Here is a 288,358-nt window from a genome sequence, read left to right as displayed (position 1 = left end):
TAAATAAATTACTGGTGCCCATCTGCTCTACATGCACTCACCAGCAGACAGGTAAATTTTGGTACTGTCTAAATAATCCACAGAGGGTTTTTTGTTTGCATTTTGGGGTTTTCTTCCCATAGCTTACCTGAAAAACATCAGGGCAGTGTGAAGAGGTGCAGAGCCTCCGAATGGAATAAAGAGACAAGCTTTCAAGTAAAACACTAGGGAGAAGACAGAAGGAATGGTACACACTACATGCAAGGTGAGCCTCTACGTGTATGGTCATCTATTTGTTGTTTATTCCTTCCTAAATTCAAACCAGCTCTACTATCTTGCAGGTCAGCTGCCCACACAAACAAGTGTGTCTGTCCCCACCTCAAAGTATCCCTTCTTTCCATCTAGCTGTCTACTTCTCTGGAACTATGTTAGCCAAGGAAGGACAATGGTCCCAACTTTGCTATCCAAAGTTAATTCCAGGCCTTTCTGGCACAGTTTGGGTTCTGCCACATGCCTGGAGATTTTTAAGAGCATAGGGCAATAGAGCTCCAGTTTCTATCACCAGTTCGCAGATATTCTACCATCTATAGCATTTCACTCCTTAACACCACACTACACTGAAGACAGCTGTGAACTACAACAAGCAGCACATCAGAAAGCTGGCAGCCCAGGTTTTCCTCCAGCAAAGGAAAGCAAACAAAATCAACTCTGCACTCGGAAGCTCAAGATTATTTCTCAAGAATAGGCAGCTTGAAATACAAAAAAATTCCATGAGTTCCCATACTTGCAACCTTTGAGAGACAGACGACTATTACTACAATTAAAGATGTCCAGGGGCAGAACAGGTCAACCACAGCCATCTCAGAGCTCTCTCCCTACCAGAGTGCAGTGTCAGATGCTTAAGGAAGAGCAGAAGACCTTGATAGAGGAATCTGTGTGTCCTTTCAGCAATTAACAGCTGGGGATCAAAGCTCATTGTGCACACAGGCTGTAGGAGAGCATTGGTTTCTTAGTGATGTTCTCCATGGCTCCATTCCCCATGGCTCCGTACTCAGTCATCTTGAAAAGACGCAGCCTAAACCAAATTACATCAGCACTCATGTGCCACAGACAATTATTTCTCTGTCAGGTGGTGCCTAATTACAGGCTGTCACTTCTGCAGTGCACAAACCTTCCTGTTTGGCAAGGTAGGAGGCATACCTTGCCTTGGTGCTTTCTATACCCTAGCAACGGGAGGTTACTGGGAGAGGCCACAGACACAGACACTGGAGACACAAGGGGTTAGCACAAGTTGTCAGGCAGGTGCCCAGCACAGAGGCACATAATCCACCAAACATGGTCAGTGTGAGACCAACAGCATGCAGGAGCATACCCTTGAATGCCCTGGATTTTAAAGAAACCTGGTTTAATCTGGATGGGGCCATGGCAATGCTGAGGCTACACTCCAGTGTGCTGTGCTGGATTAGAATAAAAATATCCCTATATGCCTCCCTTTGCCATGCTTTGCTGTAGCAGTACAAGTCCTCAGGTAGGACTTCACCTGGACAGTCCACCTTACAAATGCAGTTGGCTAGCTTGAGGCTAACCTGGAACAGATCTCCCTGTAGATCTCCCTGTAGATCAGATGGGGTTAGGTAGTAACCATACAGGTCCTACTGGTCAGGCTTGTATCTCCTCATTTCATTTAGCATGGATGAGACAGCCCAACTATCGACTTGGATCTTCTTAGAGAGAGAACTCTAGATTGTGAAAAATAGACTCATGACAGTAAATGCCAGATGTTTTTTGGAAGGATGGGACACTTGAGAAAATGGCCCACTGATTAGTTACGAACAGGATACAACCATACACCCCACCTGTCTGCAGAGAGTCAGAGCCTGTGGCAGCAGGCATGTTTTCAGCAAACACATCTTAAAGTACGTTTTATGTTATTTAAAAGCTGGCAAAACCTCAATTTTTATCTGCCAGCAATTTTTGAAGAACAAATTCAGGATAATTCTAAATTTTGTTCACTCATTAATTAGCAGTCTGCAGATCACTTACAAACAATGGCATTGGTTTGGGGTATAGAAGTTGCAGATGCTTTACGATTTAAAGGACATCAGTTAGGCTTCTGAGAGTATCTTTGTCTTGTGATGAGTTCCAAGGCCCCTCAAAAAAGGTTTTATTCTAGCCAATCTAGAAATGCACTAAAACTACACCAGTAATCCAGTTACAGGAAGGAACGGGGCAGGTGCCAAGCCTGGCGGGGAAATAGGAGGAGAGCAGAGATAAATAAAACTTACATGCTTGAAAAATAAATCAATAAATACAATCTTTGTTGTACTGTTTTTCTCCCCAACCTGCTAAAATATGCAATTAGCTCATTTACAAATCAAGCACTGATTTGTATGGCTCACAGGCAATTGCTCCTTGTTTATGTCTCTTCACTTCTAAAAGTTCAAGTTAATGGAAAAAGTACTAAGTTTGTAGTTTGGTGTGTCTTCCAAAGTTACATGAATTTCAGTAAACCCAAAATGTTTTCTGAGAATTTTTCAATCCCCTCCAGCCCCTGTCAAGTCCCCAGTACCTCCCAAATGAATCTGTGTAAAAGGATATTCGTGGTAAAATTTCCATTTGGATAAAGGACATTTCACTAAGGAACAGAACAAATAAAACTGACTAAAAAGTTCAGAGCAATTCTAATTGAAATACTGGTTAGATATATTTTCACAAATTGCTTTTCTTCATCTACTTTCTCAATCTTTCTTTTTCCCTGCTTCTCCCCTCCCCCCCCCGCCTTTTTTTTTTCCTTTTCTTTTAGTGGAAAAAGATATTCTGATAAAAAGGACTTGGAAAGTCCCAGGTTGAACCATACAGAGGTTTTACAGCTCCTGGGTGCTTAGCAGATTTGGGGTCTGTTTGTTTTAAATATGCACTACATTTATTCCAAATAAACTTCATAAATCAATCTGTGTAATAGAAACCAGAAGAGTTTGTGCACAACAAATATAGAAAGTCATAAATACTGTGTTTAAGATGTCATTTCTGTGGCTGGTATACTCCTATGGTATGTTTTTACTGTTCCTGGGATAATTTTTTTTTTCAGAAACATTAAAATCTTTCCTCCCCTCCATTCTCTATAGGTTTATCCCAAAGAAATAATGAGGCCAGCCCCAAACCCCAGCATTTATTAAATCCAAATGGGCACTTCATCTTACAGTAGCTTTCAATAGAATCTATTTGATCTTTCAAAGTAGCTGGAAAACTATTTCAAGGGGAACTTTCACAGAACAAATTAACTTGAAAGAAGAGAACATTTTATACCCTAAAGAGGGAGGAAAGCAATTTCCTCAGTTTTTCTGGATTCCCCTTAGCCTGACTGCAGATACACATATTTGAGGAGGCTCTCTCTGTGGCTGCTACTTGCATGATCTTAACAGCTATGCCAGAAGCTTATGGAAAGCAGTGTCACAGTAGGCAGCAGCACTCTAGAGTACCACATTCCATGGCCCTCTTTGCACAGCTGCAAATGGCACACGCAGGGCAGACAGCTCACTGCTTAGGGACTGGGCACATGATCCACACGGAAACATCTCCAAAATTCCAGCAGTGTAGGAGAGAAGTGCAGTCAGGAGGTTGCATGAATCATGGATGGGCATATTTGCTGCATGCAAGACATTTTACTGTTGAAGGGTATGATGCTGACAGAGATGTCTGCAGTTCCCTGCATGCTTCAAGGATATTTGAGTTGAATTCTGCCAAGGATGACTTTTCATCCTGCAATATTGGGCTCTTCTGTGGGGCTGTTGGCAGTTATTAAAACACAAAAGCCTTCTTGCCTACAAATCCGTGTGCTTGATCTTTCCACCCCAAATCCTACAAGTAACATGCACTTGTCCCCAGGGCAGCTTGCTCAAACAACCACAGCTCTGCCGGAAAAAGGGCTGTTTGAGCCTCAAGGAATTGGGAGGAGAGGTTGAATTATTCCCAGCATCCAAAGACCAAGAGGTTCCTTCTTCTTCAGCAAATGTTTTCAGTTCCCACTCGGTAAATTATTGCTAGGGATTTTTTTTCCCTTCAGTGTTTCCATGAATGTGGTTGAGGCTCTGATCCAGGAAATGAAGGAGGGGGGACGGGACGGACCTCTGAAAAATGTATCGCACCATTTCAAAACTCAAGTGGAATTAATTAAATCCAAATTTCAACAGTGTGTCCAAAGTTGTGCTGGGCTCAAGAAACACTTCAGAAGGTTTGATTTCAAAACAATCCCTTTGCGCACATGCACATAATTTAGGGAGGTTTCTGTGTATCCAGTACAAGGCAGGAAAAGGGAGCTGCTGGGTACCTGAACTTAGGAAGAAAAGGTAGCATTTGTAGGCCAGCCTGGAGAAAACCTTTTTCTGCCCAATTCAGTTTATCCCAATCCTCTGCTCAGCAAGCTGCTGACTGGAAAAAGAGTCAGGAAATAGTGTTGTGGAAAGCAGAGCCAAACCATTTGAAATGGAGATGCTGTGGCTGGTACACTCACAGTTCTGCTTGCTGGAGAAGTAAAAAGAAGTAAAAAGAGCTAAGGGACAGTGGAGAAAGCAGCCAGGACATCAGGCTGCTTGGGCTGAAGCAAAATAGTTTGGCAATGAAAAATTACCTGAATGGTAGGGGATGAAGATCCTTTCCCTGAAGAGGGGTTACCTTGAGGCTCACAGGGCTTCCATCCATCCCTCTGTTAAATTCAGATAATGTAATTTACTGTCCCAGGGAAAACATGATGGGTTTTTAACAAACAATGCTGGTAGGGTGGAGCTTTCTCAGATGTTTTTCAAAGCCCAAATTCTTTCCTCGTTTTTGTGCATGCGCCCCAGTTAGCTGTAAGAGTTACACATGGGTCAGTGAGGTGCAGAACTAGCTGTTTCACACAGTGTTTAACAAATTGCTTCTGTCGTGCCTGTTCCCTGTTTTTTGACTCCTTGGGGAGGAAACCAGCATCTCATGTTTGCTTTTGCCTTGGTAGTAGTGACCTGGGAGAAGGCTGAGGGGGGAGAACTACTTCTACATGAAAGATCAGTTATCCTCGTCAGTCTCTGCAAATGGAAGATGTTTTGTTTAGAGCCTGGGAATGGGGGTGGTTCTGCCTGACTTCTGCCAAGCAATAACACATGTTGCCAGTATTTTTCTTGTGGATCCTCCTCCTGGGCAGGGATGTTGTGAGCGAAGATTCTGATGTGGCTACAGAGACCAAAATGTCTCTTTCTGTGGAAGCTGAGGTGCACTGAGGGTTGATAAACTTTTCTGCAGGAGATGAGTTGAAATATTTCTGCCAGTCACTGACTGAGAGAAAGGATCTGTGCTGTGCAATGAGGTTTACAGACTTGAGCTTCGCTCCAGGGACAGTTTTATCTGTAGATGTAAGTCATCACTACACACGCTGCACAGCAGCAGCTGTACCGTGAAATGCAGAGGGGTTTATTGGATGGGGATTACACATTGCCCGAGCAGGCTCAGAATCCCAGAGTCATGCTTGAACCCTGGAATTAAGGGAACTGAATTCAGGGCTCTGACAGGTCTGGGAATCTATCTGGTGGAACTCAATATCAGTAGACCTGCAAGTACAATGGGGTATTGAAGGATGAGATGAATGCATTCATTTCAAAGACCTCCCAGCCAGATGTTACCCCTGCTACATTGCATACGACTTTCTTCAGGCACAGAGGCAACACTGAGACCTGAGCCAATTGATAATGAGGGCAAGCAAGTGCTGTCTGGGTCTGTCTGGCATTACCCATCCACCTTTTCCTGGCAGCTCCAATGTTGGAAGCACATTAACAGTGTGGTTCAGCAGAAGTTCAGGAACAAAACCAATACAAGAGCCATGCAAATGTTTCTCTCTGTAAAACAGCCTGTTTGATGCTCCAAGCCTTTGGTAGCATATCAGAAATCCATTTCCTCTCCTTTCTTCTGCTTTGCATCAGCAGTGTTACAAGGCATGTTGTCTGATGCCTCATGGCAGCAGCATGACCTGAAACAGCATGATGAAATTGCCTAAGCACTTTGTTTTCAAGCTGAGGAAATCCCATTTCTTCCAGCTCTTTTCTCTTATCAACAACTCAAGGAGATTTGGCTTTGTTTTCATAGCATGGACTTGTCTGCCAGAGCTGGATCCTGCAGCACCCTGGTACACCTACCTGACAGCATCTGGCCCCAAACCCTGCCCAGACAGCAAATCTGCCATCTCAGTGTCACCAGCCAGGTTAAGAGGAGGCAGAGCAGTTTTACCATGGTGGAGGAATCAGGGAGGGCTGTGCAGGTTGCTGCAGGGCCAATAGAATGAAGTAAGGCTTTGGTCTCCCTTTTCTGTGCATCTCAATAGTGCAGAAAGGGCTCAACATTTCCTAGAAAACCCTGTGCCTCCTGTTCACAGTCCCTCCACAGCTATTTGCTAAGGACATAGTTCAGACCCTCATCCTTCCAAACCACACTCTCCCATTCTCCTCTTTTTTTCTTGTCATGACTGCTGCTTCCTTTCCATCCCTGGAGGGTAGTACGTGCTGATATACCTCAAGAGCAGATACAGTATCAGCTATTGTTCTCCCCCACCAAGCCATCTCAAGAGACTACTGTGTCCCCTGGCACCTGCCCTATCCCTCCTTCCTACTAATACCTGCTGGGCTTTCCTACTTTCTTGTTTGCTGAGGTATCTCCTGTTAGTTGGTCCATGCATGTCCTCTATTGCTTTCCCCAGGCACCCTGCACCCTACTTCTTTGCAGGTTGTTAATGTCCTTCAGAGGTAAAAAGGAAAGGGAGGAAATTATATCAGTATAAAAATACAATAGTTTCATCTTCCTGTTTGACTGCTCCTGGGATGCTTTCACATGTGGCAAACATACCCAGACAATTAATCTTGTGCACCCACAGGGTGTAACTGTAAAACAAAGCATGACCAATAAAGATGTCTCTTTCTTCTCTATTTCACTATTCTTTGGGGATTTTTTTTTTTTAACTCCTGCTTTTGCTGTGCCAGGACCAGTTTCCCACCTGGCCCCCCAGGCATGCTCTGGTGGATATAATGAAAGCAGATGCTATATATCTTATAAAAATTACACATTAGGATCTTCTTTCTCCCTGCTGTTCCTTTTCAGAGGAGGGAGGTCACCAAAGTTGATTGAAACTTATAAACATGGGAAAAGGGTAGGAGAAAAATGGCTCATCAGACTTTTTCTAGCAGGGCCTAAGCTGAAATGGTTCAGGGCACAGGTGATGTGAGCCAGCAGTCGACAAGCAGCCCATTTGAGAGGGCTCTCTACAGCAAGACTGCTGAACAGGTACTGCTTCCCCTGAGTATCCTTATGCTGGGCTGGAGCACTCCGGGAAACTCATAACAAGAGCACATGCTGCTGCTTCAAGTGCTGAGGGCAGGAAACCTTTAACAGTGACTGCTCCTTTCTGTGTCACTTCTGTCTGAGCTGAGGACTTCAAACTACTACTCCCCTGAAGTTCTGGAATCCTATTATGGAGCCCAGATACACCCTGTCCTCTCTGCCATTCTTTGTGCATCCCACATCTTTCTGCATTCTTGCCAGTATCCTCTTTCTCTGCATTCCAAGCACATATTCTTCTATCCAGGATTACTATTTACATGGGTGGGATTCAGCTTCTGTGCAAATGGCCATATGGATATTAATCTTTAGGGGACTTCAAGAGGACATACTTTGACAGTCACTTCAATATGAAACCGAGCCCACCAGGCACAGCAGCCCAGTTTGGATTAAGTAGCCTTATGTGAGTTATAGACCTGTGTTTCAAAAGGTGTATGAGCTGGGCAGGGGCTGTGGGCAAAGGGAGGGAGCAATGTGTGAGGCTGGGGTTTAACATGTCTGTCCATATCACTGTAATTAAATTTGTGCCAAGGCTACCTGCATATGCATGTCAAGAGCCTAATTCTGCACCATGACAGTCTGTGTTACCCTCATGAGCAAAACAGTGGCTTTTCTGGATTTATACTTATTAACCTACAATGCCCAGACACCCCAAGCACTATACAGCCTGCACAGGAACCAGGTAGTGCCCACTGCACTGCAAGGGACCACTGAGACATTACTGAGAACACCTTTGGAGTTCACAGTACACCTTATGAGTACACCTTATCAGTATTCGTCTTAACTAGGAAGCAGTTATAGGCTGTAAAATTCACATCACATATCCTGTTATTGAGATACTGTTCTTGGCCACCAGATTCAGTTCAAAGACACTCAAGTCTCATGCTTGAAATTCAAGACCACCTCTCTGTTTTCACTCCACACCATGGTGAGAGGGATCAAATTCACCCTTTGGTGTGACTTAACCTTTTTTGACTGGAAAACCATTAAAGACTGGCATGCTGTTCACAGATATGTCACAGCTCTGAACTCTATCTGGCTTCCTTCTGAAGAGGCCTGATACCTACACTGCCCAGCACATATCCAGCATAGGCTGCTTGAGCAAGCTGTTTACAGTGAGTCAGACAACATTAAAACCAGGAAGACTGTATTAGTCCAAATAAAAAGTTCTTCTGAGAGGACTTGAAGATCACATTTGATACGAAGCTTAGCACATACCAAAAGCAGAATCTGCTCAGTCAGTTATAGGGCTTAATGCCTGGACAGAGCAAAAGGGAGAATGATCAACCCAGCTGAGAGGGCCCTGAGTCTGAGCCTGCTACTATGAGACCTGTGGATGATTCTCCATCAGGCTGTTGTTATCCCATCATACAATATACTCAAAGGAGAACTCAGATGCTTCCACAATTCCTCAGCCTCAGCCAAGTCTCCAACAGCAGTCAGACAAGAAACCCAGGTTCTCACTGCATTTGCCTCATTTCTTTCCCACCTCATACCTCTTCTCTCCTCCTGCTTTACATTACATACACTGTTTTTATCGTCCAAAATTTCACATTTTCTTGGCCTTAAGCCTTCAAAGGAACAGGCATATTCTAGCAGCATCACCCCAGCCCTTCTCGATGGCTTCTTTTCTCTAAAATATCATTGTCTTGAAAGCTATCTAAAGAACCCTTCAAAAGCCCTCTACAACTAGAATGGAAACACTGCTTACATTAAGAACCTTAACCTTCTCCGCTTCTCACTTTAGCAGCTTCGGGCACCTGTTCTGCTTCCTCAGATTAAAACAAAATGACAAATTCTCTCAGCAAGAGTCCCCTCAGGAGCACAGAGACCCACTCACCCTGCAGCTCATCGTTGTTGCTTCCACAAATGCCTCAGGCCCACAGAAACTATGAGAAATCCCACAGGTCCTGAGGCACTCACATCTAGACCAACCCCAGCTCTCAGTCAGCAGGTCTGCCGGTTTCAGAACAGCAGCAACTTGTACGTAGTGGGCAAGGTCCTCAGTTCAATTCCTTCAGCACCCATGGAGATGCAGGTGCACGCATATCTCCACAGTTCACTCGTTTGTGGACCTCCACTGCTTCTCACTGAGGCACTGAGTGGTAATTTTATAGCTTTTAAGAATTCAAGAAAATATCACATGCCTAAGTGTCCCATATGCACATTTGGGGACATAAGAATTTACACTGATGTGCAACACCACTCTTCTGCTTTTCCTCCGAGACCCCCTTTAAATACACAGTCTGACCTCCCAAAACTTGAAGAATACCAGATTTTCCAGTCAGAACTGAAATTAGAACAACTTTCATCAGGCACCATCAAACAGTCATTCAGGAGTCTTGTGTGATTTAATAAATACATATAGTTTAACTGCTTGGGTTTCTTATTAGGGAACTTAATGGCTGCGTTTTAGTTGACTTGCTGTTCCTTAACTAAAAGCATTCTTGTTCTTTATGAGGCAGTCAGCAGGTGTACACATAACTTTATGTCAACATCTGATTACTATTCCTTGCTCATTTCACTCAGCAAAAAAATAAAAATTGGACCATGTCTCAAGAAAAATAAATAAAAGGAGAATGCTGTGGAGTTAGAGCAGAGGTGTGGGTTTTTTTTAAGAAAAAAATCAAAACAGGAGAAGGTTTCTTGAATATTTTTTCCAAGTGCTGTTGTTATAGGTGTTTCCTGAGGAAGTGACGGACTTTCCCCCCCTCTGACTTGCACTCTCTAGTTTTTTTTTTTTTAATTTTATTTAAGCAAAATCTGAGAGGTGCAATCCAGCCAGCACAGCAGACAGCTGTTACACTTTACTGCTTGAATAAATTGATAAGAAGAGAACCAGGCTTCTTTTTACTCCAATTTACTTACGCCTGCCACTACAAGAGGAGCGAGGTGCCAACTGTCTCTTTGCATCCCCTTCACCACCAAGGTGAAGAATTTCTGCCCTGCCCCAAAAGCTCTGCCTTTGTCCTCATGTCCTCTCATGCAGCCTCCAGTGGCTATGACCATCATACTTTGCCAGCCCAGCCAACAGCCCTCATGCCTTGCTTGTCCTTTTGTCATTGTCCCCCTGCCTTCACAAACACCTCTCCTGGCCATTTAAAGCACTATATTTAGTAATAGGAAATTGCTTCTCTGACAAGTTTCCAAGTTTTCTTCTTTTTCATTTCTGCTAAATGAGAATTGCTGCAGGAAGGTGATATTTGTTCCTACTCTTCCACTCAACTATGCACAGAGGGGTTGAAGCCAAGTCTTGGTTCTTGGATACTCTGAGTACTGACAGCTCAGAAAAAAAAAAAAAAAATCTACTGAAAGGCCCAAGCTTTGGTTTTCATGTATGGGAGATCCTAGTTAAGGCCAATGAAGAGTATGTCCAGGCTGGATCTCACAGGATACAGGCCTTGGTGCCAGACTATGTGTCTTTAGAGATGGAGGTAGCCCATGGAACTGCCCAAAGGAAAGTGCCAACAGTGGACAGAAGCTGTACATCAGGGTAGAAAGCAAAACCCAGATCTTTCTGTGCAAGCACAAGTGGGTAGCAAAGTTGTTCTCTGGTTTTACACTGACACACCTGCTTTCACTTCAGCAGAAGGAAGACTCCAGATTTGCACCAATACTGCTGAAAAAAAGTCAAGTCAGCAACTCCTACCTTAGCTGAAGCTGTTAGTTAATCAGAAAAGGGGCAGCACATTTTGGGCAACAGACTTTCATGGGCTTTTGCCATTGTTCCTTAGCCAGCATTGATCAGAGAACTAAAAAGGATTGCCAAGTCCTCAAAAGATTTTAGTGCGAGCGATGTGGACCACATGTGCTGAATGGTAAACAGCTCTTGAGGATCAGAATAAAAAGGTCTTTATAGTCCGAGCAAACAAAAGTAAATGCCAGAATCTAAATGAAACAGAGCTTTCAAAAAGGCTGAGGCCTGAGGCTACCAAGATTTCAGACCTGAAAGTATAGCCTTTTTTGTTTCCTAGAAAGCCCTAAAGAATATCACATTATCGAGAGGTGACCCTGTCCTGTTCCCAGCAAAGCCACAGTGTGTTTTGATTCTCCTCTTCCCATTTCAAAGCATCCCATCTGAGAAAAGTCAATCCCCATCAGGTTGCTTGAGCCTCCTTTTAAAGCTAAGTGTGGTTGGCTACTTTGTAAGCAGGTAGCAAGCAGAGAGGAATATTGCCAATGAAGTAAACACCAGAGTTACATGGAACACAGCAATCCAGTCTAAGCCACACCATCAGAAAGACCTAACAGAGAAATCTTTGAGATACTTATTCATTTTACAAACATGTATGCAAAAATCAGAGCTGAATGAAGGAGGGTTGTTACACTTGGGGACCACAAATCTGAGAACCAAGTCAAAGCATATGGGTTGAAAAGGACTCCACTTTAGCTACTATAAAAGGACTGGTGCTGCTGCATTCATGCTGGGTGTGCCGAACTGTTCCACACAGATCCCTGGTCCTGCTTCAAGCAGCCTCAGAAGCAGATCCTTTCAGATCAGTGAGGCTTTGTGCAGAAGACTGCCTAGAATTTTAACTCAGCTGGGAACCCAGGGCTCCTGCAGGACTAAATCCTCAGGCAAAAGTCCCAGTTGGCCCCTGGACACATTGCCTCTGTGAAGGCTGATGAATGCCTGCAGCTTTGAGGTTAGACAGACTTGGTTTGTTTAAAGTTTTGGCTGCTGCAGCATAAACCTACTACTGCTCATGGAGCCCTCATAGGCTGTGCAGGGCTGCTTCCCCTACTTCAGCACAACTGGTGGTGTGGCTGCCAGCAGCTGCTGCGCTCATTCCTCAAAATGCTTTTACTCTGCAGCTCTGCTCCTGACTCTACAGCACCACTGGCATGGAGCAGAATGAAATGCAGTCTCCCTACCTCCTCTTAGCCCAAGTCTCAGCTTCTCTGGTCCATTGCTCTCAGCCTTTCTCCATCTCATCTGTTTCCTCAATGCATTAGCCAGCACTACCCCACTGATTTCAGCGATGCTGCTCTCACTTTACCCCACTATAAACATGCATTTGACCTGTGCAGCAAATCTCTACGGTCCCAGCAAAGCAGGTCTCCATCTGTAGTGTCCATCTTTGCTGCCTTCATGTCTGGAGGAGCAGAGAATTGAAAATAAACCAGTGCAAAGGAGAACCAAAGACGTGAATATCAGCCCTTCTAGCTATCACACGGGTCGCATCCGTAGCCAACATGTACATCCTGAAGCACTGGCTTCTTTAGGTCAGTCAGGAAATTCCCAGAGGAAACATGTCCAGGGCATTTGGGCAAGGACAGCCCAAATCAGCCACGAGACAGGAGCAGAGGATATAGAAAAATGGAATGTCACTAGAAAGGTAGGAAAAGACAAGATAGTTCTCACAGGGAGGAAGATTTTAGTCTTCTACAGAGCTGGCAAGACCTTTTGAGATTAGAGATGCTTTGACACTTCAGACTCATCCCACCTCACACAAACCACACTGGTACCATTCTGAGAATGCATGCAGAAGGCCCATGTCACATCTTCCATCCCATTCTCCCCAGATCTTTAATGGACAAACCAGCTAAGACAACAAGGTTGGAAAGGTTGTAAAGCAGCATCAACCCTTTAGTTCTTTTATGGCCCTATGGGTGAACAGAAAAAGAAGCATGGTTCACCTTGGGCCTCTTTTTTTCTTTTTTTTCAAAGAAATTCTTTCCAGTGCTGTTTTACAGGTTTGCAATGAACAGAACCCCCAAAGCAAAACAGGCATTTAAAAAACATGCTAAGCTACCGTGAACTAAATGACTGACTTAACAGCCAGGCACCTACAGATATAATTGGGTTTCATTTGAAGAACAAATTAAAGCAATGTGCATATTGGCCTCTGAGTTTGCAAGGGGCACAAAGACAGAGTCTGGAAACTTTCCAGAGAGCACAAGATTAAAGAAGCCCTGCCAAACAGCTCATAGGAGACAGCAGTTACACCAAAGGACCAGCTCCCATGGAGAGCCAGACCCAGACCTAGCTACATCTCCATGCAGCCTTCTATCAGAGGGGCAGAACACTTTTGAACATTGCATGGCAAACAGTGGAAGAGATGGGTCAACAGGAACAGCAGTGGAGCTTTATGGGGGCACAAAAGGATGTGGCAGGGTGAGCAGTTAGATAGATATTGCAATTATTGGCTCATAATGCTTCATACTCTACTGAACCATGAAGATAAATATCTTTTTCCTTAAGCCCAGAGACAACCATACAGAATTCCCTCTCCTCTCCCAGTATCAAATCTAACACTTCAGCATACCTTGGGGCTTTACCAGTACCTATAACTTCTGTCAAATCTAGGTCATGTGCATCAAAGACTAAGGTGGGAAAATACCCCTGGAAAACTGGGAAAAAAAAAAAACAAAAAAAAACCAACAAAACCCAAACCAAATCCCAACAAGAACTTACCACTAGTTTCTCCTAGCAAGGTACTTCACCACAGGGGCAGCATATCACAGACCATAGTTTCCTCAGGTCTAAAGCACTTGCCATGCAGGAATATTTGACTAGAGAAAGAGTCTCTTCAGGATGTCTCACAAAGGGAAAGGACCACTTTCTTTACTGGTTTAGCCTCCTCCATCCTTCACACCTCTTCTCCTGCTTGTCATCTCTTTCTGTTTGCTCCTACCAAAGCAGAGAGCAAAGGATGAAAACAATTAACCATCTGAAAGGGAAAATAAGTAACAGCCACTGAGGGCTTCAAAGCTAAGCGAGGAAGTAATTAGTGGAGCAGCTGAAAGAGGAAGACACCAAGAAAGGGCAAAATGGTGTAAAAAAAAAGTCACGTGAAAGAAGTAGGGAGAGATAATGTACAGTCTATTAGCAGCTTCAAGGCTGGTCTTGGATGCTATCTTCCAGTTACGTCTACCCACCCTGTCCCTGGAGGAGTGGCTTTCCTTCAAACCTGTTTAATTTCTGAACTCTGTGCTGCTCCCTGTTCACAGACAGGGATCTTACTGTTGCTTTCTCTCTTGTGACTGAGAAGGCCACTGGAAGTCTCAGCACTTGCCTTCCCCAGACAAAACAGCTGGATTTCAGCTGTTCAACCCCATGCTAGTTATGCAGGCAGTGACTGCAAGTCAAGAATTTTTCTCTCTACAGCTCTGTCTGCGGTCCTGCCCTGCAGAGTAAGAGGACTCAGATGACTGTGATGAAGAAGGGCACAGCCAGACCTTTGGAGAAGGGGAGCAACATGACATGAAAGCCTGCTAGAGCAGTGCAGAAGGAGGCTTGGCTGATGTCGATTCAGAACATGAGACTGTAATAATATTTGCCTTCAGTTCAACCTCATATACTGCATACAAAAGCCTCTGTTTGAATAGAGGCATGGCCAGGGAGACATGAACTGAGAAGAGCCAAGAAACTCAAAGCAAAGTCCCAAACGTCTTTGTACAGAAATCTAACTGTTTTGGAAAGATGTAAAAACACACTGAAATTATAGTCAAGGAAAGTGCAGGGCAGATTTCTTGCCAAATTTTCCCGGTTTTCCTTGACACTGTTTAAGAGGGAGAGAGCAAGCGCATGCGTGCTCCACAGGAAGGGTTCAAAATATGCATTTTTTCCCCACTCATTTAGGGGACCAGTTTGGCTGTCAGAGCAGCCTTGGTTTCCTAGATAAATAAAATTGTAGCATCTTTTCATAGTCTGCAGGGTGGGAAGAAAAGAACCAGCAGTCAGGCAATCTAGGTCTCACCCTGCCCCAGTTTTGACCTGGGACAAGCCACTTGCTCACATGCCTCAGGAACAGTCATGAGGGGACACATGCCACTGCTTGTGTAGTCACCCAAACCAGGAGACCTTCAACATCTCCCTAACCTACCTTTGCCCCGTAAGATTTGAGGGTTGCTGTGCAGCACATGGAATGCCAGGGACTTCAAGAATGCCTGATCTTGGCACTCCAGAAACAAAATAAAGACTGATTGTCAAGAGAAGGGCAAACTCGGTCCCAGGCCAGAGCAGGGTTAGGAGATAGGATGGTATTTCTCCATCCCTCACCTAGACCATGTTACTTTCAGCAAAGAATTCAGATAACTGCCTTGGCAGAAGTCGGCTTTGTAGTGGATGAGAAAGGCTGGTCCCTTGAGAGACACTGGAGCCTGTACACACCACTAAATACATCAGACACTCAATTTGGTCATATGAATGCTGGCAACCTAGCTTTCTGGGCAACAAGGACCAGTGCAGCGGTGCTGAGACAGCAAGAGTTAGGATATTCGAGTTGACTGTGTTTTTCCAAACATGCTTGAGAAGGTCCAGGCAGGCTTACCTGCGCCAGACACTACCTCTTTCTCCTGGAGGTGCATTTAGCCAGACAGCAGGTGTTTCATATTTAAAAAAAAAACATTAATCAAGTAGGAAAACATTTGTATAGGCAGGTTCACCTCAGAGGACTTATTTTCTTTCTCTCTCTTTTGTGGGAATAAAGAGCCTTGTACCACACCCTGGAGCTACTGACTAGATAATGCTGTCTAGCTGTTAGACCATGTACAGTGAGACCTGGGCTGTAGGGCTGGGGTTCTTCTAGAGGACAACTGCATGGCCAGCTCCAGGGAGACAGCACACCCATGCACATGACACTGGTAGGCTGAGGCAGGGGAACAAAGATTATGGATACTCTGCCTAATGAGGCATCTTCCTCATAAAGGGACCATCAAATGCCAGCTGATCTGTCAAGAACAGGAAGTCAAATATCAAGCATGGTAACAAGGTAAGCAGTGCCAGGCACTTGCCAGCCAGCACACAGTCCCACAATACCTGAGCAAAGCAAGCAGAACAGGCATGGAGATGGCATCTAACTTCAGCTGATCAGTGGAATCCACATCATCAGGTAAGTCCATGCTGATAGGGCAGGTCTGAGATTAAGCTGGGATGTCAGGTCAGGGTCAGGCACAGTCCATCCATCACTACGCAAGTCCATAGTGAAAAGGTACAGCCAAGGTCAAGACAAAACCAGAGTTAACAGATCAGAGATCACACCAGCAAAGCACTAGCATGGCTTGTTGGACGTACTGGTATGCATTCCTACAGTGTAGCTCAAAGAGAGAAAAGAAGCTCAGATCTGAACTTAAATAGACTCACAGAGCCCATAGGCAGAGAATGTGGGTGGGAAGCCCAGGTGAGCCTAGTCAGGGCCATTCAGGCCTATTAGTGGGCTCAGGGCCAGCTGTCTTCCTGAAGCAGGGTTGTGTTGAGTAGAAGCAGAGAGAGCAGATGTACCAGTTAAAAAACCCACAAACACACATACAGTAAGCCCCCAAGGACAGATTTCAGATCTCATGACTGCAGTTTATGCCATGAACAACTGAAGAGGATTTTCTTATGTGAGGACCTCAGAAGACTGAAATTCAGTAACTGGTTTTGCCACAATGTCTTAAAAGGCACTGCTAAAAGCATCTCCTGTTGCTTCTGTCAGATATGGTGTTGCTCCTGCCCTTAAAATCATATCTAGTGATCCTAAGTCTTCCTGAATCCCACTTGTGCTGGTTTGAGGCCAGCCAGAACATCTTTTGCCCCAAAAGGGACAAAAGAATGACACATGCAAACGGATTGGAGAGTGATGGAAAAGTTTAAATGGAAAAGCAAATTGGTGAAGCTACAGAAAACTACAAACTACAAAGCATAGTGGAAAAGAACATCCTAAAGCATACAGAACCCCCTCACAGAATTCCCAAAAGCTTCCCAATCCTCCCTTCCTCCCACCTGAGGGTCTACCCAATCCCTCAGGGCTCTTCCTTTCCCCCCCCCCCGCTACTGCTAGGCAAGTCTCAGGCTGGCCAGGTCTGAGACTGCCCCCCCCCTCCATTCCCCTCCTGGCATTAGGCCTAGCCAGGCCTAAGAGGCCTGAGATACCCCCCCGGCATTACCCGATAAGAGAGGACATCTCCCATGGGAGCAGAGAGGGAAGAAAGAGAAAAAGAATGACTCTGCAGATGGATTGATAGGGCGCAGGATTTATGGGTAGAAATACGCCGTTTCCTGTGTCCACCCCTAGTGGGTGGGTACCTGGGACACCAGAGGTGTATCTCATGCAGCAGTGGCAGGGGGCACCCAGCCTAAACTGCCACACCACTCCCAGCTCTTAGCCACATCATTGCCCTTGCACGCTTAGATTCCAGGCTAATCAACAGGGTGAGAAACCTTGACTAGTAAGAGGTCACTTGAGTCCAACTAATACCAGCTCCTGAGCAAAGCCTGGTTTCTGCTGCCTGCAGCCTTTCCCTCCACTAGATGCAGTTCCTCATTCGACAGTTTCAAGGTGATCTGTGACAATCCAGAGTATCTTCAATTTAACTCGTGATCTGCTCTGTGGTTACTAACCAGTGTGTTAGCTCAATGGAAGAGCACTTACATTTCCTTCCAAGTTACAGACCACCTTTACTGCCTTTACTGACCCCAAGCCCCAAGGGACAGCAGTGACAGAAAGACACTGTGAACTTTCTCATGAAAACATAATTTTGAAAGTGAACTTGGATACGCTACATATATTGCTAACACTGCAGAGTACCTTACTGCTGGACATGGAAAATCAGGCTGCAGGTGCTTCACTGCATTTAGATAAGCCACCACAATTCTAAAGACTATCTTAATCACTTTCAACTCTGGCAAGCTGCTTCCGTTCACTAAAAAGAGAAAGTGAACAAATCCTGCTCACTGCTGAAGCGTGCTGCTAAAGGGTAGTATGTCCTCTATTATACAACCAGAAAAAATGTGGCTCAGAGAAGTTCCAGTGACCCAGCTAGTCCAGCCACCTAAGGGGTCCCAGTCTAGTGCTCTGCTACATTGCATTGCCTTTAATTTTATTTACACACTGCTCATATTTCAAGAACTGGGACCTAAAATTCTCCTCCATGTTTGCTGGAATTTGAAAACTGGGTGCAAGCCCTGTGACTGCAGCCTATTTCTAAATAGCCTACTCATTTTTTTTTTGTCTGTAGCTTTTTTCTTTTGATTTCCAGAGCTATTCACAGTTCAATTGCTTTCCAGAGATGACTTGATGCAGTTTGCTTTGGTTTGAATTGGGCTTTGAAACTAGTGACCAGGATGCACTACACTTCTGCACAAGATCTGGAGGAAACAGCAGGGTAATTTATGAGACAGGCTACTAGTCTTCAAAGGATAACATCTTCTCAGCAGAAGTCCTTTTTCTTCAAAGGAAAATCCGCCTGTGCCTTGTGAATGTGCATTTTTAGATACATACACATAACAAGTACTTATTTCACACCGTGTCTGTGGCATGTGTGTGTCACAAGGCCAAATGACAGTAATTGCCCACTCAGTGTTGGAAGAGATGTTGTCTGAAGATGACTGCTCCCAACCCCTCTGCAGTTGAAAGAGGGATTGTGACATACTCTATGCAAGGGATGGCCGCCCACAGGTCTGTGTTTGAGCAGAAGTGGACAGCATGCCAGCATCTGACAGAGGAATGGAACCTGTGGAGATGTCTCTGGCAGCTGGGAGTCTCCAGGAGGAACAAGCTCATGCAGATAATTCAAAGGGCAGGACTGTCGTACTGGCCTGGGAAGCTGTAGCGCTGCCCTCAAGGCTGATGCTGGACAACCCATTTCCCTGGCCCCGTTTTGTGACTGGATTTATCTGGAAAATACCAGAATGACCCTAATTTGTCCCTCACAAAACTCTTCAGAGTTTCCCCTGCTGTTAAACAGAGGTGTGAAGAATGGCCTTGGATATAGCCTCCAGGCTGATGTGCCTGCCTCTTCAAACTGCCTGCCCAAGTAGACTGCATGGTGCACAGTGAACGTTGTGTGGTCTGGACTTGCCTGGGCATCTCAATACACTGAAGACTGGCCTCCAGCTGTCCCATAGCTGTGCTTCTGGTTCACAGCTTCAGTGGGTAACAAACCTGGCCTTGGAGGCAGGCAAGAGATGCCTCATAAACTGTGGGTGATACTGTCCTGACCCAACAAACTCTAAACCTTGCACCCACCAAATAACAGGACACAAGTCTGAGAGGATGGAGTAAATGGGCATAGTCAATGCCTGGCAAATGGTGCTTTTGCTGCACCAGGTGAAGATCAGGAATACATCTGCCCTGACCTCTACATGCTAAAGGACACAAACCATCTAGGAATGGCCTGGATGTACACTGCAATGATCCCAGCTCCATCTTTCCCTCCACATGTTGCCTAGAATAACTCCCTCTTTTCTTAAGGGAAGCTGAATCCTCACACAAAGTAACTTCTTCTGAGTGCTATGACAATGAAAATGCATCACAGATCTTGCTGGAATTAGCCCGAAGATGGGGGGTTAGCTATTCTGGACCACAGATGGGGCCAGGTCAGGTTTTTCCCTACAAAGAGGAGAAGCCATGTGGTTTTCGTATAATTTGGAACATTTTCATACAGAATGAAGATTGATTAGATGCCTGGAGTTCCCCAGAAACAATGTTGATAGTGTTAGCAGCCTGCACACCACAAGAACCCATTCATAAAAAAAAAAAATCCTAATTTTAATTTTTTTTTTAAACTTCATGTTCTTGGAAAAAGAAGCTTATTGGGTAACTATCAGAGTTCCTTTTTCATCACCTTGTCATAAATCCCACAGGCTCCGAATTCCTTTAACAATCTCTCAGTTAATTGTGACTTGCTTAGTCTAATAAATAAACCCTTTTTGTTCCTTCCCCCTAAAAAAGCTGGAAATGGCCAAGAAGTAGCTCCCCCTTGCCCTTGGCTCTGAGGTCTGCTAATTGAGACATCAAAGCAGATGGAAAATCAAGGTTGTGCCTGTACAATCCCTGGGCATTAACCTCTCCCTCTAGATTATTTTCAAGCAGAGCAATTGACTTTTGCCAACATAAATCCCCACTGAAGCTTCAGCTACACCTTATACTCTTCTATCATTCTTTCTGTGAGTAATGGAACAGCTGCTGTCTTTCACCCTGAGGTGGATGTACCCTGGGGACAGGTGATGTGTTCCTGGATGCATTTCATGCAAACTCTGACAGGCAAACTGACATCCCAGCCCAGTTCCACACCGAAGCCATGCTGCTGCTGTAAGGAGTGAACCCCCTACAGCCCCTCTGCATCCACAGGCTTTTCCATCTTCATAAGAGCACTGACAGGTAACTCTGATACTGCAAGCTGTGAAAGGTGTTATTGCTGCAAAAGGTAAATTAATGATGAAAGCACTGAAAATTCATAGCCCATGAGGGTATATTTGAAAAACGATCCCTGGGCAGATAGGAAGCAGCATCACCTTGACTACATTGGATTGGTGCTTTGCTCCCTTACGGAGACCTGCAAGATTAACCAATTACTGGACTGCTTTATGCAAAGACACCAAGACAGCAGTCCAGGTCACCAGCTCAGCCCTCCAGGCCTTGTTTCATCTTCACGTTAGTTGCTGGGCTGCCCAGCCTCCACAGCTAATGTCCCCCTGGGCTAGCTAAATCCCCCACAACCGGCATGCTTGTCTTCTACAGCGACAACATATCTTAAGGCACCCAGGCAAAAATGGTCACAATAGCAGTGTTGTAGTTGCTCCATCCAAAGTGAGACTACTGTGTAGCTGATCACTGTTGGCCCAGAAAATGGATAGGAAGAGCTGCACTCTAAGTTTAGCTGCCTTCCTTCCCTGAGGCTGAATAAACTAGACAGCAAGTCCACAGGAGGTTTGGTTTAGAAGGTGAGAGAAGTGTGCAGTTTCATTAGGGAAAGAATATTATATATGCTTCCCCACACTGCCAAACTTGGCAGGGAAATAGTTACAGAGGTTTTCCTGCCCCAAAGGCAGCAGCAGATCCACCATGGTGAGAGGAGGAAGAAGGGAAGAGGCAAGTGATCTTCCTTCCTTTGCACTGTCTGCTGTGACAGGAATACCACAGATGACATGACAGGTAGCCATGGGAGTGCTCCTTACCCATTATTGTTCCAATACAAATGATGCAGCTGCTCCCCAGATTAGCTCAGGTCGTTTTAACATTGCAAAGACACACAGGAACATCTGCATGAGGGCCATTCTGTGCTCTGCATTTGCCCCAACCTAAACAGAAAGTTCCACCATGGAGCAATGTCTAATTCACAGCAGGACCCATGGGCATAATGCCTCCTGGGAGCCACAAAGGGTCCGCAGTGTTTTTGTAGCTGCTTGGACAGGGTAACATATGTGTCCCCCAAGTTATACAGAGCAAACAGGATGCATAAATTAGTGTTACCCTTGGGCAAGAGCAGATCAGATGGTGCTTGTTTTCTCCCTAATTTGCTGGCATAGTTGTTCTGCTGGTGAATAACCCCAGCAAAGCCCCCTGGCACACTTTCACTCATACTTAGCTCAGGCCTCTGAACACTGAACATTCAGGAGAGAAACTGAAATGGAAGCAAGCTTCAGTGAAAAGTTGGCCCCTAACACACATTTAACTGCTGCATGCACTGAGCACATGACTGTGCTTAGGACAATGTGCTGCTCCCAAAAATGGTTTGTGGGTTTCTTTGTAGAGAGGATGGTGGCAAAGCACCAGTGACAGACACAGCTCATAAGCCCCATTTTCCACAGCTTCTGCCTTCCTCTGTCATGTAGGACAGTCCTACCAATGCGATGCAAAATACAGCCTTAGAACAGCCTGTCCCTGATTTGGAGAACTTGGGTTGAACACTGTAGATTCAACAAGTATCAGTGGTAAAGGCAGAAACCTGCAGATTTTCCTCTTGAATCATCTGCATGAGTTATTTCACATCCCTGGACAATGCAGAGTGGAAGTGTGACACACCACCAGCTCACAGTAAGCCACAGGACAGCTGAGCAGAGATCCTGATTCAGCCAAGCACACTTGGCACACACTACAGTTCTTCAGTGATGGGGCAGCAGTGTGTGATGTTCCCTGCAGTGTGTGACAACATGAGCATCTGACAACCTGGCTCCTAGTTTCAGGATCAGCCTTTTTGTCTGACAGATATCTGACAGATGATTAGAAGTGACTCTCATTTCTGGGAGGAGTCCTTCAAAACCACCCATTGCCAGGATCTCATTTCTTCTTCTCCACCCAAGGTGCTGGGGAGTGTTGGCTCACCTTCAATCTACTTCTGACCCCCACCTATTGCTCAGACCTAGCAAAGTTATCCTGATGTCCAAGTCCTAGAGAAAAAGCCCAGCCATCATACTCAGCTTGGGAGGCAGAGACAAGCACCAGAGCCTCTTTCCAAATCTTCCTGGCAGGCTCTGACTTGGAGGAGAGAACGGGAAAGAGGAATTTGAAAACACCCTTTCCCCTTTCAGAAAAGTGTGCTGGAAATAGGTCTGCCTGCCAGCTCTTGCGGTGTAGTTGCCAGGCAGTAGTACTGCTTTGCAGTCCAGGATCAACAAACTCCACATTTGTATTCTCACCAGGGCCAGCATTATTACTACCACAACTTAACACCCTTAAACAGAGACTGCAGCCACTGTGAGTGCTGTCTGGGGAACCAGGACAATCACAGCAACCAGCTGATGAAGAACCCCTAGAAAAGAGTGGCTGCTATAAACCTAATGGACAGGATAGGCTCTTTCTTCCTCTTGCAGGTAGAAAACAAAGTATCTGATACCCTGGATAAAGATGTGCAGGAAGGAAATGGACCAACCATCTGAAGATGGAGCCCTTTGGACTGCCTGGTGGCTTGACCACAACCAACAACATTGTTCTAGCAGGGTGCTGACACTAGAACCATGGGAAGTAGGACTAGAATCCACCACAATCTGTTGGCATAATCAAACCCACTGCCACCTGAACAAGAGCCTCTAACTTTCTCCATCTCTTCTCATCATCTTGTCTCTCTCCCTCTGCATTCATATCCTGACATGGTACAACCACCTGTTCCTCACTTTATCCTCCCAGATCTCATATGCCAAACATGCTCCTTCTCCAGTGCAACTGCCTTTTTCAGAAGAGCAACCCCACAGAGACTTGCTGACCCTGAAAAGGGTCCATAAAGCTAAAATCTCTGTAATTTTCTGCACACTTAGTTTCCCAATTGAGTCATTAACCCATGAAAAATACAGCATGAATTTGACTATGAGAATATTGTTTGTTTTGAATGTAAACAACGTTGCAGAAAATGTTGCAATCACAAAGCAGCAAGTGACCGCTTACTTGTGTTCAGTCAGTGATTCAGCAGCCAGCAAGCAGTTACAGACACAACTAAATTTGTGGCAGCAAAAATAAAATTGAGATGCTGGCAACACTTTGCTTTTTCCACACAAAGATTGACCCAGGTCACTACAGAGAGCTGGAGCAGACTTCAGGTGAAAGGGTTTAGACATTGCAACTACAGCCTGAGAGTCACTGTCAGTCAGCATGTGCAGGGGAGTCCCTTCATGGTGCGTAGCAAAGGGCAGCAGGAATGAGAGGATAACAGTTTGTTTGACCAAGGGTTTTCTTCTCTCTCTTGATTCCTGCAAACCTCTCAGAATACAACTAGAAAAAGTGCAAATTCCTTGCTTTGACCAGATCTTCTTCTCTTCTGGGACAGCACCTTTCATCTCTTGAGACAGTCTTCCATCTGAACCTTCTGGGGTTGATGCTTCACAAGGAAATTCAACATCAAGAGCTTAACACTGAGCTTGTAGAATGCTCTCTTCTCCCTTGTTTATTCAACAGACAGCTAAAGATACTCTGGCCACAGAGGTGGCCAAATCACCTCACTGCCTTCTTTCTGACAAGTTCATACCTATATACCATCATGGTTGCTGAAAAGCTGTGGATGGCTCCAAATCAGGGTGTAATTTTAGGTTTCCAGCCTGTGTGTGATCCTGCCAAAAGAGCCTGGTCCAAAGTTTATTCAAGTCCACGATAAAAATGTCTAATGGTGTGAATGACCTTTGGATCAGCTCCAAAGTCTGTGCACTGATATTAGCACTGGGGCTGGCTGGGGATTCCCTTTGGGAAGGCTGCCCAGTAAAGAGGCAGTTTTCTCAAAACTGAAATTTTCAGGGAGAAAACCATCCTGTGTTTGAACCCTCTTTTCTTTCAGAATAAAGAAATAAAAATACACTTCTTTCTATTTTTTCCCCCTATTAAGACAAGTCAAGAAGTAGTATTTTCTTTAGGGCCAGTTGAAATAAAATCAGAAAACTACGTTTTGGTTTGAATATGTTCAATAAACCATTAAAACCTCATTTCCCTATAAGTACACTGCCTCAATGGGGCTGTGGTTTAGATGTTTCATCTTTCCTGCAGGCTGTTTCCTAGAGGACTACATCTGCCATGATGTGGAGTGGACTCCAAGCTCTGTGAGACATGATGGCAGGTATATCCTGTACCCCGGTGTGGATATCAAGTTCCTGGATGAGAGCTGTCAGAGAGAAATACAATTCAAAGCTGATGTTTGGGTTGAACAGAGTTAAAGAAAAGCTTTTTTTGGGTTAACTGAACAAACTGAAGTGAAGCATGCCAATTTGGAGCATGACAAAACAGTTACTTTTGATCAAAAAATGTCAGAGTAAAACTTACTTCCCTCTGCAAACCAAGATGTTTTGAAATTTAACTCCAGGAAAATGTTGAAAACATTGGTTTCTTCACCACAAGAGATAAACAAAGGGAGCAAACCTTGCTTTCACAGCACTGCAATAGTAGGAAAGCAAGAAAGGAGATGTGAGAAGCTTACTGCTCTGTAGTTGAAAAGCCATGCAGAAACGGGCACCAAAGAGACACCCTCTTTCAGCAGCTGCCTGCCTTGTATTTCCAGGATCTTTTCCCAGGATAACAGGCAAACCCTCAGGCTGGAGAAATTAAAAAATTGCCAGCTGATGAGAAATAATTTTGAGTAACCACCTCCCTGAATGCCCCAGCTCACCATGGCAAGAATACACCTCTAGGGCTTTGCAGGCTCTCCCAGATCTATTTTGACCTTCAATGCACCTTTGTCTTCCCCTGGAGTCATTCATGGTTCAACTAAGGGAGGCCAGAATTCATTCCTGTCTCGCACACTCACCATCCAATTGACAGGTGGTGTGAAAGTGAAGTGGCTTGTGGAGCAAGCACTGGGAAAATCACCTTTTGATCTCATTGAAGGTGGTCCTCAAACCAGGTCATGCTTGAGAGAAACTGGCAGGGAGAACGAGGAGAGGCTGGGCTGCAGCTGTCTGTGTTGGGGCGGTCTCCAGTTCAGAAGAATATTTGCCTTTCATTGCCAATTTCAGAGCCTTTATAAATACCACACCTAAATAAAATGGAATAAAATAAATTATTCTCTTCAGGCATCACACACCCTTCCATCACTCTCCCTGAGAACATCTCAACATCCAAGGGCAGCAGGGCTTCATGGGGGAGGGAATTACTGTTAAAAATAGCCAGTCTAGGATGGAAAATAATTTATGCTGGGTCTGAAGCAAGGATGAGGTACCGTTTACTTCTGAGAATCAAGTGAGCAATATCATCCCAGATCCTGCTGTGCAGTCATCAGCGACTTCTACTGCCCAGCTTGTAACCTGCAGCAGCACAGATGAAGTCAGGACGTGCTGTGGGGGAGCAGCCAGCACCTTCCTTGTAACTAATCCAGTGACAGTACTTCACAAATATCCCACCCCATCCTCACCAGTATGTCTGTTCCCTGATGTGCAAGGGTGTTTTTGCCACGAAGCACAAAACGTACTTTGCTAACTATTTGGCAGGATGCCTTTGTCCTGTGAATGCTCCTAGGCTCCAGCACAGATGAAGGGCTACTCCCTGGGGTTCTTGTGCTCACAGACAGATATTTGCCAATTCCCAGTAGGTAGCAGGAGCTCTAGATATTCAGCCACCTTTCTTGAAGAAGTTGCTTGACCATAGATGAGGTAGGTAGGTGCAGCACTAATGAACTCTGATTCAAATGCTGTTCAAAAGACAGCTCACCTTCAAGCTGGACCATATAATCTATAAATGTCAGCTCTGGAATATACACTGCAGTATGGTATTTACAGGGGCCTTTTATTTTTGCTATTATTATTGTTATTATTTTCCTTTTTACCTGGGGACTGAATGTTTGGGGACTGTGGCAGGAGAGGTCTGTACATCTGGAAAGCGTCAGATTTAATGCCCGAAGTCATCAGCCCAGGTCAACTAAAAGTACATGTTTGCTTCCAGCAGCAGCTGTGCAAACTCCTGTTGCCTCGGTTGTGCAGGGCTTATGTAAAGATTCCTCAAAGACAGTGCCCTCTTTGTGAGCCCATAGCTCTGCTGATCCCTGGCAATTCTAACCCCAGTTTCAAAAGAAACGGGCCTAAAACGGCACTCCTACCGCAAACAGATGTATTTCAGCCTCTGTCTAAGGCAGCATTCATTTAATCATGAAAAGGAAAACATCATAATTTAGGGTCACACGTCTCCTGCCTGTCAGTCAGGCACTGCCAGCTATTTTTACAGCATCCCAGGGCAGCCTAGAGAACAAGTGACACACCTTCCCAAAGGCTGCTCAGAATGATACCACTCAGTGAGAAGCTCTGAGCTCCAACCTTTGGATTTGCCCCAGACTTTTAAAAAAATTTATTTATTTTCTGATCTGGCTTGAAATAAAATCTCCGTGTGTATTGCACTTTTTTTTCCCTATTGTGCATTGATTTTCTTCCTATTGCTTCATTGTCTTCCCCTGCCCACTGCAAAATCTGTGTTGCAGGTTCAGTGTCAGGACTTTTCTCATGGTGCTGTGGCATGTGGGTGGACCAGATGTACCATGAGAACAAGCTCTCTCACACCAGTGGCCAACAGCTGAGCAAAACCATACATATTGGAAGAGAGGCAAAATTTCACTCACTGATTTCAGTCCCTTTCACTTGCCTCTGTTCTACAGTGTGAGATTGAATCTGGCCAACTTATTTAACCTAATAAACAAAATTATAAACAAACCAGTAAAGCTGCTGGGCATCTGAAAGAGGCACAGAGACCCAGCAGAAAACAATCTCAAGCATCTCTGCCTTACAGCCAAATATTCTATCTGCAATGCAAAGTAAACACCTCCATATTTACAGTTTGGTCAGAGTTTTGATCATTTTATAGCTTTAGGGTTCAAACCACTGCTCATTAAAGCCAACAAGACTTTAATGAGCTCTGAGTCAAGACTGGAACATACAGCAAGAATTAAAAATGGAAAAAAATCAGCTCTGGTAAAGCTCTTACCTTGGTCTTTCTGAAAGTTGAATGTCTGAGGGGACCACGCTCCTCTTTCTATGCAGTTTCAGCCTCCACAGGTAGGAAGTCCTGCTGAGCCCCTCCTGACAGTGCCAGAGGACTGAAAAGTCCTCTAGCAGATTTCATTACAATAATTGCACAACAGTTAATGCTGCATTGTAGAGAAAGTGGGCAAGAAAACACAAGGGAGCAAAATGCAGATGATCAATCATCCCTTTCACTGACACTGTCTTTATGTGGCTTGTTTTCACCGGAAAAATAAACCTAATAATTGCTCTGATTCCTTGTTTTTTTAACATCATTTCTATGGCAAATGCCATTAGTTACTGTGCCACAGTGATTTAAAGCTGAAAACCTACTGTGACCTGGACCAAAGATAGATTAACTTATCTGCTTTAACAAGGAGTTGCTTGAAGTCTTGTAGGAAATACAGTGTGGACTTACATTTCATATGGCCAGTAATTGCTTTTCCTGTTATTTTTCTATTAAAGAAATACAAAAGGAAATGGGAGCTGTGTGCATAACAGGGACTGGGTTGTAGTGCTTTAAATCTGCAGGTCATCAATTCAAGGTAATTTAGCTGATGACAGCAGTGGTCTCAGCTCAGTCATGGGCCAGGTGACCACACTTGGCCATCTACCAATGCTACAATCTTGATGACAATTGAGTCAGTGCAGAGAGCTTTGGCTGACCAGCCTGGCCCAAGCTTGAACTCTGTGCCTAGGGGTATTGTTTCAGACCCATCTGCTAAGCAGCTGGATACAGCATCGTCAGACATTGATGAGAGATACCCAGGTCATCCCCTCTGAGCATCACATACAGAGAGGTCAGTCTCTCTGTGTCTCTGAGTATTACAGAACCCAGAGGAGGATGAGATGAATCCCAGTGATACAGGGTTATTCCTGGATAGACACGGCAGAGGGCTGTGTGGGAGGGATCTGCTAAGAGCCTGCTGATGAGCATAAATTTGAAGGAAACATCTCAGCAAAATGACCTCTAACAAGGAATTTACTGAGTTCTAGCATCTACAGAGTGATTTCTTTCAAGAAGGCTCAATCTCAGTTCCCTTTCTTTCACTAGGAGAAATGTTGAGATTAGGAAGCAACTGGTTTTCAGTGGGATATTAACTTAGCCAGGGGAACCAAAGACTTTTAACTTGAAAAGGTCCTCAAGACAGTGAGTTCTGACTGTTTTAATTTCCATTTCTAGACTCTCAGCAGTGATGCAGCTCCTGTACAATGAATTTAAGCTGACTAGAATTGCTTTTCTTGCTTTCCTTCCACAAGTGACAGGTTGACAGCTACTGCTCTTGGAAGAAGATGGCCTTTCAAACCTCAGGTCACCATATGGTGCACAAATAACTTCTTTCATGTCATACCTGATTTAGAGTTGTAGGAAATAAAGCCAAGAGACCAGTGAAGCCATCTCCCTGCACTGTCCATCATGTGTCACTGTTTTAAACACGCCACATCTCAACAGGAAATTTGAGAGCTCTGGTTGTCCTTTCAAGCTTTAGAAATGGGCTAAATGAGGTGGATACATAGAGAAGAAATGTGCCATTGACTGTTAGACATTATGTGTCATAAATCAAAGAGACACAACACTGTCACAACAGGCTAGCCAAGAATATGAACTATAAGAGTCCTTCTAATGACACCTATTTGTTGAGTCAAGAATTTAATCTGTGAGCTGTTCAGTGAGGCTTTACTTCTCTCCTCTTGTCCTGCTTTCTAAATGATCACTGGGAAAAAAAAAAAAAGGCAAACTGAAAAATATGCGGGGACAGCCATAAGCATGATTCTGGAGCCTGGCTGGGACTTGCCCTTCTCAGGCTGCAGACAGATGCTGTGAGCATTGCTGGTTGTCACCCACAGTAGGGAGGACAAGAACTACACAAAGACACTTTCCCTTTCTTCTCAGAAGCGCTTAGTTCAAATGAGCAAAGCAAGACAAGAAACTGTTTGGATCAGACAGAGATCAAGCACCCTCCAGGTGGGGTGTTAATCCAGCCCTGCATTCACTTCTTGGCAGTAGGTTTCACAATACCCCTACAGCCTTAAACACCATGAGGCACAAGTATAGATAATCTCTGAATGCTTTACTTGCATCATAAAACATGGCACTGGTCGTATTCTTATTCCCATTCTGCAGCTGGACCCAGAGGCATGGTGGACTTGAGCCAAGAGGGGTCTGCTTCTCTGGAATGCCCTGCTGCTGCCTCCCAAATAGGCAGCCCATTTGGCCTCTGCTAGCAACAGGCAAAGCTTTGGTTCTTCATTTTTGATGCATCATTCAAATCCCGCCACAGTCCCTCCACAAGCCAGCCTGGTGCAAGAACAGGCCCACTGGGGGTGGAGAGCATTCCCTGCAAGCAGGCAGAAGGGCCATGTAAAAATCAAATCCACATGACTGTATTTACAGGCAACTGAAGAGAGGGTTGCTCTTCCAAGAAAAACTTTTCCATGTAAAAGAATTCTTAATCTCCCCTTTGACTGTCATTGTTGAAATGATGGCTTCGCAGGCTTGAAATTTAAGACCCGATCGGCATCTTTTCTGTTAGCTGTGATTTATGAATGGTTTCGCTGTTGATCATCCTCCAAGATTACAGCACAGCAGCCCTGACAGACAAGCAAAGGAAATTTCACAGGGTAATGGGCAGGTCCTTCTCCAGGGCAGTGAGGCAGAGAGGGTGTTTTGACTCAAGAATGTAACAATATCAGCAAAAGCTGACTGGACTCCACAGGCAATCCAATACTCGGCATGTAGCGCCCTACTTGGAGGCAAGCAGAGTCAGCAGAAGTCTTTAAGATGACTTCTCTGTGCTTCATATCCTTTGTTCCTTCTGCAGTACAGCTTTCAAATTTTTTTTTTGCCTTGATTGTGGCATAAACTGTACAAACTACTGTCAAATGTGAGAAGGAAACATTTGCATACAACCCTGCACATGTTCTTCAGAGATCACCCTTCTTCACTGCCATTGCAAAGCCTGCTGTCTTGTCTGGGAGATGCACTATCTTTATGCCAAGCCCAGGATATTCAAAGGAAATTTGCTTCCTTTGATTTATTGCCAAGAACAGGCACTCCTAACCCCAGAAAAGGAGATTTTGTGGCTTTCATCTTCATTTCCTGCTAGACAGTTTGTTCCAAGTCACTGTTTATCTGCTGAGGGTAACAGGACCAGGGAAGGTACAGCCATGACTGAGGAAGCAGTTCTGGTTGCTCCCACAGTATACGACTGACAAAGTGCTAACAGGAGACAGGAACAAGCTACAAGCCCTTGTACTGGCAAAGCCCTACCTGAGTGTGCTGCAAGTAGACCAAGTACCTCCTGAGAGAAGCTCTCAGAAGTTTGCTGCCCTGCAAAATGAATCATTATTGACATGTGGTTTCCAGCACTATAGATGTGCTTTAATGCTCTTTGTATTGCTACCTGGACCTGTGCAGTCAGCAGCAGTATGCCACTCTTGTGCTTTGGATCATTTTGGGCTGAGGTGAACGAACAAGTCCATGAGGTGCCAGGCAAGGGTGAACTGGGCCTGATGTACCTGAGTCCTGCTCTGTGGTCACATTCCCCTCAGAGAAGCTGCTGCTTTGGTCCCTTTCAACACTATTGTCAGGAAGATGATGCACAGAGGAAAAGCTGCACCTCTTTGGAGGGAACTGAAGAGCACAGTTGCATCCAACTGTGGCCCAAAGCCATTCTTACTGGGACTAGTTATGCTGTGGGTGTTCTGAAGGATCGGGTTCGACAGCGAACCAAAATGGACATTCCTAGCATTCTTCCCATTTTGCCACCCAGCCTGCTTCAGAAAAAGTCCCAATGTAGGTGTTTATATCCTGTCTCTTTCTTCCCTCACTGTATTTGTCTTTCAAGCCTGGCAGCAGTGGAAGGAAACTTAGCACGTGATGCTGACATTCTGCCATGTCTGTGGGACAGCAGATTCCTAAAGTACTCACATCTAGCTAAGAGAAGAGCTAGGAAAATAGGAGCAGAGGACTTGTCAAATCAAGGAGAGGCTTGAATCCCAATGGATTCAAGGAGGGATACTAACTTTTATCCAGAAGCAGGGCTGCTCACAACAGGGAGGCTGTCTGGGTTCCACACAGTTCTTCTCTCATGACTTCCCACCTGTGCTGCATGATTTTGTGCATTTTGGTCTGACTTTTGTTGCTATATCTCACTAGCAGGACATTCATGGCCATAGAGGGCTGCTGGATGTTGTAGCCCCATTGGGCTGGATGCCCAGCCAAAACTTGGACACAGGAAAACACGGCAGGGAAAAGATCAGGGTTGTAGAGGCTGCAAGGGGATCCCAGGAATACCACCAAGGAGCAGAGTGCCAGACATGAGTCCCATGGTAATGGTACATGGCAAGGCAGCGAGTAGCAAAGAAGAACAAACACCCAAGCATGCGGATTAAGTACAGCACTTAACCGAGGGATGTCTGAAGACCACACAGCCTTCAGCAGAGTTTGGTTTGTCAAGCCTCAACTGAAAGCTTCAGACACAACTGAATGGAGCTCAGTGAGCCAGGCTGCAGATCACTCTGCATTCCTGATGCTCTGCTCATTATCCAAGAAGAGCTGTCAATGCCATGTGTGGTATCATCAGCCTAGCACACAGCAGGTCTCTGTTTCTGAGCAGCACTTAGCCCCTGCAGCTCCCAGAAAAGCACAGGGGGTTCTTCACATGCTTTTCTTTACTGCTTCAGGACTGGGCCTGGGGATTGTGTTTCATAACAAAGAGACCAATGGGGAAAAAAAATATTGGAGAAACTTTGAGAAATGTATGCTCCATAAAGCCCTCTTTAATCAATGTCAGAATTACACCTCTGCTTGAGAGCAAACCATAACGGAACAGACCTGCTGGAATTTTCCTGTTTTCTTCTATTTGACTCCCCACTCCTTATTTGTTGTTGTTTTACCTCAAATTCCCAGCTAGGCAGGGTTATTTCTGGAGTTAGTGCTGGTAGTAGAGGCCACTGTCCCCCAGCCTGTGCCTTCACACACTGCTGCCCTTGTACCACTGTGTTTGCACCTGTTTGTCTACATTCAGCTGCTTCAGAAAACTTTCCTCCAGACTTCTCCTTCCTCCTTGTCCCACCATACACACAAGGGCCCAGTTTCCCTGTTCCCAAGCCAAGACACAGGAATGTATGAGTCTCTAGTGATTCCTTCCAGCAAATTAAGGATTGGTGAACTAAGGGGGAGTTTCAGTAGGGCATCATGGCCTCCACTGAAACTCCTGCACTTGTTTTTCTCCTTTGGTAGGGCACAGTACAATATTTACATACTGTTTCAACAGGTCTAATTCTACTATCCCATATATACACCTGTGTCTGCACACTATCTTTCACTAAGTTTCCAGTTAAGCAAATTTTCACTGGCCAAGAGACAGATTCTGTGACACCAGAAGGAATTCTGACCGAGTAACAACTCATTTCCATAACACCCATCAGGACAGGAGCATTTCTTACCACTTGCTCACTTGTGATTTACATAGCAGAGATCCATCTTGGATAAGCAACCCACTACTAACTCTAAACAGAGTAACAACAGCAACAATAATAACAATACCACCTTAATATGTGTGCACACATGCCCTGCAGAATAACAACAGCAATAACAATTCTACCACAATCTGTGCACACACTTGCCCTGCAGAACCAGCAGCAGTTCTGCCAGTCATAACTGAAGTCAGTGTCCCTACAAATGCTTGGGGATGCTCACTAGTGCCTGCAGTTCAGTTGCTTAGACCTAGAAAACTCTAAATCATCAGCACTCACTTCTGTGATGAACATGTATTGTACTGAAATGTACCTTTAAGGATATACATTATTTAGCTCAAGGAAAAAACGGACTGTAGTTTCTCAAAATTAGAAGCAGAAAAAACAGTCTCTCCCTCCAATTGCTCCCCAAGCTAAAATACACCCTTCTAGCAATAAAGGGTAGCACACTCACCCCTGCCCAGTGTTTCTGTGCCCTGCTCCTTTTTTCTCCTTGGACGAAAGCAGCTCTGAAGACAATCCTTATCCTTGCCACATATGTTCTGCCAGTTCAGAAGAGGGGCAGGGGAATAGGGCTCTCGAGAGCTGCTGGGCTGAATGCCTGGGTTCACAGTGTTAACTGGCCAGAGAACCCTATTACGTGATAGGTAGCATGCCAGGGCCTAATTTATGGAAATTTTGACCTTCGATCCCCTCTGACATTTTCAGACATTTCAGCCTGTGTGAGACATTAAAGCCCTTACAGTAAGGGGCTCTAAATCAGCCTGTGCGGCTGCTGGAGCTGACGAGGGGGGTCAGAGGTAAGAATTCACTGAGGTTTGTGTGTGGGCTGCTCAGTGCCTGTTTGACATTTATAAATCAGTGACATTCCCCTGCACAGCTCAGTGCCTACTGATCACTTCAGTCACTCTGAGGAGGGCCCCTCACTTTAGTCAAGGGTAGATTTGGGCATCTTTGCCCTTTCCTTTTAACAAGAAAGATTTAAACAAATCCAGCTTTATTAGCTGGTGAGTTCACCTACCACCATACAGTGTGACCTGCTCCCTCAGGAGGATGGATTGTGGGCCCTTTTAGGATCAGCCCTACCTCTGAGGACTTTGTGCCATCTTGAGGGCTTGGGTGTGAAAGCCTTCATCACTAGGTGCAATACCAGACCCCCTCACATTTTTGTCAGCCATTACCACAAACATCCTGTTTGTTGGTTTTGCAGCACTAACAGCCACAGTCCCATTCTGCTCCATCTCGAGCCAACAACTTGCACCAAGAGGAGGTGGCCAGTTGAATTTCAAGTTTCCCATGAAACCTAGGTACTACAAATAAAGCTCCACTGGACTGAGCTGTATGAGTGGGCCTGCCCTAGATTTCTCACAGTCTAGACTATGCAGAGAGAAAACATGATGAGAAAAACATAACCAGGGCTGTGGACAAGGTAACATTAATGTCAGCCAGTTACTGTGCAACAAGCGTCCGTACCAGCTTTAGCAAACCTGACCTGTTTAAACACTGCTTGCTCCTCTGGACCCCAAGGGTTGATATGGATACTGGTCCCCTCAGTGCTGGTAATGCCTCTGGCACATGCCACTCCTCCAGGCTAGCAGCTACACTGGGATTTGTGATGTCCTCCTGTGTTGCATTTATAGTCGTCCCAAACACATAGGATGAGGCCAGTTCCTTGGTGGTTGTGAACCAGAAGTTGTGAAGCCAAAGAAAGAGATTGTTGTTTGAGCTTCACTGAGGCAGGCATAAGGACCAGCATGAGGGTATGGCTAGAACAAGGGCTGTGGTGGGGTTGTACAGCCCAATAGCCAACACTGCCATAATCACCCACTGCCTCAGTGAACCACAGAATCATATAAGTTGGAAAAGAACTTCAAGATTGTTGAGTCCAACCATTAACCCAGCATTGCCAAATCCACCACTAAACAACGTCCCTCAGCACCACATCCATATGTCTTTTAAAATCTCTCCAGGGATGGGGACTCCACTGCTTCCCTGGGCAGCCAGTTCCAGGGCTTGACATCTCTTTTGGGGAAGAAATTATTTCTAATGTCCAAGTTAAACCTCTCCTGGTGAAACTTTTCCTCTTGTCCTATTGTTTGTTACTGGGAGAAGAAACTGACTTCCACCTGTCTCCAAACTCCTTTCAGGGAGTTATGGAGATCCCAGAAGGTCACCCCTCAGTGTCTTTTCCAGGGTGAACAATCCCAGTTCCCTCAGCCACTCCTCACAAGACTTGACCCTTCACCAGCATTGTTGCCCTTCTTTGGAAGCACTCCAGCACCTTAATGTCCTTCCCGTGGTGAGCCAGCTGGAGCCACCTCAAAACAAAGAGGGCCTATGGCTCTTGAGAAGAGCTTTTCCCTCACGCTCACACAGCTTGACGCTGAAAGGGAAAAGCTGTATTGGGTGGTGTGAGGGTCAAAGAGGGGAGAAAATCGGAACTGAGAGAAAACTCAAGGAAATACCAGTGAGGAAACACTCGAACCTAAGCGAAGGAAATCAACAGAGGGAACCGCAGCCCGTGCCGGTGGGTGGTGGGAGGCTCTCCCCAGTGTCGGGGGCACCGCCATGCGCGAGGGCTGCCTCAGGTCTCCTCGCGGGGCCGGGGTCGCGCGGGCGGTGCCTACGCGGTCCCTGCCCGGGAAGTGCCTCAAAATGTGCGGCCGGGACAGAGCTGGGGGGCCGGGAGAAGGGGAGGGCGCTCCCCGGCTCCCCTCCCACCCTCTCCGGATAAATGGGCCGCCGGGAGGCGGCGGCCGGGCGGGCGGACGGCGGCAGCCTGTGGACGAGCGCGGCGCGCCCGTCTCCGTCCCCCCGCCGCACCCAGCGCTCCCTGCCGGCGGGGCTGCCCCGGGCTCCGCCGCACGTAAACGGCTGCGTACCCGAGGGGCTGAGGCAGGGGAATCGGACCTTTCTCCTTTTCCCCAGTGGCCGCCTGACGGGCAGGAGGCGGCTGGGCTGGACAGGACGCGGGGGCCGGGTGGAGGGAAGGCGGCCGGGGTAGCCCGGTCCGGCTGATGCTGGGTTTTCCGCCCCGCAGCAGGCTCAGCCCGGGCTCCGGCAGGCTGGTGGCGACGACTGGGACTCAGGGGGCACCCCGTGGGCTTCCTTCCCCTTCCCTCCCTCAGCGGCGGGCGGCGCTGGAGGATTTTCTCCCGCTGCGACCCCCTCGCTGCCCCTCAGACATGGTAGGTCACCTACAGCTGCAAGGGATGGACGAGAGCCTGAAGGAGAAGAGCCGGGAAGGCTTGTTGGACAGCCCGGACTCGGGGCTGCCCCCCAGCCCCAGCCCCCCTTTCTACTCCCTCTCGCCCGGTGAGGGCCGAGCTGGGGGCAGCAGCGGTGCGGACCCCCCGGCCCCGGGGCACCGGCGAGAGGCCAAGGACGGCAAAGTGGTAAGAGCCAAACCCGGGGCGCTGGGCTCTGTTCTCTCCAGGACCCAGGGGGGCAAAAGCTGGCCAAACCCTGGAATGGGGGTCTATGAGGAAAGGGGCTGTGCCCACTGCTGGGGTACCCCAGCTGTGTGTGGGCCCCCTCAGTGGTTATCCTCCTGCACTGGTGGACAAAGGCTTGTCCCCCATCATCAGCTGCAGGCCGGTGTTGGCAGCGCTGCTAGTGTGCCCAGGAAAGCGGATGGCCCAATGCTGGCCAGGAGTTTTCTTAGACCCTTGCAGAAGTGTTGGCAGTTTGGCTGAGTCAACTCTAATAACGGTGCAGGAGTGAAGCCCAGGTCTGAAACAGGCTCCCCAGCCTTGCTTAAGAATGGGAAAGTGTAATTACCTCTTGGTGACACTGTCCTGCCTGGCAGACACAGGTTGGAGCTGCATCTGTCTGGACTAAGGCAGGGAGTCCAGCTCCAGCGCTCCTTAATGCTTTGGCATCCCACATCAGCTTTATCAGGAGCATGGAACCACAATTGCTGGAGCCCGGCTGAAAGAAAGACATAACTCCATTAGCTTGGGGAAGGGTACAGATGTCTGTCTGGGGAGCTGGTGTGGAAGGATGGCTTTGGGGAAGACTCTGTGCTTCTGCCCTATAGTGGAGCAGGGTTCTGTGGTGGTAGTGTATGGGAAAGGTTTATGTACTGCACTGTCCACGGGTGGAGCAGGGTTAGTGGATGGTAAGTTTGGACAGATGGCAGTAGCAATGGAGATTTTGGTTAGCCTAACAGTGCCAGTGAAGTGGCTTACTTTTGAGTAAGATCGAGGTAGGTTTATTATGAATATTTTTTTCCCTATCCCTTAGCTAGAAAAACTGTTTTTAAAACACAAAGTTTATAGCATAAGCCAGGGTGGTAGAGGTTTTTAAAAGATGATAAAAGTTCTTCCCCAGGGATCTTTCAAACGTTTTTGTACTGTGCATAAAAGACATTTGTAGGTGCGTTCAACACAGATAATTGCATTCTTTATGGAATAAAAACTGCAGCACAGATCTTTCCATGGGAAAAATTTATCAGCCTATACATTAGTGACAATTCAAAGATTTCTTCCTGGCAGAGACATTTTGCAATGACTCCTCACACCCTCATGTACTTTCTCAAGTTTTTATGATATTTTAGCGTATTATTGAAAATTGCCTTTTACTCCTGAGCATGCCAAATCTTTCCCCATAAACAATGACTCTTTCTCACCAGACTATGGTGGGTAGGGTGTGAGGTGTTAATTAAGGAAATCCAATCTCACACCCGCTAATACTGAAGTTTCAAATACAGAGCTGTACCTGCAGATATTCGGGCATGTGTGCTGTCTTGCTGGGACTGTTTGTGTACAAAGAGTTACCTACACGCCCCTGATTTGGCAGGATCAGCCTGTTGCTATGTATTGTAAAATCAAGTGTGGGAGGAGAATGAATGAAAGCTTGCTGGAGCAGAAAACAGCTGGGGTGGAGGTGTCTGCAAAGCTTTGTAGTGGGACTACGACAGCAATGTGACAGTTGGCCACCACTCCTCCCAGGAAAGCCCTTAGATATTGAAGATGAAAGAGCAGGAGAAAAACCTGTTTCAGCTTTTGGGCTATTAGGACTGAGAGTTTAGTTGCTTGACTTCAGTGGGGGAAAAAAAAGAATATTTCTATGATCTGTGTAAGGCAAAATTAAGTTTTCCAGTTATTTTTTTTAGTTCAATCATAAACATTTTACACATTTCAGAGGAACTCACACTGTGGATGTTTCCAAATTTTGTATTGCATTGCAACAGCTCTGGGCTCCTGCTGTTAGAGGATGGGTTTCATACATTCTGTATGTTTCCATGCCCTTAGCAGGTATAGAAGGCTGCAGAGATCCTGACACTGAAACCAGTTTGGCTGTATTATTTGGAGTGGTGAAAGATTGTGCTCTTAAATTCTGACTGTTTGCTACACTGCAAAATAATGAACTACATAGGAAACTCCGCTCTATTTGGCTGTACAGAGAGTTTATCTTCTTATCATTTCCACCCTGCAAATGCTGTACTTGCAGCTGCTATTGAGAAAGCAGGAAAAATACAGAGAGTGTTGCTTGCTTCATACTTCTGAATTTCAGTGCCTAATTGGCTTTAATCTTGCCATTTAACAAGGACTTGCAGATCTATGAGCAATTATGCAATCCATGACTGTGCTTCTCTTTAACTCTACTACTCTGCTGTTCATCAGAGCATGCAGAATTGGGAAATCAATAATTGTAGCTATTTGCACACCAAGGCATGTCTTTCTTAATTGCTTGCTATATTACTGTTTATTTTGCTTATAAATGTGACAGAGCCAGGAATGCAGCCTGTGCTCTTTGTCTTATGATACTGTAAAACCATATAGAAGCTCAGTCATGGCCACAATTTTAGGATGTATGGTTACAATAAATTGCTGTCAGGTGAAGGAAACAACATTCCAGTTCTCTGGGAAGCATTTCATACTACTTCTTGCTGCAGACTTATCAAACCCTATTTGCACTCAGCTATTTTGCTTTGCCTTCACAAATACCTTGAAGAATTTTTCTGCTCTAGGACAGCTCTTCTCATACAAACTAAAATGGGATTGCATGCCCTTATTTAAGACTTTCTCTTGTGTAAAATCTCTGCTCTGTGTCATTAACTGTGACTCTGAAAAAGTAAACTCTCTTCTTTTTAATAAGCACAACTTTGTTTCAGAGACAATGCACCATTTATTCACATTTAACCAGCCAATTTGGCTACAGCTTTGGGATCCAAGAAAATATGAAAGGCAATTTAAGGCCAGAGTCATAAATACCACAAGTTCAACACCATTTAGGCTTTTCCATTTTACTTGCAGTGCAGGAGAAATTTGCTTTTATTTCTTCAAATAAAGTTAATGCAGGAAATTTATCAATTGTTTTCTGCTTAAGTGCAACTATCCTAAAGAAAATAGATGGTGATTTTTTTACCTGGTTCTGCCTTTTAAATTTTAAACATGGTTAAATTGAATCTTAGGACCTGAGTTACTGAATTCTCTAGGCTTTGTGTATAATGCTAGGCCAAAAGTAACAAAATTACAGTGAAACAAATCTCTAATAATATGCGCAACGAAACAGTTGCTGGAAGGGTAAGGAATGAAATGACATCAAAATAGCCAGATCTGCTTAAAGTTTTCCCTGCTGTTGTTGTTGCCCTGGGATATAGTTTTAGCCTAAAAGAATTGCTTTTGAGCTGCACTGAAATAAGTGCTTTACATTTAGTAGTGTAACTCCCAGTGAGTATCAGGGGAGATCAGGATCACATTCATATGCAGAACTATCAGTTGTGCCTTCTTCAACACTGTTGCCACTGCAACAAGTTCCTCTTTGTTTGAAAGACTTAAGTATTTGTGCATTCAACCTGTTTCACTGAGCACTGGCTTCTGGATCAGCTATTAGATGATTGCCCCCATGTAGGGAATTTCTACTTCCAGTCAGGAGCTGTGTTGGAGAACAGTGCGGTGCCATAATCAGTCTCGTGTGCTGGGAGGAGATTCCAGCTTCATCGCAGTCTCAAGTGCAGAGGAGAAGGATACCCCACCCCTTGTCACAGGCTTCATAGGCATGGTCCCAGCAACAGGGTCAATGTGTGTGCCAATCCTGCTGGATTTATAGCTGATATTAAAAAAAAAAATAAAAAAAATCAACAAACCCAAACTAAACCACCTCTTCCTGAGATGCTGCGTTTTGAAGAGCCCTTGAGCAACTGAATGTGCTCTAGGAAAGAAGACTCTCTTGTGGAGCCTGTGTGGGGAACATGGCCATCAAAGGATTTCCAGGCAATATGTAACATCTAGACCCACCAACACCTACAGTGAAAGCATGTGTGAGGGAGAGGCCCAGCACCCCCAACCTGAGCCAGCTTGCCACCTGTACATGAAGCAGGTGACATGAGACATGACTCTCCAACCCCATGTGGGTCCCAGAAGCTCTAGGGAAAGCCCCAGGCTTTTGCAGGGAGCAAGGCACCCATCTGGCACAGCAGCATGGCTTGCCTCCAGGGTTGGAGTTTGCAGCCTGGCATCCTGACCCACTTGCGAACCGCTCCCATAGGGCAGGATCCAGCAGGAATTCCACTGGGCTGGGGTTGGTAGTGGTTTGAGTTTCCTGCCTGTGCCCGCTGCCTGACAAAGCCTAACTCCACCTGTCTGTCCTCTGTTCCTCAGCCCCATCCAGTTCTGAGCATGCACGCCCTCCTCTTCCTCTTTAGTCCAAAGCCAGCAGAGAAAGAGGGGGAGTGGCTCTGGGCCTCACCAAATCTGCAAACCATGACAAATGTTCCATCTGAGCAGCTCAGGGAAAGAGTCCTAAGGGGCTCATCACCTACTCTGACAAATGGGGCTGTATCTAGGGTGGTGTCTCCTAGTTTAATTTCCACTGTGTCCCTGCATAACGCTGTGAACAACAGGCAAAGCAGCACACATTTCCCACTTGAAATAGAAGAGGGAGACAGGATGTAAGTCTTGGAAATAATAAAAGCCCTGCTTGCTACCTGAGGTCTGCATTTACTGTTATCACCTCCAAATATAATCTCATCCGGCTCTAGTATAAATTACTCATAATGTGCGAGATGTGAAGATACTGAGAAAATAAATGGTCTGTTAACCAAATATTGCTTATCAGCTGGAGCAGAGAACATAGATGTGTGTCAAATAACTCAGGCAGATCTTTCATTAGAGCTGTAAATAACAGCTGAGTAAAGTGACATTTTCATGGACATGACATGTTACCATAGTGGGAAAATGTGGTGAGAGATTTGCTTGTGCCCTAGCTAAGTTAGGAGCTGGGAATTTGGGAGCTGTATCCTGTGCATAGCCCTGATGCTGGGAAAATCGTTTCCCCTTACACTCCCTAGAGGTCTAATGGCACATCTTAGTGCCTTCCACGTAATGACCATAGCAAAAGGAGTCTGTCAGTTCTGGTCCTTCCTGCTCTCTGGGAGCTTTATCTGTATCAAGTCACATTAATTTCCTTTTCTTTTTGTTCCTTTGCTGCCTGGAATTTGGAAGCTAAAGAACAGCTAGTATATTTCAGGCCAGTTTCATGGTGCTTTTTTTTCCCCTCATCCTTGCTTACTATTTGGTAACTGCTGCCAGTCTTGTGAAATGAACCTGAAGTGAGAAGTATCTTTACAGAGCCCACTGACTCTACATAATTATTAGGGATAAAATAGCATTATTCTGCCCACTGTATTATATTTCTTGTTGTTCAGAACTCTGTGATCTAAGTACCCCCAAACACAGATGGCACTTATGGCAGGTTACAAAGCAATGACTTGGAGCTCAAGGATGTGTGTCTGTTCTAAAGTCATAACCCCTTCCATAGCACTTCTGCCACCATCAAGGAAGTGCTGTTAGCTAGCCGTAGACTGAATTCTGTTCAGCAACAAATTTTATCTGTGTTTATCTGTGTGCTACTTGAAGAAAACAAGAGTTTAGCTGCCCAGGCTGTTACATGCCTGAAAGGCATCAGAGTTAAGACAGAGGGAAAAATGCAGCCGAACAAGAAAGTACTTCAACTTTTCAATAATACTGTAACTCTTTCCTGGTTGAAACAAATTATGTATCCTAAAGGAAATAAAAGTAATACATTTACTGCTTGATTTTCACCTTGGCTCTGTTTTGAAGGCATGGCACATACCTGTGTGGCTCACTTTTGATCTCTCCACTATCTTCCCTTTTGCCTCTTCGTCCTTTTGGGTCTACCAGACTCCTGCTCTCCCAGCGTAAAGTTTACAGGGTTGTGGCTTTTCCAGAGCTGCACAACTCCTAATTATTTGGGGCAGATTAGTGAGGTCCTTGCGAGAGCCTTCCAGCACAGCAACCCTAGGCTTTGCTCTTTGGCTAGACAGCCCTGGACTAGATTGCTTATGGTCAGCCTGGTCTAAAGACATGCGGGTTTCTTTTCTGCATCGTCAGTGACACCCAGTACTGTGCAACAAGCTCTGCTCCTGCCAGCCCATCTATGGTGCAGGGCAATAAAGAAAGTCACCTTGTTTGTGAAGTGTCCAAAGACTGACGAGTGATTGCTAGAAATGAGCCAAAGATCATTTTCTCAAGGGAGCTCAGCAGTCCTATGTTCCTCTTCTTTCCACTATTCCTGCAGTGCAGAAAGAAAAACAATTGAGTCAGTATTTTTTTTTTTTGACAGGCAGAGCATACTTGTTTTGTTTTTACCTGAAAACAGGTTGGAAGGAGGGGATGTTGAACTCTTGCCAAAAAGCCTTTAACACGTGCCAAGCATATAACATTTCAGCCCCAAAGACAAATCATTTGGAAAGCTTTTATCCTCTGTTACTTGCTTCCCAACTCCAGGTGAGTTGTAAGGAGCAGATATTTCAGACCATCACTGGAGGTGAAACAAAATGTCATCTGACATGCCTTGCAGTCACTGCAGTGTAAACCCTGGGCTTACTGTTCAGTGACCCTTTCACTCTGTGCATGCAATTGAGTTGCTTGTTGGTGAGCAGACTGCAGGGTCTTGCAGATGATCTCTATTTATAGACTGTGCTTTGCAAGTTGTTTACATCTTCTAGTGACTTCCAGGTGACCTCAAAGTTTCTAACCAGAAGCTCAGAGTACTGCTTCTGGTAGATAAGTGTGAATCTGTCATGGTCTCTCATGTGTGGTGGAAGTCACTGGCTTTAGCTTGCCAATGTCCACAATTGTCTTAGCTTTCCAAATTAATGAAGCCGAGCCTGCAGGTCTGAAGTTGATGTTTCTTTACAGCATAGGAAATGCATTATGAAATGTCTTTTGTCACTCTGCCCTGCCCAGAGCAAGGCCAGCTATAACCCACAGTGGAAATAGCCTCTTCACTCCATCCAGAGCTAATCTGGAGAAGACTTAATCCTGCTCTCACCAAATTCAGCAGCAACTTTTTGACTCTGATTGTTTTCAGTCACGCATGACAGAGCCTCCCTTCCTCCGTGCACACTGGTATTGTTTCTGCAGCATATTCTTGTTTCCTGTTCCCTGCTGTGGGGCTTGTGATTTGAACAGACAGTGCTTGCCTCTGTGCCCTCACTGTGTGCAGCACCCCCGGCACACAGCGGCTGTGAAGCCTGTTCCTGAACGAACACTGGGGGCCAGATGCACCAGCAATGTTCCTGCTAAGCCACAGAAAGGACCTTGCCTCCTGCATCCTCATCTCAAGGGATGTTTAGAACATACTTAGTGTCAGCATATGGTAGCAAGAAGTGTGGAGGCCTGGAAGCACTGAAATGGTTTCTTTAAAACTGCACTTTTATAGATGCCTGTGCAGAACTGTTAAGAGATCTGGATTTCTCCTGCATTCTCCTAGCAAAGCAGCTCACGGTTACCATCCATCCAGATTTGTAATCTGGCATTCTAGCAAGCTAGTCTACATCTGCAAAGCAGCTTAATTCACAACAGGTCCATTTTACCCAGTCTTCACTTGTTCCTAGCCAGTGAGCTGAACTCACAGTAAGACAACACTGGAGTGTCTGCGGAGCTCGCATCAGTGCTTCCCAACCATTTTTTCCTAGTTATCTAAGTTTGCAGTCAGATTTGCCTGAAAACATCTCTTGTTTAGAAGCTGGGACAGAAAAGCTTTCTCAGTTCTGTTCTGCTCACCACTTTTTGGGTGATTGGTACCAGAGTGTGAAACTCTTCAGTGGCTGTGATTTACTATACCTGCTAGGGGAAACAGCAAGCCACCACATTGCTGGTTACACTCAAAGAGAACTATTTTCCCTCCCCAGCTGAAGTGAACATCACAAAGGCTTCCCAAGACCTCTCCTTAAGTGGGCACAGTGTAATAAAGAAGGTAGGTTCTCAGCTGGAGTTTTGCCAATGGCAGGCATGGCCACAGGAGTATAGAACAGTCTCCTGAGGGAGTGACACATATCCCCAGCTTTTCTTCCTTCCCCAGTTAAAGCAGTCTGCATCTCTTTGCAGGTGAAGCCCCCAAAGGCCAGGTTGCCTGCTGTTGGCAGAGCCCAGGAATCCATGTGCACATGGTGTTTGAATCCTGCCCCCTAATGAACCTCTCCTCATATAAAAGATGTCTTTAGCAAGAGCTTTGGCCATGTGCAGACTGTTAAAAGCTAGATATCTGCACTCTTGTGAACTAAGGCTTGTTTGATCTAAACAACTCACATTTCAGAAGCAAAGAGCTTTATTTATGAGCAAAAAGGCTGTCCCTGCCCTCCCCTGTCAAAAATGAAAGCAGTTCAGGAATGAACTTTGCCTTTTGGCTAGCGTTTGGTAGTGGGGGTGAACATAGTCTTTTTGGACTTTTTTTCCTCTCATTCCTATGCAAATACTGTCCTTTTTTGGACAATGGATCAGAAACATTCCATCAAAAAGAGCGGTTGGCCATTTCATTTTCCAGTTTAGCACAGCAGTGAAGTGCAGGGATATTTCAGCAGGGAAAGAGTAAACAGCTCTGTGGCTTTGGCACACAAAACTGGTGAATTCAGATGAAGCAATGACATTTTTTTGCCTTAGTCAAAGGCAGAAAGCCCCAACCTCTGGAGATACCAGAGGAGCTGGAGAAACTCAGTGGGAACTGATGCTGTTGAGTGGGTTCAGCAGTGCTTTGCCAGTTAACACCAACTTGAGGAACAGCCTGGTGAACATCTGGGGATCTGCATGTTGTACAGGATAGGGCACAAGCTGCAGTACCTCTTACCCAGCCCTGCTTGGAGGAACCAGGTCACGGCTCCACTGCTCCACCACCCAACTGGAAAAGTGGAAAAGAGTGACATGGGAAGAGCAAGCCAATAAAAGAGCTGTATCCTCAACTACCATCAGTGGCTTCTGTGAGTTCTGAGATGATCTTACTGATGCTGATAAGATATGGCTGTGATTCTAGCATGCAAAGTGGAAAAACTCCATGAGCTTCTCAGCTGTCTAGAGACCTTTCAGCCCTGCACAGAGGTTGCCAGCCCTCTCTTTTAAAGAGATCCTATGTCCCTGTGTGTCATAAAGGGACCAAAACCTGCAAAGTCATTTTTCACAAGCACAGGGTTAGGGTTAATTAACTGTGGGCTTGGTCCAGACACAGGAGCCCTCTGTGTGGGAACTGATGTTTAAGAGCACTCCAGTACAGAGAAGTGGGATTACTCATTTCTGTGGTGGGCAGAGGACACTAGACTGGACTGTGACAATTTGTCAGAGTAAGTAACTTCAGGGTGTAATTAGTCTTAAAAACCCAGCTTTGGCATCAAGAATTGGAGCAGCTCCATGCATTAAGAAGTCCTGGCTTGAAACTGGTTTCCTGCATTGCAGAGGCCACAAGGTATCCCAGCGTCTCACCCCACATTTGGTTGTTCATGGTTAACCAGAACATCCTTTGGACCCTGTCAGCCATTTTTGGCACAGAGACTTCAGCAACAGCAAGTCTGCCACTTCCCCTGCTGGGCTGTTGCAAGGAGTACATTATTTTCAGCATGCGTATATACGTATAAGATTATATACACACATCTCTCCTAAGTAGATCTATGCTCTCTATCAGTAGATTTACTCCCTATCTGTGTTATATCAGACTTGGAGCACTTCTCCATGCTGCTGCACTTCAAGTCTTTGTGAGACATTAATTCATAAGAGTGAAGGTAACATCAGGGCTAAAGAAAACCCCCAAACAATTCCTATGAGAAACAAGAAAGGAAGGGCTACGTTTCAATAAAGAGATCCTGCAACATGGAGTGCCAGAGATGTGAGCACAGTCACTTACCTGGGTAATGTGCTGGGCAGAGGGAGGTGGAGAGGGTGACGGTGGGTGGAGGGCAGCCCGGTGTGTTGCTTCAGCCCTGGGAGCTGGAAGTTGGTCTGTAAATTGATACAGCTGATCAGATAGTCAAGGCATCTTAAATGCAAGGCATGCTTGTCTGTGTGAAGATGGGTGTTAATGGTCCTGTTCTTGGCCAGCCACCTCGAGGATGGTTTTTGGTAACTTGACAACGGTCCCTCCCCTTTGAGCATGAAGAATGCTTTCCTCAGTGTGATGAACCCCCCTAACACAGGGCCCTGCTACAAACCTGAAAAAGGGGCTGTGAGGAGGAGATGAATGTTGCTGAGAGTGCAAGCAAGGCAAGCTCAGCTTGCATGAAACAAAGTTGGTCCTGGTGGTGCCACAGTCACCTGTTCTCATTGCCAGAGCCTGTCACCTGCGGTGTCTCCCACGGGATTCTGAGGGTACAGGCATCAGAAAGGTTGGAGGTACTGAGGTCTCCTTCTACTGTAGGTACTCAGCAGCCACAGCACAGTATGAACCATGCCAGCCTCATCTGCTGCGTCCCAACACTTACCATGCTCTTCTTCCCTGCAGATGCCATACCTGCTTCTGAACCCATCCATGCTGGAGATGAAGCCTCGAATGTACCCTGTGTTTTTTGGAGAAAGCATTGAGGTCAGCCCTGAGCCTGTGCAGGAGATCAGGTACAGATGGGATTGGCTGGGTGGGGATTTCTGTCTTTTTCCTGGTACTTTGTCTTCTGCAATAAATTCAAACATGTTTACAAATGGAAGTCATGGTAATTCTGATGGGAAGGGAAGGACAAGTGGGAGAGTAATGCCTGAATTAAAGACACTGACAGCAGCAAAGCAGAGGGGAGAAGGCAAGAACTGAAGGGAGGTCATAAGAGAAGGCAACTTTCCTGCCACAGCCAGCTCAAATCCAAGGCTATGAGAGAAAACCATTACCATCTGTAGGTTTGATGACTTTCACTAAGTGACCTGATGGTCTTTGTCTTATTCCCTGCTGACTTGTATCCCCAGAAAAAGCACCACCCTTATAACTGCCACCTGTTTTTATTGGCACTTGTAGCAGAGAAGCCAACATTAGACCAGTCCACAGAGTCAGAATGAGCTCCTTTTCATGAGGAGATGGTCCCTCAAGCCAGTGATGGAGGTGTTCTCATCTCCTGCAGGGCTGGTGGCCTATGTACACATCTCTGATCTTCTATCACTCCTTACCTGGTGTGGAATGTACTCTCTGAACAGCATGGAGCAGTTGCACACAGCTTGGGGCCGGGCAGTGGAAGGACTGTAAGCCCAATTCCCACTGTCCTCAACCTGTGCAAAGTCTCTCTGGAAACATAGCCCAGTAAATCTCTTGCTGAGGAACTGCTGGCGGGCCTGTTTTTATGGTGATTGCATGGGAGCCATGCTTTATGTGTGCTGAACGACTTGCTTACACCCTGGCTGTGCAAAACGCATTGCAGCAGCTCAGGTTACACGCAGTGCACAATCAGTCAGACCCCTCTGGGTGGAGGTAATGACAAGCACACCCCCAGCTTTTAATCTTTTTTATGTGGAGCTGCACATTCCTTGGCTGCTGAATGCTGGAGGAACGTTTGGGGAGGTGGGAAAACAAGTGAAAGTCCTGCTGCCACGCGTGGTCAGGGATTCTACGAAAAGCCCTTTCTGTGGCCTCGTGTCTGTACATCCCATCTGGATGCCTGCAGAAAACAGGCAGGGCTGTAGCATCCCTCATTTTGTGGGTTCTTCATCTGATGGTTGTTAACATCACCACTTCCTTCGAGACCAATGGTTTGGATGCTGGACACCTCATCTCTTTGCTGTATCCACTATTTGACCATTGCTTGGACTTTCAGTAGGCCCCAACAAGCAACTTCATCCCTCATCTCCCAACACTTTGATTTCAGTTAGCTTGAGTGTCTTGTGCTCTGATAGCAAGGAAATATAAAGAAAAAACCCCACAACAACATAGCAAGGTGGGGTTCCACCAAGACTCACCAGCAGGCAGGTGGCCTGAACCACAGGCTGTAGTTTAACACACACTTTAGGTCACTTTTTGCCAGTACTGAAGGCTCCAGGGAGACTTTATAGCAGCCTTCCAGTACCTGGACAGGGCCTATGAGGAAGCTGGGAAGGGACTTTTACAAGAGCTTGTTGTGGTAGGATGAAAGGGAATGGTTTGAAGCTGGAAAAGGGCAGATTTAGACTGGAGATTAGAAAGAAATTCTTTACACTGAGGGTGGTGAGGCACTGGAACAGGTTGATCAAGGAGGTTGTGGAAGCTCCCTCCCTGAAGGTATTCAAGGCCAGGTTGGACAAGGCCTTGAACAACCTGATCTAATGGAAGGTGTCCTTGCACATGGCAGGAGGGTTGGAACTAGACGATCTTTAAAGTCTCTTCCAACTCTAACCATTCTGTGATTCTATGACTCTCTGCTTTGGGTTTTAGGACTGGTGGCTGTCCCAGTGGCTGTACAGTAAGAGGTTGTAAATGCTGCCATCTCTAAAGGGTTAGAGAAGAGTCTTGCCTGTCTTGTCTCCTTTGCTGCCTGGGTCATGTTCCTAATACCTTGCTGTCCCTTGCAGGTGCAATTCTGAGGTGAAGTACGACTCTGAGAAGCATTATCGGGATGACATCTTCTACAGCCCCATCCCCACCGTCACCACCTACAGCGAGACCATCATTGCTGCTCCCAATAGCACCTGGCGGAACTACAAGTCCCAGCTGATCTTTGAGCCCCGCCAGAAGCCACTGAAGTTTCAGAGCACGACCATCATTTTCCCTAAGCGTGCCAAGAACATTTACCGGACCACCCTCAACTACAGCTTGGGTTGTGCCAAGCGTTGGTTTGCTTCCAGTGTGCAGCTGGAACTCTGTGAGGAAAGCAGCCCCTGTGTCATCTACAGTGAGACCCTCTGATCCGCCCTGCCGCTGGCAACTGCGTGACCTCGAGGAGGCTGTGGCCTTTGCTGGGTCTCTGGCTGGGCCTTTGTTGATGGCGACTGAATATTACTGGCTGGAGAACACGTCGTCTTGGGTGAGGCTGAGCTGGCTGGGAGGAGGCTTGCAGGGCACAGGATGGTTTTGATCAGAGAGAGGCTGGCTTGTATTCTGCGACATTCCTGACATTCCTGATCTGGATTTTATTTTTTGTTGTTTTGTTTTGTTTTCCCCAAGCATATCTGTTTTTGACTTGTGTTTAGATGAAATCAGGATGACAAGGATCCTATTACCCATAACAGTGTGCTGCCTCCTGAGCTCTGTGGGTCTCATGTAGCACACAGGTGAGACTCACTGTAACCTTCAGTGTATTTTGATCTCTTCAAAGGAAAGATCAAATGCAGAGCCAGTGTCCAGTTTGCCCAGTGTACACCAAGCCAGGTCTCTTAGAATTTAAGTGCAGAGGAAGTGGTTATTTGCATCAATGCCTCACAGCTTGCTCCAACAGCTCATCTGAGAGAGAGCTGCTATATTACACCACTGCAGTAACCTTAGGCCTGACTTACTGTGAGTGGGGACCGTCACCAAGAAAAAGAGGAAGGAAATGGGTGCACGGTGCTCTTACTAGCAGCTAGATGTTTATCTAGCGAGGCACAGGCCAACCAGGAGATGGGAGAAAGGCCTACACTGATGCACAGACACCTCTTCTGGGAGCCCAGCCAAGAGTACACAGAGGAAGCTGAGGAAACTGAATAGCTGAAGGGCTATTTTCTAAAGGTGTCCAAGTGATTCAGGAACCCAGGGTCCTTATACTCTCAGTCCAATTGGGCCATGCTGTTTGTTGTCTCCAACACCCATTTTATAGGGATCTTTATGCACTTGCAACCCTTTTGAGTTTCAGGGTATGGCTGTATTGCAGAAAGGAGTGTAGTACAAGAAGAGGCTATCTAGTTTCAAAGAAGCTGGTGCAGGATTAACTCATGAGCAAGGTTGCTCATCCTCTCAGTAATTTCCATACATGTGGCGTGGACAGCTTTGCTGGTTGTGGAGTAGCAGACAAACTTTCTTAATGTAGAGCCTGAAGGATTGAAGAGCCCCAATCCAGCCAGGTTTTCCTTTATCAGCCAGGCTGTAGCCATTCAAAAGCTACTTCACAAATAGCTGAGCTGTCTCTGCAAAGGGATCCAGAAACACCGAGAGAGTGGGAGTCATGACAGCCATGCCAACCTAGACCGTTCCCCACTCATGAATCACATCTCCTGATATCCCTTCAAATTGGTAGCTCACTAAAAATCTGCAAGAGCCTGGAACCCCACACACGTATAACCCTTGAAAACAGCATGGAGCTGTCTCCAGAAATCTAACCAAGAATTTATGCGTGCTGCTCAGAAGAGCCCAGGCTTAGAAAATAACCACAGAGCTCTGGAAATTGATTTCCAGCTTTCTCTCTTCTAAACTTTCCATTTTGTTCCTGACTTGCTGTGAGTCTGATCGAATTATTTCAGAACAGAACTGAGCAGCCAAGTCAGAAAACCTATTAACAATGTCAAGAAGATGCAGCTGATTGCCCAGAACAGTTGACGCACAAACCCACAGGGACTGGAGGAAAAAAAATATCTGAAAACCTAAAAAAATAAAATAGTGACTTATAAAAATACTTTTCCCATCAGTTTCTAAAAGTCATTGGTAAATGCGACCAGAATGTGACCTTTATGAAACAGAGCTCCCTTGTTTAAAATGAAGCCCATTTTTTCCACCAGAGATATTTATAGACAAACTTAAATCCTGACAACTGAGGTGTCCTTACCACTGAAGATGTGTGCTCTGGCACTGATGGATTCTGCCTCTCTGTTTGGGAGTTAGGACTTGGTAGGGTGAAATCTCAAAGGATTTTCAAGACTTCTAGCTACTGTTGAATGCTTCTCAGCAACACAGAAACAAGGATTGTATTTGTTATTGGTCAGAATTTGCTGTCACATTTTGTCCAGAGCCTGGAAAAGCAGCATCTGCCTCCAAAGGGATGATTATGCCTAAAGCAATCCCACTCCCCAGAGCTCCAGTAAATATGAGATACCTAAAGCAGCAGGGCAGTTAAGCTAGGATGAATGTGGTCCCAGTGCAATGCAAAGTGGTGATGCACTTACCTGCTAGCTCAGCTTGAGGTCTACCCTGTTCTGGTGAGCATTGTGACCAGTGGAAATCCTCCTCTGCCTGCCTGGGTACACCATAATGGCTCTGAGGGGCTCTTTCCATGCACCTGAGAGAGTCTATAACAAAGGGGGTAGATTTCCAAGCTGAGCAACAGTGTAATCCAGGTTTAAAAACAGGGACAATACTCATACCCAGGAGATCTCTGCATGGTGACAGATGAGATTGTGGACACCTCCTCAGAGCAAGCATGGAGACAGTCTGACGTCCAAGCCAAAGGGATGCCAGAGACTCCCTGTTCTGACCATCCATTGGGCTTTTCTTCTGTTAACAGCTGGATTATTCCCTGGCTCCAAGCATAAAGCTATAGTTTTTGATCACACTGGGGTTTGAGCTGGACAGGTTTCCCCCAGAAAAATCTCTTTTATCATGTCCAGCTGCAGGCTTCTGCTGACTTTATCTGCTGTTAGTTCTGCTTCCTGAACAATGGCTACAATAGAAAAAAGGAATTAAGAACATGCCAAAAAACTAGTGTACAAATACCAGTCCAGCGCAGAGACCTGAGCCACAGCCTGGTCTTTCACCATGCACAAACAGGGGTTGCTAAGAAAAAGTCTCACAGGTGGATGTGAGCCCTGGGAGGGTGCAATGGAGGGCTGCATCCTTGGCACTGTAGGGTCCCCACATGTCCAGGCCAGGCCTCTTTGAAGCTCCATGTTTTGTTTTCTCTGCAAATAGACTAGAAATGACCTAACATGCTCCTGCTCCTTTGAGCTTAAGCAGATTTTCGGGTTTTGCCATGTCAGGAAGAAAAAAGTAAAAATAAAACAGAGCGCAGCTTGGATTTCTAGGCTGCTGAACACACTTGGAGCTGTTTAGCCAGGGACAGACCATGGTGGGCTACCATCCTGGAGCACATCCAAACTGACATTGCCACGTGCCTGAGATCTTTAGAAATGGTTAAAAAATACCTTTTAATGTGGTGTCTCCCATGGGCCCATCACAAGCTGCTTTTCTTCTCAGTGAAAGCTGGCACTGGAAAGGGACTGCTTTTTCCCTGAGGGCAAGAAAACCACAGAGGGTCAAAGTCTTTACTCTTGCTGCCTGCCCACCCTCTGTGCCCCTTGCCGTTATCCCTGTGGCCAGGTTAGGCAGTGGTAGAAGAGCCAAAGTTCATTGTGTTCATGAGGGGGAAAACTGATGAATATTTTGTTTTGCTGAAACACCATAAAAAGACTTTTGGGTTTGCACTGCCAGTTCAGACTCACGGCAAGCAACCAAGAATTGCCTTACCTGTCCCCCAAGAGGTGTTTTCCTTTAAATGGAGCATTATTCATCTCAGCCAACACATCTGTGTTCATGTGTGTCCTCTCAAAGATGCAAGTGATGAATTTAGACCATGTCAATGGTGCTTAGAGTTTTCCTGGGCAGCTGGGATTATGGCTACACAGTAATTTCTCCCCAGGATCCTGCTGTGCCTGTTTCCCTGATGGGTAAAGACAGACTCTTGCCTTCAGGAATTATTTTTCATCAATAGTTATTCTTGAGATAAAAAGCATTCTCTGAAGGCATCTAGGTTGTTTTGGTTGTTTTGGAGTGGGGGTGCCAAGCTTGGCTTTTTCAGTATGGAAAGTCACTGTCTCAAAGCTGCAGGTTTTGCTCTTCATTCTCTTCATTCCTGTGATTGTTTTGCCCCTGAATGCCATAGGACATGCTTGTGTCTGCTCTGCCTGCACGGTGTCACTGCATTGGGGCCAAAAAGAGGGAACTCAAGCTAAATGCTGAACTTTCAGAATCTGTGGGACACTTTGCACAAACCACAGAGAACAACTTTGACCAAACCAGTTTACTGCTTCTTTTGTCTTTATTTTTTTTAAATGATTATTTTTATTTCCTAGGTTAGCTCTACTTTCCTCAATGTGAAATACAGACAGATTTGCACCCTAAGTGCATACTTTCTGGGAATGATGAAATGAGGTTTAGGTGTTGATAGCAGTGTTTGAGTGAGCTGCTGGTCAGAGAAGTGAATGCTATTTTCTATTTATGTTGAGTGTGTCTTAAAAAAATGGGAAAGGTCACTAGAAGGCTCATGAATAAAAGACTTTGTAGAGCAAACTGGAGATTAAAAGCTACAAGAATCTGATCTAGAGGTGAATGGCTCTGTCTGTGGACACTGTGAGCTAGGATATTTAGCCATTGTAATTTTAACTTGCCTTTTTCCCTGCAGGGAAGGATATCCTTGCCTTCTTTAGAGCTGAAATAAAATCAGATCCATCCTCTGTCACAGACATTCAGTCCCACTGATGTTGGTGGGCATCAACATTCCCCAGGCTTAAGGGGAACTGTGTGTGTCAAGCAGACATGCACAGAGCTGTGGAGATGGGGCAACACTTTAGAGGGAATGGTGGATCTTATTGTGGGATATTCAAATCTCTTCTGCCAGATAAACCCTGCTCCCTGAGGATCACCCCATCACTCACAAATTGATCTGTTCTGAACATTTCCCCTGTAGCTCTCCTATACCCATTGTATTTTGTATATCTTGGGAGGCAATAATTGTTTTCATATACTGTGATGGCCATCAAAATGAGCAAAGTATCCTACCATGTGAATCGTGACCTGAAGATGGGGTTGAAAGGTGTCTGAAGGTTAGAGAAAGAAGAAGAAAACATATAACTGGTGGAAATGCTTAAGGATGTGTCATATTTTTATTTTTGTAAGTCTGATTCTCTAAGTGCTTGTAAAGTACTTTACTGTTGTATATGTGGTGATGCAGTAGTTCACAATATCCTTTTATTTTTGTATATTCCCCCTCCACAATAATCCCTTTCTGTTCAACTCATAGAGAGTAATTTAAAAAGACAAAATTTATATATCATAATAAAATGCTCAAACTGGCATACTGATGCCTGTGGAGTTTCCTTCCTCATCCTTATCCATTTACTTGCTGCCTAATGTCCCTTTTCCCATCCAGAGGGAAGGTTTTTGCTGTCTCCTTCCCTCACCTGTGGGTTTCAGCCAAGATCCCCATGGTCAGGAGGCTGGGGTCCCAGACACTAAGTGATGTAATGGGTAAGACCTGCTCTGTCATGTATGTCCAGAGCAAGTTGAAATAGCAGAGGGCACAAAACCTGCCCTTCCTCAGAAGCAGTTTTACCTTTCCAGGTTTCACTGCATGGCAGTGTTGTCATTTCTTCACTGTAAATTCTACTCTTCCTGCTCAATCTTTTTCTACCCAACTATGAAGCCCTAGTGTTCAATCTAGATAATTCCTGTCCCAGTTTTTCCATGGCCTTCCAGGGCAGGAAGAATAGACAGTGCATATTTCATATCCATGTATCTACATCCTCGTACGGGATCAGGACCCCTGCTACATCCTGGCCTCCAAATGACAGAGGTTGCATCAGGGCTAAAGCCCTGCCTAGCCATGAGGTGCATTTTAAAACCGTAGCTGTAAACGCCTCAGGCTCGCCAGCCAGCTATTGGCACAGTGCTCAGTTGTCTTCCAAGACCTTAGATGTCTGCAGGGAGAATTTGACACTAATCCTCACGGAAAAATCATATTGGATTTATAGGGATGAAGTCTATAAGCTTGGATAAAACCAGCTGTTAAACTAGAAGGAATGGAAAGGAGAAGGAAAGCCTTGTGCAAGAGGCTTGCTTCAGGTGCATGGGAAGTGCCCATGTCTTTATCTCAAGATTGTGAACACTAATTACAGCTGAATTGCTCCCAGGATAAAGGATGGGAGAGACGTTCATGCTCAAGCACCTGATGAAACACAACAATGTGGGGAAGGCAGGGGATATACAGACTGGGCAAGTCCAGTGGTTGAAGCTCAAATGCCAGATGAAGGACATGTGCATCCACTCTTGTTACTTAAATAAAACCATAAACCATGAATGCTGTCCAATGAAGATTCCTGAGGTGGCAGCTAAATCCTCAGCAGCAAAAGCAGTATTAGATGCAGGATATGTGTTTTGGCAAGGGTCCTCAGATGAGCTAACCCCTAAGCTAGTGGCTTTTACTGTGCCATTTGGATGTTGTAAATTTAAGCAGATGATGCTTGGTATTAGTTTTGCTCCTGGGATATTTCAGAGAGTAATTGCACATCTCTCTGAAGGATTACAAGGTGTTGAAGTCATAATGGATGGACTTCGAATTTAGACTAGGCGCCTTTATGAACAGAAGGAAAGGTTTAGGCTGGTTTTACAGACAGCAGGAATGCTGAGTGTAAAATGCCAAAAGCCTCACCTAAATTAAGTTGCTGATAATGGGCAGCTACAATTAAATAATAATAAACCCCCACGTGCTGGGATCTCCACTCCACAAAGCAGAGCTGTAAGGGAACAGCAGATGCTTTCATGAAATTTCATTCCACAGCTATGTACAGTCAACAAATAACAGAGATTTGCCAGAGAAAGAATTTACCTGATACTGGAGCAGTAAAAGCTTCCTCCTGTTGCCAAGCCATCAGCTTGGAACTACCACATGCAAGACCTTGGACTCATTGATCCATGCTCCTTACGCTCAGCAGATGTCACAGCCTGGAACTGCAGAAGTGTCTTCAGAAGATCTAGGTGATGCCAAGCAGCAGGGAAGTTGTATTATCCTCCAAGGTTTCATGAATCTTTGTCCCTATAAGTAAACCACCAGCAGTATGTCAGGACTGATGCACATCATGGCCACCTGCATGGACTGCATCTCCTGGCTCAGGATGGTGAACTGTCACTTAGGCCATCTCTATGGAAGCAGATGTGGCATGGGAGTCTGTCACAGCAGATACACCTTGAGGTCCCTTTGTCCCTAGAGCAGCTACCTCCCACAACACCCATCCCAGAATGACTGAACCCACCAGAGATGCTTTAGACACAGCACTGTGACCTCCTCATGCCCTGTGATGCAGGTTCAGTGCCTCAGGGGGCAACTTAGATTCAGCAGCTGAGACTCTGGGGTGGTGGCATGGGACTCTGGTTGTTTAGTCTGGTGGTGGGATGGTGGCTACCCTGGATGGCACTTCCAGCTGCTCTCTGCCATGGTAAGAAGAGTGCTGATTTCCAGCCCATTGCCCAGGGAGTTTTCCCCACTGCAGAAGCAGCCTCTGTGGCTTAGAAGGAACATGGCTTGGCCACGTGGGTTTGCTGCCACATGAACCAGCCCCAGCTCTCCTGCCTGTCTCTATATCCACATGTCTGGTTACACAGGAGAGGAGCAGAGACCTACCCAGGGCTGCACAGCTTCTCCCATGGCTCTGAGTCCCCTTCCCCTGGCAATGTGCCCAGCAGAGTGGGGAATTAATGCAGGAGTGGCTTGTTTGCAAGTAGGATATAGAGGGGCTTGGAATTGCTTTTTTTTGCAGGGGTGTAAGGAGGGAGTTTTATGAGCTCTATTTTCTGCTTCTAATAATGATATTGGATCTAAACAGCTCCACGCCTTGGAGTCCAGGACAGACAGGGAGTTCACATCTCCGAGGATGAGACTACTCATCCTGCCAAGCCTTTGATTCTCATTGTATCCTTTCTACCCTGCAAACAGGCGGACAGCACATTTCTAGCATAAAAATATCCTCCTCTCCAGCTAACCACCTCCAGATTCCCTTCCTGAGCCTACTCTGAGCCCAGCAATCAGACATTTCTATATAAACATTCAAATCATCTCCCTGGGACTCTTCCTGTCTCACAAGCAAATCCTGAGACCAGTAGATATTTGCAGCTCCTTGAAATACAAATGGGATTAGGGCTTCTTCCAAGCTGCCTGACGCAGCTGGGGCTCTCCATGTACCTCCCCAGAGCAGCCAACTTGCATGTCAGCCCTGCAGCCTCCCATGGGCCACTGAGACACCCATCACCTCCTGCACTGGAGAGCAAGCTGCTCCAAACACCCTGTGGCTGTAGGTGGCAATACCAAGGGGCTGCAGAGACTCAGAAACCTGTGTTGGCACTGGGATGTGTTGTGGGGACACACACTTGCAGGAGGAGGGTGAAAAAACCTACCGAGTGCAAAGCAGTGGAAGAATGAGCAACACACAGGGAGGAGTGCAAACTGCACTCTCTTTGATGAAGGGTTGCAGAAACATTACCTTCCCCTGGGGCTCTGCAGTGAAATAACCTGATTATTCCTGAACCAGCTAGAACCATCCATCCCTCATTTATCATTTTCAACATAAATAATAAGGGCAACAGAGGAACACACCAGCAATAAACTAGTTATAGATGTAGTGTTGAAATCTGCCCATTTCCTTTAAACATGCCCCACTTACTGATAACAAACTGTGATGCCATCGAGTCCTGCTCTGGGTCCTTGAGCACTGGGTTACAAAGGACATCAGCCAGCACCCTGCCTCATGCTAGTGAAAGTCCATATGGTGTTTGTGTGGGAGGCCAGCTAGGAATATGCAGTGAATATAGAAAAACTGTGTTTGTCTTGCTGACAAATGCCTCAGGAAATAGAAGCCTTTGTATTCTCCTTTGACCTCTTCCTCTCACAGATGGGTTTTTACTGTGCTTCCGACAGCAGGGTTTTAGTGCCTGCACTTCCAGGACATTCTTTTTTACTCTGAAGAGCTCAGCTCGCCTGCTTGCTTCAGGGGATGGGTTTAAGCACGGGCAGCCCCAGTGCTGGTGTCTGGGGTGATGATGCACATCACATCATGGATGTGGCCAAGTTGGATGGCCTTGGAGCTGCAGAGATGGGGGTCTCCTACTGAGATTGGGGAAGCTTCTAGTAAGGCCTTATGCTGTGGTGACATCTCAAGCCTTTTAGGGCATCCTTGGCTGGTTGAGCATGGGCTTTGACCTGGAATACAGATTGAACCAGAGGACACAGCATCCAGAGCCATGCAGATCCTTAACTAGCATCCACAGAAGGAGTTGAGCATCCTTACAGCTCTGTCCTGAGCCTGTTATCAAAGTGAAGTGGAGCAGGGAATGGTGGACTCAGGGCACTTAGCTAAGCACAGTGCTGCTCTGCCTCCAGGTCTGCCCTTGAACTTTGCAGCTTGGGTCCTTTCCGAGTCCCCCTGGACTTGTAAATATTTCTGCAGCACCAGCCCTCTGAAGCACACTGTTAATGAGCCACATGTTTCAAAGGCCTCCAGGCTTGGCACTGGATCATGGGGACCCACTGGAGCCCAGCTCCATTAGCTGGCCATGTTACGCTGTGCTGCAGCCCAGCAGAACCAGCTGCAAAGTGCCCAGCTCAGCACTTTATGGAAAAGCTTCATTTGTGGAGAAGAGGCTGATTTGGGGAGGGCCCTCCCCACAGCCCCTGCCTGCTGCTCACCCCTCCAGAGGTCCCTCCTCTATAAGGGGGGAATAAAAAGAGTCATATACATTTTTAAACACTGCCTAATAGTGAAAAAGAACATCTGGAGAGCAGCCTTGCCCCGCACACAGAGTCCTCCATCTCCACATCTTGATACAAAACCCAACAGGAAATTGGTCCAGAAGGGACCCATCAGCTCAGCAGTGGGACTGACTCTCTCCAAGGGTGCTATCAGCTCGGGGGCAGCAGCCATGAACCAGAGACAGCAGGTACTCAAGAGTCCTGTGGCTGGCTAAAGCCATACTCACTGTTAGGGGATTTCTGGAGAGTGCTGGAAGGAGGGCTGCTCACCAGCAGGACAATCCTCTACCTGTGGCTCCCATGCTGGCCTATCTGTACTGGATCCCCTGGAAACAGGGGCACAGGAGAAACCCTGTTTCCTTCAAGCCTGTTTCCAAAGAGGCTCTTCCAGCCAACATTAACACACTTTGCTTTACTTCCCAGCATGGCCTGGGGCAGAAAGCCACATCTGGACCTAATAAAAGGGCTGCCCTCCCCCACAAGGAGACTCAAGAGCAACCTCTGCTATTTGGTTTCCAACCTCTGCTGTTTGGTTTGTACTTCACCATTGGGTGAAGGAGGCAGCTCCAGATCAGGAGTTGCTGCTGGTCTGAAGGGGAGGAGGATGCTGCCTCAGCCCATGGGGACTGGTAGCTAAAACTGGGTCCAGTGGGTTGTAGTTAGGTGGGTTTCACTGCTGAGGAGGCAGCAATACCTGAACTGGTTGTGACTTCTCGTTGGGGTCCAGAGCTAGGGTATAAGGATTTGTTCTTCCCTTGAACAGACTGCTGCTCTTTTTCAGTTCCAAAAACGTGAAAGCTGGAGATGGCTCTAAGCCAAGGCCCAGGATTAACATCCCCATGGGGAAAAGCTCTGCTTCAGTCCAACTGGAATGCACATCCAGACCTGGCACCCATCTTCAGGCATGCACCAACCAGGCTCCTTGCATCTGACCTCTGGCAACAGCTTTGCTTTCTGGAAAGGGCTCAGGATGAAACAGCAGCAACAAACACGCCTGGATTCTGGGCAGAGCTGGATGGGGATTACATAGCTACAGTCTGGCCTTTTGCAAACAAACACCCAAGTCAGCAAAGTCCAAACCTCTTCAGAGTCCATGTCTCACCGGAGCTAATGCAGGGCCTGTCACAGCACACCCCCTGACAGCTGCTCTGAGCAGAGTTTGAGGAATGTGTTGAATGCAGCGTCTTCGAGAGCAACCTTCTGGATGCTGCTGCTTTTTGCTCTTCTCTTTGTCGCATGCCACCAGAGGCAGGAGAGGAGCCCTCAGGAGCCCAGAGATGCTCATCTCTTGCAGGCAGCATTTTCTGCAGTGTGCAGGGCAGTTGATTTTTGGCTGGCTTGACTGGGGCTGCAGACCCGTGGGTGAGACCTCAGACCAAACCCTCCAGGGCTTCTGCTTCCTCCATGGGTTTTCCTCAGCCTCTGCTTGGGAGCACTGGGTGCTGTTGTGGCCATTAATAGTGCCAACCCAAAATACATTATCCAGACCTGGCAGCCAGTGCCACTGGTGATTCCCATCCTCTGGCATCTCCTCTGCAAATACTGTGATGGAGCTTTCTCTGAGCTGAGCACGCCTCTGGTCATCAAAGAGATTGCAAAGGACTAAAAAATATGAAAAGAAGTCAAGGGGCAGCAAAAATTTCTGGATCGAGATCAATCTTCACTGACAACTGCTGCGTTTTCTAAGTGAAAGTACCCTGCAGAGTTTAAAACAGTGCCTGACTTCAAAGCAGAGAGCTCTCCAGATGGAGCCTACCAGCACTGGAAACACCCTGCCTCCGGCAGGTTACGTGCGAGTACGGAGGGAGACTTTCAGGCTATTCCCAGAGCAGGGACCCGTGCTGGCCTCTTCACAAACACAGACTTCAAACCACGTGTGACCGCTGCTCTCTCCACCATGTAGGTGGTAAACCTGATCTCTGGGCTAGTCCCCTGAGCCTGGTGGGCAGTTATTTCTGCCTGCTATCCTTTTACAAGGGTCAGCAAGAGGAAAGCCTCACTTGGTGGTTACGCCAAGGTTGCTGTGATGAATGTGGTCCTTCTTCAGGTGGCATCCAGGCACCCTCCTGCAGCCCTCATCCCAGCATTACTGCTGTGCTGGCAGGACTGAGCCTGTGTTGGACTAGATGATCTTTAAAGGTCCCTTCCAACACAAATCTTGCTATGATTCTATGAGGTCAGCAAGGCCAGGAGGGAAGGGCCAGACAAAAGGCTGACTGGCACTAGAGCACTGCTCTGGAAAGCAAGATCCAGAAAGCAGCATGTTTGCAGCACAAGGCCTTTGCCTTTCAGCCTAGTGTCTGCAATTTTCAGTCCTGGGCATACAGGCAGATGTTCTCCCTGCTGCGCATTTCACAGTGGTGGTTTTGGACACCCTGGTGCCATCACAGGAAAGGACCTGCAGCCTTGCAGGGTCCAGCAGCATCCCACACGCTGGGTATGTTGAGGCTTTCCCTGCCCCAAGCTCTCCTGCATCTCCATTAGAATCATAGAAGCATTAAGGTTGGAAAAGACCTCTGAAATCAAATCATCAGTCAACCACCAAGCCCACTACACCATGTCCCATCTACACGTGCTTCAAACACATCCAGGGATGGTGACTCTATCACTTCCCTGGGCAGCCTGTTCCAATACCTGACCACTCTTTCAGTAAAGAAATTTTTCCTAACATCCAACCTAAACCTACCTTGGCACAAATTGAGGCCACTTCCTCTTATCCTAAAGTGGTCATTCCTCCTCACAATGGCTAAACCAACTGCAGCTCCAAGATGGAGAACAGTGCATTCAGGGAATTTATTTCAGGAGTATTTCTGCAAAGCTGCTTTTAGGGGTTAGACTGCTTGTGCACCAGCTCCTCTGATTGCACTTGCACTTCTGTAAAGCCAACACAGATCTCAGCTCACTCAAACACAACTGCTCCAAACTCCTGTCGGTGGCAAGTGATTTTTGACCATTGTGCTGCCTGGAGCCCTGACAAATGCTCATTTTGGTAATTACAGGAGGCCAAAATTGAGAGGATAAATAAACCTGACAATTAATTCAGCTGTTACCCACAGGCAAGCACAAAGTGACACTTGCTCCCAAGTTTCTTACAAACCCAACTCTTCCCAGACTGCCAAACAAGCCAGGTAGAGCTCAGCCAGCCAAAACATCCCTGCTCCTGCCCAACGCCTTTCAGTGTCCCAGCACTGATAAGAGCCAGGCAGCCCATCAAAAGCTGCTCTATTTTCCTTCCAAGTTACTTGCCAGCCTAGAACGTCTCATGTGCTGCCAAGATCAGCTCTTTAGCCCTCTGCACCATTATCAGAGAGCATATATAATTTCACGGCAAATCACAGGAACTGATGAATGACTGTTTGGATTGCAGTTGTCAGGGGAGTACAAAATGCTTCCTCCTGCAAGGAGCCCAGGGGCAGTTACCAGCTTTCCTGGCCAAAGGCATGTCTGACCCACTCAGCTGAAGAGCTCCTGTCGTGGTGTGTAGGGACCACAAGCTGCTTTCCTAGGGAGGGCACAAGGCTGGGTGCCACTACCACATGAATTTAGGATTTTGCATTCCTCACAGCTTGCTGTGAGGATGCTGCAGTTTAGTACTGGCTCATGCAGCAAGGACCACCTCAGCCTCATGCCCTTTCCTCCTTGTTCTTATATCTCAGCCTGGCCTAGACAAAGTATCTTCCTCTTGCTTTATTTCTAAAAAAGAAAAAAAAAATCTCCATAATCCTCATTCAGCACCAGTTCATCACCAAGAGGTCACAACGATCCTGTACCTTCTGAAGGTCTCTGTCCAGGGCAAAGGCATCAGGAACCAACTTTTATCTTCCCTTTTCCCTTCAACCCCCCTGTCTGCCACCTAGTCAAAACATGGGTGAAACTGAACTCCTGATGCTTCTTTTATTGCTGGTTTTTGAAGCCATGTGCTTTTGTCACATTTCAGTTTCATCTCTTTATGTAAGAGCTCTTACAAGTAGACCTAAAGCTTTCCATCATTAAATCATAAGTGCTGGCCTTGAATTCAGAGTTTTCTTACCTTCTGCTTCTTCAGCATCAATGTGAATTACTGACCAGGGCTATTGTCAGCATTTAAACCCCAACACGAGAGGCTGAACAGCTTGGCTTCTGGTTGTGCTATTTATTAGCTGACTCTAATTGCCTTGAGAGCACCAAAAGCCTTTCCAGGGAGGATTTGAACAAAATCGCTGCTCTCAGAGATCTTTAGACTGATCTTCTAAGAGCCAGCAGGTATCTACCTAGTGCCTCACCATGGGAGCTGGCCACTGGACAAGCTGGTGTGGAGACTGGAGCAGGCAGGTTTGGTCTGTGTGGGTACATACCTGGAAGGATTTCAGATGGCATCTGGGTGGTCCAGAGGACCTAGGATGATCCTTCAGCAGCGTAGAGACAGGAGCTTTCAGACATCCCCTGGACAGACAAACTAGTCACACAGTACTGGGAAGCCTCCCTCCAGGACTTACAGCAGCTTGGATTGGGATGACCACCTGAAATGCTGAGCTGGCAGAAGATAGAGGTGTGCCCTGGCAGAAATGCTCATTGGTGCCCTCAGGAAAAGCTCTTTTGGAGGAAATCCATTTCTGAGCCCCAGGAAGAGCAGCAGAAGGCCCTCCCAGTGCAAACCCAACTAATATCCTTCAATGGATTAAATAACATCCAACCTGTCCTAACACTCCCCTCTGCTCACCACCCCCTCGCTCAGCACTTGCCACCCTGCTCAGCACAGCTCAGCTCACCACCCCCCTGCTCAGCTGTGGCACCAGGCCCTCAGGTGCAGACATGGGAGGGGACTTGGAGACTTACAGCTCCTGGCCTCATCAAAGACAGCCACACCCCATGGGACAGGTGTCAGCAGTAAAGCAATTTAGTCCTGCAGAGACATGCCAAGGCTTCTGTTTTGATTCTTAATTAGGTAGTGGCTAATTAGCCTCCTTAATACCTTCCTAAAAGGCTTGTGAGGGATTATCCATTGCCAGAATATCTTTTTAAGTTAACTGAAATGAAATTTTTCAATTCAATCACAGTTGAATATTTTCTCTGGCTGCTGGTCAAAGAGCAACAAAGCCAAAGTGTGCTCCAGCATCACTCCTGTCAATGCTGGCAGAGATGCAGGTATCTCTTGTATGGGGGTACTTAGCTATAGGGTGCATGGTCCTACAGCTGTCCTTGGGTGCCACTAGCATCCCTTGGTGACCACAGCCACCCCAAACATCATGTGCAGCAGTTCTTGGCCATCAGTTGGTCAAAAAGCAGTGCAGGGGTGCAAGCCCTTCCTGCAGATGGGGAAACTGAGCTAAGGAGGGAGGCTGTGACTTGGCCAGTGCACAAATCCCTTGGTGTCTTGTCATACTTGAGCCAGCAAGCTCATCACCTGGCCAAGGTCCTCCCATCAGCCCCAGCCCCATCACCAGTGGTGCCACAGGAGGGTCACAGCACAGCCCATGAGCACACAGACCCCACCACACAAACCAACATGGCGGTGACACCAGGGGCACATTGGCCAGCCCTGATGCCAGGAAGCCACACACCTTGGGGCACTGCTGCCATTGATCCTTCCACCCCCCCCCCAGCTCTCAGCCCATTTTACCATAGACACCCCCAACCTGCCCTGCACCTCCCTCACCATCCCACTCCCCATGTGCCTGCCCCATGAACTGCTGGCCCTGCCTGGGCTCACACACACAAACAGGCAGAAGCACTGCATTTTGCTACCAAATAAGCTTGGTTTGGGTTTGGGTTGCTTTGTTTGCCTTTTTTTTTTTTTTTTTTTTTTATTATGTAACCAGTAAGGAAGTGTTGGGACACTGCTACCCACACTGCTTGCTGGTGGGCACGCCGAGCAAAGTAACAGCGAACAAACCCCTTCAACTTGAGCAGAAGACCCCCCCCCCCCAACTAGAGCAAGCTGTGGAAATATTTACACCTGGTGGTTTCTCTGTACAGCCCCCCACCATCACACAGCTCACTGCAAACCAGCTATGCACAGGTTGGTGTACAAAAGATAATTTTCCCCTTGGTACAGTTCAAGCCATAAATTGTCTCATAATTTGCTTCCTTGTACAAGTTACAAAACTGGTGAACAGCAACTTTAAACTTGGGGTGGGTTTTTCAATAGTTTCACATGACACTCTCCTGGTCACACAACCACAGCACAAGGAAGTGCCAAAGCCTCTGCGATGAGGTTTTGGGGTGCTCAAGCATGCTTCTGTCCCACCAGGGCCAGAGCAGGATAGGACATGGGAGCATCATGACCTGCAGGAGCAGCAGCTCCCCTTTCTCAAAAGCATGCTCCCCTCAGCCTAGGTTTGAGAAGGGAAATGGGGGGAAGAGAGGAGGGGGAGAAGCATCATCCTGCAGCAGCCCCCATGGACATCTCCACTGAGCAGCTGAGAGTCTCCTGCTGCCACCTCACTGATTAGACCCAAATTAATTAGTCTGCAGCAGGACAATGTCCCCTGTTCTGGCAAGAGTGGTACAAAGCTCCCCAAAAGGAGTTACTGCTGCCCTGTGTGTCCCCACTATGTCTGGCCCCTGTTCCCACTGCTGTGGTGACTCACTGGGTGACAGGAAGGTCTGTGCAGGAATGTGGTGAGCATGGGGAGACCGAGGATGGAGATGCAGCAAGACAGAAAGCACCATAACCAAGCTGTGCCATGGCCAGCCATGGGGCTGAGCTCTCTGCCAGGAGTTCCTGAAGTGCAGGATCCTGCTGGAGCAAACCCCATGTGTGCCCCTGCCACGGCCAGGCTCAGCCTCCTAAGCTGCTCCCCTCCCAGGGCAGGCTGTTCTGGTGTGACTGGGACACGTAGCACAGCTGGGGCCCAGGTTCTTGCACGGAGCCATGGACATCAGTGATGTGTCCTGCTCCCCACTCCAGAGAGATCTCAAAGGATCCCACTGAGCAGGGGGGGGAGGCTGATGGAGCCCCACAGCAGTTAGGGGACACCTGCATGTCCTCCCAGCCTCACAGCACTATGCCCCTCTGCAAATCAGCCATCCAGCTGCCAGCACTGAGTCACAAAGCCCAAAAAGAACTAGAACCACCTCACAAACATCTGAAAACTCTTTTGCCACCCTCACAGCACAGCTCCAAGCAGTGACCATGCTTTGGGGCTCTTGGATAGCCCCACCAGCTCTGACCCCACACTCTGCACACACGAAAGACCTGGTGGGAACAAGAGGAAGAGAAACACTTTCATGGGGTTGGCACTCTCCAGCCCAATCCTGATCTGGCCAGGGCGATGAGAAGGTAGCTCTGCACCTCCCAGATGGAGCCCATGGCACTTTCCCATGTCCTGACACCTGGCTACACCAGCCCATGGGATCAGCACGGAATGCCCACACGGTGAGGAACCCCAATGCTGCCCCAGCGCCTCTACCCCCAGCATGCTGTGGGTGCCACCAGCAAGAGCGAGCCACAGCGAAAGCCAAGGCCTGGTGCATCCTTCATGAGCAGCAGCTCAGCTCAGGTGCTTCTCTCTCCACTCTCCCCACGTCTCAGCCCACGACAAGGTCCTTGCATAGTGAGAGCAGCTGGTGCAGGGTCTGCGACGCTGCTCAGCAGGGCTGCAACCACCACAGCCACCTTCCACCAGCACCTTCCTGGACGTCCGGAGACACCAAAGCAGCACACAGTATTGCTACTGTGCCAAGTGGGAACTTTATTCTTTGTAGTGGGTTTTTTTTTTTTTTTTTCCTCTTTTGTTCTGAATAGGTTAAGGAGGCGGCTTTGAAGATGGGGCAGACCTGGATTTCTTTTTTTTTCCCCAGCAAAATCTGCAACACTTAAACAGTGTTCTGCCCAGAGAGCAGCTCTGCTGCTTTTTTACATCTCAGAGCCACGGAGACACGAGCAGCAGTAACCTGGGAATGGAAAGACTTCCACAGTGCTTGTGCATTGTCTCAGATTTTTTTTTTTTCTTAATAATAATAATAATTAAAAAAAAAGCACAAAAGACACAAAACATTGATGAACATTAAAAACCTGTACATTGTAAAAAAAAAAAAAACCCAAACCAAACAAAACAACAAAAAACCCCAACCAAAAAAAAAAAATCCCAACAAAAAGAAAAAAAAAACCAAACAAACCAAACAACCAAACCCCCAAACAAACAACAAACACCATCATTCTCTTGCTTTGAAATCAGAATCAACCTGGGAACGTTGCAGGGGGAAAAAAGAAAGATCCATGGAAGGTGCCCGACGCTGGCCTCGCCGCTGGATGCGAGGGCTGCCGGGAGCTGGCTGCCCCCACAGCAGCTGGGAGGCAGAAAGTCTGTGCCGTGCTCTGGGTTCCTCTAGCGTATAGAATGCAAAGCATTTAATACTTTTTTTTTTTTTTTGCCATTTTTAACCCCCCCCCAGAGTGAGAAAGCAGAAGTGAATGAAAAAAAGTCTAATATTTTGTTCTTTTAACCATGTAACTGCAGATATGAGCCAACATCATGGAATGAAAAAAAATAATGTAAAGTAGAGCATTCGTGTGTATCACAAAAATACAATAAAAACTTTTTTTTTCTCTCTCTTTTTTTTCTTTCCTTCTTCATTTTTCATTTTGTTTTGTTTAAAGTTTCCTGTGAGTTCCCTGCCACGCGGCCTCCTGCCCGCTCTGCTCAGCCAGCTCCCAGGGCTCCGGAGAATCAACCAGCAAACGATTCCTGCTGAGTCAGCAAAGCTGTGTGTCATGGGAAGGGTAGGGGGGGCCCTGCAACCATGGCAAGATTTTGTTGGTTTTGTTTTCTTTTCAAGCTAAGTCCATACATTCTCCTGACCTACAGCTAACTCTGATGGATCATCGTTACCTTGTTTTGTTTTGAAACCCTTCCATACAATGGACAAACGCATCAAAGCCTGCACGTAAGAACAGAACCTCCTTTACAGCATGTAATACTGTGGTTTGTTTTAAGTCCTTCCTTGCGTAAAATATTGACATAATTCACTGAAGGTATCAAAAATATACCCTGTAGACCAATACAATTTACAATTGCCTTTTCTCACCATTCAGAAAACAATGCACTTAAAGCAACCGAGCCCCTCCGTGGGCAGCGCACGAACCAGCCCGGGGACATCCCTGCCCGCTCCAATTTCAGCCCGGGATCGCTTCCACCAAAGGAACCAGGATTTTTTTGGGGAGGGGGGGGTTTCTTCTTTTTTTTTTTTTTATAAGAAATAGCTCTTCACTCCCTCCCCTGCCCGCTCATCCCAGACACATTCAAAGTGTGCCGAGATTGCTCTGGGCCTAATACATCAGTACGATGGACAACCAGCCCTCACAATCAGCTGGGGGGAACCAAACTGGGGCAGTTCCATCCTATTTCATCGCTTATTTTTTTTGTTGTTGTTTTTGTTTTTCTTAAACCCGTTCAAGGTTTTGCACTCCTGTGGCACAGCCCCACAGCTGGGATGCAGGGGAGCATCCCAGGGCCCCTCACTCGACTCTGCAGGAGTGCGCTGACGGAGCGTCCGAGTGTGCGTGGCCCCGGGATGTGCGCGCTTGGGCACGTGGCTGCTCACAGTCCCTCTCGAGCATGGGGATCACCACCCTGCCAGGCTGCCAAGATCGAAGATAGGTTCCTTGGGTTTTGTCTCGTTAAGGCTTTTTTCTTTTCTTTTCTTCAGACCGAAGAGGATGCAGAAATTTCCAGATGTTGAGAAAGGAAAAAAAAATAAACCAACCAATAAAAAAAAGAAAAAAGTCCCCCCAAACTGGCTGGTTGGGAGGGCAGGGGGAAAAAAAGAAAGGAAAAGGAGAACATAAACCAGCTCTGCGCCTGCATCTTCGCTCGTGAGAGCTGGTGGGGCCGGGGTGATGGGCGCTTGCCCCGGGCGTCCCACTCGCTCCCCGTTCACTGGGTTTGGTCGCCATCTCCCTGCCCCTGGCTTGCTTCATTCACTGTCCGAAAGGGTTTCGTACTGGGAGCACAGCAGGGGCTTGGGCTCCTCATCCCAGGCATGGTGCTGGCTGCCTGGTGTCCCCTGTGGCAGGGGAGCAGCAGGGGCTGAAGTCACCACCCCGCTGGGCAGCCGCATGGTGAGCGGGTTGTAGGGGAACGGCGTTGAACCTGTGTAGGAAGGAGTAAGCAGAGTCAACACCAAGGGAGCAGCTGACCCCCTGCAGCCTCTCTGTGAGTAGGGCATGGCCAAGTGGGGGACACATCCCCCCAGCCCTACCTGCAGACGATGGCCTGTCCTCCCAGACGCGGTTGGTGAGGGGTGTCCTCCGGTTGCAGTCCCCCTCCGAGTGCACTGAGGAGACGGAGGGCGGCCGCTCGCCCGAGGACAGACCTGGTGCCGGGGACTTGGCCTTGCGGCTGTTGGGTCTGGCAGCGATCTTTGGCTTCCCCCCTCCTCCTGCAAAGAGAGGTGCCTGCTTGTCACCCAGCTTGCTGCCACAGGGCTCAGGGGCTCAGGGAGGGGGGCAGGTTCCCAGCACTTCTCTTTGAGGAGCTTGCAAAAATAGCTTGTGGCAGGAGTGAAGCTCACCCCAGGGCTGCTGGCACCATGGGAGGGAAGGGTGATGGGGTGAGCTCTCTGCAAGGGGGTAGGAGGGCAGCTGTGGTGGCTCACGAGAGTCTCTGTCCCCCCCTGCCCTACTCTCTTCTTTGTGGGCTGATGCTATCAATTGTCCTGTGGAGTGGTTCTGTGACTGGAGCAGCTAGGTGGCTTTGGCCTGGCTTCTTCTCTGCAGGATCCAGTCCTGAGCCAGTTCATGGTTCAGACCACAAACAGGCTGTGGCACTGGAGCTCCATGTGCCACTGTGCAGCTGGCTGGCAGGGACCTCTGGGAGCTATGTAGGTGCTGGAGGCTGGAGAACATTCCCCATTCCCACAGTCTACATGGCCAGGATAGTCTTTAATCAATTCTTACAGCCCAATCTCCGGGGATGTTTGGCCAGTTTTTAAAAGGCTTAAAGCCAAAAAGGACACTCTTGGGTAAGGTCTGCTTGGCTAAACCATGAGGGAGCTCCAAAAGGGGGAAGGATGGAGAGGCTCTGCATCCCATACAGCCTGCCTGGACCTGTGGAAGTATGGCTGGAAGAAGCTGCTGGTTTCATGCACGAGCCAGAAAAGATTTTCTGCCACAAGCTGAAGAGCACCTGGTCCAAGCTGACCCAGGGGAAGGCATGTTTGTGCATCCAGGACCCTGCTCCTCAGCTTGGGGGCCCAGACTGGCAAGGGTGAGTCCCATGCTCTGCACATGGTGCTTGCAAGAGGCAATTTGCCCTTGCAGGTGTATGGGGGACAGTTGCTTTTCCCCATCCATCCCTGGTCCCTTCTCCTTAACTGGGGATGTACAAAACAACCCTCCTTGCTCTACTCAAACCTCCCCTGAAGCTGGGCAGCCCCCATCATGGTGCCCAGCCAGCTTTGCAAGCCTCAGCAGGGCAGCTCACTCCAGCCCTGCTGTCTGAAGGCATCCCCAAGTCTATCGCTTGTAGCTCCCTTAAGCTCTCCCTCTCGTTCCAGGCACCCCCAGATCCCGTCCAACCTTTGTCCCAGGCTGGAGCCTGCCCTGACAGCCCTTAAGCCCAAAGTGGGAAGGGAAAGGCCACTCTGCCCCATGTTTCCCCAAGCCAGCTCTTCTCAGCTCCTTCTCCTGTTTTGGGAGCAGTGTTCCTGCCTCGGGTTTACAGTTTAGGGGTGTTAAGTTTATGGCTTTGAGTATGGGTTTTCCACCCCCCCCATAAACCTTTCCATTGTGTAAAAAAAAAAAAAATCAACTAAAAAAAATAAAAGGAAAAGGAGCTATTAAACCCCATCAAATGGGTTAAGGAGCAGTCAGTGGTTTAGAGAAAGCAACAGCATCTTCTGAGACTATTAAATTAACATCAAACAAGACCAGGATTAATCAGCGGATTCACAAAGCTCAAAGCTGGGGGAGGGATGGGAGAAAAGAAAACCAAAACAAACAAAAAAGGGAGGGAGGGGGAATAAATCCACCCACAAAAGGCGAAATATAAAGGCTGAGAATTAATAACACAGAGAGCAAAGGTGGAGAGGGCTGCAGACCTGGCAAGGAGCGCACGTCCTCGTTTCGTCCATCAGCAGGAGTTATGGGCATAGCAGCGGGCAGGCTTGCACTGGCATTCAGAGAGTTAAAAGCATTGGCACTGAGAGGTGAGCGCTCTTCCCACTGCTCGTCATATTTACCCATTAGGGCTTTCCTAATTATTGCCTCCAACCCCATGTTGGTACTGGAATTCTCTTGGACCGACTGGCTCCTACAACTGATTAGCCCTGGGAGATACGGGAAGGGGAGGAGAGAGGGGATGGGGGGGAGCCAAATGAGAAGAAAGATGGGAGGGGGGATGGGGGAAAGGGGAGAAAGGAGACAAGGAAGAAGGGAAGAAACAAACAGTCAGCACATTCTAGCAAAGCAACAAACTTTGTCATCTTGTTCTTTAAAGCGCTGCAATGCACCCATCCTCCTCCTCCTCCCCGCTCCATCCCGCCCCAGGGCTTGGCAGGGGCTGGCAGTGGGATGGGATGGGATTTACTGCAGGATTTGGGTTTCTGGGGTGCTGCAGGCAGGCACGATTCCCTGGGGTAAGGGCTTGGAGGATGAGGATAGGGGGGTAAGGGGTTGTTGCTGAGCTGAAAGATGGGGGAGCTGTGTTCCCAACCCCGCCAGGCTTGGCACGGGGGCAGAAGAGTCACCTGGGTGTGGGGTCCACATGGATGCTCACAGAGATCAAGTCAGTGTGTCAGGAATTTGGAAGTTGGGGCAGTTTCCCACAGAGGAAAAGTCAGGGAAGGAAGAGGGGCAACCCCACAAAAACTCTTGATTGAAAAGGAGTGCCTGGATTTGGTCCTGGCATGAGAGATGGCACGCAGGCAGCCCCCAGATGAGGACATGCAGCCTGTGGCGCTGCCTGTGCGGGGTTGGGCTACACGGGGGAGAGGGGGCAGTTCTTCTGTCCCTCCTCAAGCTCACTGCAAGCCCCCTGCCCACTGCCCCAGCCCACTCCCTTTCTCCCACCAGGCCAAGTGCCCACCGTGGGCCCCTTCAGGCCGAGCCGCAGCTATGGGACAGGATGCAGAGGCAAAGTGGTGCCGGCGTGGTTGTGAGTCTCAAGCCATGCAGTTATGGTGCAGCACCGCACAGGGACCGGAGGGCTCAGCCACGCCACCGTCATTCCCAGGGTGGCAGATACAGGGAACAAGCAAGGGCAAAATACAGACACAAACAGCAGCCCAGCGAGGGAAGCCCCACTGGCAGCCCCCCACCCCAGCTCGCCCCATCGTGGGGGAGTTCAAGCTGGGATCGCTGCCCCTGGGCTCCGAAAGGGATGGACTCTGGTTCTTTGTCTTCCTGTAAAGGGACAGGGTCTCTCCTGGTCCCCTTCTGGCCAGACCTTAGCCTTCAGCTCCTCCTGCTCTGCCTTCACACCTCTCTCCAGCACAGCAGAAGCAGCTTGAACCAGGGCGGCTGGGCCTCACCCTCCCCAGATGTTGTCTATAGTGGACCTTCAGGCCCTGGCTGGCTGCACCTTCTCATCCCAGTTGCTGACATGAGCTGGATCCTTCTCCAAACACATTTGTACTAGTGAGTGATCTTACACCACTGACACTGTGCCTGGTCCTACCACACACTAAGTGCACCTCCTTCCCCTGTTTGTGGGAAGGATGCTATTCCTCCTACTTTCAACTACCAACCTGAAGGCATTCCTGATGTAGGAGAGCATCAATACTTAATCAATCAAGTATCAATTCATCCTCCTCAGGGGGTTTGTTTTGTTCATTGGAGAGCCCACCTGAACATGGCTGCAGCAGGAGGGAACAGATCCAACAGCCTTCATGCTGTCTTTCTCCCTCAGACTGGTCTCTGTCCTGACCTGGGGAAGCCCACACCAGACATCCAGCTCCACAGGGCTGCTTTCTGCCTCTCCTTGCCAAAATTCCATCCCTCAAGCCACTCCCTCTCCTCCTTTTCCAGTCAGGCTGAAAGCCATGGGCGCAGCAGATTTGGGGAGGGTGCAGTGTATCCCTCAACGACAATTTCAGCTTCTGAGTGGTGGTCCTCAGGCTCAGCACAGCAAACATGTCTGTGGGTGTCCAGGGGATCCCAACACCCTTTCTCCCTGAGAGCAGGGAGGCTCTATGGGGGTTTAGGGGACCGTCCCAGGTGTTAGCCAGCAAACCCCCAGCTCATGCTGGTTAGAGCCAGGGACCAGCTAAAGCCCACCATGACTGCCTGTAGCAGGACTCAGACAACCACCATCAAAAGCACTCTTCCAGAACCAGGCTGTGGGCCTGAAACCCTTCCCCTACCTAAGCTTCTGCTCCTGCGGAGGTCCAAGGTGCCAAACAGCCCTTCTGTATGGCACTGGCTAGACAGCCATGGCCAAACTGAGCTACCAGTTGAATGGTTCCTCCCAGCTCCTGAGAAACTGGAGTCAACCCACGCTGGGAGCACCTGGAGGACTGACCAACCCCTGTACTTGACCATCCCTCCAGCTCATGTTCCCTTTCACTGCTGGTCTCCTACCCATCCGCGGGCAACCTCAAGGTTGCATCAAGAGCAGGATGCACTCTGCCAAGCATGAGGTCCACTTTGCTATAGTTTAACCCTTTGTTGGCATCAGATGACCAACCCTTGCTTGACTTGTCTCACGTTCTTGATTCTTCTGAAGTTCTTCCAGACTTTCCAAGGAATTGCACTGCACTGAATCCAACTCAAGAGCAAGGAGTTATGGTGGGTTCTGAGGCTATGGCCTCCCAGCAGCTGTTACACTTGGTCTTAGGCCAAGAGGAGATACTTAAATCTACTGAGTCTCCAGCTCTCTGTGGCTGTGAGCCCTGTAGGGAATGAGGTACGGTACAGGAGAGTTACCTGCTCCAGTAATCGCTGGCATATTGAAAATCTCTGTCCCAGGCTGCCCGACATCTGGAGGAAAACAAAGAAGCTCTTCAGTATGGTGAGCAGCATATGCAGGCTGGCAGTAGGAAGGGACCTCTTGTGTCAGCTGTGAGAAGGTCTCAGTGTCTCTGTCATGGCACCCAGCCTGGCAGCAGCCCACCTCCCCCAGGAACCAGGGTGGGTCTGTTGTGCTGGCAGGGATCAGGAATAATCTCCTTTGGGAGACCCACAGTGGGCACAACTGACCAGCTGGGACAAGGCAGAAAAGCAGAGCTCAGAGAGCCAGGGCAAGGTCTTCATGCTCAGTGGTGACCTGCCTCCCTGCAGATCACAAGCTCTGTGAAGACAAACCCTAAGGGACTTCCAAAGGCTCAAATCCCCACATCCAGGCAGTGGGCAGTGGGAAGGGCAAGGAGGAGGAGGAGAAATGTTAAATCAATATTTTCCCTCTTAGCCGAGCTGTTTGACTTGGATATCACTTTCCTAAGAAAAACAGAAATTCTCATCAAATAAGAGGCGTTTCCTATTTCCAGCTATTTTCCCTTGATAAGGAAAAGTGTGGAAGGTCACGGGGTTCAGCCACATGTCCCCAAAGGGGCATAACAGTACTGTTGGCTCATGGTAACATCATCCAGGGGATGAGACAGCTTGGTTCCCTCTTATCTGATGCAGCTGTTGTAAGATGGATCCAAATTGAATCAGTATTGACTGTATAATGCTGGGCTAAATTAAATTATGATCCTATCTGCTCGATTAGCGCTTAATGAACGAGAGGGCTGAATTTCTCCTCTAAGCCAGCCTGGTTAGTTTTACAGAGCTGCACCAGTATTGATGTAGGGCTTAAAGTAACACTGGAGGGGAGATGCATCTCAAGGAGGAAGTATTCAGCTTGGTTGGCCATTCATTAAAATATCAATTGCTCTTAAGTCTCCTCCATGCTCAGCTCATTACTTCCTTCCTATTGGGGTTATCTGGTGCAGTGGGATTGACAGCCCCACAGCAAAGAGCTGGGCAGCCTCTCATCACCTCCCCAGCCGCACACAGCCGCTGCTGGCACCAGTACAACTCATCCCAGGAAGCATTTGGACCTCAGACTTCCCAAGAAACCATGGCATGACGCAGAGAGAGCTGGCTGGAAGCTCCCAGCAGTACCCATCCCCCATCCCCCAATCTCCTTTGCTTCGTGTATCCTGAAGACTTTTTTCCCCTCCTAGTGTCCCATGTTGGCCTCCCCACATGTCCTTACTGTACTCAGTCTCATTCTTGTTGGTCGTGCTGAGCTTCTTGATGATTTCCTGTTTCTTGGACTTCACCATGGCAGAGTTGCTCTCAGTCAGCTTGCTGAAGAAAGCTGGAGGCTGAGTGTTGTTTCCTGGGGACTTGGACCCCATCCTGAGAAGCAGAAGACCATTGGAAACCTCTGCATAATCCAGTTCATAAAGACACAGAATCATGGAAGGGTTTGGGTGGCAAGAGACCTTAAAGATCAACCCCCCAACACCTTCAATTAGACCAGGTGGCTCAAAGCCCCATCCAACCTGGCCTTGAACACTTCTAGGGATGGGGCATCCCCCACCTCTTTGGACAACCTGTTCCAGTGTCTCCCTGTCAGTCCCACCTAGAGTGACTCTTTTAGTGCAAACTTCTCAGAATTAGTCTGGGAACTCCTGAGATATTTGGCATCTCCACCCTTTCTCCCTAGCCCTACCAATAAATGCACCACAGAGCACTGAAATGCACCTGCAAATGGACAGCACCCTGGGCTGTGACATTGCTTTGGGCTGAAAAAAAAGCAGCCTGGGGCCAGGGGGAACATCCCCACACTGTCTTCACTGTTCCCTCCCTCGGGGTTACCTCTGGTCTATCTGCTCGCCCTCGCGGTACAGGATCGGGTACGCGGTGCCCTTGGCGTGCTCCGACTCCGCCACGCCGTCTGGTGGTGAGACCGGCTCGATGCAGTTGTCTGACCCGCTGCCGGCCGAGGCTTTGCTCTGCTCCGGGGACCTGCGGGGAGATGCAATCGCTTTATTGCGACATCCTCTGTCTCTGCGCAGCAGCCTGGGGTCGGGAGGGGAAGAAGGACTAAAATAGCTTTCCTACCGCAGGGAAAGAAGCCAAACCTTCCCCACCCCCACGGGCTTACGCCGCCTTCTAACGCGAGCCGGAGGAAGAGCACAGCTCGGGCATTCTGTACCGCAGGCGCGCAGAACAGGACCGAGCTGTGGCCCAGACCTCCCGGCATTAGGCCAGCCGGCAGACGCCCCAAATACAGCTGCTCAGGAGGGACAACCCGACCAGTCCTGGGGCTTGCTGGCTCAGACCAAGCGTTTGTGGCTGGCAGGGACACAACCCCTGCGGAGGGCTGGGACGTTAACCCTTTGGGGACAGGGCTTTTGCTCTGTCACATTTGTGAGCACAGTGGAAAGCAGCAGCCGCCACTGCCACCTCACATCTACCCTGGCTGGGGCCCTGCAGGGGGTCACTTGCTGTGGATGATGGGTCCAACACTGGGGCAGACTGGAGAGGACCAACACAGCCCTCTGATGCCTGCCCATGGCCTCTTCCAGTGCCTGGGAGATGGCCAGGCTCAAGTCCATAAGGAATTCCTCATGGTGAGTTCTGGGAATTTGTGTCTTTGTTCTGTCTGTGGGGTTTTTTCTTTTGGGTTGGTTTTTTTTTTTTTTTTTTTCATTGCTGGGTGGCCAGGGCTGGGCTCTCTCCCTTTATGTTACAAAGCCAACTCTAGGACCAGGCACAACTGGGAAGAATAACCACATTTACAGACAGGGAACAACCAGTTTGTAGACACCACTCTTCCACTCTTTCCTGGGAGCATCTGGGGCTCTGTTCGTGTTAGTAGAGAGACCCTGTCCTCATGCTTGTAGACTCACAGAATGGACCTTAAAGATCATCTAGTTCTACCCCCCTTGCTATGGGCAGGGACACCTTTCACTAGACCAGGCTGCTCAAGGCTCTGACCAACCTGAGCATGAACACCTCCAGAGAGGGGACATCCACAGCTTCCCTGGGCAACCTGTTTCAGTGTCTCACTACCCTCACTATAAAGAATTTCTTCCTAATCTTCCAGCTCAAAGCCATTGCCCCCTGTCCTACAACTACAAGCCTCTGCAAAAATTCCCTCCCCAGCCTTCTTATAACCTCCTCTGGGTACTCAAAAGTACCCTTCCCATTCTTTAATTCAATACAACAGCACCCAGACCTGCCTGGTGCTGGTATGAGCACAAGGATTTCAAAGTGACTTTAATAGAAATCCAGGCAGTGCCTGAAATGAATAGTTGCATTTGACAGGGCACATGTCTAACAAGCTTGTGATTCACTGAGAAAGACAAAATTAATTTTGAACCAACAGAAAACATGTTGCTTTGGGTTTTTTGGAACTATCTGTGATCTGAAAAGTCACTGCACCATGACCTACCAGGGACTGAGGCCAGTGGCAAGACAAGAAGCAATGGGCACAAATCAAGACACGTGAAATTCCCCCCCAACACAAGAAAACCCTTTTTTTACTGTGAGGGTACTCAAGTGCTTGTATGACGTTGACCAGAAACTTGTTGACATCTCCATCACTAGAGATATTCAAAAACTGACTGGCTTTGACCCATGACAACCTGCTTCCAGCTGACCCTGCTTGAGAGGATCTCTTCCCACCTAGGCTACCCTGTGATACCAGCCACATCAGGAAGGGGATCGTGCATGGACTCTAAGGGGATCTAGAGAGCATCTCTAGGATAGGGATAGCAAGAAGCACCATGACCAGGGAATAACGCCCAGATTAGAAAGCAGTTTGAAACTCTGGGCTGTGTAAGCTAGCAGTCCACACAAGCACCAAGCTGAGGAGCATAAATTCAGCAATGCCAAATGCCAGCCTGCCCTATGCACCCCCTGACTGGGGTGCCAAGTAGCCAAAGGCACATTTGCCCAGGTCCTCACCCTGAAGTAGCCCTGGTCCGTCTGAACTCAGACTTGGCACAGTGGGTAGACAGAAACTTGTCTGAACCAGCTTTGGTTGGACTCTCTGAGCTTACCTTTTGCCACCTTCGTTCTGTGGGGAGATCCTGGAGGCCGCTGCATGCTCCTGTTGCTGCAGATAGGCCTCGCTGGGGGTGCGGCGCAGGTCCAGCACGGGGCACGCGGCCCCAGGGAAGGAGTACACCGGGCTCTGGATGTGGGAGTTGAGCTGCTGTGGGTGATGGCGTGTGTAGTCCTGTGTGATCACCTCCTGCAGGGAGAAACAGTGTTGGTTTCTACCTCTGGCTTTGCTAAGACAGCGTAAACATCAGGGAATCATCCCTGAGATGGACCTGCTGCCTTCAGCCTGCAGCAGTTCTTGTGATGGGCTTGTTGGGGATGCAAACATTTGGGCTGAATGTTCCTGATGCACCCTGCTCTCTCCATCTTCCAACCAGAGATGCTGACATCTCTAGCATTGCTTCCAGCCCCTCCCTACCAGACAAAGAACCATAGAATCATGCTGGTTGGAAGAGACCTTTCAGATCATCAAGTCCAGCTGGTGACCCAGGACTGCCAAAATCCACCATTAACCATGTCCAGCATGACATCTATGTTTCACATTGGCTTTTCCCTCCTCCCTGGAGCCCCAGCAGGAAGGTGAGATCAAGATTACTTACGCTGATGTGCTGGGCCAGCGTGACCACTCGCTGGTTCATCCCCTTGATGCTCTGGCTGGACTGCAGGGGCTGGCACTGGGGGCCGTCGGTCTGCCGGAGGTGCTGCAGGTGGGCTGCTTCAGGAGCTGAGGCCTTCAGTGAGCCTGGGTGGGGTCAAAGAACAAAGCAGATGTGAGATGACATCTGTGCCCCCTTCCTTGAATGCTGTCTCAGCATGACACCAAGGCATGGTGAGTGGGATCTGGCTGATGAAAGCCTCCCCCATGCCAGCTTAGGCTCTTGTGTGCCTGCTGGCACTGCCCTCACCTTGCTGTTTCTGCCTCAGGTCATGCTCCCCGTGTCCCTTCTCTGCATCCTGCAGCAGCTTGGCCCCTTTCTCATGGGACAGGCTGGGTGAGCTCACGGGGCTCACTGCTTCCATCTGCTCAGGGCTGTAGCCTCCGTGAAAGCCTGGGGAAATGGGAGAAGGGAGTTAAACCTTGGAGCTCACCTGGCTTTTCCCTGATGCTGTGGTAACCATTGATGGTGGGTAGAGTCACACGTTCAGCAAAGGGGGGCAAAAAGAGGGAAGGCCTGACAGGTCATCTTGCAGGCACCCTCTGGGGCCACTTCTGATGTCCAGTGGTGGTGATGGCTGGAGTAAAGAGGTGATGTCTCATTCCTGCAGAGCTAGATACTCAGCACCAGAGTCAAGAACCAAATTCAACCCCTGAAGGTTCCACAACTTGCTCCCCCAACTTTCCACCAGAATAAACCCCTGACTATGCCAGGAGAGAAAGCAATGCCCTATTGCAGTGGAGGTGGCTGCACAAGAGGCCTACAAGTGCTTTCCAATGAATAGCCTCAAGCCCAGCATGGCCAGCAACAAAGACTTGAAAACTGGGCATGATGCCCTGCAGCCTCCAGATGTTGCTCCAAAGGCAGTGGACTCACACACCACTGGACCAAAAAGGCTTCTTGACCTTTCTCTGCCTTTTAATGCCCTTGCATGGACTCAAGCTGCATCAAAGCAGGCAAAGCTGCAATGAAGGACCACCATGATCCTTCAATGGAGAGAGGAACCCGGACCTTTACCCTCCTAACACTCAATTCCTAGAAACCACCCACTACCTGCAAATCTGGCAGGCGACCCACAGCTGGGTAGCAAACCCCAGTCCTGATGGCCAAGGCAGTATCCCATCTTCAAGCTGAAGCATCTATCGAATCTCCCCAGGTTGGCTGCTGCTTCTGCATGCTGGTAGGAGCTTGGACAAATGCTCTGGGTGAAGGTTGGTCCCTTCAAAAACAAACTAGCCCTTAAATCCAGCTCCTTCCCTGCACTGTCTCCTGGAGAAACTTATCCCAGTGCACTATACACAATTGCTGTTAGGTGCTTCCTGTGCTCTGGAAATGGCTGCAGAGCATGGCTGGGCTGAGTGATCCCTAGACAGCTGTGTCTATGTTGTCCTCCTGAGCAGCATCCAGATCACCTCAAGTGAAGGGACCTCACTTGAACTGCACCATGCAGCAGCCAACAAAGCCCTCTGAGATCCTACACACTCAGTGGCACAACCACGAGCAGGAAGGAGCGTGCCTGATGGCCCTGTCTTGCTCACATTTCTAGTTCTCATAGAATCACAGAATCATTAAGGTTGGAAAACTAAGGTCATCAAGTGCAACTGTCAACTCAACACCACCATGCCCTCTAAACCATGTTCCAAAGTGCCACGTCTACACATTTTTTGAACACATCCAAGGCTGATGATTCCACTACCTCCCTGGGCAGCCTGTTCCAATGCCTGAGCACTCTTGCAGGAAAGACATTTTTCAAACATGCAATCTAAACCTCACCTGGCACAACTTGAGGCCATTTCCTCTAATTTTATCTCGTTACTAGAGAGAAGAAAGCGAAACCCACATCACTAGCCTCCTTTCAGGGAGGTGTAGAGAGCAAGGTTTTCCCCACAACTTGCTTCTCCAGACTAAACAACCCCAGTTTCCTCAGCTGCTCCTCACAAGACTAGTGCTCTAGACCTTTCCCCAGCTTCATTACCTTCTCTGGACATGCTCCAGCACTCAACATCCTTATTGGAGTGAGGGGCCCAAAGTGGAACCCACGATTCAAGGTGTGGTCTCACCAACCGCTGAGTACAGCAGCACTTTGCCCATTTGATTTACTACCCACAACTGCTCCTCACCAACTGCCTAGGAATTCCTGATGATGGGGAAATCAGAATTAGCAAATTGCCATTGCCTGGAAGAAGCAATACCAGGAACTGAACAACATTTGCAAAATAAGACTTGGCAACGGGAAAAACTGAAAGAGGGTGGGGGAAGGGAAGATCTTTACCACACACGGAAATAAAGAAGTCTGGAGTAACACAACAACTGGGAAGCAGGGGCATGAGCACACTCGGGGAGCTGATGAAGCCAAGAGCCAACACGTGCAACTCAAAATGAGTAACCATGAAAATCAAATGGGTTTCAGGCCACAGCTCTCTCACCTCTCCCCTCTGGTTTCTTACCATCACTAGCAGAGTTGTTACTCAGCGAGCCTCTTTCTCGCTGCCCCTTATCGCAAGACATTTGGCGCATGATAATCACATCTATGAAGTTGGCCGCTGTCATGGTGGTCTTACCGAGTGCTCGGAGCTCCTGTTCCTGCATGGAAAAGGGTTTACTTTGACTCTTTTCTCTACTGTGCTGCTCGGGGCCTGAGGCTGTGTGCGGCTGGTCCAGAGGGTGATGGTGCTGCTGGCTTTTCCCCTGTCCTCTGCTATAGTGATGAGAAGAACCAGGTCCGGAGGCAGGTAAAGGTCTCGACTCCATGGCTTTAATGGGGGAAAGCGACTGTTCGAGGTTGGCCCCACTGGGCAGCTTTGAGGTGAAGACATTGTTCTCAGTCTGGGACCGTTCTGCCTTGGCTTCTCGTGCTCTTGAGGCCTCCTTCTGCAGGATGGCTGGGTCCATTGGGGCTGCATAACCATCTGCTGCACTGATGGAGGAGCGCAGGGTGGAGGCTGAGGGGAAGGCCGTGGAGCGGATTGGTGATGTGGTAGTGGTGGAGGAGGATCTGGAAGGCAAACAAAGATGAGGCAAAGATGAGAGAAGCACAAGGAATGCTGTTCCCAGAGCCCCAGCATTCAGCCCTGCCTTGCAGGGGCCTGACAAGTTGCAGGAACTGTGGCAGAGAGCCGTACCGCAGGACGGAAGGGGTGGGGGTCTCTGAGGAGATGATCTTCATGCTTGTGTTGTGGAGCACGCTGGGGCGCTGCTGGATGGTCTCATGGGCACGGGGTGAGACAGGAGAGTGCTGGTGGCTGTGAGAGTGTGAGGATGAACGGCTGCTGGACTGCTCTGTACCTGGGGGAAAACACAACAGAGCTTCTTTAGCTCTTTGGTTTATAGCCCCACTCCTACCTCTGCCCAGCATGAGCCCCAAGACGTGGCACCAGGCTCTCCCTAGCCTACCTGGTCTCCAGATGGGTGCATGCTCCACTGTGGTGGATGTTAGGATGGATTTTTCCCGCTCCCTCTCCCGTTCCCGCTCTCGCTCCCGTTCCCGCTCGGACACCGACGATCCTGACTGCTTGGTCATGTGCGTGGGACCTCCTGAAACCCAAGCAAAAGGCAGTGAAAGGTTTGCAGACAGAGATTTCCCCTGAGGAACACTGTCTGCTCTGCACATTGCTGTGTCTGCAAAGCAGCTAAGGAACGGCTCCATCCAAGGTCACCTGGAGCAGGACAGACGGGGGCAATCAGTAAGACAAAACTCGAGTGAATCACACAACAGCTGTCCTGGCGCCATCTCCAGGGGATGACCTTCCACAAAGCTGCTGGCCAGCTGCCACTTTGGGGAAGAAGTGGGAGAAGCAAGGAATCCCCCAATAAGCAGGATCCCAGGAGCTGGTTTGAAGGAGCCAGTGAGCTGGTTCCTGAGTGAGAATGAATTTGGGCTCCTCTCATCTGCCCTGGCATGTTGAGACTGAAGGCCAAAACAACCCTCCCTTCATCTCAGAGGAGCCCCTGTGATGCTCATTAATTAATTCATTAAGGGAGTTCTGCTTTCCAATGGGAGAAGCAACCTGCAGCATTACCTGGGGAGAGCGGAGAGCTGCTGTGCCGGCTGCCAAAGGTCTGGGGCGGGCCAGGGATGTAGGTAATGCGGTCCATGGTGGTGGCGGAGGTGCCAGGGGTGGGGGGCACAAGGACAGGTAGGTGTGGCACTTGGGACAGGTCAATGATGCCTAGAGAGAGAAGGAAGAGGATTATCAGGATGACACTGAGCTGCTGCAGTTTGGTTGTGCTGGAGAAGGGAACAATGCTGGGGAGGAATGGACCTGTGCTGCTGCACTGTGGTGCAGTGTGAGAGATGCCAGCTCACACATGGTGCCTGGGCACTGGCCACCTTCCTGGGCAAGTACAGAGATGCCAGCTCACATATGGTACCTGGGCACTGAATGTTGTTGTGAGTACAGCATATCCTGCTGCTGGAGATAATGGGGAGGAAAATGCTGAGCTCTGTCCCCGCTGAGTGAGGGGGCTGCAGGTAGCATCAGCCAGAGACCAATGTCACTTTCCCTGCAGACAACCAGGACCACTGCACCCTGCTTTTGCAGAAAACAAGATATCCTTTTGGGATTCTGTTTTCATCTCCAGCAGGGCCAGGATGGGAAGTGTTCCCATGACCCAGAATCAGAGCTGCACATAATCAGCCTCAACTAACTAAAGATGGCAAACAAAAACATCAAATTCCCCCCAGCTGTCCCCAACACCGAGCACCCAAGTTCCTACACTGCTAGGTGACACTGTGCTGCTGGCTTGGCCCTTGGCCCCAGTGCTGGAGCTGACGCAGCCTCCTTCTCCCAAAATGTCCCCAAGCCCCTGGAGGGTGCCATATGGAGGACCTGCATAGTTGAGGGCGAGGGAGGGCTCCCGGGGTGACAAGCCGCGCAGCATGTCCGCCCTCTGCGCCATGGCTGTGGCTGCAGCATTGTGGTGCATCTGCTGGGATGTTATGTAGTCATTGATGATGGTCTGTCGGTTCTCCATGGCAGCTGTGTCTGGGTAGCCCCGGATGAGGTACGGGGGGTAGAGGTGGGGGTAGGTTGGGCTCGGAGCCAGATGCCTTGGCAGGTAGTAAGCAGCAGCTGGGAAAGAAAAGGATGCAGATGTGAAGTGGGTTTCCTCAAAGAACTCAGGCTTTTGGAGCATAACAAGGAAAAAACCCAGCTAGACCATGTCCCTGCTGAAGGTACCTGCTTCCAGTTGGATTCCCCTTGGGATAGCAGCAGGGTCAAAAGCCAGAGGGATGTGTCCTCGGTACAGGTCGACTCCGCTCACGCCGCGGAGCAGGTGCTCATACGGGGAGATGGGGTGGTGGTGGTCGGCCACAGGGGCATGCGGAGACTTGGAGTTAGTGAGCTCCCTCGACGTGGGGGTGATCTTTCTGTCCTGGGCCACCGGCTTCCCAGCAGTGATACTCCCTGCAGTGAGCAGAAGGAAATGAGTCACAGACTGAGAACCAAGGCCAAGCTGTGTCCCTGAGGGATGCCTGAGGCCAAGCATGTCACCCAGGGACTCTCACAGCTACCCTGAACTTGAGGGACCTTTTCCTCCTCCCTGGACTGCCGTGCCCCGTTACACCACCAAGGGTGAGGCAAGCCAAGCCCTGGTTGCACCCAGGAGGACAGGCCATCCCAAATCATCTAAACCTTCCACCCTAGCACATCCATGCTGGGCAGTCTGAATTCATCCTGGCCTGCACAAGCAGCCAGCTGTGGAGCCTTGCTGTCACATTGCTTGGCACAAGAAGTCACTGCTGCTGGGCAGATTTGGGGATCCCAAAACTCCCAGCAATGGTGATGAAACACAGTTCAGAGGTTCGACCACCCTCTGGAGCTGTAAGCTCTTTCCCAGCAGACGGAGGGGAAGTTGGGTCATGTCAGTGACTTCTCTGGGCTCTTCCATCCTGAGCTGGGTATTAGTGGCACTTCTCACCCAATCTGGGATGAGCGTTACCAGTTCCTGTGTCTGTAACAGCAGGCTGGGGACAGTAACCGACATAGAGCCACTCTTGGCATCTCAGCTGCTAATGAATCAAACCTCCTGCTGGGGCAGAAGGAGAGCTCAGGTGATTCAGGGAAAAGTGCTTTGCAACTGTGACCCATTGGGACTCCTCCTGCAGATCCTCTGTAGCCCAAAGCCTGGTGAGCTCTGGACATGCAGAAACCCACCTTCTCACTGGTGTTTTACAGGAACACTGATTTTAACTTTGGGATCCCCTCCTCACTGCCTGCCCTGTGCTGTGCTGACCACATGCACCAATCTCAAAGAGCTGCCAACATTTAAACGCTTCTCCCCAAATGACTGACTTAACCAGGAAAACAGCAAAGGCTGAAGCAATGGGACACACTGACCATGGAGAGCTGGAGGGAGTCATGGTGGAGGCTTTTTGGAGGAGCTCTGCACTGCACAGCCCCATCCATCTCCCAGTTCTTACTGGGGAGGTCAGTAAGGTTTTTGCCTTGTTTTTTGGCAGACTGTGACGGCTTGTGTTGCACAGCCCAACATCACAGGACTCTTGGGTCAGGACAAGGATTTGCAGGTGAGAGATGCAAAAGGCCCTGAAGCAATTGCCCATAGCTAGCAGGCTTGGTGGAACCAGGTGTCTTAAGGATTAACTTCAGCACTGATCCTGCCCACAAAAGGGGATTTTGTGTTCTGGATCTGAGCGTGTCTCATCAAATCACTGAGCCCAGCTCAGACACGTGCCTGCCTCCTGGGGGCCCCAGGTATGGCTCTTGGGGGTAGGCGATGCCAGGGAGCATGGGTAGACCCTGCCTGGTGCAGGCAGATGGGCTGGGGAGATGGTAGATCTCAAAGACCAGCCACGCTGCTCGGATCCACTGGCTCAGAAGGGATTAGGTGTTCCTGGAGGACTTGGGTGCTCAGGTGATGGACAAGGCACAGACACATGAGATTTAGCAAACACACCACACTGAGGAAAAGCGTGAGGATCCCCTCACCCAGGGCATTAAACAAGGGTGCCCTGGGCCAGTGCTGGGGCAGGGAAGACAATTTCGAAATACCACCAACCAGCCACACTCCGTGTCTCCTTTCAGCTACCCTGGCACAGAGGTGGGGTGCCCTTGCTGCAACCACGTGAGCACCCCCAGGAAAGGAGCTGAGCTTCAGCTGTCCCAAGCAGCTGCCCCACTGCCGTGAGTCAGTCACAGCTTCAGGCAAGAGTGGGCGTGGGGTGCTGCAGAAAACGGGTTCAACAGGCACCTGCTGGGAATGGCTTGAGCAGGTGGGGTCAGCAGCCATGTCCCACGTGCCTTGGCCACCCAGCTTGCTAGGAACCAGCATCAAATAAAAGGTTTGCCCAGTACCTTCGTGCTGCCGTGGTGTGGACTCTCGTGTGGAGACCGGAGACCCTCTGTGCAGGTGGCTGCTGAAGGCTGTGCTGTGCCCTGCTTGGTGGTCCTCATAGGCCAGGGCACTTTGGTGAGGTTTGCCTGGCTCTGGCACAATCACAGGAGCCCCTCTGGCGATGGAGCCACCCGAGTTTGTCACTGGGCTTGGCCTGTTTTTCAGGCTCTCTTCGTAAGCTCTTTCCAGATTCCTTGGGTCCTGGATGACATCCAGCGAGTGCACAGAGTGAAAAGTCCTGCCGGGGCTGCCGATGATGGACCTCACGTCGTGCTTTTTGGTACTCGAGGAGGAAGAGCTGCTGTCATACTTCAGTGGAGTACCCTGGGGACAGAAGACAGAGGGAACATCAAAGGAGTGCAGAGTGTCAGAGGGATGAAGTGACTGCATCCCATCAAGTTTCAGTGGGACTCATGCCTCCTTGTTCTGGTCGTCACAACAGTTTACTTGGTCAAATGGCAACAGCCATTAGCAAAGCAGAGATAATAGCTCCACGTGGTGCAGGACAGGGTGGAGTGCCCATCCTGCAAGTCTTGTTGTGCTCCAACATGATGGTGATGAGTCACTGCCAAAGGCTGGCTGTGCCCATCACGCCTCTCTCCTACTCATGCCATCAAATGAGGTAGGACTATGAGGTGCCATGGGAACCCTCCAAATATTTGGAGCCCAACAGGAGACAGCATGCCACGCTTCATCCTAACTACTGAACTTGCTTGCTTGACAGTTGCCCATAAAGGGAGGAGGCCAAGATCATCATGCACACCCAGAGTCCCAACTGCACCTAGATGACACTGGCCCCTTCTGTGTACACATGTGGATGGGGCATCACTTCCTTCACGTGCCAGGAGATGCTGAGCTCCCTTCCCTGGGGTTTTCTATTTATCCACTGGGAAGGATCACAGAATGGTTTGGGTTGGAAGCAACCCCATCGAAGGATGGGAAAAGGCAAGCAGAACCTCAATTCTGACCAGTGATGGGCTTCCAAGCCAAAGCTCTCTCTGCTCTCTTTTACCTTAGGAACAGTCCCCATGGTCTGCACAGGGACAGCAGCCTGAGTGGGACTAATCTCATCCACTGTTCCCCCCATACTCACCTGTGTGATGGAGCCTTCCTTCAGAGGTCTTGTCAGAGAGATGTCTGGTGTTCGCCTCAGCTCCTCCCGGGGAATCTCATGGATTGATCTTCCTGCTTCTTTCACTGTGGCCACCAGGCCTTCATGAGCAGTCTTCATTTTCAGAGGAGTAAGGCCGTCGTGAGACCTGACCTTGTAGGCATCAGATAAGTCCCTCGGTGGACTGCTTTCCCTTTTGAGCTGTTTGGCTTCTCTTCTGAGGTAGTCCTCATGAGCCTCCACGTAGGACCGAGGTATTCCTGCAACCCCCAAGCAGACACAGAGGGTGATTCCCAGGCTGGACACTAGACCCCCAGTCCCTGTGCAGATGCTCAGTTTAAGGGGGTCTCCAGTTAATTCATGTTACTCCAGGAGTGGTACCCAGCTGAACACAAGAGCAGTTCTATCACTAACACATCTGGGCTACCTCACATTTATCACCACTTTCTGGACCCATTTTGCACTAGTTTCAATCTGCTTTCATGACAGACACTAAAAATTTTACCCCAACTTTGATGAGAGCTTAGGTTGGTAGAAAGTGATCAAGACTGAAAATCTCTCTGACCATGTAAGCAAGGCTGCAAAGATTTGCAGCTGAACCTTGATGTGCCTGTTCTTGCTTCCTCCTACCCTATCTCACACCTGTGAGATGCTTCCCCACTTTGTCTCTGGCCATGGCCATCTTCTGCACACAGGCTTTACCTTGTGTAATTGAGCCCCGCATGTGATGCTGCTCCTTTAGGTTATGGGGACTGTGTCGGTCTGGAGGGATCGCTCGACCCATGAGACCTAGAACAGATCCAAGGGAGAAAGTTGGGTTTTGGCATAGAAGTTTGTCTACAACAAATGTGCGACATTGATACCAGGGACTCCTGAGACAACAAGGGAAAACATCAACAATTTCTAAATGACTTGATATCTCTTTTTCAAATGTGCTTCCTTTATTGTACCCCTGAAACTGGTCCCCCAGGACAGAAATGGAAGACAATTGGGATGCTGTGTCCCTTCTTTTCCTATGCTGGTCAGGTTCTGTCCTTTTGACATGCTGCAGGATACCAGCTAACCATGGCCAGAACATGGGCATGGGAAGGTGTATCATGTAGACAAGGGACAAGACGGGGCCTCTGCAGGTCACTACTAACATGGCACGGATAATAGGTTTCACCCAGACCCACCTTCAATGCTGGCAGATAAGGTATCACGGGCTGATAAGCCCCGGCTGATCCTCCCCTCCATCATATCGTAGGTCCTCTTGGTTCCTGTGGTCTCATGTGAAGTTCCTGAGCTCCTGCTGTCTTCTTTTGGACACTGAGAAGCAGCAACTCCACCTGGGGAAGGGAACACCAAGAAGCACCATCATGAGTCCAGAAAGTCAGCACTGGGAGGGTGTTTACTGCTGTTTGTGTGTGTTGCTGAAAGGTCAAATCCCACCCCAGCATCAGTCACTGCTCAGCAACACCAGAAACATTGCACAAGGTTGGCTTCCAAGAAATTCAGCTGGTGTTTTCTCCCCTCCCTGCCTGCCTCAGACTCTAGATCAGTGCCTCCTGCTTGGGTGGGAGCATCCGCCCTGTCACGTTCCACTCCCTCCCTGTTGGGGACCATCATGTGGGCAAGGGGACAGCCTGGAGTCAGCATGGTGCTGGTGGGAACAGTTGGGATTCCACTGAACTTGGCCCTCTGGGTCTGGGGATATTTTTTTTCCCCGTTTGTTTTGATTTTTGCTAGACACCTACTGTTTGGGATCTTGGCCAGCATCAACATTTGCTGAGACACTCCCTGGGTGAGAAGATCAGGGAAAGGGGGAGAAAGACAACACTGGAATGATTCCTTTGAAACAGCAATGAGTGCACACAAGAACTGGGAGAGATGGTGAAAAGTCCCACGCAGGACTGATAGAGCAAGCACTACAGAACCACAGAATCCCAGCATGGTGAGGGGTTGGAAGAGACCTCTGGCGTTCTTCTAGTCCAATTCTCCTGCTCAAGTAGGTTCCATCTAGATCAAGTTGCCCAGGATCAAGCCCAGGCAGGTTTGGAATCTTTCCAGAGGAAGAGACTCCACAGCTTCTGTGGGCAGCCTGATCCAGTGCTCTGTCAGACTCATAGGACAAAAATGTACGTTTAGGTGGAAATTTGTGTGCTCCAGTTTCTGCCCGTTGCCCCTTGTCCTGTCACTGGACATCAGTGAAATGAGTCTGGTCCCATCCTCTTGACACCTATGCTTTATATATTGATGTGCATTGAGAAGATCCCCTGTCTTCTCTTCTGCAGGCTAAACAGCCCCAGTTTCTCAGCTTCTCCTCATCAGAGAGATGCTCCAGTCCCCTCGTCATCTTTATAGCCTCTCTGGTACATCCCTTTCTGTGTCTCTCGAACTGGGAAACCTAAAACTCCCCACCTCAAACCACTAGTGTGATGGGATACCACTTACTACCTCCTCATCTGAACCCAGAGCAGATTCTTCTGCAGATGAACAGTGGAGAACTGTCCTAAGCTACATGCCCACCCCTCTGCAAGCACAACCCTGCCCATGCTGGGTAGCATCACATCTATCCTGGGTGATGGACATCCATCAAGTGTGGTGGGCTATGAATTCAGCAGGCAACTTCTGATTCAGCTGCCTGGTGTTTATGCAGTAAGCTCTGAGTGGGGATGCTGGGAGTACCTTTGAGGGTCTCTTTCAACACAATGCATTTTCTGATTCTGTGTTGGAGAGACAAATGTCTTTACCCTACCGTAGTCTGGTCTGCCCAACCCTGCTGAGACTTGTCAGCGCCCTGATCCTCCTCTTTGTGGGCAGAGAAGGTGGTTATATGATGAGAGAAAATGGAGGAGAAGTTAAAAACATTCATTCCATCACAGACAGCTGGGAACAAAAGTTCTCTCAGGCAAAACCAGTAATTAATAAAATGGGATTATTACAACCTCACACCCACCGCTGGGTTCCACAATCAGCACCCACTTGATGCAGAAAGTGTTTGGGGCTGCGTGCGGGGAAACAAGAGGAGGATCTGTCCCCTAGCCTTCACTTCAGACTCATCTGACGGGAGAAATCCAGGGGTGACGTTCAGCAGCAGCCAAGCCCCTTGTGGCAGCCGCAGGGTGATGTGCCTGCACACTGTCATCAAGGCACATCTGCTGCCACCAGCCCTCCTGCAGGAGGGGACGTGGCCGCAGGCACCCTTTGTACTGCTGGGAAGCAGGGGGAGGGCACGAGGGAGAAGAGAGACTAAACAGAAAGAAAGCCTCTCCAAAGCCACGGCCCTTGCCTTGCAGAAGCCACCAGCAATCATGTGTGGGATGAGAATAACCAATCTAGCACAATTCAGCTTGCACATGCTCCAGGATCTCGCCTCATTACAGCTCTTTTATTTTAAGCACCCTCATGACACTAAAGAATTTGCAATTTTTTTTCAGCTTGCCAAAACTCACAATCACCAACAATTTCAGTTTTCTTATTTAATTTCTTTCCTTTTTTTTTTTTTTTTTTAACTCTTTCTGCTCTGGACTGCAAAGCTTCATCAGGCTGCTTGGGGTGGGGAGGAGAGAAGCAGCAGGGCTGGCTGGGCTGCAGAAGCAGGCAAGATGACTCAGGATGAGATAAATGCCATCAAGCATGGAAAAGGCTGCTGTGGAGAGGAAAAAATTAATTCCTCATCCATGTCCATGGGGGTAGGATGACAGCAAATGGGCTCAGGCTGCAGGCATGGAGATGGGGTGACACCAATGAGTGTGTGCGACAGGAAAGACTCTGGTCTGCAGGTCTCCTTTGCTGGTCAGGATCCCAGTTCTGGCCATGGGCAGCCCTTGCTGGCAGGAGCCTTCCCCATCTCTCCCCTGATGGCACCCTTTTTGAGATCAACCTCATTCGACTCCAAGCCCAGGAAAAGGAGATTGAAATAGCTTCTTGCACAAACAAGTCCCAAAACGCTTCCCATGTCCTCCCTGGTCCGAGCCCTGCCAACTGTCCCAAAGGGCACCCAGACACAAATCTCCCATGGTGACACTTTTTATCTGGGCTAGAGTTGACAGCAAAGGCAGGCATGCATGGGACAGGCTGGTTTCCACAGGGCAGGCAAGAAGCATGGTGCAGAGCCTTGCCCTGAAAGGTCCTTGGGAGTAGCTGGTGACAGTCTCCTGACATCGCCAATGCAGCAAGGCACCGCTGGCATTTATCAAGGAAGCGTGTTGCCGCACAGCAGGGGTGTGAGCTCCAGCATGACTTTTGGGTCTTTCAGGGCCCCCTTAGGAGCGGCCTAGCTGCTTGCCCAGCTTTGCTTTGCCATACTCTTTTGGCACCATTCCCCGGTCAGGTAGGGTCATCCCAGTCAACAAGTGACACTGTCTGTGCCAGGGACAGCTTCTCACCTGAGATAGGGCTCTGGGGAGGTCCTTTTGGGGTCCTCAGTGCCTTCAGGTGATAGCAGCTGGCAACAGGTCAAATTCACCCACCAGACACTTTGTGGGATGTGGAATGGCTTCACCCCTCCAATAGCTACTGATGCTGTATAGCAAGGAAGAGTGCTGCCTGGCCCAGGAGGACTCATGCAATGCAGTCCCATGCTGGGAAAGCTCTATGGTGCCCAAGACATGCGGGTAGGCCGGCCAAATAAATCTTTATGCCAAACTACCTGCTCTGCCTTCATCCTGCAGATTCTTGAGACCCACACCTTGGCCCAAGAGCTTGGGGATGCTCTCATCACGTTTTCACATCCTCCTGCACAGGGGTGCTAGGGATGAAGGGAATACCTTCCCATGTGGTCCCCTACTTGTCCCTGCTCCCCAAAACCAGAGATCTGCGCCACAGCCATGACTCCATCATGCCCCTGCCTGCTGGCAAAGCCACCTCTAAGGCCAGATAACCACACAGAACAGAGGAAAACAGCCAGGCTGTTGGCAGGCAGGGTGGGAAGGGAGAGAAACACCAATGGAAGCAAAGACGTGAGGCTGGCCCGCTGCACCTCATCAGCCTTCCCTCAAATACCTCCCGACTGCCAACCACAAAGCCCCCAAAAGGCAGAGGATTACAACCTACCCTCATAGGACAGCACGTGGCCTTTCTTCCCTTCGTAGATGACATGGCCTTTGGGCATGGCATCCTCTCTTGCCTTGTCTGCTCTGCTGGGGCTGTCTTCTCCGATTATCCTGGTAATGGTTCCTTTGTACAGCACTTCTGCCGGGGTGCCCTTGGAAAGCCACCAAGATCCATATTTAACAGTGTCACAAGCAATTAAGTGAGCGCGCGCGCAGGGACAGGCTGTTCCCCGCGGGAGGCTGAGCGCGCCCGGCCTCTGCTTCCCGGCGCAGCCAACAGCGAGCCACTCGCAGCTTAATTATTGATGAGGACGATAACGAGGAGCGGTAAAAAGGGACGTGGTCTGTGCCGGGCTGCTGGGAAGAGGTGATGGGTGAGGACCGTGCACACCTCCAAAATAACAGCTCTCTCTCTCTCACCCTGCCTGGTTTGGAGGGAGATACCTGGCTTATGTCCGCCCCACTGGTTTAGGGGGAACAGGGTGGTGCCCCTCTGGGCACAACGTGGTGACAGCAAGGACTGCTTGAGCATTAGCTTTATCCCTGCAGCCTGTTCGCCCAGCCTGGAACAGGAGTCACAGAGATGTCCTGCTTAGCCCGGGCACATCTGCTGGCAGCAAGTGTGACCTTCAGAGAGCTGCCTGCTTGTGAGAGCTGGCGGCTGGCAGCACGCCCAGGCGAGATGGCAGGCATCAGTGAGACCGGTCCTGGAGCAGGTTGGGGGAGTTAGCTCGCCAATGGAAACAGCAGCAGGCTCCTCACACAAACTGCTGTGACTAAAACTTTTCTTTCCCTGGAGGCATACACGGACACAACTCACAGCCACCTGTCCCTCTCTGAATCCCCTTCAAAATACCCAGAGCTGGATGTCCTTGAAGATGTCGCTGGTGATTAACACCTTTCTGCCATCATGACTTGTCAGTGGTGAGAGGCAACAGCCATTGTGAGGGGACAGTCAAGACTGACACCCTCCAAACTCTGCTCATTTTACCTCACCAACCCCCATAACTGATGGCTCATGGGAAACCCTGGGGAAGCAATGCTCCAGCCAGCTCTGCTGGTGCTTCCAGGTTGTGCCAGTGCAGACTATTTCCCCACCCCTACTTGGAGATGCCCCTACTCTGTCCCAAGCCCTCTGAGCACCAGTGGTCTCCAAAACCCCACTGCAGCTGCCAGGACATGTCAGCATGCACGTTCCATGATCTGATGGCTCACCCTTGCAGTACACCCAGGAATGGCTCTGCCAGCCCCAGGTAAGTCATCTGCCTTCTGCGGACGTGCTCAGAGGGGATTTGAAAGCAAGTGATGACAGATGGCTTCAGAGCAGAGAGCATATATTCAAGATCTGCCTTCTGCGAACTGGATGACTAATCTGAGATCAAATGTCAGCTCTGGTACCCAGAGCTGCTGCTGGATCGGGAGGCTCCTTCCCCCCAGCAGGAGCAGAGGGATGCAGGCTGCTGGGCAAGCATGACAGACAGCTAATACACTGGGTCTGGGCTTGGAACCTTAATTCCAAGTCAAAGCAATCCTGATGGATGCAGAATAGTGTCTCAGCAAACTCTGTGCATCTGATCTCTGGCATGTGGTGCTCAAGGCTCTTCATGCCCACCCACTGCTTCCTGTAGCTGCTGCAGGGGCATGTGAGGGGATGGAGCCTGCAGTTGCTCTGATGGGTTATTTACAACCCTGAGCATCTGCTCCTGGCAGCTGCTGGATGTAGGGCACCAGGCAAGTTAAGCCTTTGCTCTAGGCCTGGATTCAGGTTCAGGTCCCCATGGCCAAAGGGAACATAGTCACCCTCCTTGAAGGAGGGAAGCAAAAATCTGATTGTGAGTGTCTTTAAATATCTGAATGATGGCCATATAAAATCCCCATGGGAAGCAGTGCTGGCTTTTTTTCATGCTCTGTGCTCTGCTACCAGATGAGCAATAACTCACACTGCAAAAACCTATCGCTCGCTTGCCAGCTGCTCTTCTGAAGATGGATGGTGGAGATTAAGGCCAAAGTACCTTCCTGTTCCAGAGAGCCTTTGGCCAGGAACCCCAGTGCAGCACAGCAGGAGACCTTGCTACCTTACATGAACCTCACAGCCTCCCTGTCTCCTCCACCTGGCCTAGGCCCATCACCCATCTCCTCCTCTCTGCTCCACTTGCTTGCACTGGCAAGATTATTTTCCCAGAGCCATTTAAAGCTGCTTCTGCCTCATTTTCTGACAGCTACAAAAAGCCAAGGGGGTTAGATATGCTGTAAAGATCTGCATCTCTGCCTGTCGAGCTCTGCTCTTCTGCAGGCTCAGCTCATGGGACAGGGTTGTGTCATCTCAAGAGGAGGCTGTTTGCACAGGCTCTGGCTGCAAATATCTCCAAAAAGTTCCATGGAATGGAAACATCATAGAGATCCCCACTTCTCAGCCCCATGCTGTGCACTCAGTGCAGCCCACAAACTTCTGGGTCCCTGCATCCAGCACCACAAGCTGCAGCTGCCAGCACTCAGGAAGCAAAACCTGCTGGAGATGAGGGACCTACGTGTGTGATGGACCCTCGGTAGGTGATGGATGACTCTGGAGGGGGTCTGGATGTGGGTGTTCCCTTGGTGATGCTCCCTCCTGAGGCAGAGCTGAGGGAAGTACCTGTAGGACACAAAGACAGTGAGCTAGGGGCTGTACTTGCTGTTCAGCCAAACCCTGTGGGGGCTGAGACTCCTAAGTGCAGGATTCGACCTCATCTCTACCAAGCTAAGGTACTGGAGGGGAAGCTCTCCAAGAGATGACAGTGTCAAATCCCATGCCTTGCAGAGGCTTTCCCAGCCTGTCCCAAGGGACCCAGCCCTGTAAGCCTGGGGCTGGGAGGTGTTAAAAATGGGTTATTTTAAGGATTTCATCTCCCTGCTTCACAGAAGGGCTGGGCAGATTTATGGTCCTGGGAAAAAGCACAGCTTGTCTCAGCCTCTGCTGATGTGATCAGAGCAGATCTCTGGTCAGATGCAGCTCAGGATGGTTGAAGTTCATTTGCTGGTTATCTGTGCTGGGTTGGAGCCAGCTCACTGCACTCATGCATCCCACTACCCTGGTTGGGGGGTTTCAGAAATCATGATCTGCACTTGAAAGCAACACCTCTGCATTTATTTTATTCTGCCTAGCTAATGGTGAAAAAAACAAGGGAGGGATAGATTTAAATGAAATGAGGTTGTGCAGCAGCAGCAGTGAAGAACCTGAAAACCAATTAATAGCATTTTAATAGGTCTCACTTTGTCTTAACCAACAGATTTTGGGATGCCCCTTGAACACAGACCCTCTCCCAGGATCAATGCACAAGGCCTTGATTCGGGGAGATGGCTAGAAACACTGAGACACTGGACAGATCTATCTGTCACCTCACTGTCAACACTGGAGAAAAGGGGTGAAGAGATCACTTGGGTTGGGCACAACCCCAGAAACCAAATCTGAAATCACTGGGCAACCACAGCCAGTGCAGCGTTTGCTAGGCTTGGCAGTGCCAGCATCCCTCCCACCCCCGGCTCCTCACCCCGCAGGATGGAGCCCTCCTGGGATGGCTGCAGAACCAGACTTTCCGGCTGGCTCGCCTGGCTTCTAGGAGAAAGTTGTTCCTGCTTTACTCCAGGAAAAGGCACTGGAAAACATTAACCACATATCAGAGTAGGTGCAGAGCATGGGGCCACATGCTTTCATCTCTGCCAGCCCTAGGTTGGCATCTCCTTGGCACCTTTGCCATCCCCACTGCTTTGGGAAGGCTGTGGCAGGCAGCAGAGTGCACAGCCACTCGTCAGCAAAGCCAGATCTTTGTTGTCGCCCTGGCAAAGGCATTGCTGGGTGCTGCCTGCACCAGGAGCGGGGCTGGCATTGCAAATCCAGTGCTGGTTTATACTGGGACCCACGCACACAGGGCCTAGCTCCTCCCTCCCCAGACTCAGTCCTGCTCCAACCCCTCCTGCTGTTAAGAAATGCTTCCAAATCTGCAGACTAAACACTTTCTTTGTTCACTTCAGGCCATTTACTCTTTATCCCACCGACCTGGGGAGGGGCAATATATTTCCTTCCTTTGATCACAGTATTAGCTGGAGGGTATTTATAGGCCCTGACCGAGCTGCTGCTTTCCTATACTGCACAAATTCAGCTCCCTATGTCTCTGCTCTCTTGATGGACTAATCCTTTCACCCTCTTAGCAGGTCCCTCTGTACTCCCTTGCTGCGGCCTGCACTCCTCGTTTCCCCTACGATGCCATCAAGCTCACCTCTCTCCTGCTGCTCTTGAAGCACATGAAAAATCACTTGCCTCCCAATTTCTTACCCAGTTTCTTGGGATCCATGGTCAGTGGCAAGCCCATGGTGATGGAGCCGACAGGGACCTTGGCATGCTCAGAGCTGTAAGGTGTGTGGAGCTGGATAGGCATACCCTGTGGTGTGATAGAAGAGGTCACGGAGTGGCTGCCTGCCCCTGTCAGGCATCCCCACTGTCCACATCCCATACCCTACCTGGGAGATGGATCCAACAGGTCTCTCCAGCACAGAGGGGTGCTTGGTGGAGGAGATCAGGGGAGGAGGGTTGGAGATGCTCGCCAGTCTCTGCAGCCCTGAGCGAGAGCTCTCATGCAGGTTTAGAGGGATGGGGTGTCCTGTGTGGGAAACATGAGTGTTAGCAGGACCCAGGGAAGGCTGAGAGGGACTGGAGGCGTTGAACTGACCAGCTGGCAGCCTGCATTAGCAGCCAAGTCACACAGTTGTTTTGGAAAGGCCTGGAATCATTTAAACAACTGCCCTGTCTCCTCTGCAGCCTGAGGATGTTCTGTGCCTGACTTGCCTGCCCTCCACCAGCCAGAAACGGACAGTGCAGAGAGGTATAAAACCTGTCTGACTTGGCACCAAGGGCAGTGTAGGGAGCACCCACACTGTTCTGTGACAAAGCATGTCTCCAGATCTGCCCTGGCCACAGTTGGGAGACTTGTGGGGCCACCCTCAGATCCCTGCGTTACCAGCAGGGGAGCTCAGTGCTGGGGCAGAGCAAGGTGTTAGCAGGATTCTGTTAAACCCTTTCTCTTACCCCCTCCCTGAAAAGTTGCACTAATTTAAGAGCATGAGCTGTGATGTGGCTGCAGCACAGCCTCTGTGCTTGACCCGAGGGCAGGATGGCTTTTACTTGCCTGATGGGTTGTACTGAAACAAGTGGGGCTCTGCCTGGGGAGAGGTTTTGATCACATCCCGGGGGTAGGACAGGACAGGGGGCCAGCAGGAGGTGGCCGTCGGCTCTGCACTCAGCTTCTGAGCCTCTGTGATGGATGGGAAGTGCACAGACTTTTCTGCAAGAGAAACAGAAAGCAAACAGCTTACTCAGAGGTCCCCTCAGGTCAGAGGTCCCCACAGGCACAGACAGGGAAGGCAGAGTCAGCTCCTATGGGAAGTGGCTTCAGTTCAGTCCTGCCCAGCCACAAGATGAGGGCTGAATTACCCAACCAAACCAAAAGGAAAAACCCTTGGTGTCACTGCTTGGATGTGACAACTTTTATTTCACTCAGATGCAGATGCTTAGCGCAGCAGGGAGGACAGATGCCCATGCTGGTGACTCTGCTGGTGTCACTGCCAGCCAGGACCTCCATGGACACCGAGGAGAGATGGCATTCAGGGTGCAGGAAGAGTAGTAGCTAACCCCAGCAGGCAGTTACTGGGATACGTGCACAGTTCAGCTTCTCATCAGGGCCCGGCCATGTGCAAACTGCTCCCAGGCAGCTCTTGCCTGTGCCCAGAGCTCTGCATCAGCCACCATAGCAGGGCTGGGGGGATTAACCATGATCCTGCCAAACCTTTCACTGAGGTTAAAGCCAAGAGGCACCAAAGTCCCCTCTAGCTTGGGGGAGATACCCAGCAGAGGCACAAGCTTGCTGGTGACATGGTCTGTAGTATACAGCCAGGCATGGGGTGCTTGGAGAGCCCCAAACCACTGCCAGAGACCACCATGCAGCATCACACTGGGAACAAGCTCATTCCTACACTGCATCAGGATATGAGAGTTCAGCCACTCCTAAAGGACAGCTGCTGCCTATAAACTATTTGTAGGTGGTGGGAAGCAGCCAGGAATAATGGCATCAGCTTCTTGGACAGCAAGGGAATAATGTGCAGATGTTCTCCAAGCACCTTGGACAATCATGCTGTACGAGAGCAACAAGGCAAATGAAGATCAAGTCAGGTTCTGCAGGACAATCAGATGCCTCTGCAGGGATTGGGGCAGCTTGCTGGTCTTCTGCAAGGCAGTGGGGCCGGAGGCAGGAAAGCTGCCTGAAATGATCTGTCTTGGGACATATTGGATGCCAAGCTGGCTTCACCCTGGCTATGAAAAGGCTGGTTGCAGGCCAAGAAGTGCTTAATAGTAGCATTGTCACGCTGGGGATGCCCAAAGCCTGCCATGTTCTGCAGGATGCCAGGGAAAAGAGGGGCTTCATCTGCACCAGCTCCAGGCCAAGTGCATCCTCAGGCTCTGCTGAGCAGAGGGATGAGACAGCCTTTTCTGGATGGATTACCGGCAGGTTTGGAAGGATTTGTTGGTAATCAATAAACACTTAATTTTGCACTGCCCTTCTTCCCCAGACCCACCTCTGTAATGTCTGCATTGGCCAGAAATTAGAAACTGGACAGTGAACTACAGCAATCACAAATGAACCCAGCCCTTAACCATCAGTTTTTGATAAAAATAGATGCCTAAATCCTGCTAAGCCTAATAATAGGGCAAGTAGATTATCAGAGGCCCAATTTAATGAGGCTTTACTGCATTATCGTTATTACTGCTCAGTGTATTCAGAAGCTGGGAGATTATTCTTGTCCCCTTCAGTGAGAGAGGAAATCCATTATTGGCACACAGAGGTGTCCAAGCACTCACACCTCTGCAACCTGGTGGGGCTGGACCTTGGCTGCAGCCTCTTCTCTCCCCATCCTAGATCCCAGACAGGATCCCTTTATCCTTCCAGTATGGGGGAATCCAGGCACCTCCTCCAGATGTCGGAGAGCCCCTGGCATGTCCACACTACCTAGACTTCTCCCCTTCAGCTCAGCTCATGCGGGGGCGGCCAGCACTGGGATGCCCCAGCTGAAGATGCTCACCGACGCCAAGGCACTGTCAAGCCAAGGCTATGTGCACCCTGGATGGCTCTTGGAGAGCCCCGTTCCTCCTCTCCTCCCTGTGGGAGCCAGCCCCTCCCCTGTGTTCCTCCCCAGCCTGTGAAATGCAGCCAGCTCCTAATTGCCCCCGCATTAGCGGGTGGCTATAACTCAGCCAGCTCTTGATAAAATAGCACTTACACGGGGAAGAGAGAGTTCCTATTACTGTTTATCAAGCCCCTGGAATGGGAGTGAAGGAGTCAGAGTTTATATGATCCGTCATCCAAATTAATGCTCTTGGCTCCCCACCGCCTACAAAGGCCAAACGAAACACAACTAAATCAACACAAACCACGCCGCTGGCTTGCGAACTGCCGAGCGATAACCAAACACATGCCCGACGGCGACTCGGCAGCAGATACCGGGATCCGGCTGCCTGCCGGGGAGATCTGGGCACAGCTGCCTGCCTCTGCCTGGCCCCGCCATTAACAGCTCCTCTTGGAAGGCAAGGGGAGGGCACAGAGCTCAGGAAGGTGCAGCCTTTGCCTGGCTGCCCTCCAAGTCAATACAGCCCCAGCCAGTGGCTGCGAGGCAGCCAACGCTGCAGGCAGGATGTGTGCAAGACTTGGCTTTGATGCAGATCCACAGCACTGTGAAGGATGTTGATCTCTGGAGCGGTTGCAAGAGTTCAAGTGCTCTTATCAAGCAGGGGAGGAACAGGAGTACCTGCTCTGCTGGAGCTGACTCCTTGCTAGAAGGTGGCACAGGACTGCTCTCCTGAAGGGTTTGCAGGCTGTGCTGGACACTCCTGTTTGATGCAAGGTCCACGTAGAAGTTGTGTGGCAGCACAATGTCTGCAGTCTGGATGAGTGCCCCTGCACTGGGACAGCTCAGCACAGGAGGGACGGGACATACATAGACTTGCCAGGACTATCTGGCTTCCTCCCTTCTAACCCTTGATTCACAGCTGGGATCTGCTCCAAGAGGCAGAGAGCACTGACCTGCTGGCTGATCCATACAGGGCTTTGGGAAACTTGATTTCTCCCCTTGGGGTGACTCATCACAAACCTGCTAGTTTTCAAATGGGAGGTGCATTCCCATCACAAACAGAGATGATTCCCTAGACGCTATGTGCAACTCAGCACACAGGATCTGGAGATCACATGCTTGTGGTCCAAAACCTCTCAGACATTTGCAGGGATACAAGGAGGTGTAATTAGATTCATTACCATGGAAGACTCAGAGCACTAGAGAGATGTGAAAGGAGAGAATAAAGTGCTTTGTAAAGAACAAAGCCATAAAGAATGCACCCGAGTATATCAAACCCTTGCATTTAATGGTGCTGAGAGCTCACAGAATAGCATGGTTCATCTCCAACCCTTAAACCCTGCCTTGTACCTAACACACACAAATCTGCCTCATCTCCTTATCCTCTTGTGGCCGGGAGGAAGCTGGAGCTGCAGCACTGGGAGGCTGGTGATGCAGAGCTCTGGATTTGAGTGCTGGCCATGCCATCCGGCTCACCAGGAAGCTGAGCTGTGCCAGACCAGATCCGCACAGGATTATGGCACAGGAGGAGATCAAATTCGATTACCTGCCTCTGCAGGGGGAAGAGCTGGAGGGGAAGTGCTCTGCCTGGGCAGCAAACATGAGCACAGCAGGATGAGATCAGCTGGAGATGGGACTTCATGGGTGGCAACATCACCCCTCAGGGGGAACTCCCTTTCTTTCAAGGTGAACAGTCACCTTCCTTGCTTACATGCAAACCATCCTGAAGGTGTGATGCACACAGTGTTGTTTATTGTTGAAAGAAAATCTGGCCGAGTACCAGCAACCAATGCTTCTTGCAAGCACATCATTCTGTGCAGAGGGACATGACAGCTTGAAGAATAAATACCTGGGCCTGAACACTGCAGTGCAGGCTGTTAAGATTCTGGCTGCCTGAGGGTGAACTAGTGCAGAGAATTTCCAGCAAAGATCAGAACCCAGGTCCAGGGCAAATCTGACTCATCAGTGTAGTCTTGTCCACCTTCCATCTCCATACATAAGCAGGTCAATTTTGCAGCCATGCCTATCCCTGTGCACGATTCAGCACTGGGGGACATCACATCCACCCAGCCCAACTTCCCTTCTCCTCTGATTGTGCCACTGGTGACAGTGTCTCATCTTCACATGCAGCTGAACTGCAAGCTGGCTGTGAGGGGCACGGACACAGGCTCTGAACTGGAACAGACTCTGACAGTCAGATTAAAAACACATTTAGAGGATAGTCTCATCAGGACTTCCCGTCTCTCCTTAACCTTGATCCCCAGGTGCTCAAGCTAATAATGCTTCAGATACTCTATGGTGGGAAACTCTGAATTGCTCATTAGGCAGCCAAACCACATCAGAGCTATTCCGGGGAGAAAGCACTGGGAATCTTTACAGGAACCTTTGGACTGCGAGTCACAGTATTAGCATTGATTTAAAATGAAATAATGGTCCCTGCTGAGCATTAAAAGCATTCTTTATAGAAAGCCAGCAAGGTAGAAAAGAGCCATTGTACCCAGAGCCCTGGCATGCCTCCAGGCCCCTCTGCTCTCCAGTGAATGGCAGAGATGCTAATAAAGGCAATCTTCACCTCCCCAGCACTCCAGGCTGGCCCCACATTTGCTGTGGGCTCAACGAGACATGATGTACTGTCTAATGAACATGAGAGACTAGCCATGCCTCTCTCCTCCTGCTTTAAGATGCTACTAAAGAGCCTTCAAGGGCCAAAGAAAGCTTTCAGCAAAGAGCAGGAAGGCTGCTGGCTATGTACAGCTGCACAGGCACACACTGGGCATTCCCCCATGGATCAACGTGCACCGACACGCGCGCGTCCCTACCTTCCTTGTCACCAACAGCAGGGCTCCTGCTCTTTCCCCTGGGACTGCTGCTTGGCTGCTGCTGCTGCTCCTTCTCAGCTTGCTGCTGTTGGGACTGTGAGAGCTTGCTTGGGGCCATGTCCTCACGGGCAGATTCATGGGCTTTTGTGATCTGCTGCTGGTAGAGGGCCAAGGCATGGGGAGGCACCTGAGGCTTCGTGCTTCCGCTCTGCAAGATCCCCTCTGAGAAACCTTCAGAAATCTGCAAAGCAATAAGAATTGGTGACACTTGTCATCCATAACAGTCTTGGAGAAATGAAGGTGTTATGAGAAGCACCTGCCCCACACTGTCAGTGCAAGTCTCACCATCCCAAACAGGGGTCCAAAGCTCACCAGCCACTGGAGATTAAAAAAAGCCCACAATAAAGAGTATCAGCCCAGTGCTGGTGCCACTACAGGAGAGTCCCATCTCTAAAACATCTCTAAAACATCTAATCTATAGGTAAGTGCTTGTAGCTTTTGCCAGAAATTACATCACAGCAGCCACATCTTAAAACTGTAACATGGGAAACTGGAAGAGCACCAGCAATGGGTCCTCCCTTGGTACTCAAAACCCAAAGCAGATATTTCCTCTCTGTCCAACTTGTGATGCTGCTCCTCTGCTGCTGACCCTGGAGATACCAGGATGCTTTTGTCACAACCCAAGCCACTGCACTAGGAGGAACCATCAGTTTTGGAGAAGACATGTTCATTCAGTATACAGCTACTGAATGACCAAAAAGGAGCACGAGGCAGAGCTTCTGGTTGAGAAAGAGCATAGATGCTTCTTATATGGTATCCTGCAAGCACATGAGATGAAGAGAAGCTGGGAAGGTGCACACTTGCTTTTTAAAGCAACGCGAGGCAGTAGTCATGTGGTGATGAGAAGCTTTTTCTGCTCAAGCCTCCCACAACTTTCTGATAGAAGAGCTTAAGGGACATCCAAGTGTTACTGGCAGAGCTGCTCCAGCAGCTGGGAACACACTGCACGGAGAGCACCTTGCCTGCTGTGGAGCTTGCATGAACAGCAGCAGACCACAAGCTGGGACAAGCACACCCTTGCCACAGAGGACACAGCCCAGTGAAAGAGCATGCAGAAGGCACACACAGACATCATGCTCCCAGTCCCATCCCTCTCTGGTGGGGTACTCACAATGGGAGGGATGGCAGCAGCACGCTGCTTCAGCTGTTTCAGGTCCAGCGGCTTCTGTGGCGAGGAGTTCAGCCGGGCATCGCTGGTGGTGTTGAGCAGGCTGGGCCGGGGGGACAGCAACCTGCACACAAAACACACATCAGTTGGGCAATGCCAGGGACAAGCTTCATGTCCCACCGCTCCCCCTGCACCCCTCTGTTTTATGCTCCTGAGCCTAGAGGACATTCTGCTCACTGGAGAGGAGCACGTTGGACCACTGCTTGCTGCTGGGAATTCAGACTCTTGAACACATAGTGGACTTGGGCTTCCAGTCCTGCAAGCTGCTGCCCTGGTCCCAGGCCTGCATAGGTGCCAACTACCACTCCAAAGATCTCAGCATCCACCATGAGGACACTTGTCCAACAGAAAGTTGCTCAGTAGGAAAACCTGCCATGCTGCCCAAAGCACAGGGGACCCATAGCTGCTGGGGAGGTGTCTCAGTCTCCACCTTGGTGGGCTGCAGGAGTCCCTGGGTTGTTTTGGCCTGCCAGAGCAGGCAGAGAGGAATGCAACTCAGCCCAGCAATGCCATACTACCAACTGGGACAACTTTGTTGTGGGATGATGAGGCTGAGAGTAGGCAGAGAGAGGGAAAGAGATTCAAATCCAGCTTTCCAAAGACAACCATTACGGGGCTTCAAGCTCAGATGAGACCATTATGTCTGGCTGAACAGGCTCTCAAGCCCTTGTTCCCTCATTCTCTATGCTATTTCCAGCAAATCCAGTCTTGTCCAGAATAAACCTGAGGGAGAACTGGAGCTGAGAGTTAAAGAGCAGGGTGACCAGTTCAGATTTCATTTGGGCATCATGCTACCCTCCAGAGCTCACACATGGTGCTTGCCTGGAGCGCAGGACAGACCTCAAGCTCCTCTTCAAGGACTATCAAGGTGCTAAAGCCTGAGTGAGCCACTATGTGCACATGGATAGGGTGCTTGGATCACTTGAAAGATGAGAGGCTGGATTTGGATGGGATTTGGTGTTCAGCCCAGCAGCTGTGCAGCCCTGTGCCCTCTCCATTTCCTCTTCCCTTGGCTGTTTGAGTTGCCTGGTAGATACTCAACTGGCCATACTGAGCCCCTGAGGAAATAGTGACAGGAGAAGGGGTGGAGATGGAGGCGTGCAAAGCCCATGGGTCAAGCCCTCAGTGTGTCCAGCTCTTGAGCCCATGCTGAGACCCTGAGGGACCACATATCTTGGGCCCATCTCTGCTTTCTCTCCTTTCTGACTGCAATTTGTTGAAGCCAGTTCATAGTTTTCAAGCTTTACAGCTTGATTTGTTTATTTTAGCTGTTATTTCACTGCTCTCTTCAGCCTATAAATCTCAAGGTCATCCCATGTTCACCCTTGCATGGATAAACAAGCGTGGCGGGGCCATGCACGGGGAATCAACTCATGGTGCTGGGACAGCCCCAGACCCTGCTCTCCACAGTGCCCAGCACTGGAGGGGAGGGAGATCCACCACCAGACCGGGACCAGGGTTTTCTGGTGAGGCACCCAGGGAGGGCAGGCAAAGGACAGCAAATCTGATCTGCTCCCCAAATAACTGTAATGATGGCTGCTTGTGGAGCCACATGGGTGTTGTGAAGCCATGCTGGGGGGGAAACAGGGCTCCTCCAAAAGATGCAATGCCCCAAAGTCTGCTGAGACACATGGCTGGGGACAAGGCCACCTGGCACTCACTCCTGAGACCTTTAACGCCATGCTGAGCTGTAGCACTGTTATTCTTGGGCTGCCAAGCTGGGGAGACTCCATGTTCACAGCATGCTCTGAAGCCCTGGCCATGCTCTGCTCTGGTTTTGCTCCAAAGAAGCCAATCTTTATAAAATTATTTTAAATCAAGGCAGTTTTTTTTCCAGGCCTTGGGCAGCAGAGCAGCCAGTGCAGGCTGCCAGCCAGCTCGGCTGCAGTGTCGACAAAGACCTCCTCTCCTGCCACTTCAGCCCTGACACCAATGCTGCCAGGTTAGTAACCTGTCACCCTCGGGCTGAGACATGTCTTGGTGCTCACCAGGAGGTGACTGACTTGGCAACACTGGCCTAGCTCCATGTCACTGCCACCATTAGTGGTGCAGGACAGATCCTAGCAGCAGCCATGGCTGTGCTCAGCACCGCTGCCCCTCCCAGCAGTGATTCTTGTGGGATGTGTGGCTAAAAAGCCTGCTTTTCCAGAGGCTGGGATTTTGAGCAGAAGGCAAGGTCACAGAATCGTTTTGGTTGGAGGAGAGCTTCAAGATCATCAAGTCCAACCATTATCCCAGCACTACCAAGTCACCACGAAACCATGTCCCCCAGTACCACACCTACACAACTTTTAACACCATCCAGGGATGAAAACTCCATCACTTCCCTGGGCAGCCTGGGCCAGGGCCTGACAATCGTTTTGGGGAAGAAATTTTTTCCTAATGTCCAACTTAAACCTCCCTGGGCCCTGCCAGCTCTAGCAGCCCCTAGAAGAGCAACCACCCCATATCCACCCTGGGCACTTGTGGTGCTTGCAGAGATGCATCCACACACCCTTAACATCCATTTAAGCAAACTTTAAGAACCCCAGCTTTTTTAATGCCCTCTGGGATTCTGATGCTTAGGAAGCCAGAGTCAGTCTTCATTATATGCAAATTGCATAATTTACTATGTCCCTCCCAGCAGACCTTATACTGGGCACAGGGCTGACTGCTGGGTGCTTTGCTCTGGAAGTCACTGGATGTACAATGCTCGTCATCCCATTACCAACTCAGGGCCTCCCAAACCCAACCATCAGATCCTGAGCATGGGTGATGGTGTTGGGAGGGATGGATAAAGGGTTTTGGCAGAAAGGGGTTGGCATGAGCATGGCTGAGCCTCACCAGTGGGGATATGTCCCCTCCCAGGCACAAAGCTTTGGGGGTCATCAGGGCAGGTCTTCCCCAAAACCCTTCACCTTCCACCACAGACATGGGGAACCAGTTTCTTTGCCAGACAAGCCAACACACTGACATGTCATCCAGCCAAACGCAGTGCCCTGCACAGGCAGTGGTTGTGTAAAGGTGATGGCTACCAGATTTTCCTGATGGGCTTCTTCAAACTGGGGCCACAGCACCAACACAGTGCTGTCCCAGTACCATCCTTGCACCTAGAGCTTAGTTAGCAACCAGGACATGTGGCACAGGATGGCTCAGGGCAAGGCTTTTGGGCAGGTGTCTCTTCTCTGCACTGCAGGTCTGATGTGAGTGACTGTTCATGGCCTCCCTCCTGTGTCCCCATCTGGTGTGACCTCCTGCTGAACCAAGGTACTGGCAGCACCAGCAGCAGCCCTCTTTGCAGCACATGCTGCATGGAACTCATCAGCTTTGATGAGTTAAGGCTGCACCTCTTCATCTTAGACTTCTCGTTCACAGAATCATCGTAGGGCTTGGGTGAGAATGGACCTCTAAAGTTCATCTAGTCCAACCCTCCTGCAGGTAGCAGGGACATCTTCAACTAGATCAGGTTGCTCAGAGCCCTGTCCAACCTGACCTGGAGTGTTTCCAGGGATGAAGCACCTACCACCTCTCCAGGCAATCTATGCCAAGGTTTCACCACCTCATTGGAAAAAAATTCTTCCTTGTATCTAGTCAGAACCTGCCCTCTTTGCTAATGTGAATGGCAGGACCCAAAAAAGACTCACGCCAACCCTACACCACTTCCCTCTCACTCTGGGGACACCCCAACCACCCTCTGTCTCCTTTTGGGAGATGCCACGGACAGCTTGATGCTTTCACAGGCACAGGGAAGAGCACCCACGCCCTGCCGGGGCTGGGTGGGCGGGCGAGCATCGGGTGATGCGGTGACGGGGCGGCTCACGCGGCATCTCGGCAGCCTCGGCCTGCTCACTGCGAGTCACACTGCGGCAGCGGGGCTGCGGTAACTGCCAGTGCCACAGGGCAAAGCTACGCTGGGCAAGGGCACAGAGCCCATGGCGGCAGCACAATGGAGCCGAAAGCTCTGCACCTGCTGCAGACTGACCCCACAGGCGCTCCTGGGGCTGCCAGGCTGGGCAGCACCAGGCACCGGCACGCTCTGCTATCACCCACGTTTCACCAGCACATCGGATAAGAGCAGTGGCCTGGGAGCTGCAGGACACCTGTTTAATGTTTAATATTCCTGGATGCTGGTAACTGTTTGACAAGTGAGATAGAGGCTGACTCCTCGAGGAGTTGGGGATGAAAAAGTCAGTCCCCAAGACAACTTGCTCCACTGCTGGGAAGTTGGTGCAAGCTGAGGCTGTCCTGTTTTCCTTTGGGTCACTGTTCAGTTTCAGCACTACAGCCCAGTTGGCCTCTCTCCCTTGCTGGGAGGTTTGCTCTCATCTAGGAAGGAGAAGAGGGTGGGGAGGGGTGGTGCTGGACTCTGTCCACCACTGGAGAGGAGCACTGCAGCCAAGAGGCCTCAATCTTGTCATGGGGCCAAGGCCAGCAGCATTCACACCACCCCTTGGCATCATCAGTGCTGCTTCCAGCTGCTCCCCTGGGGCAGTGGAGCTGCACAGAGGATGCTCCTGCATGAGCAGAGCTCAACCACTGGCTCCTGCACCCATCACAAGGAACAAAGCGTGGAGGGTGTAGGGGTGGTGAAGACATACCAGGGTGTGTCATCGAATCATGGAAATGTTATGGCTGGGGAAGACCTCTAAGATCCTGAGTCCAAGCATCAACCTAATACCACCGTGGCCATCAAACCATGTCCCAAAGTGCCACATCCACATGTTTCTTGAACACCTCCAGGGATGGTCACTCCACCACTTCCCTGGGCAACCTATTCCAATGCACTGTCCTGCTACTTTTCTCAGTTGGTTCTGTATAACTAGCTCCTGTCCATGGTGCTGTGTGGAGCCTGCCCAGCCCGGCAGCACCCACCTTGCTGCCAAACTGCCCCCTACAAGCCCACGGGAGAGATGTGGGATGAAAGATGTGGGACGCCAACCTCCAGCCCCATCCCAGCTTTGACGTGGGAAGGGACTGATGTTTGTGTGCAATAGCAGGATGGACTCAGGATGGAAGCAGGATCCACTAGAGAAACCAGCACTACAAGGATGCACGTAACCATACATATTCTTTAAAAACCAGGAGACCCTCTTGGGTGGGGAAGGTTCTATGGGAAAATCCATGAGGGGAGCAGAACATTTTGCCAAGGAAGAGGACGGCATTTTCCTTCTTTGTCCCAAGAATCATACATGAAGGATCAGAGATGCCCTTGACTGCTGGCCCCATGGGTGGGTGGAGGGCTTAGAACTACAGCACCTCAGATGAAGACCTGGTGGAACGGTCCCAGGAAAGGTCACCCAGCCTACATGTAAAGGTCGATAATTCACCCCTACAGATGCAAGCAGCATCTCTGCCAAAGCAGCAACTCAGGGCAAGCACTCTCTGCACTGGGGACATGTCTCTGACCTGACTTCTCTCTTGCCAGTGCCAACTCAGAATGAAACTGTTCCCAGCTCTAGATGCTGGCAAACCAGCTTGCACGTCTGCAGAGATCCACTGTACCTGAGGGCACATCCTGCTCCTCTGTGTTACTCTGATGGGTTGCCATCAGCAGATGCAGCAGCTCTGCACCCAGCACCTGCCTATGGCCATTGCCCAGTAGCACCCACATGCTGAGACATCACATTGCATCATGGCCACTTTGCAAGTGGACGGCCAAAGGATCATGGCCACATGAGGACATAGTCAGGCATGTCCCTGCACCTGGGGGAGCATCTGAGCACTGATATTCCCAAGAGCTCTTGGAAGTACACACGGGTGCTGCAGCACACAATGGAAATGCTCTTTGGCCTTCAGGCCATACACCTTGCCCACCTCTCTCCCCACTCCTACCTGCTCTTGTCCACAGCATCCTGCTCGTCCATCTCGTCTGCGCTGCAGGTCGCGCTGGAGTCACTGTCAGGGTTCACCCCGGGGCCTTTACTGCCTTTATGGCTCTCCTTCTTCTCAGCCTTGGGCGTCCCCTCTGTCCCCGCTGTCCCTCCACCACTGACGCCACTTTCTTCCGTCTTGTCATTCCCCTTGTCCTTCTCCTGGCTGTCTTCGCTCTCCTCCTTCTTCACCTCACTCTTGCAGGGCTCTTCGCTCACCTTCTCCTCCGGCTCCTCCGTCTTCACCACGTCCACCACCAAGTCCTCCTGCACCTTCTCCTCACTGCTGGGCAGCTCAGGAGCTGTCTCCGGCAGAGGGCTGGCAGCAGGAGCTGGGTTGGCAGGGGGAGCAGCAGGAGCATCAGTGGGTATTGGAGCCTCTTCCAACTTGACTGCCGGTTCTGCGCCGGAGTCACCTCCTGGCCCGGGTGGTGCCTTGGCCCCGTTTTCGCCTCCTTCTTTGGCTTCGGGCCTCGGCGAGGGAATGCTCTCAGTGTCGGAGCTGTTATTTACTGCAGCTGAGCAAAGGGAAGAAATAAAAATAAGGATCAGCCCGAGATTCTCGTTTCCCATATCGCTGCCTCCACCCCCTCCCTTGGGAGGAGAACGCCCTCATTCCTCTAAGGGGGAGACGATCCCAGGGCTGGGAAAGCTGTACTGGGATCCCGGGATCCACAGCTCAGGCATGCTGTGGGGGACTCTCTGCTTGCCCATCACAACAAATGTTAACCCCCAGCCAAAAGCAAAGCCACAAGCCCCAAAGCCTGGAGACAAAGCAACTGGGAAGTTTGGAGTTTAAGACAAAACCCTGGCTGCTGGCCTGATCTGTAGGACAGGACCTTCTCCCTTCTCACCCATAGCTCTGGATCAGCTCTGCTCCCCAGGGACCAGACCCCTTGCTGGCACCCTGCTCGCTGATTTACGTCGCCTGTGTCCCTGGCTCTGCCACCCTGGGGGCAGCTGGGAGCCATCCCAAAACACCGTGTGTTTGTTGTTATTTAAGCTGCCAGTGGCAGAAGAAAGGAGGTCATGGTCAATGAAAACAAAGCACTGGCAGTGCTGCAGGACAGGTTAATTATTACATGGAAAGGATCACTCTCAAATCTGCCACCAATGTCTTGAAGTGAACTGGAAGCACAAGCATCCACGCACCACTGCAGATGAAGGTGCTGTGGAGATGATCATTCCACCCAAGCCTTCACCAGACAAACAGCCAGGAGCTGAACAAGGAGCGCCAGGAGACTTCCATGGTCCCATCTCAGCACGTTCTCACTGGGCAGGGCTCTCAGGTTTGTCTCTCTCCACAGCAGCTTTCAAGCACCAGTGAGCTCACTGGCACAGAGGGACTGTGTCCCAAAAGCTGTGCACTGGAGCACATCCATCCTTCCTTGGCAGGAAAATGTGCCATGCTTATCAAGAATCTCAGTCTTCTTCAGCCTTTACTTGCAACCAAGCCATGAGGTGTCTTGTCACCCACCCAGGAATGAGGTTTACAGCACATTTGGCCAAACTCTCCATGACTGCCACACAATGCTACCCTGAATGCCATGCCGAGACATCCAGTGGTGGCTTATGCCAGGCTCAACCAGGCTTTAGGCTCCAGCACACTCCCTCCAGATGCTGAGTCTGTGGTCTACGCTGTAAACCCTGTGTCAAGTCTGCATCCATGGCCAGCCACACGGCCCCTCAACTCCAAGCTATTGCTCAAGCCTCTTCAAACATCACCCTAGTGTCAGTAGCCATCTCCTGCATAACACTTCAGTGCCTGTGACACCTCATCCTCCCTGCTTAGGCTTTCCTCCAGCTCTGTAGCCCAGCCCAGCAGAATATGAAAAGAGCCTTGGAGTGAAAGCTCAGGAGCATGTCAAGAGATCTGCCTCTAATCTCCAAACCACAATGTTTCCTCTCAGGCACTCTTACAAAGAGCAGTAACTGCTTTTGCTTTGCACCTCTGAGTCACGTATCACCTCGCACAAAGATTTACCTGGAATCTGCCTTGTAATGAGTCACTTGCAAGGACAATTTGAAAAGATTTCCCATTTGCAGTCCCATTAGCCTGGGTGCTAAGGCCAGGAACCAGCATGGTGCCAGCAGTGCTGGTTAAGTTATTAAATTACTCTGACAGAAGTCAAATGGGGCTATTGTTGGAAAATTATGCACATTTTCTCCAAACTCACTGCTGCGCTTTCTAAGCGATAAATAGCTGAAAATTGTCACTTTTAAGTTGTTTCCTTTCTTTGGTATGGCTGGAAAGGACAAAAATGCTGCCTTAAAAGGGAAAGGAGGAGGAAAAGACCCACCAAGGTAGACCAGCCTTGCTGGTGGGAGACCATGGCTTCCCCTGCCTTTTCTGACAGCACAGGCTCCACTGCCTGGGGCAGTGATGGCAGTGATGTCCTGATGAGATAGGCAAATGCAAACCTTGGTGGGTTATCCCTCCTTCAACCCATGCTAAGCTCCTCAAGCACCCCAGCGGTGGCTGCCTAAACCTGCTGAGCGTGCAAGGACTCTCCTTTGGAGGAAAAGAGCATGAAATGTGATTTACATGAGTTCACAAGTGTGCCAGGCCCTGGTAAACTGGGTGCTGTTGGAGAGTTTGCTGATGGAAACCAGCAACTGAAAGGGCTCCCAAAAATAACCATCTGTCCAGACAGACACAGAAGAGAGCAGTGATCCAGGACACTCCTTACAAGCATGAAATCCAGAGGCATCCAAAATGCCATGAGTGCCTTGTGCTGTGGGACACCCTCACCTTGGCGTGGCTTTGGTGTGACAGGTGACCCTGCCGTGGGCGCTGATATTTGCAGCCTTGGAGGTGCCGTGTGTGGTGCAGTGAAGCTAGGAATGCTGAGCAGAGCCCTGCCCACCACAGCCCCAACCCTGCTCACCTTCTGCCTCCTCAGCCATCTCCTCCTCATTGCCACTCGTCCCTGACACCTCCATCTCCTCGTCCTCAGCTGCAGGAGGGAAGGTGGCTTCTTCGTTTTGAACGGCAGCGCCTTTTTTCTTCTTCCTCTTGGCGTTCCTTTCTTTCTCCTGGGGAAGAGGCAGAGGATGGTGAGGAGAGCCCGAGAGCAGTTGTGTGGGAGCAGAAAGTGACGGTTCTGCTTGAAGAACCAAAAAGGAAGCTAACACTGCCACAGCCCTCCCCAAGTAAACCCTCTGAATATCAGTCCTCAGTACCACATTCGTCTGCTGGAAACCTAGCAGCCAAAAAACATGGACCACTGTGCAGTGGCCAACCTGGCTGCACGTGGAGCTCCAGCCACAGAAGGCAGCAAGCATCTGAGAGAGGAATGGCATGGAAGGGTGGACAAGGGACACGTGCAGAAGTCACCAGTGCAGGGCTGTCAAGAGCACGATGGTCCCGTGTCTGCTCGTTACATGTGTGTGACATGCTTGTCCTGCACGCTTCCAGGCACTACCTCCAGCTCCACAAACACGTGTGGCCACCGCTTGACACCTATCTGCAGACAACGGAGCTCATGCTCCGAATACAGCTCAGCCAATTTTTGTGTGCCAGCTTTCACCTCCCCTATGGCAGGTGCTGCCAAAGGACTTTGTCTCCCCCACTGAGGAGGCTGTCACCAGTGAGGACACTCCATGCGGCATGGCATCCAAAGGTGAACTGCCTGGTGCTCTGTCCTGCCCTGAGACAGCCCTGTCCCTGTTTGCCAGGACACGTGCCGTAGCCATGAGGGCGCGGACAGCTGCTCCCTCCCACCGACCTAAAGGAAAAGTCTCAGCTTTGCTATTGTTTCCTGCTCTTGTTGCTTGAGTAAATATTACCAGTAGGAACAGGCCCATCATCTCCGGCTCTCCCTGCAAACCCCACACGAATGACGTGTGTAGGACGTTTATTTACATGGATGAAAAGATAAAGCCATGGTGGAAATGTTAACTTTGCTGCTGGATCTCTCTGCTGGGAAGAGCTGTTCCACCGCTTCCACGCTCCCCTCCCCCCAACTTTTCAATCCTTTCAAAAACTTCCAGATAAAACAAACAAATGCAACTGCTTTTTGCTTGGAGACGCTGCTTGCTCAAAGTCTATTTTTATCAAACCAGACAGGGGAGAGGGAAAAAAGGGGCTTGAGAAAGGGCTCTCTGAAGGCACAGAGAGGCGGTGGGAGGAAGGCAGGGCTCCACAGTGCCCTTGCGCCGTCCTGGCTGCACTGGCCAGGCACCGCCAGCATTCACACCTCTGCCACGGCAGCAATTCAGCAACTGCACATTTCTGTCTGAAGCAGCAGTCCCCCATCACGCTGCTGTGGTGACAAAGCGCTGATGTTACTATGGCAAAGCCTTCCCTGCCTCTTACTCACGGGTCCGTGACTCAGCCGCAGGCAGGAGCAGGCTCCTCACTGGGGAATTAGCCGGGAACCAGCCTCTGCCTCAGCATCCTACTTGGCCAGAGCCTGGGGTTTGGCAGCTGCCAGCAGAGCACAGCCCAAGGGCACCATGAGTCCCTCTCCCAGCAGACCTGACTGCTAGTATTTAGAGAAAATGATGTTTAATCCAGGCAGCAGATCCTGGCTACAGCTAGAGATATGATACGAACATGGGCATCTCCTAAAAGCAGGACCAGGCAGTCCCAGACTGGTGTGACATAATGATGCATATTTGAGATTGGACCAGGACTAGGTTTAGCCACAGAGTGACTCCTGTGCTCTGCTGCAAAAGCAGCCAGTAGTTATGGGAAAGGACAAGAGAGATGATCCCTCAGGTAGGACCTCTCTGCCCTCTATGACCAAGACTCTGCTACAAGGCAAGGCAGACTTGCTCACCCTGCAGAACAAGAGGCCACCAGGCTTGTCCTGCTGAAGCAGCTTTGCTGTGCCATCACCCAAAAAGCAAGAAATTGCAAAAATCTTGTTTGGAAGGTGCCAAAAGATTGCCCTCCAAGCACGACCAGCCCAGGAGATAATTTGCCTATCTTCACTTCACAAGCCAACACAAGCCTCAGCAGTCACTAGATCAAAGCGATAACCACGCTGCAGAGAGGTCCTGGAAAAGACAGTGCCTAATCTCTGACTGCTCACAACAAGAGGAGCTCCGAGGACGCTGTGTCTCCCAATGCCCTGCTTCCCTTCAGCACCGAGATTAGGGAGCACGGCATGCAGGAGGTCAGGGCTCAGTGACGTGGATGCCTGGGACACATCTGAGCCGCTCAGCAGGGGAACCCAGCCAAGACACACAGCAGGGCAGATAAAGTGAAGCCTCAAGGTGGCCTGACCTGGCCCCAGCAAAAAGAGGCTGCCTGTCCCAGTGTGCACCAGGAACACTCAGATCTTTGGGGTGGCTTGGAGAGGAAGGAGGGTGAGGATCTGTGGTATCCAGCCCCTATAAGCCAGGACTGCAGTGGGATTCCTGTCCTCAAACAGGCTGGAGAAGAGTCTCTGAGTAGCTTGGGAGAGAGGGGAAACGGGGCTCTGTGTGCTGACACAGCCCAGAGCAGCTCCCCAGCACCTTGTGCTCTTTCACCTCAGAAGAACCTTCCAGTAGAAAGAGGTCCAAATTAAAGGGTCTTCAAATTCACAGTATCACAGTATATTAGAGGTTGGAAGGGACTTCAAGAGAACATTGAGTCCAATCCCTCTGCCAAAACAGGATCACTTAGGGTAGTTCACAGAGGAATGCATCCAGGCAGGTTTTAAAAGTCTCAAATTAAAACCCCAAACATGGCACATGGAAGTGTACAGACCATATGGGCTTTTGTGGAAAAGGAACACCACGCCAGGCACCTTTGCCTGTTGCAACTCAAACCCTCCTTCCTAATGCTGGATGCCCCCTGGATGCTCAGAAGGAGGATTCCTCAGTCCCCAGAGCTCACACAAGGGGACAAGGGGCTGCCCAAACACCCAAACCCATCCTACCCAGCACTGCCCTGGCATGGGGAATGAGGACATCTTACTCTGCACTGAGCTGTGCCATGTTTTGGGGACAGCCTTGCCAGGCTCTGCTTCCTGTCCCACACTAGTCACTGCTGCTTGCCCATCCCTGCAGCTCTTCGAAGTTGCCTCTATGCAGCTCCAACCTGGTGTCACACCTACCTGGAACAGGAGGCTACAGTATTAATGAGCCCTGTTTGGGAAATAAATGAGGTCTGCTAATTAAGTTTACTCTCATTAAGCAAGAGGAAGAAAAGCAGAGCTGCTGTGTTTTCCCCAGATAATCGGCAATAGCTGTTGGTGGTGAGGTCAGGGAATGACCTGGGAATGTCATGGCAAAATTGGGCAATGCCATGCTGCCGTGCCACGTGCTTCCTTCACAGAGGTCACAGCTGACTGCTGGGTATAGGATGAGATTTGGAGGCTAGGTTTGCTCGGGAATATATTTAGGAGTCAGGAAGGAAGGTCTATGGCAATTTAATCTCAGTTGTTCTTTTATTTTATTCAGCTTTCTGGCATCTGCTGTTGCCACAAAACAATAGAGCACAATAAATAACAGCTGAACATCCATTGTTCCCCTCCATGGCTGAATCCCAGAGCCTCCAATCCCCAAAAACATAAAATGATGACGCTGATGCAAACTACAAGTGAGAGTGAGCAATTAGAGTGGAGAAGTCTAGTGGCTGCCTTGGAGGGACGGATGCAGGGAAAAATGTGTTTCTGCAGAAAAAACACTTCCGTGATATAATTTCTGCAACGTTAGGAAGCAGAGTAAATGAACACGGACCCGGCTCCGCTGCCAGCCGAGCTGTGTGATCGTACTGCAGATCCTCCCCAGCAATGAACAATGATAGCTTTCTAATAACATTTTATATTCAGGGAGCTCCATGCACATTTTATTTTCCAGCCTTTACATCAGTTTGGGGGTCTTTGATATAGTTTGTTTGCTTTGTTTCTAAAAACAATTGGGTGAAACATGGGAACCCAGGAGTATCTCTGTGCATAGAGAATGAATAACAAAGCATCACCGAAATCATCTCTCTCTCTCATTCCTATAGACTGACTAGGATATTAAATTCCTGGGTGAGTCATTGAATGTTTTCCTGTCTTTCTTTTTTACTCTTGCTGTAATAGCCTGCTTGGAGAGATTCCTGCATTGAACATTGTCCTTTGCATTTTCAAAGCACCCCTTGGGGGTTTAGCCATGTGAATTCTATTAGCCCGAAACTGGGAACCCCAGGATACTCTACAAATGAAATAATTACAATCCTCAGTTGCTCTTAGGAGTCTGTCTTATCTCCAGAACACCAACAAACCCCAATTCATCCACAGCCCACACCACATTCCAGAGATGAAGCAGCGTTAACCCCTTCTGATGGGGAAACTGAGGCACGGAGAGGAGTGCATATCTGCTCACAGCCCCAAAGACAACTGACACCCTTCTTGGGACCAGCCTTTCCTTATGTTTTCCTAAGACCTTGAATTTCTTCGGTGCAAACTAAGACTTCACCATGTAACTGTGATACCTGCAGAGCTGCATGGCACAGCCAGGCTCTCTGCTTGCTGGGGTGGACCAGCACTACCTCACCAAAGTACCTGCACAGCTAGGACTGAACTCACGTCCTGGCCAGCGCACTGCAGCCTTGTTCCTCCTCCTGCTCCTTATCTCCCTGCGTACCAGCCACGCTCCAGGCGCCCAGGCATCTCCCACGCAGCAGCTCTTCCCTCCCCCAGACCTCCCAGGGCAGATGGGTGTCGTCCACCCCTTCCTGCACCTCTTCCCACTCTCCAGATCTTCCCTTCTGGGAATATAAAGAATCCCCCTGCTTTGGCTGGGGAAAGCATGCAAGCACTTGCTAGGAAATATCTACAGTGCCTGGTGCGGGCTGAGACAGGGCTCTCACCATTTTCAGTTTGTGCTGCTGTAGGATCTCATCCAGGTTCTGCCTCTTCTTGTAGTTGAAGTAGAAGTTTTTGCACTGCGACACAGTCTTGGAGCCCACCATCCTGGCAATGGCTGACCAGTTCCGCCCATGCTCAAGGAGACCTGTAGTTGGAGAAGGGAGAAGGCAGAAAGGTTTAACACCAGATGCACTTGCACAAGCGCAGCATTATCCACACAGGATGGGAAACATCCTCTGTGTGAGCCAAACTCCACAGGAACAATATGGTCACTAGCACCCATCTGAATGGCTTCCTAGGCCAAGGGATGACCTACCAGAGCCTGTTTTTCCTTCCAAGGGGAAAAAAGGCACTATGCTGACTGCCTCCAGGACAAAATATGCCCCACAGCCACGTCTTGGACAGCCACTGGGTGCTCAGGAGGGCAGTTGTTGCCCCCTTCCCTTTGGGATGGCTGCTGGAGGTCTTGGCATGTCCAGAAGAGCTTTTGACAGCAACTCTCAGTCCCTACCATGAAGCAAAGGCTCTCCCCATTCTCCCTATGCCTTAGTGATGACTTTGACTGGAGTGACAAAGCAGTTCAGGGGGCTGGAGTATAGTCCTGTCAGGTAAGGAGGAAGAGCCTGGGCAGGGAAGTGGTAGCACACAGGCAGGTAAGCCCAGGTGATGTCCTGGGCTGAGAAGAGGCATCTAGGGGATTAGTGCTGATTGCAGGCTCATGAGCAAAAGCCACTTCCCAGGTTGGGCATAGTGCCAGGGGGTAGCAATCTCAGCCAGACGGTGCCACCTGAACACATGGCCCTGGCCCTGCCACCTGGCCCAGCTCCTGCCAGTGCTGGGCCAACCCATCAGGGTGGAGGAGGAAGAGCAGGAGGAAGGAGCAAGTCAGCACTCCATGTTCTTGTGGTCTCTGCTGGGTTATCTGGGCACCCCGGCCCCACAGCTGAAGGTGGGAGTCACTACCGCAACCCAGGGATGGATGCAGCAGCACCCTGGTCCCTCCATCCCGGGCTCCTGGGAGTAACCAGGGCGAGGACCAAACAGGTTTTCTGAGAAATAAAGCCTCCTTGCCTGCAATCCTCCCTGCAACCCTACTGCATGGCTGGTCCTTCCTGTGGGGCACAGCAGGGCTGGAACTGCCACTAACTTGCAAGACACTGCCAACTGGGCAGTCCAACTGGGTCATGCCAGTCTGGCCAGTGCCTGGCCACCCATGTTAGGCCACCACCAGGACAACAGCCCCTCCCCCTTCCCCCTGGTTCTCCCCTGAACCTTGTTTAGGGTGCAGGATGAAGAAACTGTGAATCCAGGGGCATGGTACTGCCACAAAAGATGACTTTGAGATGAAAAACAGCAGCAAATGAGCCTGCTAAGAACAACATCTTCCTCTGGGGTTTTCTGCCCAGAAGCCACCAGTACTAGAGCCTGGGAACTAGCACTGCCTGGGCATCTTCCTTGTCTATCCCCTTGGCTGCTCTGACACCATGGAACTCAGGAGTCCCACATTAGGGGACTCCCATGCATGGCTCTGCTTGTGCCTGAGAGGTGCAGCAGCTGTGCCCCAGCCCGACTGGTAGCCTTCATCCAGGCTGCTGCCATGTGTCACTGCTGATCCCCAGCCGAGACCCAAGTGCCACTCCAGCCTCTGAGTCAGCCTGACAACAAAGACGCCTGTGATGGACTGATCCCAGCACGGCCACCAGTAATCAGGACTAAAGGACACACTTCCAGCCAGGATCTGCCTGCCCATGCAAGGGGAGGCCATGGCACAGGGGCTGTGGGTATGTCTGTGAAGAATACACAGCACCATGTAACCCAGCAGAGATGAAACTTCGCTCCTTGCTTCACAGATCCAGAAGAAAGCCAGCAGTAGCCAGCACAGCAGGAGTTAACATCCAGCTGGTGCCTGTATCCTGCCCCATCCCAGCACCAGGGCTTATCAAATTGCATGTAAGAGGCAGGCATCACAGGGGCTGAGCACCACAAAAGGCTGTGGCAAGCCAAGAAACAAGTTTGAGCTTTAACTCTGCAACTCCCAGCCCTGCTTCAGCCAAACCCACGACCTCTGTCACCCCTCTGGCAGACTGAGACTTCTTAAAAATAATAATAAATGAAAAGAAAGAAAGAAAAAAAAAAGGACATCCGGCCACCAACCGCGAGAGGCAACGAGTCAGGCAGGAGTCCTCCCCCAGCACTGAAAGCTGCAGGGGAAAACAGGACAGTCCCCTGTGTCACAACCCATTGCTGCCACCCAAAGCAAACAAGCAGCTCAGCCACCTTTGCTCACCACCGTGCTGGCAGCCCTGCATCAAGAGTGGCAGCTGAGGATAGAGTCATTTGCTGTGCCCCAAGGCAAAGCCCCAAAATTCAAACAGTGGTGTGCCATGAGCTCCAGTGCTCTGGTGGGTGAGATGCTGTACCATTCAGCAGGACCTGGTATGGTGGATCCTGGGGCCAGGGGGCATTATGATTGCTAGCATGATCAGTCCCCACCGTGGCCTGACCTCTGCCAGCTGCAGGCAATGCCAGCTTCTGGCTGCCCTTTCCCCTGCCCAGGCTCACTGTGCCGGCGGCACACTGCAGGACTGGGGGGCGGGAAGGCTGCCAGAGAAGCCTGCAGCTGGCCAGGCAAGTGACTGTGCCCATGCTGGGCTCATGAGCAGTAAACTGCCGCAGCCCCCGGGACCCCACAGAGAGGCCAGCCACTCTGCTCTTTACATCGAAACCCGAGCAAACAGCAACATCTGCTTCCCCACGCTGCCCTTACCAGCGCGCTCGGGGAGGGACCAGCACAGACACTCTGGGACCTCGGGGTAAGCCTTTGCCTCACCGGGCACCCTGGCTCAATGAGCTCTGCCAGCAAGGCAGTCCCCAGCCCCTGTGGCTCCCCCAGCACGCCCTGGCACCACGCACCCCTTGGTACCGTGGAGCAACTAAGACTGTGACCCCTGAGTTCTCAGCTCCGGGCAAAGGCTGTGCCCTGGACTGGGGCGGGGGTTCCGAGCGCAGGGTCTGCCCGCAGGCACACGGCTGCACACAACCCAATAGCTAACCCCATCCTTTGGACCCCAGCACTGCACTTACGTGCTCCAGGTCCAGCTCTGGCAGGCAGGGAGTGTGCCCGGAGTGTGCAGCGGGCAAGCTGGGAAGGGTGCGGGCGTTGGGGCACTTCTTCAAAGCCCCCCCGGGCACGGCAGCCCGCTGCGAAGCGCTGCGAGTGCTCCACTCACACCCTCCCCACGCATTTTGCTTTCGCTCCCTCGCAGCAGTCGGAGACAGAGAAGAAAGCAAAGCCGGTTCCTTAAATCCTGGGGGCGAGAGGATTTCAGAGCCATGGGCGGCCGAGAGCGGTGAAGAAGTGGGCACCAAGGCTGGAAACCAGGTCACGGGCAGGCGACTCCTGACACCGATGCCAGAAGTTGGTGGGAACACATGCTCCAGCCCCAGCGCTTTTCCCTCCGGGGCTGGCGAGCAAACGGCGTCCTCTGCGTTCCTCCGGCTCGGTTCCCGAAGCTTTCCAGCTGGCTTCAGCCGCAGTTGTTAAGGTGGATGGAAGCTCCTCCACTTATTTTCTCCCCTACCTCACCTCCTCGCTCAGAAGCTCAGGGCTACGGGCAGGCTGTGCAGTTTCAGGAGATGCCCGACGTTGCCAAGAAATAGTAATAATTAAAAAAAAAATAAAAGCCGGGAGAAAGGCGCGGGGAACGAGCAGCCGACCGAACGACGCAGCTCACTCCTGCCAGCCCGGGGACGAGGAGCCGGTGCTGTCGGTATGTGGCGGAGCAGCGAGCGAGCTCTAATCTGTTCCTCTGGCTGACCCGGGGCTCGTTGCATCTGAATGTGACCTCTAGACAGAGCATTAATAACGAACGTGGCGCTGACCCAAGCTGACAAGGGGTGCGGCCGCTTGGCACCCGCTCCCGCCCTCCCTCTCTCACTTTCTGTCTCCCTCGCTCTCGTCTGAATGTCAGCGGCAGGGGGAGGGATCCAGGAAAACAAAGCTTGGCTAATAGTTTCCTCTGCTCTCAAGTGAATCAAAGGCGCTTTTCTTTGGGGACGTGCGTTCCGACGAGCCCAGTGTCGCACCAGCAGGCTGCTGTGGCACCCTGGCACTCTTGGCACTGAGGCGGCTGCCCCGGCGGAGGAGGAGGGAGGGAGGGAGGGAGAGAGGTTTCACATTGGTCTCACTAGGGGCGGACGGGGGAGGCTCTGCACCGGTACCGACAAGAAGCTGGATGGAAGAGGAGCACAGAGGAGAAACCCAGAGGGGCATCACAGCGCATGAGGGCCATCAGCTCACACCCTCTGAGCTCCTGGCAACTGTGGGATTTTACCAGAGCCGTTCCAGCAGTCCCTTAATAGGAGCTCACATGGATTAACAGATCAAGGTTACAAGGGAAAAACTAAGTGATCTCATTCCTCTACAACTAACAGTACCTCGTGTGATCTTCCAGCCCCTCTTGCACCCATATGCTCTTGAGAGCAGGGATGGAGGCAGCTCTGGCTATGGCCCAGGCCAAAAGGTGCCGTAACCCCATCCTGGAGAAGGACCAGCACTACGGAGTCAGCAACACCTCCCAAGGCACCATGGTGGGCATCCCCAAGCGAAGTAGCATGTGGCAGTGTTGCTCTCCCCACCAATGCTGGGGTGGTTTGCAGCACGTGGAAGGACCGAGGCACAGGGAAGGTAACTTCTCCAGGGCTGTGGAGCCAGTGGGTGGCAGAGCCGGGTGAGTGCCAAGTTCCTGCAGCTGCACCAAGGAAAGCGATGGGGACAGCGTGTAGGGGACAAGCCTGTGTCCCCACAGGAACCAGGGGCATTGCTAAAGGGACCACGGCACAGGCAGTCTTGCTGTGGCAGTGGGTGATGCTCAGCCCCTTTCCTTAAGAAGGCAACGCCAGGTCCAGCCACACTCCTGATGGACCTCTGCTTTTAGCAGCTGGACACAAGCATGTCTTTGGCATGGCTTTTGTCTATGAGGGAGCTTGCAGTGAAAAAGTAGCTTTTGCACCCATCATGCCACCTTCTTGAAGGGAGGCAGTACCACCAAATGAGGTGTGGGTAACACAGCTGCTAACCCCAGCCAGCTCAGCTCTAGTGCCATCTCCCTGCTCGCCTGGCCCTGACTGGGGACCTTCAGCAACCAGGTGTCCCCTTCAGAGGAGCCAGTTACTGGAGCTCTGCAACAACCTGCTGCAAAAACACTGGACCCCATGCCCTGACCATGGAGCAACCCTCCTTTTGTGCTGTGTCCCCATCCTTTGATCCCTGGAGGGGACTAACAGAGTGTTCCCTCAGGACAGCTGCTCCCTCCTTGGTCCAGCCAGGGAGACTCAAAGTCTCCAGGGCAAGGCGAGTGAACATGCAGCAGCTGCTCCCAGTGGGCCCAGCTCTCTCCCTTCACCTGGTTTGGGTATTATTCCCGCTCCCTTATTGTTGAAAAAATAACGCTCAAAATTAAAACGTAGGCTGTAAATTATAGTAATTACCCAGCAGTTCCCCCTGACAGGCCTTTTGTGTTTCATTCACTGACACTCACTAGGCAAATCCTCGCAGTTTGCTCCTACATGCTCAAGAAACATTCATCCAGCGGCAGCAGAAAGCACAGCTCTGGGGGGCACAGTGGACAGTGGCACTATGGGCACAATGCTGGGGGTAACACCTTGGCCAAAGAGCGGCAAAGCCCTAGCCTAGGATGGCAAGGATGAGATCACAGCTAACCACCATCTCTTCCAGGGCAAGTGTGGCCGATTCACGCCTTGCATGCAGTTTTGCCCTCGTGGCACCCAGTCTGCTCCATCCCAGTAATTTCCACTATGCTCTTTTGTACCTCCTGGCAAGCATGTGGCTTATGTGGAGCGTGCAGGTGGCAGTGCTCTGGCTGCAGTGGCAGACACCAGGGACAAGCAGGCTGGGCTGTCTTGCCTATGAGCTCTCCTTGCAACCAAATTGGATGGATGGCACCTGGGTGGGGGATCCCAAGCCAGATTCCACCCCAGGGTCAGCAAGAGGAACAACACACAGCAACTGGCACTGGTTGCAACCAGCTTCTCCAGCACACGTTTCCTACCACCAGTAGGATTTACAGCACTTAAGTATCTCCAAGCGGAGATGGGAAGGCTCCAGCAAGAGCACACAAGAGACAATGAGAGGAAGGTAGGGAGCTGATGGTGTCCCAGCATCATCCATGCTGCAGCCAGCTTCTTTTAAGAGGTCTTGCTGTCCTGTCAGCAAGAAGCAATGGAGAAAAAGAATAACCCACACAGACATACCTCTCCCTACCTTTCAGCCAGTGGCTCCTTAGAAATAACAGCACAAACTCAATTAGGGTTGGAGAAGCACACTCTCCTGTGGTGACACATCCATTCCAATCCAGAGGGATCTTGCACAGCACGCTGAAATGCAGCTGTGTTCAAAAGGCAATAGGAGATGGCAGGCTCCTGCTATAGGCTTTCATGTTAGTGGCTCTGTCTGTGTGTTAGTTTGAAGAAATCAGTACTTTTTTCAAAATTTCCATTTCATTTTAGTTTTGTCAACAGAATGGGCCTGGGAAAAAGATGGTTCAGATCAGTCCCAAACTCATCTTTCTTTCTGAGTTGGTTTTTGGCAGAACTGAAAACCAGCCCTCTAAAGACTACCTTCTGTGTCCAAGGAAGTATTTTACATCTATCCAAAATGAGCTATTCAGGAGTCTTCACGGATTATTTAACCCTCTGTCATCGACTTTTTACATTCATGCCCAACCATCCTTTGCCTCACCATGCCAATTCCATTCCATGTCCATTCCTGTTCTTCAGTCTGGGAAAAGGTGTAAAGAGCCCAAGGCTGGCTCCGACCTCAGCAAGAGGAGCAGAGAGCCTTGGTGAGGCATAGGAGGACCTCAGGTGAGCAAGAACCTGCCATTTCCACACCACCTCTTTTCAAGGAACAAAACCACTTGTTAGACACCCCAGGGAAAACCCAGAGCTGGGCTGAGAAGAGATATCAGACTTTATAGCCTAACAAAGGTGGTGCCAAAACCTCCTGGTTCTCTGAGTTCAGTTCCAGCACTGTCATGGCTGTTCTAAGACGCTGGGTGCTGGTGGTGAAACTTGACAGCAGGGCTGGTGGGACAATAAACCCACCCAAGCTGCTCCAGGTCAGCACTTGCCTGCTGCTTGCAAACTTCCTTCCAGCCTACCATTAACTCCTGCCTGCATGAGCTCCTGCCAGCGGGTCCCCCAAAGGCAGGAGCTGCCTAAACATTGCCTTTTAAGGAGCATCCCCAATCCCGCTGCTGACAGTCTCCTCACCTTGCCTGGCGGCAAAGCCAGGCACAGGGTGCTGCCCACTCAGGGCTTGGGAAGGGAGGAAATCCTCAAGTAACTCCTATTAACAAAACCTCTTTTTTTCAGGATCAGAGCCACAGTGCAAAGAGGCAATATCAGAAGAACACCTTCCCCTGTCATTATACCAATCCTTGCACACTTTGACAGACCAGTGAATCAAGGTTTATTGCACAATAAAAGTGTCATTAAGCAAGAACTTTCCTCTCGCTAGGTTTTCGTTCCCCTAGTTAACTTTAATAACATGCTACTCCCCTTTATTGTCTTTCCCAGCAGGCACAGTCCTGTCTTCTTCCACTTGGAAACTCTCTGTGCAGCTCTGGGACTCCAGAGCAGAGCAGATGACTTTGGCATCTCATTGTCCTGGGGCTGTTTTCTCTCACCTCCCTGAGCAGACACACACAAAAAAGCCACGAGTGGATGGCAAGGCCAGGCTGATGTCCCAGCTAGCAGGTGCTGGGAAGTCACCATCCCCATCTGCCCAAGCACTCCGGGATGTGACTTTTTGTAGGGCTCACATCTTGCTTGTTTAAATCCCCAGACTAGTCAGCTGTGGGCTCAGGCTGGTACCAGTACCAGGGAAGAATGTGGCTGGGTCATCTGAGTCCTTACAGTGAGGAGGATGGTACCTATGTCTCCAAACACACCCTGAGCCATGTGCCCATCACCTCGTCCACCCCTGCCCAGCTGTGCTGGCAGTGGGTTCTGCTGCTGCCTCTGCCAGCCTCTGAGGTCACCTCCAGAGTTTCACAGTGAGTTGGAAACCCACACCGTGCTGGTCTCTGGAAACACCAAACAGAGCCAGTTTGAAGCATTAAAGTGGCTGCTTCCTGGCAAGGGGGAATTTGGCTTCTCTGTAGAAGTCTGGTGTTGCAATCTCAGTTTCCCAGGTTGTAACGGAGGGGAAAACATCAGCAATTGGGCTTTACACCAGCAAATCTCCCTGCCTCGTCCTGGCCCCCAGGCTGGAACAATGCTACGTGCTCCCACGCTTCATCCTTCCTCCATGCAGGCTTTGGCAGCTGGTTTTAAGACTCCTCAAGCACACCTCCAGCATCCAGCATAAACCAGCAAGAGGCACTTTTTAACAACCAGATGCAATCTCCAAAACAAAGCAGCACTCAGAAAAGATCCCTCCAACGACTCTCCTCTGCTCAGCACCTGCTCACCCCATTACCTGGCCCCCAGCCAGTATGCTTGATTAAAGTCTATCTATTAAGTTTTGCCTCTATAGAGAGCCCCGCTCCACAACACACAGGATTGGCACTGGGCTGCACAGAGGGTTGGAACAGCTTAAAGGCAAGTGAGCCAAACACTTTGGGATATTCACAGGCAAAGTAATCCAAGTCCACAGCTCCCACCGGCACCTGGGCAGCCAGTGCTCCAGAACATGTAATCACCATCCCGGCAGCAGGTGCATTTTCCAAGCAGAGTCAAACCCACTAACACGCCTGTCTGCATTTGCCATCCCCGAACGGCGCTCATTTCCATTTTAATTTCCCATTTACAATCCTCACCAGACCAGGAGAGTTGGCAGCGATGCAAGGGAGGGGACACGGGCTGGGGACATGAGCTCAACAGCCCATCCACAGGACGTGACTTTGGCAAAAGAATTAAAGCAGTGCAAGAGTTGGCCTTCTTGTGTCCAGAGGCACAGAGAACAAGTCTGCAACACAAGTCTTACAAGGAGTGGCTGAAGGAATTGGGGTCGTTTAGTCTGGAAAAAAGCAGACTAAGGGGAGACCTTCTTGCTCTCTACAACTCCCTAATAGGAGCTTGGAGTGAGGTGGGTGTTGGTCTTTTCTCTCTTGTATCAGGGGATACAAGAAGAGTAAATGGCATTGAGTTGTGCCAAGGGAGGTTTAGGTCGGATATTGTCAGAAAAATGTCTTTACTGAAAGAGTGGTCAGCCATTGGAACAGGCTGCCCAGGGAGGTGGTGGAGTCACCATCCCTGGATGTGTTAAAAAACTGTGTAGATTCAGTACTTAGGGACACGGTTTAGTGGCCATGGTGTTAGGTCAGCGGTTGGATTTGATGATTTTAGAGGTCTTTTCCAACCAAAATTATTCTGTAAGAGCTGCTGCAGGAGTGGCACAAGGAGGGGAAGTGGTAAGGAGGGCTGTGCTACACTCAGCACTTTTAAAAAACAGTCTCAGCAAAGGCTCTGAATCAGCTCCAGGATGTAAAGTCACCCCGAGCTGCCCACAGCCCTGGCTCTTGCTAGCTCCCCGACACGTGGCTACAGCGTGCTGGGGTTCACCATCCTCTCCCTGAATCTCAAGAGCTGCGAACGCAGGCAGATGCTCTCGGCGTGCCTGGAACAGATTGTGCCGCTAGCACAAACCTCTCGAGAGCAGGGTGAAGCTACGCCTTCTGCTACAGGCACCAGAAGCTGCAAAATGCAACAGGTGAAGCACCTTCCCCATTTCCTACAGCCAGCTCCTGCCTCGGGGACATGCACGGGCTCCAGGCTCCCCTGGTGCTGGCACAGCCCCCAGGGCTGGAGGGACCAAGCACACCTGCCATTGCCACTGCCTGCCTCCCCTACACCTGCCTCGAGGCTCCTTGGGAGCAAATCAGCAGTGGGATGGCAGAATCAGCCCCCACGGCTCAGGGCCCACCACCCTGCACCAAATCCAGTGGTCAGATGTCATCCATCCCCAATTGCTGGGTTAGCTCCAGCAGTGCCCACAGGAGAAAGAAAATGAGCAGCTCACCTTTTTTAGCTGTCTCCATCTCCTCTTCAGTCCAGCGAGAGCTTTCATTCATCTCAAGAGAAGCTGGAAAAAAGAAAGGAAAAGAGAGCAGTCAGCTATGAGTGGGACCCAGCAAGCTCAGAGGACATGCCCAATCACCTAAATCCCATCCTGTAGCCTCTTCCCCAGAGGCTCAACAGCCTGCCATGCAGTGCAAAAGTGCTTCTGCAGGGCAGGCTGTTATGGTGTGGGCTCTCAAGGCTTTTCCACACCCTGGTAACCCATGCACAGCATCCCTCCACCTGGGGATGTGTCTCAGCAATGCAAAACCTCTATTTTTGGACTGGAAGCAAAGCCAGATGGCTTGAGGGTGGCAGCAGATTTCTTGCTGATTTGGTGCCACGCACTCTGGCCCGCCAACAACAGGTACCCAAGATGGAGCTGACTTCAGCTGTGTGCTTTGGAAGTGGCAGACACAGGGTGGGACTGTCACAGTCAGCAGAGACGGAGAAACAGCATCACCTCAGTGGTGACTTTGGCTGACTGCACCATCAAGGGATTTGGCCATACTTGACCACAGGCTCCCTCAGTGCCATCACTGGGCTCTGGGACATTTCAGAGCCCCAGCAATGTCAGGGGCTTGCCTGGAGCAGTGCCCATGGCAGGGGGAAATGCTGGCCAGGAGATGAGAAGAGGGGGTGTCAACACCTGATGCTCCCCCTCTCCCCCACCCTAGGCACAGTGCCAGGGACACCAAGGTCCTGCAGAAAGCCTTCACTATACAACAGTCCTGCTGGCAGCCTGGCACTGGAGCAAACCCTACAATAACAAACCAGGGTGTGAGTCAGAGGCAAAAAACAACTCGGCAAGGAAACAGATTTCCGGCTCAGGCTGCCAAGGGGTTATTACTCTAAACAACAGGCAAAGCATTATTTCAACAGTGATGAGAGATGTTTTGACAGTGTCCTTTTAAAATGGAAAACAGACTGATAGGTTCAAGAGAAAGGATATGGGCAAGTAGAGAAGGAAGTATCTTCCAAGAAGCTCTATAAGAAGTTGAGACCCCGTGGGAGGACAATGCAGGTTCTGATGCCCAAGGCATTAGGCAGAGCAGTCTCCAGAGATGGCTGAGGACAACTGCAGGTGTCACCTCCCGGAAGTCAGCGCAGGTCATGGCCTCCCCCAGAAACGCTGGGTCCCCCCCATCCCCACCATATCAGGCAAGAGGGAGGGAAATCAATACCTCGCCGCTCCCCCTGGCTGCGGGCAGAGGTGGGGCCACCACGCTCTGGGGCCACCACGCTCGTTTACGTCAAAGTGAGTGTCCCCAGCATGCTGTGCAAGGCCCTCTGCTCAGCTGGAGGGGGACTGTCATTGTGTGGCACAGAAATGTCAAAGGCACGGCCTGTTTGGGTTGATTAATGGTATTTATTGAGGTTGTGCAGTTATGAAACAGATGCCTATGGGGAGCTCTGGCATGCTGCAGTTAAACCACAATAGGGTTTGGTGTTGTTTTTTAATGTTCAGTTGGTATTTAAAATGCAATAACTTTCTTAGCCAACCAAAATTAAAGCACTATTGGACAGACAAAGTGAAACCAATTACTCAGATATGTCTCTGGGATCGACCTGTTCCCTTTTCCCAATTTAACATGGTCTAAAGTCTTTTCTCCATGTTACCAGTGAAGTTTATCAAGGACTCTGAGATGCTGGGATGAAAAAGCTAAAAATCCCCTTCAAATTACTGGCATTATCTGCTGCTGCTCTGCAGCACTGCTTAACAAGTTCAAGAGAGAGAGCAGGGCTGCCTTGTGCTGGGAACTATTTATATCGCCTGTATGACAACAGACCGCTCGCAATCAAGGCTTCAGCCAGTTGTCAGCAGAGGAACAGGGAGGCAAAACACCTCCGAGTGATTTATAGCACATGGAACAGAACAGGCAAGAAACTGCAGAGCATGGAAACCAAGAGGAGTCACCCTGCTTTTATTTTTACCTGTAATAATTTTGTGCTTGATAGAGTAGAAGATATAGGAAAATCAGCCAAATTCCTCGATGCATTGGCTTCTTAAAAGCAATGCATGAGCAGTTTCTCAGGGTGACCACTGCTGGTGCTGCAGACATCAGAGGCAAATGCACCCAATGCGGGGCAGAGGATGCTGCCATGAATCCCCACCTAGCCTGAGACAGACATGGTAGAATGGCTCCAGCCAAATGCTACTCACTGGCACAGTCCCTGGGTGACATGTTACAGGTAGCACACTGGTCTCATCCACCTTGCTCTGAAGCTCCTCTGCTCACTCATCAGGAAAACACTGAACACAGTGCCTGGCTGGTTACTGATGGAGGAGATGAGCTGGGGCACTGGGAACCAGCATGGGAAATGTCAATTCCTGAGCAAAACAAGAGCAGCTTGGGTGCAGAGCATGGCTGTAGCCAGTGGAGGATCATGAGCAGGTGTGACCCACTGCCAGCTCACCACTGCCCTTCAGTTGCAGAGATGAGGAAGGGACAGGCCCAATTCCCAAGGCTGGGGCGGATCACAGACCCCACAGGCTGCAGCTGCTTGGGCTCTAGGTGAATTGTAAAACAGAAAGGGAAGGAGGACTTCAGAACATGGTTTAATAGCCATGGTGGTTTTAGGTCGATGGTTGGACTCAATGTTCTTAGAGGTCTTTTCCAAGTGAAACAATACTATGATTCTATAGCTGGCAGAGCCCCAAGGAGGGCAGATAAGGCTCCTTGTGCAGAGCTTGAGTAATACTCAAAGCCTGAGCTGCCACAGTGGAAAGCATATCTCTGGGTGGCAGGAGGTGCATGAGCCCTGCATGAACTCAGCCAGCAACAGCTTCCCTTTTTGTCTTTTGCAACATTTTCCCTCTGAGGCCATAAAACCCACCAACGCTCGGTGCAGCACAGCCCAGGCTTGCAAATACTTCCACTTGACCTGGGTGACACATCCAATTGGAAATCTTGTTCCTAGTCACCTTGGAGGAGAGAATATGGACGGAAAGTAACCTAGTCTCCTACAGCTTTCATGCCCTTAGAAACCAGATTCCAAGCAGCCAGTTGGCAACCAAACATTTATAGCAAGTTTTGCAACCAGGCTTGGGAATGTTGACTGGTAATTCCTAGAAAAAGCTTACAAATCAATTATTTGTGCTACATAAGTAACCACATGTTAATGCTCAAAGGTGTTCTGCTTCATTCTAAGACATGATCATGGAATCATAGAATTGTTAGGGTTGGAAGGGACTTCAAGGATCATCTAGTTCTAACCCCCCTGCCACACACAGGGACACTTGACACCAGATCAGGTTGTTCAGAACCCCATCCAACCTGGCCTTAAAAACCTCCAGGAGGGCTTTTAGGAGGGCTCTACCGTCTCTCCCTGGGCAACCTGTTCCAGCACCTCATCACCCTTATGGTGAAGAATTTCTTCCTAACATCCAATCTGAATCTACCCATTTCTATTTTTTGTTCCATTCCCCCTAGTCCTATCATTACCTGACACCCTAAAAAGTCTCTCAGCACCTTTCTTGTAGGCCCCCTTAAGAGATGGGAAGGCCACAATAAGGTCTCCTTGGAGCCTTCTTTCTCCAGACTGAATAACCCCATCTCTCTCAGGAAACTGAGCTGAGGCATCTTCGTTCCTTAAAATAAACAGATTATGGTTAAAAAAAAAAAAAAAAAAGGCAACAAAACAACAACAAAAAGCCAACACAAAAAACCTCCACCTGATCATGGGATAGAGAAACCTCACTGCTGTCCCTCAGAAAGGAAGATTTTGCAAAAGAAAGCCCTCCTTTGCGAGCGTTTTGCAGACACCCCAAATGCCCTGCCAAGGTTCCCCTGTCCACGTGGGCACTTCTACCCACCCAGCTCGGCGCTCTGCTGTGGGGTGGCTGCCTCCTCGTTGTTGGCTTCATTGGCCATGGAGCGGGTGATGCGGCCCTTGCGCCGGCCCTGGCTGTTGGCCGTTTTGCGACCTTTGGAGGTGACAGTTTCTTTCTCATCGTTGTCTTCCCCAGATGTGTCGTCGTTCTTGTCCCTGCAGAAAGAGCAGGGGAAGAGATGAAAAATGTTGTTGGGTTGATCTGATTTTTTAGGTCAAACTATTTCCCTGCATGTGTTTGAGGATGGGGGTTTTTTGTTGCTCTTTGTGGGGTGAAAGTCTGTATTTATTTTGCACATGCAGGCTCTTTTCCTGGCTGGGAGTGAGCTGGAGTGGTGGTGGGGTGATTTGCAGTGGGGTTTTTCTTTCTGCAGCTGGCTGCAGCTCCACCACCAAATGCACAGAGAGACCTGATGGAGACAGGTTTAATATCAGACCATTCAAATTCATCCCTGCCTCCTCCTCATTTATCTTCCTGAAAGGGACCTGCTGGTAAATGTCTTTGCAGCCTAGATATAATGAAGCCAGATGTTCTTTTAAACCCAGTATTAAGCCCGTTACAGATAGCTAGCGGTCTGCGTGCCAACCTCTCCCCGCCACGGCTCCGACGCTCCCCATTCGGTGTGAGGGAGGCAGGGCTGGCTGCAGCCCTTCATCCAGGAGTGCTCACGTTGAACATCAATAACGCTAAAGGTGAAGTGCTGTGCTCAGCTGCACCCAGATTGCTCCTCTGTCTCCCAGAGGCTCCCTCAACAACAAAACAAGCTAGAGGATCAGAGAGGCTTTGTGGGCTGATTTGGTTTATAGTAAAGAGTTGTTTTCTCAGTTTGGGAGCAGCAGCGAAAAGAAACAAAGAAAAGAGTAGGCTCTGTCCTTCCTTCACTGCAGGAGATGAGGTGGGCGCACATGGTCCCTGCATGGGGTCAGGCAGCCCTGGAAAACACCATGTCCCATTGCTGCATCCCACTGCCATTTCCCACCACCCAATGATCAGCCCCTGCTGGAGACAGAAGTGAGCTAGGGAGGGAGTGCTGTCCTTACTTTGTCAGTTCTTCTTTGTCATTTTCTGTTTCCTGCTTGTCTTCTTCCTTCTCTCCCTCCTTCTCCTTTTCTTTATCTTTTTCATCTTTCTCGTCTTGGCTGCTCCGGGGCATTTGCTGCTGCTGCAAAACAAGGGACACATCAAGCCCTGAGCACTGAGGCAGATACATTGCAGCACCTGGGCCAACCTAAACAAACACAGTGAAACTATGTTGGGGCGTGAGCAGCGAAGAGGAAAGAGCACTACAGGCAGAGGGTGCAGGCAGGGCACTCATAGAGGCCACAGGGGTCAAAAGCTTTCCAGGGAGATTAGAGGCAGTTTGGGATTAGGCATGGCAGCCATGCTCCGTCTCCCGTTCCAGGCAGCAGGACAGCCACTGTGGCTCCCTGGGGTCAGAAGGCAGTGAGCAGGGACCTGACACAGGGACAATCCCCTGTTCCCTGCAGATGATGGCTTAAGCAACATCAGTCACCATTTACAGCTGGTGGGATGCGTTTTGCTGGAGCACAAAGGAGATGGAAGCACCAGAGATGTCCAAAGGCTCAGTGATACCAACACTGGAATCTTTTTCCCAAGCATCTGACACGGCCCATGGGGATAGTTTATGGCCCCATATCACCAAGAAGGGAAGATGTCTCGCTCCCTGCTTGCTCCACAGCACCTGGCACCCTCGCTGGGAACTGTGCACCCACCCACCCCAACATTGCACACATCGCTTGGACCAAAGGCACTGCGATACCCAAGGGAGGGTCACAGCGATTATAATAGTTCTGGATTTTGTTTCAACAGCTGCAAAAGGAGGATGCTGGGGAGGCCTGGTTCCCCTGACCTCCCTTCCCTTCAGCCACCGGCGAACCAGAGGCATTTCACAAAGAAGTAGAAACTAAGAGACGGAAATGATTTATTAAGCCGTCCTGCTCCTGGTTAATGCAAGACTGCTCGCTCCAGGAAACCTACCCGGGCTCACCCAGCCCCTGCCCAAGCTGTAGGGCTTCCACCACCCCTTGGGAAGGGGTGGAAGGGTTTGGTGATGTAACAGCAGGGGAAATTGCCTTAAAGTGTATTTATCAGCAGAAAGTATGATACCAGCTGGCGTGGGCTGGCCAGCATGCAGCTGTTCAGCAAGTGTGGATAAGATATCCTTGTGTCCCTTGAGCCAGAGGGACTGGTCTGTTCCTGATTCACAGGAACTGGGAGGCTGCCTCAAATATGGGTGTCCCTGCAGCAGTGGCACTGGGTGCAAGCTAAACCCTCTGCCCCCAAAGGCTTGCTGCTAAAATGAGAAGTGTGGAGTTGCCAAAACAGACTTTGGAGCAGTTTAACAGGAAAGCTACTGGTTCTTTCAGGCCTGGGTTCAACATAAGTCCTTCAAACATGAGAGTTACCATCACCAAAACCCTGCACACTTTCAGTTCCTCCTTGCATGGGGGGCAGGCAGCTGTGTCACTGGGACCCCTCCCCACTCAGCAGCGTATGCGTGGCAGGCTCAGCCAGCCCCTGCAGCAAGTCCATGCTGGCACATGTGCCAAATGCACCCCCAATGCATCCGCTCACACCCCCACCACGCTACTGGGAACAGCTCAGTAGGATACAAGGTGGGGGGGATCTGGGGAAGGCTGGGATCAGCACTTGGTTACTTAAGATTTTTCAGGGTCCATAAAACTAAGGTTTGGAGAATGGGCTTTCTCCTGCAGTGACTGGCTAAGGGACAGCATCATACCCTGTGGCATGCCAGGCACTGCCCCTGCCAACCCCCAAACCTGGGAAGAAAGAGAGGGGCAGCCAGCAGATCTGCTGGGACTGGGAGGTAAGCAAGCCTGAGGTGGCAGCAGAGCAGCAAGGGGCATCTGTCACACACGTTTCCCCAGTGCTGCCCTGAACTCCCTGACCCCCTGAGTCACACTGTGGAGAATCCCAAGCATGGGTTCAGCCCAGACAAATGCCCATGAGGTGAAGGCTGTGACCTATGAGGGCTGGAGAGTGGGCAGGGCAGGCTCCATCTTAACCCTGGCCACCACCATCCACCCACATTCCCTTCACCAAGCCCTTTGGCAAGGAAGAACACCACAAATGAGTTCTGTAGCATTTCTACTACCCCGTCATGAATATTTGCTTTTGAAGGAAGAGGGAAATCCTGCATCCTGGAGATTCCAACTCCCCAGAGTTTAAACCCAGCTCTCCTCCAGCTGTAAATACAGCCACATCTGCATTAGTCCCTGCCCCAGCATCAAGCTTGCCCAAAAGAAGCTTCAAAACATCATCTCATCTCATCTCCACACTCACTCAAATAGGGGGCTGTCATCCCAACCAGCTATTGCAGCTCTCCCCCAGAGGAACAGTCTGGGATGCAAGCGATGCTAATGTGCTCCCTGCACCAGCCTGCAAAAGCAGGGGTGGAAAAGTGCAAGTGGCCTTGGAGGGTCAGAGAAGAGCCCAGAGAAGAATCTGCTGAGCTCCATAGTGACAAGGATGGAGAAACCTTTATGGCCACTCTGCTTCCCACTATTCCCCAAGGTTTCAGGCCCAGCCTAGTAGAACATAATATTAGGGTTTCTCCCAACATAGGGAAATATCTCTATCCAAGAATGCCCTCTAGTGATTGCCCTGCTCTGGCCATGGCAGGGTGCCCCATGCCAGGAGCCAGAGCCAGGTGGTAACAGCACCCTGCACACACTGGGACGGGATGGGTCTCAGCTGCCTGCCGTGTCACACCAGGCTGAAATGCATAATTTGGGGAACATCATCACCATGAGGCCATGGAGAAGAAAACTGCCCCCAGCTCTACCCATGGTCATGTTTATGCCTTCATCTGAAGAACTGTCTTAGGCAAATGCTGCTTTGAACCCTGGCAAGCACATGATGATCTCCTGAGTTAGGGCTTGGCTGCACAATAGGGCACCCCCTAAACAGCCTAGGAAGCACCTCCACAGACAGCCATGGTCACAAATACCACCTTACATCCCACATGGGGGTATGTGCTGGCTTGGAGACTATGAGGCTATGACTCTGGGGTGCCAAATCAGGCCATGTAAGAGCTCAGCTACAAACAGCAGAAGGAGAAAGGAGGTGGAACACCCTACTGGAGACCAACCACAGCAGCTACTTTGGCCCATCCTTCTATATGCTCTACCCCAAACCTCAGACCACTTGGCAGTGGAGCTGAATCATGGTATGGCACAGAGCTAGGAAGCCACAGCTGGGAACCCAGGGACCAGTCGGTTCCCCTCCAGCACACGTCTGCTCTCGCAGTGCATGGGGAGGTTATTCTTAGTGCTGGACATGGACCAGCTCTGGATGATTCAAGGGACAGGACGCCATCCCAAAGCGTGACTGGCCAGGAAATGCTTCCCCAATTACCAGCTGATGTTTCCCTCTGATTCACGCTGCCCCGGTTAGAAGTGGACGGGCAGGTGGGTCAGCTCTTAGCGGACACGCCAAAGACCAGCAACCAAAATACTCAGCTCCCAGCAAGCACCAACCTCTCTCCAGCTACATCCCTGCCCACTCAGGCATGAGGAACCCCACTGCGTGGTGACGAAGCAGGTACCTGCTTCCCATCTCGCACAAGGAGGTGAAGGGATGCGCCTGAGGCCAGGGAAGCTGCCTGTGGCAGAGGGCAGGTCTGTCCCTCCCTCCCGGGTTGGACACTCTAACCACCACACCGCCCTTCCTCCTCAGTATCGCTGCTGCTTGTTTTTGTGGCCGACACATCCTGTTTATTTAAAAAGGCCCCAGGACAAACTCGCATACAGGACGCGTGAGCGAAAGGCCGATCCCGCTCCGAGTCTACAGGGACAGGCAGTCTCCTTCCCAGCTCGCTCCCTGTGCTCCAGCGTGAGCTCCTCCGTAATGACAAACATCTGCTCACCCCTGCCCCAGTTTCCCACCGGCCCCAGAGCAGCTGGAGAGGAGCAGAGCGCTGCCAGCCCTCCCGGGAACACCGCGTGTGCCGCCAGCCATCCCCTCACCGGGGCCCACGGGCAGGCTCGATCCAGCGCCCGGAACCCTCGGGAGCGACACGGCTCACCCTGCCCGGTCGCCCTGGCCTGTCACAGAGATTTCAGCTACTCTAAACCTCTGGCTACAGGCACATTTTCGGGGGACACTGGCTTCCAGGTAGGTTCTGGACACTGAAGCATGCGCCCTGCGGAGAACCTAGCAACTCGCTGCACAGCCCGGCAGTGGGTCTGCCTGGAAGAGAGCCCCGGCGAGGAAGAGGTGCAGCTCCTCCCACTCTGTTTACTTCCTCTGCCGAGGCAGTGCCTGCTTCAGAAAGCAGGACGAGAGAGCAGGAGGAGGTGGGGGAAGCAGCTCCCCACCTTCACCCTCCCCAGGCCCACTAAGATGCCTGCTGGCCTTGGCACAGAGACGGTGAAACCAGCCAGAACCCCCTTCCCGGCCAGCAGCGTGGCCCCAGTCCCAAAGCACACACTGCTCGCACACTCAGACCAAGCTCCGGCCCCTCGTCCCGTGTCCGCCCCCCCCCCCCACTCCTCCAGTCACTCACCTCGCCGCTCCTCGGCTCCCGCGAGCGGCCGCTCCCCGACAGCCCCACCGCCGGCTCCAGGCCCCTGCTCAGCGCCCAGCCATCCGGGCGCGCTGTGCCTTACATTCTCCGGCTCTGAAGGCTTCCTGACGATTTGCATAGTTAAGCCGTAAACTAACCACAACATTCCTCTTATGATTTTGCAATCTGCTGGAATAACGTGGTCGCTCTAAGTCGAGTCGATGAATCATCATCTATAAACCACAGCTCTCGTCACCGGGGCTCTCAGTGCTGGCTGCAGCCAGCGTGATTAATCCGCCAGGATGCCAAGCTTAACCTACGGCACAGGGCTATTTATTTTCCAAACTTACAAGCCTCCGGAAAACGACAGCTCCTGCCTTCCCAGTCCCTCCGCGGTGAGATGTACAGGGCTGTGGCAGGAGACCAGAGCTTCCTCGCTGCCACAGGGCATCCCAGCATTAACCTCTGGATCGTGCACCTTGCAACTGTGGTGTCCATGCCCTCTCACAAATACCCCTTGCTCCTTGCTCAGCAATCACCCTCAGTATAGGCACCACACCACCAGCATAGCTCAGGTCCACAGCCTTAACTCTCTTGGGGACAGGCACAGGCACAACCACCATTTCAGAGCAACTCTGTCTGATGTTTGTCTCAACCCTGAGTGTCTATCAGCGACCAGGACTACCAGTGCCAGCTGCCACTGGCCACACCACTTGCTGGTGGAAAACCAGCTCAGGTCACAGTGTGATTTCACTGTGTGAGAGACCATCTCAAGCACTGTCTAGGGGTCTCTTGTCTCATGGTGCATTTTAAGGGCAGACCGGCTGCACAAGGGATGCCATTGGGACACCAGGAGATACACCACCTCCGGTGCTGTCATTATAGTGCCCTGGAGTCTTACAGATGAATATAACACAGAAACCACTGACCTCTACTCGTGTCTGAAATTAGGAGGGAACAAACCACCATCCTCTACACCCTCATGCAGAGGGAGTTTCATGTGCCAGGATGAGCAGACAACTGGTTTTGGTGGCATTCATGCCCATCCCCTGGCACCACAGGCAGTGAACTCTGGGGTTTTTGCTCAAAAGTGGCTTTGTGGCTTGCTGCAGCAGCAGAGTGACATAGGCCAACCCTCTCCCCACCATGTCACACCAAAGTCTGTCTCAACAGGGGCTCTGGAGGGAGCTGAGCCACACTAGCACAAGCCACATCCCCTTCAAGCCACCTCTCCTGCATACTGGCTTCTCACTTCTCCCGTGGGTGACATCAGATCAATGGCATTTATGATGTTCTCCAGGGGCACTTGGCTGTGAATCAGGCTCAGGCCGAGGTCATTGCACGCAATCAGGGAGTTGCAAATTAAAACCAGCCCGAGATAAGCTGAAGACAAAAGGCATATGCTACACGGGCCAGGAACACCTGGCGTTTGGCCTTACTGCTTGTCCAGCAACCCCCAGCATGCCGACAATGGCCATGTGCATGCCTGGGTGCCTGCTGGCATCACCCTGAACATCTTGTAGGGCTCAGTGCTGACACCATGGAGCAGGATGCACTGTGGCACAGCTGGCAGGACTCAGCACTCTGCTCTCACCTCTGTCCCTGGCCCCGCAGAATGCTGCACAGAGCATCTCTGCCAGGAGCAAGGCTGACACCATGAAGTGTGGCTCAGGAGCATCCTCTGTCATCCACCACCCATGTCCACACTTCCACCTGCTTCCAAACTCTCCCTCCAGCAGGTCGCACCACTGAGAGCCCAGGCACGGACTCCCCCACTGGGCAGCCTCAGCACCAGCCTCCTTTTTTAGCCACCACACTGTCCAGGTCTCCCTGGAGTATCTTTCCCCATTTGGCAACAACATAGCAGAGGTCAAGGTGCCCACTACAAACAGCATCCTCCATGTCTCTGCCCATTCCTGGGCAGGAGGCTGGATAAGAAGGGCAGGGATAACGGCTTAGGAACACTTGTAGGTATGATGGAGCTGACTCCCAGGGCCTGAAGCCTCTGACATGATGGTCTGGAACGCCTCAGTCCTCACTGCCACCCACCACCATACAGCCTGGCTTCTTGTGACAGTGTGCAGCACCCTCTGCTCATGGGAGAAACCACAAAGCAAAACAAGCCTCTGCCAGAACAACAAAGGCAGGAGGAGGAACATCTGCCAGCAGCTTGGCTTTGTTCGCTCGTGTCTTGGGGCTGGGTTTGATGCTGTTGGCTGCAGAAGCAAGTCAAAAAATCAAACGGTCAAGCTTAGATTTGATAAGGAGAATGATAGTGAGCATGCAGCTCACTTGGGTCGGCTGCAACCGCGATGGCCTAGAGCTGAGCTGCTCCTCTGCCGAGAAACAACAAACTCTGTAGGACAGCAGTCCCTGAGAGGTAGAGATGGAGAACACCAGGGCTGTGCCCAGCAGCCCAGGAAGCCCTGAATGAGACCTGCTGTGCACAGCAGAGTTCTCTGGCACCACAGGCCACAAAACACGTCTGGTGCCAGCCATAGCTGGGCTGCCTGTTTGTGCCATGGGAAAGCCCCAGAATCTCCCAGGATACTGATCCTGAGGCCAAGCAGCATGCCAGGGGTGAGGAGAGGCTCTGGCTGTGGGACTGCAGAGATGTTGCACCCTGCAGCTTCACTTGCTGGACCATAGCAGGACCGTGCCTGGTGCACATGCTCAAGCATGGCCTCATCTCTGGTGGGACTAGAGGCCTGTTGGGGGCAGGGGCCCTCTTGTGGCTCAGCCTAGCCCAGTGGTCACTGATGCCTTCTCACCACTCACTCCTTGATTTCTACGAAGCACAGAAGCAGCAATTTTTACAGGACCCTTCTCAGTAAGATCCCTCCTTAAATCAAGGAGGGCTTTCCCATAAGAGGAAATGTTTATTTTCTGGGTTGTTGCTGAGTTTTTAAAGCAGTGATTTGATTGCTCATGAAGGGAAAATGACCTGAGGGGAAGACAGCGTACTCTTTGGAAGTGGTGGAGATGAGCCCCTGCTCTGTCCCAGGCAGAGAACACGTGTTTTCTCTTCCCTGTGGTTTGCTTTAACTCACTCCCTGCTGCTCACAGCTCCCTGGCCTCATGCTGACCCTGTTCTGAGCCCTGCCAGCAGAGGAAGGTGCTGGGTCAGCAGTTCATGGGATGCAGAGCAGCATCCATGCACACTGCAGATGCACTTGGGGCAAAGCAAGCCCTACCTGCTTGCAGAAGCAGCTTTCTGTAGGATTTGTGGAATCTCCCTTTCTGGAGATGTCCAAAACCTGCCTGAATACGTTCCTGTGTGACCTGGTATAGGTGATCCTGCTCTGGCAGGTGGGTTGGACTGGATGATCTTTTGAGGTCCCTTCCAGTCCCTAACATTCTGTGATCTTCAGCTGTGCCTGCTTTAGAAAGCAACTTCGCTATGACACCACCTGTTTCACATACTTGAATCACAACAGAAAACTCATCCTGAAATCCAACCACTTTCTACCACTCTCTGTCCCACTGGAAAGATGCTGCAGGTCCCCTGCTGGAATCAGTAATAGAATCATAGAATATAGAACTGTTGAGATTGGAAGAGACCTTTGAGATCAAGTCCAACCACTTGCCCAGAGCTCACAATCTCACCACTTGTGCTAAGCTACTACCACTAAATCACATCCCTCAGTGCCACAGGATGGTGACTCCACCACTCCCTGGGCAAATGCCCAGCATGGATCACAAACTCTGTCCTGAGGAGTACTCACATGGGTGCTAGTGTGGTGAAGCCAGGAGGATGCATTGACCCGCTGCTGGAGAAACATGAGTCTGAATTGGGGGGCCAACCGGAATGGGGGCGATTCATGTCACTTAAGTGACTATTTTATTATTGCTAATTGCAGACATGATCAAGCTGCATGGAAGACCTCAGATGTGGTGGCCAAAGGGTCCAGCAGCAGCTTGTGTGGGTGCTCCCCCAGAGGCTGTGCATCCCAGCCTGCCACTGCCTGGCTCTGCTCTGAGCCTGTAGGTCTCACTGATGTCCCTACACTGCCAGCAGCCTGTGAGGCTGCACTGGGACCCGGGGACCAAGCAGCCACTCTCCTGTAGCAAGGCATCCTTCGATTCTTTTCCCAAATATGGCCACATCATTGTTGTTCAGTCACCCCCAAAACTGCAGCTGGGATTTCAGGAATGTGAGTTTCTATTGTGTTTACCCGATTCTGCTTCCTGGAGGGGCGGCAGGGCTTGGGAAAGCTGCAATGTCCTCGTAATGGGGGAATGGCCGTGATGCACCTCATGGGGCACACCTTGGGGACAGGGCTTGGGAATGACAAGCCCAGACTGAGAGAGCAGATGCCAGTGCAGAGTTAAAGGTTTGAACATCGCCGTGTCTCACAGCTCGCCCACCTCCTCTGTGCAAGCACCTTGATGCTCAGCCCTACCCATGACAGCCCCTGGGTGACAGCCCTTTAGCAGTCCCAGCTGCACACCACTCGGTACTCCAGGGAAGGTAAGTGAATCTTCCTTTTTCAAGCCAAGGTGAACCTGTGCTCCAGCACTGGCATCCCACCAATGTCATTTCCAACCACATAAATTGCTCCATCACTGACTGTCCTTGCTCACTCCACAGATAATTTCAATACCCTTTAAAATATGGCACTTAAGGCACAGGCTTAAATCTCTCAGGATAATTTACTGGGATTTGTGGCAGCAAAACCCATCCAGGCTGTTTCTGTATGATGTGCTGCATTATTAAAGCAGGATTTTACGACAAGCATCTCCCCACGTGTGAAAGAGAAGCTGTCAAACCCTTTGTCACTAATGAGGAGCCACTCCCTGGACTGATGAAAATAGGAGGAGTCCCAGAAATAGCTGTTACCCACCTCATTAGCAGCAGCAGGTAAGGGAGCGGGGGCACATGCACCGTTAGTGGGGTAAGAGGCAGTTTGCTGAGCTCTGGACCTGATCCTTGCACAGGAAGGAGAGGTGATAGCATGGCAAGGCTGGACCTGCTCTGCTGCCCAGTAGGGGCTGCATGGAGAGCTGGAGCTGTGAGGAGGCAGTGCCCAACTGGCAGCCTGAGCCCTACCAGCCTTTGCCAACCTTGCCAGCCAGGAGATGGAAAAAAGTAAATGAGTTGTTTATAGAACTCTGGGCTGGGGCTGTTTATCCGCGTCAGCGAGGGGAATGGTTTGTGTTTGGGGAGGGCGGGACAGCCGGCGGGACGGATAATTCGATTTGGGTTTTGGCAGGGGGCAGGGAAGAGGGTGGGCCTGGGAAAGACTGTCGGCCCTGGCAAGAGACCGTGCTGGCTGCCCGGCCAGGTCATACTGCGGCCCCCGCCCCACCGGCACGGCTCCGGCTCGGCTCCCTGGCGGAGGAATGGGGGTTCTGGAAGGCTCAAGTCCCCACGGGTGCCACAGAGCAAGTCCTCGAAAGCATCAGCACTAACAGGGGCCCCTTTCGCCAGGGAACATGTGAGTGCTGTCTGACAGCAGCGCCGAGGGGGACCAGCATGACGGAACGTCCGTCCACCACGACGCATGACTTCATCCACTTCTGAGTCATCCCAGGGCGGGCAGGCAGCTCCTCCGGCTGCCCATTGCCACTGCTGACTGACCCGAGAGCTTCATCAGCTTTGCCCGGCAGGATGGGCACCCTCCTCCCCATCCTGGCACCATGTAGGAGCCCCATGGCTGCTCCCCCGAGGAATTCATGGCTGCTCCACTGCCATGGGGACAATGCTGCTTCAAAATCAAAGTGATTTTTTTCTGGAATCAAATCCCCAGGCTCCACATGGAATGATGATGTTGAATTAAAGTCCCTTTTCTCCCAGCACAGCACCACAGCCCAGCTGAACAGCTTGCCCAAAGAGCCAAGCATATGGCACTAATTGCCTAGCCTTAGTTTTGGTGCCCTCCGCTGCAGAATTAGAGGCATTCACAGAGCTATGCCCTTTGAAAGACCCTGACAAGCGACTGTGACAGCCCCTCCAGGCAACACATCCATGCCAGGGCCTTTCCTTACAAGCTCATGCAAATTTATGCTTATTAGTGTATGGTGAATATCGGATCAGTTCCTTTTACCACGATTCAAACTTTTTTCTTTTTTCCCCCTCCCTTTTCAACAAGAAATTACATGCTTGGAAGTTATTCCTCTTCCCATTGATCCCCCTCTTTCAGGGTTAAATGGCATTTTCCATACCCCAGCAGAGAGGGAGGGCTATTGTAGGAAGGATTTGGAGTCTCAGGAGCCTGCATGTGATGCTCAGTGATCGCTCAGATGCCTGTGCTTTCCGTTCTCCGGTGCTGGCAAAGGCGGTGTGCCGGGAGCATGCGTCCTGCCTCGGAGCAGGCGGCTGCTTGGTTTGCTGAGCAAACTGGAAGCAGAATCATGTGAAGTCCCTGCTCTTGGCAGGAGACTTTTAGCAATAAGTAGCAGCTTTATGAGGAATATCCTTTGCCAGGGGACCATCCGCCAGGGAGCAGTGGGATTCTTATTTTTTAATGGACTTTTAATAAGTAGGCCACAATGATAATCTTGACATCAGAGGAGCTTGATTTCTACGTGCAATTATCTCCACTTTGCTCTCAAGCTCCCTGTAGCCTCCAAGAGCAAATAAGACCACCAACCTCTCTGAGAGAAAAGGAGCAAGAGAAGAGCACAAGGCCACTTGAAATGCTATTTGTGGCAGACCTCATCAGCTCCTCTCATCCTATGTAAGAGTCAACCTCTTCTTGAAACCAATTAAATCTCACTTTTGGTGTTTAAACTGCTTGAACCCTTAACAGCAAGAAAACATGTTCCTGGAGCACAGGATGTGGTGCCACATCTCCCAGTGCTGTAGGAAGAGTGTTCATATCCCTGTCTCCTCCCCACACACTGCCTATCCCAGTGTTGTCCCACTATGTCTTTCCCTGTGCTGTTCTCCACCACATCTCACATCCTTCATCCCATCATCATTTTTGGTGACTGAGGCTGGGCAGAGGCTTTGTACTGGGGCAGCCCTATGCTGCTGCTCCCCAACCCCAGCCTTGACCCTTTGCAAGGCCACAGTATGAGGAACCTGCACTGGGTTAAAAATAATCCAGGACCCCCTGGGACAAGCTACGCCCAAATGAGCATTTCTTCTGCAGGTGTAGGCAGAATCTGACCTGCTTCTGAAGAGACTCACTAAGCAAAAATCCCACCAGCAGCATCCCTCCAGATTTAATCGTCATAGAATCACAGACTGGTTTGTATTGGAAAGGATCTTTAAAGGTCGTCTAGTCCAAGCTCACTGCAGTCAACAGGAACATCTTCAGCTAGATCAGGTTGCTCAAAGCCCATCCAACCTGACCTGGAATGTTTTTAGGGATGGGGCTTCTACCACCTCTCTGGCCAGTGTCTCATCACTCTCATTGTACAGAATTTCTTCCTTCAATCTGGTCTAAATCTTGCTCATTTAATTTAAACCCATCACCCCTTGTCCTGTCACAACAGACCCTGCTTTCTCATAGGCCCTTTTTAAGCACTGAAAAGCCACAATGAGGTTTCCCTGGAGCTGACCAAACGCAGGTCTCTCACCATTTCCTCACAGGTGCTCCAGCCCTTTAATCATTTTTGTGGTCTCCTCTGAACCCAGGTCCATGTCTTTACTGTGCTGAGGTATTTGCCACAATCTAACCTCTCCCAGGCTAGTTTGCACAGCTACATGCTGACCCAGCCTGACCTGGGAAAGCAGGTCCCATCAGCACCACCCTCAGAGGAGACCTTGGCTCCCCAAACATGGTTCTAGGGTAGAAAGGAGATGCTTCACCACTCCCACCAACTCCTGGTAGGACTTCAAAACACTCCTCCCTTGAGTACCTGGAAATCCCACCCTAAAAGGACTCTCCCTAGCACAGCCTTCTTTTGTGGTATGAACTCAACTGTGCTGCGCCACCAGCCCCCACTGTCTCCCCTCCTCAGTACTGTGCCCTTCCTAAGCCTGCAGGACAGCTCTTCCAGGGCTTCTCTGCACACAGCCTCCCAGGGAACAGATGGAAGTGAGGAATGGAAATACTGGGGGTATCACAGCACCGAGAGTGCACCTCAACAGCCTCCCAGGATCTCTGGGGAGAGTTGCTCCAGGCTGGACTGTATGCAGCACCTGTTCTGCACCTCCCTCCTACTACTATTTGTGCAGGCGGTTTTTGAAGCTTGTCTGAACATCCTACCTTCCACTTGAGCCACAGGAAACGTTCACTGCTTCATCTTCCCCTTCCAGAATCATGAATCTGACCTTGCTTCTAGAATCAATAATGTTCTGACTGAGGTCTGCTCCACCAACAGTGCAATTTACTCCCCTTGGAGCACAGCTTTGCCTCTGAACGATTTCCAAATGTTGCTGTTCTCCACTTGCTCAAGCAGCCCCACCTTTTACGACAGTTGATGCAGCGAGTCCCTGCTTCCAAAGACTGGCACTGAAGGAGACTCCCAACAGCAGCACAGGATCACAAGTGCCCAAGCTGGACCAGACTCATCAGCAAGGACAAGCAGCGTGGAAAGATCTGCAGCTAGCGAAGCTTGTAAAACCCCAAATGGTACCTGCTGGGTGCAGGATGGGCAGGTCTGTGGCCATAGGAGTAGGTAGGCAGATGCAGAGCATTAGAATGTCTCTCTCCCTCCACACTTGTTACTTGCTCAACTTAGCATTGAAACCAGAATGAGCTGTGCTAAATGTCTCCACCGCTAACAAGAAACAAATGTGGCCTCATGTTCTAGTTGCTGTGATCTAACAAAACAGACCATGGTAAACACTATAAAAATGTACTGGAGAGAACCACCCTGTGTTTGCTGGGAGAAGGACTGGATAATCTAATAGGGCTTTATCCATCTCTAATGTCTCTGAAAAAAAGAAGGGAAAATTGGGCTGGGTCCATGACATTCGTCATGTGCTAGCTATTCTGATGTCTTAATGCTGCAGCAATCAAATTGGAGCAAGGCTACCTATCTGCCTCCCAATCAGGATCTGGACCCAAGTGCTGCTTTTTATGGCCATGCAGCATGAGGAGCTGCTGATGTCAGTGGTGGCACAAGCTAGGCCAGTTTTTCCATTCCTATCCCCATGTTATCTGGAGAGATATTCCCTTTGTAGTCACCTCACTCTCTTCATGACATAGATAATTGCTCAGCTTAATAGACCTGGAGATCTACTAGTGGGATCTTCTTCTGGCTGAAAGCCAGATGTGTATCTTGGCCATAGCAATGGCAAAGGTTGTTTCAGTCACCTAACCTCAGGCACCTTGTGGTGTCCTAGGTACCCACCCAGCTCTTAACTAAAAGGTTAAGAGCCTTCTCCAGCTTCAGTGCTAAATCTGCCAGCTCTCGTGGTGATCTCAGACACCCTCCAGCACTTCAAACAGATTTAAATGTCTCTACTAAGGTGATCACCAGAAGTCACTCCCATCCAAGTCATTTTCCTCCTATCTCTTTGCCCATAGGAAGCACCTTGAGCAGGTTCTGCAAGGCAAGAGCACCCTCACCCAGTTCCCAGGAGCCTCATGCCTGTTCCCAAGCCAGCTGCCATCTTTAGAGGGATGAAAGAAACATGCCCCACACAGTGATTGCACAGAGCTGCAGGCTACATGGGCAACCCCATAGTACTCCTGACACCTGGCCAGGGTTCCTGCATTCACTCCATCAGCTTTTTCAAGCATCTTGGGTTTGTTGTTTGCTTTTTCTTAAAACTAACATGACCTTGGCACGGGGAACAGACAAGCATTAACTGCCATAAAACAACATGTTCTGAAAAGATACACAGAGCACAACCACAGTCCCATGGCAGTCTGCAAGCAAGACCTCCATCTGGGGAGGGGAGAAAAGAAGTACTTGGGGTGCTCAAAGAAAGTGATGCTGAGAAACACTCATGCAAAGCTCAGCTTGAGGGCTGAGGTCTCCACATGCTCCTCCAGCTCTTACCTGGCTCTTCCCGCGCCGCCGGTAATTCCTTCTTACAAGGTTTTTGTAGTTCTCGTTTTTCTTGGTCAGGTAGTAATAGAGGACACAGTCTGCCACCGTCTGCAATGACACAGGAGAGTCAGGGAGCAGAAGGTTCTATCCCCTGGCACTGTTGGGCTGCAGATATCCAGGAGCAGTGGTTAGGCCCAGCCATCACTGGGTCTTCTGCTGCTTCTGAAGATCTGCAGCCCAAACAGGCTTCCCTGTGCCTCCCTCCCAAAGCCCTCTGGTGGAGCCAGAATGGGGGGACAGGGCATGGTGTCCTATTGGAAGGGACAGAGCGGGGCCACTCTGCGGGCCTGCTGAAATTGAGGTGGGGGTGCAGAGCAGGGAGCATCCCTGCCGGAGGCACAGCAGAGGGAAGGGCTGACCCTAGATGACTGTGGCAACTCCAGGCAGAGGAAGGAGGGCCGCCTGTCACCCTCTGTTGCAGTTAGGCGAGGTGCAGGCTGCCACATGACTGTCAGCTGGCGTTACACTTCCAGCCGCTAAGCTCGCTGACTCCAGCATGCACAACTTTCTCAGGGGCAGATTAAGATCCTGGTGCTCAAGAGCCACCATCCCAACTCCAGCTCCAATGGGCAGTTCCAGGAGCACTGCTCTGGATCAAACATGTTAGGAAAATGGGACATACTCTGCTCCTGAACAGCGCAGGGCTTGTGGCACTGGGCAATGTCCTTTGCTGAACTGGGTGGGCACGTGAACACTGCTCTTGGGCAGAATTAGTGTGGCATGAACAGCAATAATCCCCCAGAGCCTTCACCCCAGGAGCTGGGTGCTGCTGCATGCTCCTGTGGGTGCCTGGGGGCTGTGTTCTGCCCATCCCTGTGCAAGTAGTAGAAGCATTTGCAAAGACAGATTGTAACTTTTAAAGTGTTAATTGGATCCCTTTCTAATCTCGCCCTGATTACACACACAGGCAAACACAAAACCTTACAGTCATCTGTTCCAAGGGCTAAGATCACTATTTTTTTATAATGCAATTTAAAAATCTATTAATTCATTACATTGAGCCATACTTCACATTTCTCTCCAACAGGATAATGGATGTGTTCTGTATCGTAATTACAGCCTGATTTACAAACGAGTACAAATAAAATTAGAAGACATTTTACAGCTTGGAACACAGACTGGATTGTGAGCATCATCCAAGTCCCACCACTTTCAGCTTTAACAAGTGGGAAAGGCTGGAAAGAGCCTGGTATTGTACAGCAACAACAGCAGCATGAGGCTGCTGCTGGCCTTAGCTTGCTGCTTTGGACAGAGAAGTAAAGGTCTTAGAGATCATTGCCCCAGCCTTAGTCATGTAGAAACAGAGGGACCTCTTCAAGCCACTCCCCATAAAATCTGAGGGGGTCCACCAGTACAAGTAGACACCTCATGGATGAAACACTGCATGAGATAGGCAGAGGATGCAACTAACTACAAGGACCAGAGAAGCAGCAGCTCTTAAGTCTTTCTTGCTGAGGACAGCACCTGGTCCATCTTTCCAGGGACCTGCCTGTATGGCCTGTCCCATAGGTGGTACCTGGCTCGCTCAAAACAGGACCAGAAACTTGCTCCTTCTTCAGATCTCTTTTTCAAACCTCTCTTAGTATCATAGAATCACAGAATCATTTTGGTTGGAAAAGACCTCTAAGATCATTGAGTTCAACCATTATGCTGAGTCTGATGCTAAACCATGCCCCTCAGCACCGTATCTCTGTGTCTTTTAAACACCTCTAGGGATGGAGATTCCACCACCTTCCTGGGGAGCCTGTTCCAGCCTTTGAGAGCTCTTTTGGTGAAGAACTTGCTTCTAGTATCTGTCAGCCCAATTAACAGTAAAAAGGTAAAGCCCAAGGGGCACGGGATGGGCTTGGGTAAGGTCAAGCCCTGTTGGGAGCAGACTCTGTACATGACACCATCCCAAACAGCTGGATCAACTGGGACTCAGACTCAAGACTATCCCTGAGCAAAGAAAGGACCCTCTGCTTTGTGCCAGGCAGCTGGGTGCCCACCCACCCTGTGTGACAGCCTGGCTGGTGCAAAATGCCTCCAGGAGATACTGGAAAGCAGCTCTCCTCAGGCAGATCATGGGGTGGGCTGCAACGCCTACACACCAGGCTGGAAGCATTCACACATCTCGCAGCGCTCAGCTCCCTGGCTCTCCACAGCTGAGTCAGCTCCTGGTGTCTGCAGGGAGCCAGGAGGTGTCTGGACTATGCTCAGGGCTCTGAGCCACCACCACCCACAGCCACCCAGCACCTACCAGTTGCCCCAGCACCAAAGGGAGATGTGATGGAGAAGCAGCCATGTGAGCAGGCTGAAGGCAGGCAGGGGGCTTACCTTCCTGTCCAGAAAGGACGCGATCAGGCCAAAGTTCTTCGGGTGCTGCATGAACCTGTGGGAGTAAGAGAGAGGAAGTTGGTGTGGGTGTCAGCTCCAATCCTCCTTGCAGCTCAGGCTGTCATGTCCTGTGTACCTGCAGCAACGAGGCCAGCTCCTCAAGGGACTTCAGGGGTTGAGAAAATGTCTGTCTTCTGTTCAGCTTCCCAGAAAGATAGGAACTTTACATTTAGCCCTGTGATTGGAAGCTTAAATGTATAGATGTTCATCATGGGGTGGGAAATGGTAGGAAGTGTGGCAGCACTCAACATCTGCCCATCACCCAGCTCCATCCCATGGCCCCCCAGCCTGTACCAGTGGCAGGACAGGCACAGAGGGCAGCTGCACACCCAGCCGAGGATTTGAGGTTTGGCAAGAGTGAGAAACTGCCATCAATGGCCAAGCACAAACACCCTACAGCACTGCCAGGACTGTCCCCATTGCCACATGGGACTCAGCCTGGTTGAGCTGGTGGGGATAGCTGCAAAGGACAGGAAGGGAAACCCAAACTCCAGAAGGAAGCAGAGCTGCCTCGTTGCTGAGTTGCTCAAGAGATCCCCAGTGGCACAGCAGCTCCAAGGAATGCCAGCTCCCACCCAGCACACAGAGATGCTGCAAGCAGGCTTACCCACAGCTGCGGCAGCCTGGGACAGTGCACTGCCTGCCGAGGGCAAAGATGCCTCCTCCAACACATCCCTTAGCCTAGCTGGTGGGGAAGTGCTGAAGGACAAGCCCTTGGCAGGAGGTCATCCCACTGGCAGGAGGACAGTTAACTGGTGCATCACCAAAGGGAGGGGAGCCTGGGTCCTGTGCTGCAGCTGGAGCACAGTGCTGCCCTGGTGGGGAGGCCACCAGCACAGGCAGGGCCAGGGCCAGCCCAGCTTGGCATGTGTGTGTCTGCCTGCTCCCAGGAGCTAATGGCTCCTATGCCCTGGGCAAATGGTTTGGAGGCAAGAGGTGGGGGAGCTGCAGTGTGCGTGCAACACAGGTGGGACATGGTGAGCAGGTCACTGCCTCCAGCTGTGACGGTGATTCCCTTGGGGCTGCTGGCCAAGTCCTCTCCTCCCACTCCCGCTGCTCAGCCCTGCTGCCAAACTCAGGGTCAGGACACTGAGCTGAGGTCAGTAAGGGCCTGACCAACTCCAGCCATTGCAGCAGGACATGGGTGCTGTCACCCACATGCTAAGATCCTTCTTCAGAAGATCATTCCTAGATGATCTTCAGAAGTCCCTTTCAACCCCTACCATTCTGTTATTCTGTGACCCCCATCTATTTTGAGTGATACGGCAGCCAAGAGCCCCATTATCATAACCCATCACCAGCACAGGGGGACCTCATCTTCTCTGCTTCTAGCACAAGCCTTTTGTGGGTGACAGCATGGCACGAGAGGATGTGGGAGGTGGGAGAATGGATAGCAATAGGAGCATGATGCTTGGGCACTTAATGGGGACCCAAGTCTCTATCAGCCTTTCTGCCATCGAGTTTTGAAAGGCAAAACTTGCCCCACTCAGATATGACAGACTCCAAGGAAGATCCCCTAAGACAGGACTAAAAAAGTAAGTAAAAGAAATGGGATGCCCAGCTGCCTATAGACTGGGCCTAGCTCCAGAGCTGGCTGGTTTGTGCATGGTACAAACCAAGGGCTGGCCCTTGGACAGGGTTTTCAAGGACATATTATCAATGATGCTAATGCAGTGTCAGGGGCAATGTAGGTGATAATCCAGTCTTTCACAGGCCAGGCTGTGTCCCATGGTGAGGAACAAATGTTGTGTTCTCACGGCGTCCAGCACAACAGGGCTGCAATGCCTGAATAGGGTCAGGGTGTACTGCAGTCATCTCTGCTCCTTTACCAGCAAACCACAGTCCTCCTGGGAGCAGACTAGTGATGGGCTCTCAACAAACACCTGAAATCGTGCCCAGAAGCAAATCAAATCAGGCTCTTCCTCATGGTTAGATTTTAACAACTAAAATGATTTCAGACCTGGAGCTCGTCAGCCTGGCAGTGCCTGACTGCTTTCTCCAAGAGCCTCTGCCACCAGGGCTGAACAAGAGGTAGCACCAGGTTTTCATGGTCTCAGGAAGAAGCTGGCTCTGGGTCACAATCACCGATGACAGAACTCTGGTTCACCTTCAATACCTGGAACAGAAGCTGCAGTACAACAAGCAGCTCATCTACCTGCACACCAGGACAAGGGCAAGAGCCAGGGCAGGATTCCCTTGGCCCTCCTTACAGTTTCCAAGTACCAACCTCCTGAAATGAGCTTTGTGAGAGACCTGAAATCCTGCTGTATTTTTGCCTTGAGCTCTGCAACACCCATGGCAATGACACAGAAACCACCATGCACAGCAGGATGCAAGGACTGGGTGTGGGTTCTTCCAGCCCCATTAGCCAGGCACAGCCCCACCATTAACGACCAAGTAATTAGCCTGTGCGTCATTTGCAGGCAAGCCTGGCTGTTTGGAGTGTCACACTTGAAGGCTAATTAGCAAGGAGGATTCTTCCCTACCAAAGGCTTGGAGATGGTTTGCTTCTTTTGTTCTTTTTTTGGTCTGTCTTGGCAATTAGTTATTTCAGCTGCAAACAGAAGTCAACACAAGCAGGGACAGCAGGAGGGATACCAGACATGGACAGGCTTCCAGCATGGCTGGTAATCCATGGAGCCATCCCATGATTGTCCAGAGGCCAGGCTAAGGTAGTGCTTCTACAAGGGATGAGGTGGCCCTGGCACACCCACATACCTCCGTGTCCCTCAACAGCAGTGAGCTCCAGTAGAATTCTTCTGGCTGGAAGCTGATCCCCATCTCTGTTTTTACAGGCATACACAGTACACTGTGGGCACCACAGATGCCCTGGTTCTCCACACAAACATAGCCAGGCCCCACTGGGCTATGAGATAAGGAAGAGTCTGGATGAAAGACTGATCTGGGACTTATAGCATGGTGGTATTCAGGGAAGGGATCAGCAACTCCCCAAGTGATCTCAGTTAATAACGTGAGGCTGTTCTCAAGCACTGCTTGCAAACAGGAGAAAGCACCAGAGCCAGAGCTTGCATGTGTCTGATGCAGGAATGCATCCATGGAAACAGCAAATCCTGTCAAGAGCTGAAGGGAGCGCTGAGGAATGAGCACCGGCTGGATGCTGCAGCCGGAGGGATTCTGCATGGAGGGGGGTTGGATGTTGACAGCCCCAAGAATCCCTCTGGACACACAGTGCCCAAAGAACAGCCATGTAAATCCAAAAACCTAACAGCCAATGGACCATTCAGCTTCACTGACTTTATCCTTAAACTGGCTGATACAGCAGGGATGGAGAAGCAGGAGAACTTCCTAGTTCTTGTCCTGTGGTGAGCAGCAGCTTCCTGCATGTCCACACGGGAGCGGGCAGAGCTGAAGCACATGGGCATGAACATACCAACCATACAGAAAGGCCTGAGGCTTCTGTGTAGGTGCATCACCCTGATGCCAGGGTGAAGGTGACATATCATCCTGGGCAGTGTCCCTGGAGCGGGCAAGACAAGCCCTTGGGGAATTCATGTCTCAATGTTCCAGCACCCCAGCCAGAGCTCCCAGATCCTGTCTCACACTTCCCAAAGGCTATGCAGAAAGAGGTGTGTGGGCTGCACTCACTTTTCACGGAAGGTCTCCTTCTCCTGTTCGCTCCACATGTTCATCACCTGCCGGTCCTTGTAGACCTTCATGGGGTCGTCCATGAGGCCGTTCATGTTGATGAATTTAATGCGCTGCTGGTCAGCGTCATAGAGCATGGGCGGGATGACGGCGAGCTGGCGCATCTGCTTCTCCAGGTTCTTTGGGGAAGGCAGAGAGAACAGCTGGTCAGCACCAGGGGCCCATGGGGACCGCCAGAGACAGATGTTCGAGAGGAAAGCACAGACAGAGGAACAGGAGGATTCAAAAGCAAGCACTAGGCAGCTTTATTGCTACAGCAACTGTAAATCAAACGCTGAAAGAGGCTATCGCTGTCAGCCAGGAAGCAATCTTTCATTTGGAAATAAAAGGCTCTAGGATACTGTGTGGAAATGTCTGACTTGAAGCAAAACAGCTCCTGATCATGGCAAGAGGCAAGTCAAAGCAGCGGTGGCACAGAGACGCAAACCTCTTCCTAGCCATCAAACCCACAGCCACGTGGTGGTTCAGTCTCCCAACCCCCACTGCAAGGGAAGCAAGTGAGCCCTGCAAAGCTTTCTGAAAGGGTGGGCAGAGGGACAGGTCGTGGTTCCCTTCCACAGTAAGCCTAATTATTGTTCCAGGAGGTTTCAAATGTCACCCTAACGGGGGTGTCATTCCTTCCTTCCCTCCCTTCCCCAGCAACACCCTGGGACATCGCCTGACGTCTTTACTCCATCCTATTCAAGCACAAAGTACGTCCAGAGTCCCAGCTGCATGCCAGGACAGGACTGACTGGGCACACTGGTTTCCTAAAGTATTTGCAACAGAGTGGCCAATGCAATGCCTCATTTGTGCTGTCCCCTGCCAGAATGCCAGGTCTGCCCATTCAGCTGAGCTTGATGGTGGTCCCCAGCACACACACACCCTGTGGGGACAAAGGGATGCTCCAGCCACCCTGTTTTGTTTCCTATTAGCACTGTCACTCCAAGTCCTCCCTGTCACCTTGGATGGCACCAGTCAGACATAAATCCCAACCTGGACCCAAGACGGCCACATCTCAAGTGTTGTTATTTTGATTTCCAGCTAGATGCTGGTTCCTTGGAGAACAGAAATGTCCAGTTCTTCCAGCAAGCTGTCAGCTCAGGCCTCCCCAGCACCACTGCTTCCCTGCTGCAACTGAGCAGACCCCCATCCTCTTCCTAAAGCAGAGCCCTCTGCACAGACACAGACATTGCAACTCATTTCATCACGTCTCTCATCCACACTAGGATGTCTCCTGTTTGTGCTTCAGATGCCCTGGGGGTGTCCTCTCACGGTGGGAGGTCAGGGACAACTCGAAGCCAGAGCATCGATCTGGACAACGACAGACCACCCCAGTCCAAAGGAGAGAGCCCCTGTGCAGAACCCTGGCAGACTGGGAGGCAGCTGGCAGGGGCTCTGCCTGCAGCCAAGAGCACAGGACCTCTCCCTTTGCCTGGCAGTCTCTGGGGGTGCTGAGTGCTGTGGATGCAGCCCACTGTCAGGCAGCCAGCTCTCCCTCCTCTTCAGCAATGCGCTTGGGGGGACAGCTGGCATGCTGCTGTGCTCACACCTCCCTGCTCCTTTCAAGCCCATGGAAGGGCTGTAAGCTCTCATGGTCTCCTCTGAGACAAGCAAAGCAGTGTCTTGGGGCTCAGCAGAAGGCTGTTGGGGTGGAGTTTAGCAGCAGACTGTGCAAGAGGTCAGAGGCAATCATCCAACACTCCTCTTGGCCACGGCCTCTACAGAGCTGTGAAATATCCCTGTGCTTCTGAGACCTGTGTCCTCTGGGTCATCACCTCAACTGGCTGACAGCAAACTGCCTAGGACCCTGGGCAGGGACCGAGCTGCAGTGCAGAGGCAGCAAACATCTCAGCTATTGCTGGGCAATGGCTGCTCTCCCCTCCCAAACGTGATCCATTCACTGCTGATCGCCTCCATGCCAAGAGAGTGGAACCCTTGTGAAACCAGATCCAAATGAAGCCAAGGTCACGGGGATGTTTCAAGATGAATGGGAGCACTCCCAGAAGACGTGGGCCAACTGGCTTATGTACAAGCCATTCCATAGGATTCCCCTGTGTCAAGCCACACAACCCATTCAAAACAAAACCAAACAGAAAAAACCCTCCACCCACAGCCAGGGTGCCAGCTCCTTTCCCTCCCCACCTCTCCTTCCAGCTTAAACCAACAACTAGGAGGTGTTTGTGGGGTGCTACACAGGATGAGCAGCACGCTGGTGTTGCAGCTCTGCTCTCCGAGAGGCAGTTGAATGCTGCTAAACCCTACCCACTGGCCACCAGCTCCTTGGCTGACTTGCTCCATGTTTTGATCCTGAGAACCACTGCACAGCTCTGTTACACCTCTCGGGCAGCCGGAAAGCTGCTGAGTGTTAGATGAATACTTCACTTGGGATCCTGCCCAGAACGTGTATGAGGCATCATGGCAACCTCCCCAGCCTCAGCGTGGCCTCAAGTTAGTGGGATTTGGTATTGGATTTCACCATGGAATCTGGTGGTGGGGTGTCCTGGCTTCCTTATAGAAGAGCAGAATGAGGAGTGAAAAGGAGCAGGAAAGACAACTCAATCTCACCTCTTGCTCTGAGAGCCCATCGATGATTTCTGACACCTCGTGCTCGCTGCGTGCGGCTGACATGGAGAGCCCACCGCTGCCCCTCTGTCCTACCCTGCTGGGAGAGGGCAGTGGAACACTCAGACACTCTGTTTTGTAAACCACAGTCCTGACAACTCACTGCCTCTGTTGCCCTCCTTGTTGACCTCCATAATGGTCATATCCAAAACACTTGAACCAAGCCACCCCACCCCACTGAAGCTCTGACAGTGCTTCCTTCTATCCAGACAATATCCTCCTCCTCCATGTCACAGGTTGAGATCCTCAAACTACTTTCCTTACCTGTGCCAGCAGCCACCTCCTGGACTGCTACAAGAGGACGTTCCATACCCAGCTACACTCTCCCTCCTATGTTATTTACTCCTGTTCATCACACTGCTGCAATACCATAAAGGTGTCAGCACCAGCACTGTGCATCTGGTCTGCACACACTGCAGGAACTTTTAAACCAAACCCAACCACTGCCATCTTCCCTCCCTTCCAGTATCACCGAACAACAGCAGCCATGTGTCCCAAGGAAGGAAATTTTTTCTTATTAAGCACATAAAAACTTCAAACATTTCTCAATACCATTTCTCCCCTTCTATCTAAGATAAAATAAAGCCCTGATTATGAAGTTTGGACCCACTGAGCTGCTAAAAGGGCACAAGGATTTGGGTTCTGCACACATCAAGTGTCCCCTAGGAAGATCCCATGGCTAAGATGGGAAGGACGGGGAGTTTTCAGCAAGAAGGGCGGAGACCATGAAACAGTGTCTTCTCCTGGCAGGAAACAACATGACCTCAATCGCACTTACAACGAGGAATGAAAAATAGTCAAGGCATGGGACAGATAGAGGAGATGCCATTCAGTGACATGCTTTGCTCCTTCCATACCATCTGTGGTAATTCCTAAAACCTCTGCAGACCTTTCTTCTTCCTACCCATGCTCTGATCAAAGCATGCATGCATATGAAATCACACAATCAAATCTGCCTGCACCTCTTGTACACCTGGAGTGGACCCACCAGTAAGGCAGCCATTAGTGATGACCCAGTCAGGAAGCCAGCACAAGGGAGCTGTTCCTTCCTCTGCTCTGGGAGATCAGCAACAGAAGGGAGATGGGCAACCTTGTTCCTGACATCTTTCCTTCTCTCCTGGCTCTGTGCTGAGCCATCCTGGAGCAAAATCAGCAAAGCTGTTGTCTGCTGGGTTCTGCCTTTGACCAGAAGGGAAGAAAAGGGACTAAAAGCCATTCCGGCCCACTCCTCCCACAACCCGATCCCACACCAATGCCCACAGAAAAGAGAAAGGCTGTCTGATACCAGCTCAGCCCCTTCCTACCGCTTCTCCTCTAACCTCTGCATGCGCTCTTGCAGTTCCCGCTGCTTCCGGATCTCTGGGAATTGCTTCTCATAGTATTCCCGCACTTTACTCTCCTTGGCACGCCGTCGGGGGTTATTTTCGATGCGCTCCACTTTTTTTTCCCAGGCCTCCATCAGCTGGTCATAGCGCTGGCAAAACTTCTGTTCCTGAAAGGGCAGAGGGAGAGAGGGAGCTCAGGAGACATACCTGGGACAGGCAGCTCCTCCAGGCCTGCCCCTTGATAGCTGCTCAGGCTGAGCGTGAGTCACAATGCTTACAGCAATACAGTTCATTAGGACACGGACATGCTCCAGGGGCTGGGACCAACCCAAGGGTGAGTTCTCAAAACACGCTGCCAAGTACCCTCAGGCTTTTTCCTTCCAGACTCAACATTGTGTCCAAAGAAGGGCAATGAAGCTGGTGAAGGGTCTAGCACACAAGTCTTATGAGGAGCAGCTGAGGGAACTGGGGTTGTTCAGCTTGGAGAAAAGAAGGCTCAGGTGAGACCTTCTCACACTTTACAGGCACCTGAAAGGAGGTTGTAGCGAGGTGGGAGTTGGTCTCTTCTCCCAGGTAACAAGCAATAGGACAAGAAGAAACAGCTTCAAGCTGCACCAGTGGACATTAGGAAAAATTTCTTCCCTGAAAGGGTTGTCACACCCTGGAACAGACTGCACAGGGAAGTGGTAGAGTCCTCATCCCTGGAGGCATTTAAAAGCCATGTAGATGTGGTGTTGAGGGACATGGTTAACCCAGCAGTGCTGGGTTAATGGTTGGACATGATGATCTTAAAGGTCTCCTCTAATCAAAATAAGCCTGTGATTCTATGAGCTTTGGTGAAACCAGAACTCTGACTCAGCATGGCTTTGCACATCCACCATGCCTTCTGTCTGAGCATCCTTCAGCACCTCAGATGCTTAATTCAGCCACCAAAGCCCCAGAGCTCGGGATGCATCCCCTGCTCCAACAGGGCTGGCCACAAACAGGGGAGAGCAAGTCACCTGCCTAAGGCCACCTAAAAAGAAGGGACTGAACTGTGGCCTTGGGAAGGGTCCCTGTCACGTGAGCAGAGCTATAACTTTGGTGCTGCCTGCTCGCTGTACTGGGGAGAGCCTTGCCAAGGCACCCTCCATCCAGGCACCTCTTCCCATCCATACTGGGGTGGGAATGCTGATGGGACTGGCAGCTCCACACATGGACCTGGCTCCCCAAATGCAAGAGTGGGGCACCCAGCCCCCATCTGAGGCTGTGTGGTGTGGTGACCCAGCCATGCCATGATGCCACCAGGTCCTCCACCATCCTGGAAAGCAAAAGCACTTTGTTGGCTGCTGCTCCTCCCTTTTTGTCCCAGGAGCAAGACGAGTGCATCTCCACTGACAGCAAGCCCAGGCTGTGTCAAAAAGGGGTGCTTCCAGAGGTTTCCATGCTGTGTCTCCTGGGAGCCATCTTCACGGCGCACCCATCCAGCCACTCACACATGTCCAGCACCACCTTTTTCCTTGGTATTGATGGGACCAGCACAGTAACCACAACATTGAAATATCATTTGAACCACACATAGCCCACCCTCCAATTGCTCCTCCCTATTCCAGCCTCTCTCTTGTTGGGGGAGGATGCCCATGGATAGGCGAGGTCCACATCAAGGAGATGCTCAGCCACAGCCCCTGATGGCTGCAGCAGTGACAGCAGTGATGTTGCCCAGCCTCACGAGAAAGCAGCTGGGCCACCAGAGCGGGTTTCAAGGTTTCATTGTGAGTGGAACAAGTGCCTTCTAGGCCCCAAAGCAGGAAGCAAAAGCAGATATTGCTCTGCAAAACTCAATGTCAAACCCCAGGCCACCTCCCGCCCCCTTGAGCCAGCACTGGCAGCTCAGCACTGTGCTCAGCACCATGGCAGGGGGGAATCCAGACTTCACAGAAATAAATTCATCTCTGTCCCACAACTGGAGCGCAGTCCAAGGCTGCAGATCTCCCAGACAGACTCTGCTCTCATCTGGCTTTCTCTCAGCCACCAAATAAAAATGACGAGAGAAAAAACCTGCCCACTTCCCAGTTAGGAGGCGTCTGGGTCACCCTGAGCCTGGAGGGTCAGTTGTGCTCTGGACCCCAAGCACCAGCAGCCCCATGGTCTGTCACTGGTGCCAGGCACCTGCATCAACCCAATCTTGGCGTGTGGGCTTGATCCAGCTGTCTCAGACCTGACAACAAGCCAAGGACAACACTACATCCTATGATCCCCATGGCTTTTTGGAGGCACCTCAACAATACCATGGGGCAGACAAAGCAACTCAAACCCTGCGGCTGATGCAGACTAACACTCCCCCCATCAAATAAATCAATTCCTATTTGCACGCCCAGAGCCAGAGGCATTCCTGCCCCGCACAGACGCATGGGAGATAAGCATGCTTGAGTTTCAGCAGGAGTTAAAGGATACGCCAGAAGAGGAAAGTGAGGAACAAGAATAAAAATAAAAATGCTCTAAAAGCTACCGAGGGGAATCTCACACTGCAGGCAAGGAGCTACAGATAATGCCAACGGATCGTGGGAGCTCAGAGTCACTACAGCCACTGCAGCTTTACTCCTCCTGAGGTGGCACCATCAGACTCCTGAAGGGGAGCTGCCAGCAAACCTGCTACATCCTCCTGCTTCCAGAGCATCGCACTTGGGAAGAGGCTAAAAATACCCTGCAGAGTTTATCGAGCCTCAGCGCCAGGAGGCAGCCGGTGCCCTGTGCTGTGTGCCAGCCTGCGGCGTGGCCAGGGAACAGCCCAGCACGAGGGCTCAGTCTGGTGAGAAACTTCAAGGCTTTGGAAGGTTTGTCATTCCTTGTGAAAATGAGCCAGCACTGGGTCCTGCATTGCCACCACCCTGCACAGCCACTGGCACTGCCAATGGGCTGTTTCCCAGCTGGCTGTGCATTTTTCTCCTCCTTTTCCTCCACTCTTTGAGACAACTCCATGAAAGCTTGATCCATAATTCCTCTTTTAAGGAAGTGGCATTTGCACATGGAAAAAGCAACATCAATGTCACACTGCTGATTTCCCCAGCAGCTCACAGCCTGGCAGCAGGGCGTGCAGTACCAAAGCTCCCACTCACACAACTCAGCCCTCCAGAGCACAGCTGAGCTCTTCTGAGTGGCATCTGCTTTCTTAAAGCCCCTTCCCACCACGGAGCAAAGAGATCCTTCCTGCCTCACAAGCTTCAAACCCCACTACAACAAGAGCAGCACCCCTGTCAAGCACTTTATGGCCCAGCTGGGATACATGCTCCCTGCAATCTTCTGCCATCCTTCAAAAGCCAAGATTACAGGCACCTGAGAGCGCTGTGCATTCCCCAGATCTTCACAGCACCATCACCAGGAGAAGCTCTCGGTCAGGCACTTCAGGAGCAGAAGTGTCTATTCCTTCTTCGAGCATCCTCTGAGCAGCCCTAAGCAAGCATGTCCATTCCTGAGCAACCATCTGTGCTGGCTTTTAGCATCGGCGCTTCCTCTGCTCCCCTTCCCGGCTGGGCTCAGCAGCCCATCAGCCTCTCAATCAGAGGAGTGCCGGTGAGCCAAATCGGACCTGACATGCGTATCTAAAAACGGATGAATAGTAACGCCGCCGTAGCAGCTGAAGGCACTTTGGAGGCTGTGCCAAGCCCCAGCCCTCCTACAGCCCACGCTCTCACAGCTCCGGGGAATGGAGCAGCTCTTTGGAGGGGAGGGGAAGAGCGAAGGTGACAGGAGGAATGAGTCCAATTCCTATGCAAGCCCCACCATTTTCTTTCCCTGGCTGATGGAGATAAAGGTCTTACAGCCAGGCATGGTTCCCTTTCCCCTTCTCTCTCTGCAGCATCACCCCTCTGATGGCAATTAAACATCATCTGCCACGCTGACAGGAAGAAACCCTGCAAACCCTCTGCTGTGGGACTCCCAGGGCTGGACCCCAGCAGGGACTGAGCTCTGACCCTGCTCCAGCTAGCCCTGGGCAGTGACAATACCCCAGAAAGTAAAAGAGTCAGAAAGAAACGCTGGCATGTAGATGGGCTTGCTTTGCTAAAAATAGTGTCTGCCACAAAACAGGCAGAAAAATAGCTAAGCATACCCATTTTGCAAACAGAATCAGCAAATGCATTCACTTTGCAAATTCAGCAACCGTATGTTGCCCATTTTGTAGAGCAGGCAAAATGCTTCCCTAAACTGAAAAATCCCCTTTCAAGGACACTGAATAAACCGGCTGGCAGAAATTCACCTACTTTGCATGACAGGCGACTTCACCGCAAGCTGTATTTTTAGGAACTGTGCTCTTGCAGCCCAGTTAAACCTTTTCCCCCAGCTCCTCAATATCCACCACAGAGCTGCTTCGCTCTAGGTTTAGTGCAGTAACCGCCTGCTTCCACCAGAAAGCAGTTCCTGGGAAGTTCCCTGCTGGTTCCAATAAAACCACACCAAGCTTTGCAATCCCTCTTTTGAGGAAGGGAACATTGATCTGCTTCCCACAAGTGCAGAAGTCCTCAGCTGTGGTGAGCAAGGTGCCCCAACCAGCACCCAGCTGCCACAGCACATCAAGATGAAGGTGGAAGCCCTGCAAGCCCCTTGTTAGAAACCTGGAAAAAGTTTTATCATGGAAAAGACTAAACACAAACAAGTGATGGGACACAAGCATCCCTCTGGAGTGTAGGACCTATGGCTTTTGGAAGATTACAAAATAGTGGGGAAACTGAAGCAGAGGAAAGCAAAGGGCCATGCCTTTATTCATTGTAAGTAAGAAAATAAGTCGATTGCTGGCCCAGAAATGTCTGTATTTGAAATTGCTGTTAAAAGCAGAGCCTTCAAACAACTTCCCAGGGCTGACTCTTTTGGATTTTCCCAGCAGTTACTCCCAGTTGAAGCACTTCTGTTCACAACCAGCACCAAAGACGCTCCGAAAACCTGCACTGTTTGTAACTTACGACACTGACACCAGCACCTGACCCTGCCCCAGAACAGAGACACCGAGTCAGGAACTGGGATTAGACCTTCAACATCAAACAATGCTTTGTCCCAGGAGCTCAATTACCCTTCAGAGAAAGATATCACAAAATCCACCTTCCCAGTGGGGCCACTGCTTGCTTCTAACATTTCCCCTTTTGGGCTGGTTTTGCCTCCCAGCTCCCACTGACAACTATGGCAGGCAACTGTCAGTGTCCAAAACATCTGAATTCTGTAAATCCCACCTGAACTTTCTCCTGTCTTTATTAGGGATAGGAGGTAAACACCTTAGAATTCTCATAAAGCCCACCCTTCCCCTGTAACTAACCATCTCCTTCAAGGACACTTGAACTATCTCCCAGGCAGTGCTGCCTAGAAATGAATTGGTGCAGAGCTCAACTTGTATTTTAAACCACAAATTCCTAGAACATTGCTCTGTGGTCAGCTGGAAAGTCAGATGAGTCTTCAGACCATTTCTGGGAAGCAGAGTCAGATTGTTTCACACCTCTCTTCGGGTTCAATTACTCACAAAAAAGACATTTACGCTGTGAGTAGACTCTCTGAGATCAATGAAGGGCTCTGCTGCGATTAAGCCAGCCCCTCCAGTTTGCTCCACAGGGGATGCTTGCAGAGGGAGGTGCTGCCTGCAGCAGGATTCAGGGACCTCCCCTTTTCATCCAAGTTATTTTAAGAATAAGAGATGCCACAGCAAGGCAACAGGCAAAGTACTGAGCACCAGCACCTCTCTGCTGGCGTATTTCCTTGTCCTTCTCACATAACTAATCACACTGCTTTATACATCTAAAGTAAGGTACAAGGGAATCACTTACCCACTGTTTGCGAGCATGATTTCTCCTCTTAAAGTACAAAATTAACTTCTTCCGCATTGCCTGGTTTCTGTAAAGGAAAAAAAAAAAGTTTAAAAGATGATGATATCTGATTAACAAGGTGGCTAAAATCCAAAGCTTGGCTCTCCCCACTCCCAAAGCAATTCTCAGTGCAGTTTCCACCTTAACTCGGAATTGCATCAACTTCAAAGCAGCAAACACAGTTATCTGGGGACCTCGTACCAGCTTTGAGAGACCAACGAACCCTCTGACACAAAGAAATTCACCCTCATCTGGTGGTAAAACCAGGGCTGAGGTTGAGAACTAAACTCAGCAACTCCCAGTTCTGCAAACCCCTCCTGTGTGCTCAGCACCGACCACAGGCAGAGAGATGCTCAGCTCTGCATTTACCAATGGACCAGGCTGTTTCTTGATTATTTTTACATTTTGATCTATAAAAACCTAATGAAGTCCCAAGAATTGAGGGGCTCATGCCAAGCCCCATGAAAAGAGGCCACCTTGAGCACCCTGGTCCCCAGGGCTGGCACCAAGGGAGCCGTGAGCACACACAACGTGCTCCCAAGGGGTTATTCACACCCAGGCTCCAAGGTGCTGATAAGGAGGCAGGATTGCAGCAGGGCTTGCAGCACTTATCTCGTAACCTCTTGCTTGCTTGGAGTCATGCCTAACAAAGCTGCAAAGAAACCAGCCAGGAAAGTGTAACCACTCACAGAATTGAGAGTTCAAGGGAGAAATTATCCACTGCCACCTCAACCAACCCAGCATCTGCCCAAACACCTCCTGGGTTGTTTCTTCTACTTTCTAAAGCCAGCATGAAATAACTGCTGCAAGAGAAGCAGCAGCAAAGCAGTACAGAGCTGAAAAGGCTGCACAAACTCCTAGAGCAAACTCCTAGAGCCTGTATGGACCCAAGGGCTGAGCTCCTGCCATTGTTCCTGTTACCGATATTCACAGCAATGAAATGTCTAGGTAAAAGGTAGAGACCAGGGGCAAAGGAGTTTCCTAAAGTCCTTTATCCTGATTAAAGGCAGAGCTGCAGTGTGTAATTACTGAGCAGGAGTTCAACAGTCTGCAGGACTTAGCAGAATGAAAAGACACCGTCACCACTTCCTCATCCCCCTCCCTGCCTTGTCCCTGACTAGTGGAGAGGGAAAACCCACCCTCTGCTCCCCATAAATCCCTAAAAGCAAAAGATATGTTTGGGATGGGCCAGAGGGTCCAGGTAACTTGGAGAAAGGATTAGAGGCAGTCCTTGCTTCACGTAGGGATGGAGAGTATCCCAGAAAATATCCAAATTTCTCACTTCCCAATCCCCTTCTCACTATATGACTAAAACCATGGATGGGCACATCTGGGGCATGACAGTGAGCCAACAATTAGTGCTGCCCTGGGGAGTCCAGATCCTTCCAGCCCTTGGCCAAGGCTGCCTCTCTGCTCCAGCAGTGTGCCAGGGGATATCAGCCTCTCCGTGCATGTGGGGACCCAGAGCAGTGCCTGAGTGCAACATTGGAATAGTGACGTCCAACAGTTACCAATTCCTTGCTCTTCAACCATCAGTACCTCCAAGATCAGGAATAGTGGCTAGAGGAAAGGCAGCAGGATTTGGGACAGGGATCGCTTCTTTTCCAGCCCCCACTGCCACACTCAGCTTACTGCCTCTTTGATTCACCAAGGAGAATACACACCAAGCTTGATTCTGAGTCCTGAAAGTACCATTTGGCTTTTGTAACCTTCTGTTTTCCCATCTTAATTAGTTATGAGAGGTATGGGATACAGGTGGAGTCCCCAAACACTACACAACATCTTCATTCCCTTTGACTTCGCCCTGAACACTTTGGTGCAAAAATAGACTTCGATTTCCAAAGCAGCAACTAGCAAGCAGCATTGGAACTCCTCCTATGAGCAGAAAACACCAGCTACTGGCTGGGAACAGACTCCAGCATCCCCAGCTCAAACCACACAGCCCCAAATTGCCATGCATTCCCAATTCGAGGCAGTCCCAGCCTTGGCAGAAGGCACATCCAAGCGATGGAGCTAGAGGCTCCTGCAGAACAGATGCTTGGATCCACAAAGGTTTTCTGAGCGAGGACTTCAATGTCAAGCCACATCCTTTGATTCTGTTTCAGAAATCAAATTGGGATTGATCACTGGGGAGGGAAACATCTAACAAATCCATGTGTGGGGCACTTTCTGCCTTTGCTCTTTTCCTATGGGATGTTTACAAAGGACCTGCTGCAGTTCTGGGTTGCACTACAGAGACAGCCTCATTAGGTGGATTAGCAAACATTCCTGCCAAGGCTTCTCCCAGCTGGATCACACTCCACCACCAGCTTTTGATTCTGTGTAGTACATCTACTAAGGAGCCTCAAAGAGGGTGACAGGCAACAGGCTGAGCTAAACCTCACTGCATGGGCACATTCTGATGGCAGACTGTGCCCAAAAGACAACGTTGTAGGTTAAGGGAGATCAAGAGTTAATTGGTATAACCACAAAGAAAAGTCCTCCAGAAGTTAGAGTGTCCCAGGGGGACAGGCAGCTCATCCCAGGATATTGTAATCTGTTGCTCTGTTCCGTTTTCCTGTATTTCTCTATTTAAAGGAGTGTACAGCCAAATCTCTCACTCTTCTCTCCATCCTGGGACACGCACGTGCCTTATCTTTATGGTTTGTGGGGGAGAGGTTTGCTCCTGGCCTCGGCTGGCAGCTTATTTCCAGCTAGCTGCACCAGTGGCCCTGTGGAAGCCTGCAGGAGGCCTGGGTGTAAGGGCTTGGGGGGGGGCAGCTTGGCTGCTCTTGGGCCTGCTGAGGCTGAGGGGGGGGAGGTTTTTGGAAGGCTCTGGAAGGTTTTGTCCTGGTATGCCCAGGGAAAGAACTGAGCCTAATTTGTGAATGTATTCCTTTTACCTGAATGCCTTTTGTATATATTTGTCAATAGAATTTCCCTTTCAACTTCCAATCCAGTGTGGAGCATTTTTATTTTACTCCTTGGGAAGGGGTAAAATATCTTTCCTGTCCCTTTGCCCTGGGAAGCTCATGGCTCAAAACTAGGACAGACACACCCCTCTTGTTTGTTTGTTTCATAGATTCACAGAATGGTGTGGGTTGGAAGGGACCTTAAAGACCATCTAGTTCCAATGCCCTTCCCTGCGCAAGGACACTTTCCTCTAGACCAGGTTGCTCAAGGCTTCTTCCAATCTGGCCTTGAACATCTCTAGGGAAGGGATATCCACAACCTCCCTGGGCACCCTGTTCAAGTGCCTCATCACCCTTGCTGTAAAGAGCTTCTTTCTTATACCCAGTCTAAATCTCCCCTCCTCAAGCCTAAATCCATTTCTGATGGAAACTACCACCGGGAAGCTGCTGGGGTGATGCTGATGATGATTGTATGTGGGGTGGCCCCCAGCAAGGGGTCAGGGATTGTCCCATGGGGCCAGTGTAGCTCAATCAACCCCTTCCCTCCCCGTACCAGCCTGGGTGACATTCAGGCACGAAGTGGGGCTTTGACACGCTGCTGCTGGATCTACTGCACAAATCATCAGGAGAGTAAATGATGAGAATTAGCAGCACTTACGCAGCTGATGGGTCGCCTTGAGTTTTGCATCATGGCTGACCTTGAAAGTGCTAATACAGGCAAAGATTTAATGGCTCAGCAGCTACAAAAATCAGGAATGCCTTGAAAGCTGCTCTATGTTTACCATTGCCAAGGCTGAAGCAATCAGAGTGAAAGGATTAAAAACAACAATAAACCTCCTCATGCCCATTTAAATGTTTTTGTCACTTCAGCTTTGGGGTTTTTTTTTTGGTTGGTGGTGTTTGTTTTGGTTTTTTTTTTTCATAAGGTCAACCTTTTAAAGGTTAATACAATCTTGGTAAATATAAATAGGCTTCACAGTTTATCTTGCTACGTGTTCTGCTGTTACTTAGAAACGATTTGCAGCGAGGTTAATTCGGGCCATGCGTCTCTGAAGCACATGCTGTGCTCCCTGGGCACATCACGGAGCCAGGCACAACCATTGCAGCAGAGCCTGGGAAGGAAGGTGAGGGCTGTCTGCTGGGAGCCCTGCACAGAAAGCACCAGCCTGGAGCAGCACACCAGGAAGCTTGCTCCTGCAACGTGCCAACTTTCCTTCACCGTTCTCACAAATCTCTGCAGCTCCATTGTCTGTGGTCTGCTGGGGCACAAGAGCAGCGTCAGGGATGGAGACCCAAGCCCCTGTGAAGACTCAGAATCACAGATCCATTAAGGTTGGAAAAGACCTCTAAGACCATCCAAGTCCAAACACCACAGAAATCAGGCAGCTCATGGGCAGAAGGAACACAGCCTCCTTAGATAAAGCAACAGTGACTCTTGTGGACAGTTTTAAGTATTGCTGGGCTGGCTCATCATACACCATATGCTGGGTGGTGAGCACAAGAGAGTTCCCTGGCCTGTCCTTGACCTTGGCTGTGGGCAGAGGCAGGCTGGGATGGACTGACTGAGCCTGCCTAGCTTCTGTTGAGCTGGCATTTGGGGGCTGCCAGATGGCATCTCCCCATCCTTGTGGTCAACAATTCATCTAATCACTGCTGGAGACCATCTGCATTTCTGCCCTTCCAGTGGCTGTGTGCTCCACAGCTCCCTCGGGTACCTTTGGGGAAAGACCTCAATGGTGGGCTTTCAGCTCCACATAGCATTCCCCAGCACATGGTCAATATGCATTTCCCACTTGCCTACTGCAGTGTGGCCTCAGCCTACTTCCCTCCGAAGGCAGCTCTTCTTCAAGGCAAACCCAACACATCCAGTTGCCTTCTCCATACCAAAAGCTATTCCAGCACTTTGATCATCAGAGAAGCTTTACCTGTACCTTCTCTGTTCCGCTGGAGGGAGGGGGGAGACAGTCAGAATGGGTCACACAATCACCACAGCCTTCTCCAGAAAGATAATGACCTTGTGAGCTCTTGCAAACCCCAGGCACAGAGTCACCTCCACACAGTCCCCAGAATAGGGGCTCTCAGCCACGCTTAGAGAATTGCAGCCTCGTGCTGGGACCCCAGAGCTTTTACTCCTCTCAACTGCTCTGCAAATATCTCAAGGATTTCTGTCTTTATTGCTGGTGAATTAACCTAGTAATGACGTCCTTCCATCATCCACGAGGGCCAACGGCAAGCTGAGCCTACTGCTGAAGCACACTGTTGTGGGTGATTCAAGCTTTTCCCATACCAGAGGCCCATTTGTTTGTAGTTCAGGGTGGCAGAGGCTCTCAGGAGCAACAAGTCCTCTGCTTTAGGGCCAAGGTTGAGTGCACCGAGAGCCCCAGTACCTTGAGTACCAAGACTGAAACGGGGCAGGTGCAGAGCCTGGGGAAGCCCCACCAGTGCCCACCAGTTCCCCACAAGCACTAGCAGGAAGGAGGAGGAAACAGAGACCAAACATGATAAACCAAACTCAAACTCAGTGTTTGACTGTCACCTGCCACCAGCAGGATTCAAATACTATTCATAATTCCGGGTGTGACTCTGCAAGAGCTTTTCTTCCTTGCAGAAGTCATCCTCATCCCACAGTCCCATTAACCTAGCTGGTGAGCCCCACACCTGAGCACGATTCTCAGAGCCAGGCTCCAAACCCCCAAGTGAAACACACCTCCTGCCCTGAGCAAAGCAAAGAGAGCCCTGCAGGAGCAGCCGCATCCACCTGAACTGGCTTGGCACAAGGTGGTTGTTGTTCTGTGGCTTTCACAATGGAGCCAGTGAAGGAGGGAACCTGTAACTGTGACTTTTGAGTTACTTGGCTCAGCTCCACGCGAGCAACTTGGCGACGGTCCCCCCGGAGGCTGCGGTGCGCGCCTGCGTGTCGGTGCTGGTGTGTACACACGTGTGGCCACCCCCAAAGCCCCAGGATAAGATCCCAGGGACACAAAGAGCCAATGCACTGCAGCACACCTGGCCGAGCCTGCCCACAGACACCTTCCGCCGGTGCAAGATGAGATGAAGGGAAGTTTGCTGTTTGATTAAAACTAATCAGGGGTATTTAATTACACAGGAACGTCTTTCATCAAGCAGCCACAGCAAACAAAGCAAGGCTCAGGTCTGCAAAGAGCCATGGGAAGGAGGCAGGGAGCAGCTGGCAAAGCCATTGTACAGCGAGACCAAGCACATAGGTGAGGGCTGGAGCCTCCCAGCACCTCCAGCCAAACAAAACGCTGCCAGTGAATGCTGAGGAACACAGCAAGAATGCTCCAAGGTGAAGCCAGCAACTGAGATGGTACAGAATCACTGAATGTCTAGATTGGAACAGACCTTTAACATCATCGAGTCCAATCATTAACCTAACAAGTCCTTGACTAAACCACATCCCTAAGCATTACATCTACATGACTCTTACATACTTCCAGGGATGGGGAGTCCACCACTGCCCTGGGCAAGCTGTTCCAATGCCCAATAACCCTTTCAATAAACTAATTATTCCTAATATCCAACCTAAACTTCCCTTGGTGCTACCTGAAGCCATTTCCTCTTGTCCTATCACTTGTTTCTTGGTTGAACAAACCAACCCCCACCTCCTTCCAGGGAGTTGTAGAGAGCAATAAGGTCTTCCCTCAGCCTCCTTTTCTCCAGGCTAATCAACCCCTGTTCCCCTAACCACTCCTCCAGCTCCTCCACTCCTCCAGCTTCACTGCCCTTCTTTGGACACGTTCAATGTCCTTCTTGTAGTTTCCCCACAGGTATGCTCACTCCTGGGGCCAGGATCCCAAGTCACAGCTCTGGGCAGTCACCAACTCCCTATTGCTCTGCACAGAAGGCAGGGATCAGGTCATGCTGCTCATGGGTCATCACATTCATTCATGTCCTCGCTCTGAAACGGCCACAGCACAGAGCTCCAGCTGGGAATACACAGTAAACTATTGACCCCAACGCAGGGCACATTCCTGGAAAGCCAGCTGTTGGAAGCACTTCCCTTGCAATGTCCAGAAACATTTTCTGAGGAAGAAAAGTAAAGCAGATCTTTAGTTAATTGACTCCAGAGCCCTTGAGCACTGGGACAGACTAAACCCCCAGCACCATCAGTGCCCCTGAGAATGGAGTGGCAGAGGTTTGTTAACTCTGGATATGCAGTCAGGCTGTGTTTGTGCTCAGAAGCAGCTCTTGGGAGAAAGAAGGCACCTGGAGGTCTCCCTGCTTCTCAGATCACATCCTCTGCAGGTTCAAAATGCACTGAGCTTTAAAGATCCAAAGTCATCACTAAAATCCATGAAAAAGATTGCACTGTTAATTTACACACTGAGGCCACCAAGATGCTTGTGACCCAAGGAGAAGATGCCTTGGCAAACACAGGTGCCTGGTTATCAGAGTTTGTCCTGGCCAGACCCCCATCACAGCCTGTTCAGGGGTGGACATATTGGGAAGATTTTCCCACTGAGATCATAGAACCAGCCAGGGTTGGAAGGGACCACAAGGATCATCTAGTTCCAACCCCCCTGCCATGGGCAGGGACACCTCACGCTAGATCAGGCTGGCCAGAGCCTCATCCAGCCTGGCCTTAAACACCTCCAGGGATGGGGCCTCAACCCCAAGTGCTCAAGTGACTTGCTCAAGCAGCAGTTACATCCACAACCAGGGTTCTTCACACCAAATGGGGAATTCTTGCCCTTTCCCTTTAGCAGCTACAAGCTTAGAATCAAAATGAGTCAACAAGGGGATCACCAGCAGAGATAAAGAAGTCATTACCTCACCTAGCACTTGTCAGGCCACATCTAGAGTATTGTGTTCAGTTTTAGTTCCTGCTATACAAAAAAGAGAAGGTGGAGAGGCTGGAAAGGATCCAGAGAAGGACGACAAATATGATTCATGGACTGGGAAGCTGCCATGTGAGGAAAGGTTGAGGGAAATTGGTTTGTTAAGCCTTAAGAAAAGAAGTCTTAAGAGAAACCTTATCACCACGTTCCAGTATTTAAAGAGTGACTACAAAGAAGACAGAGACACACTTTTGACAAGGAGTCACACTGAAAAGATGATGGGTAATGGATACAATGGACAGGAGGTGCTGGGTCATCTTGTCTAGACTGTGCTTTTGCCAAGAAAGGTCAGACCAGGTCATCCTTGAGGTCCTTTCCAGCCTGGTAGTCTGAATCTATGAAGTGCAAGTGCAGAAGCACTTCTGGCCATCAGTCAGGCACCTGCCTTATGTCTTTGCCTTTCCTTGAAGCCAAGCTGACATTGCAAGCCCAAGTGTTGCAAAAGACAGTCCATCCAAAATCAGTACTTGGCTTCTCACTGGCAAGAGAAAGCAGTAGAAGGTTGCAGTGTCTCCATAATTCAGTAATTCATCACAAGGTAATACCTCTGCCCTAGTGCATGCCAACAGAGAATAAAAGAGATGAGAAACCTTGAATGGGATGAGCAGGGAGCTGCTAGGTGAATTTCTAATGAGGAAAATGTCTACAGGCACTAATAAAAAGAGCTGAAAGAGAATGCATTAGTAATGACAGGGTTTGGAAGAGCATTTGTGTTACATGTCAGGCTTCAGCTACGAATTTAGAGGCAATCTAGTGCTACTAAAGCCCCTAAACAGCCAATAATGAAAAGATGACTTAAATTTTCCAAAGTGACAAGTGATTTGGAAAGCTGCAGTTGTTAGGTTTTTCAGAAGAAAGCTCTTCAGCTCTTTATGGAGACAGAGGGGAAGGGGGGCATTTGGAAAAGAAAGGGATATTCAGAAGCCCTAAACCTCATTGAAAAACCCTGACTTCAGATTTTGATTCTGCAAAGGCAAACTCCCTCTCACCCCCCAAAAAAGAGTTATCAGCTATACACAGCAATCCAGATGTGCAGATACTAAGAGCACACACTGGATCTGCACACACACAAGAACACCAGAATCACACCAAGCTCTTTATCTGCTTTAACTGGACACTCAGACCCTAATTCTCCAACGCCTCTCCAAGCATCTCAAGGGGATGCAGCCTGGTTTCACCCCAACATTTCTGAACTTCAGGGTAAAAGCCAGGAGCAGCTCTCAAAGGGCAGGTTTAAAGCAAAGCCTGTGAACAGCACCTCACACGTACTCACCCTGGGCTTTTCAGTTTCCCTTTCATGTGCTTTTTTCAAGGCTGAGAAGCTCACATTTTGCTTTCAGACAAATCCCACCGACTAAGATTTCAAGATGACTGCTTCAGGAAAGAGGGGAGGAGAGTCCTACTGAGCTGTTTTCATGGCTCGACGAGCAGGAATGTCCTGCTGTAGAGATGAAGGCCCCCTCAGAGAATCTCTCTCCAGGTAGACAGCAAGTAATTGATCCTGCTCATGTGAACAATGTCTTGTCATTCTTCAAACACTGCGAGGAAGGAAGGTTACTGTCTTTGGGGCCAGGAGTCTGGAGAATACCCAAAATTACTTCCATGGCAAGGAAGGAAGAGCAGCTCTCATCCTTGGACATCCAGCTGGCAAAACACTGAAACAGGAGACCCAAACCAGATTCACTGGTGCTTAACTGCTGTACAAGTAAGTGTCCTTTCTTCGTTGCTGTATTTCAGCAAAACCTAAGTAAAGGAGCCCATGAAACCTCCTCTGTTGATGCAGAATCACTCAAGCAACCTTCAGCTGCGCTCAGCACTGTAAGCCATTTGGAAGGGATGTGTCAGCCTGTTGCAAAGCCAAAATATTCACACCTTGAAAACCACCAAGAGCCAAGCCAGCTATGGGGGCAACAACAAAAAAAGGGCACTAAACACCGTCTTGTTCTCTTCTTTCCTGATGAGAGTGTCAGAGCCCTTCCTTCCAACAGAGCAGGTATTTCAAACAGAAAGGACATGGCTCCATCAAAGGTAGGTCAAGCCTCTGGCACAAAGCACTCAAGGGTGCCCCAGCTCACGTGGCAGATGCAGCATACAAAATTTAACCGTGTCTGCTCGGAGCCTGCGCTCACAGGTGAACCAAAGGGACCCAAGCAGACGGGTAACAGAGCACAGCCAGGCAGCTAAATAGGACTTAAAAGCTTTTGAAGCTGCAAACACTGAAATGAACTGGGGCATGAAATTAATTTTAACTGTACTGAATAGGAGACAGGCCATAAACCTCCATGAAAATGAGAGACCAATAACATTTTAGTAAGAGGAGAGATTCCTGCCCTGACTCCCCAGTCAGCTCTATCGGCATGAGCGACTCATCCCCACCAAAAAGCAAAGCAAACAAGCAGGAAGAATCCAAGTCGTGTCACGAGGCAGAGAGTACGGCTGTAGAGAAATCGAGGAATGCTGGCTTTGTGATATTCAAATGCATTCCCCCTGACACATGCAAAACATTCAGCTCAGAAGAAAAAAATCCAGCCTAGGAAATGTTTGGGGGGAAAAAAATGAAAAAATAAAAAGAATAAATAAATAAGGTATTTGTGAACAGCAACCCTCTGTGCCTTCCCTCCGTACTCAGGTTTGAAGTTCCCAACCAGCTTCATGTGGGAGCAACTCCTATTTAACCCAATGGAGCCAGTGTGTAGCCAGGTTCCATGAATAGAATCACAACTGGATGATTCTTCAGCAACCTGCCAAAAGGGATTTTCATCATGGCTACATCTGCATAGACTGAAGCAGTTTGGAAGTATCTGCATCTAATTACACCTCAACAAAACATAACTTGTGGTGTCTTGGCAGTTGTCCTTCTGGTGCTCTAAACGCAGCTGGCTGATGTCTCCCAGAAACTACCAAAATAGCCAGCTCCAGGTGACGGATTAGAAGCTGTTCCTCTAGAGCAAAAAGGCACAAATGTACCAAGAACAAGAAAAGAACAAAAAATATATTCATCACTGTGAAGAAGTTGTAAGTAGGATTTGGACATCCAAGCTTCACTTGGTCAAGATGGAGAAGTTGAATACCTTTTCCTCTTGGCGAAAGGACCCTTAATTATTTGCTTAGATGAATCACTGAAATCTGGGTTTTGTATCTGTGTTCCAAGCATCCAAACATCCTTCAATGTGCAGCAGGGACACGAGGGATGGGAGAACAGGGCATGTGAGTCTCCCTGCACGTCCATCAACAAATAGCAAAGTGCAGTTCAGACCTCAGGATCTCTGAGACAGGCCCACGGTCAAAAGCAGCCAACATCTGGAGCCCAGATTGCTCAAGGGCCTTTTGCTGACCTAAATCCATAAAAGTAATTGTCTGGCATCAATAACCAGCTGAAGGCAGCTAATTGTAAGCCTTCTGGAAGGAGGAGACAGAAGCTTTTCATTAGAACGTGTGGTTTCCTTCCCATATTTTTGCCTCATTAATCACAGTGAACATGAACCCCAAGCCTGCCTACTCCAACCTCTCCTTGGTCTTTCATCACCACCAAAACAGCCACATAAGAGGGCTGGGACAACCCTACAGATGCCTAGAAGGAAAAGGATGGGAAGCTGGTTTGATGGGGCTTCACATCTCATTACTGGTTTCACTCCTGACCTGTGCTCTGAGTTCCCTCTCACTTGTGCCCATCCTTCAGGCAGCAACCAAGGACAGGAAATTGTTTAATCACAGGAAAATGTGATCACAAACCCACAAATATTGGCAAGGGAAAGCAGAGTGGGTGAAGTATCTGGATCTACTTTTAACTCTTTCTTTCAAGCACACAACTAGGGATCAGCCTGAGAGTGCTACCTTCAGTGCCCAGCTTGTGATGGCCATGGATCCCTTCGAAGAGAGGAACAGGGGGTCGAAGGCTCCTGAGAGATGGTGACTGCCACACACCATCAGTACCAGGGATGAGTCACAACTAGCAACACAGAGAGCATGTCCTTGGGCCAGCACCTGATGCTGCATAAGGTGGTTTATCAGCCATCAACAACTGACAGCAAAACAGGTACTTCCAAAAGTGAGGGGGCTGCAAGCTGAGAAGAAGCTCAGACCCTTTGCCAGCCATCATCACCTCACCCAAGAGTATAATTGTCACTTACTTCATCAGTCCTGTGTTGAATCAGCGAACTGGAAAAGATGGTTCTGGGTTTGTTTGCTTCTTTTTATCTTTGCAGCAAGCTGTGGGCTTGGGGAAGTAGCCAGCATGGAGGGCACACATCTGCCTGCTCCTCAGAGACACCTTGGCAGACTGCCAACAAGGACAATGGCCAGAGGGTTGAAATGCCAGGAGACACAGGCCACAGCACACACGGGTCAAAATCCTGGGCCCTCCTTTCTCAAGACTTGCAGCAACGCCTGCCAAGCTCAACCAACCAGGGGTGAAAGCATCACCAATACAAGGCACAAAGGAAGCAGCTGGAAGCACAAAAGCTCTGGGGATGTCTCAGCTGCAGGGAAAGACATTATTTCCCACTGACTTCCCCATCTGCTTACCCTCCACATCCACCCCCAGGAGAAGATGTTCCCCTGCTCCAGAGGTGTGTGGTACAGCAGCATCTTGAGTCTATCCATAGCACCCAGTCCAACACCAAGCACCAGAACACAACCTCACATTTAGGGCACCAGCATCTAGTGCTGGCAGCAAGGCTGCTCAGGGACCCATGGATCCCTGAGGGAATCGAAGGGCTGAGGGTGACTCTGGAGTCTGAAGGTTTTACAGTGAGTGCATCACCCAGATGATACAGGAAGCCTGGGGTGGAGCAGGAACTGAGGCTGCAAGCAGCGAAATCACATCACCAAACCATCCTCCTCCCCACAGTCCTTGGGGACAGAACAGCACCTAAACATCACCAGCACCCATCATGCTTTCCTGCAGCAGAGCAGAGCAGCAGAGGTAAATTAACTCTTTCCCTATAATACCCCTGCCCTCAATTAACACACCACTGAAAAGCACAAGATTATTAACTTTCATTAATAGATTATTAAAGATGATTATCACCATCTGACCAAGCCTGGACCAAAATAGACATGCTGCAGGCAGCTCAGAGCAATCACCAGTTCATTCAAAGCAGATAACAGTTTCAGATCTGGTTTGCCTATTGAAATTTCCAACAATAATCACAATTATCACTGTTCTTGTTATCTGCTACATTTCTTCTATGTTCAGGAAGTCACTGTGGTTATTAAATGCAGGCTGATGATTAAGCCATGTATTGAGGTGATAAGTCAAATTAGATGATTGCTAAGTTTCTGTAAGTATCTTTGAAGTAACCAGTTGTTATCAGACATTCAAGAGGTGCTTCATGAAAAATCTAATTGTAATTGCAACTTTTCATTTTACCTCATCTGTCTCGCATGCAAATACAGAGAGGCAGCTGATTTTGTACTTGAGTATGGGTGAAGCACAGAAGAAAGCACCAAAGGCTCTTTGAGAAAGTGCCAAGACACCAGCCAGGATCTACATCCACTCCCCCCGAGAAGATCAAGCAGCACCATGAGCATCCATCTGAAGCTACAGCTCCCAACTGCTGTGCTCCTGGAGCTGCTCCTAGAGCTGGTTTGTGCTTCAGGCACCCAGAGCAGTAGAACACCAGCTCCAAGACGATGCTCACGACTGTTCAGCAGCTTTAATGGGGGTCTGGGAGCGAGCTCGCATCCCTCCCATCCCAGCCTAATGCCCAACCTGACATTTAAAGCAGCCTTTATTGCCTCATACTTACATTTTAATGTTTTCATGGTATTGCCTGGTGTCTGAAGGCTGGTTGTATAATGGCTGAAATAAATAAGAAAAATGAAGGCATAAATGGTATGGTCTGACATTTAGAAACTTTAACCAGTCAGAAGGCACTGCTGCCTCAGTGCATGTTTCCACCCATCCTCATGCCCCCTAGCTGCCCTCAGCCCTGCCCCCTGGCTATACTGGAGGGTGCTGGCTCTCAGCAGCACTGCTGGAGTGCTGGTGCATCCCAGCTCAGCCCATGGGAGGGCAGGCAGTGCTCGGGCAAGCTGACTCCCAGGGAGCCACTTGCAATGTGCTGCACACGCAGAGGGCCCGCGGCGAGCACGGCTGTCATTCACCCACCGCTCTGGAGCACAGGGCAGGGGGAGGTGAGGGGAAAGGGGGCCCTGGGGAGCTGCAGCACAGTCTCTGTGCTGCAAATTGTTATGTCTGCGTGGCAAATGCCTGCTTGAGCACAGGCAGCTGCAGGCAGGACAAGTCTGCACCCCTGGGAATCCCCCTGCACCCATGCATAGAAGGATGCCCTTGTCCATCCCTCAGGAGGGGTACTGGGTTCCAGTAGTGTTTTACCCAGGGTTGCCCTCTGGAGAGCCCACTCACTGCAGCTGTTTCCAGCATCAGATGTGAGCACTCATGGAGTTGCTCTGCCACCCACACTATCAGCAAGGACCTGCCAACACCCTCAGCCAAGCACCAAGAGAGCTGGATCTATCCCTGACCACTTTCAGCTGGTCACTCCCCTTGCTACTTCTCCTTTCCCATCCACAGGGTGATGTACCCTAGGAGAACATGACACAATACAGGGTCCCACCTCAGGGAAGGAGAAATGCCAGAGACAACACTTGATCCCACCCATTGAGGTAGCAGCTCAGGTCATGCTCCAGAATCTGCCACCAGTTGTGTCTGCCTAAGCAAGCTGACAGGATGCTCAGGATTAAGGCCTTCAATGCTCTTCCAGTTAGTGGCTAAGCTGGTGTGAACAAGTCCAAGATTGTACTAATCAAAAGCTTGCCATGGTCCAACCATTGTCAGTAACTCATTGCCTAATGAACACATCTCTTGTCCAACCACAGAAACACCACCCAAGTCTTCAAGCAATTCATCAACAAACTTTAACCAAATTAGCTGTAGGTGATCTAAAATCTGCAGCCAAACACAGAGAAGGGGACATATGATGGCCAGGTGCTGCATGAAGGCACCATCCTGGCCATGGCTACCTACAAAGCAGCTCACCTTCCTACTGTGGTCTAACAGCTGAGGCTACACTCTGTGCCCACTCAATTTCATCTCAGATTAAAACACAAGAAAAGAGTAAAACATCTCCTGGACACCTGATCAACCTCGTGTGCAGCACTGGAGATGACAGAACTTGCAAACACAGGTGGGTTTCTTCCTCCTTCAGTTTGAAGAAGGTGTTACTCTCACCTCCCCCATGGTATTTCCCCATCACAGGTGCTTGGCACAGAAACTTGTTTTTCCACACAGCCAGCCTGTCTCTACTGCCCAGCAAAAAAAACAGATCCTGCCTCACCCTTATCCTGCAGCACACAGGGACAGCCACAGTGATCTGCACAGAAAGGAGACTGGGTGCAGCTCTCTACTCTCTGCAGCTTATCACTGCTGCAGTTCGACACCAGCAGGTTATCAGATTCTTGTCCTGGCTGCCCTTGGACATATCCCTCTTGGCTGGGATGGCACACAAAAGCCCCACATGGAAAAGGCATGCAGAGGAGCCCAGGCAGGTAAACCACCAGGGCTTCAAAGCTGCTGGCAACATCTGGGCATCTGTTGCCCTGTGAGGGGATGGTAGGACAAAATCTGCCAGGAAACATCTGGCTACCCTGTGCCAGCTAAGCTAGGACAGATGAGAGGAACAAGCAGAAGGAGACATTTCTCCGTGGTGTCCCTTCCCCAGGGGTACTTCTATTGTGAATCCTCTCAGACTTGCTGGTCTGACTCCTGGCTCGGAGCTGGCTGTGCACTTCACGCCTGGGAAGCTCAGAAGAACACAGACATCCGTCTCATCACGTAGCTCGGGAGAGGCAGGTCTGCACCACAGAGAAGAAATCAAGCTGTGACTCTGGAGCATCACATCCACACCCTGGAACAGCTCGACTGGGGAAACTGCTGGGTGGCCTTGACCAGCAACTGCCTCTTGGAAGAGGACTGCAAGAACTGGAAGTACCAATACATAAAAGTGCCTCTTTTCCCTGTGAGCTCACAAAAATCAAAGCAAAGAAGCTGGCCTGGGGCAAGTCACAGAGATCTCCCTCTCGGGAGAAGGTGGTGGAGCAAATGCTTTGGTTTGTGCCTGGGCTAGAAGATGCTCCTGTGCAGGTGAATGGCACAGATGTCCTGATGCCACTCAGCTCACCAAAGGCTGCTGATTCTTTTCCACTACTACTTATCTGTGCTATAAATAGCCATTTAAATTCTTGGTCTGGGAACACTTGGGTTTGCTAACAAGCACTGGAACACAGCACCTTGAAAGAAATGCTCCAACAGTCAGGAATAAGAAACTCTGGGACCCAAACCCAAGATCCACATGACACCAACACCTCAAAGCGATTTCTGTCTGCACAACAGCCTCAGCACTGTAACTCAGCCCATGCAGTGGAGCAAACCCAGGAGAAAGGTTCTTCCTACCCCAGAGAGAACATCTCACAGACTAGAGGATTAATACTCAACAGGGCAGGGTTGAAGAATCATAGAATAGTTTGGGTTGGAAGGGACCTTAAAGATCACCTAGTTCCAAACCCCCTGCCATGGGCATGGACACCTTTCACTAGACCAGGTTGCTCAAGGCCTTGAACACTTCCAGGGAAGGGCCATCCACAACCTCCCTGGGCAACCTGTTCCTAGTGCCTCACCACCCTCACTGTAAAGAATTTCTTCCTAAACTCCAGTCTGAATATCCCTTCTTCCAGCTCAAAGCCATTTCCCCTCATCCTGTCACTGCAATCCTTTGTGAAAACTCCCTCCCCACCTTTCTTGTAGTCCCCTTTCAGGTACTGGAAAGGCCACTATAAAGTCTCCCCGAAGCCTTCTCTTCTCCAGCCTGTCCCCATAGAGGAGAAACAGCATCTTCCCTCAGAGCCATCCACAACCTGCACAGAACTTGCTCAATGAGTAAGCAGGAGTAAAGCTGACAGGTCAGATAGGTAAGGTGACATGTTCCAAACACTCACAGTATTTCTCTAGGGTAAGGGACATGTAAGGCATTTCTCTGGGGAGTGACATTTCAGAAACACCTAACAGCAGTGCAAAGCTATTACTGAAAAACCCTTGGATTTACTGAAAGCTCTGCAAAAATAAAACAATGAAAGGGTTCAGTTGCTGCCTGGCCACTTGAAGCTGTTCAGATTACACATCTCAATGATACTTCTCCCTGGAGAAAACATGAGGGCATTTTTCAAATGGTCCCACCACACTGCAGGGACAAAATGAGCTGAGCAAGGTTTTCTCAGCAGAGGGTTTCCCCTGCCCTCCAAGAAGTAAAGCAGGACCACAGAACCATAGATTTGGTTTGGTTAGAAAAGACCTTTAAGATGATGGAGCCAAGTCATTAACCCAGCACCACTAGGTCACCACTAAACCATGTCAGCACCACATCTACACAGCTTTTAAATACCCCTGGGCTGGTGTCTCAACCACTTCCCTGGGCAGTCTGTTCCAGGCATTGACAACCCTTTTGGAGATGATTTTTTTCCTAATATCCAACCCAAACCTCCAGTTTGCACTGGGCTGATATTGCTCCCTGTGCAATATCAGCACCCAGGGACAAAGCATCCACAAAACATACAAAAAATGAAATAAAAATAAATAAAATAAATAAATAAAAGGGAGAATAGGAGAAAAAAAATAAGCAAGGGGAGGAAGGAAAGGAAATGCCACATCTTTTGGATGAGGAAGCACCAAGCCCAGGCACTACCAGTCCTCAGAGCAGAAAGGGAGCAAAGGCTTTGACCTTGGTGACTCAAAGGAAAAATAATGAGTGCTGCCTCCCCAAACAAGGAAGTGGGTTTGACACGTAGCACTGAGCACCAGCTCCCCTATGACCTCTCTCCCTTGTGCACCTGGGGAAGACAATGGCTGGTACCACCTCTGCATGACAAGCCCATATTACAGGACTGTGACTTGCCTACTCCCACCTTGCAGGAACAGTTCCCTCCATTGCACCCCATGGCTGGTACAAAGCCAGAGGTGCTCCACCAGACCACATCTGTTCGCTCTGATCCTTCTAGCAGCATTGCTGCAGACGTACCCTTTCCCAGTGCCCTTTCCCAGCACCCTGCTCCAGAGCTCAGACCCTCAGGGGCTGCTTTCAGCCATCCCTCCAGCCATCAGTCACTCGACTAACAGCTGGATGAGGGGCAGCTCCAGACTGACAACTTATTACAGGTTGTTTTTCTCAGCGTCCTTGTGCAAGAAGGAAACAGAAACAGGACGTGAGTCCTGACACCTGCAGGTCATGGCAGCTATGACCAGGCTGTGCTTACAGAGCACCCTCCAGCCCTCTCCTCCGTTTGCAGCTGCCATCCCAGCACCCATCCCAGAACCCATCCCTCCCTCCCACACAGCACCATGAGGCTGGTGTGGTGGCTGACATCAGCAAATGAAGCCATCAGTATCCTGAGCAGAGGCAGTGTGTATGGAGCCCCTTCCCCCCCAAGCTCTGCTGCAAGAAGGAGCCTAAGCAGAAGGCTCTCTGAAAAGAGCTGAGTATGTCTGCCTGGGTTTCAGTCCTCATCTCAGCAACCTCGCTTCCTGCCGAGGTGCCCTGCCAGCGAGAGGTCCAGGCCAGTAGCACACTTCCTCCTGACGGCTTAAACACACACACTGTGTGCTCGGTGCTGTGCTCACCACCCAGGACCTCTCCAAACCCGTCCCAGCTCCTGCTCCCTGAAGCCAGAAGTAACACTCACCAGCTCCACCTGGGGCCCCAGTCCTTCCAGGATCCGGTGGGCAGCCTCTGCCTTCTTCTGCAGGGAGAAAAAGGGAGAGGAAGAAAATTTATTTCTATCATCGCTTACAGTTCCAGTCCCCTCATCCAGCGCTCCTCCTGTGCTAAAACCCCTTCCCAAACCTCCACAGAGCTGCCACAAACCCCACCCCTGCCTGAAAGCGGGTGGAAAAGTTCAGTTCAGCTTCTGGACCTGCAGGGAAGCTCCATGTCAGGACTTTACTGCATCCAAGCTCCCGCCTGGGGAGGTGACCTGGATCTCCATCCCCTCTGGACGCCAGGCACAGGGATCATACCCTTTACCTCCAAATGGCTGAAAGGCTCCAGCACTTATCACGACTTTAAAGCTTCCCAGCAATGCCCAGGACATGACCTGAAGCGGCAGCCCCTTGGGGTGCCAGGCGGGGGATCACTCCGTACCCTTGGCGGCGCGGGGCGGGCACGCCGGCACGCAGGCACAGATGTCCTTCCTAGGATTCATCGCTGCACGAGCATGTGATCATCAGAGCTGAGCTGCTCTTGGCTCCTCATCTTGCTCTCACTTCCCTCCCCTCCCTGCCACAGAGGAGCCCTTCTCTGTACCCTCCCACCCCGAGGCAAGCTACCTAGCACGTATTACAAGAAAAAAAACAAAGACCCAGGAACACGTTACAGAGGCTGTGTGATGGCTGCTAATTAAACAGGCCTGAAAACAAGCCCTGGGTTGGCTGCAGCAGGATCCTAAATAAAAGATGACATTTTCAGTAAACAGCCCTTCCTCCCAAAAGCAGGCTTTTTGGGGGGGTTTACTGACAGTCCAATAAATCCAGATCACTTCATGCTGCCCAAAGGCCATGGGGCTGAGCTGATAAAGTCAAATACCTGGCAGCAAGGAGTAGCAGGAGATGGATTTTCAGAGATGTTTGTTCAATAAAATAGATAGTTTTAGCTGTTCTGGGATAGTTAGGGGAGAAAAATCACAGCTGCCTAAAACAGGGGTGAAGCCACCATGGGCAGAGTAAAGCTTCCCCAGAATTTAAACATGGGGTGATAGGGGGGGCCAGAGAGAAGGGGAAATCCCCTTTTTAAAACAATAGAATTAGGCTGGAGCTGCAGGACATGAGCTGAGCCACAGGGTTGGGATGCTGGGGGGAGCTGAGCACTGGACTTCCTAGCAGAGCCAGTGGGGCTTTGGCAAACCCTGGGCGAAGCGTCCCCAGGGCAGGGGATTTCAGCTCTAGGAGCCTGGCTTACGCTGCTCCCCAGCACCTGGCACCTCTCAGCTTCATGCCAGCTCACAGCAGGATGAGTTACCCAGGGTCTCAGCACAAGGGATGTGTCACCAAAAGCTGGCACATTACCCTGACAGCTTGCCCTATGCCCACCCACCAAGAGCTTCAATAACCCCCTGCTGCCAGGCCAGTCCTTGGAAGCACCAAGGCAGGCAGTACTTGTGCAAGCTCCCAGCCAGGGCTTTGCACACCCACCCAGCATCTGATCTGCCAACCTGCACTTCTGCAGAGCTGGCCCCAGAGCAGCTGCATGAGTCACCCTGCCCACAGCCCAGCACCGGGCCCCAGCCTGGATGCAGAACCCTTGCAGGTGCCTCACTGCAATGGGGCAACCAGGGCACCTTCCTGGCTCCTCTACTACTGCACACTTGGGAGGACACAAAGCTGTTTTTTGGCAATTTAGAAATGACTTCAAGGAGATGGGAGATGTAACCATGAAGTGTGTCTGCTCTGCTCCCCACAGGGTGCACAGAGGAGCCCTGCATGGACACATTCCTGCCCACTCATCTGTGGCACCCCTGTGCAGCAGACCTCGGGATTCACAGATGTCACCATGACTGTGTACCTCATGGGCCAGGACACACACACACAGAAGCAGAGCAGCTAGTAATGCTGGGACAGAGCCAAAAAAGCACCTGGAGCCTGTCCCAGTGAGCTGCTCTGCCCTTCTAGCCTCTCTCACATCCTTGCTCCACCTTAAGAGGACCATGGGTAGAGTCCAACCCCACTGGCCAGCCCAGTCTGCATCTCTCAGGCGTGCACAGAGAGGGCAGCAACCAGCAGATTGCTCCTGATTCACTGGGCCAGAGATTAATATTTTGGTCTCTGTGAGCTATAAAGTCTGTTGCCCTTGGAGAACATCAGCACTGTGGCATTTGGAATCACAGGGCTGGAATGGATCTTTCAGATCATTTAGTTCCAATCCTGTCATGGACACAGACACCTTTTACTAGACCAGGCTGCCCAAAGACCCATCAAGCTTAACAAGTCTTAACAATAAAATAAGACTCAAGGAAGACTTAACAAGTCCCACACAATTAAAACCAGAGGGTAACATTTTTTGGGGGTGGAGAGGTGGTGATCATTACAACTGCTACAAGATACCCTCTATCTGCTGCCAGGAGGGTGATTTGGCCAAGCATCCTCCCACCCACCACTGCTGGCTGGTGAGTGGGGAGCATCACCTTACCCGGAGTTTTGGTGATGTATACCTGGGACTAAAATCAGCAAACCAGTTAAGTGCAGGCAGAGTAACTGTGGGTAGAGAATTGCAGCCCCAGTTGGAGGCAGCCAGCCACAGCCATTCTCTTGGGCACCAGCACGGGTGGAAGATGCCCTGGCAGCAGCGACAGCACTGTGAGCAACCAATGATGCTGCAGGCTCGTGTGTACAACAAGATTAACTTGGAGAAGAAGCCGAGTGCGTTCAGCTGCCGCATTTGCCATGTTTAGACAACTTAATGAGACAACCCAGAGGCAAATCACCATCGGCAGAACATGTGGCAAATCAAGAAGAATGACATAATTTGTCTTGCATTAACCAACTGTAATGCACACGTCTCCAGAACGAAAGATCAGGAGGGGAAGCTATTCTGAGCACGTCATATCTTCGTACGTACACAAAGAGATGCCTCTATCTTGAAAGCTGCCCAATTAACACTTGACACCCACTGTAATTGCTGATGCTCCTTGCTGCATTTATCAGATGATAGCAGAACTGTAATGAGCTGTCTGAAAGGCCACACAGACCGAGGTGAGAGCTGGCAGCACAGTTGGGAGGGACATATTACACCCAGCAGAAGGTTCTCACCATGCTAGGGCTCATGTTGGAGGACAGCCAGACACAGGGAGACAGGCTCTTGCCTGAGGACTCAGCTAGCCAAAAGCCTGGCAGGAGAACTTCAGCAAACTTCAAACTGTTCAGTGCAAGGGCAGCCCCCAGGTCCCTCTGCAGCCACAGTAACTTTGCTGAAGCCCACCAGCCCTGGTAAATCCCTTCCTTTCTGAAGGCACAGCCACCTAGGACTCAGTTCCAATACTGACTTTGTTATGAGCATGTTTAGTGATTGACAGTGCAGAAGGAAACCAGAGGGTCCATCCTACGTCTGCTGATTAACGCCTACCCCCATGGCTGCAATCCTCATTATTTAACAGAAAGAAACATTCTGGAAGGCAAAACTCTGCCTCTAATTCTGGTGAGTCGTATGAAGATCTCCATCAGTTTTAAATCCCTCTGCAGCTCCACAGTAAGCAGCTCATGACCCCTTTTCCCCACTGAAATAATGCTACAGCACTCAGAGCAGCAGTGCCCAAAGAGGAACTGAAGCCCCAAGGCTACTTTTTACTCCCATTTACCATCAGTTGCTTAGAGCAGCTCTGGGTTTGGGATCGGCGTGAACAAGAGTGAACCAGGGGCACTTCTGAAGGTGGAGGCAGCTCCTCTGAACTGTGTTTGAGCATGACTCAGATGGAGAGGTAAAGCCCATCATATACTAGTCTTCCACTTTGAGAAGGATCCAGGTGTCTCAAGAAATGCAGCTGAACCACAAACACTGATCTGTGTCACTGTAGGGCCCACGAATGCATGCAGGGACCTAGAGACATGGCAGGGAGCAGCAGCTGCCCACAACAAACCTCCCTCTTCATCTCCCCATGGCAGAGCATGGGCAGGCAGACCACAGCTGTGGAGGTCACGCTCTTGCCCCATCTCATGCTGCCCCAAGCCTGGAGCTAAAGATAACTTCAACAACAAAAACCTTCCTGCAGACTATGAAAATCTTCATTCTCACTTCAAAAGTGTTTGGCTTCAAAAATCAAACTCCAGCCCCTTGGTTTTCCTTTGAAGATACTTTAAATGAGCTTGGGAGGGGGAAGAGGGCAGGAGAACAACTTCCCGGCCATGCAAGCTCCCACGAGGACGATGAGCCGACCCCGCAAGGCAGCAGAGCATCCAAAACCTGAGGAGGCAGAGTCTGGGATTCTGCGTGGGCTCTTCTTAAAGCGAAGTTTAAAAATGGCAGAGGAGGAAACACAGGAATTATTTTGAGAAAGCGGATCCGAAATTAGGAGGCAGCATTTTCTTGGACCAGCTCCAGCCACGGCTCCATGCAGCACAAAGCTGCTGCAGCTGAACTGTGCTCCAGGGGTTATTTATAGCAGCCCGTAGGCAGCAGCCACAGGGAGTGGAAGGGTTTCTATTTGGGACCAGGCTTGTCCCACATGGAGATAAGCAAAACTCTTGGAGAGGAGCAGAAGAGCTGCACACAGGGCGGTGCTGGGAAAAATTCCTGTCCCAAGTAGCACGCGGTCCTGGGGGCAGACAGAGCTGCAGGAGTGGCACAGCAGAGGCAGGCTGGAGCTGGACTTTGTTTAAAACAAAATTCAGGAGAAGTGTGGTTGAAGTCAGCAGAAATCATGGAAACCCTGAGGCTAGACACCTTCCTACACGAAGCAGAAAGCAAACAGTCTGGGGGGGGATCTAAAGGTGTAACTTCCATGCCAAGACCTGACAGAACCAAACCATGACTTGGCAGTGACAGTTTCAAAGGGAAAAGTTTTCATTCCTGCAACCACAAGTACTAACTTTTACTCAGCATCCTCTCTCTGAGAGCCAAACCACCCCAGCCATTTGCCACTCTTCCCACAAAGCAGGTGATGAGCCCTGGTGCCATGGGAAGGGAAAACATTGCTCTTCCCTTCCTGGCTCCCACAGCTGGCAACCATGGTCACCACCAGTGCTCCCAACCAAACCACAGGAACCTGAGGATCTGTGCCCTCCTTGAACCCAAATGTCCCTGAGTATCAGGGGGCACTGGTCAGCCTCAGGGGTATTTGACAGGCTCCTCTGAGCTAGCACAGGGGCTGATGCTCTGCAGGGGTGCCCAGTGGATGTGGGTGCCCTACAGGCTCCCCACTTGCCCACCTGTGCAATCTCTCCACTGCACCAGAGGTGATGGAGCCCATCCCTGAGACTCAGGCAGCAGATACATGCAGTGGTGGTTACAAATGACTAATCCAAGCAGTAAGAAAGCTGAGGAAAAGGGTCACAGCGGAACCATGAGTTAATCCCAGCTCCCACCTATCTTGTGTGGAACGTGACAAGCAGACTCACTCTGGTTGCTCGCCGGTCTTTGGCTTTGACTGGTCCTTGCCAGCCAGTCTGTGGTCAACTCACTTATTCTCCATCCCCTTGCCAGGGTAGGTTTAGATTGGCTATCAGGAAAACTTTCTTCCCCAAAAGGGCTGTCAAGCCCTGGAACAGGCTGCCCAGGGAAGTGGCGGAGTCACCATCCCTGGAGAGATTTAGAAGAAATGTAGATGTGGTGCTGCTGAGGGACATGGTTTAGTGGTGGCCTGTACTTTTTGTTCTTACATCCCAGACCTGAAAACCCAGGACATGGCACAATCTGGTCTGGGTTAGTCATGCACAAGGCTTCTAAGTCAGTGCACCTACTGGGGAACTCCACATCCTGCAGCAGACATTAAAAATAGACAACAGGACCATTTAGGAAAAAAAAAAAAAAACCCCACAAAATACAAAGTCCAACTATTTCCTTCAAATCCAAGAACAAAATGAAAGGATTCTCAATGACTCCACACTAAATGTTTCCATTTTGAAACTCTTGCTGTCACACAAGTGTTAACAGCTTCTAACCTCTGATCTTTCCACTCTTCCTCTGGATTATTTGAAAGCCCCTTTTGCATCTCCAAGCAAAGATGAAGCAACCCCAGAAAAGAAATTATTGGAAACAAAAGCAAAATGAACCTGACCCTTTCAGCAGCCAAACACAAAACTCCCCCACCCCAACTAGCACAAAAACTAGAATTTGAAAAACAAGCCCTGCAGATTTAATGCTCAAAAGCAGTTTCACTGATAAGGTTTTATTTACTGCACCAGCTTTGGCCTGATTCTTCCCTTTCTAATGTAAATCAGGAGTTCATAGAAAATCAGAGTTATACAGACATAAAATCCCTGTGGGATCTGAGTCACACTTAGTGCCTTTGAGTGGTGAACGGTGAGATTATCCTTTGCAATGCTAAAAGTGTTCATTTATTCCCTCTCTTATTTATGGATGGGGCATTAATGCTTTATGAAGGTATTTGAGGAGGGTAAATGGATAGCTAGGAACATGCTCTGCACAGACACAACAGCAGCAGGGGGTGGAAGAACTTCAAAACAATCCTTTGAATTCCAATTTTCCAGCATAATGCTGAATTTAGAGATAGATAGCTGTGCCCTTTTGAAGGAACAAGCACCGAGACAGAAAACGAATTAAAATTTAATCTTATTGATTTCCACCAACTCAATCCCAAGAGTGAGACAGCTTCTGCTGCCTGCTTCCACTACCTGCACTGCATCAAACACGGTTTTTCAGAGGGCTGACAGTGGGGCAGGGGTGGACTGGAGTGGCCACAAGCTGTTGGCACCCACGGCGTGCAGGGGCGATGCGGGGGACTGTGTCCCAGGCCTCGCCACGCTGCGGTGGGTCACAGCAGGCGGCGTCCCCTCCCCAGCACGGCGGTGGAGGGCGAAGTCACTCCGTGTCCTGACGCGGCCTCTCCCATAAAAGAGCTCAGTGTTTCAGGGGAAAGCTGACGCGTGCTTGTTTGCAGGAACTGCTCTGACACAAGGACGGAGGCTGCTTTTTATCTGCTGGTCTTCAAGCAGGAATCCTGCCTGGCTCTGATGCACAACAGGTTGTCTGAGCCTTCAGCTTCCCACGTCTAGCTTGCAGAGACCTGGAGATGGGCAGGCTGTGCATCGTCACAGTGGTCAGAAGAGAAGGCAGGAGTGTGTCTGCCTGCATGGTAGCCAGTGAAGGAACCTTAAAGACCATCTGGTTCCAACCTCTCTGACACAGGCAGGGACATCTCCCACCAGATCTGGTTGGTCAAAGCCCCATCTAGCCTGGCCTGACAGCTTCCTCAAGGACACACTGACATGGAAAGCTCACAGACAGCCTGGGCATCCCAGGAAAGGGTATGGAGCAATGGCAACACTGCTCTCCTTCCTTCCGTGTGTTCAGCAAGGGACCTGAAAACTTCCTTCTAAAGCACAAACATATCTTCAAGCCCAGGTATGCTCCATCAATTTCAAGGGAAGACATATGCAAGGAATTCCAGGAACAGCCCAGCAGAATAAAGTCACAGCTGAAAATACCCACAGATGATCTGTCTGGGTTATGGGGAATCAAGGTGGAAGGAAGCTAAAAATCTCTCACTACAATAACTCATCCCAGAGGGGTAAGTTAAAGCCCACAAAAACACTGTGCCACACAGCTACCACCTCAGAGGTGCTATACCCAGCAGGGATCACAGAATGTTTTGGGTTGGAAGGGACCTTTAAAGCTCATCTAGTCCACCCCCTACTGCAGTGAGCAGGAACATCAACTAGATCAGGTTGCTCAGAGCCCTGTCCAACATGACCTTGAATGTCTCCAGGCTTCTATCACCTCTCTGGGCAACCTGTTCAGCTCAAGAGGGATCAGCTTCCCTTTGAAAACGCTAAAGGTGGCTCACATGGTTTAACTGAGGAGATCCCCAATGCCTGCATCACTGCCAGCCTCCAGCAGCAACCAAAATTCCCATACCCACCCTGCCAGCACCTGGCTCCCAGAGAGAGGGTGATGGGGACCAGCAAACACACCCCATCTGTACCCATGCACCCTGCAGCAGGATGGGTCCTCTGAGCTCCCCACTGCACCTCCTGAATGAATCTGGCAATTGTAGCACCCATCCCTGTTTTCAAACATTGTTCTGCCTCTTCAAGGACTGCAAGCGTTTTTGAAAATAGGACTCAGATGCTTCTGAAAATGCTTCCCCCTGTTTATTTTCAGTTTAGTCTAGGGAGAGTCCCAAAAACGTTAGCTTCCATTCTCATCCATCCTTTCAGAAACAGTAGAAGTTGCACTCACAGTTGGATTTTGGCTTGGATCCATGCCTGGTTTTCTGTTATACTACAAACATTTCCCAAAAAATACTTTTCTGGGCGCAACTTAACAGCTCATCCATGAAGGTAAAGTGCCTCTGGTAAGCACATACCCAGGACAGGAGGCACCTGGATCTTGGCTACCACCTGCCTCTCCATAATCCAAATCTCCTAAACCCTTCCCAAACACAGCCACAGCCTCACAGTGCTGGATTTTGCTGCAGTCAAGGGCAGTTTCTCTCCACTCTCCCTCAGCAGAATCTCTACAGTCAACACTTTTTTGTCTGGGAATCAATTACTTGTCCAGCAGAGTGTAGCAAGAGGGGATTACAGGTCATGTTTTCCACAATTATCCTTTCCAACGCTGAGGAACTTTTCAAATCATACGTGTTAAGTAGGTCACAAGAGGGAAAAGCAGCGTGCTGGGCTTTTAGCATCAGCAAGCCTGAATTTTGAGAAAATCAGATAGAGGCCAGTGCCAACCTGCATCCCCAATCCCTCATCCATACCCAGTGCAGCGGTGAATAAAAAAAACCATATAGACTTCCCTGATGAACCATAAGCTAAAATTAGAAACCACTCACCCCTGCAAAGCCACAGCTATCGCCAGAAGGAAAATAGGTCAGAGAACGCCTGGCTAACTCGATTTTCCGGCCTCTCTAGCTGCTCTGTCCTCACGTAACCTCCACTCTCCCAGGGACCGTTTTTGGTGTCTCCTTTGTTCGGGGTATAACTGCCCACAGTGTGCGGCTCCGGCACAGCCTGGCAGGAGCGGTGGGAATGGGCACGGCGGCACCCGCAGCCCTGGGGAAGCACAAACCCACGGTTCATGGAAAACCAAAGCAGAGCCAGGCGGCAGCCCCTCCACCAAGCACGCGGCCTCCCACCTGCTCTGGGAGCAGCACCAGTGCTGGCTTTCTGCCCCTTCCACAATGTTGCTCTTTAAAGATCGTGCCGGGCTTTGCCAGCTCTTCTGGGGTGCTTTGGTCTCTCGCCTCTTCCCAAGGCCTGAATATCCTCTTTTTATTTGCATATTTTACTGTGTGCTGCCTCCCTCAAGCGAGCCACAAGCTGAGCCATGCAAGTCAGTCAGGCTTTTCTTCCCTTTGTGTGCAGGCTGGAGCCCTGGCTCAGCTGCTTCTCCTGGGAGCAGGCCTCAAGGCATCCAACCTCACTGCTTTTCCACAGCACAGAAGTGGAAAGGCATGAAATTTAGCTTGGGGACCTTCCTCACTCTAGATCAATATGTCTCTATCTGGCTCATGACCCTTCCTTCCTATCAACTCACCTTGCAATTAAGTCCTAAGCTGCAGCAAAGCCACAGGTCCAGCACAAGGGTGCCTGGGGTTCTCCCCACTACAGCTGGGAACACCCAGAGGCTCTGCTGCCACCAAACCCATCCCAAAGCAACCAGGTGTCAAACCACCACCCAGTCTTTTCTACCTATAATCCGAACTGATACTGCTTCCATGTCCTTTCCTCTTCCAGCTTTCCTCTTCCTGGCCCCAAGGGAAGAGCAGTCACCATTGAAAGGCATTCCAAAATGTGTCCAACAGAGATGAGAGGCTGAAAGCTGAGCCCAAGGATGCCCTTGAGAAGGACAATTCCATACTGAATCCCACCTTTGGTTACTGGAGCCTCACCACACCCTTCCTTTTGCAGCCTGCATCTCAGCATCTCCCTGCTATGGTACTGAAAAGGTCCTCAACCATTACAATCAGATACCAAGGCTCTGTCAACTGTCTGTCCTCCATGAACAGACCATGTCTTCTTCAAAGGAGGAACGTCCCTCCAGCCTGCCATGGTTTCTATCATCCTACCCACAGATGAGCTTGCTTTACACACCACTCACAAGGGGATTTTACAATACCAGGGAAAGGATCATCACTTGCCATTCCCAGGGTTCCTGCAGACGTGATGACAGACCCAGGTTTGAAATCATGCAGAAATCTGGTGTCAGACAAAACCTTCTTCTTGCTGAGCACCCACCTGGAACAAGATCACCCTACCACGAAGGTTAGTAGCAAAACGCTCCTGGCAGCAGCCTGGCTTTGAGGATCAGCATAACTCAGAATGAAGCTGGACACGCTGACAAGTGGCTGCCATGAACTCTGGGCACTGCCTGTGACAGTGTGGCAGGTGTTACAGCCATGCCCTTTCAAGGACAAACAGAACTCCATGCTTGCTCACCATGCTCTTTGCCACCAAGCCTGAAGGACTGCCCAGAGTCACAGCACAGGCTTTGGGAACAGATCTGTTGCGAAGAAGGTAATGGGAGACTCAGGGAGATGGGAGCGAAAGGGGTGACACTGCTGCTGGTATGGGCAGAGACAAAAGGTGACAAAGCAGGACAAAGCTCTGGGCAGGACAATCAGCCCTTTGTCAGGTCCAGCTATTAGGGACTGCTATGACACAGGCTGTTGGGGATGCAATGGCTGAAGATCACTTTTCCTTCCTGCCTCAGAACCATCACCTGTTTCTTCCCCTCATGTCCAAGGAAGGTGTGGCTCAAGGGAATAGGAATAAAAATCATAGAATTACTGAATTGTGGGGAATGGAAGGGACCTCTAGAGATTATCTAGTCCAACCCTGGTGCTAGAGCAGGTTCACCCAGAGTGGGTGATGCAGGACTGTCTTCAGGAGGGGTTTGAATCTCTCCAGAGAAGACAACTCCACAACTTCTGTAGGTAGCCTGTTCCAGTGCTCAGTCACCCTCACAGTAAGAAGTTTTTCCTTGTGGTTGAGACCTCTCTTTTCTTTGTACCCTAACCCCCAGCAGAGGAGGCACAAGCTATATAGCCAAGACCCCTGGAGAGAGCTGAATGGCTTTGAGGAACATTTGGCACCTGCCCCCAAAGCCTGTGAAGCTCTCACCAGCCGGCACTTGCTAACGCTTCCAACACATCGACCTCAGTCATCACCCACTCCTACAACAGACAGTGCCAGCACTGGGCTTCCCGTGGCTCAGGGAGAGAAGCAGATGGGAAAAGGAAAACCAGGAAAATTGTGCTGCCTGGGAGCACAGGGTATGCAATTCCTTTTCCTCCCCTCCTTCCCTTTTAGGAGTGGGGCACCTGGATTTCTGCAGCTCCCAGTGAAATCACGGGTCTAGCAATTCAAAATAATTAGTGCCTGGTAGTTTCCCTTTTATGCAGAATCATCCCTTTCATCCAACACCTAAATGGAAATGAATGTGCTTGATTATCTACCAGAGGGCCCCGTTTCCCAGCATCACTCCAAAGCACAGTGAAATTTGTGTCTCCTCAAGCTGCTATTACAGGCAGCGGCTGACCACAACTATCAGGCGGTCAAGGGAAGGCTCCAGAGCCAGGGACACCAGCCACCAGCCTGATCTTTGCTAATGATACTCGCAAATCCATCCATGTCCTTGCTTTTCCTCCAGCCTGGGGGGACTCAGAAGCAGCCAAGATTGCTCACAGCTGGCCTGCGCAATTGGAGCATCACAGACAGCCCCTCCATCCGTCCTACCCCACCAAAGCCCATCCTTTGAGGCAGTTTTCAACCAGGCTCAGCCCCAGAGATAAGGATGGAAGAAGCTACTTAACAGACAAGGCTCTGAAGCACCTCCTCAGCACTTCAAATCTAAGTCGATCACAGGAAACCACCCCCCACAGCAGGCTCTTCAGAAGACATCTGTGCTCAATCCACACAGCAGAGTGAACTCCTCACATATATCCACCTCCCACAGCCTCCACCCCAGAGGTCTCACCCAGGGGAATCCCTTACCCAGCTGCCCGTCCCTGGCCAGGGCGACCCGGCATGCTTGCAGGCTTTTACTGCCATCGTTTCCAGACTCACCCTGTTCTCGTCGTAGATGATCTGCACCAAGCTGCGATGTTTGGACTCGATAGGAGGCGGGGAGATGGGTTTTTCAGGCTCTGGTGGTTTGGCTGCTTCTTCCTCCAACTGTTGCTGTGGAAGGAGAGGGGGGAGGAGAAGGATGAGTCACAGTGAGAAACGCAGCCGTCCCCATCCACACGAGACTCTCGACCGAAACAGAAGCCACCATGGCAGAAGGCTTCCTGCAAGATATGGGCAGGCTCAGGCCAGAGAGGGACGGGAGGAGAGCTACGTGAAGCCCCCTGCCATGCAACCACAGCCCTGTTCTGTCCCAGGCACCTGGCCAGTGCTGGGTCAATGCTTTTTAGGCATGGGGGGGCGAGGACACAAGTCTCCTGTAGAGGACTCCAGGCTAGAAATCATGATTTTATTGGAAACTCCTGAGGGAACTGCAGCTCCCCACTGCTACCTGCCTCAGAAGCTGCTGCCATGCTGCAGGTGGTAGCGGAGGAGTGAGCATCAAGGCAGTGCTCCACCTTCGGCTTCATCTTACAATGCTGTGGTTGGAGGAGATGCCCCAAGATGACTGTTCTCAATGCAATGACTTGTGCAAACGTTGCCCCTGTGGCATGCAGCCAGATGAGCCAGGAAGTGCAGAGGAGACAACATCACCATGAAAGGTGGTCAGACTCTGGTCAGAGTCAGGCCAATGAGATGTGTGCCAGCCCTCCTGGCAGAGGTAAGCGGTGCAAAGTATTCAGGACTGCCTGCAGAAGACAGCAGGGTGCTCAGACATGGGCCACCAAGATACCACTTGGTGAACTTGTACAGTGAGCCCAAGTACTTCAGGTTGCAAAACCCTGCAGCATGAAGACATCATGTGGCTCTAGTTGCCCTGGCAGGCACGGGAAGAACTGCTGAGGGCACCAGCCTAGAATAAGCCACCTTCCAGCCATCATGCTCTCCTGGGAAGGAGCTTTAAGACCCATTTGTCCCCTTCTTTCACTCAGGCCATGCTGTCCTGAGCAAAAACCATCAAGTAAGTCAGGCTCCAACTAGAGAAAGCCCTGTGAGGATGAATGACAATCAGCAGGGTGTCCTGCCCTCAAAAGACAGCAAGCGCTAAGAAATTCTCTTGGTTGGCTCTTCAGCTTTTCTACTGCATCACCACAGCTCCACATTACACAGCACCTGGGCTTTGAGGTGCAGCAGCAAAAATACACTGTGCTGTGCCCCCCAGCTCCATACACCTGCCTACGCTGGGACAACACCATCCAAGGTGTGGGTGTCTTATCTCAAGCTTCATTACCTCTCACAGCAGAAACACTTAGGAGTCCAAGAGCTGCTGCACAAGCACATCCACTACATATGGAGTAAAATGCACCCAGCCCCAAAGCTGGCTTGAATGACAACTACCCTCCCTTGTGAAATGGGAAGCAGGAGGGAGCAGGTTCCCTGTATGCACCTTTAAAGATCACTGATCTGGTCGCATGTTCCTACCCACCTACGAACTGCTCAGGTCATGGTGGACAATAACTATAAACTGCGGGATTTAGAAGAGTGCTTTTTAATACCACCATGGTCAGCAAGGATATCTGACATAGGACCTGTACCTCCAGCTCTCCCAACGGGTGCAAGGCCAGAGGAGATATCTGATCCCTTCCAGTAAGTCTGAGGAACCACTCAGCCGAAAAAGGAAACACGAGATTCCTCCAGACTCCTTCTGGGGCCGTTGGCTCCCTGCGAGGAGGGAGAGCACAGGCTGTGCACTACAGCTGCGGGGCAGCACAGGCACAGGAGAGGTTGTCAAAAGAGGTCTGTGGTTTTTTCACTGCTCAGATCTGCATCTCCAGATCTCTGTATTTTGTACTGCAGCTGAAGCATCTCCTGCTGAAGCAAGCAGAAGATTGAGCCAGTCTCATACTAGCAAAAAAATGCACCTGGGAACTAAGAGCAATTGGCTTGAACCAGAGGTGAGCATAGCACATTCTTCATGGTCCAAGAAGAACGTGGGCACCTGTTCATCCTTCAGATCATCTCTGCTTCTGTTAATGACCCCTTTAGCAAAACTAAGGCTGCAGGATGCAGTCCCAAGAAAATACTTAAGCACCCAGACAGGTCTGCTGGCTTGGCTGAAAAAATTCACATCCTTCCCATCAAATGCGCTTCAATGGATAAAGTAACACCATGCTGTGGACTCCAGTCATGCTCCACCTCCCCACAGGTGGGCATCTCTTCCCATAAAGGGAAAAACAGCAGCATAAGGAACACCAAGACACAACTGAAAAAAGCCACCACTGTCAGCCAAATGGCTGAGCAATGCCCTAGCTGGGGATGAGGCTCTGGCAAAGGCAGGGCAGCCTGAGATCCACATGTTGGCAACAGCATGCCCACCTTGGGGTCTTAACCTGGACTCCAGCCACACGTGGGTACAGCCAGGAGACAGCCAGCTCAGACCATCTGCGCTCTGGACGGAGCTGAGCCTTCCCCAGCACAGCATGGATCCATCCCTTCCTGCCCACACGGAGCCACGGCACACTGAAGGCTCCAACCACACATGAAACAGCCCCAAAGCTTCCTTCTCTTCTCAACCACAGCTGTTACTCAGGTGACCCAAATCACAGTGCCATGCAAGGGGGACAAGAGCTCTTTGGGAAGCCACAGCTAAAGCCACAGGCTGCAGCAAAGCAGTTGTCAGCATCAGCTGTGGCACTTCCACCTGCCCACTCTTGCTTGGGTCCTAGGGCATCCCACCACAGACCTTCACTCCCACGTGACAAACTCCAAAATCTCCAAAAAAGTAGTTACCACCAGTCAGATTCTCTTGGGGAATATGCTTCAGTAAAAATAAAAAACAAGCAAACAAAAAATACTGGCAGAAACTTGGCTACGTTGTTCTGGAAAGCCACAAAAATTCTGCAAAGCAGTTGGGTGTGTTGTAAAGTGATTTCAGACAAGAGGGTTCGATGGTGGATCAGGAAATGAAAGCTTGCCAGTAAGTGGAGGCTCATTAAAAGCAGCTTGTTAGAAGAAAAAAAAAAAAAACAAAAACAAAAACCCCAAACCAAATGTAATTATAGTAGAAATACAGTAAAGATTTAAACTCTCCTCTCTGTGGTATAACACAGGGCCAGATACTGAAGGTAAGGATGTGGGCAGGGTCTGCAGGCAGCACACCTGACTGCAGCAGGCTCAGCCCATGACAGCTACCCCTGGGAGCTGTGGGAAATGGCAAAGCAAAATAGGTCAAGGTTCCCAGACACAGACAAAATGGATTTCTTAAAGGTCTGCCACAAAAGCTAGGCTGGGACTGTGACCTTTACAGGGAGAGAAGCAGGATGAGAGATGAGTCTTGATGGCTCCACACTCTCTCTCTCCCCCCTCCCAGCAGCAGTTGCCCAAAAGCCCCCACCCCAGCCCCCTCTCCTCAAATGAAAGACAGTGCAGGGGGGATGTTGAAGGGATGCAAGATGCTATCATTAGTGGTAGCCCTGGATCCTACACCATCCACAGGCCAACTCATCTCCAAGTGGAGAAGGTGTCTTCTCCAGGTAAGAGTCCCTTTGGCCAGACCTCATGCTGTGGAAGGGCAGTCAGAGCCTGCAGCACAGGCAGGAAGGTTGGTGACATTTCAGGAAGACCTTATCCCCATATACATCAGCTCCTGTGCTGAAGGGCCCTGCCTGATGAAGCCAAAGTCATTAGATACAACACACCCAGCTGCCACACTGCCTTCTGTCAGGCAGCCATCACCTGAGTACTAAGATCCTTCACCTGCTAGAAGGCTTCCAGCCACAGGACATCTCTGAAAACCTCTTTCAAAGAGCTAAGGAGAGAACAGAGGAAACTCAGCCAGGAGAGAGATGGAAGGGGAAACCCTGGAGGAGCTCTTCCACCCAGCCAGCTCCACCTCCATCACCAGGTGGGAGTGTTGTACTCCCGGAGAGCCCTTTGCCCAACTCAGCTCAGGCACCACTGCAGAGAACAGCCCAGAGTTTATTTCTCCTTCAGCTCCCCAGTAGCGCTGCCAGGAATAAATGCATGAGGATTATCCTCCCCTGTCAGGAAAGGGGGGAGAGGACGCAGCCAGCGCATATGGCGCATGAATGAGCGGGGGACGGCTGATGGAGGTGGCCTTCTGCCAGGGGTGTGCAGGGTTTGGGGAAGGTTTCTCAGCCTGCTGAAGATGTTTGCTTCTTGCAAAGGCCAGGCAGAGTCTCCCTTGCCTTTTCTGGAACAAGCATGAAGAGCGAGATGGTGGATTTGGTTTGGTTGGGATGGGTTTTTTTTTTTTTTTGCACAGCCTTTCCATCCAGATGTATTTCATCACCCTGAGAAGGCCTCCTAAAAACAGAGGGGAAAAGCATTAGGATATCCTGGCTGCACACAATCCCTGCCCTGCTCCGCCAGCCGCTCCTGCAGCAGCAGGGTCTGTCTCAGGCTGATTGCTTTCCCTCGCTCGTCTTTCTCCTGCGCTGACAGCTCAGATGCACAGATGGACAAAATGTTCCCAGAGCATCTCAGATAGGAACACCAACCCCTCCCCCCCTGAAAATGCTTCCTCCCAGATGTGCCAGCTGTGCTGGAGGACTGGGCTGGGGAAGGATCCTATGCTGGAGGGGTGGGATTTGCTAGTAAATGATTTTGCCATCATGTGCCAAAAAATAAAATAAATTTAAAATAAAAAAATAAGAGGGGAGGAGCTGCTTTTACTGCCAACAGTCACTTCCATCTTCTTCCCTACTCAGCAGAGCATTTTTGCGGGGAGGAAGAATCATAAAACTTGTTCGGAGGGAAGAAATAAAGCAACCAAGCAGCCAACAATAAAAATCCCATTTCCTTACGGAAGGACGGCTTGATTTTAACAGCAAAGAGCATATGCTGCTCCCATCAGCTTCAACAGCAGCTCCTCAGCACCTCTGAAAAAAGTCAGGCAGAGTTGTCAGTCTTCCTGGCTGCCATCAGAGGGATCTTCACCACTGTATGGGCATGCATCCCACTCTGGAAGCCCTTCTCTAAAGTGGACAATGACCATGATTTGCACCTCCTTCCTCAAATATGAGTTAAAAACATAGACCAGTGGCCAGACTGCTAGGTGGGAGAGGACACCAACATTCTGCCTAAGCTTCCTAATAGGGGAAGAGGAAGGGCTGGCTTCACCCAGCTCCCACCAAACCCAACATGAGGAACCTCTGTGGTTTCCATTGCTCTAAACGTTCCTTTAGCCCCTGTAAGCCAGCACACAACTGCTTCTTTGCACAGCTGCTCCTGCCTACTCTGGGCTCCCTCCCCATAAGCACTATGATACCTCTGCAGGTAAAAAGCAACAACAACAAAGTCCTTCGCAATAATTAAACAAGATTGTTTTAAAACAAAACCACAGCATCCTGATTTCTCTTCCAGGAAAGAAATTGATAGTATCTATATGGGAAAACAGATCTTATGGGAAGGAAGGTCAATTGCATGCTCATCCTTGGGAGCACTTGCCTCAGCCAACAGCCCATTCCTGAATTCCTGCTGCACATCCCTTGGGAGAGGTCATTCCTCTCAGGCACTCTGGGATTAGCAGCCGTCAGAGTTTAGAAACTGGCCCCAAGCAAAGGAAATAAAACAACCAGTAAGAGAGAGGCAGAGAGAAGTGACTTGCTTTAGGAAGTAAAAGCCTTTAAGTCTGTGGGTTTTTCATAGCCATCCCCCAAGGTTTTGTCATATTAATCCCTTAATGGGTTTATGGTAATTGTACACAGGGCAACCTCGAGCGGGTGATCCTGCTGCTGGGGAGTACTCTTGTGCAGGGGGAGAGTACCAAGGGAGAAGATCCAATTCAAATCCCTGGCTCAGGCACAGCTCTGACTGGAGTTGGATCAGATGCTGCTCATGGCTGCAGGGTTGTAAACCTTGGAGAAGGGGACTAGGTGCACAGGAAGGGCTATTAGGTCACCACAGCCACGTTTTAAACAGCTCAGTACTATGATAGCAGCTACAGCACCGAGGGGGAGACAGTTGCTGGAAAGGGGAAAGAAAAGACCTTGTGCTAATGCTGGTCTGTGCAACAGGCACCTAGGCTGCATTCTCAGCTGCCACTGACTGCTTACATGACCACAAGGTAAGCCACAGAGAACAGGGTGTTCCCCCTTTAAGGTAGTCCGACACACGAAAGAGCACACAAGCCAGGCTTCCAAAGCTCTCTCCTCTTGCAGTTACCAGCTCCAGACTGGCACCGCAGCAACCACCTGTCATGAGAGGGAGCATGGGCACAGGTCACCCTGCTGGCACCAGCACTGCCACTTCCCCTCCATGGACTTGCCTGGGCAAGGATGGGAAAGTAAGGCAACACACAGGAGTGAGGATACATGCTTCTCTTTGGGCTACAGCCTCTTACCTGCTTCTTCTTCAGCTTGGAGATCTGCTGCTCCACCATGGTGATCTCGCGGTCCACGCGGTCCATGTTCTGGATGAGCTCCTCCTTCGACAGCCGCGCCGGCAGCAGGTCCAGCTCAGCCTCTGGGTGAGCAGGGCTCACAGGCGACACAGGCTCCAGTTTGCCAGGCAGGCCACGATCCTAGGAAGCATAAAACAACCAGGTCAGCTCTTTCCCAGGAGACTTTGGATCCTTCCCTTGTTCTCCCACTCCAGCTGCCACAGCTCCCTGGCCCCTTCCCAGTCCCTCTGAGGCAGACACACCCCTCAAAAATCCTGCTAGACTAAGCAGTACCAGCTGCCAGATCACATCACTGCGGGGGTCCACAATCTCCAGCAGCTCCAGAGGGCACCAGGTCAGTCTCCCAGGGACATGACAGCAGCTCATCTTCCTGCTAAAGCCTCCTCGGAGGCTCTTACCACCTTCAGTGCTACCCGCATTCCTGCAGGATCAATAAACCCATCCATATTCAGGAGCTCCCAACAGCACTGTCCTTTCACATCTCAGCAGCCAGCTCAAGGCTACATCATCTCTGCAAAAATAAGGCAGCCACAGACACGTCCTGTGGAGCAGCATTAACCACGCTGAGTGAGAAGGGGCTACAAGGGCAGTCCCTAGGAGAAAAGAGTATTCCCATCTCCTTCATGCAGGTCCTCCTCCACTGCTCCTTCAGCTTGGAGTGGTGGAGATCAAATGCATCCATACAGAGAGAAAGGAGACAGGTGAGGTCACCTGAGATTAGAATAGCCTGAACTGCTGAAAATCAGCTTTCTAAAAATTCCAGGCAAAGACACCCTCGGCTCAACAAGACCCTTCAGAGGTCAGAGACTGGACAGATCAGCATAAACTCTATGGCCATCACAGGGAGCAGTTCTGATGACCAGGAGCTAAGGACAGAGAGAGAATACATCAAAACGTTCAGCTTTGCCTCCAGCAAAGCAACAACCTTGTTGAGCCCAAAGAGCTTGTATGCCAGGAGCATCCTGGAGCCAAACCACCCTTCACCTCTCCAGCTCCAAATGAAGGAGCCCACTTCCTGCAAACACAAGTTGCATGCCTGGATGAGTTTGCCCACCCCTGAGGAATACACATGGAATGAAACAGCTGTTTAGTAGCTATTGGCCATGCAGCTGGGGATCTCAGCACACCAACAGCCTACCCTGACCCAGGATGCTCCTCTCTGGCAGCTACCCAACACTTTAATTAAATGTTTATCTATCCATTTGCTTAGTGAGTGGATGGATTTCTTTTGCTGGAGGGGTGAGGAAGAGGAGCTGCTGCCTGGTTTGTAACCGTAAACCACTGCCAGGCTCAGTACAGCTGCTCAGGAGGGGAGGGAAGTGGGGAAGCAAACAAGTGAAGAAGTTGACACGACTCTGCTACCTTCATTACAGCAGCCCTGTGCCCACAGACAAAGCCAAACGTTGTTGTGCACCAAACGGCACAGAGCGTCCTTCTCTCTGTGCTGATGGCCAGGGCCATCCACTAACCCTCCCTCCAGGGTCAAGGGTGACATGATGGAGCTTGGTGGCACTGTGTCAGCATGGATGCCTCTGTGCTGCTTTGTCTGGCCCTAGGTTTTTTACTGGCTGTGTGGCAGCTCATGCCAGATGTGGCAGGCATGCAGATGCCACCTTGGCACTGTTCAGCATCTCAATAGCATCTGCATACCAACAAGCAGAAGGCATGCAGAGTGGCCTCCACCCTGCTGCTGGTGGGGAAGAAGCACAGTGAGCTCCCTCCTGGAGGGGCTACACCCACAGCCCAGCAGAGCTTCAGGGATCTGGCTTCAAAGGTAATTCCTGCCCAGCGGGGCTGTGCTGAAATGAGCTCTAATCTACTGCTCTCCACAAGGGATAGGCAACATCATCCACAGCAAAGCTGGAACAAGGGAACATAAAAGAGGGTATTTCCCAACAAAGTGGCCATGTCACAGGACATCAGCATCCTTCACTGGTGCCACCTTCTCCTCCCCTGCTCAACCTTGTTCTAGCTGAAGGAGACAGAGTCAGGCAGGGAGGAGTTACCACTGGGTGCAGTCTGGAGGTACCAGCAACACTCCCACTGCTGCCATCAAGGGACAGAAAGCAAAGAAGCAACCTGAAACCCCTTCCTTGTTGTCTTAAGTGGGGCTCATCCAGCCCTCAGAGCATTAACGAACTGACAAGTTAAGCTGGTTGTTTCCAGCATCTGTCCCACAAGAAGAGAAACTGGAACATGAAAGGTTTCTGGAGAATCCCCAAGAACAGATCCTGTCTTGTTTTACTTCCCCAGCATTAGACACCAAAAAATGGTCAGTCTGCTGCAGAAGGGAGGCTTTGTATTCTCTACAACTGGGTCATTTCTCTGGTGGTTTGGGGCTTTTTTTTTTAAGCCAAGAGGAGCAAGACAATCACATGAAGCAAAAGAGAAATCAGGTGTTCATAAAATCTTGTTCAGATTAAGGCAAGGGAAGGGGAAGTGGCAGCGGCTTGTAGGTACATAGGGTTTTCTACAGGAAATCAAGCTACCTGCCAAAAATATAGGCAAGAGACAAAAAGGGACAAAAAGATATTACCTCACACCTGCCAATATGCAAGACAGGGCATCTCTGAACTCCTGCTTGGCACAAGCTCTTTGGAAACCTGGTTTCTGATACATTTTAATCTGTATACCTTGCAGAATCTGAAGTCAAACAACAGCAAAGCTGAGTAAGGGGAACAGCTGCAAGTCACAGCACAAAACCCATCATCATCTGGTATTAGGTGGTGATTATAGCAATAGAAAGAGGCAATGTCCCTGGACCTCAAATCACTGGTCACTGCCATTTCACCAGCTCCTCTCCAAAGAAAGGAAATGCAGGGGGAAAAAAAACAACAACAACAAACAAACAACAACAAAAACCTTCAAATAAAACCTGGTCCATGCAATGGTCTTGTGGGAGGTGTCCCTGCCCCACATAGCAGGGCTGGAAGTAGATGACCTTTAAGATCCCTTTCAACTCGAGCCATTCTATGATTCTAAGTCCAAAAGGCAGAGATCCCAAATTTACAAAAGACACAAAGGGGCTGCTCTTCTAAACCACAAAAAATGGGTTGAAGAGATGCTTGCAAAGCTCAGAGTCCAACCAGAACCTGAAGTGGACTCCAGTGAAGAGAGATCTATCAGCTAGTGCTCTGTTTCCTGGCACTCTCAAGAAGCCACTCCAAATATATTCCTGCACTTCAGACAGGAGAATACCCAGGCCCTGAGCAAGTGCAGCATGAAACGTGAAATTCTTATTATTAAATTGAAGGCACAGACTTCCAAACCAGCATGAGCTGGGAGAGCTGGAATAAATCCGCTGGAGGGAAGAAAACAATTACTGCATTACTCAAGTTGATATTTTCTCAGTAATTACACTGTTTCCATGTGATTTGTTTTTATACACGGCTAACAGCTACTGTAGTTCCTGTTTATCCCTGGCCTTGTTATTATGTGATTTGTATGATAACAAGGGTGGGCGAGCTGGGGGGGGGAGGGGGGCAGGGGCTCCAGAAACTTTCCTGCTGCAAGAGGAGATGCTGGCAGTGCAGAAAACAATCATCACCCAGGAGTCTATCAAAGAGCAAGGCCAGGTGTTGGGGCTGGGTTTCTACCACACATTTTTATTCCTAACATAGCCAGCATCAATAGAGCGAGGCTGCTACACGCTGCCAGGCAGTGGCTTTAAAATCATGGGAGAAACAGAGGAAGAAAAAGTGTTAAGTCAAATGCCCATTGACGCTCTGAGGAGTAAATAAGCCTCTGGGTATTCAGTGTCACTGCCTTCAGACACATCAGCACGTGGGTCACGAAAGAAAAGACAGTCAGAACCCAACCGTGGTCCCAGGACACAGAATCATAGAATTGTTTTAGTTAGAAAAGACCTTTAAGATCATTAAGTCCAACCATTAACCCAACACTGCCAGGTCAGCACTAAACTGTATCTCTGAGCACCACATCTACACGAATTTTCAATCTCTCCAGGCATGGGTACTCCACTATTGCCCTGGGCAGCCTGGTAATCTGGGAGAACCCTTCAGGAAATACATTTTTCCTAGCATCCAACTTAAACTGCCTTGCCATGTTGGAACCTGCCCCAGACCATCACCTCCTGCTTAGTTTGCATTACTAGCCCACCCTGCAATGCTCCCAGGGAGCTTGTGGGAGTTGGTAGCAAGAAGACAGACACATACCAAGTCAGTGCCTACAGCTGGATGCAGCCCAGCCTCTGTGAAGAGTAATTTTTCTCAGCTGCTTCCCACCTTAAGGAGACAGCACAACAGCAGCACCTAACTCCTGCTGCAAAGTGCATTCTTATGATTCACATCCCTAGACAACACTGGCTGCCTTTTCAAAACTACACTGGTGGTGCCTCAAAGCCTCCACACTCCAGCCAGAGCTTGTGTGGCACTGGTGCATACCAGATGAGCAAAGCCACTTGCTTGGGACAACCCTCAGGATCTCCAGCACAGCACCATGGTGTTTGCCCTACAAATCATCCATTTTAAGTCCTGCTCTCCCTCTGCCTTTCTAAAATAGATTGTTAGTAACATTTCCCCAAGCCCAGGACAGAGATTTGGGGATGTCAGTGTCACCTCTTCCATAGTCTGTTCACTTTCTAATTATCAGCTAGCAGCAACATTTTCTGCTGGAGCACCAGGAGGGATTAAGAGGTGTTATCTCCAACTCCTGCCCACTTGCACATCTCATGTCCTCACAGGCTAGAGAAGATTGCCAAAGCAGGCAGGATGGGTTAGAGCTGCTCAAATTAATTCTTCCTTCAACAAAACCCAACAGCCAACCAAGAACAAAGGGTGGGTTTGTGACCAGACTGGCCTCCATCACCTGAGTCTCTCACAGCAGCACAGAGCTGGTGACCATTTCTGAACTAACACCACTACCAGATCTCATCCGTCTGAGGCTGTGCTATACAGCAGGGAGGACACCTTGTACTCCCTGTGAGGAACCCATGGCTGAGCCACATTGCACACCCCAGCAGATGCAGAGCCCCAGGGCATTCCCACACACCCTGGGACCAAAACACAGCAGGAGAGCCGGCACTCCACACCTCCAGCCATCAGGTTTGAAGGTAAAACATGCATCTAGAACACTTAAATGGGTCAAAACACCGACAAAAGGGACTTCTTAATTGGGAAAGTGTCCAACACATTTGGGTGCATCAGCAGCCCCAAGATGCCAGCACCTGGAAGAGAGAAAAAGTCAAAGGGGCTGAAAACCAGTATCTAATTTCTCTGGAGAGACCCACAAGTAGAGAGCCTGAGCAGTGAGTACATCAAGTTACTGCAATTCTTCTGTTCATTACTATCTGCTGCACTAATGGTTCTTTTTGGTTAACTCTCAGATACTGCTGGCTCCAGGCTGGGCTGTGTCCCCACAACCACTCAAGGGGTTCCCGAAGCAAGGGTAGATGGTGCCTGTTGGAGTGTGCAGCATCACTCCAGGGAGTGCTCACAGTGCAGTTCACCAGCCACCAGCACAAGTGTGGTTCCTGTGCAAGGCCAAGCAGCATCCATGAGGAATGCCATGCGTGGGATCAAGGCATTGCCCACATCCTTCCTCTGTCCCTATGCTCCACAGCTTGTGCAGGCAGGGGGGATGAGCAAAATAGGAACTGCTTTCACTGGATGCAGCCCAGAACCTGCTCTCATGGGAATTCATGAAGTTGAAAACTATGGAGCTGCCCTGAAGACAAAGCCTATTTATTTTATTTAATTTTTTTCTTAACTAAATCTGTGACTTTATGAGCAGTCCTACAAAATTCCGTTCCCCTGTAATCCAGTTGAATTCCACGCAGAAAACATCCCAACAATTTCTAAGCTTGCACAAAAAGTAGGTCAAAAAACTTCTCCAATGTTTCAACAGCTTGAAGCAATTTAATTGCAAAACCAGTACCAAATGCTGACCCTCCCCACCCCCACCCAGCAGCTTTAAGAGGGTGGTAAAGCCTCAGCAGCGAGTGCTACAGCTGAACACGCCAACCCAAGCCTACGGTCTGCTCTTGCACAACTTGCTTGTGCTGAAAAAAAGCTGTTCCACAGTGTCATCCTGAACAGATCACAGGATCACAGGATGTTAAGGGTTGGAAGGGACCTCTGGAGATCATCCTGCTCCTCTCAGAGCAGGACCATAGACCCTAGCATAGGTCGCACAGAACACATCTGGGTGGGTTTTGAAAGTCTCCAGGGAAGGAGACTCCACAACCTCGCTGGGGAGCCTGTTCCAGTGCACTGTGACCCTTACAGTAAAGAAGTTCTTCCTCATGTTGAGGTGGAACTTCCTGCACTGTAGTTTACATCCATTGCCCCTTGTCCCATCACAGGGCGCAAGTGAGCAGAGGCTGTCCCTTCCTTCTTGACACCCAACCCTCTGATGTTTATAGACATTTATTAAATCCCCTCTCATTCTTCTCCTCTCCAGACTAAAAAGCCCCAGAGGCTCTCAGCTTTCCCTCATAAGGCATATGTTCCAGTCCCTTAACCATCCCCATAGCCCTCTGTTGGAGACTCTCCAGTAGATCCCTGTCCTTGTGAACTGGGGAGGCCCAAAACTGGATGCAATATTCCAGGTGAGGTCTCACTAGGGCAGAGTAGAGCCTCCCTCGACCTGCTGGACATGCTGTTCTTAATGCACCCCAGGATCCCATTGGCCTTCTTGGCCACAAGGGCACATTGCTATCCCATGCACAACTCCTAAGTCCTTCTCCACAGGGCTGCTCTCCACCAGATCACCTCTGGATCTCATGATGGCAGGGGATAACCTCTGGATCTCACCAGCAGATGCTGCCTCTGGATCTCATGATGGCAGGGTATCAGAGAAGCACAGCGTAAGTACAGCTTATGGACTCAGGTAGCCCAGAGTAATGGGTGGTCAAACCTGGAAAACCTTGCTCCAACTCCCACTGAAGCCCAAGGCATCACACCCACAAGTGGATGGTGGGCCTTTCGTTAGCTTCTTGACTTTCCCCATTAGTGGATAATAATTGCATGGAACCAGGACATTCCCTGCTAACATGGCAGGAGTGATGAATTCTCACCTACCCATCTACTCATTACAAAGAGGAGCTAATTGCTCCACCTCCCATCAGGAATTGCCTGACTTTTCCTCTTCTTCATTGCTGATTTTCAGGTGACCCTCAGTTTGTTGGGACATTGACTGTCTGGACTGAGATTTGCCATGCTAGTATTTGCTTCAGACCTTTTTAGGCTTTTTCTTTTATCATTATTTTTTTTTCCCTAAATACTAAATTTCAGCCAAAATAACCTTGCTGCTTCCAAGAACAAGTTTACAGGAAAAGATGCCTTTCTGCAACATTCAGGAAGATTCTGTGAACCTTGTCTTTGAGCATCTTTGGTGCAGTTCAGATACACCTGGCAAGGCTGCTCTGCTGGATGGGGGGCTGAGCAATCTGAACCTAGCTGAAGAACTCCCTGCTCATTGCAGCAGGGGTTGGACTAGATGATGTTGAAAGGTCCCTTCCAACCCAAACCATGTCATGATTCTATGAACCTGGAAGACATTCAGGCAGAGGAGCCTCTCACAGCCCCTTCTCTGTCAACCCTCACAGACCCCTGGGCACAGGACAGTGAGAAGTGCACACCCTGCCCACAGCCTCTTCTTCCACCATGGCAGAGACCCAACTCACCCTATGGCCAGAGCCATAGGAACAACACATCCATGTCGTGGTTTGAGGAGCCAAATCACTTCTTTAGGCACCGGCACTAGCCTACAGCAATAGAAAACAACCACAAACTCACAGCACTGGGGAGGTAAAGGTTTGCATGGAGAAGGCACCAAGGGTATCACCCACCGGGCTTAGAAGCACCTCAGAACCCTGCACCAAGACACTCAAAACCACAACCCGAGTGACTAAGACATCCTTGGGGTTTGTGGAGCCGAGAGGAGGGGGCTGAGGGAGCTCACCAAAACGGCGAGGAGACGCGTGAACAAGACGGGCGGGAGGAGAGCGCTTGTTTGATGTCTCAGAGAAAGGAACAAACTGTGACAAACGCCTCGGTGACACCGAGCCAGCGAGCGCGGCGGGAGGCACATTTCTAATTGCCCGATTTGGCGCTGAACCAGGCTGGTGGGATGAGCACCTCCCTGCTTTGCAGAACCTGATTTTCAAGGTAGTGGGGGAGGTCATCGCAGAGCTGACCACTGCGCCTCCCAGCAAGGGCTCAAACCACCCTCAACTTCCCTGCAGTCAGCTACCCTCAGGCAGCTCCCACAGGAACCTCTGAACTACCCCATGGACTTCCACGGAAATGTATGCTGCGGTGATGTGGCTTCATGTGACATTCAGGGAGTTGCAGAGAACCAGAAGGTCTGCCCTCAGCCTCCTTTTCTCCAGGCTGAACAACGCCCGTTCCCTCAGCTGCTCCTCACCGGACTCGTTCTCTAGACTCTTCACCAGCTTTGCTGGCCTTCGGACATGATCTAGCCTCTCAGCATCCTTGTAGTGAGGGCCCCACAACTGAACCCAGTATCTGAGGTGCAGCCTTACCAGTGCTGAGTAGAAGGGACAATGCCATCAAGCCACGATGACACTATCAGCATGCATGAGTCCTGCAGAAGTGGGAGCCAGGCCACTCCATCTGCTTGTGCCTGCCGTCCACTAAGCACTGTATTTGTGTTAAGCCCCTCACAATTTCACCCTAACTGGCACAGCTACAGCAACCAAAAAGCAGGTGGGCAACAAGACAGCAGCAATAAAGATCCTGCAGCCTCCTGCGTCGTGAACACGGGACCAGATCCTGAGCCAAGCTCAGCACCACCCACACCCACTGCTGTCCACGGGCACTAGGATGCATCAGGATGGTTGGGAAAAGCAGTGCAGTGCTCCACAGCTTCGATGTGCCCAGCACACTCCTCTTCTGCTGGCAGGACCCTTAGAGAGACAACTGAAGGGTGCTCCCAGGTTGGTGCCTGCTTGGCCAAGGAGCAGGTCCTGCCCTGCACCCCAGGAAACTTCAGCTCATTCACTGGGTGATACCAGGTGCATCCTCCAGCACATGGAAAATCCACCACAGCAGCTTCTACAAACCTCACTTATTGAAAAATAAAAAATTGAAGGGAAATGAAAAGACAAAAGCCCTTCTCAGCGTGCTGTTATCAAGCAGAGGAAATGAGACTTCTAAAGCTCCCATTCAGAGGGGGGGGAGAGGGGGGAGAGAAATCCCACTCCAGACGCACTTGAGCGAACAGCTTTTGAAATGGAAATGTCGCTCTTCAGAAACATTTAAATTTCCTCCGATTGCCAGGGAGGAGGAAAGAGGCAGAGGAGCAGCAGGGACTCCTCAGCCATGCAAATCCCACCGGGGTCCATTCAGGGCAGGGCCCTGTCGAGAGGGGATTTGTCAGGAGTTAATCAGGACCAGCACATGGTATTAATATCGGCTTGAAGGGGCATCAGATTTGGAGAGGACGGAAGGGAATGAATGAAGACAGCTCTATTTAACCACCACTGCGAATGAGATCTATCCAAGGGCTGCTCCTGCTCCCTCCCACTCCTCTCCCTGCACAACTATCACCCAAATTATTTTTCCCCAAATCCTGGAGACTGAGCTGCCTACTGAGAAGCAGATTGATTGATGGAGAAAGGAAATGCAAGCAAGACCTAAGAGGGTTTGACTGGTGGCTGAGGCATGTGATGGGAACAACCTACATCTTCTATGCAAGGGCCATTGCACCAAGACAGGATTACTGACAACTCCCAGCACAGCAGACTCATGTTGACAGGTCCCAGCACCCTACTCCTGCTCACTCCCATCAGCTCCTCTTCCAACTGTGTCAGCTCAAACCCCAGAAATTACTGCTCTTGCAGCAATCCACCATGCTGCCATCGTCAGCTGCCACCACTCCATTGCTCTAGTGTATTTAGGGTCACTTAATGTGTTCACTCTTTCTGTGGTCAGCAGTACATAAAGCAGGACATCAAAGACCTCCCTTCTGCAAAAAAAATATAAATTAGATTGCAAGAAAACTACATTTAACAGCAAGGCTCTGAAGGCCTCCTCTGTCTTCCAGATCCAGTAAGGTCCCACAGGGTCAGCTTTTTATCAGTCAAGTCTCTGAACTCTATCAGAACATCTCAGTGCACACACAAACACATCTTGTGAGGCTCAAACATGCACATGAGACCTGAATCAAGTGGCCTGGAAGCAAAGAAAGGTCACTGTGAGCTTCACTGACAAAGACACAAAACCCAAACACCTTTTTCATCAGGAATCCAAGCTGTCCCAACTTCCATTTCACAGTGGCTGGACTGGAAAACTTGTAACTGTGAAACAAGGCTCACAGCTGCTTGGATGCTTTTGAAAAACATTCACTCACATAAAGAACAGGCTTGGGGGGGTGGGGAAAGAAAGATCTTCCCTGGAAACAGCTTCTCTTGGCTTTTAATGAAGCCTTTAGCAGCTTCATCTGTCCCCAACACAGAACTGAAGCCTGTTTAACTTTCCCTTCATTTTGGGATCTCCCCTTTGAGCAGGTGCTGGCCATGCACCCTGCAAAGTGCTGTCCTCAACATGTGCATGGGACATGGTGGGACAACACCTCCACCTGCCCCTCCACTGCCTGAGGCATCCACCAGCAGCCTGGCAGCCCCCACGCACACAAACCCTGTGCAGCAGCCATGGCCCCACGCACCCCACAAACTACGACAGCACCCCAGGACAAGCATGGGGCTGAGGGGCACGGCCTCAAGCGTTGCAGGAGGCAGGTGTAGCACCGAGCAAAGCACAGACTACACAGGGAACGTGCTGACAGGGGAGCACGGGCGGTGCAGAGCAACGCTCAGCTGTGCCATCCATCAGAGCCAGCTGCACTCCATGGTTTATTGTTCTAATAATTGTGCAGACACATGGAAGGGGTGCCTCGACATTCCCTGTTTGGTTGAGTAGCCATTTCCTTCCCTGCTCTGCCTGATTTTCCATCAGGAGGCTGCATCCTGAGCCCTGGGAGTGGCAGGTGAAGTGACAGCAGTGCCAGGCATCCTCACCATCTCCACCACCATCCCCCATGGCTGGTGGGGCAGGAGGAGGAAATAACATCCCACAGCAACAGGAAACCCAGGTGGGTGCTGGTCCAGACCTGAGCCATCAGCCCAGCTCTCTGCCTCAACAAGCCCATGAAGCATACAAAACAAACCTTTCATGAGAGTTCTGGATTATTTGGGGTTATTTTCTGCCGTAGTTCAGTAGGTAGAGGTAGCCATCAGGGTAAGGAACCATTACAGTATCTCGTGTGACATCTGAAGCATCACTCAGCCCTGTACCTAGGGCCAGATTGACCAAGGAAAGACCAAATACCTACAAGAGTGCAGGATAAAGCAGCTCTCAGAGGCTCAGGGCAGAAGCACCATTTCTAATTGCAAATGGTTGTGGGAGTCACTCAGCTGCCAACCTCTGCCCAGGCTGCTCCTGCAGAACAGCACAAAGCACCCCTCTGCCTCTCCAGGCCAGGATGTTACACGGAAACAAACCAAACATCTCAGCTCCCATAGCAAGAATAAGCCCACTGTGAATTTCTTATTATCTGTTAGCAAAGCAGCAGCTTCCCACCAAGGCTGGAATTTCCATCTTGGTTTGGCAGGCACAGGGCTGTGAAATGATTACTGTGTTTACTTTTCCTTTGCTAACTATAAAATCCCATTCCTCTGCCCTGCCAAGAATGACTGAAGCTAATAAAATTCAGGCATTTGGAAGAAAGCAATAATAAGCCTCCCTTTTGGGGCCTTTCTGATGAAATTTCCCCGCTCCGATCAGCGATTATGCTGTATTCATGAACACTGCTGATGTCTCCAAGTGCACCCAGACTGACTCAAATCAATATTTAGCTTTGCTCCAGACTCTGAGCCTCTCTGCACGGCTGCTGAAGACTGGATCACTGAACTGCACAGCTAAAAGGAGCCTTTGAAAAAACAGCTTACAAGTCTATGAGGCAGCATATATATGTGTGTGTGTGCTTATGTATTTAAAAAAAAAAAAAAAGGCTTTTCAATTACTTTAAATCCTGTGAAGAAGTATATACACATGAAACACCCCTGGATGCATGAATTTACAAATCCCTCTCCAAATATACTGAAAGCCATGAATACAATGCACATTATATAGATATGCACACACATACCTGCCTGTTCTTTAGCAGCTTTCAGTGTTTGAAAGAGCAGAAGGTTCCTGTGTTTACATCTGCCACTGCCTGCTGCTGAGACAAACACATCAGCAGCTGAGGGCAGCCCGCTCTGCGGCATACCTGTGATGGCTGGCACTAGATAAAATAACACAGACCTGAAAACCAGCCTGGAATAAAAGCCTGTGCTTGGTTTGTTCCATAACCACATGGGACAGCTTGATGTGCACCAGGCAATGGTTCGTTCTTAAGCAGCCACAGGAATGACAGCATCCAAAGCGGAGATCAGAAGGCAGAAACGAGCACTGCTGCTCCTCAGGGAACAACATGGGGAGGAGAGAACTCAGCCACGTCCCTTGTCAGGGCAGCCATCAGAGCAGGGTGTTCAAAGGCAAGCCTAGGAATTGTTCCTGTGCAGGCAGAGGAGGTTCCAAGGCAGCAGAAAAAGCTGCAGCAGGGTGCTGGGGGCTCTGCAGCCCAAGGGATTCTCTCATAGAGGGGACACCGTGCACTGGGCATCCCCACATCTGGTGTCCAGCTCCTCCACTGTTTGGCATCACCAGTACTCTGCTCTTTCCCTGCATCCCACAGAAAAAGGTATTGGGTGCAGGGTTAAAGGGAATGGCAGTCCTTGGCTGGGATGAAAGAGAGAAGCAGCTGGGCTGAGCACTGGCAAATGCAGAAGATGCTGGGTCAAAGTGGTAAGATGAGCAAAAAGTAACTAAGCCTAGGTCAGAATGTAAGGACATGGTTCAGGTCATTCTTCTCTCCTTACTAATCTGTGCTGTTGATTTCCCCAAAGAGAGGATAGAAAAGAGCACATCACTTCTGCCACAAGCCAGCTCCATTGCTGGGCAACAGCCCATTTCCAAGGGCAGGCTCCACCATGCTCCTGCTCTTTCACCTCCTGCAAAAAGGTGCCAAGAATTAGAATTATATTTATTGAGAGCACTGGAATAAGCCAAGGGCCTATCAGCCTGTCCTTAAACAACCCCTCTGTGTTCAGCCAGGGCACAGCCAGCATTCCTGACACACACCAGTGCCCATCACCCCTCGCCCCCTCCATGCAGCATGAAGCTGCAGAGCACTTGGTGGTGGAGCAAGCCAGAAAACCCTCTGTATGTCCTCTGCCTAAAAGACAGTTTTGATGTTTAAAAAGCAGATTTGGGTCCAAAAAGAAAGGAGGTTTTAGTGAGCAATTATAACTAGGCCCTTTGGCACTCGACAGCTCCTCTCTTGTTATGGATGCTAAGGGTGTCGTTAAGAGACAAAGCTCCACGAAGCAGGGACTGAAGTCACAGAGCTTTAGCAAGGGCTGTTGGCATGTTCAATATGTTATTACAGCTCCATCACCACAGGCACAAGGAACAGCAAGCATCTCTGCCAGATCCATCTCTGAAATTACTCCCCCAACTCCATCCCCTCCAGCAGCAGCAGGCAAACACCTTCAACTGCTGTTGCATCACCTCCATGGCTTTCCACCCAGCTCTGGGAAGAAAGGCTCCAGTGTGAAATGCCCTTCTCCTCAGAACTCAGCACGTAAAACTAATTTGATAGGTGTCACAACTCACAGGCTTTCTTTGCACGACTCAGGGCTGTGGATGGGCTGCATTTCGTAACCATGCACCAGAAACATGCTCGATGCTGTACATTCATGGAGAAGACACCCAAGCTGCTCCCACCAAACCCCTCGCCCTACCCAGGAAGGCCCTTGGCAAGGAGAGGTGTGAAGGGATGCTGAGCAAGGAAGGAAGCCAAGTTCATCTGCAAGATGATGTGCACGCTTGCAACAAACCCCTCACTTTGTTGCCTGCACTAACTGGCCAGACCACATGAAAGAGGGAACAACCATATACCCTATCCCAGAGCATGCCTGGCTCCAGCAGTAGCTGTAGCAATGCTCTGTGCCCAGCAGTACCCACACCCCCTTCCCAGAAGATGAGGGGAAGAGAAGAAACCTGTACCAGGCTGAAACCACAGTGGGGAAAAAAAAAAAAAAAAATGTCCAGGACAAAATTCTTGGTACCAGGACTGAATTCTTCCATGGAAATTTCTTTTGGGTGAAGGTTTCTTTCTTACCACAATGTGCAAAAGCAGATTGACCACAGGTGGCCAGCACGCTCCTCTTCACCCTGCACCACTGCCCCTATGCTTCAGAGCAGTTGGTGCCAGTTCCTGTCACACAACCCCCAATTCCTAAGACCCACTTGAAGACTGAAAAAGTTAAGCAGCAAACTAGCTTTTGCTGTCTCCTCTTGTCAGGATGTAACAAGGCAGGTAAGGATCTTTGCTATTAAAGAAAAACTAGATACACAAACCATGCACAAACACTTCCAAAACAGAGAAGAAAAATCTCCACGAATCCACGCAGCACAGCCAGCTCACAGAAAAAAAGATGGCAATATTACTTCTAATTACAGAGGTGATGCAGACAAAGTCAAGAGACTTTCCTTCCCTCAAGCAGATCAGGTGAGATGTGGCACTGCACGAGCCTTGTAATATTGACTGAATGGAACAGAAAAGTCCAATTATGCAAATGATGAAGCAGGCTCCCGAGAAGCAGCCAGCCTTATCACGACGCCCTTTTCCACCGCCGCGGCTTGAAAGGCAATTTAAAAGGTTGTTTGGGATGTCGATCACCGCAAATGAGCCGAGGAAGTGCAAAACAACAACCTGTGCTTGAGGCACCATCCGTTTTCCAGCCATGCCAAGCCTCAGCTCGGCTCTCTGTGGCTCAGGAACTGCCATAGGCTGGAGCAGCCAGGGCAGGGGAGAGCTGGGTTGCAGGAGGCTCAGGGAAGGTCAAGCTCAGTTTTTAGATGCTGCCTCCAGAGTTTTTTTGCACAAAGCCCACAAGGGCTTTTCCTGTCATGCCCAAGTCTCTTCAGCCACAGGAACATCATCTGAAAAATGCAATAAAATCAGTTGTCTTGTCATTCACGGTGCTCCTTCCCTTTGCCTCCTGCCCCAGGGCCGGCTGGAGCCACTGAACATCTCTCAAAGACTAAACAATGCCTAACAGTGTCTGGTGTCAAATGAAACCAGCACGAATCCATGTACATGAGATGGAGCATCCTATTCCAGATACAGCACTCCTCTGGCTGTTTGTTCCTTGGCTTCCCATCCCGAGTTGGTGCACAGCACAAGCTGCTGACAAGCCCTTGCAGCCATCCTGGCATGGTTGCTGCACGGCTGACAGTGCAATGAAGCCTGCAGCGTGCCAGGAGAGCCAGACGGCTTGCACAAGGCAGGCACACACCCTCAAAGGTGTGTTCACATGCAGCTGAGCAGGAGTTGACACACTCACACTCATCCTCCTGCAATTTGGAAACAACCTTTAGAGCAAAGAGGAAAGCAAGGGAAGGGAGAAATCCAGCCAGAAGTGTTTGCGCTGGGACAATGTGAACAATGCAAATATTTCAGTTTTCAAATATGCTTGGAATGACAGAGTATGCCAATATCTCCCTCATCTTCCCAGAAATAGCTTTGAATCATTGCTGCCCTAACTCAAGTTGTTCCCCCCCACCCCCTTTCTCCCCCACCCTACCAAATCGTTTTTGCCATCAGATTTTTATCAGGCACAAGTCAACAGCATGAGCAACCACACAGCAGAGGAGTGCACGTTGAAAACGTTGCAGGAAGATCCTCCTACAGCTGCTGAACTCTGCAGTCCCATACCCTGATGGACATACAACTGCCCCACCAGCCCGAGGACTATGGGGAGAGCCCAGCCTGCCTCCTCTCCAAGCTGGCTGCAAGGAGAGTTACTAAGAAATGCTGCTCTCCACAGGGGAAGGAGGACAAAAGCAGGAAAGACGTAGGTGTGTTTGTACTGTTGGTTCCATTTAATCACTCAGACCTGAGGTTACAGCCACTTCCATAGAAGTCCACTCCTCCAAGAAGCAGTTGGGAAGCCAGGCAGTGCGTGCAGGCTTTGAACTGAGCACCTAGCAGTCCTGAGGGTGAGAGGTAGTCTTCTTGTGGCAAGTTGTTACAGGCATCTCACCTTTCACAGGGCTGATCAAGCCACGCGCTGGCACAGAACTCAGCATCTCACGTGGATAATCTGGAGAGAGCAGCAGGGCACTGGCAGCACTGCTGCGATCCCTCTCCATCAGTGCTCCTGTGGCTCCACAGGACCTCTCTGCCCAGGTGTCCTGTGGAGTTTTCTGGCAGCCACCTCTTCCCCACCAGATGTGGCCACAACCACAGGTGGTCAAGGAACCAGCTCCCTCTCCTGTGGGAGAGGCACACAGCCAAGGAGGACAGCCCTGCACTGTCACTGGGTCTCTGCTTGCAGACTCTCACCAAAAGCCCCAGTAATGAGCCCCGAGTTCTTCTTCCCAAGAGGACCACCCTCAGTGGGGAAGGGAGCCCATATGATCCACACCACAGACTCACAGGCTACAGGAGGACATTTGCCCAGGACAGCTGACGCTCACAGCTTCATTTCATTCTGCAGCCCCTCTGTGCCATTGTTCCACAGCAATAAATCACGGGGAGGCACTGGAATTCTGGGCTAGTTTCTACATGTGGGAGCCCAGGGTGCAGGAACCCAGATGCCACCTCACTTTTGCTAGCTCCCTCAGCAGCCGCTGTGCCCAGCGCCTTTCCAAACGCTCCACGCCTACGCATCCTGTCAGAGCACGGCAGCTCTCCCCGTTCAAAGCACTGCTGAGTTTCCACCCCCTCTGCTCCCCTTCCCCCAGCACTGGATTACTCAATTAGAGATTATGCTTTTGCCAGTTACCTCCAAGCCAACTGGGGCCTCTGCCAAGGTCAACATGAGTTCCAGCCAGTTTCATTAATAACTGTGAGACCAACCCACTGGAAACTCTGAGAGGTTAATCCCAGCAACAGATCAATGTTCCCATAACAAATCCATGGAGCAGAAACACCACTGGTGATTTACCAGCCCAGATATCTGGTGCCGGGAGCTGTCTTCTCTGAGCATCCTTCCCTGTGCTGGGGTAAACCCTGCTGCTGGAATTCCTCAGCCTCCCGCTCCTCACCCTTGCACATCCCACAAGGGACAGGGCAGCTATCAGGGGACAGAAGTGCCAAGGGAGCAGCCAGCACAGCAAGGAGGAAGCAGGGCTCCCAAAAGGCCTTTTGGTTGTCCTTGGTGCTCTGCCAGCCCACGGCCAGAGCAGGACTTAGAGGGCTAGCCAAGAACCTTTCCATCCTACAGCCTCTTTTCCAGGAGTTTATTGTAAATTGGGTTCTGGAACGGGCAGCCAGTGTGAAATCTGGCATGTATACTGTTGGCTTCAATGCATCATTAAAAAGGCATTTTAAATGTGTTAATTCCTCCTTTTGCAACTAATTGCTTTTAAAGCCACATTAACGTGCATCAAAGCAGCATATCCTTTGCCCTAATTTCTGCTTTGCTGTACGTATTTCCTGGCCTTGGTGCTGTCTTTTCCAAGACTCCCCCCTTCCCTTTTCTTATTCCCTTTTTTAGTGTCTAGCATCACCAGAAAAAAAAATACACAGAAAGGGAAGAAATGAAAACTCTTCAACAATATAAAGCAGAGTCCAAGTCCTAACAACACATGGCTCCTTAATAGTCCTTTCCCAGCAATAGTTGTTAATTATTTTACAAAAGAGGGAAGTGGCATTGTCCCTTGGACTGCTGGGGAAATCTGAGATACAGAAAGGGGAAGAGACTTACCCAGTGACCAGCAGCCTGCCAGAGCAGATGGCAACGAGGTTCAGCTTCCCTAAGCCTCCACCCAGCCCTGTACCCATGACACTACATAGCTCCCAGTAAGCTAATTCCTGCTGGAGCAACAGGAATGGCTATGTGTAAGTGCAGCCAGCCCGCTCTTGCAAAGGGACTAAACGCAGATCACGACTGACTCACATCCTATAGGAAGGAGCAGCAAATCTTGTACGTGGTGGAAAAGCAGTCTCAGAAATGGGAAGAAGAACAAGTGGAAGCATAATAGGAATAAGAAACAGTGGTAGGGGAGAGGCAGCCCCAAGCTGCAGCTCTGGAGAGGGGAGAGCAGGCACTGCTGGACCAGACGTGCCACACTCAGCATCCCCATGGGCAGGACGGCCCACAGCACCCACTGTGCACGTAGGCACAGAGACAGAGGATCATGCAGCTATGTTACTGGTCTGCTCTGGACCTGCATGCTTTACTCCTGTCTGCTGTTACATGATGGAGGTCTTTGACTTTTGCTGTTGGAAAGAAAACAGAAGCCATGAAGGGTCCTGGGAACCAGCTCCTGCATCTCCACCAAGAGCACACCTGGTAAATCTGCATCATGGCAACTCCTCCAGCAACTCTCACAGCCAGGCTTTTGCAGCCATGGAAAACCCAGTCCTGCTTCAGCTGTGCCTGGTTATTCTCAGCCAGCTCAAGGGAGCACCTCAGATGCAGCATCAGCCCACACTGGTGCAGAGGGTATGAAGATATTTCATTTCTCCACCTGAAGACTGAGCTCCCTGGGGCCCTCCTGGCCATGTCCTCCAGCAGGAGCCCAGCACTAGGAACATGGCAGCAATCCCTCTTTCAGGCAAAAAGATGCTGAAGTGGGTGAAGCAGGCAATAAACAACCTCCTACTTCCCCTAGCTTGGAAAGAAACGCCAATGTTTGAGGATACGAGCAATGCAAGTTTCATAAGGAAAGGCAAACTCTTTTACTAGACCAGCTGAGGTTTAGCTGTAAAGCTTCTGCTGCTTTTCAAAGGCACACTGCCCAAAGTGTGGCTTGAAGGCCAGCTATAAAGGTGTTGATGTAGTAGAACACATGATCTGTGCCTCACAACCCAAGCCTCAATTGGAATGAGACCACTGTGATCCTGAAAGGGGTCCAGTGCACCCCACATTATAAAAGACATAGGAGATCCACTTTGCTTTGGGGAAAAACCTCTGGAAGATGTTACCAGCATTTGTCACCCTAATCACTCATCCAGGTTCAGAGCACAGCTTAAAGCCCCAACCAAAGACCCTGGTGATACATAGGAACGGTGTTAACTTCCCTGGCCTGAGGTTGGTAAATCCAATGTAATCAGTAATTATCAGGCATGTGCTAATTTCACACCCCACCACAGATCTGAACTCCACATCTCAGCTCCAGCACTGCTCTGAAACCAGCAGAGACCAATTGGTACCCACTGCCTGAGCACAACACCCATTGCTGCTGCATTACAGTGACATCCTGTGGGACAGCCCAGCTGGCACACCAAGCACACAACCAAGCCCCTACCCTTTTTATTAAGGGCCTTGTGGAGCTCTTCACTGTGCAAGAATTAGTTTGATTTGCACAATCACTGTGAAAAGCACTTCCAGTGCTGTTACTCCAATGAGTAAATTTCTGTTCTCCCCATGCAGTGACTACAACAGCATGGAATGGGGTTAAGGGGTAAGGGAACAACTCCTGGGATACTCTGTCCAAACAACCACCAGTGTGTTTAGTAATAACTGGGCTCACGTGGCACATCTCACCCACAGAGCTCACCCTAGCAAAGCTGCCCTAGATAAAGTATCGAATGACTTCATCAGGCTCTGAGTCAGCAGCACAAACAGAACAGCAAATTTCTTTCTCCAGCTCTGGTCACTGGGACACGTCCTGCTGCTGAACGTGTGCCACTGTGTGCCACAATGCCACCAGGCATGTACCCTGGCTTGCAAATGCAGAGACACTTCTGGCTCTGCACCCACTCTGCAAGGTGCTTGCAGGAAGCAAAGAAGGTTGTAGAATAACCTCTGAGAACAGAGGACATGCTGAGTCAGCAGGACAAGCACAGTGCTGCTAGGAATTAAGTGTAAGCCAGCATCCACAGGGATGGAGCAGAGCGGGGGTCAGCCACCAGGATGAGCTGCATCGTGATGTGTTCTTCCAGGAGGTCACATCAGTCGAAGAGAGGAACTAATGGCAGCCATGGAGCTCAGCACAGCTTCTCTTCATCAGCTGTTTCAGCTGATGATCTACACCATCAGAGCTCAGCGCTGTATCAGACCATTGCTGGCATAGCACAGGCACAAGTAGCTTGACGCATGCAAGCAGCCCAGCTATGCAAGTGCCCAGAGCTCATGGACAACAACCAGTCTTGGTTTATGGCATTTCCTTTGGACCTGCACACCCACAGCATCTAACACACTGAGGCTCAGGGTGACGCACGGATCACCTCCAGGAGCGGTAGCACAACCTTAATGTCCACAAAAAGCAGTTCATAGACCACTCTGAGGATGACTCTTCAAGAATAAAGCCAAAAGACTGCTATTAATCCAATTTCCCAAGCTGTGAAGGCAGATACACCTTCAGAGTGATAGTCCTACATCCCAGACCTGCCTTCTGCTCCCAGCCACTTGAACAGCACTGAGATCATTCCAGTCTGGCAGGGAGTTCCATCAAATCCATTCTGAAATCAGCCCCTGCTAGTTTTGAGCTACTAATCCCAGCTGCACTTAGGCTCTCAGTAGTCAGGGACACCCCATTTATTTTCTTCCCTACAGGCCCTGAAATTACAAATGGCTCTGCTAAAAGCATAAACTTGTCTTGCTGAATCGTACCTCACAGCTTTCTCTCTCTTTCATTAACAGATGTTTTAAGCCCCATAAGATGCATGTAATTCTAGGAAATGTGTCACAGACCAAGAAGCAAAATGAAGCCCCTGAACTCACTAACTAATGCCTCAAGAGCAGCTTTGCCTGTTAGAAACAAATAGCTGAGACAACACATGGGTTTCCAGTGAGAGGCAGAACAGAGCTGCTGATGGAATTATTGTGCAGACAGAAAAGCTGTCCTGGTTTCCTCACATCTTTGGAGGGCGAATGTTTTTCAGTTTATTTTCCCCATCAGCCACCCAATCCAGCACACCCTGAGTATTCTCAGTTCAGAGCCACCAGAACATATCCCAGTAGCATGGAGAGCAGGCTCCTCATTAAGACACATCTCAGAGGGAGCATCAAAGATGGGACACAGAAGTGTCACAGCTCCTTGGAGACATCTTTTCCAAGGCTGTACGCTTTCAAGAGCTAAAGGACAGCAACCTGATGTGTCTGGTGCATTTCTTGTGGTCTCTGAGTTCAAACTGGGCTCTTAAAGAGCTGCTACATCCCTTCCAGCATCAGCTAACCATTCCTAATTGGCAGTCCCTGCAGCCCTCTCCTCCAGGAGATCCAGCCAGGGTTACCTTGGCATCTGAACTACCCCAAAGTTAAATGTCCTTCTCACCCAAGGTCAGAGGGATCTCATGTCAGGCCCACCAGCACTGTATGGCTAAGAGATGCCCAAACATCCTGGCATTGCCAAGCAAGACCTCTCTTGCTGGGGTATTATTTCAATGAGCACCCACAGCAAACCATCCCCCTCACCCTGCCTAAGGATGTGACATCCTTTTCATTTCACTGAGGGCTCAGGTATCTCTGAAGCCCAGCTGCCTCCAGCATGTTTACCCAGTAAGACTTTCCTGCCAATCAGGAACATGTCCAAGCTTGAGGTAAAAAAATCAAACACAGTTTACCCCAATAGAGCATGAAAGTAAACCCCAACAGGCACCCAGGCACAGGATTTATCTTTGCAACATTTGTTACACATGCAGAAGGGACAGTTGCAAGTAAACAATTTGCTTTGTTAAACGAGACCAAGGCAAGGAGGCTTTCCAGGGGAAGATTATATTAAAGAACCACCAGCAGCTGATTCAAACCTTTCAGACAGCAATATTAAATAAAGAGAGGTGATAAATGAGAAAGGTCAAGTAAAAATCAAATCAGGGCACAGCACCCAGAAAAGCCAGACATGGCTATCTCTAATTTATCCTAAAGGAGCTTCCGGGTTGTTCTGGTGCCTCTAATAGGTCAGCAGATGCAAGCTTGTGACTGCACCAGTTATGAGGAAAGCTGATAAACTTCTGTTTCCCCAAAGCAGTGAACCCTCTCGGTGAGTATCACCTGACACCACCAAGCACTGCTTGATGCAGCAGGAACCACCACTTACACTGATTTCAGTAATGGCTCAGAGCCTCAGAGGAGGCTCTACACAAGCCAAGGGGATCCCAAAACAAAGACCCCACATCCAGCTAGCACCTCAGCCTGTTGCCTCCTTACCTTGGAGAGATCCTCTGTCCCTCCCTGCTGGGTCTGGTTCAGGAGAGGCGAGTGGCGCATCAGGGAGTCCTGCAGTAGATCCAGGCGTGGCCTCTTGGTTTCAATGAACTCCAAATCTGATGGCTTGGTCAGGTCCGAGAGATAGGAATGAGCCTCAGTTCTCAGGTGCAGCTCCTGAGATCTGGTGACAAAGAGAAATGAGCCTTTAGTAAACAAGCCAGCTCTGCTCTATCCAGGCTCTACAACCACAAGCCACTCAAAGTCAGAGGGCATCCAGAAGGATGCATGAAGGTAGGTCAGGTGGCCCTGGACTCAAACACCTCAGGTCTTTGCAGACCCAGGATGCACAGCTCCATAGCTTGACTGCTGGGCATGGTGCTTCTCCTGGAGGGCTCATTGCAGGTAGGCAGAACCAGGCAATCAGCCAGGGGAGTAGGACATGGAGTGCAGCATCACAGAATCACTGAATCATTTTGGTTGGAAGAGACCTTTAAGACCATCAAGTCCAACCATTAACCCAGCACTGCCAAGTCCACCACTAATCCATGTCCCTCAGCACCACATCTACACTGCCATCCTCCAAGCCCAACAGGCAGCCTTGCTGTCCCCTGCCTCAGCACTACCTTCAGGTTGCCTGGAAAGCCCTACTTGCCATCTCCTGTTCCACCACACACAGTAGGTTGCTGCTTCTACACTAGGGCAAAGGAACAAGGCTGCAGTTTTGAGCCTTCCCTGTCATACCACATGTGTCAGGCTGGCCAGAAAAAGCCAAAGCTTGCCAAATCCTCAAACCTGGCCCATAAATCTCCCTGTGGCCCCTAAGCCCAGCTCCTTTCTGCCACATTTGGCTTACTTAGCCAAAGATACCTGTTCATATTTAACAGCTTCTACAGGAATACCAAAGATTATGTGCTGGGGAAAAACACACACTCCTCCATGGCTAGACAGGAGGGATTTCTTTTTCCAGGATGAGGGAGGAAAGAAGCCAGGCACATGTAATTAGTTGCATGTCTCCAACACAGACCTGGCAAGCAATGAGGGCACATTAGCCATGGATGGCAACTGTGCTGACATGCTGCAGCAGGCTCAAATACCTCTCACCTGCTAAATATGATGCACCTGGTGATATGTGGAAATGGGATTTGGGTTTGCTTTCTTAAAACAAATGTCAAGCTTTTTTTTTTTTTTTCCTTTTTTTTTCCCCAGCTCTATTTTTCCTAAGAGGATTCTCTTGTGGGAATTGTAAAGGGATCCTTCAAAAATACATTAAACTTTTTACTATGCCCAAGGATCAGCTTTGCTGCAGCAGCTCCAAGGGTGTGTTTTTAACACTTTAGGCAGAAGTGCCTCAAAAAAAAAAAAATAAAAAAAAACCACCACAACAACAAAACACACTAAAGTGAAGTACAGTAGATTCAAAGTTTTAAGGAAAAAAAAAATCATGGCTTTTTTTTCCTTTTCCCCTTAAACAAAATTGTTCAAGTTCTCCTGAGCTGTGTGGTGAAGTATCTTCCCCAGTTACCAAACACCAACAAGTGACACAGCCTTTGGAGCTACTGGAAGGGGAGGAAGGGAGGGGATGTGTTTTGCCGTAAGGAAGCACAACAGACAACATCATATGGCCCCCACCCACAAACTGCAACTGCTGATGGTCATTTTTACCTAGCTAATTAAGTATCTGGGAGAGGATGACAAAAAGAAGGAGCCAGAGCCCTCTGAAGCCAGCGGGAGTCTTTCCAGCAGCTGTAACGGCTCTGGACCGCATCCAGAGAGAGGAGGAACCCTGGTGAAAGCCACCTTCTCAGGGACACCACGGCAAGCAAAGCCCTCTGCCCTCCCCTGCAGCACTGTGCCAAACTCATCCCTGCTTTGGGGAAGCAAGCTAAAGGTGCTATTGCTCGTTTTTACAATTTTATTTAAACATCAACAGCAGGCACAAAGCATGTGCATGCCAAACTGCTGCTGCGGCTTTGGCACAGGCAGCTGATGCTAGGATTTGGGCAGCAGCTTTGCTGCTGACACACAGAAACATAATCTGGCTCGTCCTCTTCCTCCTTCCCAGCAAAAAAGGGGATGGCAGAACAGGGAAGCTCCTGCACTGCCTTTGCCACTCCAACCCCCAACCTATGAGAGCACAGCTCACACAGCAAACTTCTCAGAGCAGAAACAGCTCTGAAATCTGGCATGGAAGCACAGCTCCCTTCACCTGCAAACACTTTCACACTGAATGATCCTCAACTTTTCTCAGCAAGCCCAGAAATATCTCCTGGCATCTCTCAAGTTTCCTGCTGGCTTGTCCCAAACCCTGCCTGCCCGCAGCTGCATGCCAAAATCCTGGGCTTTGCTGTAAAACCCAGGGACAATAAGCAACTGTTGAGCTGGGCAGGTGCTAAAATATTCCAACACCCGAGGCTCTGCTGTACCGAGGCAATTAAAAGTCAGATGTATTTATTTTCACTTCTTCCCTTTTTTTTTTTTAAAGCCATATTACCAAGAAACTGCTAATTGACTCAGGATGGCTCCCAGACCTCTGCAGTTGGCAGGAACCCAACACAACTGCCATGCTTTGTATTTCTAAGATAAGAGCAAGGCTCAGAGCTTTTCAAAGGCAGTTCCAGCCAGGCAGGGGCCACGCCAGGGAAAGCAGCTGCAGTGTTACAGGGTGCTATTTCATTTCCATTTCCACATCCATTGGAACTGCTATTAACTTTATCCACTGGAATTTCCAGCCACTCCCGAGGTCACCTTGCCTGACACAACCCACTCAGCCTGTCCTGGCTGCACACACCAAGTGCTCTTAGAATCACAGAATGACAGAATTGTTTTGGTTGGAAAAAGACCTCTAAGGTCATTGAATCCAACCGTCAACATAAGGTCATCATGGTCATAAACCACGTCCCAAAGTGCCATGTCCACACATTTCTTGACTATCTTCAGGGACGGTGACTCTACCACCTCCCTGGGTGGCAGAGGCCTGTTCCAATGCCTGATCACTCTTCCTGTAGAGAAATTTTTCTTAATATCCAATCTAACCCCCCTGGCACAATTTCAGGCAACTTCCTCTTGTTCTACTACCTGACACTAGGGAGAAAAGACCAACACCCTCCTCACCACAACCTCCTTTCAGGCAGTTGTAGAGAGCAACTCTACATGGTGTCTCCCCTCAGCCTTCTCTTCTCCTGGCTGAACCACCCCAGTACCCTCAGCCACTTCTTGTAAGGCCTCCAGACCCTTTATCACCTTCATTGCCCTTCTCTGGACATGCTCCAGCACCTCAATGCATTTCTTGTAGTGAGGGGCCCAAAACTGAATGCTGTATTTGAGGTGCAGCCTCACCTCTTGCCTAGAGCCTTCAGACCTTTCTTTCTTGACATCCCCACCTGCAGTAAGCCCTTTACAACAGACTTTTAGACAGGGCTGATGTCGCTGTCTGTGTAAAAACAGCCCTAAAAACCTCTCCTGTTACACCCAATTTGAAGGTTTGCTGTGTTTCCAAATAGCTCCCACCCAGCTGGTGTATTCCAGAGATCCCTACTTTGCTGAAGGAAAAGAGTGGTTTTAATTGCATGTGACTTACTCATGATGAAATGAAATGAACCAAATGTCAGAGCTAATTACGAAGTGATGCAGGTTAGTCTTCACTTGGAGTCCTCCCTCACAAACACTAAACAACTTAAAAGAAGCAGAACATCATGAGACCTGCTGACACCAAGGCAAGGAGCCAGGGTCTGCCCCAACCTCCAGCTCTGCTTTGGGCAGGTGTGAGTCCAGCAGACCACAATAACCCCAGATTAGACCTTTGGTTTATTACTGATCTGACAGACCCATCACACCCTACCAGCTGCAGAGCCACGTTACTGATTCACCAGGGTCATCCCCTGGGCAGGCTCACATAGGGTGTTCAGAAGGAAGGAGCAGACAAAATCCTTCAGCAAGTGTGGGGCACTTGCACCTTGCTCCAGCACATGCAGGCCACTGGGACCTAGCAAAACATCTGCTGCATTATACTTACATTAGAATCAGCTGAGCACAAGATGGGCTGATAAAAAGGGCTAACTGCAAGCTAGGTATAAAGGAACCTGAGAGCAGCTCTCTCCTGGGAGAAAGGATCAAATGAGACATCCTGAGCTGCCCTTGAAGCTTGTAAGAGCAGCCCTGATGGAATCTAAATGGATTTTACCTCCTTTGTTGAAGCCAAATCATGACAGAATGAGCACGTACAAAGTTTTGGAGAAGGTCAGGGCAGGCTCTCCCACACCACTAACCTACCTCAGGAGTATACTGCCTGGCTTTTCAGAGCCACACAACCCTCCTCTGCCCTTCAAACTCCCATTTCTCCATCAGCTGAGCAGCAGAAGGTGGCAGCAGGAGGGATGACTGCTGTTCTACAACACCCAGTGAACCCAGCTTGACTTTATGAAGATGTGCCTCCTGCACCAAGGGCTCCAAACACCAGCAGTGACTCTGAGCCAGCTCCCACCAGCTTCCCAGCAAGGGCACAGCTGAAGCTTTGCACCCATCCACAAATATTGTTCCTTACATCCTGGGGCCAAACAACATAACTGGGTTGGAAAACTGGCTCTTGCCTTCTCTTGGAACCAGAACCAAGACAAATGTTCTCCTTTCTGTAGCTGCTTATTTCCTCTGGCTCAGATAGTTGGGTGGGAAATTGTCTCAAAAAAAAAAAGAAAAAAAAAAGCTTTTACAGAAGTCTCCAGGCCTCACAGATACAGACAGACAACAAAACGCCTTTGAAAGCCACTAATACAGAAAACCACCAGTGTCAGAGTGAATTATTTATAGTCAACACTGACGTTCATCCAAGGTTTCAGCAGCCCCTTTACAGCTAAATGACAGCCAGAGTGGGAGACCAGGCAAGTTGAGACCTGTTACGGAGAAACTGGAGGGTTTGTAGGAGCAAACCTGCCACCAGACAGCTAGAAAAACACATACAGGGCCAGATGACAGATTCCTTCTGTCATATAGGTGGAGAAGAAAAGCCCTCTTGCCTTAACAACAGGGGCCATAGGAAGAACAACCAGTATGGCTGGGGCAGGTGGAGCTCCCATGCCCTCAAGCAATGTCTAACAGCAGCAGCAGCATTGAGGCTTCCCAAGCCAAAGGTGTGGGACAGCCTTAAACAGCATGCATCATGTGGTCCAGCTCAAAGACTCCAGGTCCTTGTGATGTCTGACTGAGCACTTGTGACCAGGAGGCCCCACATGCATCCTGATGCTGCTCCAGCTGTGCATTCCCACATGGGCAGGTAGCTGTGCCTCAGCCACCCCATGCAACCCTCTCAGCCAACTGCAATTTAGATGAGAGCAGATGCTTGCATATTGAACATCTCCATACACAGCCTGAATTACTCATGGATGGGACCAGCAGAAGCTTTAACACTGTGCCACACAATGACATTGCCTCACTCAGGAGAAGGAACAGTTGTGGCTCTCCACAAGCTTCCCCACATGCCTTCTCCAGGCATGCAAAACAAGGAGCCCCACAGGAAAGGCCTCTTGGCAGTGCTGGGTAGCTGGAGCACTCCCTGAACTAATGGCTTTGGGAACATCCCACATTTCACTAGGCCTGCTGCAAACATTGCAAGACCTCTTGTCCTCCCCCAAAATAAATCTGCTTCAAGTTTATGTAGGGTAAAGATGCTTCAGGAACTTTCACCTTCATTCTAGCCAAGGCAAAGCCCAGGTTTCTCCTCACACCTCCTTACCAGGGCACAGTGGCACATCTCCACAGAGCCTTGGTCACCCTCTGTGCCTGCTTGTGGACATGCCCAGAGCACACATTGGAGCAGAGGGTCCTTGCAAGACAAAACTTGCCACCAAAAGTCTACATGCCAGCATCTGCCCTTTCCAGCTGTTCTTTTCCCACGTTCATTTGTGGGGAGGAAAAATTTTTAAAAAAATTAAGAATGTGTCCTCCAGAACATCATTTCAAGTGCGAACAGACACAAAAGATGTATGGCTGCAGGGCTCCCAGCCGCAGCACTGCTCGCTCCTGAGAGAAGGGTCACCTTTAAAAATGGAAACTTAATTAAAGCCCATAACTAACATGGGCTGGGTGGCATTGCTAACTCAGGAGCAGTTGGTGCCATTTGGCTCAGCACAGATGAAGAGCGAGGGCCACATGTGATTTCCAGCAGCCACGCACACTGCCCCAGCTTCCCACTGCTCCCCAGGCTCCTCAGCCAGCAGGATTAATCACATTCAATAAGCACAGTAATTAGGCTTTGCTCCCGTGCTGGATTGCACCATTGCTGGATGGCTACCTCAGATGGCTCCAGAAACACAGCAGCTGCTTAACGTATCCAAAATGTCATCCTTCAGATCAGCACCGGGCAAGCTCCTTGAGCTCCTCACGGCTGCGCTCAGCAGAAAGGCTCCAAAAAAGGAGCCTGGCTCTCCTGGTGAGCTGGGAAAATGATCTGAGGAAAACAGTGACTCATCTGACTCTGGGTAAAGGTGGGATCTACTGTGTGAATATGCACACCGCTTATTTACAGCCACGTCTTCTGCCAGAGAAGCAATTATCCACCCCAGCATTCCTGTGCTGGTTAAGGAACCTCATTTAAAATCCCAACACATAGGGGATTAAAAAAAAAACCACACACACGGTTCCTTGATTTTTCAGACCCCTCACCCCACTGGCACCTGCCATTTAACACTCAACCCAGTTTTTCTCACTTCTTTTGTGGACCAAAATATATATAGAAGAGAGGAGGGGAAAAAAAAATAAAAAGAACTAATCCTTGTCACCTTGCCAGGACATTCCTCTGCAAGCATTCATGGTACGACTTGTACCAACAGCAGATCCTGAAATACTTCTCTTCACTCCCTGCAGTCCAGTTGGCACAGCCAACTGAGCAAGCCAAGGGGAAGTCTGTGGATCCTTCCAAGAAAAATCCTGCTACCAAAAAAAACATCAAGGAAAGCAGCACATCTCTGCAAAGACAGACAGAGACAACTTTCTCTATAGCAACAGAGTGGTTCAAGTTTTCCTTCCTTCTTCCAAGCCAGAATTGCTGCCTAGAGAGAGTTCAAGTCACCACATCCACCAAGAGGTGATGACAACTCTCAAGGCTGATGCACTTGGAGGGCATTCTGCAGCTCCCTAGCATCTCCTGCAGAACTGGGCTGCCCAGATTGGAAGGTAGAAGAAGAGGGAGACACATCACCCTTGAGGGAGGGGACCCCATGATGGTCTGACACTTCAGGAACTGGCTCTCCCCATCCTGCCTGACCCATCAGGCTCAGCTGTGGTGACATCCAGCTCCCTGATCCTGATGTTCAACAAGCTCCTTGTTCAGGCAACACCAAAATGTGGGATCCTCTCAGCACTCCGTTCCTTCCAGCAAGTTACCAGTCAACAGCTTTTTGTCACCAAAACCTGATTCATACTCAAAACACTGCACTCATGGTGAAATCCTTAACTGCTTCTTCCCTTTTCACTGGACGAGTTAACCACATCAAAACTGCAGCCAGGAGAGACAGAAAACTGTTAAACTACAGGAAGATCACCTAAGCAAGCTCAAAAGGTTTCTGCAGGATAAGCAGGATTTAAAGCATCCATGGGGTCAAGCCTCAAATACCACATGAAAAGACCTTAGAGATCTGCCTAAGATAAAGGTAATGCCAAAGTGGGAGACAACCCCCTGAAACCAGCAGAGAGTAAAATGAATCCCCGCAGTTTCCAAGAGAGTGGGGCAAGCAGCAGCTGCTCACTGGGCAGGTGGGTTCTGAGGAACCAGGACCAAGCAGCCAAAATGCTGAATCACTACTCGTTGGCTGCAGACACTGCTCTGAATCAGCATGAGGCAGGACAACAGCTGGGCAGGGATGTCCATGTGGAACAGAGCTCCATCACCAGTGCTGTCCGTCTGCCACTTGCCCTGACTCCCAAATTGATTTCTTGAAGGAGGGGAGTGATCCTGGAAGAGCAGCCACCACCCACAACCAACAGCAGACAGGCTGCTTCCTCTGAACCCAAAGCAACAGAGGATTGGAGTAATTCCCTTCCACAGAAACTTGGTTCAAGGAGAGGATTGTCTCACTCCCACCACCACAGCATGCCAGGTGGGCTATCAGAGAGGGAACCAAGGTGAGGTCTTCATTTCAGACACAGCACACTTCCCTCTACTTACCTGCTGTGTCTGCGCTGCACACCTTACTCATCTGCCTTCAGTTGCTGCCTCCTCCCCAGCCCCTCATGCTGAGAGCCAGCTGCCTCTGCTCAAAACCCTGAATTCCAGCCCAGGAACAAAGCCAAAGTGCTTACAGATGCACCTGGTGTGAACCTGCCAAGGGGACTCAGCTGCAGAGCTGGTTGCTTTCACCTCCCTTGTCCAGGCTTTGCTCCACATCAAGCATAGTCAGAACTATTTTTCAGGATAGGCACCCAACCTGTTCCAAAAGCTCCAGGGTCTTGGCACTTGAGCACCTCAGGAACCATCAGGAGAGCAACCAAGCACCCAAAGGGCTCCATTTGTAACACATCACGGCAGTGAAATTCTGGAACAGGTTGCTCATCCATGTGGTGGAGGCCCCGTTCCTGGAAACATTCAAGGTCAAACTTGATGGGGTCCTGAGCAGCCTGATATAGTTGGAGATGTCTCTGCTTAGTGCAGAGGGTTGGGCAAGATGACTTTTGAGGGTCCCTTCCAACCCAATGCATTCTATGATTCTATTTTAGAGCAAATCCTCACACCACAAATATGAAAATGCAAAGCCCCCCCAAGACAAATTTTGAGTGTAGTGCTTAAGGATGCAGAGAAACCGCAGCTGGCTTGGCAAAAATGGATTAACAGCTCCCCAGTGCCACCCAGTTCAAATTACTTCAATAATTAATTACACTGGACTGAAAATTTCTGCAGACCCCCCACCTTGCATCCCCAGGTTTCCCCAGTGTGGGGTTTTTTATTTGGTCTGTATCCCAGCACTCCAGCACAACTGAGCTGAATGTCAGTGATATTTTTAGCTTTGTTACCCAGTATCATTTCTGCAAATACTCAATTTTTCAGATGCTCCAGGGAAAAGAGGGATGAAATGTATCTTGGGTCTGTTGCAAAAGAATTATAGCATGCCAAAACCTCACCATTCAGGTTGAAAGTGAAGGAACCACGATAAGCATTTGGATGTGTATCTAGAACTGACAACCTCAATTAACATTTACCCACATTCACGTGACTCTCAACACAACTTTGGAGAGTTTGGAATATTTGTGAGCCAAACTGAGATGTTTGGATCACCACACCAGATCAGAAGTGTGGTACAGCAGACCCCAAGGCTTGCTGTTGGGGATTTTTTTTTTTTTTCAGTTACATGGAAGAACCAAGATATGGTTGGGTTTTTTTTAAACAGCATACTCAGAACTTGAAACCTTCACTTTATTGAAGAGCAGAACTGGTTCTCCATTTTGCAAACCCTAAGTAGTGTGAAAAACAAAACCAGGCATCAGCATGTTGCTGGGTCCTCTTTACTCACCTCCCCCAAATTTAGCTGAATCTGACCACTTCCAGCTCAGCACTGTTAATCTGAGGGCAGAAATTAAAGCACTGAGAAATCAGTGTGCCAAGGGAATGTAGCCTGCTGCAAGGAGTCATCTGAAGGGACAGTGCCCTCTGTGCATGCAGGTGCCGCAGGCACAATCCAGAAGAGCACATCCGCGAGGACAGATACAAAACTAACTTTGGTGGCTGCCTTTTTGCTTCTAAATTCTCATCAGGATGAGAACTGGATTTGGATTTTGGGGTGAGAACTTGGACTTGCTTCCAAAATCTCAAGTTTCTGCTGAGCACCAAGCTGAACTCATCCCAACAGAAAAGAGGGTCCTGCCTGCACCTTATCTATCCCACTCCCTGAGTTCTTCCTGCCTAACAATTATGATTTTAGAGTGAAAGATTTGTCTCTGTTACTCTGGTTTTATTCTCAGCCTAGGAAATAGGCATTACAAAAAAAAAAAAAAAAAAAAAAGTTCTGCACAAATCTACTGCAGCAAGGCTCTTATTTCACTTCCAGGCCAGCTTTTTTCCAAAACCACTAAGCATCAAATGCAGAAGAGAAACTATGAAAGAGCAGCATTTTGAGATGAAACAGAGAGCGAGAGTGATGGCCTTCAGAACAGACCAGCTCCTGCGGTTAAAGTGTCTACAGCTTTCCCAGCCACACAGCACTTTCCCTGCGGAACACCCAAAAACACTGCCAGGCTCTTATGGAAAGCTAGGGAAGAAAATGGGGAGAGACGGAGAGCTGTGAGGGGAGCAGACAGAAAAACAACCCAAGCCCTCACTTTGGAGAAAGCTGTGAGAGAAATGCTGAAAGAAAAACAAAACATTGAAAGCAGGGAGGAAGAGCAAAGAGTAAGCAGATATGCACAGTGGAAATGAGCTCTTCTCACTCCTCCCTTCAGGCTCAGGAGCCACAGACCAAACCCAACCACACACCTTTACTTCCTACACTGAAGCAAGCCAGTGCAACCAGTTACAGCAACGAGTACCTTCACAGAAGGTGGGGGGTTGTTGTTTAGTGGTTTTAAGACATTTTCTAGATGCATGCCAGTTCAAGGGAAGAAACCACAAGGCAAAGGTGCCACTTGTATTAGCACAACTAAGCTAAAGCAGCACAGACACTGGGCACAGACAAAAACATAACTTTGCCCAGGTCCCACCCAGCCCTCCTTCACCCCCAGCCCTGCACAGAACACTCCCTGATGCAGGTGGGTGTCCATGACCCACAGGAAGACAGGGAGCTGGTACCTTTCATTGCCTGGCTGGAACTCGGAGAGCAGGGACGGCCTCCGCCGCTGCGGCTGCATGATTGACCCTGGCGGGAGGTGGGAAGCAAAATCCCTGGAATGATGCTGGTACTCCAACAGCGCAACGTCCTGCAGGAGCAAACACAGAAGAGCTGGTTAGGCTGGTGGCAACCTTTAAGCAAGCATTGAATATGAGGGTAGATTCAGTTTAGATGTAAGGAAGAAGTTCTTCCCCGTGAGGGTGGTCAGATACTGGAACAGGTCCCTGAGAGAGGGTATGGCTGCCCCATCCCTGGAAGTGTTGAAGGTCAGGCTGGATGGGGCTTTGACCAACCTGGTCTAGTGGAGGGGTCATGTAGAAGTATTGAACTAGATGATCTTTAAGGTCCTTTCCAACTCAAACCATTCTCTGACAACTCAGGAAAAAAACATCAAGATAGTCCTCCTTTGAAGCACTGGGTGCTGGACCACAAAACTCAGTGCTTCTGCCCCAACAAAAGGATTCCCACTCATCTCCAGTCCTGCATCACGATGGGCTGGCAGCTCAGTCCCCAGTCCAACCTCCCTCCAGTCTTTTACTGGGGCTGCTCACAAACTGGCCCATGGGATGAGGACCGCAGCAAGCTCAACCCAGCTGCCAAGCACCACACAGGGAGTTTTTGCATCCAAACAGTCCTGACAACAACTTAATCTGAGAGGAAGAAAAGGTAAGAAGAAAATTAAAGTTACAAGATACTTTGAACTTCAATATTGAATTCATGCAGCAGCATGGAGAATTGGGGGGGGGGGGGGGGGGGGGGGAGGAGCACAAAGAAAGAAAGAAAAAGAGAAATCAGAAATGTTATCTGGAGAGTGTCTCTTTAAGCACAGCTCCCCTGGGTTGAGCTCAAGGGGTTTGAAAGGACAGTTTGCTACTTATTATGTGTACGTCCCTTTTGTTCCTTGACCCTTGAGAGCACAGAACAGTATGTTCCCAAATTTAATTAAACAAGAAGCCCTCCTGCTCTCTGCCACAGACTGATTCCAGCAACTGTATTTTAGCAGCTATATTCAACTCCTCTTTTTTTATTTGCAGATAGACACTTGACCAGAAGACTAATCATCTAATTAACAAAGACCTTCAGCAACGGCACAGAATATCCCTAGTAACATCGACACACATTTACCTTAGAAGAACCAATCCCACCTGGGAGTTTACTTTGAACAGCTCTAACTGGAACCACAACAAAAACCACCCCAACAAACAAACAAAAAAAAAAAACCCACAAACACCCTCCCCCCCCCCCAAAAAAAAAGGCAAAAAGACATGTCAGAGTCTAAAAACTAAAATCAAGAAATAAAAAACCAAGTGCATGTGGGCAGGGGACACTTGCCCCTAACAGCTCTCACAGAAGTTATTTGATCAGTTGCAGTGAAGATTGACAAGCTCCAACACTAGGGGAAGCGTCCCAGCAAGGTGCAGAGCAGGCAAAGAAAGGATTTGGAAGCTTAAATAGCAATAACCTGCCCCTGAAGATCCCTTCTCTCCAAGCTGCCCCTGGAGAACCCCTTCTCTTCCTTCTGCAAGTGAACAGAGTAGCCCAATGATGGATGCCATGCTCTCCTCCAACCAGCTGCAAGGTCGAAAGGAGTATCAAAACCCAACATCTTTGGTTGCCAGAGGGTAAAACAAGATATTTGTGTAGCAGCTTTCCGGAAAGACAAGAGGAAATTGGAACTTGGAAGCTCTTGGTCTAGGGGAGCCAAGCAAAGCAGATGCCCTACCCCACATTCAGGCTCTCTCACACAAGAACTGAAAGGGCCAGATACCAAATGAAGGAGGAAGGCAAATGGTGGGGTCTGAGGGACACCACTTTGTGTCTAGAAACCTGCACCAGTTTTTTGAATCAGGTTCATTTCTCCCCAGCATCAGGCAATAGTGTGCTGTTGTTCCTTTCTGTTCAGGCTGATCTTGGCAAACACCAGCTACCAGGAGCCTCTGCCCCACCCCAAACTCTTGGTCTCCATCTCCCATCTGGCCACTTCAGATCTCAGCCTCTGAGGCAAGTGGCTATTTTCAGACAGGTTCTTGCAACACAAGGAGGGCATTGCTAGGACATCTACTTGTTCCTATGATGTTTCACTTCTGCTGTAAGTCCAGGTGTAAAGAGAGGACACCATCCCATGATACTGTTTTTATTTCAGCTCTAGAGTCCACTCATGCAGAATACCATGGGGGCTGCAGGACAAGAGTATGTAATTGGTCCAGCCACTAGTGGGGTGAACTCAGGCAATGTGGAGTGAAGGAGCCCATTAGCTCTCACCCCCATCCAAAGCAGAATTGCTGCTTCTCCATGTTCACATTTGTCCTGGTTTTAAACTTAAAAAAACCCAAAGTGGGATGCAGCTCCTGACATCCACCTACAGAACAAACACTCCATGTCTGGGGAAGACACACCAAGAGGCCCACAACCAGGACCGGCACCTTCTGTGGGCGTATAAACAAGAATTTCCCGTTTGGGAGGCTGAAAGGCTGTGCCCTTGAGAAGAAAAAAAAAAAATGTCCCAAGAACCATCTGATTTTCCCTTTCCCCCTGCCCACACTCAGCTGAGCTTCGCCTTTTCCCCCTCTAACCTTCATCAGAAAGGTGCTGGTGGATCTCTGAGCCTGCTGGCGTGGCCTGAAACGATAGGGAAGCTCATGGACTGTTTACAAAGGCCTGTAGTGATAAGACAAGGGGCAATGGTTTGAAATTAGAGAAGAGCAGATTTAGGTGGGAGGCCAGGAACACCGGGGGGTGGGACACTAGAACAGGTTGCCCAGGGAGGTGGTTGAGGCCCCATCCCTGGAGATATTCAAGGTCAGTCTCAACACAGCTCTGAACAGCCTGATCTAGTGGAGGATGTCCCTGCTCACTGCAGGAGGGTTGGACTAGATGAGATTTGCAGGTCCCTTCCAAACCAAACCATTCTGTGATGCTGGGCCGTTAGCTCAGGGCTGGGCTCATGGAAGATGTTCCTCTCCAGCTTCCCCACCAAGAACACAGCTGGTGAGCACCACCAGCGCCTGCTTTTCCAGACATTGCCCCATGCCTCTGACCTGCCCTGCTCACATCAGTGTTCAGCTGCACCAGAAGAAAACACAGCCTAAAAATTACGGAGGAGGAAGGGTTCTGTGCCCTGTGACGAAGTGTCAAAGGAACCATGGGAGACCTGGCAGGATGTAGGTGGATTAATTGCTCAGAAAGTTACTCCAGTAAATTGCATGGTGAGCTGTGGCTGTGTTTTTCAGATGCAAATGCCAGGAAGGTTTATGAGCTGCCTTCAGAAGAGGCTTCCATTTCATTCAGCAGTGTTCTACAGACATATGCTAGAGAGCACCTTGCTGCCAGCACTGTGGCACCTTCCACACACAGGCAAGAAGGGAGCAGCATCCAGCTTGTGCCATGTGAGTTCCCCACCATCAAAGCACACAGCACAAACAAGACCTAGCCCCCATCCTGACTCAAAATTACTACCATAGCCTTGGCACTTGCTCAAGGGCAGCTTGAAAGAAATCTGAAATAAAACTAAAGAAAAAAACCCAAACCAACCCTGCAGCCCCAAGCTATATGCTGCTCCTTTTTCCTCTCTATGGCTTTACTATTTCTTGCTCAATCCTGGTTTTTGCTAACAATCTCCCTCTCTTTACACCTCTTCCTGCCCTCTGCAAACCCTTCTCCCACTCACCCCAAACCTGCTGATGTATTGGAGCACCTTCTCCAGGGCCCTCTATCCTCCCACTGCCTCCACTCATGACCTTGTTCCTTCTACACCAACTTTTCTGTTGTTCCCCTGTGGTTCAGGTGCTCCCACACACCTTAGAAATTCTACTAAACTTCATTAATTCAGCAAATATCACAAAAGACAGATTGAGGAAGGAGAAAAAACACAGGTAGTCAGGGGCTTTAGCACCTCAACAGATTTGGGGAGGGGTGAGAGAAGGGTTTGCAGAGGGCATGAAGGGATGCAAAGAGAAGGTGAGCACCTTCTTCACTTCTGTCAGTAGAAATTAAGCTTCTGTACTCAGCCAAAGGAGGGGAAATGTTTCCAAAACAAAAGCTAAGCAATCAAAATCACTTTGTAAGTCTCAATGTCAAGACTTTATCATTCTCCTGATAAAAAAGCAGCTTCCCAAAATATAACCCTGGGTGAAAGGAACCGTGTCTCCTCTAACCACACAGGCAGAGTATAAACAAACAGGCCAGTTTCCTCCCTCCAGACAACACTGTCTGGAGCTGTAGATGATTTAAGACCCAGCCCAGCAATGCCAAGGCTGAGCTGCCTCGGTCACACCCTCTGTCCCACCCACACCTCACAGCAGTTCTTTAGTCAGGCTAGTCCCTGGGGCAGCCATCCTCTGGGGGAAGCAAATCCACAGGATGACAGGGAAACAGCTTCATAAGCAGTTGGAAAGTTTGTCTGAGAAAGGGAGATACAGCCCAGACAGCCAGCACAGAGGCCCTCCAAAAACACCTCTACCACTGTCAGGATGTCATCCTCCAGCACAGACAGTTGTCCCCCAGCATTCCATTTCAAACTGTGCAGCCATGCCAGCCCCTGAGCACATATCCTGCATGAAATCCAATCCAGAAGCAAGCTTCTCAGTGCTGAGGCAGCTCAGCCTCACGCTGCACTGCTCCAGCTCCAAGCAACCTGCCAAGAAGGGGCTGCACGCTGCCACAAGCGGAAGGGACACGCAGCAGTGAGGTGGGGTTGTGAGGCTGCTGCTTAGGAATCAGGTGATGGGGAATACAGACGAAGAGCTGCTGGTATCATCACCAGAAGATTTCAGAGGCCCACAACACAGCATATGCTGCAAATCAGCAGTTAGCTGGACCACAAGTACCTAGGGGCGAAACTCAGCATCCCACGCAAATGCTGCAAAGCCCTGGCCTTTACACCAGGCTCTGATTCCCGTTCATCAAATCTGTGTCAGTCAAAGCCTGATGCGGGGGATGCTGAAGACAACCTTTCACAAATGATGCCTGCTGCAGCAACTGGTAAGGAAAGGTCTTGAGGGGAACATAGCTCAAACACAGACACTTTCTGCCTAAATACAGCTAGAAACCTGCTCTGGTGAGAGGTGGCTCCAGAGAGTCCTTCTGAGCAGCTCCTGGCCCCTCACCACAATGAAAACCCTGCTGGCTGAATTGAGCCATGGCCAAAGAGGGACAGACACAGAGAGCATCTACAGTGCCACAAATCACACAGCAGAGCAACTCAGCACAAGGCCAACGTTTAGATAAATGAAATGCTGAGGAGCCAAAAGCAGCCTCATTAAAATATGCTTCCTCATGCAGGAGACTGAAGAGGTAATTTGGGTCCTGCCCAGAAGGCCAAAATCATCCTGTGCTGCCAGCAAGGAGACTGGACATATCCTCATTGCCCTGGCCTGGAGGTGCAGGGAGAGGAAAGCACTCCCAGTCTTCAAGTCTTTGTGTTACTATTTGCTTTGGGAGCACTGAGAGCACCGTCTCCCTCCCCTTCCTGGTAAATCCCCTGACCCCAAATAACCTGAGTCTATCAGGCTCATTAAGATACACTAATCAAACTCTCCAAAGCCAGGAGACTGAATGCAACGTTACAGCAAAGCCCTTGGCAGGCACAGCCCTGCAGAAAGGGACGGGGAGGGTGGAAGGTGATAGGGTTTTTTCCCTGTTTATAGCTTTGGGTTTTTCAAACTTCCAAGCCTGGTGCCTTCCCTACCATCATATCTCCACCAAAACCTTCTGAGCTGTCCTCTGACTGGGAGATAACCCACACACTGCAGGCAACCCTCCTGCCTCTCTCACTTTCTGTTTTGAACACATGCACTTGCTGCTGCGCTTCAGTCCTTCCCCTGCCTGTTGCATCTGTTTGGGGCTGGGCTGCCTGACCTCCAACGAGGAGGAAGCAAGGGAGGTTTGAAATCGATGCTGGAAGCACACCTTGGCATTGACCCACAGAAGCAGACAACACTATGCCATTACCAGCAGCAACTCTGGTCTCCCAGCTCCAGCACAGAGCACATACATATGAGCATCTTCCACCTGTTCCATCCAGACGGCATTCCCATGGCTGCAAGAATTAGCCCCTGAGAAGACCCCAGAAGAACAAGGCCTACAGAAAGGAAGCCTGGAGCTGGCCTTGCAACAGAATGGCAAACCTCTCCTCCTCTCTTCCTCCTGCCAGCAGAAAAATAAGCGCAAATGCCCACTGCTTCTGGCTTCCTTGGAAAACAGCTCTGGGGCAAACCCATGGAGACCCACAGCATGGCCAGACCAGCACCTGCAGCACAGCTGGAGCAGCCTGAAGCACTACATCTGTCCCCCATCGCTTACCATGTCTCCAGCCAGGAGAGCACCCAGGAGCTCCCTGCTGAGGTTCAGTGCAGCCTCACCTACAAAACCACCGGCTCTTGTTTTGCAGTGACGCTGAGGAGGAGCAGTCCCGGGGTCACTCACCACATCCGCCAGCTGAGTCGGCTCCCCTGCAGAGGGTGGCACCCACGCCAGCTGCCACCTCTAATCACGGCATCAGGTGCAGGCTGCCCAACTCCCCGGGCACAGTAGCCCTCACCCAGCTACAAGCCACTGCTCCACAGTGTCCTCATAACCTTTGGCAGTCCAGCAAACAGGCCAAGGCACTGCACATGTTGACTGAGGAGCAAATCCCAGCTCCTCGCCACCTCCACCAAGGATTAGGTCGTGGGCTGCTTGTTACGAGGTCACCCAGTGCTGTGTTGTAAATAATTTGTATTTCTCAATGATCTGCTGTTTCTGCTGAAACTCTCCCAAGCATTTAGCTTAAATGAAGCTGATCTTAATAATGGCATGATCTGAAAAGTGAGCAAGAAACAATGGCAGAGCATCCCCGTTTATTTCACTAGATACAAATTGCCCCTTCTCTAATTTCAGGAGAGGATGCCTGGCCTGTTCCTGCTGCTCTTGAGTAGCAAGTGTGCCCTTCTGGGAGCTCCTTTTAACTGCAGTGGAACTGATGGGTGTGGGCAGTGGGGCTGGTGTCCCCAAAAACTGTGGTACGATGGCACAGAGAGCCAGAGCTGGGTGCTTTAGAGCTGTCCTGGCACGTCCCACACTCCACTTGTCCCTCAACAACATCTCACTGGCTCTGAGAACCTTGCTCCACCCTGTGTCTCACCTTTACCTTGGGTGTCCTAATTTCTACTGGTATTTTTTGAGAGGAGAGGTAAGAGCAGCTGCAGACAGTACTGCCCAGAGCAGCACCCACACTGGCCACATGCTCAATCACTTTCCTCCTGCTGCTATTCTGCTGGTGTTTCCCCAAATCAGAGACTGCCTTGTGCCTCCAACAGCCAGAACTACTCCCTATACAACGAGGATGTCTGGAAGGGACACACAAGTCAGAGGCCCAACATGGTGGCCAAGACTCTACTGCTCAACCTTGGACTGGGAAATCACCCCATTTCCTTGGGAAGCACATGGCAGATTGAGCCTCCCACACCCCCATGAGCATGGAGCAACTACCCCAAATTGAAACCTCCTAGGGCCTTGGATTCTCCAGCAGTTCATTTGTGCAATAAGCTGCTGCTTGAGCCCCTTGGCTGGAGCAGGAGGCAGGGCTGCTCCCTGTGAGCCAGATGGAACAGCTCTTCACTCCAAGGTGGGGTGGCCCAAGCAGCATGGCCACCACTTCAGTAGCTTTGCCAGAGGCAGGGGATACCCCTCACCCCTGCTCTGCACACACTGAACTTTGAAAGAAGAAGTTGCTTTAAATCTCCTCCTGCCAGCAGTGAGCGTGACCTATTTTAGTAATAAAAGGCAAAGCTCTCTGGTGCCTGCATAGCCCTCGGCACCAGCAGCACCACAGCTGGTCATCAAACCAAAAAAATGCTCTTTTTAGCCTTTGCCTGGAGAGGATTTTTCCCAATGCAGATCTAGGTAAGAAGAAAGGGGAAGCTTTGGGAGGGACGAAGGGAGTTGCTTGGGCACAGCTGTGAGGGGTCTAGCATGGCATAGAGCCTATCACCCTCAGCCTCCCCAGCAAAGAGGAGACATCCTCTGCTACTGAAAACCTCCCCTGAAGCACAAAGGAGGTGGTTATTGATCAGAACAGGTTGTCCACAAGTTCACTGCTGTCTGTCTCACTTCCTCCCCCAGACCCTGGGAGGAGCTCACTGCAAATTTAAGGGGAAAAAAAAGGCAAGCATAAAAAAAACCACAACAACTCCTCCACAATCAGCTCCACTGTTGAAGATAAGGTCAGTAATAAAACCTGGCTGAATGCGCGCATTTTTATCTTGCCTACGAAGATGCAACACGTGCTGAAAAGACAAATGCCCTTATTGTTCTGACACAGTCTCACTGCCATCCATCTCTCAGAAGCTGCTGACTTAGCCTTTTGTTTTAGGAGGTGACCACACTGCGCGTGGACCCTTCTTGGAAGGCATTGATTTCTCCTGCCCTCCCTGCACTGAGGCCACGTCTGCTGCCAGCACCATCGGCGGCAGTACCAGCTGTGCAGTAATGCATCCTTCCCAGCACCCTCTCCTTCAACCCGGGGCTGTCAGCAGGGTTTAGCTGTCCCATCTGAATATGCCATTCATGGAGGAGAAGTCACGTCTCGGTGGGGGCAGCTCTCAGCTGTTGTGGCTTCCCGATCATCTGACCAGTGCTGGGTGCTGGAGCCAGCCACCAGCCCTCTCCCCAGCAGCCAGAGGTGCCCACAGAGCTGCAGCACATCCATTACAGTGCTACTTTTCAGTCTCTCTCCATCACAAGACTTTTGTCCCAGTCACATCCAGGCACTTTTGTGTCAGGAATGACCTGTGTGCCTTTCCTTCAGTCCCCATGCCTGCTCCTCTGCTTCCTGAAGCCACCTGTGGTCACAAATACCCACGTGGGGTGAGAAGCTCTCTTCACACAGCAAATCCAAAAGTTCCACCTTAAAAGCACCAGGCTCATGATTCTATCTCTTTTGTAGCATAGTCCCCCAGCATCTCCCACCACCCGTGCTCCCACACAACACCCATAACCTATCTGCAGCCCATGGAGGGCCCCTTTGTCCTTTGACAAGCCCCACCAACTCTCTCCTACACTTCATTCCCCCTCCACAGTCAGACCTTCAGGCCACATAATCTGATTTGGCCAGTACTATATGTAAGTATGGTGCCAGTGACAACCAGCAAAAGCACCTGGTCTTGCAGAAGGTGTCTGCAGAGGCTAGTGGGATGATGCAGGCAGACTCAGCCTATGAGTGCAGACAAAAGCTTTATGTCTCCAAACGCAGCTTTAGAGGGTCTCTACTCCTGCCAAACCACACAGGCAGCAAAAGTTCTTCCTAACCTTGTGGATCTTGAGTTCAACCAAAAGCAAAGCACCACCCTCTGCATCAGATCACACCCAAAAAGCGGATTAGCGAGCAGCCAGAGAAGTTTACAGTAGCTTGAAGAAAAAGACCTGGTTTGGGTAAAGGATGAATCCTAGAGAAAATGAGCTTTAAATGCAAACTGCTGTAAGCCAACTCCTGCTCCCTGGCAATGGGAGAGAGACCCCAAGGCACAGAATTAGGTGTCCTGTTCTTTCACCCCCATACTCTCCCAGTCCCACAGCAGAAGGCCAGCTTTCCCAAACCCACACTGGAACTGCTCAGGGCTCAAGCAATCCCCCACTGGGAAGGTCCTCAGGAGAGCTTGCACCAATTCCAGTTCTGACAGACCCAATCAGGTCAGCATTTCCAAGGTAGGCTTTTGATGTTTCAAGTCATTCCTTACAACACTCTCTGGAGCCTGGCAGGCAGAATTCAGGATGCAACTCTCTGGCATGAGCTGCCCCTGCTCAGCTGCTCAGCTGGTAGCAGGAGGCTTTGCTTCGCGCTCGGAGGTGGTTGGAGAAGGCTCTTCGCAGCCTGGGGGATTTTAGCATTTGGCACCATAAACTCTTCCGCTCTGCAAGCTCCTGGAGCACCGACACAGGCTGGCATTTTGCTTCCAGCAGATAAAAGTGTGAATAACTACTCCAAGGAAAACCAACACAGCAGCAAAGGCACCTGGCACCCATAACACGCAACAGGCTGCCTCTCCGCAGGCTTACCTGGCGTCACCCTGCCACGCCAATCATGTCACTGCGGAGAGAAGAGAGCTCCTGCCACCTCCAAAGCTGCCATCTCCTTACAGCACCTTCCACGGCAGGAGATGATGGGTTTAACTCACCCTGCTCAGACTGCTGGGAGGAGGAGTCTGGGCAGGGAAGGCACTCCATTCCCCCCAGGCCACCATTTGGCTGGGACACCAAATCAGCACACAAGTTCGCACCAAGCTCTTGTCTCTGGTTGAGACAGACAAGGAAGTTATTTATCATGGGCCAAAAATAATGAGGGATCAGGCTGGGACGCTCCTGCACAAGTGTTTTGCAAACAGGCAGTTTAATGATGGAACTACAGAGCTGCTCCCAGACCAGAGAGCTGGCACAGCAGATGGCACGAAGGTCTCAGATGAAGCAGAGGGGTTGAGGAGGGGTTAAGCTCATCTCTCCATCTCAGCTGAAGCCCTGCAAGGAATATGGGCAAACAGCATGCAGGAGGCATGCCCAGCACCTCCTTTTGCAGGGAGGAGACAATGCTCACTGAGGGGGATTAAAGTGATGGAACACTAATTTGATATGCATATATCCCCCCCATCCTTCCTACTCATGCCCAAATCTGTACCTCTAGTTGTTAAACTCTAAAAGCACTCCAAAAGCAGAAGCTGTTTTGGCACAGAGGCTGCTGCACAAGGGCGTCCTGTGTGCCCCAAGCCCCAGCATCTCCTGCAGATCCCAGCATCTGCAGATGCATCACTCCTGCAGCTCCAAAATGTCAGGGCACTACCAGGAGAAGGATGACTGGTAAGGGGGGCACAGCAAGAAACTGGATCCATACAGGAGGAAGAGAGGGGAACCCTTCTGTGCCCAGGGAATATGTATCACCAAGTGGCTTTAAAAGGAAAGAAGGACATGTGCTATGCAGAGAAATCGATCTGTTTACAGAAAATATCTGCAGGTTGCCTGAAAATGAATATCCTTCATGGGAAAGTTTCCTCTGCAAAAGCATGAGCTGCAGACACGTTAGAAGGTTAAGAACATAAGTAATGTGTTTTGTCACCTTTAGCTAAAGGTCATGGAGCACTCAAACAATTCCTCTGTTCCCAAGCTGAACATGACAGAAGTTAACTAAGCATACCAACATCACAGCTAGTGAACATGGAAAACAAAAATGCTTCCCCTGCACTTTGGCCAGGAACCGCTCAGTGCTCTTCAGCACTCTGGGTTACGGGTGATTTTAGTTTTACCTAAAGACACTCAAACCAACCAGAACTTTCACCAAGCTTCCTCTTTGCCTTTAGAAGCATGCACACTTATCAAAGATGTTTTTTTTTTTACAGGTCAGGTTTTTTTAGTAAGATGGAATGAAATGTCTAGCCATTATGAAATACTGCACCATTTTCACATCTCACCTCCCTGACAGCTGTTGAGACCAGATGTCTCTCAGTGAAGAGGACAGTCTGATAGAGTTGGAGACCAATGCACCCTGAGGAAGAGCCTGTTTGTAGCAACATCCATCAGAGTTTAGCCTAGATCAGACCCATGGGTTCACACAGCCCTGCCCAAAGCTGGCACTTAAGAGTGAAACCACCCAACAAAGATCCTCACTTGACCAATACTGGCTCTTCCCTGGCAGCTCCAGGGGAGCTTTTTTTTTTTCAGCAGTAACTTTTAGAATGTGCTGCCCATAGGTACAAAGCATAATTCTGTTTGAAAGGCATCTTCTTTTCCCCATTTTGTTGGATATTCCCTTAGGATTTATAGAACAGGAGGAGTAAAACGCCCAAGCATTCTTGCACTGCCTTGTGCCCCTTGACAATACATCCTCTCACTTGCCTCATCTGTGAAATCAAACAGCTGCAATCCTTTAAATCAGTCTTCATAAAGCATCTACAAACCTCAAATAATGTCACGGCTCATTTCTGAGCTCAGTGTTCCTGCCGGGCCACATTTCCCTGGGTGCCACTGTCACAGTTGGCCTGTCATTATTTATTTATATTACAATGGCGTTTGTGGCCATGCTGTGCACACACCCAGGAGGTGACCCAGGGCATTTCCACCACCAGGATAAGGATCTCCAGGCTGACAGATTCCCAGTTCTCAGGAAAGAACGTCATGGAACGCAGCAAACCAGAATCAAAAACCTAATCAGATGCAAGACACGCTAGTGTTGGGTTGGTTTTGGCTTCTTTTACTGTCTTCCAAACAAGCTCTCACTGTGCAAACACACCCCATGACAAAGCTGACCTGGCCAAGACATGCAAGCAAATACCGCTGACTTTAACATTAAACAGGGCTGCAACTTCAAAGCAACTGGGCTCTCCTCTCCAAGCAGTCCCCCCAGAGCCACGGCCAGGGTCCAGCTCTTGGCACCACCAAGCAGGACACTCTGCAAACAGCTGAGACAGGCAGGGATCACACAAGGACACCCTTCAAGAAAAGCTCTGCCTCCCCTCCTGAGGACAGGCAGGGTGCTTTTCACGGGGTGCTGGCACACTTCTGGCAAGAAGACCAATCAGAAGAAAGAAGAAAAAAAAAAAATCTCAAGCCTGACCTCTCCTGCATCCAGACACCTAAAAGGCACCACATAACTTCAGAAGATTACAGGCGGCTGTGAAAATAGCTTCCAGAAGCAAACGTCAGCAACTTCTTCCAACATTAATACGATAGAATAAAAGCACCATTCACTCCAGCCAGAGAGCAGGGCAGGCTGGAGAAAGCCCAAGCTCCATCCAACCTGCAAACAACTACACCCTGCTTGGCTCCTTCTGCTGTTGTGACACTAAGGGGAAGCAACCTGGGCTTGCAGGAGACTCAACACCCCTGGGCTTGCAGCCTTTCACACTCTTTTGTCTCCACGTCGGGTACTGAGCCTTCTCGGGTTTCTTTCTAAATCATGGTTTCACAACAACTGCAGATCTTGCTCACCTGGTCACATCCTCCTCCTGCCTTGGGTTTCTGCTAAAAAGAGAAGTGGGATTTTCTTTTTGAGATAAATGCTCTCATTCCACCCAAAGGCCCAAACACACTTGCACCAATGGAAGCAAAACTGCAATCAATTGAAGGAGGTCAGCGTGTCTCATACCCTGCATGAAAAGCTTCTTTGTGCAGGAGCACGCAGGCCCCGAGCAATCTCCACGAGCCAGCGAATGCAGCCAAAAGCTTGTCCTGTGCCCTCCTTAATGTTTCTATTTCAAAGTCTTTCCAAGCTCCAGCTTCCTGTGCTGCTCTTCTGAAGCCCAGCAAAGGGGGCAGATGAGGCAATTTCACCCCTTCACTGACCCTTCATAGGTACTCAGGCTTTCAAGACAAACCTTAAAATCACCGTGGCAGGAATTTTAACATTCAGTAGCTGCCACTGTCAAAAACATAACCCCAAGACAAGGTCTCCTCACTGAGGTGCATTACAAGCACCTTCCTGGCTGTGGCCGCCTCGCTGTAACCTACCAAGAAGCAGCTCCCAAGAGCAGCCTTGCAAGCATGTGCCACACTCCAGCACCTAACAAGATTCTTTTAAGCAGCTTGAGCTGACTAAAGCTGTTCCACTAAGGAGAGTTTTTTCTGTTAAGGTCTTAAACCTAAAACATTCAACCATCCAGGATGAGCAAGCAAAGACCTGAGTGACACAGCTCAGAAAGGAGAGGCTGGATCTGGACGAATTAACCTGTACTGGCTTTAGTGCATACAGCAAAATATGGCCAACAGAAGAAAATCACCACCAGCTTATGGCTTGATCCAGGAGGAGACAAGACAAGTCAAAGGTAAGAGAGGGGAAAAAGTGGGGAAGGATAAAATGGAAAAAAAATTCAGTAGCTCAGTTTTCTTCTGTCTTCCCAGGAGTGTCACCACTAGCCAGGAACATCACATAGAGAGAGGCAAGTCTCCTAACAGCAGGCTCACCCCCAGCAGTCTGCCTGGAGATCAGAAAAGGTCTCCTGGGGGTGTGAGAAGCTAGGAGCAGGCTCACTGGGGAATGGTAAGCCCACATACAAGAAAGGATGCTCATCTCTCAATTCAGCACCAAGGAAAGGCCAAGTTGAAGATGGCTGGAGGTCACATGCCCTATGTAGATGGTCAACCTTTTTTTCCCCCCCTCCCCTCAAGCTGGTTACTGCATCCAACAAAGGGTACCCTTGCCAAGAAAGCAAACAGACTTGGATGCTTGGAAGTGGTGAGTCAGAGCCCATAAGCACCACCAGGGTAAGCTCTGGGAAGAGGCAGGAAAGGGAGACAAAAAGGCTGAGAGCACCATATGGAGAAGCAGAAGAGGATCCCACAAGAGAGGAACAATGAAATCCTGTACCACAGGCACGGAAATGGTCTGATTTCTCTGTAACAGGCACATCCGAGCCCAGAGCGGCTGAACCGCTGCCACAGTGACAGAGACAAGCCAGGCAGCTCCTAGCCCACGAGCAGGCAGGGGAGGGAAGTCTGTTGCCTTACCGCATGTGGTCGAGCAATCTGAACGGGGTAGGACATGGCGTGGGGCGGGTAGCGCGGCTCGGCCGCGCGCCAGCTCTGCGTCACAGGCTGCGTGGATCCAGACATCTCGAACCAGCAGGTGCGGCGCTCGCTGCCTCCAAATCACAGACAAAGGGTTAGGAGAGCCAGGAGCTCCTCTTCATCCTGTGCGAGCTTTCCACGTCACCCAACAACTGCAAACAAGCGGGAAAGGAGGAGGTTAAAACCCAGTCTACCACAGTCCCCTGAGACAAACAAATATCAAGCCTTGCATGATCACCAAAACCTGACTGCTCTTAATTCTCCAGCAGCCTCACCTTTTCTGCTTTAACCAACACCACTGCCAGTTCTTTTTCAGTGGACTACTTCTATCCCAAGGAAGTCCAAATATAAGATTTACCTAAATGCATCCCACTCAATTGCCCTGGAAAACTCTCCCCCAACTCCAGTAGGGCCAGGCCTGCACAAGGCTAGCAATTTCTTTGGGCCCTGTAGATCTATGTCTATGAGCCTCTTGGAGACAGGTCTTTTTGGGGGGAGGTGACTTAGTTTCCAAAAAAACACAAGCTAGAGTTTGGCACTTCAGCATGAGGTCCAAAAGCACAAGGTCCCTCCTCAGCTCATCCACTTCCCCCATCAACACTCTCCCATGTCCACACACACTCCCCTTCAGTCCCCTTCTTTCTGAGCTGTAGCTATTTTTGCAGCTACTTGTGGTAAGCCCTGATCTTTGCCAGGAGGGACACTGGGTACTATCATGCTCAGCAGCCATGTCCATCCACAGAGCTACACTAAAGCTCAGGACTGAGGCACACCACACACCTCCAACGCCAAAAAGGTCAACCTTTATGATGAGGACCAAGAGCCAGAGAAGACACCATGGCCTTAGCGGTTATTTGCACAAACACACCCCTGTCACCCACACGTTTGCTGCTTTACCATGTGTTGCAATTCCCTTTGCAGCAGGAACAAAAATCAGGAAAACCAAGAGAGTGGGAGAACTCCCCTTGGCCCCAGGGGGTGATTTATGAGTTACTGCTTCTTAGAGACACTTCAGGTCATGTTTGGAGAGCATTTTAAGCCTCCCAGGTTTTGTCCAGATTTCAACCAAAAAAAAAAAAAACAAAAAAACCCAAAAAACAAACAAAAAAAAAAACCAAAAAAACCCCACCTTACAAACATCTAAATGCTGCCCTTCATCACTGACAGCTTCAGGTACATTAACTATAATTCTCCTATTAATGGTTAGTTACACAAAGCATAAATCCCCACTGCTACCTGGGCTTTGAGGATACTGTCGGGACTAATCCTGAGCAGGGAGAGCCTCAGATCCCCCTCCTCTGAACCAATTCTCCATCCCACCCAGTGCTGAGCACACTCACACACCTCACCCCCATCAGAGATACACGTCACTTATAAATTTGTGTAAGGGTTGTAACAGTATCAAAATCATCCCTCAGCACACTGGGAGTACCAGAGAAAGCACCCAGTCCCCTAGCACCACCTCCCCACACTCTCATGGTGTCTGCTGCACAGGGGGCACAGCCAGCCCCAGCCGACGCAATTTCAACTGAAACAGCAGCTGGCATGTACAAAAACCAAAGAGGGATGGGGGGGAGGGGGGAGAGAGAGAAAGAGGAAGTCTCTCTCTACTTTTTTTTCTCTCTCCCATGAGACCACAGATCAGCCCGTGCTGATAAACCACTATCTGCTGCAGGCAGGCACAGGACCTCCTCACTGGTTTGCTGGCATCCACATACTGCTCACCAGCCAGAAATAAAAGCAAACCAAGGCAAACATCCCCAGCAGGCTGGGCACGACATGCATGAGAAAGTGGATGAAGGAGGCTTCCCTATAAAGAAGTCAAGTTTTGCCAAAATACTGTTTTTCAGCAAATTCCCATTGAGGCCTGAAGATGACAGACATGCAGAGACACCTCCATGCTCCTACCAAGGAACAGCTGAGCGTCCTGAGCCAAAGGTATTTTGCCAAATTCAGCATGAGAAGAGATATGGCAGGGTTTGGCTCTCAGGGAAGGGAGAGGAAAACAACCAGGTCCCCGCTCCTGCTTTCAGCTCACCCCCTGCACAGGATCTGGGGTTCCCCCAAGCCCTGCACCCACACATCCCTGCCAAGCCCTGGGGTATCTTACCAATCACCCCAGGCCTGGAAAGCACAGGGGCCAAGGATCAGCCCAAGCCTCATCCTGGATGAGGACAGGAGTCTGACGTGCTTGATGCAATCCACACCAGAGCAGGAAAGCCCCTGAGCACAAGGGGAAATTCAGAGGCACCCAGAAAGGAGCCAGCACATATTTATGCTCCCAGTATGACTACCCCACTTCCCCTCAACACTTCCGACTGGATGGGATTTTAAGCATCAATTCCCACTCAAAGCTGGGAGCCACACTCTCTGGGGACTCCTCACCACCCTCACCCCACAAGTGCAAACCCTCCCTGCAGCTGTCAGGGACATGTACACAATGCTCTCAAGGGCTCCAAAAGCTCGCTGGGATCTGCAGAAGTTTAAGGTACTTTCCGAATTAATGGACTCAAACTTGGACATCTTGGCTTGAAGCCACCTAAGAGTTAATTAGCATATGCAAATATATAGACACACACATGTATACACAAACACTCCAAGCTGGAGGTGAGAGGCAGAACCCTTGGCAGCTTTCAGCAAGCCAGCTGCTTCCCTGGAAGCTCAGCAGGTGAGCCAGATCATGCCATGGCAGCTATACAGTAAAAGAAATGGGATTAGTTTGGGGTTTGTTTTTTTTTTTTTAAGCTCTTCAGATCAGAAACTCAGCTTCAAAACCCAGCAGCAAGTGCAAAGCCACAGTGTCAAGTTCTCTAATGGTTTAAAAGCTTTTTCCTTCTGTCTGTGCAACCAGAAAAAAGAAGTTAACTCTCTGCTAGAAGGACACAGACACATGGGGTGAAATTAAGGTGCCAACAAAGCTGTCCTCCAGCCACGCACACTGCCTGCAAGCTGCACTAGTGGTGGGCACTGTGTGCTGCAAGACCACAACAGGTGTTTTCCTTCCCTAGAGCAGCAGATCACCTCTGCCTCTACAAGAAGACCTGAGAAGCCAAGAGTGAAAATCATGTGTTTGCAAACAGGCACAGCACAGCTGGACTGCGAGCTGGAGCCAAATGAGGTCACTAAAGCAGTGGAGCAGCTCCACCGATGCCATTGCCTCAGATCACATTTTGACACTCCATGTGGGAAGAAGAGGGCTGCTGCAGTGTGTCCAGCCCAGCACTGTGAGGAAGAGGAGCACAGTCAGGCAGCAGCAGGGCTGGGGGTGCTCCCACTAGAGAGCAAAGTGAGAGCACAACATCTTGCCAGGAACATACTGGTGCTGCTTCAGAGCTGGGTGCAGCTGGGACACTGCTAGGCCACACATCCCCAGCAAAAGACACTGGGGTGCCTCCTGACCCACAACCCTTTAGGCATTATTTTTAAGGGAAGAACACAAGCAATAGGAGCAGATTAATGGAAATGAAAGAGAAACGGTGCAGTCAGGCTCTTGAAATCTTTAAGATCAAACTGTTTCATTCCTACTTTTCTCAGCTGAGTCTGATGAGGAACAGACATTGTCTCATAGGAAAAGTATTTCCCTCCCCAGTCAGTCTCCATCAGAGACCGTTTTATCCACAGACCTGTGTTAGCCATTACTAGGTACAAGGAGATTTACAGTCTCTGATTAGGAACAGGAGAAAGCTGGAGCACCAGCAAACCCAGCACCAGAGCTACAACACGAACTTGTGGAAGAGGCAAAACTCACAAAGACTCCTGCACCCACTTACTTCCAGCTGTTTGGGAGATTCCCAGGATCTTGCCCCATTGCTGAAGCTTTCAAAACCTCCACCCTCCTCCTCCTCACTGCCAACTCCATGCAACAAACCACCACCTTTCTGCTTCTGTTTCTCACCTTTATGTGCCATTTGCTGTCTAAAATAATTTCCCCATCACCTGTTTTGTCCATTTTACAACACGAAAACACCCTACAAGCCACTGCAAGTCGTTGCAGGCCCGCCTGGCTGCCCAGGCACCCGCCAGCTCCCAGCAGCATTTGCCAGCTCAGGCACAGCCCATGCATCAGACAGATGCATGTCCAGCCCAAGAGATGGGCACAGACAAGCTCATGATGCCCCACAGTCATCTATAAACTCACAGTCCACATCCACACCGATTAGACACAGGGCTGGGCATTTCTGTGCTGGTCCCTCAGCCCAGCAAAAACACTCACTGATACACTCAGAGCCACATGAAAACCCTACAGGTCTAACATAATACTTTGCAATTAAATGAAGTTACAAACAAAAAAAAAAAATTTAGTTCACCTCAATCAACACACCTGTTGCTCTTCAAAGTTCGAGACAACCCTCCCAATCAGCTCTGTACTCCTCAGGAGGAGCAGGATTCCCAGGTAAGGTGCCTGGCTTGCTGCTGACACAATATAAATGTGGGTGAGTTGCCATAATTACCCCATACCTTGGTTCATCTGACAGGTGAGAACAACAAGACACTCCCAGCTTACAGAACATACCGGTTCCTCCATCCTCATGAAAGCTTTAAAGATCCCAATGAAAACACTCTGCTGAAGTTCAAAATCAGCCTGTTTTTTGTTTTGTTTTCTTTTTTTTTTTTTTTTAATTTAAGCAAGGACATGCTGAAATAACATTAACAGAATAGCTTATTTCTTAAATCCAGAGCAATGTTACTCAACTTGTGGTCTACAGCCCATGGATGGCCTACAGAAGACGTTAGGAGGTAGCCCACAAAATGACTGCAAAGAACTTTATTGAAAGGCAATAACTAGCACCACCATGCTTTGCATCCAAGGCAAATAAGGTAAATATTGCTAGCACTCACCAGAGAACAGTCAGTTGAAGAGTACTGAAATCCGATGCTTAATTACACTACATGATGCAAGGGTTTGGAAAAAACAAACAAGTCATCTTTACTCAAATGCTAAATAGATGACAATTTTCCTCCTCAAACAAGATAGAAAAGGTGTACCCATGCTGCAGTCATTTTGTGTATTTTGAAATACGTTAAAGAGACCTTTGTTTGTAATGCTTAATTAATCTTGAGCTACAACATTCACCTCCACAAGACCAACCAACCAACTCAAGATGCTTCAACAACCCCAGCACCTATTCATGTGCAGCACAGAGAAGCATATTGCTGTCAGCAGCTGTCCCACCACTGGTAAAAACATCAACATGCCATATAGATCCAGATGAAAACCAGACCTGAAAAGCAGTGAAGAGACTTACCCACACTTGTTCTAAAGCACTAGTGGAAGTAAAAACAACTAAGATGTGATTAAATGGGTAGAGAGATGTTCCCAAGAAATGCACCACAATCACATACCAGTAATGGATTTGTCTAATCAATATGTGCATGAAATTCTCTTGGAAGACAGTTGACATTCTACACAAATATTTTCATGTACTGTATCTATTAAACCCTTTCAGTAGGGAAAGCAGGCCAGCTGCCATAAATTTAGGGCTCTATTCAGAATAACAAAGCCAACCATGTCAGTGTCTGCAGCCTGGGAATCCACACTAGCGTTCGATCACAGCAGGGTACAGAGGTTTTACATTAAAATAGCAGCCTAGGGTCAACAGGAAAGATCAGGCACATCCTGAGCTCCGTGGCATGCAGGAGAAGTTATTTCAACCCTAGGGATCAAGGCTTGTACCTGTGTGTGATCTTAAAGCATTTTTCTTGCTTTGAAAGAAAACAAAAGAAGAGCCAGGCTAGCAGCACCCTGCACATCATACAGATCCTGTGGTTCCTCAGGTGCCCCTCAAACAGCAGTACCTGAAGCAGCTCCTGCCCAGTTTCCCACCTCACCCTCCTCCCTCTTCTCTTTTGGCCAGATGACATTTGAACTAGATTCATTTCCCCACCTGCCTGACAGTTCAGATGCACAACCAACTACAGGCAGCAGATCTGGGGGAAGAAAAGGGGCCTTGCAGCACCAAAACAAAGCTGCCCAGGGTAGGATGTTACCCTTAAAAGAAGATACAACCGGTCTCCAGGGCCATGGAGAGGATGGCAGAAGGTCAGGAGCTGAAGTTTCTTGTCCTGATTAGTTGTCTGCTTGTTGGTAACCTCTGGGCTGCTTCAGCTCTCCCACCATGGCATGGCTCCACACAGAACCAGTTCTGAGCCTCAATGAAAGGTGACTTCTCTGCCCTGCTCCTATCACTGCCCAAAGCAGCAAAGCAGGATTTGAGACTTGTATTTCTCCTTTTCAATCTTTCCAAGCTATTTTGGGCACAAGACCCATGTTTAGCTCTCTGCCCCGAGATAACCTTTGCCAGCATTTGTGTACAGATCTTGGCACTGCAGCTGTGTGGAGCAAGGTCAGAGGGCTGGATTTTGCCAGCCCCACTCCCACTTGTGTTTCAAGTCAGGTTTTGCCAGACAGCCTGCTCTAAAGCAGTGACATGACACCAGCCTGATGCTTCCGGCAGAAGAAAGCATGTGCTGTGTGCTGCAAGTCCTGCCACTAACAGCTCTCCTTCAGGCCACAACTCTCAGGAGCATAATCCAGTTGCCAGGAGCAGACGAGACACCTGCACCACCTCCCCACCACAGACACACCACGAAAGATGAGCACTTGCAATGAATCTCACACAGTTTAAGTACCTCCCAGCCCTTGGCAAAGAGGCTGCAAGTGACCTTGTGACAGGTCCCAGAGGAGCACGTATGTGCTTACATGAACAAGGCTAACCCACTTGTCTCAGCTGCAGCACTTGGCTGTCACTCTCTAGCTGCAGGGATGTTGTCTTCTTGAAATGCACCAGTCACACACCAAGTGCCAGCCTGGCCATGGCTCCAGCCTCAGGTCAGCATCAGCGTGGCTGGCCTGAGCCCTTGCTTTTCAAATCCTGCCATGACATGTCTCCTTCCCTTCAGTTTCCCTACCACCTCTGTTAGATTTTCCTCTCCTAATTAATTTCAGAAACCTTAACTGTGAAAACCAGGAGATGCTTGAGACTGCAAAATCACAGAAATCACAGAAACATTCAGGTTGGAAAAGACTCTGAGGATCACCAAGTCTGATAACCTTACTCTACAAAGTTCACCCCTAAACCATATCCCCAAGCATCACATCCAAACGACCAGGGTTTAAACACATCCAGGGTTGGTGACTCAACAGTCTCCCTGGGCAGCACATTCCAATGCCTGACCACTCTTTCTGTGAAAGATTTTTTTCCTAATATCCAGTCTAAACCTACCCAGTTGTAGCTTGAGGCCATTCCCTCCTGTTCCATCACCAATTACCTGTGAGAAGAGACCAGCACCAGCCTCCCTACAATGTCCTTTCAGGGAGTTGGAGAGAGCAATGAGGTCTCCCCTCAGCCTCCTCTTTTCCAAACTGAACAGCCCCAGCTCCTTCAGTCGCTCTTGATAACATTTATTTTTCCAGGCCCTTCAGCAGCTTCATTGCCCTCCTCTGCACTGGGGCTCCAGCACCTCCACATCTCTCTTGTATTGAGGTGCCCAAAACTGGACACAATACTCGAGGTGTGGCCTCATCAGAGCTGAGTACAAAAGCATGCAGACGACCCGTGGATCATTTGGACAGCAAGTTTGTCACCAGGGATGTGATAGCAGAGCTGCTCCTGTTATGCAATGGCATCACTGCTCCCATGCCAGGGCACCCATTCCCATGCTGCTCCCCTGGAAAGAGTTGGGGCACATGCAGCCACATGCAACCCACAGCTACTGCCTGGCAGCTGCAGGCCCAAAGGGGACACTTGAAGTACTTAAAGACACTGACGAGGAACAGCCACAAAGAAATCCACGCTCAAAAAAAGGGGGGAGGTGGGATTTGGGTCCATGAACAGGCCATTCATGGAACAAAGGAGTTATTTTAAGGCTAGGCTGGAAATAGAAAACAGATTAGACCATGATGAAGATGATCTGCAAAGACAAATGGAAATGCCTGGAAAGGAAATTAAAAAAAACACCAAACATGAAACCAACCTGGGCACTAGGATTGCAAAGGGAAACAGGGCAGGGGACGGGAAGAGGAAAGGAAAAGAGTGATAGGCAAATGCCAGACCACAGATCAGGCAGCCAAAAAGGAGACAGATAAGAAAATCAGTACAGAAGAGCAAAAACAAGCCAGCAGGATTGACTACTAAAACCTCAGGGATGGAAAAAATGCTGAAACTATCTCATTTCCCAATAGAAGCCCAGCCCAAAGCTCCAGATTCAGAAATGCAACAGCTGAAACCAAAAAGCACATAGAATCATAGAAAGCACTGGGTTGGAAGGGACCTCCAAAGGTCAATCTGCCAGGGCAAGATGAATTGTGCAAAGGCATAAACCAAACCTTCCTCCTGTTCTACCCAGCCCCTAAACATGGGCTTAAATATTGTAGCTGGTACGCAGCACCAATCTCAGTTCCATAAACACACTCAAGCAACTTTAAATCAAGGGGAAGATGTGCAAAGAACAATACAAGAACTGTGGGACTACTTGAGCCATGCTCCCAAGTGTGTTAAACAGCACATTAACAACCAGCACTGTACCACCACATCACCACTACACCCATCGGCAGCTCCCAGGAGTTAACCTGCACCCCCAGCCTCTCCAGATAAACAAGGTTTTTAAAATCCAAGGGAAAATTACAAAGCACCTGCAAGGTTTATTTATATATTTTACACAGAACACGCTGCTCATTTGATTTTCAAACCCTTCAGTTCACACTGCTAAAGAGACAGGTCCTCTGATGTCTCGGGCACGTTCATGAAAGCTGGGGGAGTCATCTCCTCGAGTTCCTTTTGTTGAACAAATTACTCAGCTCAGGAGTGACATTTTCGATTATTTACATCCTGAATAAAGAAGGGAAATTCATTTTCTGCAGCTCCTGAGATAAGTTCTTTGAGGCGGATTGTACCTCTAAACATTTTCTCCTTTCGCACGTTCCCAATTTCAAAGACGACAAAACATCTTCGCCTGCTAAATTATTCCTTTTCTTTCATGATCCTCTAATGATTCAGGAGTCTAAACTTCACAGAAGGATCTTTGAAGAGCACTGACTGCCAGCATAAAAGCTGCACTATTGTGACAAACTGCACAATTCAATGCCTCCATAGGAAGACATGTGCAAAGGAACACAATTACCCCAGGGAACCGAAACAAAGCCTGCAAATAAATTAAATGACCTGTAAACTAAGATAGTCAAAAATATATGAGATGCTGTACAGCTGTGCCATAAAATATCACTGAAGAAGGGAGTCAGCTGGGAGTGGAGCTGTCTGAAAGTAGCTCATTTCACTCCAGGTTTGCATGGTGGTGGCTGTACATATCCAGCACATTGCTGCACCTCAGGCATGGGATGGGAAGTTAAGCAATGCTAACTCAAGTGCTTGTGATCATCTGTCAAACACCAGCTCTGAACCCACCACAGGCTTTTCTCCTAACATTCCCTGGGTAATTACTAGCAGATAGTCAATTTCCAGCCCAGGTTAATAACCGCATTCCAGCCATTTGTTCCTGCATATTGCTGCTGCTTTCATTTCACCCCAGGAAAAGCAATGAGAAGTTCAAGCTCACTGGTGGCCCAGTGAAAGGAGCTGCTCATTAGCTCCCAGCAGATCAGCTGGAGAGACAGGTCTAAGCAGTAGGAGCCATTAATTGGGTATGTTCTGCTTTCCCTGTCTAGGTAATTAATAGCTTCTAGACAGAAAGTCAAAGCCTCTCTAGAGGCACTAAAAAAAATTCAGCATTTGCATACAGCATGTAGCACCTTGCAGAACGTTGGACAATTTGCAGCAAGGGAAGGGGCAGAGGAGAACATCAGCTCCACCTCCTCCGTCCTCTTTCAGATACCATACACAAACGACCAGCCCATTTCAGCAAGAGCCCTAGCACACAACAAGCACAAAGCCAAGGGCTTCACCCACCCAACCCCCCACACACATCCACAGGGGAATCTTACCCCAAAAAATAGACTGTCCCGCACAGCTTCAGCTCCACCAACACACAGCAAACAGCATTTGCAGCAGCTGAGCTCTGGGTTCCAAAGCAGATGGGGATTCCTGATGTGTTTAAATTAAAACTGAACGGGCACAAGTGGGCAAACGGGATTTCAGTGCTTCCCTGCCAAGCTCAGTCCTGCTGACAAGCTGTTCAAAGCTGTCACTCAGTCCTCCGCAGATCAGGAGCCTTGGCTTCCTGATCGAGACACTTCTCAAAGCACAACCTGGTCATACCCTTGGTAATTTGCCTTTCCTGGGCTTGGAGCAACAGTTACAGCCTGTCAGTTACAAGTTCCCAGGAGCTTGTGGACTACTTTGAAGGAGTCTGTGCAAGATGACTGAAATTCATACTGCACAGATGAGACATCTCAAAGGGTCCACCTTTCCACAGGGAAGCAGGGGGATCAGAAGACAGGGTCAGAAGCTTGTTCTCTCTACCCTGTCATACCAGAGGGAGGGAAGACTTTCTTCTCCTTGTTTCCCAACAAAATGCCCAGCCTCTGGGCTATGAGTCCACCCTGTTTCACAACTGCTGAACTCAAAGCTATTAATAATAATTATTGCTACTTGAAAAAACCCTTAGCTGCCAACATCAAGCTATTTCTAAGGTGACTCACTGGCCCCATTTCATTGCTGCCACTGTGTGGGTACCAGCAAATACCTCCTGTCACCCTGCACCTACTTGCCCTGGAGCTGAGATTTCCAATGGTTCCTCACCCTCCAACTCCTTAGCCAGACAGCAGAAGCAAAGACAAACCACAAGGGAAATAACTGACACAAAGCAGCCCTCATCAGTGGGAAGCATCTATTGGGGGCAAACAGAAGCTCTAACATCAAGTCATTTGGACAAAACTGGCCTGGACAAAAGCACTAAGGATGGTAGAAGGAGGCACAGAAGTCAGTCCCAAGGTCAAACACTGCTCTTGTAGAGATGCAGAAACAAATTGCAGCATAATCATCTTCCCATCTTGGGGGTACTTAAGAACATTTCCCAGGGCCTCAGTGCCTTGAGCCTGGAACCTTTATGAAGGCCTTGGATTTAAATACAGATGAACTCTGGTTACTCACAGCAAGAGAAGACAAGGCATCTGAAATTGTCTCTTGCTAAGGCAATGAGTTTCCCTTGGTAGCAAGTGGATGCCGGGCAGCTTACACAGGGATAGTTAAGAGGATTACCATCCCCAAATCTGTCACCTCTGCCTGGGGTGCTGAGCTGCTCATGAAACAACTGCAGTTAACAGCCCTTGTGTGTTAATGGGAGCAGCCAATGGTGGTGGATTTCACTGCAAACAGCTGCATGCCCATGGGGACTCTACAGAGGCACAAATACAGTCCCACAAGCTGCCCCAGGGGAGCCTAACAACCTGCCCAGAGTCCACACAGGGAACACAAACCTAACCAAGTCACCTTCCCCTGCTATTCAAACCCCATCCAAACTCTGCCATCAGGCACAGGGCGTCATTAGTGGTCCTGTGCAGCAGGTAAGGTCTCCCAAAAAGTCATTCAAGCATGACTCCACTTGGATGCTGTGACTTCACAGACCCTTCTCTTGCAAAGGCCTCCTGCCAAGCACAGACTCTGCCCTCACAGAGAAAGTTCCTGCAGAAGAGGTACTGGAAAGCACACTTTTCCCGGGGAGAAGATAGCACAGAAGTGAAGAGTTCAGGAAAACAAACAGAAAATGAAGCCCAGTGCTTTTGAAATAGCCACAAGGCACTAACAGCTCTCCAGGTGTAGAGCAGTCACAGCAGGGATTATTCCTGGGGAATTATAATTCATTATATAAATATATATACGATTATTCCATCGTGTGTCCCTGGAGTTTGACTGGGATGTGGGATTCCTTATTTGTTCAACTTTGAGCTGCAATTCCATACAGATTCACACCAGTGAGTTCTGTTTACAGCTCAGTAGACATCTCAGGGGCATCACTTCCAACTTAAACACAGCAATGTTCTGTATTTCCCTTGAAAATCCTCCAGGAGATTAAGGGGTGAAGGTGCTTTTGGACACATTGATTTGTCTGTTCGTATTATGTCCATTCTGTGGACATTAATACAAAAGTGTAATGTCCTTTACAAACTTACAAGGAATATTTCAACAAGGAAACCCTGAGGAAAGGGGTAACTCTCCTGGTTTTAAGTGGTACAGGAATTTTTATCAACATGACCTCGCTCACCTTCCCTTCCCTCCCTGTGAAGCTCTGTGGCACGTTTTACCCAAGAAATTCAGTCTGCTTTAATACAAAACACTTGACCACAATTTCAACTGATGCAAGAAGTGCCTGCTCTGCAAAAGGAGCAATGTCATCCTCCCAGCAGCTGGGACATTGCAGCTTTCCCTTGCAATCACTGCCAGAATCTCCCAGCACTTTCCAGCAGCAGCTCCACACAGTCCCTGGATGCTGCCATGAGATGGAGACAACCCCAGTGCAGGGCTGCTGACTGACTTAGGCAGGCAGGATAGGGAGCTCCTTAGTCCTCCTCCCACAGCTCTGGTTTAAGGGGTGTGGAAGAGTTTAATTATGCCCCTCAAGGCAGGAAGAAGTCACTTGTCTTTAAATACTCAGACTTTTATTGAGTTAACATGTTTTAACAAGGTCAAGGCTTGAATGGTAAACTCTCACCCCAAAGGGGAGTTTGCTGCTTCCCCGCCTGCAGTTCAGCAGCATCCTCCATGGTTTATTTCTGAGCTCTGGGTTAAAACTACTCACTTGACAGATGAAGTCAAGAAGATTTAAAAAAAAAAAAATATATTAAGCAGTCAGAAATAGTAAATAAACCTTCATTTTCTTCACCCTATTGCAATGTCCCAGGGCAGTACCTGGCACTGGAACACACCACCCATACACATCTCCTGACAGGACAACAGCTTTGCCTCCTGTCACCTCCTGCCCACAGCACAGGGGTGAACACCACCCCCTGCACACCCCCAAGTTTAAATCCCTGTGTTAAAACAGCAGTTAAAACAGCTGGCTAGGAACTAAACAACAGGGTAGAGACCACCACAGAGCCAACCCCTTCCTCCCTGCATCTCCTAGGCATGGCTGGTCACCCATTAAGAGGAAATCACAGAAGCAGAGAAATCTCCAGAAACAAATACTGCAGACAGATGCTAGAGGTAAGTAAAATAATGCTGAGTTATTTGACAACATGGAAAGAGAAATATAAACTGCAGCCCCTCCCAAAATCACCTTCCTGCTCCTCCAGCCAGAAAAAGGCTTCTGAGATTTGTTTTGACAACAGCCACCAATAGGACAAGACCATTCCCACAGGCATGGGATGGTCCCCACATGCTCATTTATGTTGCCACACCATCACCATGTCTTGCAAGCTCAGACTCCTAAGGAAAAATACAGCATCACCTCTGAAGTGTGCCACTCCTCAAGGAAGAGCACTTCATGTGCAACAAAAAGTCCCTTGCTAGGCAGGAGTGGAGACAGATGAGAAGCACATCAAACCAAGAGCCCTTCCTTCCCACACTTTCACCTCCTTCCCACAGCCCAGTGAGAAAACAGAACATCAGGCACATACATTACTCAGCCTGCACTCAAGAGGTTTTTACTTTTTGGCCACTTGAGTATGCCTCAGCAGCAGGTACTGACCTGAAGCAGAAGAGACAACTCAGACATGAAGCAGTTTTAACTTCTCTGTGCAGGAGTTTGTACTGCTCTGACCAAACTTGCTTTTAAATCAAGCCTGCTTGACCTGGAGCAGGTTTCCTGCTGCAATTCAGATATCCCATTACACAGCTCATCCCAGCAGCCAGCTCTGCACAGCTCGAGCAAATGGAAAGTTGAGCAGTTTGTGGAAAAAATGCTTCCAGACAGAGCCAAAGAAGGCAGATTAGCAAAAAAGTCCCTTATAACCTTGTGTGCAGATTTTACCTTTAGAGTTTGGCACTTGGTTAAATAAAGGTAAAACCAGGTTGAATGGGGCTTTGAGTAACCTGGTATGAAGGGCATGGGGATTGGATCTTTAAGGTCCTTTCCAAACTACTTTATGATTCAGTGAAAACCCAAGACAACACACTTCTAGACAAAAAGAAGCTTTCCTACTCTGCCTACCTCCACCCCAGCTTCTTCAACTACATTCAAATTTGTCATCATGTGCCTCCCAAGCAAACAACCCTTCTTTCCTTTACAATTTTTAGCTCCCTTAGCACACAAACATGCTGCTCTAGCAGGAAGCCAAATCAACTGGGATCTGTGTTAACAGTCCCCAGCACTATTGGGGCTCTGCTCTGGATCTGCAAGAAGCTCTGTTAAAACTCTGGACAGCGTTGGCAGGCAAAGGCAGAAAAGAAATCATCACTGCTGGTTCCCACTCCCAGGCTCTGTGCTCAGGCAAGACCAAGATGGACTCATTACTCATTGGGAACAGGGAGAGATCATTTTTTGAGGCGCTCCATGCCAGTACCAGATTACACAGACCATTGCTACCAGTGCAGCAGACAGGAGACCCACAAGGTGAACACACCACTGCCAGATCAACCCTGCAGCTCACTTCAAGGGAGCAGATTGTACTTCTGTGCCTTAAAATGCACCTAGAATAATCTGTAACAGGGTACTTAAAACTTCAACACATGTAAGGCCTAAACTATAATTTCTGTCAAGGCAGTAGGCACTACAGATCCACAGCGTGTTTCATTAGCTAGATGCTAATGGAGCTACAATACATCAGGTCACATTTTTAAAGTTACAAATAGTTTATAAAAGCTTACTCAATCATTAAATAGGTATTTTAACAAATGGCTAAAATCAATCACTACAAGCCATAGCTCCAAGTGAACTGTTGGACTTTATAATAATATGCAGTATCTCCAGCTGAGGTTCTCCTGCTTACCTGTAAGACATCATCATGTTACAGACTTGAAGAACAGAACATGCCATCTATCCTTTCTTAACTATTTGTACTTAGACTTTGATGTAAATACAGGTCATAAGTGGTCACACTTCCTGCAGGTGATGTTAAAAATACAGATGAAACATTGTGGAGCACTTAAAAGCAGTCCTTGGGGATGGCACTGGAGCATATTTAATAAAGTCAAAAGCTGCAGGCTAATTTCCCCTGAGAGTTCCCATTTAGAGCTTGTCACTGTGAGAATCCATCATAGACAGCACGGATTCACCCATGCCAGAGAGAAAAAAAACCTCCTCTTCATTCCCCACTGCCAGCCACCCTGATACCACCTTCAGTGAAAGGAGGAAGCCTCTCTCCCAGAGCGCTGCCTACAGACAATGCTCCCCAGCTGCCAGGAACATGGCTGGTGAACCTCCATCCCTCGCTCCACAGGCTCCAAACCTGAGCAATAGCAGCAACTTTGAGGGGCTCTGAACATCCCACCACAGGTGAGCATTCCAAAAGGGCAGACATCTGCCTGCTTGAAAGCTAGTTCAGCTTGGATGCAGCTCCTGAGCAGCCTGAGGTTGTATCCAGCACCAGTCACCCCCAGGTCGGAGCAGTGGTGATTGAGGAATCGCACACCCCAGGCTCTGACCCGCGATGGGAAGCCAAGGGTTTGTTCCCCTGACTCAAAGAGGAGTCAACGCTCGGGAGCAGCAATCCCCACCCTTGCTCCTTGGTTGCACACACAAGCAGCCTGTGCTCTCTGCTCCAAAGAGGCCGTTCTGAAAGCAGACAGGCGAGGTGACAGTGAGCCTCACATCCTTAGATGGAGCTCGTAACACTAAGATAGTTAATGTAGCATTTCTGAAGGGATGAGGGGGGGGAAAACGAGCTGTTAAATGCACTCCCACCATCCTTCCCAGAAAGGAGAGCCCAGATGTCTCACCTGAGCTCAACCTGGGGGAGGGAAGGGAGCAGAAAGCGCCAGCTGAGTAGAAAGGGAAATACCTCTTCAACTCTAAGAGGGTCCCTGCCAAGAACTGCACTGCCAGTTCCTCAATTGCTTTACTGAAAGGAGTTAAAAAACAATAAGCATGGAGACACATCTGGAGCAGATGTTTTCAATTCTTCACTGTTCTCAAGCAGCAGCTCTTCCCCTCCAGCTCCCCCACCCACTCATCCTCCCTCCTGACACTCATTGGTGGGAGTATGACAAAAAGGATGGAGCAGAGCCCTTCCACTAGCACCTGAGACATCTCTCAAAGTTCCCACCCCTCATAAATCTCCTTGGGATGGTTTGTAATCAAGCTCTCCTCTTACTCCTCTTTGCCATTCATGTCAGGTAACCTTTGTAACCACTTCTTAGCTCTCCTGAAAAGCTGAACTGCAAGAGTGGCAGGGAAGTCTGTTTATTGCTTAGCCTGATGCATTAAAATAGCCCACCTCCTGCAGCACCACTGTTCTCCTTGGCATACTAACCTAAAGGTTAAATTGTTAGGAGCTATTCAGACTTGCAGCCACCCTGCTAAACTTAGAAGCATTTAAGAAGTCGTGTGTGCAAAGGGGAGAAGGGGAAGGCACTCTGTCCATTGGTTTAAAAAGACAATTTCAGGTCACTGTCCCTTATGCAACAAGAGCTACTCAGCTAGGATAAGATCAGCCACTAAGCAGGATTACAAATCTATCTTCCCTTGGTAGTGTGATCTCCCATTAATAATTGTATCACAGAAAACAACATAGAAAATACTTCAAGAGTTGCTAGCAAGGTGTAAAATGCTCACAGCAAAAGTCAAAATCTCTTCTTTTAACTGCAAAGGTGATGTGAACCATTGAGGTGGAGCACAGGTGAAGAAAACAAAACACCACAGCCCTGGTATCACCAACAGCATGTGAAAGCCCAGGCAGTGCTGGATGCTGCAAACCAAACCAATGGAGCTTGGGTCAGAGGGAGATGTGAAGCATCCCCAGCTGGCTCACCCCAAGAAGCCAGGATTTGACAAGCCCTGCTTACAAGGGTGCTTCTCTGTGCCTGTAACTTAAATCTGGGCAATGCCTTCCTGCTCCAGGACTCAAAACTCAATACAGACAGAGTCTAAAACACACAGCCCCTTCAGGGAAGGAGGGGTAAATTTTATATTCTCACTTCCAGCCTCAGCCACATGCTCCCTTGGGCAGAGCAGAGGCAGTGCCAGGAGCAGAGCTGGCAGACAGCTACCCTACACCTCCCAGTATGGGTACAAAAACTTTAAATGTGCAGATAAACTTTTAGAGACAGCCTCTCCACCTAGACCCAAATCCAGAGATTGGGTATTAATCAGAAATATTTTGAAAACCACGCTGGAAATGAAAACCCATTCATACAAATAACACAATTTATGGATGTGGACTTCCCAGTTTCCCATCACCATTTGCATAAAGACTTCTATCTCATCCCACAAATCACTGCAGCAGGCAACAGTGGAGTACTCCATCAATGACATCATTGGCAGATTTGATTACAGTGCTGATTACATCATCACCCACAGGAGATTATGCAGCTTTCCAAACGGCACCAGCAGCTTCTAAATCACTTAGGTAGAGGAAGCCACCAAGGACACACATATTTAAGAAGTCTCACACTGTTAATTTAATGGAAGAACTTTCAACACTATCTTTTGGAAACATCAGTGCATGGACAAAGCATTTTCACAGGCCATTCCTCACATTAGTGAGCCAGCACACGCTCTAGAGAATATTTGGGTTCCTGGAAGAGTCACTCTCACACACTCACAGCGAGTGAAGGACTCTGCAAAGAGGCAGCCAAGACTGAGGCTTTGCATGGTGCAACCAAGAACATCATCACTGGTCGCAGGGGAATGGGCAACCCAAGATCTGCCAAGGGCATGGTAAGGGATGTGTGTGCTGAACCCTCTCCCTCCAGGATGGAAAAAAACACTTAGAAACACCTACTTAAATGACTTTCAACAGAAGGTAATGAAGTTTAGTGACTGGAACTCAAATGAGAACCAAGCAGGCATGACCGAATCTGGCACTATGGGGCCAAGAACGTGAGGAGGACAGCGTGCTGCTGTCTCCACACCACACACCAGCATTAGATCTGTCACAGATAGCTGCTGCTTGCTCAGCCTTCCCTCCCCTGCATGATTATTTGCAGCAACAGCATTAGAGCAACCATCAAGCAGATGCTTAAAAAAATGCAGAATGACGTTCAAATGACATCGATCCATAAATCAGCCCAAACCACAAACATCTGAAGAAGATTTTCACTTAATCCAATTTACTGTAATCTCTCTCTTTAGTTAAAATGACAGAAATGTCAAAATGGGACTTTACTCCTCTGTCAAAGCATCTCATGGTGAAAAGGAAAATAAGCAGGCTCTCACGCGCCGCACCACTTATTAGGTTAGAAATGTCAAAACTGTGCTTTGATTCTCACTATTAGCAGTCACATCCACATGCTGTGCCCTTCTGTTTTACTTCATTTCCCCCCAAAAGCCAGCACAGAGCATATGCTTGACGCCAAGCATCATCTAGGCACAAACACAAGCTACCCATTTCTTGTTTCTGATGACCTTGTGCTCGTCTCCATCTGAGGGCACACAGACCCTCCTCAGCTCTCTCTTACATCACACACAAGCAGTCTTAATTACCAAAGGTCTTGGGAAGACCAAGTTCCACTGCCTCCAAAAGTTAAAACAACAATCCAAACCTCCTCAACAGGCCAACCTTAAATTGCTTTCTCCCATCTCTCTACATTAATTAGCAAACAGGGTAATTGCCTCCCCGCCCGGCAGTTAAGCACATGTGTCCGCAGATCCATTTCCATCACTGAGTGGATCTTTTTCCCCAGTGGTCACAAAAATTAAGCCATTATGCAAGAGTCCAGGAAAGTGAAAGAAAAATACCTACTGTCAGGAGCAGGGTCTTCATGCATTATTTAACGAGAACTCTGTTGGCAAAACTGGTGTTGTTTTTATATAAAAGCTAATAGAAATCGTACCTCCAGGTGTCAAAACACTGATGGTAATTCCTGCTGCCTCAGACATCTTGATGTTTCAATTTTAGCAGTGTGAGGAGCCTGCAGGGAATCCAAGAGGGTAAAGTGCTTGTACTCAAAGAGAAGCAGAGAGAAGGAGAGCCTTTTTATTTCTTTATAAAGGGCTCAGGGGAACAGTTCTACTCACTGGAATTATCAGATCTGGTTCCCCTGCTCTTTCCCTTCCTTGAAAGAGGAAAGAGCAAGATAGGCTAACAAGGAGTGACTGTATCATGTTGACAGGAAAAAAAAAAAACAACGTGGCTGGTAAGGAGAAGCATAAAAGACAAATGAACAGAAGATCTTGTTGGGGTGCAGCAGCACAAGAGCAGCTGCAGTTAATGGGGTGCTTACATGATTTCCACAGAACAGACAAGTTTAAAGGTGGGGATGTTTTCTTGAGGTTGTCCCTTAAAAGCACAGCAGCATGTCAGACCCCTCCCCAAGTTCCCTCTCTTACTAACTTTCAGCTGCACTACTTCATTTTCACCCTTGGTGTCAGGGAAGATCAGGGCTTTATCTACCTCCACAAGACCAAAGGCAATGCAGGAAGCTTTAGGCTGCTGACACTGGTGCCCCCAGAGCCCTCAGGTACTCATGTATGTATACATGTATAAAAATGATGTTAGCTCCCCACAGTGAAGGCAAACATCTCCCAGACCTTCCTCCCAGATCTTTGCACTTCTTGCTAACACAGCTCTCAAAATTCATGCTCCTGGACTGCAGCTCCTAGGAAAGCCCCAGGGACCTCCTCACAGTCCAGGTGCTCCCGATTCCAGGAAAGCAAAACTGGGGTGGCGGGGGGGGGGGGGGGGGGATGCTGAGAACACCACAATAGCTGAGGAATCCACAAGCAGATAAGCATGGTGTTCAAGAGGAAAAACCACAACTCCTCCAAGCAGCCACTCAGCCAAGGACACAGAGGTCTTGGAGAGATCCTTCATCAGGTCACGAACTTTCAAAACCCTGTTGCAAAAACAGCTCTGAGGAAATTCCCAAGAAGTAAATGGACACAAGAGCAAGCTCAGCCAAGAAGTGCCAGAACAGCTGCCCACCACATCACCCCGTAAGCACATACCCAGCCCTTCACAAGTGTGCCCACCCACTGAGCAGCACAACCATCCCCTGGACAACTACGCACATCCAAAGCACGCCAGGTCCTGTCTTGCACCTGGAGCATCACAGACCAGGCTGAGACCAGAGTGCTCCCTTCCCACTGGATCTGCATCCTGCAAGGTTTTCCCAGATAGCTATACCAACCTCTCCCCACCACCACCACTCACAAGTGCTGCTCAGGCATCACTTACAGCTCACTAATATTTCAGGGACTGGAGGTCATCACTCCCAACCACCCCTGGAGAGGCATTTGTTGCTTTCTTGCTCCTCCAGCCATATCTCACAGTGCATGGTATAAACTTTAAGAGGCAATGACCTCACTGGAGCTGGGAATAGGGAGGCAGGGGAATTGGCTACTTGCCACCTTCTCATTTTTCACTTAAAAAAAATGAGAGAAAGCCCATTCTACTCAGCAAAAAAAAAAAAAAAAAAAAAAAAAGTGGGGGGAACTATCCCATGAGAAGCAGCAGGCCTGCCTTGGAGTGCATCATTTGTACAGCAGCTCCTGGAGCAGCACATCCCAGGGGTAGTGCAGAGTGGGACCCATAGCACCTCCAGCACCTCCTGCTCCAAAGCATAACTCCTCAGCACCCCATGCTCGGGAAACATGAGGCTACAGTGCCAGCATCTCCTCTTGCCTTCGTTAAGGCTGACTTCCCCTGTAAGGGCAGGGAGGGGCTTCCAGCTCTTTCCAATTTGTAACTCCTCCAAGAGAGGGCAATTAAACAGGCAAACCATTGGTGGCAACTGGGATTTCAGTTCAGCTGGCTGGGATCAGGCCATCAGACAGGGCTCTGCAGCAAGCAGGAACTGCAAAGCATGTCATTAATTTTGCCCAGACATGTATCACACCCTGCTTCTGAAGGCACACAGAGCGTGTGCGCCTCGCTCTCTAGACGCAGGATACACGAATCCTGCACACTCACACATTTTATAGACTCGTAGTACTTATGTTATAGATTCACACATACGTTACTCATAGCTCTTAAGAACAGAACATACAGTTCATCTTGGCATGAATCCCAGAGGAAGGGGAGGAAAAAAAAAAAAAAGAGACAAAAAGCCTTGCAGTAACAAATCTAACTCATGTTGAGTCCAACAGCATCTGTGGTGGGAGTTAGAGCATTATTATAGATCATTAAATTGTGGAATTATTCTGTGTAATGTGCCTGTGCCTCTGATAATGCCAGCCAGTGTTTCAAGGGACATTGCCTGACTTACATGCTGCCCGTTTCCTAAGATTTCATCCACAACTATGGAAACAGCAGTTTCTTTCTGCATGGGCACTGGAACAACAATCCCTCATGGCCAGCAGTCACAGGCAGGCAACACCTACATGCCAAGTTAGGTCCCAAGTATGTTCACATGGGACTGTAACTGTCCCTGTAAAGTGCAGCATCTCTGAAGTGAAGCATGTCAGCCAACTCTGCAGCAGACTGGCACAGCAGTAGGGATATTTAATCTGTATATACCATATAACAGTGGCAAAAAGTCAGATTAGCACAGACTGAGAATGTAACTCCCTAGTAGGTCATAGTGCAATGAAAGAGAAGAAAACAAATTAAAAAAAAAAAAAAATCACAGCTCAGCACAGCTTCTCTATGCCATTTTAACCTTCACAGAAAGTTTGCAACAAAGCATTCTTCATGCCATCTCCAGAAACAGGCTTCATCCACTCTTAAGAGTAGCTTTACACTCTGTAAGAGAGATTTAAGAAGTCATAGTCATACAGTTCTCATTTCCTGAAGAACTGAGTGTGATAAAGCAAGGCACCCAGCACAGGCAGCACCAACACTGCCCTGCTCCTGAGCCCCCACCTCCCCTTGCTGCATCTCCCTCCTCAGCTGCAGCTTTCCAGCACAAAATGCAATCCCGTTGTCTCTCCCTGGCAAGGGACTGCCACCACAACAGCAGCATCTGGCTGACCCTTAGAACCAGAAAAAACACCCAACCCCCAAGTTCCTGCGAACAGAATTTACCAGCAGCAACTCCCTTCACACGACAGCCAGCTGCACGCTCCCACTGGCCTGACCCAAATCCAAACACCCATGCGCTGCTTTTCAGGCAAACCCAAATCCCAGCAGTATCTGCTGACCATTCCCAGGATGAACCAACCCACAGGAACTACAGGCTAAACTTTGCAATGCACCTCTCAAAAGCACGAATCAGCAGCAAAACTGCTTTGATCACACTGACAAACCCCGCTCCAGCCGACGGAGTAACTCACGAGACCAAGATGTTGAGGGATAAAAAAAGAAGGAAAAAAAAAAGGGGGGGGGGAAAAACACACCCACAAAAACTTTCTCTCCAGTTTGCCTGTTATTTCCCTCCCCTAAAAAAAATCCTCCAAGCCAAGCTAGGCTGGAAGGATAAAATCACCTTAGAAAGCAGCAGGGGCTCACAAAACCTCACACTTCACCTCCGCCAGTGAAGGGCTGGCCACCTCCGGACAACCGCAGAAGTGTCTCCTCTGCCCCCAGCACTGAACACTCTTCCTGTGTTGCCAGGGCAAGTCCCAGTTTTTCAAAGCAACTTCTTTCTGCTGTGGCCTAGTTTAGCTCTCCAGACAAAACGCCACCAAAACAAAAGCAGCCCAGCCAGCCTGGGGAGAAAGGGAGGGGGGTACTTACCTAGCAGCATCCCCTCTATCACCTCCACGACCTCCTGCATCTTTAGCAACCACCCTCTCAACTTTGAAATAAATAAATAAAGAAGGGCCACACAGCCTTAAAACCAAGCTGGAAATGAAATGGAAAGCCTGTAATTATTTCTCAATGCTCCTGCCAGTCTCAGCCTATAAACACAGTGGATTACATAAGTCCACCCCTCCTGTTTTGAAGCCAAAAGTATGAGCTTTTCCTCCAGCTCTGGCAGCAAGTAATAATTCCTCGTCGGCATGGCAACGCTGGCTGGCTTCCAGCAGACAATGGGAGAGTTGAAATACTGCTAGGGCCTTTTTATAGCTTAGCTCTGAAAACCTCTAAAATATTAGCTATCTGATGGCTAACCCAACTCGACAACCTCTCCTCCTTTAACCATTTCCTTCCTGAGCTGCTGCCCACCATAGTCAAGATGCATGGTTTAGAGTCCCTGAGCAGTGGTGCAGGGGATGCTCCTCTTCTAGGGACAGCACACAGGGACTAGTTCCGATCTAATGGATTTGTTGACTTCTCACCAGCACAGCATCTGCAGTGAGTGTCACCAACTCAGCACAGCATTTGGGTTTTTCTGGGTTTATTTCAGTCTTACTCAGCAGGTACATTTGCTCCAGCAAGCTGTGCCCAAGGCTCTCCTCTCAGCCAGCCAATCTCAAGAGAAAACACACAGAACAGTCCCTGAGTGTGCAAGTTGGTCACTGCCCTCCTGTGCAAACAGGGATGAGGCTCGTGGGACTTTGTGCATGATCTGAAGAGCTACAGGGAAGCTACAGGTGCTGTTCAAGTCCTGTCTCAGCAAGTCCTGGCTGAACTCATCCATCCTCCCAGGACATCACTGCAGGGATGTCCTGGAGAACCAATTGCACTCCAGATGCCTTCTGCTTCTGTGGGAGTACAGGGCAACCTGCCCATACTCCATCTAGGATTACTCTGCAGTAGAATGAGTTAAAAGCACTCCAAACAGACTGAGGACCAGCAGCAAACCTCAGAGGAAGAGAAGACACTCAAGACATCATTCAAGTGAGTGGTATAGACTGCTGAAGTTAAGAGGCTTTGTGATTCGAGTTTTGACCAAATCCTACCCAATGGGGCCCTGAGCAACCTGATCTAGTTGGAGATGTCCCTGCTCACTGCAGGAGCTTTGGACAAGATGACCTTTGAGGGTCCCTTCCCACCTGATAATTCTATGAAAACAAGCAGCTAAGCACAAACACACAACAGCTCCCAAGAGCGTGAGGTTAATATTTATCCTTAATAGGCACACCAAGCTCCCCAGGATGACCTCACTACCTTTACACCTTGGCACAGACCCTGACCACCTGAAGGCCAGCAGATCCATCACACCACCCTCATTCACACCTCTGAGCAGGAGCTTGGCAAGGGGCACTGCCCTGTGCTGGCTCACTGCAACTCTCAGTAAAACTCACCCCAAGGGCTGGGAGATCCTCTTCAATTTGCTGAATTTTGCAAGTTAGCAAATAAGCAAATAAAACAATAGAAATTAAAGAGAAAAAATAAAAATAGCAGAGCCAAGGCCACCACAAAAATACAGTTAGCTCCCTTCTCAACACTCAGAACAGTGCTGCCAGCATTCACAATCTAACTCCAAGTCTGGCAACAGCTCTGGGAAACCCAAATTCCTGCTCTGCGTTGGTGGCTGATGACTCTACCACCAGCCTTCCACTGCCCCCATGATCACATGTAAAGGCCTGAAGGCATGACCCATGGGAGTCTTTAACACTCAAAAACCGCAAGGCAAACCAAAAAAGAACATTTCTTTCTAAATCTCATTAAGTCAGGGAGCAAGATTATGATTTTTTTAATGTGCAAAGGTGATAACGTTGCTTGGAGCTCTAGTTCAATTCATTATTTTATGGGGATAAACATACTGGAAAACACTAATGCAAACCATAAAGGTTCCTTGGTACCTGCCAGGCTCACAGCTGCTCAGCCTTTGCTTCAAGGCTACATTTCCTAAAGCCACAAAACTATCCAAAGAGTCAAGAAATTGTCTTTGCACAGCAAACCTTGCTTCTTGTAGCAAAGCATCTGAGATGGCCTCATGTAGCAGTTGTTGCTGCCAATAATTAAGTGCATTTTGTGCTACAGCAGAGCCAGGAAGAGCCATGTCAGGGCAGAAAACCAGAACTGGTCCAGGAGCATCTACCCAAGCCCCATGAGCTCAGGAAAGGGCTGAGGTTACGAGACACCACCTTAAATCTCTTAACATCGGTTGGTTTTTCAGGTGAGAACTCAGGGACACATTCCTGGCACACTCAGTTTCATGAGGAGAATAATAATTCATCTTTAATGATACATTTTCTGGGTTCCACACCATTAACAAGTGAATAAGCCACAGGGAATTGAAACCTAGGAACTTGTGTGGGGATGGGATCTGGCCCTGCTCTGCTGAATGCCTCAGGCACATTCCATAGTCCATAGTGAAACCTCAATAGGTCTTGGAGGTATCTTTCAGAACAGACCACAGAAGGAGGCTGTAGCCAGGTGGGGGTTGGTCTCTTCTCCCAGGCAACCAGTGACAGAAGGAGAGGACACAGTCTCCAGCTGCACCAGGGGAGGTCTAGGCTGGATGTCAGGAAGAAATTCTTCACAGAAAAACTGATTAGCCATTGCAATGGGCTGCCCAGGGAGGTGGTGGAGTCGCCATTCCTGGAAGTGTTTAAAATAAGACTGGATGAGGCACTTAGTGCCATGGTTTAGTTGATTAGATGGTGTTGGGTCATAGGTTGGACTCGATCTCAAAGGTCTTTTCCAACCTGGTAATTCTGTGATTACAGTCTCCTGTCCCATGCCCCACAACCTCCTTTCACAACTGGCTATTGCCAAGATGACATCTAAGAACAAGGCTACAAAACATCTTCCCCTTGACCTGAAAAGAAGAAGAAGTTATTTAGAAGTAAAGCTGGTGTTCTCTGAGTGTCATGCCCCATGTGCAAGTGCCCAGAAAGATGCAGCACCTTCAAAGCAGGCATCAGGAGCCACAGGAAAGAGAAAATAGTAAAGTCACAGCTCAGAACTCTTCAGAAACCTTGCTAAACTTACACAGACCGATTTCCCTTCTCCAGGCAAGGAACATCCCCACCACGACCCCAGACAGGCAGATGTGTGATCCAAGACTGGGAATAACAAGTTAAACTACAAAGCCCCGCTGAAACTTTAAAATGGCATCACACTACACACACTCTCCCAGCTTCAGCCCTTAATTAAAGGGACTATTCTTTACAGTGCTGGAGCCACTCCAACTCCCATTGTTAAAATTAAAATAAAACCTTGCAACCCCACAGCATCTGCAAGACATTAAAACATTCAATACTGACTTCTTTATTCAGCTTGAAGACATCATTTAATCATTTTTTTCCTCTCAAACCCCAAATCTAAGGATTTAAAGGAAATCACCAACAGCACCTCTTACAGGATGCTTTTTTTTTTTTTTTTTTAAATGACCCTCCGGCAATTCAGAGCTGATTAACTGCACACTCCATCAGGTACAGACTCTGGACAGCCTGCAAGACCAGGATGTATTCAATGCTGGGTGTCAGGTTGAAGCAGACTCAGTAGCACAGAAGCCAGCTCCAAATTCATTCAGGTACAGGGACAAAACAAGAAAGAAGGCAGATCTGCCCACAGAAAGTCATCATTAGCACAAGAAAAATACATCAAAAAAGCCAGGTTTGGTCATTGCAAATAAAGTTGGAACCACAAGCCAGAAAGTTGTTGTTATAACCTCTATTATTCCAAGGTTGGTCTTCACCTCTCCTGTTCTCTGGAGAAGAAGCCACTTGAAGCCACTTAAATCTCCTCTACCAGAATCCAGGTAGTGCCCAGGGTCTGGAAAGCACACTTCAGCCAGAGCAAGGGATCCAGGCTTGATGCTTTCTGCAGGGGGGCTGGACTAGATGACCTCTAGAGGTCCCTTCCAACCCAGTGCTTTCTATGACTATGATTCTATTAATTTCCTGACAGGATGACAGGACAGAGAAGAACTTGGCCTGAACACCAGCCTCCAGAAAGTGAAGGGGAGCCTCCATTCACTACACAGAGCAGGATTTCAAGCCCAGGCTGTGGGAACACCACCCATTAGCAAACTGTGAACATGTACTGGCTGACCATGACAAACCTCTAAGTTTCCATAAAGCTTGCATCAGTTTAGCAACACTGCTGGCATTCCTCCTCTAAGCAGTTTCACAGCCACAGAAACATTCAAGTGGCAGGTAGGAGAGGAGAAGACCCAAAAACTACCAAATCAGAGTGCAGTTCATGAAGCAATGGGTGCACAAGAGGCATGTGAGGTGACCTGGATGAAAGAGGTAGGTCCAGAAGGTGTTCAGACATCAACAAGCACAGGCTTAGGCCTGTGGCTGGATTCTGCTCTGCCTGAGGTGTACTTTGTCCCTACAAGGAACCTGCCTGGGGAGGGATACCAGATCAGGGACCAGTTCCCACCAGCAAGCAGCCAACCTACACACCAGTCAACTGCACAGGCACTTTCATCTCTGTTCAGGTGATAACATCTTATCTGGACTCTGTTGATGGGCACTCCTGCCTGCTTGCTCCAGCAGCTCTGCTGCGCTGAACACACAAAAAGGGCAGTGAGGTTTGCAGAAAATCCCAGTAAGTCACCTCCAGCAGTTCCCACAGCTAATTAAACTGTTCAGTCACGCTCACTTTAAAGTTCATAAAACTTTGAAAAAAAGCTAAATTAAAAAAAAAAAAAATCACAAAATCAAACACAAAAGCCTGACAGTTATGGAAGCAGGTTTGTTTGATCAACTCTCCCCCACCTGCCCAAGTATTTTGTGGCCACAGCTGCAAATTTTTCAGGCACCTCTGACCCATGTGTTGATCCTAACCATGCAGCTCCCAGCCTCCTGCAGCCACAACTGTGAGGCCAGGGCCAAACCACCCTCTTGCTCCATGAGGCAGAGCCTTCAAAACCACACCCAGCCTCAGGAAAAATTCCATACTGGGCATACCTGCCTCTACTGGAGGAGCCTGCAGCAGAGTTTAAAAAGCCTTGCATGGGCCAAGCCACGTCTGTAGGAACAGGTTCCAACGTCAGAAAAATGCTGCTACCAGGCAAACAAGGAAGCACAAGGCACAGACCTAGGAGCCAAAGGATGCTGGATGAGGAACACAAAGCAAGGAGGATGAGGAAAAAGACAACTCACTGCAGCATCTGTGCTGAAGCTGGCATCAACCTCACCAACTGGATCCAGCAGCAGAACCTGGCCCCTGGATTTAACCAACCCACGTCAGCACAGCAGAACCAAGGTTACACATACCCAAAACTGGCAAATGGGAAGGCAGCAGTGAAAGGAGAAAAGCTGCACTAGTAAGAAGATGGCTTAAAAAGGAGGGGTGGGGGGGCAACACCAGGAACAAAAAAAACAACCAACAACAAAAGCGAAGGGGGGTGGCATTTCATCATGTCTTTTAGAGAAACAAATGGGAAGGAAATGAAAAGAAATTCAAGAATGTGATCCCAAGCCATGTTATGCCAGTAAGAGTCTTCTCTAATTGCCTCAGTGAGTTCTGGACCATGTCCTCACCAAAGGCATTGCCTTGGTGAAAAAAATAATTAAACACACCAAAAACATAGTCCTCTGGAAGGCACAGCACTAGAGTGTGCAGGACACTAAGTATTGTCCTAAGATTTGGAAGAGAACTGCAGAAAATCTAAGAGGCCACATGGACAAACAGACCCTGAAAGCAAAGCAAGAACATGGTGAAGAGATTCAATAATTAAGTTACAAAACAGAGCAAATCTCAGAAAGACAAAAAAAAAAACAAAACAAAACAAAAACACCCAGCTAGCTCAGGCTGGATGTGGAAACAGGAGGCAAGGGAGACCAGCAGAAGTACAGGATACTCTTGTGCAAGCTAAAAAGCTAGAGACATATTTGAGGACAAGTGTCCAGCCACCAACCAGCAGAGGTGGCAGTCATGGGAATTTTTTAAACAAGGCTCAAACACATCAAAAGCTTCCAATTTGTTCTTAGCTCAGGAAAGGGTAAACCCATAGTCAAACAACCACCCATCTAGTCCTCTTTCAGAGGATTCTGCATTCTCCTCCTCGCAGGCTGAAAGAGAAAACCCTGCCAAGAAAGAAACAAACAAACAAACAAGCAGAACAAGAAGAGAGCTGTGCCCTGGTCATGCAATTCGGATGCTTCCCAAACACACAGTGCTGCTTTCTGTTTATTTTCAGCTGGAGCTTACCCTCCACACACACCTCCTTCCACTCACAAACTGATATGCCATTTAAGATATCCCCTCTGCTGGCTCTGCCCACCTCATCTGCATTTAAACTAAGCAAGAGCTGGGCAAACCCAGTCACTGTGAATCCTGCAAAAGCAGAGTGGCTGAGGGCTGTTGCAGACTCTTCATATGCTACAATACTGTGTCCCCATGAGCTCAGCCAATTCATTTAGCAATGGAGCAGGGCTCTAATAATAGACACAAGGATACGCAGGAGATAAATGTACACAAGTCAAAAATAAACCCCAGCCTTGTTACAATTTTAATACAGGAGCTAAACCAGGACATGATAAATGAAGATTGTTTCCACAGTTAAGAGGAAAATTTAACTCCCACCAGCCCAAGAGCAAACATACTCAATACTGGATGGGGGACTTTCTTCAGAAAGCTAAAGGATTGGATGAGCATTAGTTTTTAAGTAAGTTTTTCATTATTTCAAATTACACCCAAAAACCCCAAGGTTTTCCTATTTTCCAGGGCAACCAGAAGCAGATTTGAAGCATTTGTGTGTTCTCAGCCATCAACCGCCTGCAGTTGTGGGGCAAACATCCATCTCCAAAAGTTGCTTTCAGCTCCCTGAAAGCAGCACAGCTCCACAGCAGCTCATTTTGATCTCAGCCAGTGATCTCCAATTAAAGCTTTCATCCTCTCATACACAGCCATAAACTCCTACAGACATTTTTCCTTTATGAGTTTTAGCCAGTCACCAGTCTACACAGTTAACCACGCTCCCCCTCAGCCCTTGCCTTCGCTTTACAAAACAGCCTCTGGTGTTTAATGAGATTAACTATTTCCCCATGGAAGTCATCTGAGGGATAATTCTTCCCTTCCCACAGGAATACCCAGAGGAGCCTCCAAGATTTCACAACGTTAAGCCCTGTGTCATCACGAGTTATACTTCTGCATACGCAAACATTCTGCGTGATCAAATGAGGACTCAAGCAGAGGGGCTGTGGGCCAAAGGAGAGCTACAATCCTCTCCATCTGACCTCTGACCAGATGTCTCCAGCCCAGGCTTTACCTAGCAGCTCTCAGACACTCCCCAAGCCTCCAGGCATGAGAACCATCACGTTCCTCAGCAATCTGCCTTAGCATTCATCATCCTACCTGTCCACCCAGCCCCTCCTAAGTGTGACCCTGGACATGACCAGGTGCTCCTCAAAAGGAGTTCCAACTTTGTACACAAGTGGCTTTGCACCCGGCCATGGTGGTGCCTCTCACAGAGCAGAATCTATCAGGTTCCTCCTACGTACAGCATGAAACACAGTGGCCACGCTGGGGTCTCTGCAGGTACCTTGACAAATTATCTGCTCTTGAACCATGGCTCCTCCAGTTCCAAGGATGATACTAGGTCAGGCCACTCATATTCCTGGACACCTAAAAGGCCTCCAAGCAGCCTTAGTATTTCTCCTACCTAATTCTCTCAAGCTCTGGCTTTGCAATTCAGCAGACACGGGATCATTATTCAAGAGTGATGCAAGATGGGCCAGAGTAGATCTTTAACCACATTCAGGCCCTTGACCCTTTCCTCCTCCCTTACCAGCCAGCCCTGCCCATAGCTTCAAAGCTCATTAAAAGGTCTGCCTAGGGGCTAACAACCACAGGAGCATCCTTCTTCAGGCACCTCTCAAAATGGAAGGAAGTCCATCCTGGCAGGTCATTACTAAAAGGATGAAGGCATAAACTGCTCAGAAACCTTGTCCCCATCACCGACTTAAGGACAGGTAGGATGTTTATAGACAGCACCTACATTCAGACTTCTTTCAGTGAAGTAAGCCTGGACCAAGCTAAATTTCACTGCATGTTTATCTCTGCAGAAACCATTCTACGAAAAAGGAGAAAACAGTCATGTTCCAGATGGGAAAGACTTTTTATAGTAAGCCATGGATATCTGGCACACTTTGCCAAAGCTCTTTCATCATGCACACAAGGTATAATGCTATCTAGTAATCTGAGGAAACATCCATGGGTTTTTCAACCTCCTCTAGAAATTGAGATTCAACAGGAAACCACAAACACACCAGGCAATTAATTTTTCTTTACCAAATGTTTCCAGCCGTGTCGCAATTTTAACAGTAAGCAAACTATCTGGGTTCCTTCCAGTTCTTGTGCAACAATGTTCCTCATTGCTCATTTTTTTTTCCTAAATCATCTCCCTGAGATTTTGTGATTTCTTTTTTCTTTTAGAAAAGGAGTTTAGAAGAAGTTAGGAAGTCATTGTGAACACGGCATACTCGCCTCACTAAATATTTACACACACACACACACCCCCCCCAACAAGGTTTCTGTATCACATACCAAAGATTTTGTACAAACAACCAAGACTTTTCTTAGCTAAAAATACAGCAACCAGCCAAAGAAATAAGAGCAGAACAAGCTATCTACTGACACAGGCACTGCCAAGCTATCTGAACAGCATAAATAAAAGTCTCATTCAAACATTCCTCCCCCACACCCCCTTTCCAGCACCATTCCAGGAGAACAAAGAAACATTAAGTCTTACTTTCCTGGTGTGTATTTGATCAGACCTTCTGTTAACACAATATGACAACAGCAATGAAGGGAAGAGTATCGCAGCTAAACAACCGTCTACCATTCCCCTTCCTTCTGCCGAGTCCTTGCTGACGCAAGGATGGAGCAGCTGCTGTCTGTTTTTAAACAGCTCCATATTTCATAAGAAGCTGCTGATTTCTGAAAGGACAGAAAAACCCAGCCAATGGCTTACAAAATGAGAACCAAATGAAAGCAATTCAGGACACATGATTTAAACGTCGTGTCCCTTTGCTCAGCTTCCTTCCAACACACCACCACAGCTGATATTCCTAAGGCAACTCTCCTCTGTCTCAGCCTACTCTTGTTATCACCATGAGCACAACTTTGAAGCATTCATCTAAACCAGAGCAGAGGATGTTGGAAAACCCCTCCCATGGCTCTCGGTTAGAAAAATCTTAACATGAGAGAAAACAAACCCATGTGTCCACCTTGATGCAAGAACAGAAACTACTTTTGCAACTAAATTAACACTTTCCTCCCCTAGTTGTCTTTTGTGCTGCTGAGGGACACTGAGGCAGCATTAAATGGCCATTAGAGCTGGAAATACTCTTCCTTGAAGGATCTAGCCATGCATCTTGAACTTTTGAAAACTTACCAGAAGAAGACACACAAATGCCTTCTCTTATTATCCAGGTAGGTTGTGATTTCTCTTTACTCAGGGGTGTATCAGACATCTGGGAAGCCCCTCATCACTACTGAAATTCCACACTTAAGTCTTCTTAAAAATCTACACCATAAAATACAGGTCACTGCATATCAGGACCTCAAAAGAAAGGAGCTTAAACCTTTTCTGTTGTGACTCTGCAGCTCTTGCTTTGGCTGTTAAAAGCATTGAGTTATACCAGGCGAGTCCCTCCTGAGGGGCTCCAGACGCCTGCTGTCTCCTTTCTGGTTAATAGCTGCTGTAAGAATACTGCTTTTTTTGGCTGTTTGTGTCATGTTGGTCAGCTTAGATAAGGACCTGGGGAAGGAGTAGGGAGAAGAACAGAACAGGCAGGGGGAAGAGGATTTAAAAAGAAAGAAGAAAGGGAAGGAAAAAAAAAAAAGGCTTTCATCTGCTCTAATAATTAGCAGGTCATGCTGAAAATGATCAGCATCCCTTCAAATCAACTGTGCATGAAATGTGCAGAGCCCTGCTCAGGTCACTGCATCCAGGCAAGTGGCTTGCTTCTATTAGTCACTACGAACCTGTGGTTTTCTAAACTCCACTGGCTTTGTAAGGGCTCTGGGCAATATCTTTCTACCTCCACATTTCCACTCAGAGATGGCAGGTACAGGGCAGATAGCAAGTAAAGAGGCTCACCAATCTTGCTGCCCAGTCACAAGGGCATGAAGGTGCCAGGGCCAGGCATGGAATAATTAACGGTTTGCAAAGGACCTTCAGAGTCTCTGATAAAGCAGCATGGGGAGTATTACTGTAAAGCATTTGCCTGCCCTGGAGAAAACAATCTGGGTGCAAGAGCCTCCTGTTCATCCCACAAGGCTTCCCAGGGCGACCATCAACAAGGAAGAATCAGGCTCTGGCCCAAATGTGACAAAGATCTGTAATCCATCACTGCAGCTGCTGTCCCAGGCATCACTCTGCAATACATGCCTTGATTCACGCAGAGCAATCTGCCTGCCCAAAATGTACTGCCAGTTCTGGGTCCCCAAGAGCCTTGCCCCTCTATCAGACAGGCTGGAATATTGCATCAAAGACACTGCCTGGGACTTAACACAAGTCGTGTTGTGAAACAAACAGCAGAGAGGAAAGGAGGGGAAAAAAAATTATAATCAACAAACCCGCAACAGAGCTGTGGTCATTTGGCTCCCTCTCCTCCCCACATCTGCATTCACCTTCAGAAAAGCCAACATTCATCTACTAAAGCAGAAGGACCACTTCCACTGGAGCACAGGTCCTTTAACAGACCTCTCCTCCTCAGAAGAGGTGAAAAAATGGTTATGACAATGATAATTCTTCTCTGATGTACTCACATCCTTCTGTTAAGGACACATTACCTCAAAGGTCAGTAACTGCCAGCCAGAGCCAGCTCTGCCTTGACAACCCATCTTCCAAATGCACTAAGAGCCTGACCATGCCAGGACAGCAGAGACAGTCCTCAACGTGCTGTCTGGAGAGAGGAGAATTGCCTTTGGTGGCCGTGATGGCTCTGTCTTCAAGTGTCTATTTTCAGCAGCTTTCCCTCGCTTCAAAATTGTTCTTCTGCCTCAGCTTAGCACTTATCCCTAGGCTGACACGCACCTTCAAAGTGCTGCTGTTTGAAAGAAGCACAGAAAGATGGAGATTATAAGATTATTTTCAAATAAAGTGATGGGTTAAGTCATTACATCCAGAGTTCCCATCAGGCTCCAAAGCTTTAGAAAAGCAGGAGTGACTCCCCAGGCATTCATCAAGGGGATGGGAAGGACAAGGGACAGTCCCTATGAGATCAGTGTGGCACAGAGACGGAGGAAGAAGCACATGGGCTGATCTAGGAGAGCAGGAGTAAAGCAGAAACCCTCTGTAGGACGGGAAAGACAGACATCATGTCAAGAGAGACTGAAATCAGCTCAACTCCCTCCATACACCTCAGAAAAAGGAGAGAATAGCAACACTGCAAGGGTCACAAGAGCAGCAGGAAGGAGCCAACACAACCTGAATGCAGCACCCCAGGTACCAACAGATTCATCTGAGAAAGGGGAAACCTCCTCTGAGAGGGCACTGCGGAGTACCTCAATGACAAACCTACAGCAATTATTAGAAAGGCATCATCCATACATAATTTTTAATTTAATTTAATTAGGCACCCTGCTAACTTCATTACTTATTTAACTGGACCACTCATTCAATTTCCACTCCTACTGTTGCAGATAACTGCTCTGGGCCCACCTCGATGGGAAGTGCACTAGAGGACACCTTTGGGAATGCTGCAGCCCCAAGCCCACACTCCCCTGACACTCAGCACCTCTCTTGGGATGGAGGCATTTACCATGTCTTAGGTTTTATGCCTCCATTTTTCTGCCTGCATGCAGAGAAGCTCAAAAAGAAAAAGAACAAAAAAAAAAAAAAAGAAATCCAGATTTATCATTCTTAATGCTCATGCACACCAGTCAAAGCAGCAGCCCCCTACACAGCTGCCTGGTATTTCTTTTTCACTTAGGAAATGCCCAAAAATAATACTCTGTGGGCCTAGGGGACATATATCAGAGCACTTCACTTACCACCCAAGAGCATCCTTATAAAACCATCATCTGCAGAGCACCACACATCAGGTCAGGACAGAAATCATAAAAGGTCTCACGCAAGCATCTCTTCCTGCAACACTTTCAGGGCCAGGGAGGTCAACAGCCTGAAGCTGAACCTTTCACACCAAATCAAACCCAGAAATGGAGGATCCAGCTCCCCAAAGCCTTGCTGGCCAGTATGTGCATGCTCCTTCCTACTGTTTCAGAAAGCCACATCCCTCCCTGTCTGCTAGCCCTGCCTGTCCTCTCCAGCAGCTCAGACAGAGCAACATTTACCCAGTCAGCTTCAGTAGACTCCTTGGAGGACTGAGTCAGAAGGTTCAGTTCCCTGCCTGATCAGAAGGGATGAAGCACCACGGCTGAAAAATGGAAAAGAGGAAACAGCACCTCAAGCACATCCCTGAAATAGCCTGCAGTAGGTAGGAAGATCTCAGCCTCAGACAGTAAGGTCTGTCTAGAAAATCCATACATATAAATAAAAAGAGCCCTGACTGACAGGAGTACAAGAGTGTGAAATGGTACAGACGACCCATGCTACTCCAGTAATTCTGGTAATTAGGTATCAGGTAATTCTCTGCTGTGTTTTGGTTTGGGGTCTGGTTGTTTTTTGGGGTTTTTTTTCTTCATTCCCACAACATTTCTTCTTTAAATCAACCTGCTGAGTGCTCTCAGTATTCATTTAAAAATATATACATTACAAAACTGGACAGCAGCACAAACCCAGGAACGTCCCAAGGTGCCTTTCTATCCCTTGGCAACAGCCCTGCCAGCGCAGAGGTGCTGCTCACGCTGTGCAGGCGAGCTGCTTGCACAGCCTGCAATGAACATCAGCACATGATGCAGTGACCTGGAGACAGTGTTGTGACATCCATTTTTCACACTCCAAATTAATTCCTGACCCCAACATAAATTAAAAGCGCAGGAGCTGGATGTAACTTGCTCCAATCAATGCACAGGGTTTGCCTGAAGCATCAGCAGTTTTGAGGAGCATCCTCAAGCAGACTATTCCCCACTTAGCATTTTGCCCTTTCCCATTAACATAGCAAATTCCAGAGATCCACTGGTAGGGTCTTAGTTTGAAGTTATCTGGTTAATAAAAGGACTGAAATCATTGCCACAAAGACAAGCAGTTCCATCACAAAGCCAACACAGTCAACAGCAGTCACTACAGAGGAAATCCACCATCAGCAGAAGTGGTGAGCTCTTCAGCTCAGAACTTTGTCTGTATCACAACCGCACGTGGATCTTGCGTTCAGAACACTCAAAATTAAACCTCAAGCCACGGAAAAGAAAAATCTCATTTTTGGTTTCATTAGCATGCAACCTCCCTTAAATGGAGCATAAATCATTTGCAAAATGATTTGCGCAGTGTTAGGGGAAATGTAAGTGCTAGAGTTCCCATCAAGAGGGAAGGAGACTTGAGACTCACAGCAAAGCTACCTCTGCTGGCCCATCTTCACAGAACAGCAGCAGAGGCTAATCATTCCATCAGAAGAAGGACCAGGCTTTGCTGTCTGGCCAGGATGGGGCTGAAGTGGCAGCACCAGGATTATTCCATCCTTCATAAAGTGAAGGGATCACGTAGACTCCATAGAAACAGAGGATTTTGGCAATTCTCATTTCCTGCGGCAAACAGTTCTCAGGGGCCTCTTCCAAGCTTCTCTGGCAGGAAGAAGGGAACTTCCAACACCTAATCACTGACATTTAAGAATGTGAAGCCACCAAGCTGACACTGCAGCAGGGAACACAGCTGACAGGTATACAGTTCCACGCTCCCCAGAGGATGGATTTCATGTTACAGTTGAACAAGAAGAGAGGAAACCAACCTATGAAAACAGCCAGCTTTATCTGGGATGTATTTATCCACACATACCATGGGGCCACACCATAATGTAAACACCTGCATGGATTATGGGTTTCTCCTCCAGCAGCAGTGTCTGAGGCATGCTTACATCTGGAATTCTTTAGTCTTTAAATGCTACTTTCTGCTTTCTCCTTGGTGCCAAAATGACTTAAGGAAGTAGCACGTGCATGAGGGAGGAAAAGAGCAGGAGAACAGTCAGTAAGGTATCAAGACACTTCAGATATCATTATGATGGACACAGCAGACAAGTTGAGGAGCAGACATCCACCAGTATACACTATAGGCAGCAAATGAGGAAGATGCTGTGGTTTGTAAGAAGGTCACACAAGGTGAAAGTTGCTGTTCTCCTGTGGCTGACAATAAAACGTGAATTCGTGTTACCTCCAAACCCACTGCTTGTTACTGCTGTTTGTTTGCTGTCAAGCTCCAAAGCCAAGCAGCCACATTTCCTGGTCAGCTAATGTTATTCCCTCAATTTACAAATCTAAGCTTGCTTCTGGATTTTTCAAGATGGCAAGAGCTGCAAGGAACATCATAGGCAGCCCCTGAAACAGGCAGCACTCCACAACAGAAAGCACCAAAAAGTGGCACATGAGCCCTCTCCAGCACTGCCCTAGCTAGGCTTCTATCGAGGTCCTTTTAAAGTAAGAACTTCTGAACATGTCTCTAGCTGCTTAGGGAGACAGCATCAAAACACAAAGGCACATAGCTCTCATGCTAATGTTTCCATCTCACTCAGGAGCTGCTTTTGTTTAAGGACAAAATAAAACCAAGCAGGATGCACTGACCTTGTGCACAGGCACTTGGGTGCCTCAGTCCTTTGAGGCATCCCCAGAGATTTCCACAGTGCCCTGGGGACAGGCAGATAAACATTTAAAGGGAGATGCATATTAAGAGGCCATCAGCAGCTCTGTAAGAGTTGCTTGGCATAAGAAGCTGGAGACAGCTCTGCCTTCAATCACATCTGGACTGACCTTTCCGACAGGCTCAGCTCACACAGCCTGCCCCTTGTCTTTGCTCGAGTTACCCCAGCGAAGACCAGAGTGACCTCAGCTAGCCTTTCAGCTCTTTGCTTTCAATGCCTACCCTTCAATGAAACCTGACCCTAAGTCCAAAGAGGTTAATGGACAGGCACCCGCTGACGTCAGTGAGGTCCCTGGATAAGGCCAGCGCAGTGTTTGCTTTGTTCTTGGAATCAGCACAGCCTAGAAGCCAAGAAACAAAGTCAAGACTGACCAGAGGTTTGCTGACCAGCCCATCTTCTGCCCACACTCTTAGCAGGGCTCAGTCAAGAGGGGACAGATATTAGAAAGGTTTTTCCATACCATCCATATTGGGTTTTCTCACACCAAGCAACCAAGGTGGCCAGACCTAAAGATCAAACCCTGGAGGTAAAGCATCAAACTGTGGGAACAAACGTTGACCCATGCTGACATGAATTTCATCTCATGTGCCTAAGTGTCAAAATTCCTGGTCTCCAAAGCTTTTTAACCTTGGCTTCCTGAGAAGCTGCAGGGCTATTCCCAGCTGGTAAGAGCAGACGTGACCTCAACTGAATGTGGCACACAATCCTGGGCCTGACAGAGTCCCAAATATTTGCCTCGTAAGGCCAGAGGTTCACAGAGCAGCTGCCTTATTTACTCTGAGTTTAATTCTACCCAAGGCAAGTTTTGGGCTGTACTCCAGAGACATGTGCCTCTTGCACCAGCCTTCCCCTGCCACAGACACCAGGAACCCACTTATTCACCAATGCTCTAGCAGAAAAAGACCTAAATTGTATCATTACTAAAGCCAGCTCTTTGATAGAAACTCCCTGAAGATCCTCCTGTGCCAAAAGAGACAGGAGCTCTGAGACATGGACTCTCTGCTCCCATGCCAGAACACCTGTTTATTTGGATGCCAAATGCCAGTAGCTCAAAAAAACCAGCAACAACAAAATTCTGAGCCATCCCTTTCCCCTGCTTCTTTTGAAGATGATGGATGCATCTGTTTGGGAAGCTGAGCAGCAGCAGTACACAAAAAGGTTTGTTTTTTTTCTTTAAACAACCTCATAGCCTACAACCAAGACACAAAAAAGAGTCACTAACAAAGATCAAGTCCTCGTTAGATCTGAAATATGACCAGGTCATACCGAACAGCATTTTTGAGTATTTCTGTAGTAAAGCTACTTTTCCACAGCAGCAAAAGAACCCAAAGAGCCTAAGGCAGTCCCATGCAGGACTTGAAGGCTCAATAGAAGTGCTCATGCTTAAAGAAAGAGTGAACCCCATAAATAAGAGATGCTGCTCAGCACACGGCTCAGCACAGAGCCTCTGCAGAGGCTGGAGACCCTCAGCACTGCACAGCATGCCCCAGGCTGTTGGTAGGAAGAGAGATGATGGTTTAGTGGGTGTAAGCACAGCTTAATAGACTGGCCTCAAGGTGTATAGTTTCTCTGCGTTTGCAGAGGCTTTATGCAAAGCAGGCACCACAGCAAGGACAGTCTGCAGTCTTGGATCAGGCTGTACTCACATCACCCACCAGCAACTTGGATTCTAGTCATAATCTGAAGCTCTAGACACTTCTCAGAAAAGTATCTTCCTAAAAGCAGCAACACTGGCCACTCTAGGAGTCTTAAATCACTTTTAAACAAGTCATGGTATCAGCTGAGGTCCACCACTGCCACAAGACCAGAAATCATAGAATCCCAGGTTGGAAGGGACCTCAAGGATCACCTGGTCCAGCCTTTCTTGTTGAAAGCACAATCTAGACAAGATGGCCTAGGACCCTGCCCATTTGAATCTTGAAAGCGTCCACCGTCAGGGAATCCACCACTCCTCTGAGGAGACAATTCCAATGGCTGATTATTCTCATGGTCAAAAATTTTCCTCATGTCCAATTAGAATCTCCCCAGAACTAAGCTGTAGCCAATGCCCCTTGTCTTTTCCAGGTGACTCCTTGCAAAAAGAAGTCTCCATTTTTGCAGCCACCCTTGAAATACTGGAACATAGTGATAAGGTATCTCCTAAGCTGCCTTTTCTTGAAGCTTAATAAAACCAACTATGTCAGCCTGTCCTCATATGGCAGGCCTCCAGTCCTTTGATCATCTTTGTGGCCCTTCTCCAGCCTGTCCACGTCATTTTTGTGTATCAGGGACCAGAACAGAACACAGTATTCCAAGAAGAACAAGAGGAGTCAATGACTGAAGATCTACCAGTAACTACAGCACTAATTCGAACACCAGTAAAGCCAAAAGCTGGTTTGCATGACACTCAATCAGGAGCACTAAAGGTAGACCGAGGGCTGGAAGAACAGAGCATGGTTATTTTAGGACCATTTGCCCACCTAAGGTCAATAGCTCCTAGAACAGAACCTGAGGAACAGCAGCATGCTGCCAAGCCACAAAACTTGACTTCATGATGTTCACAGCATCAAAACAACTGAGCACTTTTTATCTACAGTTTATCTACAGACACAGCCAAGCTCTGCCCCACGCTGGTGCTGTATGCTGCTCACAGCAGTGATTGTGTCCAGCAGCAAAACCCATCAGAGCCAAACCCAGAAAAGGTCACCAAGGGGAGGGAGGGAGCTCTGGAGAAATTGTAGGGCATTGTTGGGAAAGCAGAAGGAATGTAGCACAAAGGTAACTGCTGCAGCCTCAGGCCACCGGATGAGAGCAGGATTGATACTCCACTGTGTTGCTTAGCCTGTTTATTAAGGTAGGAGGTAGAGAGAAGAGGAAAAAAAAAGTGTATTTGAGTTGCCAGAGGATCCACCTTCACCCCAATCTGAGTCAGACAGAGATGAGCTCCTGCCCAGTAACACCATCCCCGCCAAATGATTTCAGCCTTGCAGTTCACTTAACCACAGCATACAAAGAGCCAGTAACCCAGCAGTCAATAATGGAATAAGCTATAGGTCAGTGACCAGGGGAAAACACAGTATTTAAATGATTCCAGTATTGACACGCACAGGAAACAGGCCTGCACTCTCCCTTAGTTAGTTATTTTAACCAGCCTACCTGCTCAGAAGCAGCACAGAGCCAGCTGCTGAAATTACAAGGTTAGATCCTCAAAGTCCATGGGTGAACTGCACAATGCCAGCAGACACCTCCAGCCCTAACAGCAGGCTGCTGGCGAGCAGGGCTGAGCGCACATGGCCCCGGCACGACCAGCACAGGGGGTACCTGAGCGAGCAGCATGGCTCTGCCAAGCTGCCTTGGAAAGTCTGGCCTGGAGCCAAAAGGGAGAGCACAAACTCGCTCAAAACACTCAGCCAGCAGCCCAGACAGGCTCATTTATAGCTCCATTTCCTCTCAAGGCTGCTTTTCCCCAGGAAAACGCTGTGATGACAATTTGCACCTTCAGATTAAAGATTGCTTATGGCTCTCTAGCAACTGAAAACATCCAGAAGGGCTCCTTTCCCCTCCTGAGTCCAAGGAGCATTTCCTCCATCATGCACATGAGCAATGCAAGGATGAGGTGACACCAACCATGGCACAGGTACCAAGCAGAGAACATTTCAGCTGAAGCTCATGCAGTACCACCAAACAACCATATTTCTTTAAAATGAAGCAGGACAACACGAATTCGGACAACACGAGTTCAGACAAGCAGGGAGCACTAATTCTGGTAAACTCAGCTCCATCACATAAAGCATGAGTGCACTCTGAGGGCCAAGCAAAGCTCCCAGTCTTCAAGACCATAGAATTTTTTCTCTTGAAAAAGACCTCTAAGACCATTGAGTCCAACCACTGAACGAACACCACCATGGATATTAAACGTGGTCATCAACATTAAACAAGAACATCGAGTCCATGGTTGACCTAGCACCACATGACTATGTCCCAAAGTGCCACGTCTATACAGTTTCTCAACACGTTTAGGAATGGTGACTCCACCACCTCCCCTGGGCAGCCTGTTCAAATGCTCTTTTTCCTAATCTCCAATCTAAACCTCCCCTAGCACAACTTGAGGCCATTTCATCTCATTCTATTACTTGACACTAGGGACAGGAGACCAACCCCCACCTCATTCCAGCCTCCTTTCAGGGAGTTGTAGAGAGCAAAAAGGTCCTCCCTGAGTCTTCTTTTCTACAGACTGAACAATCCCAGTTCCTTCAGCCACTCCTCACAAAATCTGTTGGTCTCCAGACCCTTCCCCAGCTTCCTTGTCCTCCTCTAGATATACCTAGATATACCCTAGATGTACCTTAACAGCCTTATTCTTCTGAGAGTCCCCAAAATAAAGCCAGTGTTCAAGATCAGCAGAAGCATTCAGTACAACGCGGTGCTTACACTCCAGCACACAATTCAAGTTAAAATTTAACAGGTTCAGACAGCAAGGTCTCAGTGCCAGTTCATCCTACTTGCAGAGCTGGCTGCTGCAGTCCTCTGGCCAACCTCCCCAGGCTGAAAGTGATCCAGAGAGCTCCTCATCGATGCTGGCACCCCTCACAGCCATCGTTCCATGCACGTTAACCAACCTGCCCAGGCTGATGCAGGCTGTGCCAGGAGGATGGCATCGAAATACCATTTTGCAGTGGCAGCAAAGGGAATGCAAAGCCACATCAACACCTTTTCTAGGAGAGCACCAAGGAAATGATGCTGCTCCTGAAATTTTTGCCATCAAAATTACCTGCTTGCCAGAGGGAAAAGCCTTCAAGGTTGAATTTTCCAAGCCCTGCCATTCTGTGAGGCTGTAAATTCAGTG

The 288,358-nt window shown here is 49.6% G+C and overlaps 2 protein-coding genes across 3 annotated transcripts; one reads left to right on the top strand and one right to left on the bottom strand.

The window, feature by feature from the left end:
• Positions 1-36,123: 36,123 nt before the first annotated feature.
• Positions 36,124-49,024, top strand: RFLNA (refilin A). Of its 2 annotated transcripts, none has more exons than XM_054392873.1 (3): positions 36,124-36,315; positions 46,673-46,782; positions 48,691-49,024. In XM_054392873.1, the coding sequence occupies exons 1-3, from the start codon at positions 36,124-36,126 to the stop codon at positions 49,022-49,024; spliced, it is 636 nt and encodes a 211-aa protein (XP_054248848.1). The 2 variants fall into 2 exon arrangements, with proteins under 2 accessions (XP_054248848.1, XP_054248847.1); XM_054392872.1 differs by having other exon boundaries at positions 36,124-36,333.
• A 19,408-nt stretch (positions 49,025-68,432) lies between these two features.
• NCOR2 (nuclear receptor corepressor 2) lies at positions 68,433-246,159 on the bottom strand. Its single transcript, XM_054392833.1, has 46 exons — positions 246,055-246,159; positions 231,552-231,679; positions 220,787-220,967; positions 198,532-198,711; positions 192,168-192,281; positions 180,113-180,169; positions 175,168-175,220; positions 161,629-161,695; positions 155,825-156,012; positions 154,464-154,560; positions 151,857-152,035; positions 148,191-148,245; positions 145,824-145,922; positions 131,413-131,534; positions 130,355-130,527; positions 126,500-126,562; positions 116,457-116,599; positions 111,553-111,700; positions 108,627-109,182; positions 102,759-102,879; positions 101,588-101,828; positions 96,776-96,931; positions 96,111-96,250; positions 95,926-96,031; positions 95,144-95,248; positions 94,145-94,248; positions 91,618-91,768; positions 87,756-87,908; positions 87,283-87,369; positions 86,563-86,840; positions 85,430-85,793; positions 83,294-83,521; positions 82,943-83,185; positions 82,133-82,282; positions 81,507-81,647; positions 81,236-81,398; positions 80,675-81,108; positions 78,363-78,506; positions 78,057-78,199; positions 77,454-77,647; positions 75,262-75,411; positions 74,654-74,799; positions 73,381-73,434; positions 70,557-70,784; positions 68,718-68,897; positions 68,433-68,608 (listed from the first exon to the last, which is right to left on the bottom strand). The coding sequence occupies exons 1-46, from the start codon at positions 246,157-246,159 to the stop codon at positions 68,433-68,435; spliced, it is 7,488 nt and encodes a 2,495-aa protein (XP_054248808.1).
• Between the last annotated feature and the right edge of the window lie 42,199 nt (positions 246,160-288,358).

This window comes from Indicator indicator, chromosome 26, assembly GCF_027791375.1.
Source record: "Indicator indicator isolate 239-I01 chromosome 26, UM_Iind_1.1, whole genome shotgun sequence".
Taxonomy (NCBI): Eukaryota; Metazoa; Chordata; class Aves; order Piciformes; family Indicatoridae; genus Indicator; species Indicator indicator.
The sequence above is the reverse complement of the archived record's forward strand: the minus strand, read 5'-3'. Positions and strand labels throughout refer to the sequence as shown.

Excerpts from the sequence above, each read along its gene's own strand:
- RFLNA (XM_054392872.1), top strand. The coding sequence starts at position 36,124 with ATGGTAGGTCACCTACAGCTGCAAGGGATGGACGAGAGCCTGAAGGAG. Across the intron at positions 36,334-46,672 it reads AGGCCAAGGACGGCAAAGTG|ATGCCATACCTGCTTCTGAA; the intron begins GTAAGAGCCAAA and ends TCTTCCCTGCAG. Across the intron at positions 46,783-48,690 it reads GAGCCTGTGCAGGAGATCAG|GTGCAATTCTGAGGTGAAGT; the intron begins GTACAGATGGGA and ends TGTCCCTTGCAG.
- NCOR2 (XM_054392833.1), bottom strand. The coding sequence starts at position 246,159 with ATGTCTGGATCCACGCAGCCTGTGACGCAGAGCTGGCGCGCGGCCGAG. Across the intron at positions 198,712-220,786 it reads GGACAGAGGATCTCTCCAAG|GATCGTGGCCTGCCTGGCAA; the intron begins GTAAGGAGGCAA and ends TATGCTTCCTAG. Across the intron at positions 70,785-73,380 it reads GCCAGCGATTACTGGAGCAG|GGCTAATCAGTTGTAGGAGC; the intron begins GTAACTCTCCTG and ends CGTATCTCCCAG.